The 274780-nt window shown below is 43.3% G+C and overlaps 1 protein-coding gene and 1 long non-coding RNA gene across 2 annotated transcripts; one reads left to right on the forward strand and one right to left on the reverse strand.

The window, feature by feature from the left end:
* Positions 1-15592: 15592 nt before the first annotated feature.
* On the reverse strand, positions 15593-16614 carry LOC311226328. Its single transcript, XR_014619543.1, has 4 exons — positions 16496-16614; positions 16262-16380; positions 15930-16142; positions 15593-15824 (listed from the first exon to the last, which is right to left on the reverse strand). It is a non-coding gene; the product is annotated as an uncharacterized lncRNA (long non-coding RNA).
* A 101915-nt stretch (positions 16615-118529) lies between these two features.
* Positions 118530-243365, forward strand: LOC311226739 (uncharacterized protein; the record flags this gene model as incomplete). Its single annotated transcript, XM_084312149.1, has 3 exons — positions 118530-118604; positions 197928-198953; positions 243274-243365. The coding sequence occupies exons 1-3, from the start codon at positions 118586-118588 to the stop codon at positions 243363-243365; spliced, it is 1137 nt and encodes a 378-aa protein (XP_084168275.1). The 5' UTR covers positions 118530-118585.
* Positions 243366-274780: the final 31415 nt, after the last annotated feature.

Below are 274780 nucleotides of genomic sequence, written 5' to 3' on the forward strand. Positions count from 1 at the left end.
ATACAATGAACAGGTGATTAAACTCTGTGTAAAATATATAAATTAGTACTACTGAGTAATAGTGCTAATTACTACTCAGATGTATGTATAGAGTTGTAGTATAATACAGTGATAAATGCTTATGTCATAAAGGACAGTTATTAATGTGATACTGCATTTGCACACATTTGTTACACCTGATTTTGTAAGTAAGAGGTCTGGACATGGACATGGTTGCAGCCATTTGTTTTATTATTCATTTCAATTTGGAACGTCACACAACTCAAGCAAAGTAATAACATGGGAGCATGTTCTAGTGTGAGGAAGTGTGCTCTTCTGTCCAGCACCTAGTATTTATCGTTTGGATGCGCATGCTTCTGTAAACCTTGTGCGAGACATGGTTTTGGATCCATCAACTTTAGTACTACTGAGTGTAGTGCTAATCAGATGGCACAGTCTCTTACATTTCAAATGCATGGGGAGGAAGAGTTTATACCCGACATTTCATTAATAAAACCTTCTACATTAAAGCTCTTATATAACCGTGAGACAATAATTGTTGCTTTGGCTTTTGGGACCTTTGTCATTCTGGAGACTGCTATGATGTTGTGGTCACTGAAACCTACAGGAACAGAGACTGCCTTTGAGCATTGGCCTGGCACGTTTGTATAAATATGATCAATACATGTAGATGAAATGCCAAATGCAAAACCTGTTTCTATCTTTTCTAAAAAATATTAAAACCTTCTATAGTTACAGCAGAATCAGAGAAGGAATCATCAAGGTGCGTTTCAGAGATGGCAAGGATATTAATCCAGTTAGCTTTGACCATACATTTAATTTCATAGCACTTATTTCTCAGACTACACACATTGATATGAGCTATAACCAAATGTTATGGTTTGTAACCGACCCCAATCGCACAACACAAGACAGGTATGAGAGTAAGCCAAAACAGGGCATTTATTCAATACAAACAAAAAGCGGCACTGTCCCTTTAAGGGAGAACACAAAAATACTGGAAACAAAGAAATAGGGAAAAATGTGGCACTGTGCCTTTAAGAGGCGAGCAGGCTAAGGGGCTAAGGCTAAAGGACAGGGCCAGGGCAAAAAGGTCAGGGCAGGAACAGGGGCACTGGAGAGGGGGAAACAGGGACAGAGGCCCGGGGAGGCGGGCTGGAGACAGGGACAGATAAACAGGGTTAAGGCCTTGGACAGGGCGAGGGCCAGAGCTGCTTACAGGGATGGCAGGGTTCAGACGGCGGAGGCCTGGCAAGGAGATCCTCCTCGGAAGGGAAGAGACGCATCCTCCCGTGGGATAGGAAGCGATGCGCGCCGGCTTGAGCGTCTGGAGTAGGAGCGCGCCGGCTTGAAGAGACGCATCCTCCCGTGGGATAGGAAGCGATGCGCGCCGGCTTGAGCGTCTGGAGTAGGAGCGCGCCGGCTTGAAGAGACGCATCCTCCCGTGGGATAGGAAGCGATGCGCGCCGGCTTGAGCGTCTGGAGTAGGAGCGCGCCGGCTTGAAGAGACGCATCCTCCCATGGGATAGGAAGCGATGCGCGCCGGCTTGAGCGTCTGGAGTAGGAGCGCGCCGGCTTGAAGAGACGCATCCTCCCGTGGGATAGGAAGCGATGCGCGCCGGCTTGAGCGTCTGGAGTAGGAGCGCGCCGGCTTGAAGAGACGCATCCTCCCGTGGGATAGGAAGCGATGCGCGCCGGCTTGAGCGTCTGGAGTAGGAGCGCGCCGGCTTGAAGAGACGCATCCTCCCGTGGGATAGGAAGCGATGCGCGCCGGCTTGAGCGTCTGGAGTAGGATCGCGCCGGCTTGAAGAGACGCATCCTCCCGTGGGATAGGAAGCGATGCGCGCAGGCTTGAGCGTCTGGAGTAGGAGCGCGCCGGCTTGAAGAGACGCATCCTCCCGTGGGATAGGAAGCGATGCGCGCCGGCTTGAGCGTCTGGAGTAGGAGCGCGCCGGCTTGAAGAGACACATCCTCCCGTGGGATAGGAAGCGATGCGCGCCGGCTTGAGCGTCTGGAGTAGGAGCGCGCCGGCTTGAAGAGACGCATCCTCCCATGGGATAGGAAGCGATGCGCGCTGGCTTGAGCGTCTGGAGTTGGAGCGCGCCGGCTTGGCGTCTGGAGTGGGACACTGGAAAACCTCCCGTAGAGGATTAGAGAGCGTAGACGGTGTCCCACTCCAGGCAAACGGCGACAGGTGGTGATGGCTGGCACCTAGTCTCACGCCGGAGACGCGGCAGGTGATGGTAACGTCCAGGACTCCATGAACACTGAACACAGAAAAGGATAAAGAGTCCAGAACAAAGAACCAGCATACAGAACGACCCGACGAGGACTGGAGGGGAAGTCCAGGTATTTAAAGCCCTCTGGGGCGCTAATCATAACTTATCACAGCTGTGAAAGGTAGTCCAAGGGTGGGGGCTGTTGAAGAGCAGAGGAGAGTAAAACAACGCGAGGGTGGGGGCTGGTGAGGTGAGGAGACAGGGAATTAAAGGTCCAGGGAACAGGCGAACCTCACAGTACCCCCCCCTCCACGGGAGCCACCGGGCGACCCAAAAATACAGACAGTGGGGCAGGGGACATGACAAAGCAACAAACAAAAAAAAACTGGGCCATGCTAGCAGGGGAAGCTACACCTAAAGTGGGGCTAGCAGAGGGACAGGGAAGCTGCCAGGGCACTGCTAGCTACAGGGCCTATGCTAGCTGTACTGCTACATTAACATAGAGGCTGCGCTAGCTGCCGGAGCTAGGCTAGCAGACAGGGCTGGACCAGCATGAGAGAACAAGCTAGCTGGAAGGACAGTCCTAGCTGTGGGGAAACCGACCTTGCTAGCTGTAGGGGCAGTCCTAGCAGTCGGGAGACTGACCTTGCTAGCTGAAGGGGCAGTCCTAGCAGTGGGGAAACTGACCTTGCTAGCTGAAGGGGCAGTCCTAGCAGTGGGGAAACTGACCTTGCTAGCTGAAGGGGCAGTCCTAGCAGCGGGGAAACTGACCTTGCTAGCTGAAGGGGCAGTCCTAGCAGTGGGGACACTGACCTTGCTAGCTGAAGGGGCAGTCCTAGCAGTGGGGAAACTGACCTTGCTAGCTGAAGGGGCAGTCCTAGCAGTGGGGAAACTGACCTTGCTAGCTGAAGGGGCAGTCCTAGCAGTGGGGAAAACTGACCTTGCTAGCTGAAGGGGCAGTCCTAGCAGTGGGGAAACTGACCTTGCTAGCTGAAGGGGCAGTCCTAGCAGTGGGGAAACTGACCTTGCTAGCTGAAGGGGCAGTCCTAGCAGCGGGGAAACTGACCTTGCTAGCTGAAGGGGCAGTCCTAGCAGTGGGGAAACTGACCTTGCTAGCTGAAGGGGCAGTCCTAGCAGTGGGGAAACTGACCTTGCTAGCTGAAGGGGCAGTCCTAGCAGTGGGGAAAACTGACCTTGCTAGCTGAAGGGGCAGTCCTAGCAGTGGGGAGAAGGGTAGCTAACAGGGGAGCTAACGAAGGCTAACAGGGGAGCTAACAGGGGAGACTAACGAGGCTAACAGGGGAGCTAACAGGGGAGACAAACAGGGAAAACCAAAGGGAGCTAGAGGGAGCTAGAGTGGGTTAGAGGGAACTAAAAAGGGCAAACTCAACATACACTGTCTGTGCTGGCTGGGGTCGTCGACGGGTCGGGTCGTACTGTTATGGTTTGTAACCGACCCCAATCGCACAACACAAGACAGGTATGAGAGTAAGCCAAAACCGGGCATTTATTCAATACAAACAAAAAGCGGCACTGTCCCTTTAAGGGAGAACACAAAAATACTGGAAACAAAGAAATAGGGAAAAATGTGGCACTGTGCCTTTAAGAGGCGAGCAGGCTAAGGGGCTAAGGCTAAAGGACAGGGCCAGGGCAAAAAGGTCAGGGCAGGAACAGGGGCACTGGAGAGGGGGAAACAGGGACAGAGGCCCGGGGAGGCGGGCTGGAGACAGGGACAGAGAAACAGGGTTAAGGCCTTGGACAGGGCGAGGGCCAGAGCTGCTTACAGGGATGGCAGGGTTCAGACGGCGGAGGCCTGGCAAGGAGATCCTCCTTGGAAGTGAAGAGACGCATCCTCCCGTGGGATAGGAAGCAATGCCCGCCGGCTTGAGTGTCTGGAGTAGGAGCGCGCCGGCTTGAAGAGACGCATCCTCCCGTGGGATAGGAAGCGATGCGCGCCGGCTTGAGCGTCTGGAGTAGGAGCGCGCCGGCTTGAAGAGACGCATCCTCCCGTGGGATAGGAAGCGATGCGCGCCGGCTTGAGCGTCTGGAGTAGGAGCGCGCCGGCTTGAAGAGACGCATCCTCCCGTGGGATAGGAAGCGATGCGCGCCGGCTTGAGCGTCTGGAGTAGGAGCGTGCCGGCTTGAAGAGACGCATCCTCCCGTGGGATAGGAAGCGATGCGTGCCGGCTTGAGCGTCTGGAGTAGGAGCGCGCCGGCTTGAAGAGACGCATCCTCCCGTGGGATAGGAAGCGATGCGCGCCGGCTTGAGCGTCTGGAGTAGGAGCGCGCCGGCTTGAAGAGACGCATCCTCCTGTGGGATAGGAAGCGATGCGCGCCGGCTTGAGCGTCTGGAGTAGGAGCGCGCCGGCTTGAAGAGACGCATCCTCCCGTGGGATAGGAAGCGATGCGCGCCGGCTTGAGCATCTGGAGTAGGAGCGCGCCGGCTTGAAGAGACGAATCCTCCCGTGGGATAGGAAGTGATGCGCGCCGGCTTGGGCGTCTGGAGTTGGAGCGCGCCGGCTTGACGTCTGGAGTGGGACACTGGAAAACCTCCCGTAGAGGATTAGAGAGCGTAGACGGTGTCCCACTCCAGGCAAACGGCGACAGGTGGTGATGGCTGGCACCTAGTCTCACGCCGGAGACGCGGCAGGTGATGGTTACGTCCAGGACTCCATGAACACTGAACACAGAAAAGGATAAAGAGTCCAGAACAAAGAACCAGCATACAGAACGACCCGACGAGGACTGGAGGGGAAGTCCAGGTATTTAAAGCCCTCTGGGGCGCTAATCATAACTTATCACAGCTGTGAAAGGTAGTCCAAGGGTGGGGGCTGTTGAAGAGCAGAGGAGAGTAAAACAACGCGAGGGTGGGGGCTGGTGAGGTGAGGAGACAGGGAATTAAAGGTCCAGGGAACAGGCGAACCTCACACCAAAACCCTTATGCAAGCCTAGCTTAATACAGGAAGTGTCAGTAGGCCTACCGACCATAAAGCAATAGTCTCAATGGGTTTCAGAATAACCAGGGAGTGATACTGGAGTCCCTAAACAGTTGGTTGTTGATATATAGTCTATCCACTACAAGGGCGTTTGTTTAGGCTTCGATGATCTTTTACTCAGTTTGGGCTTAATACAGTCTGTCTTCTGTGACTTTGTCTGAATGTTAAGCTATTTCAGTACAATAAATGCCCCTCTATACAGTTAAACTGGCCTGATGGTGTAGCTTATTTCCCCCATTGTACACTATAAGAAGTGCTTCTACTTTATTCACCTGCACTGCAGAGTATCACGTTAACAATCAAATGGCTAGCAAGCTCACCTGTGACATACTGTACAGTGCAAAATACAAGAGTACAATCTTAGTCGACTTTTATGAAAACAATACACAAGTTGGAAGTTTGAACGTTTTATTTTTACTTTCGTCTTGTTTACATCAGGGTCCCCCATTTTCAATTCATAATGACATACATGACATACAGGTAGACAGTACTGCTACATCTATACATTTATGACATATCAGTTTTGCAAATACAGTACTGTTTGTGATACAAAGTAGTAGTAGATAGTAGTATAGACATAGCAGCATAGTAGGTAGTAGTAAATAAAACGATATGCAAATATACAGTAAGGAACCTGACGCGTCGCTAACTCCGCCATCACAACCATTGAACTATTATAACTCTGTTACACCTATACACGGCTGGCCCATAGTAGGTAGTAATAGATAGTAATACATACTGTACTGTAGTCAGAAATAAAACGTTACCAAAAGAATAATATTCTAATGATATTATCTGTCTAACTCGGCCGTCCCCGTCCACTACGGCTGCTGCAGACTCAGCCGAATGTTTAGGCAAATCACAGACGCCGATACTACAACGTCTCTCTGTGGTGCCACGCAATAGGTTGAATCGTAGTGAGCTAAGTTGAAGACAATGGTCGAGGTGTTTCCTGTTTCATAATACGAATTTCATAATAAAAGCGGCCCGTTTAAAAAATAAATAAGAGCTTGTGCCGTTTCAACGTTGACAGTTATCAATCGCTTGCGCTCAAAGGATATTTTATAAAACGAGGCATACAATATAATACTATGTATTTGAGCCAAAACATGTGGTCAGAACACAGTGCATTTTGGCCATTCGCTCTCATTCTCTCTCAGCCTCTCTCTCCCTTTGTCGAGGGCGGAGCAGGCACAGAGAGCAGGCACCTCGGCACGTTGTCACCAGCTGTATGAGAGCGCCCCCGCTGGTCATTGTTAACATTAACCATGCAAAACGGCATCAAAACGGCCCCAAAACAGTTGTTCCATGACTATTTATGGCTGTATCTGTAGGTGTCAAACCCATGGCCCGTGGGCCAAATGTGGCCCGCCACGTCATTTGATGTGGCCCCCAAGGGCTCTGAAAAAAAAATAATAATTTAAACATTAATCTTGGGTTAAAAAATAGCGGCGTTAAAAGAATTGTGGGTTAATGCGTTAATAAAGCTTTAACTTTGACAGCCTTAGTTATTACACATACATGTATGTTGAACTTCTGAGGTATTGATGAAGTAACAAAGGAAAAAAGCCAAAAGCACTTACTCCTCAGACATTCTTTGACAATTTTATAGCCCAAAATACAAAAAAGATCCAGGCGGAATAGGTAACAAAGGGTTGAAGAAATATTGTCTGAACTGTCAGATGCAAACTGGCTGTGTGACATAATCGAGCATCTCGCTCAATTGAATAAGAAGCTGTAGGGACGCAAACAAGTCCCACCCAAAACTTTACCAATATAGTTGTGAACTGAGACAACCCTTATTTTGTTATTTTTGAGTACAGTTACAGTTGTGTGTTCATGCAGACACATAATAGCAATTTCATTACGAATTGAAAATGGGGGACCCTGATGTAAACAAGTCGAAAGTCTTTCTCTGGTCTGCATCCCCTTAACAATTGTGTGTATTGAGCTGTACTGTACTGTACCCATTATGCAATCTGTTAATTAAAGTTAATTAAACTATCTTCCATTAGTTGGATGTATGGCCTCTGCAAGGTTGTGTGCAGCCATTTGTTTTTGTAACATCTGCTACATCTGTCCCACGTGTTCTTTGCAGCTCACAGTTGTTAGTTCTGCCCCTCTTGACTGTGACAAAAAGGTTTTGAACAAACTTAATGTCATAGCTTGTATTTGATGATATTCTTCTTTGTTATTTACTTGAATGGTTTGATCATTGATTGATGGAGTAATATGGGGTTCTGATAAACTAAAATTATTTGTTAAAATAACATAAGCTAACATATATTTTTACATCTATGCAAATGCATATGCAATATGTATAACTTGTGTAACTGAGGGGTACAATTCCCTGACTGTATTAATAAGTATTGGTATCATTAAACCACTACCGTCTTATGTACTTTACTACTGGCCATACAGTACATGTGTATATGATGAGAACACTTCCCCACAATGAATCGGTTCTACACAAAGTTGTATTTAAGTATTTATTGCAGCTAAAGGTACATAATATACTTCTCTAGTTTACTTTGGATGCTCTTGTAAGGCAAAGGAATGTGCGTAGGCAAATCAATAATGAATGTCCATTCTCTGGTTACGCAGGAGGTAATCATACAACATGAATATTAAGAATTATATCTATGGTACTCTGGGGAGGCAGCGGGAGATTCTGGTAGGGGGGTTCCCACCGGTTGTAAGCCAGCAGGGGGAGGAAATGTTCGAATGCAAAGTCTGGATCAGCGGGGACTCAATAAGCTCCTGCGATGGGAGGCGGTATATTACTCCCTGATCGGCAGACGAAAAGCAGCAGCTGTAATCCCAGTATGCGTGCAGCACAGGTGAAAGCCGGCCAGCCTCTCCAATAGAGACGGGCTCAAATGATGTTCCTCACGGGTAGATCCCACAGCAGTGGGTGTAGACGATTCTTCTCCGCTCCAACAGCCTGGTCCAAAGCAATAAGAATAATAATCCAGCCGGAAAGGGGCTCTGCATTCACCGGTGTAGATCCTCCGGTGCGCGGTACTTCACATTAACTAAGTTGAACTTGACGTTATTCAACTAGGCTCTGACACTTTACTATCCTATTCGCACGCGGCTATAAGTGCTCTATTTAGACGCACAGTTGCTCGCTTCACTTGGTCGTTGACTCGTGATGAAGGCTTACTAGTAAGGAGCGAACGATACGTTGAACAAACGTATTAGGATAAGACAAGACTCTATTTTGGGGCAAAACGGGCCCACTTCACAGCACGTTGTATCGTAGTGTGAGGCTTCAACTTGTTACTAAGACTGAACTGAACTACTTCTGTATTCACCTGCGCCATATTTATATGTACGGGGAATAAACTAGTGCCAACCTTATTTCTGTCTCGTATTCCTGGGCAAAGCCGGGCATGTACAGACATGTCTTGACGGTGGCTTTGAACTCGACTCTGGGGGCATGGTCGCTGGCGCCTAGGAGACGCTGTCCAATAGGAGAACGAAATATTATGGTCTGTACTAGGTTAAAGGGATATTCTGTGTATATGTACAAATAATACACAAGGGATATCAGACGATATACAAATATTATGCAATATATATCAATCAGTAAATATATATATTCGGTTTAATCTGACCCTTTGTAACAACTTGAATAAGTAATAAATACAGAAACAACATGTTTAACAATATGTAAATGAGTAGCTACATTTATTTTACATTACATTAACATTTATACGGTCTTTGGCCCTTTGAGGGCAACCATAATGCTGATGTGGCCCTCTGCCCTAGGGGGTCATAAATCATCTAAAAAAGGGGGCGTGATTACAATCCATCACTCTTTGATATATGCCCTTATAAGGTATGACATACCCCTAAGTCCCGCCCCCTTAAACCTCTCGACCAATCAGAGGGCTCAAAAGTGCCGTATGCAGCTTCAATCAAACTAAAAGGGGCGTGGCTATATGCCCTTATAAGGTTTGACACATTGTGCATCCTACTTCTCTCTCTCATCTCCTCGTTCTCTCCAACCTCTGCAACAGCGTCAGTCTCTCCTCTTCTCCTCCCGGTACCTTACATCCTCTTCGGCCCATGTCCCTCGCCGCGTCCCTCACGTCGCCGTACACCTTTGCGCCTCCATTCCTAAAGCATGGTCATTGGTGATTGAAATCTGATTCCTTTTTCTTTCAGAATCTTTTTTATCTGAACGTAGCTCCGACGCTTTACCGCTCTGTCGCATAGTCATGGCCGAAGGTTACTTTCTGTCCCTCCACCTCCATCTTCGTCTGCCAGGCTGCTCTGAGGATGTTTTCCTTGACTTCTAATTCCAAGAAATTAACTATAACTGCTCTCTGTGGTTTGTCCATCCGCGGCTTCGGTGCCAGTGTCCTGTGTGCTCTTTTAATCCCTGTCTTGTCGAGTTCTGTCATCTTCAATTCTCTTCGAATTAGGCTGTCTACATATTTGATCATAGAGTCACCTTCCATCCCTTCTTTCAGTCCCCATATTCGTATGTTGTTTCTCCTCGCCCTCCCCTCCGAGTCCATTAACTTTTCTCTCAATATGTTCTGTTGTTCGAGCGTCTCCTTTAGAATATCTTGTATATCTGTAGTCCATTTCTCGGTTTCAGCCGTCCTTCCTTCCAACATCTTTATGTCTTTCTCTTGTTCCTGCAGTTTTCCATCCATTGCCTCGAGTCCCTTATTAATTTCCTCTCTGAGCTTGTCCTGTCCTTTCTTCAACTCTTCCCTGAGTCCATCAATGTTCGCCTGGATAGCTTGTATGCTAGTTTGTAGCTCTTGCTTAGCTGTTGCATTAGCCTGTTGGCTAGTCAACACGCTATCTTGCATGTCCTGCGTGTTAGCTTGCACGCTAGTTTGTATGCTAGTTTGTATAGCTTGGATATGCTTTGCGTTAGCTTGCATGTTAGCGTGTAGCTCTTGGATAGCCTTTTGGTTACTCACCGCGTTAGCTTGCATGCTATCTCGTAGCTCTTCTACGCTAGCTCGTAGCTCTAGTTTACCAGCTTGTGCGCTAGCTCGCTTGTATGTTAGCTTGTGGCTCTTGGTTAGCCTCTTGGTTACTCACGGCGCTAGCTTGTATGGCCGCTTGCATCTTCGCTATCCAGGCGGATTCCACAGGCTCCACTTCTCTGTCTCCCTGCGTCATGCTCGCCTGATCTTCCTCCTCCGCCATTTCCTCGTGCCGAGATCTTTCCTCCGTTGTTTGTACTTCTTCTGGGGTCCTTTTTTTCTCGCTCTTTCTCGTGTTCATCCTTCCTTTTCTCTTATATCTTATATCTTTTTCTTTTGTTTTAGTTAGTTTTACTTCCTTTTTTCGATGTTTTTTGACCGGGAGCTCTGACACTTGTCAACTACCCAATACCCACACATCTCAAAACCGGAAGTCGGGGAGGAGTTTTTACAAAAAAAATAAATAAATCTCTCCACGCTAAACTATCCCAGTTTGAAAGGTAGGCTAGAACGGGGATCAAAGGAAAAATATCAAAGGATCCAAAGGCGCTCAAGTGTTGGCGACGAAACACAAGTATAGTAGTTTTTGGCGCAGAAAGAGTTAACACATTGGGCGCCAGCCATAAGCCTGGTCGTTGTGGCTAACGTGCCACGCTTCCATAACATATTTTCACTGTGCGTCACTATGTTTGGAGAGCTATATCTATATTCTATATTACAGCTATGGCGACAATAATAAAGTCATTTGACAGTGACTTTCTTCCGTTGAACATGCAAAAAAGAGATAATTTTTTCATGCATAGGTTCACACGTTATCCCGTGGTGAATATAAGCATAGTTTAGGAGTGATCCGGGATCATTCCTGAAAGGCTGAGTTATAGGGCGCTACATGTATTCTACTATAAGTGTTGGCGTTTCTTGCCTGGACACGCTACTATTTCCAAATCAAATGTATATAATAGGTATTATGTTTCATCCTGAATGCATGAAAGAGGGGGGGGGGGTCATTTTTTTTATGCTTTGATGGCCAGTAACGGCATTCGTGTTGAACACTACAGATGCTGATCAGCTGGATCGCAATGAAGACATTCTTGGATCAATGCAAGATTGATATCATATAGCCCTTACCTTGACTAGGATGTACCCCAAAAAGAATATTCCAATTATCTGATCGCCATTCCAAGTATTGGTGTCCATCGTGTCACCAACATAATCCACCACACAACATGGATCGGGAGTATTTGATTCTTCTCAATCCGAGCGTTATAACCGTTCGTCTTAGAAAAATAGCCAACCCGGACCCATATAATCGATGCACAGCCCAAGACACAAGGTTTTAAAGGGTGCTCGATACAGCCACCTGGTAGGATGCGGCCGGTATTGCTTTTGCTATCTCAGACTTTTTCCCTATTATAACACCAGGCTCCCTGGATGGATAATGAATGGAAATATTGAATAAAAGAAATAACGATGAAAACCCGACTTTTCTCGGGTTTGGCGCTCAAGCGTTGGCGAGTTAACCCCGACATTACTCGTGGTTGGCTATGTGCTGCCACGCATTAAACCAATAGGGTCGGTCACCTTGTTTACAGGGCTATAACTATATTATTCTATATTATAGCTATGGATGCAATACTATGGCCCATTTGGCATCGAGTATCTATGGTTCAATATGTGAAAAAGAAATAATCTTTCCATCCATACATTCCCGTTTTATACCGTGGTGAATATAAGTATGGTTTTAGAGCGGTTTAGGGTAATTCCTGGGAGGCTAGTAATAGCCTGATACATGTATTATATTAAATCCATTGGCATTTCGTCCCTACACACGCTACACTTAAAAATGTTAATGCATATGATCGGTATTATGTTCCGTCATGAATGCATGAAAGGAGGGGGGGGTCGTTTCTGATTAATTGATTGTCAATAACGGCATTCGTTAGTACAACCCCATATGCTGATCAGGGCGATGGCTATGAAAACAAGGCACAATCAAGCTGAAATTGACGTTAAATTGCTCTTACCTGTGGCCGGTGGGATTCCAGAAAGAATATGCCAATTATTTGATTGCCATCTGGTAGATCGTATGTCCATTAGGCTCACGACATAACCCACCACAGCATAAGGAATCGGGGGACCCGAAAACTATTCAATGCGATCAGGTGAAGCCCTTGATCCAGGTTGCTAGAAAAGTCCACCCGGAGAATTTCATCGACGCACAGCCCCATACACAGAGTCTCAAAGGAAATGCAACATCGGCCACATACCACCAGGCGGCGGTATTGGAATTTTGCGATCTCAGACTCATATCCTATGGTAACACAGGCTGCCTGGATGGATAACGAATGGAAATAGCGAATAAAAGAAATAACGATCAAATAACGTACGTTAGCCTCATAGCATAATTGCCTAAGTCATTTTTCAAGACTTTTGGAAAAGAAGAAAAAACTAATTTTGGAGACAAGCCACACGAGTGAGTTAGGCAGAAAGGGATTCTTAACATAACAAGGTTCTGATTGGCTGAGGACAACAGCCACTAAGCCAGGGTGGTGCAGCAGTGTGAGGAGAGTAGAGTTAGGCAGAAATATAAATTTGGCCAAAAAATTACTTAGAGCGTTCAACGATAGGCGGACAAACAAGTGGCGGCCGGTCTGATCCAGTTAGTTTAGTTTGTCAAATGCTTTTTTCAATGGTCACTTTTGGCGAGTTGTTCTACATTTAGGTTAAACATTATTGAACAAAGGCACAGTTACAGTATGTAAATTGTAAAGCTTTTTTTTTTTTATTACAGTCAACACGTACTGCGTGTGAGAGAGAGAGAGAGAGAGAGAGAGAGAGAGAGAGAGAGAGAGAGAGAGAGAGAGAGAGAGAGAGAGAGAGAGAGAGAGAGAGAGAGAGAGGGGGAGAGAGAGGCAGTGAGAGAGAGAGAGAGAGAGAGAGAGAGAGAGAGAGAGAGAGAGAGAGAGAGAGAGAGAGCATGAGTGTGTGTCCACTATCCAGACTCCATATAAATCCAAATCCAACACTGTCAGTAATGTACAGTATCTCGTGCTGATCTCTCCAACTCCTGAGAATACACTTCTTATATCTTATTACCGAACCACAAGCCTAGCTAAGCTAACGCACTGAATTGAAACTGAATAAATAAAATAGGACTGACTGGCTCCTCCTTGCATTCTTTTCTGTCTGACGACGTGGGGAGTACAGTGGCGCAGAGCTTGCTTCGAGCGCTAGAAAAACGCGGCCCGATTACATCATATGTGCCCAGGTATGGACTTCAGGGTCATGTTGAGGGATATTCATTTTTTTTTTTTTTACATATTATGAAAGTACAGATTCATACCTTCAAAATAAGCCATCACTTGAACATTTTGGTGGGATACTTTGCAAGCTACTTCCTATGATTCATGGTGATTATCACAAAACGTATTCAGAGATAATAGCCTTCAAGAGACGAGCAGGCTATTCAGTGACAATAGTGAAACAACTACAACACTACCCAGAAGTCATTGTAATCCATGGCCCCCCTCTCTCTAGGGCAATTAACACCTGGCAGCTTTCCAGTCTGAGGCTCTTTGTTATTAAAATGAGTCTGGTGACTGGTAGTGGTAGTGAAAGGGACCCTGATAATAAACAAGAAACTTAATCAAGTTTCAAGATTTTATTAGCATTTAAAATAACACGAGATAAAAATAGACATGCTAAAGTCAATGTTCAATGTTCTGATGGCCTCTCCAGAAGCATTTAGATGTAAATACATGTAGTGTGGTAGTGAAAGACACAACAACTAGGTTAACCTTCTGTAGTCTGGTAGTGAAAGGTTAACCTTCTGTAGTGTGGTAGTGAAAGGGTTAACCTTCTGTAGTGTGGTAGTGAAAGGTTAACCTTCTGTAGTGTGGTAGTGAAAGGTTAACCTTCTGTAGTGTGGTAGTGAAAGGGTTAACCTTCTGTAGTGTGGTAGTGAAAGGGACCCTGATAATAAACAAGAGACAAAATCAAGTTTCAAGATTTTATTAGCATTTAAAATAACACGAGATAAAAATAGACATGCTAAAGTCAATGTTCAATGTTCTGATGGCCTCTCCAGAAGCATTTAGATGTAAATACATGTAGTGTGGTAGTGAAAGACACAACAACTAGGTTAACCTTCTGTAGTCTGGTAGTGAAAGGTTAACCTTCTGTAGTGTGGTAGTGAAAGGGTTAACCTTCTGTAGTGTGGTAGTGAAAGGTTAACCTTCTGTAGTGTGGTAGTGAAAGGGTTAACCTTCTGTAGTGTGGTAGTGAAAGGGACCCTGATAATAAACAAGAGACAAAATCAAGTTTCAAGATTTTATTAGCATTTAAAATAACACGAGATAAAAATAGACATGCTAAAGTCAATGTTAACCTTCTGTAGTCTGGTAGTGAAAGGTTAACCTTCTGTAGTGTGGTAGTGAAAGGGTTAACCTTCTGTAGTGTGGTAGTGAAAGGTTAACCTTCTGTAGTGTGGTAGTGAAAGGTTAACCTTCTGTAGTGTGGTAGTGAAAGGGTTAACCTTCTGTAGTGTGGTAGTGAAAGGGACCCTGATAATAAACAAGAGACAAAATCAAGTTTCAAGATTTTATTAGCATTTAAAATAACACGAGATAAAAATAGACATGCTAAAGTCAATGTTCAATGTTCTGATGGCCTCTCCAGATGATCACCGTGGTCTTTTTGAACCGCCGCTGGATATTTTGGCTGGTGGTGCCGGGCATGTTACGTCCTGGGCTTCCTCATCACAGAACTCTCTGATCTTGTGGAACAGATAGTGTTGTCTTGCAGAGTCCAGTCCCGGTGGTGGCAGCACAGGAAGTCCATCTATAGGCGGCAGGACACGGACGTCACGGAGCAGCTGGAATCTGGTTTCAGCGCCATCAATAGACATCTTTGCCACAACCACACCAGGTTCCTTGGAATCAAAGCTGCAATAATAAAGTGAAACGTTAGTACAGGGCACATAACAATATCAATGCATTTGTATCATTTACCAATGACATTCTTTGCACTAAAGTGTGAATAATTAATTACAGTAAATACACAACACACAGTGACCACACCCACCTAAAGTGCTGGTACTGCTTGATCTGTGGCAGTGGCTTGAAGTAAGGCCCCAGATGTTCCTGCCAGTTGTAGGACTGCACGATTACAGTGCCATCTTCCTTTCCCACTAGCTGTGGTATGTTGATTCCAGCCACTGAGCTGTCCCTTACGACTGCTGCAATCTCATCAAGAGTGTTCACCTTGGTCTTTCTGAAACGCTGCTTGAGAAGCCCAAAGAAACTGTCCGGGGAAAACTTTGTGTGGCCTACAATCAGCAGGTGGAGATTGACACGATGGTGAAGACCATGTAGCGCTCGCCACGCTAAGTACCACAACATGTACTTGTTCTTGTTTTGGCCACTGCAGTTGTCACAGTGAAGGTCAACATCTGTCTCCCCAAGACCATGGTCTTTGAAGAAGTGGTGCAGGTAGCTTATGACGGCGTTGCTACCTTTGCTGGACTCCATCCCCTCATCCACCAAATAGTTGACTTGCCGTGGAATCGCCTCACAGCAAACACCGAATATGCTGCACTTGCGTGGAGCCAAGAAGTACATGGGCCCTGGTTGAAGGGGGTCTGATGGGTAGTGCACCTGCAATAAATGAATAAGGATTTTAGAAAGAAAAAAAAGGGAGCAATGCAGTAGTTATAACAATTATAACATGATGTTGTGAAAGAGGGCTTGGTATGTAGTCACCTTTTGAGCGTAGTCGAAACTGTAATGCATTGTCAAGGGCTTGCTTGCCGGTGGCACATGACCACCCAGAGAAAGACCATCACCGATCTCCTTGGCGGCTTTAAGCATGCCCTTGTAGGCAGCCCGCTCTGAGGTTACATGCGCCAGATGTTGTTCCTGCTGCTTCAGCTTTGCAGACTTCTCAGCCTCTGGCAGATTGGCACTTTTGAAAATCTGAAAAAAAAAAGTTAAGTAAATGATGATTAATATTAATAATAATAAACTGTATTTGTATAACACTTTTCATACAGAAGTTGCAGTTCAAAGTTCATAACACTGTGATGTTCACTAACCAGATAATTGTTCTTCTGACACACCCAGCAAAGATCAGACATTGGTTTGATTGCTCTGATATGACTCAGTAATTGCCTCCAGAGGGACTTAAATGTGGACAGGCCCACTGCTCGCTGGTCTGAAAGATTAATAAGAACACATGTTAGCACAATGTCATTCATTTTCAAGCTTTGTTTTTATTTGACAAAGACCTATTTGACCTATTTCTTTGACAAAGATTTGCTTACACCTACCAACTGGCATTGCCTTGGTATATAAACGCCACACAGATGCCTTCGTGACGCAAGATGGTAACAGCTGACCGGTAAAGTTCTTTTGGTGTGCCTGGCGTCCAGGGAGGTGAACAGCATGATCTTCTGCATAATTCAACACAAATTGAACTACTTTTTCGATATCTTCATATTTTATGCAATGCTTGTTGTTGTGTGGTGATCGCTTTTTTGTGCGAAGACACATGCCATTTTCTGACATGTGTTTGCTTATTGCAATCAAGCGATCCTTACCTATTCTTGGGAGAGAAGAGGGGGGGGGGGAGACAGAGAGAGAGATAGTTAGATCATCATCATCACAAGTACCGGTACCTGTCTGTACCACACCCAGTCTACATGATTGTGGAGACAGAGACAGAGAAGTTAGATCATCATCATCATCAATCATCATCATCACAAGTACCGGTACCTGTCTGTACCACACCCAGTCTACATGATTGTGGAGACAGAGAGAGATAGTTAGATCATCATCATCAATCATCATCATCATCACAAGTACCGGTACCTGTCAAGTACCGGTACTTTATACTATACTATGCTACTATACTCTACTATAATGTACTATAATTAGTTTTAATAAAATGGGGGACCCTGATAATAAACAAGACTAATCAAGTTTCAAGATTTTATTATCATTTAAAAAAAAATAGGCATGATGTACTATTAGTTTTAAATAGACAATAATAATAACTTACCCGTGGATGAAGAGGAAAGCTTCACGGCAGATTTGTATCGCCCCGAAGAAATAGTTTGTGTAAGCACGTTGTCTTTTTTTGGAAAACGATTTATTTCCGATAGTCCATTCTGACTTTCGACCAAAAGCCTGGAGCTGCGCCATAATAATCAAGTCTTTATGATCCTCTTCGAGAGCCGCTATCTCAAAACGCCTTGTGTAAACTTCATCACGGTCCAATTTTGTGATACATGACCGCCGATTAAGAATGTCATTTTCTTTATCAACCTGGACGCATTTACAAGTAAATCGCAAAAGTCTTTCCATTTGGCGTTCGTGGTTCTCGTCAGATTCAACTTCCACAACGCACATTACGTGTTCTACCTTGTCTCCAAATCCGTTAGGTGTGTTGTCACCATCATCAGATTCTGGCTCTGCCTCGTCTTCAAATCCGTTAGTTTTGTCACCATCACCACCATCACCATCATTTTCTGGCTCTGCCTCGTCTTCAATAGTGTTGTCACCATCATCATCATCTGCCTCTAACTCGTCACAACTGTCTTCTTCTTCTGAACCAGAATCTGAGTTTCTTTTTGGATTTTTCTTCTGCGGAAAGAAATCCGTGATGAATGTTCCTAAAGCGCGTTCGTCTTCAACACAGTGTGCTCCGAAGTGAGCAAACCGGTTTAATGCCTCGGCAAGTGCCCTCGCTGTGGGTTGCTGACTGGGTTCCATGGTGACTGGCAAACATGCACTGCCCTGCTCTCTGTTTAATACTCACCGATCAATGGCATCAACTTAATGACGTCACCGCCTGACCAATAAGCATTTAGATGTAAATACATGTAGTGTGGTAGTGAAAGACACAACAACTAGGTTAACCTTCTGTAGTGTGGTAGTGAAAGGTTAACCTTCTGTAGTGTGGTAGTGACGGATAAAAAAACGGATAAATAGTTTTTTTCACCATATTTCTAATATTTATTTTGGCTAAATACCAATTATAAATATCTCGACGAATTACCTCTGAATATGAATCAAAAAAAAATATTAAAGATTCGCTCACTAGTTCTACCAGAAACGGAGTTGAGGCGAAGCATTACTAAGCTTCTGTAGTGTGGCAGTGAAAGGGTTAACGCGCCCTCATCGCGCCGCAGCGTAGTTTACATCAGGGCCCCCACAATAATGAAAAAGCCGATGAAAAAGCCATTTTTTATCACTCCGTTTCCGTATTAAATTAATTTACTTTTAGCCATTAGGTTGGAAAAAATGCACCCTACCGAAATTCGTTCGCTCATAAAATTCGAACTGTGTTTTAATGGTTTTTAATTAAGTTAAAACACACGTTTTATAAAGGCCGTAAAGGCCTCTTTTTTTTAATCTTTTTTTTAGACACTGCGTTACGTTGCTTATAAATCATCTGAACTTATAACATTAAGATAGTGTATTAATAGTGTGTTATTCTAAAGCTAATGACGTCTGTGTGTTAACACCTATTAAGTACAGTACTTAACCCCTGTGGACAGGCCCCACAGCCCGCGCGTGTAGTTTTTTCTCCTCACTTGGAAGAAAATTTGTGGAACTATTATAACAATAATTACCTCATTTACAAGTTGTATTTAAGTTTGCAACTAAGGGCAAATAAGGGAACACATCAATGACAATTCAAATATGTAAAAAAAATCAAGATATCGATTTTTAGGATTTTCTAAACAGCAAGACATTTTCTTCATTTCAGAGCACCTCCCCCTTTGCGGATCAAATCGGGTTTGGTCACGGCGAGTCACATATTTGAACACACTGATAGGCGGAATGTATTTGCTTGACCTATTTACAATTGGCTGCGATGATACAGTGACACGCACAGTGTGCACCCTACGTCTATGCGCCCAGCTTTAGAGGTACTCTCTATATCAGGAGAGACAGTGACGTCATGTGAATCACAAAACAATGATTTATATTTGATATATTAACGTTATTGTGCATTTGAAACACAACCATACTTAAAATGAGTAAATATTATTCATTTTAAATATGTTTAGTTTATTTTTAGGGGTCTAAAATAAAAATAAAACATTTTCTTCTTCTCCTGCTCTCTTCACCAGGGGGAGCGGCGCCCCAGCGCCCCCTATGGGCTGGCCGCCACTGGGACAAACACGTATAAAATCGTTGTTGGCAGGGAATGAGTTAATGATGGTTTGTGTTGTTGTTGTTGTTGTTGTTGTTGTTGTTGTTGTTGTTGTTGTTGTTGCTGCTGAAGTTCAGCCCGCTGCCGATGGTGCTCTCTGTGTCAGCTGTGGGACAGGCTCAGCCTCCTCTCCGTGTCAGCTGTGGGACAGGCTCAGCCTCCTCTCCGTGTCAGCTGTGGGACAGGCTCAGCCTCCTCTCCGTGTCAGCTGTGGGACAGGCTTAGCCTCCTCTCCGTGTCAGCTGTGGGACAGGCCCAGCCTCCTCTCCGTGTCAGCTGTGGGACAGGCTCAGCCTCCTCTCCGTGTCAGCTGTGGGACAGGCTCAGCCTCCTCTCCGTGTCAGCTGTGGGACAGGCTCAGCCTCCTCTCCGTGTCAGCTGTGGGACAGGCCCAGCCTCCTCTCCGTGTCAGCTGTGGGACAGGCTCAGCCTCCTCTCTGTGTCAGCTGGGGGACAGGCTCAGCCTCCTCTCCGTGTCAGCTGTGGGACAGGCTCAGCCTCCTCACCACTGGCCGCTCCGTGCGTTCGGCAGGTCCTCACTCGGGAAATTGCACTCGAACGGCCGACCAAGTGGTAAATACCAGTGGTCAATTCTGGCAAGTTCCATGATACCTGAAATGACAAATGTGTGATGTATCTGACTTGTTGTGGTGCAAACCTTCTTATTATATGTATTATTTGGAGGGACATCATTAGAAATATGTCATTGATCAAAAAAAATTATCACATCACCTGCAACATGAAAGAAAAGTTTAACAATCTGGCTGAATGTGTAAATACATAAATACAACTTGGTCACATAATACATTTACAACTTTAAGAGTTGACAAAGACCTACGGACATCAGGGTTTATTCCTGCATTCTATTCAAAGTGGGAGGTTGGAAGCTCACAGTTGGAGAATCTGAATTACAACCTCAGGGCGGTCCAGTGCCTAGCTCGGAAAGAAACCATACATATTTAAAATAAGCATGTTTTTTTTATTAATATGTCAAGAAGATTACAGTGGAAAAATAATGAGCATCATAAATCTTGCTCTAGCATATAAATAAATAGAAAAGGAAAGACATTTTAATACAATTATTTAATAATTGAACGGAAAATACATAGGACATCAATCATACAATATATATCCACAATACATTTATATAATATGGATATCAAATTACATTCATATAAGTATATTGTGCATTTTACTGTTTTTTTTTACTCGTGTTGAGATATAGAACGCATCCATGTCAGAAACAAAGACACTGGTTTCTTTTTTTTGTTTCATGTGTAAAAAAAAAAAAATAAATAAAAAGGTTTGCAATATATTCATATGTATAGTGAAACAGCTGCTGGGATTGACTTCCTGTAAATTGTATTGATTTTATTGCAATAATTTGTAATGCCACTAATTTCAATATTGTTTTGAATTGTTATTTGAGTAATTGTATTGGGAATGGTATTTAATAATAGTAATAATCCATTTGGTATAGATCCATTGTGTATTGTGTATATAATTGTGATATATTATTTTACTGATACGTTGATGTTATATTTCTCCATAATATCTTTGTGTGTAGAAAATTCCAATTATGAAAAAAGAAAAAGGGTTTTTGTGGTTAGGCTGGTATGTGTTATAGCTGGATGGCTTGTAGTTATAGGCTATGTGTTATATAGCTGCTGGTTTGTGGTTATAGGCTATGTGTTATATAGCTGGATGGTTTGTGGTTATAGGCTATGTGATAGCTGGATGGTTTGTGGTTATATTTCATATCTGACATCGCGTCTGCCATATTGAGATGATATCTTCTCTCCATGCACATATTGTGCGCGTGAAAAACTTGACACATGCTCGTCACTTGCACATGACCACGCCTACCCCCGTGTGTTCCTACTAAACACAGGAAGTGGTCACGCTTACACCCTTCCTTTATCTTTTTCCACGCGTGGATCTGTTTATATGCACTTTCAACCAGTGGAACGTTACTATGAAGAGAAGGGAGAAATTGAAGCATGTTGGACTTCGCCAGAGTTTCCCCAACCCCCGGATCCTCGTCGGCGCATCCGTACGGAACGGCGACCCTATACTGAACTTTCCTCAATTCCTGACAGTGAACCGAGGGACTTCGCGCGGCGTTCGGCGGTCGAGCCACGCCGCGCACACGTAGGGCCGGCATCGGCAACTCTTAGTACTAGCGTTTTCACTACTGCTCGTTGTCCCATGAGACGACCGGGCGGTGTGATAGCGCTGTGTATTTGGATGAATGTGGTCAACATGACACGTTGTTAAATGTTTTTCCAATTATCATGGCGCGCGCAGCTACTGCAAATTCTGTTGTTTTTCGGGATGCCGCTTCCACGCAGTGGCGGCCGGTGGGTTTCGCCACTAGGGGGCGCTATACCAAACATATACCAAACATGTACAGTACAGTACCACGCAACACTCATTACCAGACGTGAGCGATTCGACTCACGCTCACAGCAATGAATCGGCTCTTATGAACGAGTCGCTCAGCTGTTACTACAACAACACACAACCAGTCAAATAAAGTATAGTCTAGACTCTAATTCACAACTTGAAACACAATATATAAATAGAAAAGTTAGAAACAAAACTCGCCCGTCTACAAACACAGGCAGATCTCTCCCTCTCTCCTTCTCTCTCTCACACACAGCGCGACGTGGAATCGATTAGTTACACAATCAGACCTATTATATACCAAGAATAACTTCAGTATGAGTACAGGGCTGTACACATATTTTGCATATTGTTAAACGAGCCAAGGCTAGCTATTAAACTATCGATATGAATCGAAAATCTGGGACCCTGATGTAAACAAGACAAACGTCTTTCTCTGGTCTGCATCCCCTTAACAATTGTGTGTATTGAGCCGTACTGTATTGTACCCATTCTGCAATCTGTTAATAAAGTTCTCATTCATTCATTCATTCATTCAAACATAGACGATATTGAACAAGCCATAATCCACGTATTTTCAATCCGAGAGAGCTGCAGTAGTTAAATCAATGAGCCATCGAGATAGTCAGTGTGGTAAGTAACGTTATTATTGCATCCAAGATTGATACAGATACAGAGAGAGAGAGAGAGAGAGAGAGAGAGAGAGAGAGAGAGAGTGAGACTTAGTTGAACGTCCAGGGCCAAGTTAGCAGTTAGCCAAGTGTTAGCTCAGCTGAGCTCGTTGCCACAACACTCAACAAGTACACCTTTGTCCATTTCCGCTCGAACAGACTGCAAAACTACCTGGCGTTCTATCGCCATGCTCTAAGACAAACTCTAACCTTAACCAACTTTGAAAGAGTGCCTAAGCTTAAGAACTTGCAGTCACGGCACGGCAAACAGCTGCATGCATCTCACAACAACACAACTATCTCAACCAAGCTAGAAATTGGATTCGGCCAATCAGATATCGTCTCTGTGAAATTCTGCCATGGAAAGAAATACTGGCGTCGGCCAATCAGAGAGCGTCTCCGCGAAATGCGGCTATGGAAAATCCTTCACGGAAGTTCACGCTGCTGGCTAGACCGCTTCAAATCGCGCTCGGATTCCAACATAATAGTCATATTTCAACGCACAACGCCGTATGCACTGATTGGCTGTGACGGAGACAGCGATCAAACTGTGACGCGCACGCAGAGCGCTATCGCGTATTGCCCCCGAGAAATACGAAAAAATAAAAAAAATAAAAAAAACGTGATGTCACTTCCTGCTCTGGAAAACGGTGTTTTTTTTATTTAGATAATAACGTTATATTGTGCATTGGAAATACAAACATACTTAAAATGAGTAAATATTATTCATTTTAAACATGTTTATATTATTTATAGGGCTATAAAACACAAAAACGAAAAAGTTTTATTGTCTTCTTCTCTGATTTAACAGCAGCTGGCCAGCAGGTGGGTCGGCGCCCTTGCGCCCCTAGTGGCGAGCCGCTACTGCTTCCACGTCTCCCGCCGGGGCTGTGAATTGAATGAATTTAAAATGGGGGACCCTGATGTAAACAAGACAAACATCTTTCTCTGGTCCGCATCCCCTTAAAGCCCAACCTCCAGGTTAAACCCTTCTGATCAATTATGGGTAGTTTACATCATTGGTATATAATTTCATTATTTATTTTTTTCCATTTGACACCGGAAATGCCACTCTGAAAGAGTTAAAAAGGTCCACGCACGAATAACATGCACGCGCGAATCAAAAAAGCTTATCAAACGCCGACGTCACAACAGGACAACAGGTGCATATTAATGAGCCGAATCTAAAAGCTTATCAGACGCTAGCACCTAGCACGGCCGTGACGTCACTTCAGGAAACGTATGCCTTATGTCCGTCCGGGTCATAGTACTAGATCAATGGTGGCTCACTCGGTGCATCACAGTTAGCCTATATCTCCGCCGTCCCTGCTACACTCACTGACGTTAGCCTATAGCCCGCCGTCCCTGCGGGTGGTTCTCTCCTCTTTGTGTGCCCACGTCCCCGCGGAGGAGCTTGTGGACTCGACAACAGCGGCGGCCGCAGGGCACCGGAGCCCGCAGCGCTAGTTAGCTCATAGCTATCGTGTAACACTAGCCTTTACGGGCTCGAGCACCCTACGGCTGCCGCCGCCGTCGCGTCCATGGGCCCCCCGGCAGGGCACCCGTGGGCCGTGGGGACGGGGTGTACAGAGAGGAGAGAACCATTTTGGGTCGGCCGTTCATGCCGGCCAGCGAGCCGGATGTCGGGATATGTTGTTAGCACAATAGCTACCAAGCTAAGCTATGTTATCTACTAACGTTATAAACACAATATGTGTACAACGACACAATGATTTACATTATTACAAATATGGTAATGTGGTTGTGGCTTTTACAAATAGTGGTTAGCTTTAGAGATGGATGGATGGCTATAATCACGGAGCAATAGTGAGGTGAAACAGATACATTTTCATTCGGCTAGTAGCAAGCATATATCTATGGTAGCAAGGCTCTCTGCCTGCCACTAGCTGTGTGACTCTCAGCGCCCCCTGGTGAGCCCCCTGGTGCCCTGCACCTGTTGTGACGATCATTTCGATTACACACGCACGTTATGAACCATTGATTAAAATATGCACGTGCGTGGTGATTGTGTTGGGCAGACAAAATGTTTGATAAAAACGCTAAAACTGGGTCAATTTCAATACTTTTTTTCCCCTTCTTCATGAAAGCCACTGTTGGCCTAGTCCACATTGTTTATTGAACAAAAATACAACGTGGAGGTTGACCTTTAACAGTTCTGTGTATTGACCCGTACTGTATTGTACCCATTCTGCAATCTGTTAAATAAAGTTTTTTTTTTTTTTTTTTTTTTTTTTTTATTATTGCAAAACAGAAATTATTAAAAGTCAGTACTCAACACATAATGCATAATGAAACTAACAGTCAAGGTGGTTAAAATTACATGCAAGTACAGAAACAAGACAAAAAAAAAGTCTATAATAATATTTTACCGTATACAGTGTATATCCAGCGAAATTAACAATTATACAAATGCTTATATAGGACATACCCCTAATACCTATTTTCTAAAACCCTACACACATATGCTCCAGCTCGAACCCCCCCCTCCCGGACCCCTCCTTGGATAGTACCTCCATTATCCCTCACTCCTAACCAGACACTACCATTATAAGCTAGCTTTTATTCTCTCCACCACTTCTACCCACATTGACATTTTGGATTCGTTGAGACCCATAATTCTTGCTGTAGATATTTCTTGATATATCACATCGAGATATGTAAGAGACCAAACTTTCCGGCACATTTTTTCCGGTTGAAACCAGCGTGATGCGATCAGTTTTTTAGCTACTGTGATACCCGATAAGACCAATCTCTTTAGCTGTGGATTTACTGCAAACTCAAAAACATCATTCAAAAGCAATACAGAGGGGTGTACTGGTATATTCCAAGATACGAGTTTTGATAATTGATGGGTCACATCTTTCCAGAATGCTTTAACTGGTGGGCAGTCCCAATACATGTGCATAAATGTCCCTTCGTCTCCATTTGTACATTGGGAGCATTTTGAGTCTTGTTTCAGGCCCATTCTGTTCAGTCTTATAGGAGTCAAGTATGTCCTGTGAATATAGTTAAGATTGATTTGTTGATGGTCCGGGTTCCTTGATGTAAGACGGACATTTGCCCATGCTTCTTGCCAATCAAAGTCACTTTCCAGGTCTGGAATATCCCTCCTCCAGACAGTGTCTAGTTGAAGGGTTTCATACGAGGACGTTAGTAATTGATAATAAAAACCTGATACAAAACCTCCCAATGTTTCTCTTTCATAGAAAATTTTGTGGTATCTGTGGTGTTCAACTGGTATGTGTAATGGAACACCGTGAGACCTCAAACATAGGCGTAACTGTATGTAAAAAAGCCATGTGGACTCGGTGAGGTTAAACTTTGTGCATATTTCTCCATAACTACAGAAGCCCTGGTTATTAAAAATATCCCCTAATGAGTGTATGCCTTGCTCTTCCCATATAGGGAATCTTATAGGACGTTTTTCCATTAAGAGTGCATTGTTATTGAATATGGGAGTGTGATTATGCCATTTTTGAGGGTTAGGATATTTTTTTTGTGTTTCCCGCCATGTTCGGATTGCATGGGTAATTATGGGGCCAAATTTCCGCTCACAGTGCTTGATTGGAAGTTTAGTGTGTGCTATGTCCTTCAGTCTCTGTGGGGCTACTATGTTTTCTTCCAATTCTCTCCAAGATACCAAAGCCTGGGGATCAAACCATATTGTCAATGGTCTTAATGTGAAAGCCTTAAAATATTGCAAAAAATCTGGAACTGCCATGCCACCGTCTGCTTTATTTCTCTGTGCGGTGGATCTTTTTATGCGAGGTGGTTTGTTATTCCAAATAAATTTGTATGTGGAGGAGTGTAATCTTTTCCAGTAGCCCTCTGGAGGGGGTAACGGTAGCATTGAGCTGATGAAGTTGATTCTTGGTAATACATCCATCTTAACTATTGATACCCTTGCCTGTACTGAGTTTTTAAGTTTTGCCCACCTGTCCAGGTCGTCTTTGATTTTGTTCTGTATTTTTGTGTAATTGTGCTTCACCGTTTGTCTTATGGTGGGAAATATTTCCACACCCAAGCATCTAAAATGTTTTACCATGGGTATCGCACCTGGGAGGGTTGTGTCTTTTTTTGCATGGATGTTAAGTGGAAGGAAAGCCGACTTCGGCCAATTTATTTTAAATCCCGATAAATCACCAAAGTTCTCTATCAACTTGAGTAGATGAGCCAATGTGGTGTTGGGGCTTTGCATGAACAATATTACGTCGTCCGCATATAAACTAATTTTATGTTGTGTGCCCTTGATTACGATTGGTTCTATGTATTGGGATTGTCTTATATATTGTGCTAAAGGCTCTAATGATAGATCGAATAGTCCGGGACTAAGAGGGCAACCCTGTCTGGCTGAGCGTGATACCGGAAAGATTTCGGAGATGAATGTGCCTGTTGTAATCATGGCCGATGGGTCCTTGTATAATACTTTAATCATATCAATGAATCCTTTTCCTAACCCCATCCTTTCTAATACTGCCCATAGAAACGACCATTCCAGCCTGTCAAATGCTTTCATAGCATCCAGGGATAGCATCGCCTTAGGTGTGGTGTCCTCTTTGTCTGCATCTAGTACGTGCAGTATTCGTCTTATGTTATCATTGATCAGGCGACCTCTTATGAAGCCAGTTTGGTCCGGATGAACTAAAGACATCATATGCTTTTGCAATCTGATGGCTAATACCTTAGAGTACAGTTTGACATCGGTTCCGAGGAGGCTTAAAGGTCTGTAACTACCGCACTCGGTGGGGTCTTTGTCTTTTTTGAGAAGGACTGAAATGAGTGCAATATTGTCGTGTTTATGGAAGCTCCCCTCCTTGACTGAGTATAAGATCATATTTAGTAATAAGGGTCCAAATATGTCCCAACAAGAAAGGTACATTTCTGATGGGATGCCGTCTCTTCCAGGAGCCTTACCATTTTTCATTTCGGATATGGCCTTCTTGAGTTCCTCTAATGTGATCGGTGCTTCTAACTGTTTAGCGTCGTCCTCCGAAAGTTTAGGGGGAATAATTTGATTAAGATATGTGTCCAATTTGTTTTGATCAAAGGTCGTTTCTGAATTATATAAGTCGGAGTAGAATTCTTTGAATGTATCGTTTATTATTTTGGGGTCTGTTACAAGTACTTGTTGTTTTCTAATGGCAGTTATATCTGCAAATTTTGCATTAATTCTTAATCGCATGGCTAATAGGTGACTAGGTTTAGAACCTTGGAAATACTGCTGTTGTCTTGTGCTGCGTATTTGCATTTCCGATTTTTGTCTGTATATTGCATTGATCTCTGTTTTTAGAACGTTAACTTGATTTTCTAGTCTAGTTGAGTTGTTGTATTTTAAAGAATTAAATAACGTTGAGTAAAGCGTTTCCAGTTCAGACAGTTTTGTGCATTGATTTTTGCGCAATATGGAGGAAAATCTATCCGTGAAATCCTTGATCATACCCTTTACCGACATCCATATTATTCTGGGGTCTTGCACCGCATTTGCATTCTCCCGTAGGAATACTGTGAGAGCTTCTTTGAGTTGTGTAATGAATTCCTTGTTGTTAAGCAGCATAGTATTAAAACGCCATCTTGGGGCCCGGGAAGATAGTATACCAAATGTTGCTTTTAGGATTAAATAACAGTGATCTGAAAGCGCATTGGGTATCATTTCCACTTCATATTTATCAAATAGTCTCGGGGATGCAAAGACATAATCAATTCTGGATAATGTGTTATGTCTCGCCAATCGACAGGAGTACTTTCGGGTCGTGGGATTAAGTGAACGCCATAAATCATTTACCCCTGTAGTCTTTGACCAATCTTTTAATGCTTTAGATGAATTTTTTTGTTCGCTGGAAAAGGCGAGGTAAGATTTGTCCATCCTTGGATTCCAAATGGCATTAAAATCCGCACCTATTATAAATGAGTACTCGGGATTGTTTAACATTTCATCGGTTAGTGAAGTGAAGAAACCCACTTCGTACAAATTTGGGGCATATACCGCTGCCAACGCTATTTTCCTGTTATTATGTACAATCCTAGCTATAGTTATACGCCCCTCAGCATCCGACCATACCCCTTTTAATTCGATATTTAATTTACGTCTGACGACTATGGCTACACCTCGAGTTCTCGTACCAAAAGAAGAGTGACTAATATTATGGTATGTGTTATCCGCTAACGTATCTATGTCTTCCTCTAAAATGTGCGTTTTGCTTAGTAGAGCCACGTCCACATGTTCTTTTTTCATCAGTGTGAGCACGCTTTTGCGTTTGTGTTGTTTGTTTATCCCACCAGTGTTCCATATCATTATATTCAAACTAGCCATAATCTATGCATGTTTTTGTGTAGTTTTTGGTAATGCTTCTGGAGTGCGAAGCTACAATAGATGTACATCCAATTATTGAGGTCCCGTTGAGAGCCGAGCTTAAAAACATATATATATACAAATAAAAATCCCCTATTTTCCCCTCACCCAGAGAGTCGTACAGGCCTGTGTTCCAAAAACACATCCTCCGCGTATGACTTTCTCCCTTAGTCCACCGGATTGCCCAAACTGAGCATTGTAATCCTAATCTTCCTATGCTAATTGCCATAGGATCTAACATTTTCATTCTAATACAATAGAATGTCGCTTTTGGTCTTGCACCTTCCCTTACTGTAATGAAATATTGTGAAAAATGAAAAAAAAGAGAATAACCTTTCATCGACATATTCATTTGAACCCTCTACTAACATAATAGGAAACATCAGGAAAAAGGAAAAGATTGTATAGAAATATTAACACCTTAATGTGAAGAACAATGGAAAAGAACAATGTAAGATAAAAGAAAGAGAGAAAAAATAGAAATAATAAAAAAAAGATAAAGATAAGGAGTGAGAGATAGAATAATACTCAACGTGGAGAAGCCACTAGAACCGAATTGAGTGATTAGATAAAATAGAAAAACAGAGCCTTTTAGAGCTTCAATGTGCCAGTCTCTTCATCAGTGGAGTGATTACTTAAATTGTTAGAATTGTTAGAATAACCTTGTTGTGTTCATACGTTTAGGTGTGGTTGATTTTTTAAAGTATTATTAAGGTCTGATTGAACTTCAGTCAATTGATTATATGCTATGTTTATACACACCGGATGTTTAATGTTAGAGTTGCAAGCCTTCGTTGTCATGGTGCATTATATTCTAGAAGGTTGTAGAATACACTAGTACTAATAGACTGTTGTTGTGTTCCAGAATGATCTAAGTGACCCAGGGCAGTCGAGCGATAAACCCAGAATATTCCAGATTGTTCTTATTGCCAATGATATGTTCTTGTCTCCCCGGAGACCAGAGGTCTGAAATTATAATGTATTACGAATCGTATTATACACAATACGCATTGGTGTAGACGGCCTGCATATCATCTGCTACTTTTGATGAACACAATAAAAGTCATTCTAATACTGATATACACAGAGAAAGAGAGAGATGAAGCGGCTTATCTGTTTTCAGACAGTGTCGTTCTGCCATGGGGGATCTGCTCCATATCGATTCCAATATTCCTCAGCTTCTTTAGGTGTGTGTAATCCAATCCTACGGCCGTCCCTGCCCACGATCGATAACAGCGCCGGGTATGTTAGCCTTGGTCTGAGGCCAGACTTGAACAATTTTTGCATCACCTCCTTGTATGGTAGACGTCGAGCGATGGCGTCTTTGCTTAGATCCTCATAGATAAATATTGAATGATCACCATGTTTCAGCTTCCCACGTTGGATGCGAGCAATTTTGATGATGTCATCTCTTATTGATGTCTTCCGCAGAGTAACAATGATGACTCTTGGCCCGTTGTTTCTTTGCTCCCGAGAACCGATTCTGTAAGCTTGGTCCACTTTCGGCACTGTGTTTAGAAAGTTGTTACCCAAAATCACTGATAGCACTGTTGGAAAGTTGTCGTCTGCGCAATTGACTGCTTCATCAAGTCCTACAATGCGGATGTTATTTCGCCTGTGGTAGCGTTGGGTTTCGAGTAGCCTCTCCATCGCTTCATCTTTAACCTCTTGTATTTTCCTCCGGCATGCTTCTTCCACCCTTTCTATCTCTTTTGTCACCTCTGTCATGCCAATGCAGATGGTGTTCTCGTTCACTTTGACTGCCCGTGTAATATCTGTCACCGTATTCTCCACTGTCGTGATTCGCTCGGACTGTACAGCAACCGCTTTCTTAACTTCTTCTAATTTAGCATCGATGTGTTCGAGTTTAGCATCGACGTGTTCTTTGAATTCATCTTTGAGTTCCTCTATGTGTAATTTGAAAGTGACCATCTGTTCTTTCATCAGGTTAGTCAATGAGTTGAAATCGGGTGGTGTGATTGTACTGCTTGTGTCAGTTGGTGGTATAGGTGCAGTGACGATGCCGATGGATTTGTCTGCTATTATCTTCTCAAAATCAACTGCTTTATCTCTCACAGAGCTTGTTCCTGTCGCTCCTGTTATGTTGACAACTATTGTCTCCCTGTCGGGGACAATAGTCGATGGTCTCGGTGTATTCTCCTCTTTATTCTCCTCGTCGGGGCTTGTCGCCAACGGATCTGTATCCGCGTCGCCTTGAACGTTTCTTCTTGATCGTGTTTCAATCTGCGCCGCTGAAGTTGCCGTTTCTTGTTTCTTTCCCGTCCTTTCCCTATCCTTAACCATGTTGTCTTTTGATATAGTTAGTAGAAGGTCTTATTAATACATACGATGTGGTCTAATCTCTTTTGGTATTGTCCAAATAAGGTTTTTAAACGAAATTAACGTTGACGGGAGCGGAGCTATTGCCAAATGCGTGCGCTACATATTGCAGCTAAACCGGAAGTCCTAAATAAAGTTTTCATTAATTCATTCATCCCTTTACACGGGTGGACGGTCTGATGATGGGGCTCAGGACAGGTGTGCGGTCCTTTGCCCTGACATGGTAGAGCGGTATCCCGCCCGGAAGCCGACGCCAAGGGGCGAGTCGGCCCGGCAGGTGGCTGAGTGGGCTGATGAGGCTTGCATCGTCGCAGTGCAGAATTTAGCAGCAACTAATAACATGCTCAATTGGCTGTTTTTCCGTCCATTACCGCGGTTTACGCAGGGAAGTGGCGTATGGTTCGAGAGTGGAGGGCAGAGCGCTGTTCAGCGACCCTCTCGTGAGACGTTTCCTGCTTGGCGCACAGAGTCTCAAGCCTGTGGAACGTGCTCTGTCTCCGAGCTGGGACCTCCAACTGGTCCTGGAAAAAGGCTGTTGGGGGCCCCGTTTGAGCCTCTTGAGCAGGCGCCATTAAATCGACTGTCTTTCAAGACCACGTTCCTTCTGGCCATCACCTCCGCTAAACGCGTGGGTGAGCTGTGTGCTCTCTCGGTGCGGTCAGAGTGCCAGTCTATTCAGGCCGATAACAGTGCGACTCTGAGGCCTAATCCGGCCTTTGTGCCAAGGGATATCCGGAGCTCTTATCGCTCCAGGGATATTGTGCTCCCGGTGTTTCACCCTCCTCCTCACGCTAGTGAGTTGGAGGCGAGCCTTCACCTGTTGGGTCCTGTCCGTGCGCTAATGGTTTACCTTAGTCGCACGCAGGATCTCAGCGCTACCGATCAACTGTTTGTTTGTAAGGCGCTGTCCAAGCAACGCCTGTCACATTGGTAATGCGAGGGCTTTGCCCTCTGCTAGACTTTGGTCGGACGGGTTCCCCCCGCAGGTGCCTGCCCTGCTTGGGGGGGCCTCGGTGGAGGACATTTGTGCTGCAGCCTCCTGGTCCTCCCCAGGTCCTTTTGTTAGGTTTTACCTCATGGACATGACTGGGGACTCTGTCTCCCAGGCAGTCCTGAGGGCCGGGACCATCAGGTGGGCTAGCAGGTATGTGTGGGTGTGGACGGTGGAGTGCTCTGTCGCACGCTGCCCCACTTGCTCTGTGCATTCTAGGGTGACTGGTCCCTTTTTCGCATGTTGGTTGTAGTTGACTGCCTCCCCCCCTTCGTTAGGACGGGTGGGTGGATGGGACTCCCCTCCGTCCTGACAGAGGTTTATGGGCCCTCAGGGGGTGCATTTGACGTGGCCACGCGTCCGCTCTGCCCCTTTTGATCTCAATATGGCAGAGCGAGACGCGATGTCAGATATGAAATATAACAAAGCTTATTCTATAACCTTAGTTATATGAATACTGACAGAGCGTCTCGCTCTTCATCGCCCTGAGGACCCTTGGATGTTTTTTCACGCATGAAATTCAGACTTGGAAGGGTGTAAGCGTGACCACTTCCTGTGTTTAGTAGGAACACACAGGGTAGGCGTGGTCACGTGCAAGTTACGTGCATGTGTCAACTTTTCCACATGCACAATATGTGCATGGAGATAAGATATCATCTCAATATGGCAGAGCGAGACGCTCTGTCAGTATTCATATAACTAGGGTTATAGAATAACCTTCGTTGTAGACTATGTGTTATATAGCTGGATGGTTTGTGGTTATAGGCTATGTGTTATATAGCTGGATGGTTTGTGGTCAGGGCCGCCACTAGGGGCGTGCGAGAAATGCAGTCGCACTGGGCCTTGCAAGAAGGGGGACCTTGCAAAAAAATATATAATAATGATTATTATTTTTATTTGATTTTATTTTTTTTATTTTTATTTTAATAAACAGAATGTTAACAATCACTTTCCATCACAGACCTAAAATCTAGTTTTGCTTACTTGCTTATATATTTCACATTAGACACGTTTGTAGAATAGTGTAGACACGTGAATGTGTCTGACTTGTTCCGGGCTCTGCGGCTCTGCAGATATATGCTATTGGTTTCAATGGACCGTTTACTTTTGTGCCTGGCAAAGCATCGTGGGAGGACTAACACTAGGGGGAGCTGGTTGGCGTCGGTCTGGTAGTCGGTAGAGAGATGTGAAGATGACCGGTATTATCCACGAGGGGGTACATGTACGGGGTCTCTTTGGCGCTATCCAAGGGAGTGAGTGGACGTCTTGGCCAAGAGCATCCTACTTTTGAAAACGTGAAATACCAAATGTGCAGCATCGGAGCAGAATAAATAACGCAGCGTACCATAAGCTTATCAATACCAAGTATAGTGATTAGGTTACGCCAAGACTAAGAGGACGTTCGGCAGATGGACTGTGAACTTAAGATAAACGTTAAAGTGTTGCGTGTTAGAACGTTCAGTATGGAAGTCAGGCTACCCATGTCGGCTAGTAGCTTAGCTAAAGGCAGGGACAGCTAACAAGAAATTAACTTTACTAGCGTTAGCTAACCTAGCTAGCTAGCATTAGCTACGTTATCGAGTGCTAACGTGGGCAGATAAACTAGGAACAGACTCCCAAGTTCATCCCAACGGGGGGACAATATCATGGGACTGGTGAACTTTGTCATCTCCACGGTAGAAAAATGCGTCGACGTCGTCTCCTTCCTCTTGGACCTCAACTTTGCCATTGATTCTGCGTTATGGTGAGTTTTTCATGCAATCTATTCTGTTGCCGCCGTGGTCTCTCTCTCTCTCTCTCTCTTTCTCTCTCTCTCTCTCTGTTCTGTTGTGCTACACCTGCCGTGGTCTCTCTCTCTCTCTATCTCTCTGTTCTGTTGTGCTACACCAGCCGTGGTGTGTGTCTCTCTCTCTCTCTCTCTCTCTCTCTCTCTCTCTCTCTCTTGTGAGGGGGCAGCTGCACAGCTTGCGTAAGGTCGGCTCCAGGCTAGAATCCCTTCATTGCCTCTCCATAGCGGCATGTATGGACCATGTATATACAGAGGTTGGTCATGCTGACATGGTAGAGGAGGATCATCAGTATATAGAGAGGTTGGTCATGCTGGTAGAGGAAGATCATCAATATATAGAGAGGTAGGTCATGCTGACATGGTAGAGGAGGATCATCAGTATATAGAGAGGTTGGTCATGCTGGTAGAGGAGGATCATCATTGTTTGTCTTGGCAAAAAAAGCCATCGGGAGAGCCAAGTGCATGAGGCGAGAGGGGGTAATGCATGAGTTCTTGGAGGTTGATGGGCATATCCAGATCCAAAGTAGACCTTGAACACCTGCCTCCTCCCAAGGTCTGTCTCATCCCACATGTACAGCGAGTCAACTACCATGTCAGCATGACCAACCTCTCTATATACTGATGATCCTCCTCTACCATGTCAGCATGACCAACCTCTGTCCAATTACTGTACATTGGAGGGGGTTGGGTTAGGACATTTACAGGGGCCAGTTTCGAATTGCAGTCTCCCGTAGGTGCTCTTTGAGAGTGGTTTTGAAAGTGGGTAGTGATTCACATTCCTTTACAGCTTTGGGTAGGGCGTTCCACATTGATGTGGCATAATTGCGAAACGTGTTTAGTCCCTTGTTTGAGCCGAATCTGGGTTTAACATGATTTGTGGAGCTCCCTCTGGTGTTGTGGTTGTGGTATTCACTGACCTTTGGGAAGTATTTTGACATGTACATGGGTACCTTAGTCGTGTAGTGTATCTTGTAGACCAGGCCCATTGCAAGTTGCTGTACTCTGTTGTCTACTCTAAGTCATCCTAGGTAGTCAAAGTGGGCAGGGGTGAGGTGGGTTCTAGGAGTAAGGTAGTAGTCTGACCAGTTTGTTTTGTGATGTTTGTAATCTTGTTTTTAGCGCCTTTGAGGTGCTTTGGTACCATGAGGTGCAAGCATAGTCATAGTACCCTTGAATGAGTGCTCCTGCCAGAGTCTTCAGGGTATTCTTGTTTACCAGAGAGGAGATCCGGTACAATAATCTAGTTCGTTGGTTGACTTTTTTGATTACATTGGATGCCATTTTGTCACAGGAAAGATTTGCCTCTAGGATGGAATGAATGAATGAATGAATGAATGAATGAATGAATGAATGAATGAATGAATGAATGAATGAATGAATGAATGAATGAATGAATGAATGAATGAAAACTTTATTTAACAGATTGCAGAATGGGTACAATACAGTACGGCTCAATACATACAATTGTTAAGGGGATGCAGACCTGAGAAAGACGTTTGTCTTGTTTCCATCAGGGTCCCCCATTTTCAATTCATATAGACATTTATGACATACACAACATACATGACATTTATGGCATAGGGACATATAGGTATTTAGTACTGATACATTTGTGACATAAGCGGTATTCAAATATACAGTACTGTTACCCCTAGATCCTAGACAGAGTATATACATATGATGGGGAGGGGACTGTACATTAGGAGGGGGTGGGTGGGTGGGAGGGAAATATACATACGGCGGGGAGGGAATATATACATGCGGTGGGGAGGAGACTGTCTATTAGGAGGTGGTGGGGGTTTTGGGCATTTACGGTGGCCAGTTTAGAATTGCAGCCTCCCGTAGGTGCTCTTTAAGAGCGGTTTTGAATGTGGGCAGGGATTCACATTCCTTTACAGCTTTGGGTAGGGTGTTCCACATTGTTGTGGCATAATTGCGAAACGTGTTTAGTCCCTTGTTTGAGCCGAATCTGGGTTTAACATGATTTGTTGAGCTTCCTCTGGTGTAGTGGTTGTGGTATTCACTGACCTTTGGGAAGTATTTTGACATGTACATGGGCACCCCGGTCGTATAGTGTATCTTGTAGACCAGGCCCATTGCAAGTTGCTGTCGTCTACTCTAAGCCATCCTAGGTTGTCAAAGTGGGCAGGGGTGAGGTGGGTTCTGGGGTTCAGGTCAAGTAGTAGTCTGACCAGTTTGTTTTGTGATGTTTGTAATTTTGTTTTAAGTGCCTTTGAGGTGCTTTGGTACCATGAGGTGCACGCATAGTCATAGTACCCTTGAATGAGTGCTCCTGCCAGAGTCTTCAGGGTATTCTTGTTTACCAGAGAGGAGATCCGGTACAAGAATCTAGTTTGTTGGTTGACTTTTTTTTATTACATTGGATGCCATTTTGTCACAGGAGAGATTTGCCTCTAGGATGGAACCCAGGTAGGTAATTTCGTCTTTCCTTGTGACAATATTGTCACCCACTGTGACTGAGAAGCCGTCGGTCTTGCTGAGTTTGTTATTTGAACCGAAGAGAATGGACTCTGTTTTGCCCATGTGTAATGATAGTTTGTTATCAGCGAGCCATATGCAGATTTTGCCTAGTTCCGTGCTGAGGGTTTTTTCAACCTGCAACTTGTTCTTGTCAGAGACCAGCAGGGCTGAGTCGTCCGCAAACAGGAACAAGTTGCAGTCACAGGCTGACGACATGTCATTTGCATAAATTAGGAAGAGTAGCGGTCCTAGTATGCCTCCTTGTGGAACACCACAGCTCACTGTGAGGGGGGGGGATAGAGTACCGTTTACCTCTACCATCTGTTCTCTCCCCTCCAGGTAGGATTGCATCCAGCTCACTGATAAGCTATCAAAACCAATTGCTTTTAGCTTGTCCATTAGAATGGAGTGATTGACAGTGTCGAAGGCCTTTTGTAGGTCCAGCATGACCATGCCGCAGTATTTGCCCGCGTCCACCTCTTGTTTCATGTGGTCGTTCAAATAGAGGAGGCATGTGTCAGTGGAGTGGGACGTTCTGAAGCCAGATTGGAATTCGTAGATTAGATATTTTTCCGCCAGGTACTTTTCGACCTGTTCGTAGACTATTTTCTCCATGACTTTCGAGATGGAGGTAAGAATAGAAACAGGGCGGTAGTTGCCTGGGTCTAATTTGCTGCCCTTTTTGTGCAGAGGGGTCACTCTCGCAATTTTGAAGTCCTTGGGGACGTGCCCCTGTTTTATAGAGAGGTTTATTATGTGTGTGATGACTGGGGTGATGGCGGCTGCTGCGTCTCTGAGGAATTTGGAGGGGATGTTGTCATGGCCAGTGGCCTTGTTAGGTTGGAGGGCGCTCAATTTTTTTAGTACCTCATCGGTTGTTACCATTTCAAGTTTGAAGTCGTCTTTGTGGACCCCTAGGTTTTTGTAGTATGCTACTATGTGTTCTACCCCATAATGCCCTGAGTGGGAGGGTAGTTTGTTTACCAGTGTTGTGGCTATGTTTGTGAAAAAGATGTTTAAGTAATTGGCTACATCCAGCTTGTCTGTGATGAGCGTGTTGTCCGTCTTTATGTTTATGTTTGAGAATCTGGTTTTAAGTTTTTTACTGCAGCCTAGTTGATTATTGAGTAATTTCCAAAGTTCGCAGGGTTTGTTTTTGTTTTCCTCGGTTTTGTCGTTGATGAAATTTCTTTTTGCGGTTCTGATCATGGTGTTTACATCATTTCTTAGTCTGTTTCTTTGAATTTTTTGTTCAACCACGTGGGCTTGGAGTTCACTGTTTGAGCTTTTGGAAAGCTTTGTCTGACTTTTATGAAGTTCAGAGCATTTTTTGTCTCTGGTTTTCATAGCGGCCAGTATTTCAGTGTGCATCCATGCCTCAGCGCGATTTTTAACCCTGGTGGTTCTTATGGGTGCCATGTTGTTGAGTATTTCTGTGAATTTGGTTTTGAATCCAAGCCATGTTTCTTCAACCTGTGTACCACTGAGTTCATCTGACCAGTCCAAGCTCCCCAGTTCTAGGTTAAAGGCCTCTCTAGAGTAAGTTTTGAGGTCTCTAGATGTGACTGTTTTGTGACAGCCGGCCTTCTGTTTTAGCTTTTTGCGGGTACAGAAAATCATATAATGATCACTTAACCCGCATGCTATCACCCCTTTATTGGAGATCATTGACTTGTCAGAGGTCAAAATGAGGTCAATGGTGGTTTGTGTCGAATCGCATACCCTTGTGGGTTGGGTGATTAGCTGGCTGAAACCGTGCAGATCAGAAAATCTACTGAAGGCCTTGAAGACGGGTGCTGCTTTACGCAGCATATCCGTGTTCCAGTCCCCAATAATAATTTTTTCTACCCCCTCCACCCCAGCTAAACACCCATCAAGTGTGTCATAAAAGCCACTCTGTTCTGGTGGTCTATAGATTGTGCCTACTAGTACTGGTTTCGCCCTGTCTAATAAGATTTCAATCCAAACAGTTTCAATTTCATCATGGTTAAGGTCAGTACGTTGATGTATTTGGTATCCTTGTGTATATACACACAGACACCACCTCCATACTGGTTCCTATCCCTCCTGACTATTGAGTAGTTTTCAATTTCAATCTCTGGATCCTGTACAGATGAGTTTAATTTTGTTTCTGTGAAACACAATATGTTAGCCTTTTTCTTTTTTTTTTTTTTTTTTAACAATATATTTATTGGGTTTTAGTTTGCAAATTACAACATGCATATCAGCAGAGCAGTATTCAGCAAACATTTTCACCCCGTTCTCCCTCCCCTAACCCCACCCCACACAAAATAATAATTAACTTCAAAAACAGGTTCACATAGGAAGGATACAGATTTAAATAAAAAATAAACATAAATAAATAATAATACAACCAAAATGTTTTACACATTAAGTAAAGGGTGTTTCTTGTCGTTCTTACACAATAATAAGAGTTGTCCCACAGTACTCCCCCTAATCCCGTTCTTGTTGAAGCAAGTTCCCAACATTCGTATTATGCTTTAAGAAGTACACAAATGGTCCCCAGGCATTATCAAAAATGTTTTGTTTACGTCTAACAATATACACCATCTTTTCCATTGACATATTTGAAGCCATTTCTTTAATCCACATACCAATTCTTGGTCCATCAACATTTTTCCAATTAAGAGCTATTACACGTTTTGCTTGTAATATGCACATATCTATAAATCTAAACTCTTTGCGTTGTAGATGTGGGGTGGTAGGATATAAACCAAGAATAAAAAGCTTGGGATTCAATGGCAACTTCTTTGATAAGATTTGATCGATCAGATCAATAACATCTTGCCAGAAGGTTTTCACTTTCACACATTCCCATATGCAGTGGAACAGTGTCCCCCTTTCCTCACTACACTTAATACAAGTATCTGGAATATTATCATTAAACTTATGCAATTTAACAGGAGTTATATATGTACGCATCAGCCATTTATATTGTATACGTTTTAGGTTGCTACTGACTGTCTGACTCTGTGCCTCTTTACATGCCACGCTCCATTCTTCTAAAGATATTTCCTCCTCTATGTCTTCGTTCCATTGATTCAGTTTTGATTCAGATGATTCATCTGAACCAGATACAAATAAGTCGTATAGCATTGAAATTATACCTTTACCATAACAGTGTCTAGTGACTGCTACCTCTAAGATGGAAATGTTCGGTATATCCAATGAATGGTTCTGAGATGATATAAAACTCCTTAGCTGAAGATATTTAAAAAAGTGATGTTTCGGAATATCATATTTTGTAGATATTTCCGCAAAGGACATGAATACTTCATCCTCCTCCCTGTATACGTCTTGCACTTTCCTTAACCCCTTTTCAGCCCATACTTTAAATCCACTATCGTTTTGCCCTGATTTAAAATTGGCATTGCCCCAAATAGGACTGAACCTGGATCGGGACGTATTTATATTCAAATATTTGAGTGTGTCAAACCACACATCTATCATGTTTAAAATAATGGGGTTGTCTGTATTTTTCTTCAGATATTTACGGTCTCCAGAATACAAATACAGGTGCAAGGGTAAGCTCGGTTTAACAGAGCAGGATTCTGAATGGATCCAAGCAGGGGGATTCTCCGATGAGAAGTAAAACATGATCGTCCGCAATTGTGCTGCCCAGTAATACCATTGGATATTTGGGCATTTCAGGCCTCCTCGGTCATATGGTAGGTAAAGTAGAGATAGACGTAATCTGGGGCGTTTATTTTGCCATATAAAGTTGGTAAACAGTTTCTTGATTCTTGTGAACAAAGACGAGGGGGAGGTAAAGGGATATTCTGGAATAGGTAGAGAAATTTAGGGAGTATATTCATTTTTAGAATATTAATCCTGCCGATAATTGAGATGGGTAGGGATGTCCAACGCTCTATTGAAGAAGTACTAGCTTCCAGAATTGGGTCATAGTTTATCTGAGAAATCTTATTCACCTCAGGGACAATTTTTATTCCCAAATACGTGAATGTATCTGTTGAGTTGAGAGTAGAAGCACAAACAAGCCCATCCTCCCTCTCTCTTTCATTGAGTAACATTATAGATGATTTGGAGTGATTCACTTTATAGCCAGATATTTTCCCAAATGTTTCAATAAGACTTAGGAGTGCTGGGATAGACCTGTGTAGATTTTTTAGCATTAATATTACATCATCGGCGAAGAGGGCTATCCTATGTTCTATATGACCTTCTCGAATCCCATGAATATCACTGTGCATCCTCACCGCTATAGCAAATGGTTCGATCGCAAGAATGAAAAGTAAGGGCGATAAAGGGCTCCCTTGTGGGCAACTTCTACTAATTTTAAAGGGTTTAGAGACCTTGCTATTCGTCAGAACTTCTGCCGTAAGCCCTGTACAAAGCAATCTAACCCATTTGACGAATGTGTCTCCAAAGCCAAATCGTGTTAACACCTCAAACAGATAAGGCCACTCGACACGGTCGAAGGCCTTCTCTGCATCCAGTGAGAGTAAGGCAGTGTCTGTCGCCCCCTTGTGGTTATATAAAATATTGAGCACACGTCGGACGTTATGAAAACCCTGTCTCCCTTGAATAAATCCATTCTGGTCTTCCCCCACCACCCTAGGTAGAAGGACCTCCAGTCTTCTTGCAATAATTTTACTAATAATCTTGGTATCCGAATTTTGGAGGCTGATTGGACGCATATTTTCACATTTTGTATTAGGTTTCCCTGGTTTTGGAAGTAAAGTGATTAGGGCTCCTCTCATAGATGTGGGGAGAAGACCATTCTCGAAGGATTCCTGAAACATCTCCAAGAGGGGTGATATTAATTTAGTTTGGAATTTCTTATAAATATCTATGGGGATGCCATCTGGGCCTGCTGCTTTTCCAGCCTGCATACAGCCGATTGCATCAGCAATTTCAACGCCAGTTATATTTTGATCTAAAGCCCTACTCTCCTCCTTTGAAATTTTGGGAATATCTAGGTCGTCTAAGAATTGTGTTTGCATGTCCAGGTTAGGAGAACATTCAGAGCTGTATAATTTCCCATAGAAGACTCTAAAAGCCTCATTAATCTCTGTTGGGTCCACTATAGTTCTACCATTTGGGGCTTCAATGCAATTGATGGATCTTTCTGCTTGTTGTTGTTTAATGCGCCAGGCGAGAAGTTTTCCAGGCTTTTCCCCCTGATCATAGTAGGACTGTTTGAGTCTTATTAGGTCGGCAGCGGCTTTGTTAGCTGCTAATTCATTGTACTGTGATCTAAGCAGTAGTAGTTTTGAATGAGCATCTGTAGTCGTATGTTTGTTATGATAAATTTCCGTTTCCATTTTTTTTATATCCTGATCTAATTTCTCCATTTCAAGTCTTGTAGCCTTTTTCTTTGAGCTAGTGAAAGAGATTATTTGTCCCCTAATAAAAGCCTTGAAAGCCTCCCACCTCATGCCAGCAGAGGTCTGGGACTTGTTGCATTCAAAATACAGGTCAATCTGTTTCTCCAAAAAGTCTATAAATGTGTGATCCGTGAGCCATCCTGGTTGAAAACGCCATCTTGGTGGGTCATTCACTAGGTTAGTATCTTCATAGTTCAAGGATACCGCTGCGTGGTCCGAAAGAACTATACTGCTGAATGAATGAATGAATGAATGAATGAATGAATGAATGAATGAAAACTTTATTAACAGATTGCAGAATGGGTACAGTGCAGTACAGCTCAATACATACAATTGTTAAGGGGATGCAGACCAGAGAAAGACTTTCGTCTTGTTTACACCAGGGTCCCCCATTTCCAATTCATCGTAACATATATGACATACATGACATACAGATAGACAGTACTGCTACATCTATACATTTATGACATACCAGATTTGCAATTACAGTACTGTATTTGTGATACAAAAAGAGTCCAGAAAGAAAAGAGTATATACATTAGGCGTAGAAACTGTACATTGGATTGGGTAGGTGGGGGTGGGACTGTACATTGGAGGTGGTTGGGGGGGGGGGGGGGGGGGGGGGGGGGTAGGAGTGGGGGGGGGGGGGGTTGGGTAGGAGGGGTGGGTGGGGACTGTACATTGGAGGTGGTTGGGTGGGTGGGGGGGGGGGGGTGGGTAGGAGGGGTGGGTGGGGGACACTGTACAACTGTACAAACAACACTGTACATTGGATTATTGACAAGACCATACTTGGTAATTTACTGTACATTGGCGGGGGTTGTGTTCGGACATTTACAGGGGCCAGTTTCGAGTTGCAGTCTCCCTTAGGTGTTTTTTGAGAGTGTTTTTGAAAGTGGGTAGTGATTCACATTCCTTTACAGCTTTGGGTAGGGCGTTCCACATTGATGTGGCATAATTGCGAAACGTGTTTAGTCCCTTGTTTGAGCCGAATCTGGGTTTAACATGATTTGTGGAGCTCCCTCTGGTGTTGTGATCGTGGTATTCACTGACCTTTGGGAAGTATTTAGTCATGTACATGGGTACCTTGGTCGTGTAGTGTATCTTGTAGACCAGGCCCATTGCAAGTTGCTGTACTCTGTCGTCTACTCTAAGCCATCCTAGGTTGTCAAAGTGGGCAGGGGTGAGGTGGGTTCTAGGAGTAAGGTCAAGCAGTAGTCTGACCAGTTTGTTTTGAGATGTTTGTAATTTTGTTTTTAGCGCCTTTGAGGTGCTTTGGTACCATGAGGTGCAAGCATAGTCGTAGTACCCTTGAATGAGTGCTCCTGCTAGAGTCTTCAGGGTATTCTTGTTTACCAGTGAGGAGATCCGGTACAAGAAACGAGTTCGTTGGTTGACTTTTTTTATTACATTGGATGCCATTTTGTCACAGGAAAGATTTGCCTCTAGGATGGAACCCAGGTAGGTAATATCTTCTTTCCTTGTGACAATATTGTCACCCACTGTAACTGAGAAGCCGTCGGTCTTGCTGAGTTTGTTATTTGAACCGAAGAGAATGGACTCTGTTTTGCCCATGTGTAATGATAGTTTGTTATCAGCGAGCCATATGCAGATTTTGCTTAGTTCTGAGCTGAGGGTTTTTTCAACCTGTAATTTGTTCTTGTCAGAGACCAGCAGGGCTGAGTCGTCCGCAAACAGGAACAAGTTGCAGTCACAAGCTGACGACATGTCATTTGCATAAATTAGGAACAGTAGCGGACCTAGTATGCTTCCTTGTGGAACACCACAGTTTACTGTGAGGGGGGGGGATAGGGTACCGTTTACCTCCACCATCTGCTCTCTCCCCTCCAGGTAGGATTGCATCCAGCTCACTGATAGACTATCAAAACCAATTGCTTTTAGCTTGTCAATCAGAATGGTGTGATTGACAGTGTCGAAGGCCTTTTGTAGGTCCAGCATGACCATGCCGCAGTATTTGCCCGCGTCCACCTCTTGTTTGATGTGGTCGTTTAAATAGAGAAGGCATGTGTCAGTGGAGTGGGATGTTCTGAAGCCAGATTGGAATTCGTAGATTAGATTTTTTTCCGCAAGGTATTTTTCGACCTGTTCGTATACAATTTTTTCCATGACTTTCGAGATGGAGGTAAGGATAGAAACAGGGCGGTAGTTGCCTGGGTCTAATTTACTGCCTTTTTTGTGCCGAGGGGTCACTCTCGCAATTTTGAAGTCCTTGGGGACGTGTCCCTGTTTTATAGAGAGGTTTATTATGTGTGTGATGACTGGGGTGATGGCGGCTGCTGAGTCTCTGAGGAATTTGGAGGGGATGTTGTCATGGCCAGTGGCCTTGTTAGGTTGGAGGGCGCTCAGTTTTTTGAGTACCTCATCTGTTGTTACCATTTCCAGTTTGAAGTCGTCTTTGTGGACCCCTAGGTTTTTGTAGTAAGCTACTATGTGTTCTACCCCATAATGCCCTGAGTGGGAGGGTAGTTTGTTTACCAGTGTTGTGGCTATGTTTGTGAAGAAACTATTTAAGTAATTGGCTACATCCAGCTTTTCTGTGATGAGCGTGTTGTCCGTCTTTATGTTTATGTTTGAGAATCTGGTTTTAAGTTTTTTACTGCAGCCTAGTTGGTTATTGAGTAATTTCCAAAGTTCACGCGGTTTGTTTTTGTTTTCCTCGGTTTTGTCATTGATGAATTTTTTCTTTGCTGTTTTGATCATGGAGTTTACATCATTTCTTAGTCTGTTTCTTTCCAGTTTGAGTTCCGTCACGTGGGCTTGGAGTTCACTGCTCGTGCTTATGTTAAGCTTTGACTGACTTTTACGAAACTCAGAGCATTTTTTGTCTCTGGTTTTCATAGCGGTCAGTATTTCAGCGTGCATCCACGGCTCAGCGCGATTTTTTACCCTGGTGGTTCTTAGGGGGGCCATGTTGTTTAGTATCGTTGGTTGCTATACTGACATTCACCTACTTTGGAGGCAAGCAGTGCTGAGACTAAAAAGTAGTCTACACTGTAAAAAGTAACCAGCATTTCACAACATTTAACAGTATTATCTTACAGTAACATATTGTAATTAAGGCCTCCTGTAATATCCCAACAAATACATGTAAAAAAGACAGTATCTTTTGATTTCACATTATATTATTCTTATTTCACAATAAAATACCGCAATCAAAATCCTCTGTAATATCACATCAGATGTTGTAATCTCACAATAGCATACCAACATATCACATTATATTATTCTTATTTCACAATAAGATACCGCAATCAAAATCCTCTGTAATATCACATCAGATGTTGTAATATCACAGTAGCATATGAATATTTCACATAATTTATTTATTATTTCACAATAAAATATTGCAATCAAAATCCTCTGTAATATCACATCAGATGTTGTAATCTCACAGTAGCATATCAACATATCACATTATATTATTCTTATTTCACAATAAGATATTGCAATTTTATACAAAACAAGACGAAAGTGTTTCTCTGTAATATCACATCAGATGTTGTAATCTCACAATAGCATATCAATTTATCACATTATATTATTCTTATTTCACAATCAAATATTGTAATTTTATACAAAACAAGACGAAAGTCTTTCTCTGTAATATCACATCAGATGTTGTAATCTCACAATAGCATATCAACATATCACATTATATTATTCTTATTTCACAATAAGATACCGCAATCAAAATCCTCTGTAATATCACATCAGATGTTGTAATCTCACAGTAGCATATGAATATTTCACATAATTTATTTATTATTTCACAATAAAATATTGCAATCAAAATCCTCTGTAATATCACATCAGATGTTGTAATCTCACAGTAGCATATCAACATATCACATTATATTATTCTTATTTCACAATAAGATATTGTAATTTCATACAAAACAAGACGAAAGTGTTTCTCTGTAATATCACATCAGATGTTGTAATCTCACAATAGCATATCAATTTATCACATTATATTATTCTTATTTCACAATAAAATATTGTAATTTTATACAAAACAAGATGAAAGTCTTTCTCTGTAATATCACATCAGATGTTGTAATCTCACAATAGCATATCAATTTATCACATTATATTATTCTTATTTCACAATAAAATATTGTAATTTTATACAAAACAAGATGAAAGTGTTTCTCTGTAATATCACATCAGATGTTGTAATCTCACAATAGCATATCAATTTATCACATTATATTATTCTTATTTCACAATCAAATATTGTAATTTTATACAAAACAAGACGAAAGTCTTTCTCTGTAATATCACATCAGATGTTGTAATCTCACAATAGCATATCAACATATCACATTATATTATTCTTATTTCACAATAAGATACCGCAATCAAAATCCTCTGTAATATCACATCAGATGTTGTAATCTCACAGTAGCATATGAATATTTCACATAATTTATTTATTATTTCACAATAAAATATTGCAATCAAAATCCTCTGTAATATCACATCAGATGTTGTAATCTCACAGTAGCATATCAACATATCACATTATATTATTCTTATTTCACAATAAGATATTGTAATTTTATACAAAACAAGACGAAAGTGTTTCTCTGTAATATCACATCAGATGTTGTAATCTCACAATAGCATATCAACATATCACATTATATTATTCTTATTTCACAATAAGATACCGCAATCAAAATCCTCTGTAATATCACATCAGATGTTGTAATCTCACAGTAGCATATGAATATTTCACATAATTTATTTATTATTTCACAATAAAATATTGCAATCAAAATCCTCTGTAATATCACATCACATTTTTTTATCTCACAGTAGCATATGAATATTTCACATAATTTATTTATTATTTCACAATAATATATTGTAATTTTATTAAAAAAAACAAGACAAAAGTCTTTCTCTGTCATATCACATCAGATGTTGTAATCTCACAATAGCATATCAACATATCACATTATATTATTCTTATTTCACAATAAGGTGTTATAAGTGGTTGCTAGGGTGTTTCTAGGTGGTTGCTGTTATGGGTGGTTGCTAGGGTGTTTCTAGGTGGTTGCTAGGGTGTTATAAGTGGTTGCTAGGGTGTTTCTATGGTTGCTAGGGTGTTATAAGTGGTTGCTAGGGTGTTTCTAGGTGGTTGCTAGGGTGTTATAGCTGGTTGCTAGGGTGTTTCTAGGTGGTTGCTAGGGTGTTTCTATGGTTGCTAAGGTGTTATAAGTGGTTGCTAGGGTGTTTCTAGGTGGTTGCTAGGGTGTTTCTAGGTGGTTGCTAGGGTGTTATGGGTGGTTGCTAGGGTGTTTCTAGGTGGTTGCTAGGGTGTTATAAGTGGTTGCTAGGGTGTTTCTAGGTGGTTGCTAGGGTGTTTCTAGGTGGTTGCTAGGGTGTTATGGGTGGTTGCTAGGGTGTTTCTAGGTGGTTGCTAGGGTGTTATAAGTGGTTGCTAGGGTGTTTCTATGGTTGCTAGGGTGTTATAAGTGGTTGCTAGGGTGTTTCTAGGTGGTTGCTAGGGTGTTATAGCTGGTTGCTAGGGTGTTTCTAGGTGGTTGCTAGGGTGTTTCTATGGTTGCTAGGGTGTTATAAGTGGTTGCTAGGGTGTTTCTAGGTGGTTGCTAGGGTGTTTCTAGGTGGTTGCTAGGGTGTTATGGGTGGTTGCTAGGGTGTTTCTAGGTGGTTGCTAGGGTGTTATAAGTGGTTGCTAGGGTGTTTCTAGGTGGTTGCTAGGGTGTTTCTAGGTGGTTGCTAGGGTGTTATGGGTGGTTGCTAGGGTGTTTCTAGGTGGTTGCTAGGGTGTTATAAGTGGTTGCTAGGGTGTTTCTAGGTGGTTGCTAGGGTGTTATAAGTGGTTGCTAGGGTGTTTCTAGGTGGTTGCTAGGGTGTTATATATGGTTGCTAGGGTGTTTCTAGGTGGTTGCTAGGGTGTTATAAGTGGTTGCTAGGGTGTTTCTAGGTGGTTGCTAGGGTGTTATAAGTGGTTGCTAGGGTGTTTCTAGGTGGTTGCTAGGGTGTTATATATGGTTGCTAGGTTGTTTCTAGGTGGTTGCTAGGGTGTTATAAGTGGTTGCTAGGGTGTTTCTATGGTTGCTAGGGTGTTATAAGTGGTTGCTAGGGTGTTTCTAGGTGGTTGCTAGGGTGTTATGGGTGGTTGCTAGGGTGTTTCTAGGTGGTTGCTAGGGTGTTATAAGTGGTTGCTAGGGTGTTTCTAGGTGGTTGCTATGGTGTTATAAGTGGTTGCTAGGGTGTTTCTAGGTGGTTGCTAGGGTGTTATAAGTGGTTGCTAGGGTGTTTCTAGGTGGTTGCTAGGGTGTTATATATGGTTGCTAGGTTGTTTCTAGGTGGTTGCTAGGGTGTTATATTTGGTTGCTAGGGTGTTTCTAGGTGGTTGCTAGGGTGTTATAAGTGGTTGCTAGGGTGTTTCTAGGTGGTTGCTAGGGTGTTATATGTGGTTGCTAGGGTGTTTCTAGGTGGTTGCTAGGGTGTTATAAGTGGTTGCTAGGGTGTTTCTAGGTGGTTGCTAGGGTGTTATATGTGGTTGCTAGGGTGTTTCTAGGTGGTTGCTAGGGTGAAAAGCATGGTGAAGAGGTCGTGACCCGGGTGGGCGGGGTCTGCCATGATCTTCCTCGCCCTCCTCAAGGCCCTGGAGGAATGTAGGGACTTGAGGGAGGGAAGGGGGCAGCCGATCACACTCTCCGCTGATCGTATCACCCGCTGCAGCCTTGTCCCTGACCGTGGCTGCAGGGAACCAGGTGATGATGGAGAGGGTGAGGATGGACTGGATGATGGCAGTGTAGAACTGGACCATCATAGTCCTCTGCAGCCTAAACTTCCCTAACAGGGGAGCCTATATCATTGGGACAGGTCTCTGCTCATCAGCAAGGAAAGGTACTGCTTTGGGGAGAAAGTATATCATCTATCACTACTGCCACCAGGTGTGGGAGGGTGCGGGTAGTATTAGGAGAAGTGTGGGTGTGTGGGGAATTACTGCGAGTCGCCCTGGAGGGCAAGAAGGACCAGCTCACTACCCCTAGGTTAGTAAATCCTATAGGCCCCATCCACCACTCTGCTAAAGCTCCACTCTACTCCTGCACTAAAGTCAGGGATTCAGTTGGACTCAGATCTGCATGCTGCGTTCCCCCTACCTGGTGAACGTTCATAGGGATAATCCACCCTGCTACACAAACATCTCAAAACAAACTGGTCAGACTACATGCTTGACCTTACTCCTAGAACCCACCTCACCCCTGCCCACTTTGACAACCTAGGATGGCTTAGAGACGACAGAGTACATCAACATGCAATGGGCCTGGTACCCAGATTCGGCTCAATCAGGGACTAAACATGTTTCGCAATTATGCCAGATCAATGTGGAACGCCCTACCCAAAGCTGTAAAGGAATGTGAATCACAACCCACTTTCAAAACCACTCTCAAAGAACACCTATACGGGAGACTGCAATTCGAAACTGGCCCCTGTAAATGTCCTAACCCAACCCCCTCCAATGTACAGTAAATTACCAAACATGGTTTTGTCAATATTCCAATGTGCTTGTATACAGTTGTACAGTGTCCACCCACCCCTCCTATACCCAACCTACCCAACCCCCCCACCCCACCCACCCAACCATCTCCAATGTACAGCCCCCCCCCACCCCACCCCACCTAATGTACGGTTTCATAAATGTATAGATGTAGCAGTACTGTCTGTATGTCATGTATGTGTGTGTGTGTGTGTGTGTGTGTAAATGAATGAACCGAAATATGTAGTTTGCTGATAGATACACAAAATGGGTTTATTTATGTTGATTTAATTTGGTTGTGTTGATGTTTCCATTTTTGCAAAATGCATATTCTGTTTGTTTTACACAATAAGTCTATTGGTGTGTTGTGTGTGTGTAAGGGCAGGTGTAGAAGATTTTTTCTTCTTCCTGTTCCTTTCGGCCATGGTATTTGGTGAATTATATGTACTGTTGGACTGTGGTAATTCCATGTACGAATAAATAAATGATGATGACGATGTATGTCCTGATGAATTGAAAGGTTATGGGGGACCCTGATGTAAACAAGACGAAAGTCTTTCTCTGGTCTGCATCCCCTTAACAATTGTGTGTATTGAGCTGTACTGTATTGTACCCATTCTGCAATCTGTTAATAAAGTTTTCAATCAATCAATCAATCAATCAATCAATCAATCAATCAGTACCCGTTCTGCACCTGCGTATTGGGGGCCACTATATAATGCATGATTAGGAGACATGTTGAGACTTGTCTAGGCTGCCTGCACACACACCAGCTTCCTGGGCGGGCGCCTCCCAGAATGCACTACACCTGTACCTTGCCTCCCAGAATACCTGCACCTTCCTCCATTGTTGTATCAGCGTGTGCTGTATCTCTGCATCGTTAATCGACAATAAAACGTGAGTATATAGTGCATGATAAAGTCGATGGTGGATATTATTCTGTATCTATGATTTCGATTGCAAACGCCAGCGGAGTAGTGCTGTGTTCGTTTTTTACATGGTTATGCGTTTTTACACGTTATGTGTGCCTGCTGCTAATGTTAGCTGTTAGCTATGTCTGACCTCTGTTGGGTAATGCAACGTTGCCTACCAAACAACGGGACCACTGTGTTTTTTTTTTATATTGCTCCTGGCTGTTCAAACTAATTTTACCGTGTGAAAGAGGGGAAAGTTGGTTCATTTCCACAAACTACCAGTGAAAAAGTGTTGTTCTGAACTGGAGCTATAGTATAGCCAGCCATTTAGCTACCTGGCTACCTATATAGCTTCAGTTCAGCTAACTAGCTACATGCAGCATTTAGCCAGTGATGGGCAAGCTACTTGGAAAATGTAGTAAGCTACACTAGTTACTCTCGATTAAATATAGCTCAACTACAATGGAAGCTATCCCCAGATAAATGTAGCAAGCTACACTACAAAAATAGCACACTACTTTTTTTTTTTTTTTTTTACTTTACTTTATGATCAGGTTTCCACCAAACAAATACAGTAGGCAGGCAAAAGAAAGTTCAGTTTGTTTATGAAACAAGCCCTCGGTCTGGCTTTTTGTGTCATCATTTTAACATGAACTTGTATTATGTACAAAATGTTAATAAAGTATGAGGAAATAACTGTGGAAACGTAATAAATAAAAGGCCAAATCAATCAAATAAACACTAAAATATATACTCTCTCTATTGGAATGGAGACTTTTCAGCACAGGATAAACTGCCCACTTTATCAACCAAAACTTCTTCAATATCAGAATTTTAACTAATAATAACTGTCTTACTGAATTTTACTATTATGCTACCATGTCTATACTACCACCAACTATGCTGTCTATACTACAGTATGTACTCGGAGTATAACACTCAAGCTCGACACTGCTAGACAAACAATACTAATTTATAGACTATTTGTTTCCTGTGCAGTACACCTGAGATTAATCACCTCATGCAGTACTGTTTGACATGAATTTATGCGTCGTTCCCTGTGTTTTTTTTCTGTCCTAGGGCCTGCCTACTGATTGCCTATGCCTGAATCTTTCCGGCCGACAAGGCGTACAGGACAGTAATCTGCACTGACGTCTCCCCAGATCCATGCACGGATTGCTTCTTGGTTGTATAGGTAGGCCTATATGCAACACAGATCGTAGTTTATAGACTATATTTGTTTCCTGTGCAGTACACCTGAGATTAATCACCTCATGCAGTACTGTTTGACATGAATTTATGCGTCGTTCCCTGTGTTTTTTTTCTGTCCTAGGGCCTGCCTACTGATTGCCTATGCCTGAATCTTTCCGGCCGACAAGGCGTACAGGACAGTAATCTGCACTGACGTCTCCCCAGATCCATGCACGGATTGCTTCTTGGTTGTATAGGTAGGCCTATATGCAACACAGATCGTAGTTTATAGACTATATTTGTTTCCTGTGCAGTACACCTGAGATTAATCACCTCATGCAGTACTGTTTGACATGAATTTATGCGTCGTTCCCTGTGTTTTTTTTCTGTCCTAGGGCCTGCCTACTGATTGCCTATGCCTGAATCTTTCCGGCCGACAAGGCGTACAGGACAGTAATCTGCACTGACGTCTCCCCAGATCCATGCACGGATTGCTTCTTGGTTGTATAGGTAGGCCTATATGCAACACAGATCGTAGTTTATAGACTATATTTGTTTCCTGTGCAGTACACCTGAGATTAATCACCTCATGCAGTACTGTTTGACATGAATTTATGCGTCGTTCCCTGTGTTTTTTTTCTTTCCTCTTGCCTCCCTCCCTTGTCCTAGGGCCTGCCAACTGATTGCCTGCCTGAATCGTTCCGGCCGACAAGGCGTACAGGACAGTAATCTGCACTGACGTCTCCCCAGATCCATGCACGGATTGCTTCTTGGTTGTATAGGTAGGCCTATATGCAACACAGATCGTAGTTTATAGACTATTTGTTTCCTGTGCAGTACACCTGAGATTAGCCTATAGTATACGTTCATAATCTGCATGCAAACTGTAATCTCTCCTTTCTCTGGTTTCCTTTTTTCTAGGTCATCAGAGAGGTCTTTAACATACAGTATCCTGTTCAGTGGCATCTTGTTCAGTGAGGCAGCCAGACTAACCAGTGTTCAGTGTGAGGCAGATGTAATGATTGGGTAGGTAACTATAGCACGCACAACAATGTTCCACTGTAAATATATTCGATGTCAGCATGTGTCTGAGAGTGTGCATACCTTTGTCCAGCACGCGCAGCTCCACAGTAACGCCCCCAATTATCTTTATCAGTGCGGGATACCTGACTGCTCACAGAGGTTCAGAAAACACGCAGCACTGAGATCTCATATATATAGGCTGCATAGGTGCTACCTGCAAGCTGGTCAGCCGCCTAGACCTCCTAGATCAGCTCTACCACCTGACACATCCTTGAAATGTGTGCTTGAGGCTTGTGCATTTAAGTGTGACACTTTAGCCTCTCTTATCAAGCATGTGAAGACACACATAAAGGGAGGAATGGAATCGCCATGTCCATTTAGAGGTTGTGATTGCAGGTTCACAAACGTAATGACTTTTGCTTCACATATTTCCAGGAAACACAAGGATTCAGTTTTAGATGACTTGGTACTAGACAAGTCTACAGAGTCATTGCCAGAACCCAGTCAGACGTATTCAGAAGCTGCTGGTGAACATGATGAACCAGAAGTGCCATTAGCTGTGGACGAAACCCTTTTTTTACATAACCTTACACTTTTCTATTTGAAATTGCAATCTAAGCTACTCTTACTGGCAAGCACCATACAAACCATTATTGAGGACTTTCAAATTGCTCATGAACTTGGCCTGTCTCATACACTTAACGTTCTGAGTGAGAAATTGAAGAAACTTGGAATCCCTCAGGCCACTATAAGCAGCATGGTTGATGAAGTGAACAGAGATGATCTACTCACACTTTTTAACAAGGGAAGACTCAGTACAGATACAAAGAGGAAGTCTGCTTTTAAAGAGTGTTTCAACCATGTTCATCCCGTGCCTTTGCTCTTGGGCAATGATGAAAATGACAAAGAATGCTTTGCTCAGTATGTACCTATACATGAGACATTGGTGACACTGTTCAAAAACGAGTCTCTACGAGAACAGTATAACATGACACGTTTGCAGCAATCTACTGATGCTGTCTATCAGGATGTCAAGGATGGAGAAGGATTTCAAAGTAATCCAATGTTGAAAGCTGACCCTTCCTCACTTGGTTTGATACTGTACCAAGATGCCTTCGAGGTTGTTAATCCACTGGGCTCAGGGAAGAAAAAGCACAAGGTCTTAGCTGTTTACCTAACCCTGACTGACATCTTGCCTCACAATAGATCTTCTATAGATCAAATGCAACTTGTTCTCTTATGTAGGGAGCAGGACTTTAAGTATTTTGGGCTAAAAAAGGTTTTTGCACATCTGATTGAGGACCTCAAAATCCTGGAGGAGAGAGGTGTAGTCATATCTGATGGCACTGTACTAAAGGGCTCTTTGGTTGCCATTGCAGGAGACAACTTAGGATCCCATTCTATTGGGGGATTTTTAGAAAACTTCAGTCGATCTAAATATTTTTGTCGCTACTGTCAGGTACAGAGAGAGGATTTTGTGAAGAATCCAGTGTTGTGTGGTGCCACAAGAACGGTCCAATCATACACAAGTAATTTGCAAGACCTGGAAACTAGTACCACAGACTCTGTATGCGGTATCAAGTTTGACTCTCCTTTCAACCAGCTTTCTCATTTCCATGTTTGCCAGCCTGGCCTCCCACCATGTCTAGGCCATGATTTATTTGAGGGAGTCATGGCTTATGACCTTCCTTTATATATTCGCCATTTAGTCCAGGAGAATCATTTTACTTACCTGCAGTTAAATCGGTGCAAAAACAAGTTCCGATATGAAGGGAACGATGGTAGGGACAAACCAGCAGACCTCTCTCCCAGCAGTGACAAACTAAGTGGGCATGCAGTTCAAAACTGGTGTTTCCTTAGATTACTCCCTCTCTTGGTGGGTGGCAGGATTAAAGATCCCTGTGACAATGAGGTGTGGCAGCTCATTTTGCAGCTGAGAGAGATGGTTGAGCTTATCTGTGCACCAGTCATTACAGAAGGCCAGGTAGCATATCTAAAAGTCATCACAGAGGAGTACATATGCAACAGGAAAAGGCTCTTCCCCAATGCCCCCCTGAGGCCAAAGCATCACTATATTGGCCATTATCCAGATCTAATCATCCACTTTGGCCCACTTATTCGCCTGTGGACTCTGCGGTTTGAAAGCAAACACACTTTTTTCAAACAGTGTGCCAGAAAATTGCACAATTTCAAAAATCTGTGCAAAACACTAGCAGAGAGACACCAACTCCTCCAGGCCTACCTGAGTGCGGGAAACTTGTTTCCTCCTGTTATACAGGTAGAGAAGGGGACTGCCTTTTATTTGGATGATTACAACAACAAGATCAGGGCATCTGTAGCCAGTTGTCAATTTGAGTCTCAGTCTGCAGTGGCTTGTAACAATGTTACAGTCAAAGGCACAGACTACAGAAAGGGGATGTTCATCTTGTTTGGGAACAGTGATGAAGGACTTCACATGGGGAAGATTATGCTGGTCATTGTTGCCCAAAACTCTGTCCACTTTGTCTCAGAGAAACACATTTGTGTGAAGTTGATTGACATGGGTGTGTACTGTGACTTAGGAGTGGCCCAAGAGGATTACGTGTGCATTAAGCACAAAGATTTACTGGACTACTATCCTCTTCCAGCATACAACGTGCACGATCAGATGCTTATTGCGCTCCACCATTCTTTTCCAGGAGCAGTTTAAACAGGAAAGGGAGGATATGACAGACGTGAGGACAGACGTAACTGGAGCAGGATATCAAGTAACCTTAAGATAGTTGATTTTGTATTGTTGATTGTATAGCGAGCACATGTTGGCAGCAGTGCATGTGAGCGGATCGGAGCGTGAGCGGCGCGGGGCGCGGAGCGGCCGGTTTTGACGTGAGCGAGGAGTGGGTTTTAAAATGAGTCGGCGCGACGTCCGGAGCGAGAGTTCTCCTCCGCTCCAATCCACTCCAGGCCGCTCACAGTGGTTTAACACTGATGTAATATATACATGCAGTACAATGCCAAAGCAACAGATGGCGATGTACAAACATGAAGGCCATTTTCAACCAATGAGAAGGGTGAACCTGTGATAGGCTGTTCGTTCAGGCTTTGTCACTGTAGAGACGCCCACACTCACTCCAGTTAGAAAAAGTATATCGACGCCATTGTTGTTGACGTTAGCTTACATGCTAACGTTAATGGCAGCGACCATAGCATTGTGGCTCGGCTAGCCTATCATCGCTTAATAGAGATAGTGAATGGATAAACAACGTTATTTAACATTGCAGAATGGCTACAATTACAATGCGGCTCAATACAAACAATTGTTAAGGGGCCCAGGGGGTGTAGACTGTTGTAGTTTGAGCTCATTTACACCATGCTCCAAAAAAAGAAGAAAAAAAACTGCCGAGCGATCTGGCGCGGGGAGCGGGGAGCGCTCGATTCAAGGTGAGCGGGGAGCGAGCGGAGAGCGACTTGGGGGCGGGGTCAACATGAGTGATTAGCGGAGCGGACCAAGCTTTAAAGAGCGAAGAGCGGATTTCTCGGCCGCGCCGATCCGCTCACGTGGCCTGGTTGGCAGTTAACCGCATATAGTGCACTGCAAACAGACAAGTAGGGAATATGCACAAACTGATTCATGATTGACCCTAATCAATGAGACTAGGTAATGGAAGATATAAAGGAAGCAGTTTGGTCATATTTACCGGGCCTCCCTGATGACTTACTGACCACCCTACTTGAGGATCTTGGAGTGGAGAGTGTCGAAGATCTGGCCTTAATGGAGAGGGTGGATCTGGTCCGACACCTCAAACCAATCCAGTGTCGGAAGCTGATGGATGGTCTTAAGAAAGGTAAATTCATATTTAGACTTGCGTGACACTTGGAACTATGCCCTTGGAACATTGGCATAACTGTTTTTGTCCCTTCTAGGGTTAGTAACCCTTAATATGGAAGTGCTCCCTCCCCATCCAATTGCTTCAAGTTCCCCAACACATCCAATTGCTTCAAGTTCCCCAACAACGAGCTCTGTGAACACTCTGTCCTCTCCGAACACCTCTATGCAATCTCTGTTGTGCAGCCCCCCAAGCACTCCAAACTCTTCACAGCCTGGCAGCGCATGGCATGTAGACTTTTGTGTCAACTGGAACCGGATGTCAACAGCCATTCAACGTGCAGTGGAAAAAGAACAGAGACCAAAGCCAGATGAGAGAAGGGCCTTTGTGAACGCTTTGGTGGATCAGATGATGGAGCACGAGCACAACCCAACCAGAACCACGTGCCTCAGTATCGTCCGAACAATTGTCAGGAGCCATCCTGACACCTTTGCTGACATTAGCAGGCGAGGTGAAATGGTTGGAGACGGATGCCACTCTCTTCTCCAACAAGTAAAAACAAGAGTGGAGTATAAAAGCAGGAACAACACTCTGGCTAGACGCCGCAGAGGCAGAGAGGAAAGACGGCCCACTGGCGTGGCAGGAGAGTCCAGGCTGACGAGAGGTCCTGTTGACCAATACGGGTAGGGGTGGCAAAACAAACGGCGCCAGTGTCCTCTCCATTCACGCTCGCAGCAATTAGGGGTTAAAGTGGCACTGCCAATGCTCGACTAACTTAGGTTATTTGGATTGAATGTTTAAATTATGTGTAGATTTTTTTTTAATATAATTTCTAGGGCTGTCCCTGACTAAGGATTTGGATAGTCGACTATGATTGGCCAAAATGTGCAGTTAGTCGACAAAAATAAAATTAAAAGTAGAATATATATATATATTTATATATATATTTTTTTTATCATTCCATTTGGGCTGTGGGGGGTGCTTAATGTCTGAAGGCTTCTTGTCCTCTGCAAAAGCATGCAATTGGTCCACTGATGGATACATCTTGATATTTGTCTAGTCTAGTGTGTTCATTAGATGGGTGAAATCCTCTTTCAGTGCTTCTGTGCCTGTTTTCGTAGGCAGTTAGCCTCTGGTATGCGTGCCATTAGCGTTAGAGGCCTTTTTTCTTTTGGAAAGAATGATAAAAAAATATATATATTATAATTTTTCTTTTTTTATGTATTCCACTAAGAGGTTGCCTATGATTCCTTCCTATCCCTAGGTGTGTGAGGTGGGGCCCAGCAAGCTTACCGGACGGGGAGACAGAGGAAACCATGGCGGCTTTGAAAAGGGATCTGCGGAACATCTACTCAGGCATGCAATCTACTTTACTTTTGGTGAATTGACACCATGAATAAATATCCCACATTAAGCAAAAAGGCCACTTTAATATTCAGAATGAGTAATACAATTAAAGGTTTGCCACTCAATTTCCCAGATGTGGCAACATCAAATCTAATTGTTGTTACTTGGTTTGTATGTCTGTACACAGAGGAAGGGATGGGTGGGACAGCGAGAGCAGAACTTCTGATGGAGAGGACCTACGTCATCCTGCGGCGTTACTTGAATAAAATGCCTCCACCAACGATGGTGGCGGTCAAAGAAGAATGGCCTTTTCTCTTCTCTCAGACGGGGCTTTTCTCCCACTTTGGCCTCCTGACAGACACCGATGTCCTTCAAAAGATCAAAGATGCCCTGTGTCATCGAGGACGGACCATCCTGCAGTTCTGCCAGAAACTGGACAACCCGAAGATCAGGGATGTTCTGGCCAGATATCATCCAGAGGTTTCGGAGATCAGTGCCTGCATCGTCCTGCTCCTTATGGTGTACTTCAAGGAGCCTACGGAGAAACTACTGCTCGAAGTTGATGTACGTTTATTTAAATATTAAAATATTTGAAATGCGAGTGATTACATTAGGGGCGACTGAAGCTCAGTTGGTAGAGATGGTCATTCATCGACCGTAGGGTTGGTGGTTCGAATCCTGGCTCTGACTGTCCGCATGTCGGAAGTGTCCTTGAGCAAGACACTTAACCCCCAAGTTGCTCCAAATGGGCCGAGCTGATGTGTGGTGAGCTGTAGTGCGTGGATTAGCTTATCTTCATCCTTTCATAATGTTAAATCTGCTATTGTGTGTTACTTTGTTGCAGACCTGTGCCACTGTTGCTGATGTGAATACTGCAGCACTCCCAAGCACCCCCTGTTTGATAATTCAAGGTAATAATGTTCAGGGATGAGCTTGTGTTCCTTTGCATCGAGGGGGAAAATCTGACCGAAGGCAGTTTGTGATACGGCACACATATGACGCTTATAAATAATATCCTGAGCTGGCATGTCTCATGTTCAACTTTGTCAGTGCTGTAAAGTTGAAACCTTTTTAAATCTTAGACAAACAAAACACTTTGCTTTCATGAAATATTGTAAGCCGTCATTTGAGGCTTTATAAAAGCAGCACAATGAACACAAATCTGTCAGTGCGACCTCATCTTAAATAAGAGACAGCATTGCTTGTTGTAAGAGAGGCAGAGTTGATTTGGCAAAAATATATATATATATATGCATTTTTCTTTTTCTTTTTAATAATCGAATTTTATTTTCATATTTAAATCCCATGCCCATCGAACGAAGCTTTGAAGTATTTAAGACAGCCTTAGTTCTGTGTCATGTCCTTGCAGGAATGTATACCTATCCACAACAACGCATGACGGGGTATCTGTTCATTTCAGGTGACGCAATGCAGCCTTCTGGATGGATGCTATCCATCGAGGGAGAAGTTGTGATGGGCCCACACCCATTATTTTTGCATGGGGTAGCTGCTTTATTCACCAGCTACTATGTCTTCAACCTGGAGTATCCTTCCGTTGGATCATCCACACTTGAGTTCATCCAAAGGTATTTTAACACTCTGAACACATGATCAATGTCATCAGTAAGACTTATCATGCAAAGACTATCTGGCTATTAAGTCCATGCCTTTCTACAGAGGCCATAAAGTAGATTAAATGCTTTGAGTATGAAGCCTGGAACCAACTATGTGAATTGGGACCACACCATCACTTGATGTTGCTGCTATCTTGTTAAGAAATTGACATAATGGTTTAATTCACATTATAGTATGGCTTCAAAATTCGGATGAGTAAACATTATGTTAGAGGTACCATGAAAAAACACAGGTGAGCACCTTGATAAATGCTGAGTCTATTTAAAACTGAAACGTATCTTTGCTTATTAACAGGTTCTTCTTGGGCATCAACCCGGAGAAAGGCTCCAGGGCAAAGAAGCGAAGCGCCATCAACCCTCAAGTGACCACCCTTTTTCGTAAGCTCATAGACTTTGAATGGTCTGCATCTGCATAGACAATCGTCCTTCTCCTGTCGTCCCCTGACGTGAACACCCTTCTTCGTAAGTAAGCTCATAAACTTTGGTCTGCAAAGACAATTGTCCTTCTCCTGTCGTCCCCTGACGTGAACACCCTTCTTCGGAAGCTCATAGACTTTGAATGGTTTGCAAAGACAATTGTCCTTCTCCTGTCGTCCCCTGACGTGAACACCCTTCTTCGGAAGCTCATAGACTTTGAATGGTCTGCATCTGTATAGACAATCGTCCTTCTCCTGTCGTCCCCTGACGTGAACACCCTTCTTCGGAAGCTCATAGACTTTGAATGGTTTGCAAAGACAATTGTCATGCTCCTGTCGTCCCTGCGCCTCTTTTGTTATTTTGAGTGCCTCTTTTGTTCTTTTGAGTGAGTGCATAAAGTGTATTCATTAGTTCCATTTTCGGGTAAGACCTGGAAGTACTAGTTTCATGGCGACAGTGGCTCGGGAGGTAGAGCAGTCGTCTGGCAATCCGGAGATTCCCGCTCCTCCCCGGGCAGCGTGTCGATGTGTCCTTGAGCAAGACACTTAACCCCTACATGCTCCCGTCGGTGTGTGAATGGGTAAAATGTGCACAAATTGTAAAAAAAAGAAAAAAAACAGCCATTTACCATTTTACTTACGAATATTATTACTTTGTCTTAGTTTTGCCGTTTTGAGCAGTGTTGACCAGCAGTTTATAAAATAATATTTAAAATGTTTATTAGCAACGCCGAGCTTTCAAACCATTGCGTTTCTCTGTACGAAACTCTCGTGCAACTGTGTACCTTTGAATTTTCTCTGTGATACTTGTACAACGAGCGTTTCGCAGAGGACCAGTTCTTCAGAGTTAATATGGGATTTTCCTATGGGTCAAATGTGCACAAATTGTAAAAAAGAAAACAGCATTTACCATTTCAAGAATAAGAATATAATTCTTTGTAATATAATTCTTTGTAATAATTCTGTCTTTTGACAATAAAATCCCATAATTAACTCTGAAGAACTGGCGAAACGCTCGTCATACAAGGTGCATCAGTCAGCTAAAGCCGTTTTGAGCAGTGTTGACCAGAAGTTTATAAAATAATATTTAAAATGTTTATTAGCAATGCCGAGCTTTCAAACCATTGCGTTTCTCTGTCTGAAACCCTCATGCAACTGTGAGTACCTTTGAATTTTCTCTGCGATACTTGTACAACGAGCGGGATTTTCCTATGGGTAAAATGTGCACAAATTGTAAAAAAGAAAACAGCCATTTACCATTTCAAGAATAAGAATATAATTCTTTGTAATAATTCTGTCTTTTGACAATAAAATCCCATAATTAACTCTGAAGAACTGGCGAAACGCTCGTCGTACAAGGTGCATCAGTCAGCTAAAGCCGTTTTGAGCAGTGTTGACCAGAAGTTTATAAAATAATATTTAAAATGTTTATTAGCAATGCCGAGCTTTCAAACCATTGCGTTTCTCTGTCTGAAACCCTCATGCAACTGTGAGTACCTTTGAATTTTCTCTGCGATACTTGTACAACGAGCGGGATTTTCCTATGGGTAAAATGTGCACAAATTGTAAAAAAGAAAACAGCCATTTACCATTTCAAGAATAAGAATATAATTCTTTGTAATAATTCTGTCTTTTGACAATAAAATCCCATAATTAACTCTGAAGAACTGGCGAAACGCTCGTCGTACAAGGTGCATCAGTCAGCTAAAGCCGTTTTGAGCAGTGTTGACCAGAAGTTTATAAAATAATATTTAAAATGTTTATTAGCAATGCCGAGCTTTCAAACCATTGCGTTTCTCTGTCTGAAACCCTCATGCAACTGTGAGTACCTTTGAATTTTCTCTGCGATACTTGTACAACGAGCGGGATTTTCCTATGGGTAAAATGTGCACAAATTGTAAAAAAGAAAACAGCCATTTACCATTTCAAGAATAAGAATATAATTCTTTGTAATAATTCTGTCTTTTGACAATAAAATCCCATAATTAACTCTGAAGAACTGGCGAAATGCTCGTCGTACAAGGTGCATCAGTCAGCTAAAGCCGTTTTGAGCAGTGTTGACCAGAAGTTTATAAAATAATATTTAAAATGTTTATTAGCAATGCCGAGCTTTCAAACCATTGCGTTTCTCTGTCCGAAACCCTCATGCAACTGTGAGTACCTTTGAATTTTCTCTGCAATACTTGTACAACAAGCGTTTCGCAGAGGACCAGTTCTTCACAGTTAATATGGGATTTTCCTATGGGTAAAATGTGCACAAATATGTAAAAAAAGAAGAAAAAAAAGCAGCCATTTACCATTTTACTTACGAATATGATTACTTTGTCTTAGTTTTGCCGTTTTGAGCAGTGTTGACCAGCAGTTTATAAAATAATATTTAAAATGTTTATTAGCAACGCCGAGCTTTCAAACCATTGCATTTCTCTGTTCGAAACTCTCGTGCAACTGTGAGTACCTTTGAATTTTCTCTGCGATACTTGTACAACGAGCGTTTCGCAGAGGACCAGTTCTTCAGAGTTAATATGGGATTTTCCTATGGGTAAAATGTGCACAAATTGTATATAAAAGAAGAAAGAAAACAGCCATTTAACATTTCAAGAATAAGAATATAATTCTTTGTAATATAATTCTGTCTTTTGACAATAAAATCCCATAATTAACTCTGAAGAACTGGCGAAACGCTCGATGTGCAAGGCGCATCAGTCAGCTAAAGCCGTTTTGAGCAGTGTTGACCAACAGTTTATAAAATAATATTTAAAATGTTTATTAGCAACGCCGAGCCTTCAAACCATTGCGTTTCTCTGTCCGAAACTCTTGTGCAACTGAGTACCTTTGAATTTTCTCTGCGATACTTGTACAACGAGCAGGATTTTCCTATGGGTAAAATGTGCACAAATTGTAAAAAAGAAAACAGCCATTTACCATTTCAAGAATAAGAATATAATTCTTTGTATATAATTACTTGTAATAATTCTGTCTTTTGACAATAAATGCCGGCTTACCTCGTGTAATTATTTGTAATAATTCTGTCTTTTGACAATAAATGCTGGTTTACCTCATGTAATTATTTGTAATAATTCTGTCTTTTGACAATAAATGCCGGCTTACCTCGTGTAATTATTTGTAATAATTCTATGTCTTTTGACAATAAATGCTGGCTTACCTCATTTGTGCGTTTGGACTGTTGTTTTTAATGTACAATAGCCTACGTGCATTTTTGAAGTCCAGCGCAGTATACTTCCTGGCAGAAGCTCACACTTTGGTTTTCTGTCATGATTAATCACGTCATCCAATAGTATTTGACAGGAAACTATTGTATGAGCTTCCTCCAGAAGTATACTGGAGCTGGGGACTATACAGTTATGCATACCATTGTAAATTGACTGTTATTTTGCCAAATTATATAATATAATAATTATTATTATTCAATTATTTTGTTGGCAAGTCTGAAAAGTAATGCAAAAGACTTGCCAACAAAATAATTGAAAAATAATAATTATTATATTATATAATTTGGCAAAATAACAGTCAATTTACAATGATAGACATGCATAACTCTATAGTCCCCAGCTCCAGTATACTTCTGGAGGAAGCTCATACAATAGTTTCATGTCAAGATACAATAGGATGACGTGATTAAACACAACAGGAAACCAAAGTGTGACCTTCAGGAAGTGTACTGGAGCTGGACTACAAAAATACATGTAGGCTATTGTAAATACACAATACATTGTTGTAATATATATACAACAAAATAATGTGATATTACAGTAATTTCTTACAATTTGATGTTGTGAAGTCACAATACATTGTTGTAATATATATACAACAAAATAATGTGATATTACAGTAATTTCTTACAATTTGATGTTGTGAAGTCACAATACATTGTTGTAATATATATACAACAAAATAATGTGATATTACAGTAATTTCTTACAATTTGATGTTGTGAAGTCACAATACATTGTTGTAATATATATACAACAAAATAATGTGATATTACAGTAATTTCTTACAATTTGATGTTGTGAAGTCACAATACATTGTTGTAATATATATACAACAGAATAATGTGATATCACAGTAATTTCTTACTGTTAGAAGTTGTGAAATTACAACAATGTATTGTACTACCATTACTGTGAAATTACAACACATTGCTGTGAAGCCATTCACAGTAAATTATTGTGAATCTTACTGTAAAAGTCATGCAAAATATTGCCAGTAATTTATTGTAATATCACAGTAATTTCTTACAGTATGAAGTTGTGAAATTACAACAATGTATTGTACTACCATTACTGTGAAATTACAACACATTGCTGTGAAGCCATTCACAGTAAATTATTGTGAATCTTACTGTAAAAGTCATGCAAAATATTGCCAGTAATTTATTGTAATATTACAGTAATTTCTTACAGTATGAAGTTGTGAAATTACAACAATGTATTGTACTACCATTACTGTGAAAGTACAACACATTGCTGTGAAGCCATTCACAGTAAATTATTGTGAATCTTACTGTAAAAGTCATGCAAAATATTGCCAGTAATTTATTGTAACTTTAGGGTGAAAATTTTTACAGTGTATGCGTGAGTGTGTTTTATGAGTGCTGGAATAGCAGGAATACTCCACTGCATTTGGATTGCCATGCCTCCAAATATCCAACAAGTTTAATTCCTTCATAAAATGATGTATTGTCTTTCTCGACTTATTGTGAGTGCCTTCTAGACCAGTTGACCTGTCCTTTGAAGGGTCCAACGTACAATTAAAGTCACCAGCTATTATGTATTGTCCAGGAAGAGTTGAGGCTGTCAAAAATAAATTATCATAGAATTTAGGGTCCTCTTCATTGGGACCATAAACATTTATCAGCGTTAACGTTTCAGACAGTAACCTACCCTGGACCATAATATATCTACCTGCAGTGTCCCTTACTACATTATGTACCTGTAATGGGACAGACTTATGAATTAGTATCATAACCCCCCTGGCATGAGTGGTGTAGGGGGCAGATAACACTTGGCCCTGCCACCTTTTTGCTACTTTAGGAACATCTTCATTCAAAAGATGCGTTTCTTGTAAAAAAAAAAATTTTGATTTCAAATATTTTAACCTGCTCATTACCCGTTTCACCTTTGTAATTTTGTTCAAGCCCCTACAATTCCACGAAGTAAATTTCACCTTGCAGTTCTCTGACATTAGTTAATTAATATATATATATATCCCTTATGAAAAGGTACACAGACAGCCACACCCATATGAGAGAAGAAAAAATAATAAAACACATCAGGAAAAAACTCCCACCCCCCACCCCCTACTAACCTAATGATGCCCATGCATCTCCCCTCACCCCTCATTTCACTACTGGCCAAACGAGTTTCTCTAACTTGTCTTCCCCCTAAGCTCAAACTAGCTTTAATTTTTTCTAAATACTAATCACAAATAACATATCTAGTGTTGTCTTGAACTGCGCAATGCTTGCAACTTGTAGGTATAGTATCCATTAGGTCAGGGGCTTACTTTAAACGCCAAACACTATTATTACAAATCTGAAACAAAAACAAAATTACAAACATCTCAAAACAAACTGGTCAGACTACTGCTTGACCTTACTCCTAGAACCCACCTCACCCCTGCCCACTTTGACAACCTAGGATGGCTTAGAGTAGACGACAGAGTACAGCAACTTGCAATGGGCCTGGTCTACAAGATACACTACACGACCAAGGTACCCATGTACATGACTAAATACTTCCCAAAGGTCAGTGAATACCACGATCACAACACCAGAGGGAGCTCCACAAATCATGTTAAACCCAGATTCGGCTCAAACAAGGGACTAAACACGTTTCGCAATTATGCCACATCAATGTGGAACGCCCTACCCAAAGCTGTAAAGGAATGTGAATCACTACCCACTTTCAAAAACACTCTCAAAAAACACCTAAGGGAGACTGCAACTCGAAACTGGCCCCTGTAAATGTCCGAACACAACCCCCGCCAATGTACAGTAAATTACCAAGTATGGTCTTGTCAATAATCCAATGTACAGTGTTGTTTGTACAGTTGTACAGTGTCCCCCACCCACCCCTCCTACCCACCCCCCCCCCCACCCACCCAACCACCTCCAATGTACAGTCCAATGTACAGTCCCATAATCCAATGTACAGTGTTGTTTGTACAGTTATACAGTGTCCCCCACCCACCCCTCCTACCCAACCCCCCCCCCCCCCCCCACTCCCACCCAACACCCCCCCCCCCCCCCACTCCTACCCCCCCCCCCCCCCCCCCAACCACCTCCAATGTACAGTCCCACCCCCACCTACCCAATCCAATGTACAGTTTCTACGCCTAATGTATATACTCTTTTCTTTCTGGACTCTTTTTGTATCACAAATACAGTACTGTAATTGCAAATCTGGTATGTCATAAATGTATAGATGTAGCAGTACTGTCTATCCGTATGTCATGTATGTCATATATGTTACGATGAATTGGAAATGGGGGACCCTGGTGTAAACAAGACGAAAGTCTTTCTCTGGTCTGCATCCCCTTAACAATTGTATGTATTGAGCTGTACTGCACTGTACCCATTCTACAATCTGTTAATAAAGTTTTCATTCATTCATTCATTCAAACACTTTTAGTACAAACCTGGAACGCGCGCACGCAGGCTGGGAGACGAGGAAAATGTAAAAAGTTAAATGTTTGTAGCCTGCCCCAGAATCTGCAATGCGTTGTAGGAAAAGTCTAAACCAGTGCTGATTTTGTCCATTGAACTAGACTCAGTCCTGTCCGAATAAGAATACAAATAAAAATCAGAGGAAAACTAAACAGTCATAGTCCAATCACGCCTCATTTCGTGGAAATGGCTATTCTTATAACGTCATTTATATATTCACTTATAAGAATACAGTAGGCTCAGTATGACTGTTACTTTCCTTTCGGAGCCTTCCAACGCCGGGACCGTCTCAATAAATCAAATGCTTCGGATAAACTTGTCCACCTCCGCCGGTGTTTGAAAGGTGCGGGCTCTCTCGTTGTGAGTTACCAGCAGCCGGTCTGGAAAGATGATTCGGTGCGTGTGGATCCCCCGGTCTCTCAGCTTCTTCCGCACCTCGTCGTATCCGCGCTGCCTCTTGTGCACACCTGCAGAGAGGTCTATGTGAAGACGAACCGGCTCGTTATTATAAAGGACCTGTCCCTTGGTCCTAGCTGCCCTCAGTACTCTCTCTCTGTCCTTGAAGTTCATGAACTTCATGATTAGGGTCCTTGGGCGTTGAGAGTCAAGTGGCGCACCGATTCTATGAGCACGCTCCAATACTAAGCCCCCTGGTTCAATATTCAGAGCCTCCGGTAACCATTTCTCCAAAAATGCAGTTGCATCCTGGCCCTCTGCCTTTTCCGGTAGCCCCACCAACCTGACGTTATTTCTTCGACTCCTGCATTCCAAGTCCTCCACTTTGTCGAGAAGGTTTTTAACGGTGTTCTCCAGAGTGCCAACCTTCGGTATCAGCTTATTAACGTTGTCCTCCGCGTCAGAAATCCGTTGTTCAGTCTGCTCTATGCGGCTTATGCAATCTTGTATCTGTTTCTTTATTTCCGTAATTGTTATTTGCATTTTGTCGAATTTCTTATACAGTCCAGTTTTCATAGTCAGTATGGCTTTCATGATATCTTGGTTGTCTGGACTCAACTTTTCATCATCAGATTCGTCGACGTCATCTTATTTTCATCCGACTTGGTGGCCTCCTCCTCCACCTCAGACTGTTCAGCTTTCTTTCTATCCTTCTTTGCTTTTTCTTTAGCGTTTTTTCCTGACATTTTGATTCCGGATATTCTTATACTTATACTGCGCGACTTTGAGTGATATTTTGATTCGTTTTGTAGGATTAAATTACATGCTAGCAGCTGAGCCTAAAATGTGCGACCTCCTAGTTACTCGTCATGCCCGGAAGTCATGTTAGCCTTACCGTTTAAAAACAACTGTTTGATTTCAGCCAGTTTAGGTCTCAGGCTATTTGTATTAAGATGAAATATGTGTAGTCCATTTTTGCTGGTAATCAGATTGATGTCTTCACATTTGAGGTAACTCTGTTAGTTTGTGTCCTGTCCTGTGGTGGGGGGAGGGGGGGCGTTGTTGCTGTTTGTGCCGTGAGTGGGGAGGGGGAGGGGGGGAGGGGGTGATTCTTTGTCCTTTGCTGGAGTCTGTATTCCTCTGTGTGAAAGCCCGCGATGTGGGGGGGGGGGCTGGTTGTTTACAGATGTGTCTGTTCGTACTCCATTGTGGGGGAGGGGGGGTGCCTTTTGTCCTGGCCCCGGCCCGGGTAGACTAGCTGGCATGGCGGGGCCAGCCAAGCTAACCGTCAGGTCCTTGGTGGTCTCGATGTCCCGCGCCGCTCTCCCTCTAGCCTCTCGCCAAGTCTGCTGGGGCTTCGGTGAGGGTGTGTCGCCGCTTGCTGGTCGGCTGGTGCAGCTGCTGGCTGAAGCGTCAGTTGCGGCCGGTGCCGGTGTGAGGAGCGATGCCTCGCTGTTTTGTCCCTGCGACGTGCTGGGCGCCTCGGTTGTGAACCCTGGTTCCTTCCCTCTCGCTGTGGCCTCTCGTGGGTTCTTTTTCAGAGGCGGTAGATGAGGAATGTTGCCGTTGATCATGTCGTTAGCCGCCGTCTGTGTGGGTAGCAGTTGATCTGTTGTGCTGGCGAAGCTGGCTGCTGCTTCTTGGGTCAGCAGATTTAACTGTAGTCTCTGGTTCCATGTCATTACGGGACCAGGGTTCTGATGTATGTCACCCGACATGAGCAGATATAATAAAAACATTGATCTCTTATTACACTTGCCTGTCGGGGGTAATTTCTTTTGTTCCGGATTTGCAGTACGTACTGTGTGGATGGTCGTGGCTCCGAAGGCTGGCTGTTTCCTCTCCATGCCTGGAACCTAGGTATGTAATTTCATCTTTCCTTGTGACAATATTGTCAGTGTCACCCACTGTAACTGAGAAGCCATCGGTCTTGCTGAGTTTGTTATTTGATCCGAAGAGAATGGACTCTGTTTTACCCAGGTGTAATGATAGTTTGTTATCAGCGAGCCAGGTGCAGATTCTGCCGAGTTCTGAGCTGAGGGTTTTTTCAACCTGTAACTTGTTCTTGTCAGAGACCAGCAGGGCTAAGTCGTCCACGAACAAGAACAAGTTGCAGTCACAAGCTGACGACATATCATTTGCATAAATTAGGAACAGTAGCGGTCCTAGTATGCCTAGTAAGTAGGGATGTCCCGATCGCCTTTTTTTGCTTCCGATCCGATCCCGATCATGTGATTTTAAATATCTATCGATCCGATCGTTTCCGATCCGATCTTTCACATTAGTAATCAATTTGGACGCATTTTTGTCAGAAACTGGCAGAGCGAGACAAGCCCATCTGTTACCTATAGTCCGGGGCGCGAGCGCGGAGGCTTTTGTTATTACATTCACCCTGAGAAATGTGCTTCTGCTTCATTTGAGAAATATTAAAAGTTTCAATATATGTTTGCACATTAGTATACATTCAGTGTTCGACTTACGTAATGGTCCATTCTGGTCTGAAACGCTGACGATAATCCTCAGTCACGTTATCCTCCAGGTGAAAAGTTAGTCTGAAAACTTCGCCTCCAGCCTGTCCTCCTTGCAAACATTGCAACTGGCTTGACTTTCTATTTTAAAATGCTTAGTTCCAAACCTCTGACATTAAGTCTAGCTGCTCAAGTCAGTGGATATTAACCGTGTTTCGGGAGCGACGTGTTGTACTGTTGTTGTGATGTGGAGCGTGTAGCGTGTAGCCGGTCTAAATTAAAGGTAATGTGTTTGTTGCAACGGTGTAAATTAAAGGGGAATGTGTTTGTTGTGGACAATTATTCTGCTCTGTGTGACAATAAATACATTAATGATGATATATTATATGTAATTTAAAACCAAAACTAAGGCCTCCGTATGAGTTTAATTTTTATTATTATTTTTTCCCGATCCCCGATCCTCTGAAAAGCACGTGATCGACGCCGATCCCGATCACGTGATCGGATCGGGACATCCCTACTAGTAAGGTTGGACCCATCCTCCGTCCTTCTCTTGTTGAGGTACTGGCCCAGAAAGTGGAGTCAGAAGAGCAAGAAGCTCTTGATAAGGAGGCAGATTATGCAAAAAATAACATGGACAAGGAGGATGGAAAGTACGAGTGTGATGAGGCAGAGGAAGATATGGAGATCGAAGAGATAGACTTTGGCAATTGTTTTAGTGATGATGATGATTAGTAGTATGGTACTGCCTTCCTATACCCAGTTAAATCTGTTTTTTTTTTTTTTTTTAGTACAATATTTGTATTGGGTTTTACAGTACACATTTCAGGTTTTCATTGTCGTCAGTTATTCTTAATTCCTTTTCTCCACAAGATTATACGTATACCCACATACCCCCTCCCCCCTCCCCTTTTCTCTCTCTTAGCATCTTTGCAGAAATAGTACGTACATTCATTGGTACCTCCATTAGAATAGCTCGTACACAAATATAAATAATTGAAAAGAAGAAAAGAAAATGTACATAAAAAATAAAAATAAATAAAAAATAAAAATAAATGACATCTTTACAACACCTTCACTGACGTGCCTCCGGTCTCTCCCGGGGTCCGGGTCACGGCTGACCGCGGGAAAGAGCGGGGGGACTCATCCTATAGCAGCCCTCCTATATCTTCCCTTCTCAGATATTCATTAAATGGTTTCCATATATCCTCGTAAATCTCTATATTGTTCCTGAGGATATATGTTATTCTCTCCATAGCCATGCATTGTGCCATGTTTTTAATCCAAGCACCGATTGTGGGTGCGTCTATTTTCTTCCAATTGAAAGCTATTGTTCTTTTTGCCTGTAGTATAGCAAAATCAATCAATTTAAATTGTTTGGTTCTCAGGTTCAGATTTATTGGATATAAATGTAACAATATCATTTTGGAGTCTAGTGGGATATTCACTGACAGGATATCTTTGATTTTATTCACCACCTTCCCCCAGAACTTCTTGATTTTGTCACATTCCCAAATACAATGTATAAAAGTTCCCCGATCCTTGGTACATTTAAAGCACCTATCTGGTGTGTTGCTGTTGTATTTATTCAGTTTGACAGGGGTTATATAAGTCCGCATCAGCCATTTGTATTGAAGTAGTTTTAAGCTAGTGTTGGCTGTTTGTGTCTGAGCCTCCTCGCATGCTCTGTTCCAGTCCTCGTTTGAGATCTCCTCTCCCAAGTCCAGCCTCCATGACTCCAATCTAGATAATGACGTCTCGTCTGAACCAGATACAATCCAGTTATAGAACATTGATAACAGGCCTTTGCTATTGCAGTTCTTGATGATAATTTTTTCTAAAGATGAAAGTGTAGGAATTGCCAGTGATTGGTTTTGCAGAGAGGAAATGAAACTTCTCAGTTGCAAGTATTTAAAAAAATGCTTCCTTGGGATGCTGTATTTTATTGATAGTTCCTCAAAAGGCATCAAGACCCCATCTTTATAAAGGTCAGATATTTTACTTATTCCTTCTTTTGTCCATAGTTTGAATCCGGCATCCAGTTTGCCTGGTTTAAATGAGACGTTTCCCCAGATTGGGCTGAATTGCGACATGGAGTTGTTTATTTTCATAAATTTCTTTACCTCATACCATACATTAATCATGTTGAGCACTATGGGGTGTGTAGTATGTTTTCTTAAATATTTTGGCTCAGCTGAATACATGTATAAATGTAGTGGTAGTTGCATTGGGTATGCTTCCACTCCCATCCATGATGGTGGATCTTCCTTAGAAAAATAAAACATTACAGTTCTCAATTGTGCAGCCAGGTAATACCAATGAAGGTTAGGACAGGTCAACCCCCCTGCATCAAATGGAAGATACAACAGAGATAGGCGGACTCTAGGACATTTCTTGCGCCATATACATTTTGAGATGAGAGACGCAATCTTTCCGAACATTCTTACCGGTGGTGCCAGAGGGATATTTTGAAATAAGTATAGGAACTTTGGTAGTATGGACATTGTAACTGAGGGGTTACAAAACCCTGACTGTATTAAAGATTGTGATAGATTAAACCACTGCTAGTTATGTACTTTAATTACTGGCCAGACAGTACATCAAATATAGATGGTGAACACCCACAAGAACACGGCATTGACAAAGAAATAGTATTTGAGGGTAATTTATTATTATTAGGCAACGTTAGGTTACAGAATGAGAATTAGGGTCGCGCTTGTATGGCGAAGAATATACGTAAAGTCAGTCAATAGCATGAGTCACTAAGAATAGCAGGAATCCTACGATGGGTCTAAGTTGACACCACCTGTCGTATAGTAGCAACTATATAAGGCAACGCTGATACCGCCTGGAGACAATGGGTTCCCTCCGGGGGTGTAAGGCCTGGAGGGTAGAGGAAGATTCAATGAGGAATAAAGAGACTCCAGGTACAGGAGTCGGTCCTTGTAAATCCCTTGATCAGCAGCAAAGTAATAATTGTAATCCAAATGCTCGACAGCATTGATGACAGCTAGCCAGCCTCCGTCCACGAGGCCAGCCCGAGTTGTAATCCTCACGAGGTTGAATCCCAAACGATAGTGGAAATCAACGATGCTCTTCTCCGGGTAACACGTTCCAAATCAATATAATCCAACCGGTAATGGTTCTGCAATCGCCGACGCTGGCTCTCCTGTGCACATGTCCAATGCTACACACGAACGAACTGGGTTGCACAATATACAATAAATGAACGACTATTTACTTCACATTAGATTATGTCGAACTTGACGTTACTGCATTAAACTCTGACACTTTACTATTCCCTTCGCACGTGGTTCTTCACGCTCTGTTAGACGCACTGCTGCTCACTTCACTGTTACCAAACTTGTCCCACTGCTTGCTTAGACAAACTTGATGAACTACTGCTGGGCACACCTGCGCCAGCATATATACTTAAGTGGCAATCTAGTTCCAAACCTCAGTCCTTGTCTGGTATCAATACGCTGACTCCGGGCATGTTCTGACATGCCCCAAACTCGCCCATTGCACCTGTCTGAGTGCGAGACTGCCTGGAGCCTAGGGCGCTATCCAATAAGGAGAGCGAATATTACTCTGGTTTGAACGTAGGTAAAGGGATATTCCGTATAAATAATATACAATGTACATAAAACAATAAAGGTAGATTCTCAGTTTTAATCTGGCCCTTCACAACAGCCGCCTCCTAATTAGTCCGCACCTAATTAGTTAAGGGAGACAGATTAATAGTCCAGTCAACTGCTCAATGTCTGTTGTGGGGAGTAGGGCAATCTACAAAGTCAGTGGGTCATGATCGTCATCAGGGGAGTCAGGGAGCCTCGGCAACTCTATCAGCCTCGCCACGGGTCGGGTGTAGGTCCGCCCTTGGACAATAACTTCTGCCGCTCTGACCTTTCCGTCGGCACCAGTGATCACTTTGCTTACGCGGCCGGCCGGCCACATAGCTCGGGGTAGTGACTGGTCTATGATCATAACGACTGTGTCCACTTTTAAGTTGTCCCTGTCCTTGACCCGCTTCCGACGGGCTGGAAGGGATGGTAGGGAGCTTAGGAGGAAGCGGGCCTGAGACTGGTTGATCTGTGCTTGGCTGTGTCTCCACATCCTCCGTCTGTTCCTCTTGTTCTTCCGGTGCCCCGTCTGAGGAGGGGCCGGGTCCGGCCGCACCCTCAAGAGGTAGCTTGGGGTGCTGGGTTCGAGGTCAGCTACGTCGCTTGGCGTGCAGCTGAGGGGGGTGGAGTTCGGAACTCCCTCTTCTTGAGCCCACGGTTCTCTCACAGGCTTCTCATCCAATGTCAATAGCCTCTCAACGGGCTGTACGAGAGAGTTGCCTGTGTCGCTCACCTTTGCGTACAGGCAGCGTGTAGACGTGGGTTGACTGTCAAGTCCGTAGAGGGGGCCCTGGAGCGTCCACCCCAGTCGGGTCTGAACCGCGACTGGGCATCCTTTAGGTCCGATGTGGGCCGCCTCGATTGGGACAAGAAGGTCCGCGTGGTCGGAGCCTATGAGCAGGGTCGGTGTGGCGCCGCCGATGAGCGGTATAGGTAGTCTGCGTAGGTGCGCGTACTTCGCCATCAGCTGTGGGATGGGGTAGTTGTAGCTTGACAGGCCTATGTCATGGCCTGTAAATGCCTTAGTGATGCTGTACCGCTTCGCGGGCTGCCCGACCGCTGCTATCATGAATGAGACGTTCTTGCCCTTTATGGTTTTCAGGTCTCGCTGAATAGTACGGATTGTCATTGTTTCTTTGGTACCCTGCAGGCCCAACTGGGCTGCGGCGGAAGCGAGGAGGAGAGTCTTTTCAGACCCATCATCTAGGACGGCGTAAGTGTCCAGGACCTTGTCCTCGTAGCTCAGGAGCACTCTGACCACTTTGATGAGCACTCGGGAGCTCCCGCTCTTCGCAGGGTCTATGTACATGACGTTCACTCTCGAGCTGCTTGGGGGTACGGGTTTCTTCTTGTTGCTGTCGTGTAGGACCTCCAAGTGGGCGCCATCGCACTTGCTGCATCTTTTCTTTAGGCGGCACTCAGCTGCCATATGGCTGCGCGCGCAGCGGAAGCAGCGGCGGTTGGCTTTGATCCACTGACTCACCTCATCAGCGTTCAGCTTCTTGAAGGTGTCACATTGAGACAGCCAATGTTCATTTTCACAGTACTGACAGACAGCCTTCCACTTCTCCTTGACGTGGGTGTTGTGGCTCGTCTGCCGTGGCTCAACCTCGGCTTGGTGCATAACTGTCACGGACCGGCGGTTGTCATTGAACCTCCGTGGTCCATCTCTAGGGCTAGAGTCACTCCACACGAATGTGTCCAGTCGTAGACTGCTGACCTCCCTGGCGAGGAAATCAGCTAGGTCTAGGAGGGATGGTTCTGGGCCGTTGGGGTCACGGTGGTCTCTCTGCCGCCGAAAACGCTCTTGACGGGCTGGAGGGAGCTTCTCCAGTATCCGCTCCACGTTAGAATTTGCATACAGTTCATGTCTCCCCTTCTCCTTTTGTGACCCCAGCATCCCCACGAGGGATTGTACCTTGATAGAGAGGTCATCTAGTGCAGGGGTTCCCAAACTTTTCAGGCCAGGGCCCAGAAAATAAGGCGTCAGAGAGCCTTGCCCAATGCACATCGTCGGGCCTTTTTTTTTTTTCAGGCGACCGATTTTTTAAGCCAAATATCACTTCAATCCTATTAAGTTAGTTCAAGTTAGTTATTCATTTATATGTGCTATTTATGAGAGGGCTAACTTGTTGCAAAATAATAATGATAATAATAATAGCCTCATTAAAATACTATTGTTGCTTCGGTTGTTTTCAGCATTTTATGTGCATAATCTGTTATTTAGTTGGAAATGTTCGTTGAAATAAGTAGATTTTTCGTTTTTGTTTATTTATTAAGTTAATATAAAACCATATAGTCACATTTTAAAATACAATAGAATAGAATTTTAGAATACAACTAGAAACACTGTCCTGGCCTGCTTCTAAGTTCAGTGGCCTGACAAAAAAAAATAATAAAAAAATAACAAATAAAATTTTTTTTTTTTTTTTTTTTTTTTTTTTTAAATCATCTCGCGGCCCACCCGTGGCTGCTCGCGGCCCACATTTGGGTCGCGACCCCGACTTTGGGAACCACTGATCTAGTGCTCTATTGTCTTTGGCTGGGGGGAGGCGGTCGATATCTCATATTTCTTGGATCACGTAATCCCATATGCGTCCATAGCGCTGGTCGAGGGCCACCAGAGCCGCGGAGTATGGGGTGCTTGAGTTGGAATATGCCAGCGCTATGTTATGCGCTCTGGGCACCTTGAGATGCTTGAGGAGGATGGCATATTTGTACAACTCGTCGTGGACATCGGACATCATAGTCTCCAAACACATGCGTAATTCCGTGTACTGTGCTCTGTCCTCGCGCGTAAAGTCTGGGAACGTCGGTGTGCCAAGGTAAGACGCCATGGATGGCTGGGACACCGATGAGCGTAGGGGGAGAGGCCTCCTGGGCGAGTCTCCCCGTACGTGGGGTAGTGGGTTAGTGCTGGGTGGGTACCAGAGGCCGGGCCCCCAGGTGCTGCTCCTCGGTGCCGACTGTGTATTAAACTCAACCCTGTGTTGGGTCGGGGGTTTGTAGCGCAGTGACTCTGGGCTGAGGTCGGGGCTGTACTGGGCCTCCTGGTCCAAGATGGGTTCGTGCTGGTGGGCTTGATATCCCTCCTCTTCCTCCGCTAGGTCCTGGAGTCTTCTAGTTAGTTTCTCGGCGACGTAGGTGGGATCTTCCCGTTGGCTGGGTCCCGTATAGACCGGTCGGGGAGGGGGCTCGGCGACGTAGGCAGGTTCTTCCTGCTGGCTGGGTCCCGTGTAGATGTGTCGGGGAGGGGAAGGTGCCCTCGACCCGTGTCGTGATGATCTCCGGGAGCTCCGTGTGGAGGAGTGGGGGGTAGCCCTCTGGATCAATTGTTCTATCATCTGCGCCTGCAGGCGGTCCCGCTCCGCTTCGCGCTGTGCATTGGCGGCGTCGCGCTGTGCATTGGCGCGGTCTCCTTCCGCCTCGCGCTGTGCATTGGCGGTGTCGCGCTGTGCATCGCGTTGCGCGTTGGTACGGTCTCGCTGAATGGTTTCTTCAGCCTGGAGGCGCCTCTCTTCCAGTCTGATGGTCATCGCTGTGTCGGCCTGGAGGCGACTCTCTTCCATTCGGAGGCGTTCTCTTTCTAGTGCAGAATGTTCGCGCTCACTCTGTTGTTGCGCTTGGCGGCGCTCTCGTTCCGCTGCAGAGTGTTCGCGCTCACTAAGTGCTTGCGCCTGGAGGCGCTCTCGTTCCGCTGCAGAGTGTTCGCGCTCACTAAGGGCTTGTGCTTGGAGTTGGTCGCGCTCACCCTGGAGTCGGTCTCTTTCGGTTGAAGCTGTCAGCGTGGCGATCAAGGCTTGCGCCAGTCTCTGGTCAGCCTCGCTGGGGGATGACACTGGTGGAGGTGATCGGGCGCTGACAGGGCTTGGGGGAGACCTGTCCTCCTGGCGCGCTCCGAGGTCTATCTCTTGAGCGCGGTACTCTTCTCGTGGTTGTTCGCCGAGGGCTGTCTCGGGTACGCGCTCTTGGGTTGGTTGTGCACCGGGGTCTATCCCTGGAGCGCTTTCTTTATCCTGGAGCGCTCCGGGGTCTATCCCGGTGACGCTGTCTGGAGGTATAGTCACGTCATGTCCCGCTTGGTCCCCCCCGTGAGCTAAGTCAGTTTCGTTTGAACTTTCTGGGGTCTCTACTGGCAGGGCCGCCAAGTCGATAGGAGTGGGCATGCTTAAACTATCCGTTTTATCCGTATTTAACGTCCGTTTAGATAAGCTAGGGGGTAAAACGAAAGCGAAGTCCTCTAGATATGGAGGTGGCTGACGTTTGCGCTGCAGGCGTTCTAGCTTGGGGGAGCCGTTTTGAGAGTGTTCACCGCTGGCCATGTTAATATTAATATTATATTAAATATTACACTGATACCCTCCGGCTCGAAGGACCAATTGTAACCGAGGGGTTACAAAACCCTGACTGTATTAAAGATTGTGATAGATTAAACCACTGCTAGTTATGTACTTTAATTACTGGCCAGACAGTACATCAAATATAGATGGTGAACACCCACAAGAACACGGCATTGACAAAGAAATAGTATTTGAGGGTAATTTATTATAATTAGGCAACGTTAGGTTACAGAATGAGAATTAGGGTCGCGCTTGTATGGCGAAGAATATACGTAAAGTCAGTCAATAGCATGAGTCACTAAGAATAGCAGGAATCCTACGATGGGTCTAAGTTGACACCACCTGTCGTATAGTAGCAACTATATAAGGCAACGCTGATACCGCCTGGAGACAATGGGTTCCCTCCGGGGGTGTAAGGCCTGGAGGGTAGAGGAATGTTCGGATACTCAGTCTGATTCAATGAGGAATAAAGAGACTCCAGGTACAGGAGTCGGTCCTTGTAAATCCCTTGATCAGCAGCAAAGTAATAATTGTAATCCAAATGCTCGACAGCATTGATGACAGCTAGCCAGCCTCCGTCCACGAGGCCAGCCCGAGTTGTAATCCTCACGAGGTTGAATCCCAAACGATAGTGGAAATCAACGATGCTCTTCTCCGGGTAACACGTTCCAAATCAATATAATCCAACCGGTAATGGTTCTGCAATCGCCGACGCTGGCTCTCCTGTGCACATGTCCAATGCTACACACGAACAAACTGGGTTGCACAATATACAATAAATGAACGACTATTTACTTCACATTAGATTAGGTCGAACTTGACGTTACTGCATTAAACTCTGACACTTTACTATTCCCTTCGCACGTGGTTCTCCACGCTCTGTTAGACGCACTGCTGCTCACTTCACTGTTACCGAACTTGTCACACTGCTTGCTTAGACGAACTTGATGAACTACTGCTGGGCACACCTGCGCCAGCATATATACTTAAGTGGCAATCTAGTTCCAAACCTCAGTCCTTGTCTGGTATCAATACGCTGACTCCGGGCATGTTCTGACATGCCCCAAACTCGCCCATTGCACCTGTCTGAGTGCGAGACTGCCTGGAGCCTAGGGCGCTATCCAATAAGGAGAGCGAATATTACTCTGGTTTGAACGTAGGTAAAGGGATATTCCGTATATAAATAATATACAATGTACATAAAACAATAAAGGTAGATTCTCAGTTTTAATCTGGCCCTTCACAACAGACATCTTTAGTATGTTTATCCTCCCTATCACAGAGATGGGCAAGAACATCCATCTATCTATGGATTTGAATACAGAGTCTATCATAGGTTCATAGTTTATTGATGCTATATTTTCTATTTGGGGTATGATTTTGATGCCCAGATAAGTGAAGCTGTTTGAGAGCTTGAAAGGGAATTCTTGTTGGTCAGCGGTTTTTCTCTCGTTGTCATTAAGCAGCATAAGTGATGATTTTGAGGCATTTAGTTTATATCCGGAGATACTACCGAACTGATCAATTATATCAAGCAGTGCGGGTATCGATGTATCTAGGTTTTTTAGGAACTAAATGACATCGTCCGCAAAAAGGGCTATTCCGTGATCGTTATTACCGATTTTTTTTTTGTTTTCCTTTATTTATCCAGGAATGTCCCATTGAGATACAAGATCTCTTCAATCCCATGTAGCTGTCTGTTAGCCCTGATTGCTATTGCTAACGGTTCGATAGCTAAAATGAACAGAAGCGGTGATAAAGGCGAGCCTTGAGGGCAACCCCTGGTGATATAAAAGGGTTTAGATGTCACTTCGTTTGTAAGTACCTCAGCTACTGAGTTTAGGTGTAGTAATTTGATCCAGTTACAAAAGTAATTTCCAAATCCAAATCGATCAATAACATCAAAAAGATAAGCCCATTCCACCCTATCGAAGGCCTTCTCCGCATCGAGCGAGAGAAGACCTGTGTCCCTCTCTCCTTTTTGGTTGTATAGGATGTTGAAGACCCGTCTGACATTGTGAAATCCCTGTCTCCCTTTTATGAATCCGTTTTGATCATCTCCCACTATCTCTGGGATCACATTCTCTATTCTTTTGGCCAAGCTTTTACTAAGGATTTTGGTGTCGTTGTTTATCAAACTTATAGGATGGAGGTTCTCGCATTTAGTATTGGTTTTGCCTGGTTTTGGGAGCAGGATAATCAGGGCCTCTTTCATTGATGCGGGTAGGTAACCATTTTCAAAGGATTCTAGGTACATTTCAAAAAGGGGGGTCACTAATTTATCTTTAAAGTGTTTATATAGATCAATTGAGAGGCCGTCTGGTCCCGCTGTTTTTCCAGGTTTTAATGCTCCTATGGCCTCTGATATCTCTGTTATGTTTAATTGTTCGTCCAGATTTTCTTTTCTTTCTTCAGAGATTTTGGGGATGTTAAGGTTATCAAGAAATTTTGTTTGTGTATCTTTACTAATGTTATATTCTGAGCTATATAGTTTTTCATAAAAGGTTCTAAATGTTGTGTTAATCTCTAATGGATCGATTATATTATTTCCATTGCCGTCCTCTATGTTGGTGATTGTTCTCTCAGTCTGTTGTTTTTTAATGCGCCATGCAAGGAGTCTACCAGGTTTTTCTCCTTGGTCGTAATAATTCTGTTTTAGCCTCATCACATTTGCAGCAGCTTTATCGTATGTTATCTCGTTGTATTGAGTTCTAAGTATTAATAATTGTTTTGAAATTAGATGTTCGTTCTGTCCTTTCTGAAACCTTTCATTCTCAAACATTTTGATTTTGGATTCCAGATCTCTAATTTCTTTCGTTCTTTCTCTTGTCGTTCTACTTGTGTAGCTCATAATTTGACCTCTAATATATGCCTTGAAGGCTTCCCATCTAATTGTGGCTGACGTTTGAGTCGTGTTAATTTCAAAGTATATATCAATTTGTTCTCCCAAAAAAAGTAAAAATGTTGGATCTTTCATCCATTTTGTTTGAATTCTCCATTTATGAGGTTTGTGTATCAGTTTTGGTTCCACATATACCATAGATACAGCTGCATGGTCTGATATGACTATGCTGTTGTGTTTACATCCTCTAATGTTAGGTAGTAGTTCTGTTGATATCATGAAGTAGTCTATTCTGGAGTAACTTTTGTATGTACTCGAATAACAGGAAAATTCTTTCTTTGATGGATTTAGGTGCCTCCATATATGTATCCAGTAGGTTCAGCTCTTTTATAAAATAGTGTAATGTTTTCCTGCATCTTGTGTGGGTGTTATCCACTCCGAATGATCTATCTTCCTTTGGGTCGAGGGTGCAGTTAAAGTCCCCAGCGATAATATATTTGCCTGGTAGTGTTGAGATTTTTAGAAATAGGTTATTATAGAAGTTAACGTCATCATTATTTGGTCCATATACGTTGATTAAATTGAGGTGTTCAGAGAGAAGGCAACCTTGTATAATCAAGAATCTACCATTAGGATCCTTTATCACCTCTTCAATTTGGAATGGAATAGACCTGTGTATTAGTGTCATTACACCTCTAGCATTGGTAGAGTATGATGTTGAGAAGACCTGTCCGGCGGATTACCCAGAATGCTGTGCTAGAGGGTAGACGCACGCTCCCTGTGCTCCCGATGCCAATCTTATTATACTAACCTAAATGCTTTTCTAAATAGTTGACTAATGTCACTGTTAGACTGAAACCGCCCTGCCTGCTTGGACATTTCGTTTATTGTCGGATTTAATATAAATGTAATTTATTAAATGAGTAAAGGTCTACGAAGCCAAGGCCCTCCCGACACGCTTGCAGATATCCAGCCAAGACGACGGATACGTCACACGCCGCCAATAGTCATGACAGACTCAGCGGCATTAAATCTAGGTGATTTAATGAAGGCAATCAAAGACGGGACTGATGTCTCAAACAGAATTGCCTACCAAGTGGATAAAATTCAATCTGCCTTGACAGCCATGGATGGTAAGCTGACAGGTTTGACAACAAGAATCGAGACAATTGAACAGCGGGTCAGTGACGTCGAGGACCACACCCAACAAGCTGACAGCCGAAACTCTGTAGGGACACACACACAGCCGAAACTCGAAAAAGAAGTCCTATATCTGACGGAGAAAAACACTGACCTGGAAAACCGCAGTAGAATGTTTAACCTCAAAATCCACGGTCTTCCCGAGGGGAGAGAAGGTCCTGATCCAATCGCCTTTTTTGAGACTTTCTTCTCGAATCTGTTCGGCTCCGACGCTCCGCTCCCGAGGCGCATCGAACTACAAGCAGCGCACCGGGCCCCAAACACGCGTCCAGCCGCAGGCCGTCCACCTCGCAATGTTTGGGTTCGCTTTCTTCGTCTCCAGGAGAAAAACAAGATCCAACAGCTGGCCAGAGAGAAGCGTTCCCTCACATTTGAAAACGCGAAAATCCAAATATTCCAAGACATTCCAGCGTCTATTCAAAAAAAGAGGAAAGAGATGTTTCTTGAGGCCAAAATCGCCCTACAAGACAATAACATTGTCTACAGAATGCGTTGGCCCTCGTCGTTACAGATCGACTTCAAAGGGAAACAAACAATGTGTCACTCAAAGGAGGACGCTGATGTATTTCTCAAAGAGAACAATCTCCTTCCAAAAGCGAATAAAACAGTTGCGTCCCAGCAACTGTTGAAGACTAAGGCCAGTCTTGCAGCGGACAAACGACGGATCAGCTAAGTGACTGTTCTATGAACACTTGAACTGTTTCTTCTCTGTTTAATTTTTTTTTCTCACCTATACTATAGGCTATGCCTACTACTAATATTGGAGGAGAAACTATCACTAAATAACTGTCAACAGCCAACTTGGTTGCGTTTGCCGTTTGATCAATATGCACATGCAGTGCAGCTTAATGGTTTCGTTCTATTTGTCAACACTGTCCTAATATAGGTTAATTAGCGGGCTTTGTTTATTATTGTTATTATTATTATTATTATTATTATTATTATTATTATTATTATTATTATTATTATTATTATTATTATTATTATTATTATTATTATTATTATTATTATTATTATTATTATTATCATTATCATTATCACTTGTTCTCTTTTTTTTTTTTTTTACTATTTGCATTACTATTGCAGCTTGTTATTATGCGTTCTCGCGCGACAATTAAATAAAGTATGCAAATTCTGAGATTCAAGTATAATAATAGTCTATCAAAACGAGTATTGAAAAAACTGCAGTTTGTCACACTAATCTTTTTAGTTTCAAGGCTCATTTCATGCACATAGCCTGACGCCGTAATCTGAGGCCCGATGACCAGGCCTGACTGGGCCGCGCACACTGTCTAATATTGGTTTAGCAAAGATATTTGGCTTAGGTATTTAAAAACACTGTCACGAGCCCAGACTGTTGTTTTTGACTTTGTCTCACAGACCAAAACTCATTAAATTAACTAGTAGGGTTTAAATTCTGCACGTCAATCTGCCGAACATATGACTAAAACACACAGAAAGATACTCATCTTTCTCTTTCTTGGATCTTGCGTTTGCATTCTTTTGTGGGTGTGTGCATTCATGCATACTTATTATTTCACCTAAAGCCTATGTGTGTGTGTGAGCACACATGCATATCTACTTCCTATTATTTAATCTAAAGCCTATTCGAGCATATACTGTGGACATGTACTTTATAGGCTACATGTGGCCATCATGTTATTGGCTCCAAGTATGCACGTTTTTTAATTAGGGTGGTGTTAGGCTTGCAAATGCATGCACATGGCTGCATGAATGTGTGTGAGTGCACATGCATTCGTGCAGTGTGTGTGTGTGTGTGTGTGAATGCACAGTTTAAGCATGCACTTATTATTATTTCACCCATAAGCCCATTTACAACTTTGCAGCATGTATAGGAATGCATTTAATTTATTTAGCTTAAAGCCCCACTGCATTTGTAAGTGCAACATGAATACAGCATTTATTCTTTCATCTAAAGTATTTTTTCTTTTTTCTTTCTGTATATATTTTTTTGCGTATATGCTTGGGCTGCAGGTGTAAGCATGCACTTATTATTACTTCACCCAAAAGCCCATTTACAGCGTATGTATGTGCAGCATGTAGGAATGCATTTAATTTATTTAGCTTCATTTTCATTTTCAAATCTTAATTCATAAACGTTTGTTACATGCAGATATATAGTGCTGCGGCAGCCATACATTTATGACATACAGGAGAATACATACATTTGAGGGGGAGGAAACTGTACATTGGCAGGTACCCTCTGCTCTGAGTTTTAAGAGCGAACTTTAAGAAACAATAGACTAATAGTCAATGTTGCGCCCTCCCCAGTTTGCAGGATGTGCTGCCCATTTGTTATCATGCAGTTGTGGGTGTGTGTGTCGACTTGTTTAAACTTAATTAAACCACTACGGTTTAACAATAATGATAATAATTATTATTATTGATATTATTATTATTATTATTATTATTATTATTATTATTATTATGATTATTATTATTATTATTATTATTATTATTATTATTATTATTATTATTATTATTATTATTATTATTATTATTATTATTATTATTATTATTATTATTATTATTATTATTATTATTATTATTATTTTTATTTATTTTTTTTCCCTCCTCTCTACCTTTTAGAGGCATTTAATTATACTTTTTTTTTTTTTTTACTGTTGTGGGAGCGTGGCGTGTAGCCACTGAGAAGGAAGTCTGCTTTTTACCTGGCTGTTTGCGTTTTAGTTTGCAGACGACCAGGTGGGATGCAGCTTAATCTCCGGATAGGAGAAGTTATAGTAGTGGGGGGGAGGGGGGAGGGAATGGGGGATTGTGTTTTTTGTTTTTCTTTTCAGTCGACTCGCTCTGTTTTATTTTTGTTTTCACGCTCACGCTCGGTACTCAATGGAACCTTAACAAGTGAATATGTATCTATTATAGTTTTCTACTCCAAACGAATTACATTCAACCAGACTGCATCCCTTTTAGACTATGGCTAATTTGAATATCCTGATCTGGAATACAGGGGGTCTCAATATACCACATAAACGCACAAGTGTACTAACGTGGCTAAAGAGGAAGCAAGTGGATCTGGCTTTACTGAGTGAAACTCATCTTTTATTGGCGGATAATGCAAAATTGGCAAATACATTTTATCATAACATAAGTTCTTCTTCTTTTGGCACCAAGACCCGAGGGGTAGCCATAGTGGCGAAGAAAAATTTGAATATTAAACTGTTAGATGTGTGGTCTGATGCAAATGGTCGAATCACTATTGCTAAAATAGAATGCTCTAACCGGAAAATTGCGCTGATTTCTGCATACGCCCCTAATTTGTATGACGCTAACTTTTATGCTGCACTAACTTCAGCTATGTTGAAACTACCTGATTACTCTTTAATAGTAGGAGCTGATTTTAATGCAGTTTGGGATCCATTGATCGATAGATCCAATCACACGGAAAACTCTGATCAGAAGCAAGCTACCACAGCCCTACAGGCCTGGTCTAAGGACACAGGGGTAATTGATATGTGGCGTTCGCTCAACCCATCTGCGAGGGATTACTCCTTCTTCTCGTCGAGACATAAGACCTCTTCCAGAATTGATTATGTTTTTTCTTCCCCACATCTCTTTGATAGCTTTGATGTTGACTTAGTGCCCATAGCACTCTCAGACCACAAAGGTATCCTCCTCAAAGGTTCACTCAGTAAAATAACATCCCGTGCCCCTAGATGGCGTTTTAACTCAACACTTCTGAAAAACGGAGAGTTTAACTTGCAATTTAAAGAGAAGCTCACTGAATTCCTACAGTTTAATGTTGGCTCTGTACAGGACCCCAGAATCCTATGGAATTCGGTTAAGGGATTTATCAGAAGTAACACTACTCTCTTTGCATCTAATCTCCGCAAGGGACGTCTCTCCAAGCTAGAGGAACTGGAAAAGCTTCAAGCCATGTTGATCTCTTCCTTGCAGCACAACTACTCTAATCGACTGGAGCTTCAAATTAAGGTAGTGAAAAAAGAGATTAACTCTATTTTAAGACAACAATCTGAATTTCAGATGCACAGAACAAGACAGCACTACTACTTTCACGCCTCCAGGCCTAGTCACCTATTAGCTATGAAGATACGTGCCAGTGAGCAATTTGCGGATATCCCTTCCATTAAGAACCAACAGGGGGAGGTAACCACCAACCCAAAAAAGATTAATGATACATTTCGCTGTTTTTATTCCAATCTGTACAAGTCAGAGGTGGTCTTTGATCATACCAAGCTGGAGGATTTTCTTGATCAAATCAATCTACCACAGATCTCAGAAGATAGTGCTAGGTTGTTAGCTGCACCTATCACGCTGGTTGAACTTAGAGAGGCGATTGCGGATATGCAACGGGGCAAGGCTCCCGGATGGGACGGCATTCCACCGGAACTCTATCTTGCATTCTGGGATGTACTCGGCCCCTTATTACTCTCAATGATCTTACACTCAATCAAAGAGGGCAATTTTTCTAGAGATGTCAATATGGCGCTTATATCTGTTTTACTCAAGAAGGATAAGGACCCCACCGAATGTGGCAGCTACAGGCCCCTAAGTCTCCTCGGAGCCGATCTTAAGCTATATGCCAAGGTTCTAGCCACCAGACTTCAAAAGCACATGACATCTCTAGTTCACCCTGATCAGACCGGCTTCATAAGAGGCCGCCTGGTTACTGACAACATCAGACGGTTACTGCACGTGATTAATGCCAGCAAGGATATTGCAGCCCCTACAGCGGTCATATCCTTGGACGCAATGAAGGCATTTGACAGATTGGAGTGGTCTTACTTATGGGCAGTTCCGAAGGATGGGGTTGGGTGAGGGTTTCATTCATATGATCAAAGTATTATACACTGAGCCTTCGGCCATGATCTTAACGGGAAAGTTCTGTTCGCCACTCTTCTCTGTCTCGCGTTCTTCTAGACAGGGTTGTCCTCTTAGTCCCGGACGCGTGTAGCTTTATGCCAAGCAAGCAGTGCAAAAATTTACCGTAGTGGCATGCAGTAATGCGCCTTTCATTTTCGCGGAAATAGGCTGTCTATTGCCATTCTCTTTGACAAACTCTAACCTTAACCAGCTCCTTAACAGCGCCTAAACTTAACCGTTCTAACCTTAACCAACTCCGAAACAATGCCTAACCTTAACCTTAACCATAGAAATTATATTGCCATTCTCTTTGACAAACTCTAACCTTAACCAGCTCCTTAACAGCGCCTAAACTTAACCGTTCTAACCTTAACCAACTCCGAAACAATGCCTAACCTTAATCGGCGAAAGAATACACGTTAAAAAAAAATCACGTTAAAAAATATTTTCGATGGGATTCGAACTCGCCAGCAAACAAGCCATAGGATCCACAGCCATGTGTCCTTGCCAATTGAGCTATTTGTTGGATACTGAATAAGGGGCGGTGACTTATATATATTGAGCTCCGCTCGTGTCGCATGCGCGGGCACCTCGCGCGAGCACGCCGGCGCACGCACGCACCTGAGCGAGCACGCCGCCGCCGGTGCACGCACGGTAGCATTTGTCTGAAAAGAAGGGCGCTTTACCGCACTAGCGTGCGGTGACGAATGCGGAAGCATTTTTGCACTGCTTGCTTGGCATTAACGTACAGGCGTCCCGGACTCTTCGCTTTATCCCTCGAACCCCTAGCTCAATACATAAGACAATCCCAAATTATGTCTCCTATTTCAATTCAGGGCACACATCATCATATTAGCTTATACGCAGATGATGTACTCCTGTTTATGCAAAATCCCTCCATCTCTCTACCTCATCTGCTCGGCGTGATAGATGAATTTGGCAGCCTGTCCGGCTTTAAGATCAACTGGCCAAAATCTGCTTTTCTTCCACTTAATGAGCCTGCGAAGGCTACCATCTTACCGGCAAACATGCTTATGGTGGAGCACTTTAAATGTCTCGGGATTGAAATATTCCCCACTATAGGCCAGACGGTAAGGTATAATTACTCCAGCTTGGGTGACAGGATTACGAATGACTTTAACAGATGGTCCAAATTAAAAAATTCATTACAGGCCCGTGCGTCAATAATTAAAATGAATATTTTACCCAGAATTAACTTTATCAGCTCCATGCTCCCGTTACCTCCTCCTGTTGGTTACTGGCAGAAATTGCACTCTGCCTCGTATAAATTCGTTTGGAACAATAAACGCCCGCGCTTGAAGAGATCAACTGCCCAAAGGAGTAAACTCGATGGGGGCTTAGCATTTCCAGACTTTAAATATTATTTTCAGGCTTTCTCTCTGAGACCTTTGATCACTTGGTTTGATGCTCAAGCAGCTGTATCTTGGCGACCATTGGAGGAGAAGTTGGTGTCCCCATATAGACTTCAGGATATTGTGTATACCAACATATCAATTAAACAATGTAAATTAAGATTTGGCCCTTTAATCACACATGTGATCCAAACTTGGCGTGACACTCAGAAAGTGGGTACAAACCGCCATCAATGGCACACGCATTCCCCTCTATTTAATAACAATCTTCTCCTTATTGAACAACAACCTATTAGGTACCCTAGATGGGAAAAGAAAGGTATCCACACATTGGGGGATATCTTTGATAACTCTGGACTCTGATCTTTCCAGGATATATCCAACGGATATGATCTCCCCGGAACCTCCTTTTTCTTTTATTTACAAATAAGAGCAGCTCTGAAGGCTCATGGCGTGCCATGGGATGCTCCACTAGTGCATCACCGCTTTCACAAGTTCTTTTATGACAAGGAGACATCGAGAGGCTTTGTCTCTGACTTTTATCGCCATTTACTCATGACCTCGTATAAAGAGCTCCCCCTGGATACGATTTGGAGAAAGGATGTTCCGGAGTTGGATGTAGATTTTGATTGGGATGCAGTCTGGGAAAATGTTCGGTTATCCTCACACAACCCAGATCACCAACAGATTCATCTGAATTTTATTCACAGGACTTATTTAACCCCTAGACGATTGAATTCAATGGGTCTCAGACCTGACTCTCTGTGTACCTTGTGTCCAAGTGGCGCCACAGGTACATTTATGCATATGTACTGGGAATGCCCTCCTGTTGTGATTTTTTGGGAAAATGTTACATATCAGCTCGCAGACATTTTCTCTCTAACCATACCTGTATCTCCTTCTGTACTATTACTGAATGATCTCTCTAAATTACCGACCTCTATACAGGTGAAAAAACTAATTTTGGCCGGCCTCACAGCCGCAAAAAAATTGATTGCCTCACGTTGGTTTCATCCAGATAGACTCTGTCCAAAGGTATGGTTTCTCACCTACCTTGACGTGATCTATTTGGAGATATCCACGGCACGTGTTATAGGGGTTAGGGAATCTGATATCGTAATTTGGTTGGCTACAGTGGCAAAGTTGAGGGAACGCATATAAGTTTGGAAATGTTTGTTTTGATTCTTGTTTTTTTTTTTTTTTTTTTGAGTGATGTATTGTGATGTATTATGAGTGTGACTCATGTTGAGGTCCTGGGGTGAGCGGGGGGAGGGGGGGGGGGGAAGAGAACGAGCGAGTGTCCATGTTAGGATGATCACTGTACAGTTGTATCAGTAGTTGTCTTGTCATGTGGTGTTGAGTAAGTCTTTTTATGTATTGTTGTTGTTGTATTGTGATATGTTTTGTTTCATGTTGGAAAAAAGAAAAGAAAATAAAAATATTTGATCAAAAAAAAAAAGAGAAGACCTGTCCTGGCCACCTCCGTTGTATTTTAGGTGTGTCGTTCGCTAGTAAGTGTGACTCCTGTAAAAACACAATCTTGGCTTTTAGTTGTTTTATCCTGTTCATAACTTGTTTTACTTTAGTAAGCTTTTGAAGGCCTCTGCAGTTCCATGAAATATATTCAATTAAGGTATCTGCCATTTTGCATTAGTTGTTTTGTCTCCCTGAGACTGTTGTAAAGATTCGGATGGCAACAATATAGAAATAAGAAGAAAATAAAAATAAAAACTAATAAAGTTGGTTGGTACCATAATACAGAGAGAGAAATTACCTTACCCCTAACATGCCCGAGTTGGCCACTCGGGCAACCCTTAACCCTTACTAAGTAGCTTCCTTTTCGAGCTCGAAATATGTCCACATCACTGTGAGGAATCATAATTCCTTTACCTCTACTCTATACTACCTGAGGTGTGTGACCGTTGGTACAAGAGAAATCAAAAATCAAACATGAACATCAAATATAAATCAAGTGTGTGAACTGTTAAGCATTGGTATTACAGTACATATGTCTTATGTCCACCTAGAATATAACTTTTGGTACACTTTTAGAGAGCTGTTTAGCCCTCAAAATAAACGTGTGAAAGTGTATATACATATATACACACATATATATATATATATATATACACACATATACACACACACATAGAAAGTATATACAAAAAAAACATTTCATTTCATTTCAGTATATTTCATAAACAATCATTCGTTGACATTCAAAAGTCAACTGATTAGCTGCCAGAGTCTTGTTTGGTGCCATAACATATTGGAAAATATAACTTCGAAAGGCCTAAGTAATGTTATATTTACTATAGGTGAAAATAGAGGATACGTGTTACATCACCTATCTACGTTTGAGGGACACGTTACAGCAGCAGTCAGTTGTGTAGTTTACTCATCGACAAAGGTACGAGAAAAAGTAAGAATAAAAAAATAAAAGTGAGAATGCCGAAGCAACAGTTCATGTTATCTGTTGCTTCTGCTAGGCTAACTACATCATTCAAACAGCTAACGCTGCCATGTTGTTTAGCCTGTCGGCTAAGTAGGCTACTGGTGGTAAACAGTTATAATGTTGTATGCTTATTGTGGATAACACAAAAGATAGGTTATATAGTGTTCGTGTTTATGTAGCCTACTCACCCGCCAGGACAAGAAGTGAAAGTTTAACCTTTTTCCGAGTGTCCTCGATAGTCCATTCTAGGTTAGCTGGCTCAGTCAAACAGCTAGCACAGCCAGCTAGCCTACTAGATAGCTTGTCGGCTAACCTGCCAATATGACCAGCTATGCGATCTTTTGGTTATTTAGGCACAGTCATCGTTTTCAGATATATATCAAAGGCGATAGCGAGGGGGGCGTACGCGTGTAGGTCAGTGGCCAATCAGAGCACAAAACGGGAACCCGGAAACACAACTGCGTTGGTAAAAGCATACACGCGGCCCGCGCGCAACTGTTTGCCGAGTCGTTGTGCAAGAGTTGGAAGTTTTATTTATTTTATCACTTGTAGGCTACCATAGCGCAGGCTCATGACAGCAACGTTACGTTAGTGACTTGGTTGAAACGTGATTCCTGAGTGATACCAAGTAAAGTGGAAGGCAAATGCATCCTCGCTATCTCCTCTGACTGCGAGCAGTGCTCTGCATGTCCGGCTGCACTGCCACACTGTCTGTGTACTCTGCTCTGGTCCAATCACATTCAGCGTCCCGTCAGCGTTTCCCCCCCTCACCCACAGTCTGCGAATCAGATGCAGAGTAGGGCGGGTCTTAAACAGTCCGAGTCAGAGCAGAGTTGACAGCACATCTACAGTAGCCTCACTCCCAGTTTTATCTCTGTGAGATAAATGTAGCTATTAGCCTAGTTTCGTCAGCAGGCAGAGGCAGCCAGCAGAAAAATATGACATGTTCAAAGATGGTCAGTAAAAGAAATGTCGACTGCAATTCAAAGGTGAATGGACTGAAAAATATGCGTTCATCCTGAGTCCCAGCTCCAAACCAATGTGACTAATATGCCAAGAAACGGTAGCTCTTGTGAAGGGTGGCAATTTGAAACGCCACTACGAAACAAAACAGTTATTTTAATGCAACCTTTCCTCAAAATTCAGTGCTAAGAACAACAAAAATAAATGGAATGAAATCATCATATCAAGCTGCAAGCAGAATTATTGTTAAATCTATGTCACAACGAGAAAAAGCAACCAAGTCCACACTCAGTGGCAAGAAGCCATTCTCTCTCTCTGATGCATATGTGATGCCCACTAGAAGTGGTATCACGTTAATATCTTTAGATTATGTGTCAAAACAGTGTGAACATATTGGTACAGGATTACCTCCATCAGAAACAAGGTAGAACAGTCAGTTATATGTAATGGGAGACATTAACATAATTTGGTCAATAGGTGGCAGTATAGGACTGGTGTTTAGTGGCTTCGCCTTCCAGGGAACCGTACCTTGTGTTTAGGGACGCACGAGGCGACCTCAGTCTCACAACCGGGAGGAACCAGAATCAGTAACATCGTGTCTGCACCTTCCTTTGTCAAATGACTAACTACAATCTGTTTCATAGGTGGGTAATATACTACAAAACACGCATAAAGGTTAACAAGGATACATGCAATGTCGAGGGTCCAAATGAAGTAACTATTGTCGATGTTTGAGTCAAGTTTAAGAAGTTTAAGACGACAAGTAACATGGTTGAGAAGCAGACCGTCTATTGATGGTGCCATGTCTCGTGGTACAATTGTCCATTTAATCACTAACGTGTCGGAGTTAAGTATCTCCAAGGGGATTATAAAGGTTTATGTTTTGAAGTACATACTGTTTGGGTTGAATTGCTGTGTAGTAAATCAAATGTGTATATTGTGTACAAGACGGTTAGAGGGAAATTACTTTAGCTTACACTACCTGGGAGGTGGCTAAGCACCGGAGTGGTACCACATGCTCTCTCTCTCTCTCTCTCTCTCTCTCTCTCTCTCTCTCTCTCTCTCTCTCTCTCTCTCTCTCTCTCTCTCTCTCTCTCTCTCTCTCTCTCTCTCTATCTCTATTGCGCTCTCCGTTAAATGTAAATATAAATCTATTCCCTTGAGTTATACCATGGTCACGGTTTAGCAAATTCCTAGTAGGGTTGAGAATGGCCAGATACATATATATATATTTTTTTTTTATCCACTTTTTCTCCCATTTTCTATATTTTCTCCCATCCCAATTTCGTATCATCCAATTCAACCCTCCCCTGTCACGAACGCTGTTTCTTGCCTCCCACAAGCCGGCTGCAATGTGGACTAAGTCATACATAGCACAAGTCCCCTCCGGTACTTGAGGTAACAGCAGTCGCATCTTTTCACCTGCGCAGCTCGATATCTCAGTGGCGAGGAGTAACGCGTGGGAGGCTCGCGCTGCCCCCGTCACTTCCTGATTCTACTGCGCAGGCGCACCAACCGACATGTAGGAGTCGCTGTCCACAACGCCCGATCCCCACCCATCAGTTTTCCCACCCCCTAATACGGCCAATGTGTATTAGTATGAACGACCAGCTAAACTGAAAGCAATGTGGAGCGCTGGGCTCGAACAGGCGAGCCCAGCGTCTCCGCATTCGTGGCGAACGCCTTGCCCACTACGCCACGTAGCCGCCCCAGATACATATATATATATAAATGCACTTTCATTGCACATTTGAGTTTCAATAGAACTTGAGCTGGAACACAAATATGAGTAACACTGAGGTGTTGAGGTATTTCTGTACACTAGAGAATAGTGGATATGACTGATGATAAATGACTGATGATAAAGGTAACAGTTATTGGTGATTTAAGGAATTGTTTGACAGACAATGAGAATGACAGTGTTGTTTAAAAGAAGACATACGATGGTCTCTTCCAACATGCCTAGACATGCCTAGACAGAGGTTAACAGGAGAATGTTTCCCTTCTCACATGCTTATACTTAAGACGCCAAATATGTATAATGACATAAGTAATTACAATGTACAGTATATAATACTGGATAGCTACATTTAAAAGGAAAATGCTATTGAAGTGAACCAGGGTATTCTAAAAGGGTAGAATGTGTGTTGCAATGATGAATATGCTTTTGAATTAATAACAAGAATGGGATTATAATTGAATGTATTAAAGTAATGTAACTAATTGAACTGAATGATGATACAATGATGATACAATGATGATACAATGATGATACAATGATGATAAGTGATTGATTGATTATTCTGTGGAATAAATAAACGTTGTTGAAAGACAACCGGGAGGACCCAGAATCAGTAACATCGTGTCTGCACATTCCTTTGTCAAATGACTAACTTCAACCTGTTTCATAGGTTGAACATATCTCTGCTATCAGGTGCCATATCCTGGTACCTGTAACACATACATAATAAAATAATGTATGACTGAAGTGATGGAGACCATGTTTGAAGGCAAACAAAAGCAAATCCCCCTCAGATCGCACAGCAACCAGAATAACTGAAATACTGGCTGGTGATTTGATTAAACAGCTTTGTGATAGAATAAAACAATGCACAGTGCATTTCCATAGCTGTGGATGAGTCCACTGACACCACTGAGAAGCCTATGTTCTGAAGAACCGTTCATGTTCTGAAGAACTGTTCATGTTCTGAAATGTTATTGCTAAAGATTGAGAAGGTTGGATCAGTTGTACTTTTTTTTTGAATACTTGAAACCCTTTTTTGAGGAATATTTTATGCAGCCCAGCCTCACCCAGACTCTACCTCCAGCGGCCCCCAGGTAAATTGAGTTTGAGACCCCTGATCTAGAGACATAGATCTTTGAAAAAATGATATGTAAGTTTATTCACCCTGAGTGGCACCGACAAGTGACATTTTGGCCTCTGGCCCATGGACTAATGGAGGGGGTTCTAGTTTGATGCCCCACGATAAAACAGTGCTCCTCCTCAGAGAGGTCGTAGCTTTGTTTTCCTGGGGCCGTGATTCCGAGTCTGCGGTTCAAGTCCCCGGGTCTCTGAAAACGGATACCCTCTGGCCCCGCTTTTCAAGACGAAAACACCCGGCACGGAGGATGCAAGCTTGGTATTTCATTATGAGAATATCTCCGAGCTCAGGACGGCTGCAGCCCGCATACAACGGGGCTTACTGCCGATGCCGCTGTGTCTGGTAAACACCGTTCTGTGAGAGGGACGTGTGTTGCCTTTCCCTTTTTCTTTTGGATAAAAAAAAGGAGAGACAGCGGCTGTCTAAAGTGTTGGCCTGTATCGCTATTCCTCACATTATACAGCTTAAGTAGTAGCCGCTTTAGCTTGCTACTGCGTTAGCTGGTGGTTATCGATAGCCGGTAAAAGCTAACTGTTAGCCAGTTAGCTGTTAGGCTAAGCCGTTAGCTGGCTACTACGTTAGGCTAGAAACGTTAGCTTGATGCTATCAGTCAGCCTGGAGTTAGCTGTTAGCTTGTGCTAAAACCATTGGCGCTAGCCGTGAGGAAGTAGCAAGCCCTGAGCACTCTGACTACGGCGTCATCTCTGGCAGAAGATGTCGTCGGGCCTGCACCATGACCGGCCGCAGGATGGGGGCGTCGCGCCGGAGCGAGGCTCCAGCCGTCGCCGCTTCTGGCCCCGCCGGTGAGAGGCCTCGTCAACGTGGTGGACCAACCTGTTGTTGCGGCCATTTCATCCTGCGTTTGGGGGTTCAGGTAGGAGTCCGTAGGACATTACACTATGCCCCACTCTTCCTTCCTCCACCTCCCGAATGTTTTTGGTTAATAAAGATGTCTTTGTTTAACAAAACGTGTGTTACTTCACTGCATTTTGGAGATACGACGTGTGCTATGTGAACTCGCAGCTACAAATGCTGGGGTTGCTTTTTTCTTGCTTGGAGTGTTGTACATTGTAAGTTCTAGCATTTGGCCAAGGCTTATGTATTTCTCTCTACTTAGAAACAGCATTCTTCTTACATGAGTAACAATGAACTGAGTTTTTTATTGCATGATGAGAAGTTGTGTGTTTCATGTAACGTTTGGGAAACGTAGCTTGAGTCCACAACTGGCTGGGTGTTAGTCTACAGAGTTGTACATAGTGGCATATGACCAAGGGCCTTGAGTCCCTCTCTTTAGCTTGATATTCTTTCTTTGCTTAAGGGTAATGATAAAAATAACGGGTGGCAAGTTTTCACACATAAGCCAGAGCCAGAGTGGATAAAACCAGTTTTTTACACAAACGAGGTTATCGGCTGTGGCTGGCGTGCATGATGTAAAGCTTTTACTCTACAGGTAAGTATGTGCTTCATCTGGCGCGCCATGCACCTGGTGTCACGGCTCTGCTTCTTTTGGCATCGTATCAGGGGTGAGGTGGTGAGGGGGGGGGTAAAATAAACCTCTCCCCTCCCGGATATAGTTATATCCTTATGAAACTGATTGGCCAAAAGGTTGTGCCTTTCTACCTATCAGTCTCCCTGTCGAGGGCGTTCTCTCTCGTCACAGGGGGGGGGGGGGGATTTTCCTGTCTCCCACACCAAATCAGGGTAGGTGGGACACGGGTTTCCCCCGGCCATTTGAAAACGTCACAGGCGCTTTTTTCTTGCTGGACAAGAGACATGTCCGTGAGTTACAGGGCCTGTGCTACAGACTGCTGTCATTGTAAAGGATAGGTGATGCAATGCAGTAGAGACAATTTATCTTCTACTCTGCTCCCTACCAGTAGTGTATATTGGGTCAGAGCCTCCTCCTCAGGGTGTTTTCAGAGTCTCCTCCTCAGGGAGTTCAGAGCCTCCCTCTCAGTGTGAGAGCCTCCTCAGAGTTTCAGAGTCTCCTCCTCAGAGTCTTGGTCCAATTGTTACATGAACCCTTTTCAATTGTTTTTACTCACGTTGTGGTCTCTCTGGGAGAATTGCTGTCTTCTCCTCTTACATGAAGAGCAGAATTGACGCAGTTTTTATTCCCAGGCTCGAGAGGCCATTGAAGCACAAGCGCGTTTTCTTATTGGCCAAGAGACATGTCCGTGAGTTACAGGGCCTGTGCTACAGGCCGCTGTCATTGTAAAGGATAGGTGGTGCAATGTGGTGGAGACAATTGTCTTCTACTCTGCTCCCTACCAGTTGTGTATTGGGTCAGAGCCTCCTCCTCAGGGAGTTTCAGAGTCTCCTCTGAGTTTCAGAACCTCCCTCTCAGTGAGGGAGCCTCCTCAGAGTTTTCAGAGCCTCCTCCTCAAAGAGTCTTCGTCCAATGTGTTACATGAACCTTTTTCAATTGTTTACTCACGTTGAGGTCTCTCTGGGAAAAACGCTGTCTTCTCCTCTTACATAAGGAGCAGAATTGACACGGTTGTTATTCCCAGGCTCGTCATGTGCGGACCCGTGTCTGTGTCTTGTAGACCGGCTCCCTGCTGCTCGTCCCAGACAGCAAGGGGAAACGTTGTGAGGCTCTTTCTGGTTGGAAATTTGGCGTCACTGTTCTTGGGTTCTTTGCGAACATAGACGCTGTTTATGAAATCAGCGTATGGTCTTACGAGACCAATCAGTGCCAGCCCAGGGTGTTTTTTCAATGATTGAATATGTTTTGTGGGCCGCGGGGTTGGGGTTTTGTCTCCGACCCCGCGATGTTGGGGGCTGTGACAGGGGTTTGCTCACGTCCGTTCCCTGGTGGCGTGTGGGATGCGCGTCTGAGTAGTCGTGGGCCCTTCTAAACAAAGGTAAGTCCCACGGTCTGCTCACCCTGTGCGTTTGGCACGGTGGTGTAGTGGTTAACACAGTCGCCTCACAGCAAGAAGGTCCAGGGTTCGATTCCCGCTTGGGGACCATAGGTTTCCATGATGCCAGGTACCCAGGTGGGATATCTCCCAGGCCTTTCTGTGTGGAGTTTGCATGTTCTCCCCGTGCTTGCAAGGGTTTCCCCCCGATAAGATAAACCCAATGGAAAAACATGCACAACAACAGATCGCTAACGCTGTGGCGTCCTTGACGAAGACGGACAGGAGCACTTGGATTGGTCCCCTGGCGCGGCTCACGTTGACGCCTGTCTGCTCCCGGCTTCCCTTGGGGGGGAAGGACGACGGGATGGGTTAATCGCAGAGACAAATCGCATCTGCGATCCTAAAGAGACAATGCATGCGTGTGTGTTCCGGTGTGTGTGCTAAACTAACCGCTGTGTGTACCACTAAAACATTGAGTGTCGTTGCATGCCGAATAAAGACCTCTGCAACAGGTCCTGCATTATTATTATTTGAGGCGCTAAACCCTCTTCGCACAGTTGGGTCCGATCTCCCTCCCGTCCCTCGCTAGGGGGGGTGGGGGGGCCCGGCTCCTCCCCGGTATTCTTTTTTTTTAACAAATTTTTTTTATTTTTATTTTTGACATTACACACAAACATTAACAGTAGAAATCCACTATAAATCACAGGACTATTACCGATATAATACTAACAATAATGGCAGCCCAGTTTTTAAATCAAAATTGATTAATTAATAAATAAATATATAATAAATAATTAATTACAATACAATACAATACATATACTATGCTCTTGCTCGCTCTCCCCCCCCCCCCCCCCCACAGGACCCCCTCTTGGATAACATCCATTATACCGTTTGACACCTCCCCGGTATTCTGATGGTTGTAGGGGACCTCAGCGGGTACATCTGTCGGGCTTACGCTCTGCTCAGCTCTTGTGTTCCAATAGAGCAAAGCGTAAGCTATATACGAAATATAACGAAGGTTATCCTCTAACCCTAGTTATATAAGTAATAGCGAGCGCTATTCCCTTTCTTCCGTTTCGGCGGTGAAAGACTGAGGAAGGAGCTGATAGTATGGCCATGACCCCGCTTATATAGGAGCGGATGTGGGAGTGGTCAGGCAGATGGGGGCATACACGTGGGTGAACGTTTTCATGATAGTATATGATTAAAGGGACAGTTCCAATAGAGCAAAGCGCTCGCTATTACTCATATAACCAGGGTTATAGGATAACCTTTGTTATAGGCTATGTGTTATATAGCTGGATGGTTTGTGGTTATAGGCTATGTCTATGTGTTATATAGCTGGATGGTTTGTGGTTATAGGCTATGTGTTATATAGCTGGATAGTTTGTGGTTAGGCTATGTGTTATATAGCTGGATGGTTTGTGGTTATAGGCTATGTGTTATATAGCTGGATGGTTTGTGGTTATATATCAACTGGCTATCGCGTCCTGCTCTGCCTACTGAGATAACCCCTTATCTCCACTGGAGATTGTTATGAAGTGTAAGGAGAAATTACGGCCCCCGGAACCTTGTCGGCACGTCCTAACAGCGCGGCGGTCCTGTCCTGTGTTTTCCTCGTTTTGTGACAGCGGACAGAGGGACGTCGCGCGACGGTTAGCAGTCGAGCTAATGTAACAAGTGCCTTGTTGCCTTGTATAGATAATTACACCCCATCACAAAATACACTTTAATACATTCCACTAATACTCTTAAACGTTTTATTTTATTGATTTAAGTTGATTTCATTCCTTTCGTTTTGTTTTATTGCACTTTTGGGAGTTAAGGCTTTTATTTTGACATCGACACACTTACTTTTCTGGTCCTCCGGGACACACATCCTGCCTGCTGTCTCGCGGTTAGTCAGTCCCACCTGGAACTCCGTGGGGTAAGCACTACTTATTATGTTCAGTGAAAGACTTCGGTCTAAAAGTTGTTAAATATTCCTAAAACTGTGAAACGAGTTTGTAATGTAACTAATATGTACCTGTGCAGTTGTTTTGTGGGAGGTTTGACTGGGTAAAATGCACTTTAATAGCATGTAGGAAGTTTGCACACACGTGCACTGTTAACATGGAGTTAATGCAGTCACGTCTTTTCTCAACCATAGCTCACGTGCTGCAGTGCAGATGACTATTCCTAATGCTGGTGCATTGTGTTGCCTTTGTAACCTAACAGGTATGTGTGTACAGTAGCTCCCATGTGTCCGTTTTGTATTCAATTGTGTATATCTTTCCAATGTAATTGTATGTTAAAATGTGTCATTCTTATGAGCGAGTCCCACCTGGAACTCCGTGAGCTCACGTGCTGCAGTGCAGATGACTATTCCTAATGCTGGTGCATTGTGTTGCCTTTGTAACCTAACAGGAGGGAAATAAAGTCCGTCAACAGTCATCCATGTCTGTCGTCCTTAACACAACGCCGTCAGAGAGTACACCTAACTACACCGGTCACACGTGGTGCCGTTTGACCTCGGACAACGGACAACGCTCGCCTGTCCACCGGGGACGCTGTCTGCACGCCGCTTCTTCATTCAACTGGCTGTGCTGAGTACAACGTCGAACGTTAACGTGTGCGCATAGGATAAGCGCATATGTGATATTGGTTGTTTTTGTTTAATAATAATATGCTATTGATTGTAATTGTAAATATTATTGTAATGATACAGTAATTGGAAACGACACTAGTTGTACAAGACCATTGTAATTTTTTTTCTTTTTCTTTCATCTGTTATGTATTGTGAATAGATAGCCTATGGTCTAATGTTCAAAGTTTGAGCAGTAACAAGTGTTGCTATCTAACACATGCCCACTGTAAATATAATTGGGAACCAATTTGTTTATATGGTTGGCTGGTAATGAGATATATATATATATATATATTATTTTTTTCCCCCCATCTGTTCTGGTAAATTGTGAATGGATAGCCATACAGTAGCCTACATGTATTCGTGTGTAGTCTAGTGTTTAAAGTCTGAGCAGTAACAAGCGGCCATTTAACACATTCACACATACTTTTCTTTTGTTTATAGCCCTCTAAAGCATTTTTATTTTTATTTCTTGAACATGTCTGCAGCAGGACCACCAGATCTGGAGATGGTGGGTATGATGCCTGTATATGGCAGGGGTCAGTCAGCTCTTATGTGTGGGAGGGGAAGACCTGTGGAACTGAGTCAGTCTACAGTTCGCCAGTCAGTGTTTGAAGCAGTGGGGCCAGTGGCCACATCTACTCCAATCACACATGGCAATGATGCAGCCCCGCAACTCGCTAGGTCAGAGGATTTAGGCAGCCTCGTCACAGACCTTGCCATACAGATAGGAGAACAAATTGCATCTACTCTGCATGCCATGCACCAGACCAGTTATCAGCCCCAGGTCCCCGTCCCTGAGCCCCAGGTCCCCGCACCCCAACCACAATGTTTTTCTGGGTGTGCAGACATGTCAAGGATGAAAGTGATAGTGCAGGCGGAGACTAAACCACCTCCGTTCTTCAGAGGTGATCGCACTGAGCCAGTCTCCATACATGAGTGGGAAGACATGATGCTAGTGTATCTGTCTAGAGCGAGTTGTAAAACCGACAGAGAATTGTGTGATCTAGTGATGGGCAGGTTGACTGGTAAAGCTAGAGACATAGTGAAGGTGTCACTGCGTAGCCGGCCTGAGTTGTCTGCCAATATGACCCCTGCAGCTGTGTTTGACATTTTAAAGCGTAACTTCAGCGAGCTGACATACTCCAGTATGCCCATGGCCGACTTCTATGCCATGGTTCCCAGGCCTAGTGAGGGAGTGATGGATTACTGGGTCCGGTTGAATAAAGCAATCGATGTTGCAGATGAGTGTCTACGTCGCCGGGGTCGGTGTGTTGATGATGCGAGCGCCGAGGTCGTGATGATGTTGATCACGCACTGCCCAGATCCCAGTCTAGCTATGTCCTTCCAGCTGAAGCCTGTGGAGCAGTGGACTGCAGCTGAGGTCCAGGAGCGTCTAGATGGTTACCAGAGAGACCAAAGGAGATCCAGTTCACGGGCACAGCAGGTTAACATCTCGGCATGCAGTCAGAGCCCCATGGCTGGTGGCCCATCCCCTCCTGTCCTGTATGGTGGGGCCCAGCAGTCTTCTGTTGTTGTGCAGTCACAGCAGCCTCCCTCCTTTGGCTCTTCTCATGAACAGCTTGGTGAGCCCCACAGGGTCTTAGCCGCAGCGCAGGCCCTCAGCCCTCCTACACCCATCTTAATGACTCCTGCCCCGGCGTGTCCCCCCTCTGTAGACCCTGGCCTTCATCAGGTGGTTGACTTGTTAGACCGTGTGCTCTCACTGTGTTCGGCCTCGCTGGCCCCAGCAGTACAGGCTCAGCCTGGTCAGCCGTCTCGCTCCCACATCCAGCCAAGTAATGGGCAGACGTACCACTCGCGCAACCAGGCCAGACCGAGTCAGCAGAGTTACTCGCGCAACCAGGCCAGACCGAGTCAGCAGGGTTATTCGCGCAACCAGGCCAGACCGAATCAGCAGAGTTACCCGCACAACCAGCACGACCCATGCGAAGTGTGTCAAGACAGCAGGCATAACACTTATCAACACTGTATGCTCTATCGGCTGTGCCACCGCTGTTTCCGCCCTGGTCACTATGAGGACTCATGCCCTGGCATCTCCCAGCCATCAGCTGGATCAGCATCTCCCTCCAACAGACCCGCTCAGACCCATCCTGTCAATGCTGCCCCTTTAAACTAGCCAGCCCATGCAATGAGAGGGATAGTATGGGCAAAGTGAATGAAACCCTCGAGAGAGAACCAGACTTAGAAGCCATCTATGTAAACAGCTGCAGATTACTTCCAGAAAACGAAACAGCCATCTTTGTTGGGTCACAGAGAGTGAACGGAGCTAGTGAACTGTTTTATGCTCCAGTGTTAGTCAGTGACAAGTACACATTGAGGGGGATGTTGGATTCTGGTAGTATGTCATGCACGCTCAGTGAGGAAGGTGAACAAAAGTTACAAACCGCTGGTGTTCTCCCTCGTGTCCAGCCGGCACCTGTGAATGTGGTGCTGGTTGGTTGTGGTGGCTTGACTACTCGACCAAAGTGTGTCTATGATTTGGAGATTGAAGTTTGTGGGTCAAAGTTTGTGGTTCCTACGTTGGTTGTGCCAGGTCAGAGAGACGAGTTTATAATTGGCACTAATGTAATCAAGTCCGTTCTCCAAAGGCTGAAGTCGACTGAAAAGTACTGGGAGCTTGTGTCCTGCAGAAACAGAGACCCTGAGTGTGAGAAGTTCCTTGAGCTCTTAAGCTGCACCTCCCGCTGGTCGGGCCCAGACCCGCCCGGGGTGATAGGCACAGTGAAGCTATGCCAGGCGGTTACCCTCCTCCCTCAGCAGGAGTATCTAGTGTGGGGGAAGCTACCAGCCAGTGCACATGTGTCTCCTGGGAGTACAGTTATTGTGGAGCCCACCTCAGCGAGGTCGGCCCCTCGCAACATCATAGTGGGGAGAGTGGTGACTCCCATGTGGGGCGACCGCTGGGTCCCCATGAAGGTCTTGAACCCGACACAGAGCCCCATCACGCTCCGTCGTAATGCCAAACTGGCTGATGTCTCACCTTGTCTTGCTGTTGAAGATCTGTCCATCACTCAGGGCCTGTGTCAGCAGCAGTCTGGTGTCTCCAGCTCCTCCGCCTCTCCTGGCTCCTCGTTAGATGCTGAGCAGATGTTGGCCGACTGTGGACTGGAGGACGTGAACATCAAGTCATGTGATGTGTCTCCTGATGGGAAGAAGAGGCTAGCTGACCTACTGGTGACGTATCAAGATGTCTTCTCCAAGGACAAGCTGGACTGTGGAAAGGTCAAAGACTTTGTGCACCGTATCCACCTCTCGGACGACCGTCCGTTCCGCCTGCCCTTTAGGCGTGTCCCCCCAGCTGACTATCACAAACTGAGAGAGGTGTTGACTGAGATGGAGGTGAAGGGGATAATCTCCAAGTCGATGAGCGAGTATGCCTCACCTCTGGTCATGGTGTGGAAGAAGAATGGAGACCTCAGGATCTGTACGGATTTCCGCTGGCTCAACGCAAAGACCGTCAAAGATGCTCATCCGTTGCCCCATCAGTCCGACTGCCTTGCTGCCCTTGGTGGGAACGCTTTCTTTAGCACCATGGATCTGACCTCAGGGTTCTACAACGTCCCTCTCCATGTGTCTGACCGGCGGTACACTGCCTTCACAACACCACTGGGCTTGTACGAGTACAACAGACTCCCGCAAGGCCTGTGCAACAGTCCGGCATCTTTCATGCGTATGATGCTCGGCATCTTTGGCGACATCAACTACTCCAGCCTCTTGTGCTACTTGGACGACCTGCTGGTGTTTGCGCCGTCTGAGGAGGAGGCGTTGAAGCGATTGGAGGTGGTCTTCTGCAGACTCAGAGTGAACAACCTCAAGCTCTCACAGAAGAAATGTAACTTCTTACAGAGGTCGGTCAGGTTCCTGGGTCATGTGGTCGATGCCAGTGGAGTCTCTGTCGACCAAGAGAAGGTCTCCGTCATCTCTGGCTTCCAGAGAGAGGATCTGATGGAGTCGGATGGCCGTACTCCCGCTCCGAAGAGAGTGAGATCCTTCCTCGGCATGGTGTTGTATTACCAAAATTTCATACATGGCTGCTCCAGTATAGCCAAGCCCCTCTTTGCCTTGACAGCTGGCCAGAAGAGAAAAGGGAAGACCAGTGCTGGTCGTACGAGAGCCGGTACGTTCCGGAAGCTGACTCCTGAGGACTGGACTCCCGCCTGTGAGACTGCGTTTGAGGAGCTCAAGAGGGCGCTCGTCGAATGTGTAGTGCTGGCTCACCCGGACTTTGAGAGGCCGTTCATCCTCTCCACTGACGCGTCGTTGGACGGTATTGGAGCAGTGCTCTCTCAAGTCCCTGTCGGGGAGGAGAAGGCCAGACCAATCGCCTTTGCGAGCAAGTCGCTCAGCCGCAGTCAAGCGAACTATCCTGCCCACAGACTGGAGTTCCTGGCCCTCAAATGGTCAGTGTGTGACAAATTCAGTCACTGGCTCAAGGGTCACAAGTTCACTGTGTGGACTGATAATAATCCACTCACGTACATCATGACCAAGCCTAAACTTGACGCATGCGAGCAGCGCTGGGTGTCCAAGCTGGCCCCTTACTGCTTCGACATCAAGCATGTGCCTGGGAGGCTGAATACAGTGGCCGATGCGCTGAGCAGAGATCCCTTCGTGAGGCCGCTCAGCCGGCGTCTCTTGACCGAGCCTTACTCCGCTCTTCTGGAGCAGGTGTGTGATGTGGAGAACAGGGGGGTGCAGGATATCTTCCGTCTGACATGCCAGCCCCAAGCTCTAGTGACCCCTTCTGGATGTGCGGTTGCTGGTGTGTCCATGTCGGCGGATGAGACCTCCACGGTGCTTTCCTCCCAGGAAGACTGGGACTCTGCGCCAAGACACAGAGCAGTATCTATGGCGGGTCACCTGTCCACTGTTGTCACTGCCGACCACGACGCAGTCTCCTCCTTGTCGTTGGCCGATCTGCAGGCCCGCCAGCGAAAAGACGCCACCGTCTCCAGAGTCATCTTTTACGTTGAAAGGGGCCGCAGACCCTCCAGACGCGAGCGCTGCTATGAAGATCAGCCCGCCTTGAGGATGCTGAAGCAGTGGGAGAGGCTTGCTATGCAGAACGGCATATTGTACAGGGTTACGAAGGACCACATGACCAGGCACAAGAGGTTCCAGTATGTTCTGCCTGAGTCCTTGAAGTCGGAGGCGCTGTCTGGAGTGCATGACTTGGCTGGTCACCAAGGTCAACCTAGAACGCTGTCTCTCGTACGTCAGCGTTTCTACTGGTATGACATGGAGAAGGATGTGCGGGGCCATGTGAGGAACTGTCCCAGATGCGTACTCAGCAAGACTCCAGAGCCGGCGGCCAGAGCCCCTCTGGAGAGCATAATAACCTCTGCACCACTGGAGCTGGTGTGCATCGACTTCTGGTCAGCTGAAGATAATAACAACAAGTCTGTGGATGTTCTGGTCATAACTGACCACTTTACAAAGCTGGCCCACGCCTTCCCCTGCAAAGACCAAACCGCGAAGAAGGTTGCTAAAAAGCTGTGGGACAACTATTTCTGTGTGTATGGCTTCCCACAGCGCCTGCATTCGGACCAAGGAGCGAACTTCCAGAGTGAGTTGATGGCGGAGCTGCTGGAGTTAGCAGGGGTCACGCAGTCCCGGACCACTCCGTATCACCCTATGGGGAATGGTGGCACTGAGAGATTCAATCGGACCCTGGGTGGAATGCTGCGCTCCCTGCCATCGGAGTCTAAGCACAGATGGCCCCAGATGGTCCAGAGCCTGACCTTCGCCTACAATTGTACACAGCATGAGACGACTGGCTTTGCCCCCTTTTACCTGATGTTCGGGAGGGTCCCGCGTCTGCCAGTTGATCTGCTGTTTAAGAATGTGCTCCAGGACGAGGTGGTCTGTGACTATGATGCCTATGTGAAGTCCCTGGCGGCCGATCTCCAGTCTGCTATGCTGTTGGCCCAGAGGCACACCTCAGTGGAACAGGGGCATCAGGCTGACCAGTACAACAAAAAGATGAAGGGCTTGCCCCTCTCGGTGGGTGATCGGGTCCTGGTGGCGAACAAGGGCGCCAGAGGGAAGCGGAAGCTGGCGGACAAATGGGAGCCGGACGTCTACACCGTCATCGCTTCCAGACCACAGTGCCACATATATCGGATCAGAGACCGGACTGGGCGGGAGAAGACAGTCCACAGAAACCTCCTGCTTCAGGTCAACTTCCTCCCCTTGGACGGGTCATTTGATGATGAGGGTCTAGCCGCGGACAGCGACACCTGTGCGCCTGGTGAAGCCTCCCTCTCAGTCATGCCTGAAGCTAGTGCCTCAGACGCGGGCGGTGTGGCGGCAGAGCCTTCCATGGGAGATGGACCTGATGGGGGTCGCACCGCATCATGGGTGCAAGAGGAAGCCTCCCTCTCAGTCATGCCTGAAGCTAGCGCCTCAGACGTGGACAGTGTGGCAGCAGAGCCTTCCATGGGAGATGGGGATCGCACCGCATCATGGGTGCAAGAGCAGTCTTCAGTGGAGAGTGAGGATGACGGGCTACGTCCGTATTCCCCCCAGGGGATGTCCCCTGCTCTGAGTGAGCTTCCAGTGGCAAGTGCCGCCAGTCCCCCACTGTTGCTTGCTCCACCGAGTTCCCCCCCTGCTGTAGTCCAGCATGATGACAGTGTTGTGTCCACACAACCAGGGCGTACTCCTGAGCTAATGAGTGTCAGTGTGCCTGGTCAGAGCCAGGGTCCACAGACCACTGAACACTACACGTCCAGGTTCGGTAGGGTCATCAAGCCAGTCTTTCGGCTGATAGAGACAATGGTCCAACTTGAGAGTTTGATGGGCTTCGAGCCACAAGCCTCTATCAAACGTGTGTGAGGTTAGCTGCAGTGTTGTGTGTAGCGCTTACAGCCTGATACAGTGTCCTTTGTGGTGATAAGGACAGTTTTATTTATGTGTATGTGCCCTCGTCATGGTATGGTCAAGTGTAGCTGGATGGTGTATAAGGCACCGTCGTTATCCCTGGAGGTATGGTGGGAGTTGGCCACTCCTAGTGCCCTCCTGGCCTTTTATTAGGTGACAGGTATCGTTGGATTGTTCCGCAGTGTGTGGTTCTCATAGTAAGCTTGTGACTAGTGTGACACGAGGTAGGCACAGTTTTATTTTATTCGATGTAGGTGTAATTCTGTGGGGTGAATGTAACAAGTGCCTTGTTGCCTTGTATAGATAATTACACCCCATCACAAAATACACTTTAATACATTCCACTAATACTCCTAAACGTTTTATTTTATTGATTTAAGTTGATTTCATTCCTTTCGTTTTGTTTTATTGCACTTTTGGGAGTTAAGGCTTTTATTTTGACATCGACACACTTACTTTTCTGGTCCTCCGGGACACACATCCTGCCTGCTGTCTCGCGGTTAGTCAGTCCCACCTGGAACTCCGTGGGGTAAGCACTACTTATTATGTTCAGTGAAAGACTTCGGTCTAAAAGTTGTTAAATATTCCTAAAACTGTGAAACGAGTTTGTAATGTAACTAATATGTACCTGTGCAGTTGTTTTGTGGGAGGTTTGACTGGGTAAAATGCACTTTAATAGCATGTAGGAAGTTTGCACACACGTGCACTGTTAACATGGAGTTAATGCAGTCACGTCTTTTCTCAACCATAGCTCACGTGCTGCAGTGCAGATGACTATTCCTAATGCTGGTGCATTGTGTTGCCTTTGTAACCTAACAGGTATGTGTGTACAGTAGCTCCCATGTGTCCGTTTTGTATTCAATTGTGTATATCTTTCCAATGTAATTGTATGTTAAAATGTGTCATTTTTATGAGCGAGTCCCACCTGGAACTCCGTGAGCTCACGTGCTGCAGTGCAGATGACTATTCCTAATGCTGGTGCATTGTGTTGCCTTTGTAACCTAACAGGAGGGAAATAAAGTCCGTCAACAGTCATCCATGTCTGTCGTCCTTAACACAACGCCGTCAGAGAGTACACCTAACTACACCGGTCACACTAAGTCATGTACAGGTAGGGCCTGCGCCAGAGTCGGCGCTAGGACCAACTTAATGGGAGGGCATATTGTACCAGCGGGGGGGCATACATAAATAAAATATAGGCGTCAGAAAACGAATTTCCCGCGAACCAACACACGTTTCAAAACATGAGTGCGCATAAGAGATAAGACATGTCTCTCTCTCTCTCTCACGTGACGTCACAAACACACTCACGTCTCACACACACAAATTAAACAGTATGAAATAGCCCGAGGCTGGGCTTAAATTCATTAACAAGTGAAAGTATTATTAATAATAACAAGGGGCAAGGCGGCTTAAATTAAACAGTATGAGTCGTACTGTATGACTTACCCATTAGAAGAGTTGGAGGCGGCGAGTCGTGGCACTGAATCTCCTCAGGACGGTGTCCCACTTTCGCGTGAGGTCTTTTGCAACTTCAAACTCTGCCTCAATTATAGGCGATCCATTATATTATCCATTATTATTATTATGATGACATATTATGATTATAGACCACGCTAGCTTCTGCTGTGACAGATGCAGCTGCAGCGGCAGCACCGGGCGCTTCTTGGCAGACTTCGTCTTCATGACGCCTCACTTACCGAAAGATCTTCAACGTTAGATGTTGGAGGACCGTCACCAGGGAGGAGGCCGTGAAGAAGCCTTAGGTGCTCCCCCTGCCCCACCATGCATGGCATGCAACCATTTTCGTATATATCCATTTTATGTCCGTCTCCAAGTGTTATATTTTACCCACTGACTCTATTGTACTTTTCACGCTCACTCAAGTCACGCAGTCACGCTCTGACTACCCTACCCATCAACTCAACGTGACCAATTACGCAATAACAAATTCAAACACACACACCAATCAGCGTGCGCTCAAACATACACTTCTTTTAAGACTTTTTTTGTTTAATTTCGTTTAATAATAGGCTAAATAGCCTATTTATAAAGGAAAACATCTGACTTTTACTATAATAAAAAAAAATGTATGTTTAATTATTTAATTTTTTTATAACAATTGCCCATGACGTTTGGAGGGGCACAGTGCGCCATCTGGGGGGGCATGGCCCGCGAATGACCCCCCATGGCGCCGACACTGGCCTGCGCTAAGCAGGCATTGGTAATGGCATGTGTGATACTGCTCGTTGTCTCATGAGACGACCAAGTGATGTATTGGCGCAGGGGGCGGGATATTTGGGAAAACATGGTCGTCATGACTCTCTTTTGGATGTTTTTCCAGGTATCCTAGCGCACGCAGCTAATGCTAATGCTACAATGTTGGGGCGCCGTTCCCCATGTACCCCGCCGAGGGCTGTCTTTACTGTCTTCCCTCCTCTTAACCATTCATGCTGACGGTCAATCGGTGTCTAATGTTGGGGGTTTAGCGGGGGCTTATTTACCCTTTACATGGGTGGATGGGCTGACGACAGGGCTCAGGGCAGGTGTGCTTTTTGTGAATCTATTAATTGAAAATGGGGGACGCTGATGTAGACGGGACTAGCGTTTTCTCTGGTCTGCATCCCCTTAACAATTGTGTGTATTGGGCTAGCCCATTCTGCAATGTGTTAATAGAGTTTTTGTTCATTCATTAATTTATCCCTTCATGGGTGCACACCGCAGTGGGGGTTGTTACATGACTGCTAGTGGAGTGCTTCACTAGTAGTAGACTTTGGTCAGCAGCCACCACTGGTGTTCCGTGCTTAGTGAAGCAGGTGGCATCAGTCCTTTGCCCTGACATGGTGAAACGGTGTCCCGCCCGGCCGACGCCATGAGGCGAGTCGGCCCGGCAGGTGGCTGGTGGGCTGATGAAGCTTATGCCGCCGCGGTACAGAATTTAGCAGCAACTGACAACATTGCTCAATTGGCTGCTTTTCTGTCAAAAATGATGTCGGGTGGTGGGGCCTTAGGGCCAGCCGACGTCAAAACCATCGCCCAAGGTTTTGAGGTTATTCAGTTTTTGACCTAGCCACAAGCTATAACCGCAGGGAGGGCTAGGATGCTGTCAACGGTTGTTCACAGGCATCTTTGGTTGGAGCAATCTCCCCTTGAGGAGGGGAGGGGTGTCCTCCTCAGGGCTCCCCTCTCCGCGGGTGGACCTTGGTCTGTCCATGGAGGCGTGGGGGCGGTATTTGACCTGGGCTCCACACCGCCCCACACCGCGCAGCCAGAGATGAGAGCACGGCCTCGCCAGCGGCTGCGGCGAGGCCCCCGGCCAGCGGTCATGTTCCCCCGCCTGAGATACCCTGGACACAAAGAAAACAGGTGATCACAAGGCCAACAGCCTCGGCGGCCCGAGGGATCGGCTATATTAGATGGGCACGCTCTCCGGTTACTCCCCCCCGCTACACTATGAGACACAGTGCACTGATTTGTTCCCTTTGGCTGCGGGCCGCGTTCTTCCAGTGAAGCGCAAGCGGCCCCACATTTCGCTTCTCATGGAGACTGACACCCAGTTGCTAGCTAGGCCTGGGTCTGTCTATGAGAATGCTGTGCTGTCAAGCGGCTCCCGCACCACACGTCGTGCGTTTGTGTTTGGTGAGCCTGGTGTTGTATCTGTCGACAGAGCAGGGTTCCCTGTATCTAAAAAAATTTGTCAGAAGGGGGAACTCTAGGCCCAGGAGGTCGCAGTATTACGTTAGTGCCTCCCCCGTCTGGACTTCCGATCCCGCGGTGGTCAGCAGGCATGCGTAATTTGGGTGGTAGTAATATCACTACAGGGCTACGGTGTGTAGAGACCCACCCTATCGGGCAGTGTGAGGACCACACACCATGCATGTCCAGCTGCAGAGCAGGCTGTCCTCAGCAAGCTAAGCCGGGAAGATGCTCAGTGGGGGAGCCTATGTCACCAGGGGTGATGGCCGCTCCCCCCGTATCAGACCACCCCTTCTGTCGGGGTCCCCCCCTTGGGTGCGATTGCCTCATTGGTAGAGTCAGGGTGCGATATCCCGGCTCCACGAGACACCCTGCTCGCGCGGTTGGCGAGACCAGGGTTGACAACGCACAGCGGGAGGGACCGGGCCACCTATCTACGATTCCTAGCGGACCAGCAGCAGTTGGCGGCGGGGGCGCTTTGGAATTTTTACCTTGTATGGCTGCAGTGGTAGCATATGTCGGTGTGGATGGAGAGAACGCTGAGGGCGGCGCTTGTGTTACAGTTTACACACCCCCGCCCTCCGTTTTTGGGTTTGGTACAGACTCTATTATCAGAGTCCGCGGCAGTGACAGCCCTGGCCGAGGAGATTTGTTCTCTGGCGGCGAAACAGGCCGTCGTCATGGTCCCATGAGAGGACGCAATGAGCGGCGGTTCCTCCCGATATTCTCTGGTGCCCGAGAAATCGGGGGGGGGGGGGGGGGGGGGGGTGTCAGACCCATACTGGACCTGTCCCATGGAAGGTTCAGAATGTTGACAGCTGACAGCGCTTAACAGGTGGGGGACTGGTTCACCTCCATAGACCTGAAGGATGCGTATTCGCATCCCGATCTTCCCTCCTAGGACATACCTACGCTTCCTTTTTCAGGGCTTAGCATACGAGTGCCAGAGGCTGCCGTTCGGCTACTCTCTGGCTCCTCGCATCTTCACCAAGTGCGTGGAGACCGCGCTGGGGCCTCTGCGTCATCAGGGGATACGAATTTTATTCTACCCTGGACGACAATCGGGTCCTTGGCCGGTCAGAGAAGATCGCCAGGTCTCATACCAGGCAGGTGGTTGTATTCCTTTCCAGCCTGGGTTTGGCTATAGACTGGAACAAGAGTACTCCTCTTCCCACTCAACGGGTGGAGTACTTGGGCTTATTTCTAAGCTCAATGTCTATATGGGAATCCCTCTCAGAGTGGCAGCGAGTGGGTGTTCTCGGCGCGCTCGGGAGGTTCCGTCCTGGCAGGACGGTTACGGCGCTGAACGTGATACGCCTGCGCGGTATTATGGCATCTGCTCAAGCTGTGGTCCCTCTTGGCCTCCTCTTCATGAGGAGGATACAGAGGTGGGTTTTTCAGTGTGAAAATAGATCCTGTGAGAGTCAAGTGGAAACTGCTGAAGGTTCCCATGTCAGTACTGGGGGACCTCGCCCTCTGGGGGGGCCTGGGGCCCTCACCAGCGGGGTCCCCATTGGCGGCAGGCTGTCACGTCACGGTCTTCACCGACACCTCCCTCATGGGATGGGGGGGCGTGTTGGACCGGCGCAGTAGGGGGCAGCTGGCAAGGACCATGCTGCCCGGTCTGCGCTACATATCAATGTCTTCTAGTCCTCGGACGGCTCGGCCATCATGTGATGGGCGAGCATGTTCTGATTAGGACGGACAGCACAACGTCGGCGTCGTATGTCATCAGACAGGGAGGAGTACACTCCCCCTGTCTGCATTGGGTGGCGGTCGGCCTTTGGCTATGGGCGTCTCTCAATCTGAGCAGCCTGAGGGCTCTCCACATCCCCGGCAGGGAGAATGTGGGTGCAGATGCGATGTCGCGGGGCGGTCACCCCGACGAGTGGGGACTACATCCAAACATAGTCAGACGGATCTGGGACCGATTCGGGGAGGCCACGGTGGACCTGTTTGCGAGCAGACAGTCCCACCAGTGCCCCTTGTGGTTCTCGGTCAGTCGGGAGGACAACCCCCCTCTGGGGGTGGATGCCTTCTCGATGTATCCATGGCCGCCCGGGATTCTGTACGCGTTCCATGGTCACCGCGGGCCCTCTCTCAGGCACACGGAACGCTGTTTCTGCGTCCTGTTCTGGGGCAGCCATTGATGGTTTGGCTGCTGAAAGGGTGAATCTGGAGGTGATGTGTCTGAACCCTACTGTGGTTGACACCATCCAGAACGTGCGCGCTCCGTCCACTACCGCGGTTTACGTTGGGAAGTGGTGTATGTTTCAAGAGTGGTATGAGGTTGGGGGCCTGGACCCAGTGTCTTGCCCCCTGGAGTCGGTTCTTTCCTTCCTCCAGTCTATCCTGGATAGGCTGTCAGCCTCGACGGTGAGGGTATATGCTGCGGCTATATCCTCCTGTCACGTGGGCTTTGAGGACGGTATGCTGTTTAGCCACCCTCTAGTGAAACGTTTCCTGCTTGGCGCTCGCCATCTTAAGCCTGTGGAGCGTTCTTTGTCTCTGAGTTGGGACCTCCGACTGGTCCTGGGTCGGTTGTCGGAGGCCCCGTTTGAGCCTCTTGAGCAGGCGCCGTTGGGTCAGCTGTCTTTTAAGACTGCGTTCCTTTTGGTCATCACCTCCGCTAAACGCGTGGGTGAGCTTTGTGCTCTCTCGGTGCGGCCTGAGTGCCTGTCTATTCGGGCCGATAGCGGGGCGACTCTGAGGCCTAATCCAGTCTTCGTGCCAAAGAATATCCGGAGCTCTTTTCGCTCCAGGGATATTGTGATTCAGGCGTTTCATCCTCCTCCTCACGCTAGTGAGTTGGAGTTGAGCCTGCACCTGTCATGTCCTGTCCGTGCGCTGGGGGTTTACCTTAGTCGCACGCAGGGTTTCAGGGCCTCCGATCAACTGTTTGTTTGTTATGGTGGCCCTCGCGCAGGTGATTGCATTGCCCTTTGCTACACGTTGGCTGGACAGGTTCCTCCCGGGGCGTCAGGGCGCACTCCACTCGTGGTGTGGCAGCCTCTGCTGCCCTGTTAGGGGGGGCCTCTGTGGAGGACATTTGTGCTGCGGCCTCCTGGTCCTCCCAGAGTCCTTTCGTTAGGTTTTACCTCATCGACATGTCTGGGGGTTCTGTCTCCCAGGCGGTCCTGAGGTCCGGGACCTCTCCTGCATCCCGCCATCAGGTGGGCTAGCAGGGGTGTGTGGGTGTGGACCGCGGGGTGCTGTGTCACACGTGGTCCCGCTTGCACTGTGCGTTCAGGGGTTCTTGGTTCCCCCCCTTTTTTGCACATTGGTGGAGTTGACTGCCTTCCCCCCCTTCGTTAGGACGGGCGGGTGGACGGGACTCCCCTCCTCCCTGGCTGGGGCTTACGGGCCCTCAGGGGGTGCATTTGTCCGGGCCACGCGTCTGCTCTGCCCCTTATCTCAGTAGGCAGAGCGGGACGCGATAGCCAGTTGATATATAACGTAAGGTTATCCTATAACCCTAGTTATATGATCCTGGCTGAGCGTCCCGCTCTTAGCGCCCTGAGGTGCCTTGGATGTATTCCGCTTATGGAAATCAAACGGGGAAGGGTGAGGCGTGACCACTTCCGGCGTAATATAGGACGCATGGGAGTGGCGTGGGTGCAAGTGGGTGCATTTGTTTTGTTCCCCGGAGCACACTAGGTGCATGGAGATAAGGGGTTATCTCAGTAGGCAGAGCGGGACGCTCAGCCAGTATCATATAACTAGGGTTATAGGATAACCTTACGTTATAGGCTATGTGTTATATATCTGGATGGTTTGTGGAGGCTATGTATTATATAGCTGGATGGTTTGTGGTTATAGGCTATGTGTTATATAGCTGGATGGTTTGTGGTTATAGGCTATGTGTTATATAGCTGGATGGTTTGTGGTTATAGACTATATGTTATATAGCTGGATGGTTTGTGGTTATAGGCTATGTGTTATATAGCTGCATGGTTTGTGGTTATAGGCTATGTGTTATATAGCTTGATGGTTTGTGGTTAGGCTATGTATTATATAGCTGGATGGTTTGTGGTTATAGGCTATGTGTTATATAGCTTGATGGTTTGTGGTTAGGCTATGTGTTATATAGCTGAATGGTGTCTGAGCACTATACATACTTAAGAACTGTTATATTAGGCCACACTGATATTGAGATTAAAACAATGCAGTTTATAGTGTATGCCGAAGTTTAGAGACCAAACCTGATTTTTCTACTTCAAATTCCGACTTTGAGAGCTGTTCCTAATCGGAGGATCAAATTCAAGTTTATTTTGTCATATATATGTAAACACAAGGTCAGTGGTACAATGAAATGTGTTGGATGAGAGAACAGGTCAGCTCAGCATAGAGTAAGTACCGTAAGAGCACTAGATACATTAGAGCACTCAGCATATAAAGGTCAAGTAAGATTAAAAAATTATAATAACAATAAAGATAAATGTAGAAAGCCACACATCACCATGAGTAAATTCTCAACCTGTGTTGAGACAACACTGGGAATGATGATGAAAGATATCCTTGAAGGTCGGGAGTCTGTTACCAGTGATGTGCTGTACCGCCTTCCACTACTCTCTGTGGTGATGTGTGGGCAGAAAGGTCTCCGTACAGGCTGTGATGCAGGCAGAAAGGTCTCCCGTACAGGCTGTGATGCATGCAGAAAGGTCTCCGTACAGGCTGTGATGCAGGCAGAAAGGTCTCCGTACAGGCTGTGATGCAGGCAGAAAGGTCTCCGTACAGGCTGTGATGCTGGCAGAAAGGTCTCCGTACAGGCTGTGATGCAGGCAGAAAGGTCTCCGTACGAGCTGTGTGGGCAGAAAGGTCTCCGTACAGGCTGTGATGCAGGCAGAAAGGTCTCCGTACAGGCTGTGATGCAGGCAGAAAGGTCTCTGTACAGGCTGTGATGCAGCCCTCAGCCAGCTCTCAATGGTGCACTGAGGATGCTGGCATGTGATGAGGCCCAGAATGTCATGTTGTCGGCAAACTTGATGATGATATTGAAGCTGTGCTGGGCAGCACAGTTGTAGGTGAGCAGGGACTACAGGAGGAGGCCTAGCAAACCGCCCTGTGCTGCACCGTGTTAAGGGTCAGCGAGACGGAGGCGAGACAGGGCCTGTCTGTCAGGAAGTCCAATATCCAGCTGCAGATGGAGGTCTACAGTGACAGTCCAAGATCAACAAGCTTTGAGACAAGTTTAGAGGGAATGATGGTGTTGAATGCTGAGCCATAATCAATGAGAGAGCATTCTCAGTATGTGTTCTGAGAGGGCAAACATACCCTCATCTTGCACCTTGTTGGCGATATGCGCATGTCCAGAGTTAAATATATTGTTATTATTGTTTACACTGCCTTTTTATTCTATTTTTATTTTTAAGTTTTAAGTAAGTAAGTAAGTAAGTAAGTAAGTAAGTAAGTAAGTAAGTAAGTAAGTAAGTAAGTAAGTAAGTAAGTAAGTAAGTAAGTAAGTAAGTAAGTAAGTAAGTAAGTAAGTAAGTAAGTATGTAAGTAAGTAAGTAAGTAAGTAAGTAAGTAAGTAAGTAAGTAAGTAAGTAAGTAAGTAAGTAAGTAAGTAAGTAAGTAAGTAAGTAAGCAAGCAAGCAAGCAAGCAAGCAAGCAAGCAAGCAAGCAAGCAAGCAAGCAAGCAAGCAAGCAAGCAAGCAAGCAAGTAAGTAAGTAAGTAAGTAAGTAAGTAAGTAAGTAAGTAAGTAAGTAAGTAAGTAAGTAAGTAAGTAAGTGTGGTGGCATTCTCTGTGCAGAACTGTCCAATTATTATGGAAATCTGCTAGGTTAAAGTGTTGGGCAGATTCACCATTAGGATACGCTCTGGTCAGGGCCGATACTGGGGGGGTCTGGCTTTCTGGGGAACCACAGGTGGGCAAACAGGAAACCTGTTAGATTTAAATATAGGCTTAACATGACAACTTCCCCCTTGCCGGTAAACAGTCGAACAAAAGGCTTTATGGAGCCCCAGCCACATGGTTGGGAGTAGCTGGGGGAGGATGAGGCAAGCGTCCGGGATTCTATTTCAACCATTGATAAAATCTCACTTGAATAGATTTACATACAAGTGTTGTCAGCCGTTTTGGGACAGTTCACATTCTTCTGTTATTTACTGAATAAACAGGTTTCCTTCAAGACAACACAGACACTGGTTACACATGGGTGGGGGCCAACAGCTGAATGGTGTGGGCAAGCAGGTAAAATAATAGGATGACCACATCACATGAATTTGTTATCTCCTGCCTCGCGGCCTGGGATGTGATTATACTAGCTCAGAGGCAATCACTCAACACAATGTGGTTTCTAGGTTAAAGAGTCTTGGTAAATCATGGGGGAACATATTATTAATGAACACTAAGTATAAACTGTTTGTAGCTATTCAATGTAAGCCAGAAAGACTGTGTTGAAGACTTAATCCCCAGCATAGTAAGACTAGTTTTATTTAGGTTTGAAACTAGGCTTAATGGTAACAGACGGTGATTCTCAGCTCATATAAAGATTCTATTAGTCAAAAATGATATCTCTGTGTTTATGCAATCAATCTCAATTCGAATATATATATCTTGGGTTCAACAACCAAAGTATTATGTTAGTTAGACAGTGTTTATTCTTTGATTGGAAAACAAAGGAAATAGATGGTGGGCCTCAGAGGACAACCTTCTATTTCAAATTCAAACTTAGAGAGGCCGTGATTGGAGGAACACATCTGCTTGACGTCACTCTGGTGACATCACTCAGACACTCCAGGCTTTTGATATAAGGGGGGGTGTTGTGACTGTGAAAAAACACTCTGAAACGGAACCACCACAGGACGACACCCACCTTTACACAGCGGACAGGACGCGGGCAGAGGAGAATCAACGGACAAGAGCTTTTGGAGGGAGAATAGACTATTCTTTGTTTGCCAGCCAGACAACAAAAAACATCAACAACGGAACAACTAACATTCTTTAATCTACTTTAACATTAGTCTGATATAAGGGATCGGTGGCATAGTACTTGAGTACCCTTATATCATTGCAGAATCCATTTTTTATTGTAATTACACTCTTAACTTTGAATTAAAACAGATGCTGTTACAAACCTCTCCTCTTCATTTCTCCTGCTGCCTAGCTCTGTCGAATAAGACCAGTTGGTCTTTTTAAAGTACAAGGGTTTTTAGGAAACACAATTCACAACGCAGAGAACGATCCAGCCGGTTCTGATCTTATCAGAACCAGAACATAGACCTTTGTGACTTCATAAGTAAGTAAGTAAGTAAGTAAGTAAGTAAGTAAGTAAGTAAGTAAGTAAGTAAGTAAGTAAGTAAGTAAGTAAGTAAGTAAGTAAGTAAGTAAGTAAGTAAGTAAGTAAGTAAGTAAGTAAGTAAGTAAGTAAGTAAGTAAGTAAGTAAGTAAGTAAGTAAGTAAGTAAGTAAGTAAGTAAGTAAGGTTTATTTATATAGTACCTTTCACAGACCAGGGTCACAAAGTGCTTCACATATAAAAACATCAATAAAGTGCAAGGATAGCAGAATGTTAAAAAGAAAGTAATAAAAAATGTGAAGGAAAAAAAAACTGATAAAAAGACATAAAAGATTTACACAGACATAGTTAGCCCTGAAGACTCTAACAGGAGCACTCATTCAAGGGTACTACGACTATGCTTGCCTATGGTACCAAAGCACCTCAAAGGCACTAAAAACAAGATTACAAACATCACAAAACAAACTGGTCAGACTACTGCTTGACCTTACTCCTAGAATCCACCTCACCCCTGTCCATTTTGACAACCTAGGATGGCTTAGAGTAGATGACAGAGTACAGCAATTTGCAATGGGCCTGGTCTACAAGATACACTACACCACTAAGGCACCCATGTACATGTTGAAATACTTCCCAAAGGTCAGTGAATACCACAACCACAACACCAGAGGGAGTTCCACAAATCATGTTCAACCCAGATTCGGCTCAAACAAGGGACTAAACATGTTTTGCAATTATGCCACATCAATGTGGAACGCCCTACCCACTATGCTTGCACCTTGCACCCCCCTCCCCCCACCCACCCCCTCCCTATGTACAGTCTCCTCCCCCTCGTGTGTATATATTTTCTGTTAGGATCTCTGTTTAACAGTTCTGTATATTTGCATATCGTCATAAATGTCCTGATGAATTGAAAATGGGGGGCCCTGATGTAAACAAGTCGAAAGTCTTTCTCTGGTCTGCATCCCCTTAACAATTGTGTGTATTGAGCTGTACTGTATTGGACCCATTCTGCAATCTGTTAATAAAGTTTTCAATCAATCAATCAATGAAAACCTCCGAGCTGCTTCTATAGAAAGTAGGTTCGTGGCTGCCTCAGGCTTGTCCCCGACTCCCCTTGAGAGGATTCTCCGGCGCTGCAGCTGGATACTACTCCTTTATAGACCTTATTTGACGCGGTCCCCGCCCCAGCGGAAATGACGTCAGGCACACGCTCTTTGTGTACCGTAGCTTCACCTCGTTTTTTTATGGCTAATGAGCTAATGCTAATCTAATTCTCTGATCATATCTAGAACTAGAATGCAGAGACCGTGTAGTGAACGTGAACGTGAACGGACTAACTGCAGCTGCAGAAAGATACATCTGAAGTATTTGAATGGACTAAGGTGGAGGAGTATGAACTAAAGTAGAGAGTAATCGCCAGATTCGCCACCGTGAAACTACTGAATGTGTTGATGCCTTGAGAGTGAGATGAAGAAACACAAAGCAGGTTTGTTAAATCAGAGTTTGAACTTTAATCTCACCCTCTTGATCAATAGGGACTTGCTCCCATCGGAGATTACGACATTGCACAATTGCCTAACCTTAATAATGTATCTAACAGCTAGACCAGCGTTGCTGCTATAACCTGTCTTCCGTTAGCAACTCAACATTAAGACTTTCGGTCGGGCTTCTTCAAAATAAAAGAACAATTCTATATAAGTCTAAAACGCAAACAAGTTCTCGAGAAGCTATATTTTCCACATCAAAACAACAAAGTAAACATTAAAAAACGAACCTATGCGATATAGGCCGTGAGCCAGGGCCCCACATTTGGGCCACCGGTACCATCTTGGGGACTAACTTTCATAGTGATTTTTGGGAAGGTATACATCCCTACTGGCTACTGCTAGAAAATAATGTGATAGCAATGCAGCAGTTGCCTCCAAATGTGTGCTATCACATCTTTTATAACACTACCAAGCGCATTTTTCAGGCATCCTGTCCGAAATTACATGCCCCAAATGAATCATGATAGCTCCTGAACCATAAGGCCTTTCTGGTCTCCTTTGATAGGTAACAAGCTAGGACATAATATGGATCCAGTCAGTGTAAGTAAACGCACATCTATTTCCATTCCAGAGTAAATGGAGATCATGCAATGAAGGAAAACATCATATTGTTACCCTCGCCTGGTACCTAATCTTAATTTTAAAGGCAATATGACCATTGTAACCAATATCCCATGGATAATAATGCAACTGAATGTGTTCTCCTACTCCTTGACTACAAATGTAACTGTAAATGTGATGACAATACACAACATTTATGATACCGTTTAAAAAGGTATACTCGGATTATGTTTTGGCCATGGTTACCGTTTACATGTTGACTGTTTACTGGTAATTTACTCAAACACTTTCTTTCAATACAGCCATGTTAGAAAAAACATAAATATCCCCAAAACATTGAAATAGTAATAAAAACAATGAATATTGATCAATATGCAATGCATATCAACATTCATATATGGGCAACAGAGCTTCATGCCATGTGACCTATCAATGTTTTCAGCTCAGTTAGACCTATACAATTTTATATTGGTTTTCAGAAAAATATTCGTTTATTTTAGAAAACTCAATACAAAACCCAGGGCACATATAATCACATCACAGAATTTGGGCTATTTTTTAAGTGACCTTTTCATTGTGTAAAGTGACCGTTGAGTGTGAGCGTGTGCAGCATGTGTGTGTGTGTGTGTGTTCATGCTAAATTGACCTACTTCTCCATGCTGCCCATGCCACAAGAGAGGGATACCCATCTGTAGTTATCTGCTCAGAAGACACATGTGTCTTTATCATGTCTTTAGCATTCTGTGACAAGATTGAGGCCCCATTGTTCCAGATGTGTGGCAGTAAATCCTGTGCAAGGCTTGTGGACATCAGGAAGGTTGCTTCCACTGTTGGCGTAGAGGTGTGTAGGGCTCTCATCGGGTTGCATGCATATACAGGATGTGACACTGTAAGTGCTTTTGCAGGCAAAGGGAAGACAAGTGCCCTAAAACTTCTGACCAGCAACAGGCAAAATCAGGACACATTCTCAGAGTTGGGTCAGGAATGGGATCTCTCCCCAGAGCTGATGGACAAACTATAGGCATTTACATGTCTCCTGTATGCCCCAAAAGCATCAACCACCAAGGTTAATGGGCTCAGATATCACATTTTCTGTGCCAAAAAAGGTGAACTTAAAAGTCATCAACTCTCACCATGCAAGGACTGCTTAACAAAAACATGGAGAAGCACCCACAAGTGCCAAGCCCTGTTGCCAGAGGCTGGAAGATGGAGAGAGAAGAGGAAGCTGAACAGTTGGTGGTGGACTGGATGGAAGGCCAGCCAGCACCCGATGCCGTCCTGGATCTACAGGCCTGTAACTGTCCAAAAAGAATGGCACTACCAAGATGTATGTGTGTTGCAAATGGCCTCTGGTGCACTGACATGTGTATACTGGGCACTGGCAGACTGTGACAACCAGGCATCCACCTCAGAGTGTGGAAAGTTCTGATGAAGACGTGGACGACATGGAAGACTTGGAAAATGATTGTGATTATTAGGTTATTAACATCTGTAAAACAAAGTATGGTAGGTTTTGTATTATTATTATATATGTTGTTTTTTACATCCGTACTGGTCTTGGCTCTCAGACAATTGGAGAGCTTCGCCAACAGCGCCACGGACAGAGACTGAGAACTGTCTGTACTGACGGTACTTAAGTAATTAGTTATTTGAATTCCTAAAAAAATTCTGTGATGTGCCCTGGGTTTTGTATTGAGTTTTCTAAAATAAACTAATATTTTTCGGAAAACCAATAAGCAATATATCATTGTATAGGTCTAACTGAGATGAAAACATTGATATGTCACATGGCATGAAGCTCTGTGGCCCATATATGAATGTTGAATATGCTGCATATTGATCAATATTCTTGTTTTTTATTACAATTTTAATGTTTTGGGGAGAGTTATGTTTTTGTAATATGGCTGTATTGAAAGAAAGTGTTTTAGAGTAAAATTACCAGTAAACAGGCAACATGTAAACGGTAACCATGGCCAAAACATTTACATCATCTGAGTATACCTTTTTAAACGGTATCATAAATGTTGTATTTTTAATGTATTGTCATCACATTTACAGTTACATTTGTAGTCAAGGAGTAGGAGAACACATTCAGTTGCATTATTATCCATGGGATATTGGTTATAATGGTCATATTGCCTTTTAAATTAAGATTATGTACCAGGTGAGGGTAAAAATATGATGTTTTCCTTCATTGTATCTCCATTTACTCTGGAATGGAAATAGATGTGGGTTTACTTACACTGGATTCATATGTCCTAGCTTGTTACCTATCAAAGGAGACCAGAAACATGCATATAGATTAGGCCTTATGGTTCAGGAGCTATCATGATTCATTTGGGGCATGTAATTTCGGACAGGAGGCCTAAAAAATATGCTTGGTAGTGTTATAAAAGATGTGATAGCACACATTTGGAGGCAACTGCTGCATTTCTATCACATCCTTTCTAGCAGCAAGGCTGTATGTATACCTTCCCAAAAATCACTATGAAAGTTAGTCCCCCAAGATGGTAACGAGCAACCCTACTGGCTCACAGCCTAATACAAGTTATGTTTTTGTATGATAACTGTTTAATAAAGTAACTTACGTATTAATACCTAATATTGTATATGGATGAATTATGTTTATTGGAGTGCGCACTGCGCAGGCTATACATATTGGACATTGCACAGGTTTACTTGGATTGTGGCAGCATGAAAAGTGTATCACATTGTTCGGGGAGACTACAGCTTTCATTAGATACCCCTATCTAAACTAAATTGTGCCTGAGCAATACTTGGGTTTCGGAGCCCATTTCTTATAAGACTGCATTTCCCAAAAGGTTGTGCAACATTATTGTCTGTGTGTAATGTGCCAATGTAGACTGCCTAACTGATTAACACTAGCCGCCATACAGGGCTGTACGCTAAGCTTTTTCACTAGGGGCACACTTGCCCCTAAATGAGAAATTTAGGGGCAAAGAATATTTTTTAGGGGCACATTTTTAAATAACTATTTTACCATTATAGTTAGGGCTGGGCGATATGGCCTCTAAATGATATCGCGATATTTTGACATGCATCAAAAATGCTTGATTTAACCCTTTGATGCATACAGTCACGCCAATATGATGATTATAATAAGTCCCTGTAACATATGTTTGCATTATTAAACCATGAAGATGCTTTAAAAAATAATTTAATGAAAATGTACTAATAGTAGTCTACTGACACACTAATAAAAAAAAAATTTACATCTAAGACAATTTATATAAAAACTCTTGGGTGCCTTTTACACAGTACTGTGTTTTCTATCCACTTTAGCCAAACACACACACACACACATATATATATATACACACACACTACTGTGAGAAAATAATAATCACACAGACTTAATGATTTTAGAATATTTCAGATAATGAAATTAAATGTTTATATCATCAACTATCCAGTTAGTATTTATACTGTGTGTAACATTTGGCTACTTTAAATCATTGAATGTAGAGAGAGAGAGCGAGAGAGAGAGAGAGAGAGAGAGAGAGGGAGAGAGGGAGAGGGGGCGAGGGCGAGAACGAACAAGAGAGCCAGCCCCCCCCTTTGCGTTTTGATAGTCTAAGCTGCCGTAGGTGATGACGTCACACTCGAATGTAAACAGGAAGAGATGGAGACACACGGAGATGGAAATTCAATGATATACAGAAATGAATAACCAATAAATATGAAGTTATGTTTAAACTTCTGTTGTCAAGCGTTGTCAATATAACCCACCCCCTTTCCTCACGAATGGAACTAGTCTTGTGGAGTCCGCTTTGACCGTTTTCCAGGGTTAGCAGAGATCGCTAGTTAGCTTAGCATAATCCTAATGGTAACCTTGGTTAGCAGCTAGCGTTAGCTCATTGCTCGTGTCAATTAAAATGCATGTTATTAAAGGTCCGCGCTGGTCTGTCTAATGAAATTACAACCGCAACATTATATTGCACTGTACAGCCCTGGTTGTAGGCTAATGTTTTACTACAATTTGTATGGATTAATTTAGGAGTGAAATGCGAATGAAGGGTTGAAATCACCACTCGCAAGCTTGCCCCCAGATATTATTTTAAACTCGCACGGACCAAATTAGGGGGCAATTTGCGATCATATCATCGCAGTGTACAGGCCTGCCATAGCAGTTACACTATCCGGTAGACCCCCCTGTGTATTATGACCAGTCCCTGGCCAAATACCGTCTGGAATAAATCCATTGGGAAATCTATATATCCAGAGATTGAAGATGCTGTACAACTTAGATGTGATCTGTTTAGGTCTCCTGGTGCGTGAGGTTATGAATTGACCCACCCTCTATCTCGTTTTATCAGCCCCCCCATTGAGTGCCCACGACGACAAATATCGTTTAATTTTAACAGGGATATCGTCTATCCCTGTGTAACTGCAGGTCAGTCGCTTAGAATGTTAGCCCGTTGCTGTGCTAAAGCAAGTCTCCTCTCAGCCTCCTTAGCCAAATTGAAATGCCAAAACTATATGGCAAGGTCTGTGAGCAAGTGGAGAAAAACTCAGCACAATTAAACACTATGCAACCACCACTGCAAACGTTGAGTGAATCGTCAAGTAACGTTAACGTCATTGCTACTGCTGTGACTAGCTGCTCTAGTCTACCGGTCACAAGGTATAGTCAAAATTCATACCGTAGCGCAACTTCATACAGTTTATACCGTTTACAGGGAACAAAATTTACTTTTTGACTCCAGCAGATTTTAAAAACTACCAGCCAGGCAGATTTTTTACCAGCCAAAAATTATAAATAGCTTTTTAGTAGGGATGTCCGATATTACCGGCCTACCGATATTATTGGCCAATATTGGCATTAAAATGTGATATCGGAAAATATCAGTATCTGTTTTCAAAAAAATATATATATATTTTTATTTTTATTTTTTACATTTCTATAACCTTTATTTACCCAGGCAAGCAAGTAAGAACAAATTCTGATTTTATTTATTGTCAAAGGTATGCATAATGTTGTGTTAATTCCACAACAAGAGATATGTAATGTTAATTAACTGAAATTATTCAGTTTTTTTGGGGGGGGGAAACCCTGCATATATCGATATCGGTATCGGAAATTAAGAGTTGGACAATATCGGTATATCGGTATCGGTAAAAAAGCCAATATCGAGCATCCCTACTTTTTAGTATATCGCCATGTGTTATTATTACTATATAATACTCTCATATGCTATTTTCAATTAATATCATAAACAACATTTTATTAGCATAATTCTGAGTGGACTGAAGGAATGAGTCAGCGTTAATAGTTTTAAATGCAAATAATTTATTGAAACATAGAAGTGGGGTCGGGACACACACACACCGTTTCAACTCTCCACCTCCGCATCATATTGTAGTCTAGTCTAGTCTGTCTTCAAACTTCCACTCCTCTCGAAAATTTCTTTTTCGTCTGAGAAAGGCGCGGTGGGTTTTCTTTTTAGCGGCAGGCTTACTCCTTCCATATGGTTCCACTTCCACATATTTGTAATTGTAACCCATTTAATAATAATATTTACATTTATATATTTAATTACCATATATATATATATATATATATATATATATATATATATATATATATATATATATATATATATATATATATATATATATTATAGGGCAACCAACCTTTTTACACTGCCATACACTGAGGCATCAGGGCATGTATACTTGCCCAGATGCTTGATCTACTCGCTGTACGTTAACTTTTTTTGCACATAGCACTGGTGCTACAGAGGTTGATAGTTTTGTAGCACAGGCCAAAATCTTGTAGCACAAGTATAAAACGTGTTATATTTGTAACAGTCACAAATGTGCCTATTGTATTTGTGTTATTTAGTTGCAGTGCCATGTTTGGCTATCATTTTCATGCTGACAAGTTGACGTCACACAGCCAGACACGTTACGTGTAAGGAATTATGGGATTTGGTGTTGGATGTATGGCAGGGGTCGCCAATTAGCTTTGCCCACGGGCCAAATTTTCCCCAAGCCATTGTGTGGCGGGCCAATGATAAGTGAACATTTTTTAACTGTAAAAAAAAAATGACATATACATGTTTGCACTGTCTTTTTTCTATTATAAAGTGCCTCTCACACAGTGCATTACACATGAACAGATCAGTCATTTGATTTTAATGCAGGTGCTCGCATTATAAATCGAGATCAGTAGGGTGCATTTGATTTTAAGCACCACGGCGGGTGTATTATACATCGAATGTATTATTATTATTAAAACACAACACTCACCGGCATAATGCAGGCAGCCCTGCCCTGGACTTATTGTTTCTGCTTCGGTCCTCAAAAATCCATGCTAATAACATGTTAAATGTCCGCTCGCGTTGAATGCCCACCCAACTTGAACACAGTTGCTTGCTCGTGTTGCCATGTCAACAAGCGAGAGTCACCGGTTGCTTATTGCGAGAGTTACCTGTTGCGATAAACCCGTATTTTAAGAATGACTCCTGTTTATTAAAAATAAGCTTTATAGGTCGTAGGCTCCTCTTTTGGCTCATCATATTTCCCCGTTGCAAAAAAGTTATTCAAAGACGTTTGTTTTGTTTTTGCAAACGTTCGCTCGCCGGCATCCCAAACGCGGAAGTGAAAGTGAAATTCCATTGGTTCTCCCAGTCCATGTGACCATGTCTAGCATTTCAATTGGCTATAGTGACAGCCATAGATATGATGAATAGATAGATACAGCTTCAAAAGACACTCTGGCGTCAAGACGAGTGAATATTTCCTGCGCGTAAAATAAACATCATATTCTCAAAATAACCTGACGGGCCAGAAATTATTGCTGGCGGGCCCATTTCGGCCCGCGGGCCGCCTATTGCCGATCCCTGATGTATGGACTCTACTTGGGGTGGGAATCACCAGTTTCATCACGATACGATATCTGCCACAATACGATACGATGCAGGTGCCTGCAATCGATATGAGACGATATCATAAGCCCATTTAACACAATCAGTAACATTTAGATCAACTCAAAAAAGGTAACGAAAATATAATTTGAAAAAAATGTATTTAGCTCTTCCAGACTTTTAAATAATAATCTATTGTTTTGAATACAAATAGACCTCCTGTTCACTGTAAAGTGCCACGTTTTGATATATTGAGCTTTAAACTTCAAGTAAATTTTTTTGGAACTCACAACTCGCAACACGCAACCTAGAACCCCTTCCTCTCCCAAACCGTTTCTACAATTGTTTTATGTTGCATGATGATCATGAATTCATTTATTATTAGGGATGCTCGATATTGGCTTTTTTACCGATACCGATATTCCGATATTGTCCAACTCTTAATTTCGATACCGATACCGATACCGATATCAACCGATACCGATATATGCAGGGTTTCCCCCCAAAAAAACGGAATAATTTCAGGTAACTAATAATTTCACTGGATGCATTCAAAAGGCTTTCTAAATGTAAGCATTAATTAATTTCAAGATGGCGTCCAAAATGGCGTCAGACCAAGCTTAAAATGGCTATATATCTCAATAGAAAAAAATATATAACTATGATTTTTCACTTGATTCTGGTACCTCTAGACATGCTTGTGAACATACTAAAAATCTAGGAAAATACACCTTCCGGAAAGGCATCATTTTCAAGATGGCGTCCAAACTGGCGCCCAGGAGCTTAAAATTACTATACAAATACAAATAGCTTACTAAAAAAGGTGTTTGCACTCTCCAGCTCTCAAGCTAGCATAGTTGAAGCCTTCTTTTTGACCATTATAGTTGTTATAGTTAGAGGTGTTTGCACTAGGGGTGGACGGTATGGTCTAAAATGTATATCACGGTATAATTTGAAGCATAGACGGTAACGGTATATATCACGGTATCATCGTTTTTGATAAAAAATTTTTTTTTATTTTATATATATATATACTATATATATATATATTTTTTTAATAAAATATATATATTATATAATTAGACTTGTACTTGTATTATCTGCGAGACATCGCCACCACGCAACAAGCTCCACTGTCTGTGTGTACTCTAGTAGCCTCCAGCTACTCGAGTAGCCTCGAGCAGAGCTACGGCCAGGATTCTCCGGCGCTGCACCTGGACCCTATTGGCATAACGTTACTTAACTGTGCTCATCAAGCCCTCAGCTCGAATACGCATCGAATCAGTGTTATAAGACATTGATATCAGGAGCTATCTGTAGCTACTGCTAGCCGGATATATAACGTTAATACAACGCCTCAGTGAATTATTTAGTTCAATGGGACATTTCGTTTTGAACGGTGAACTTACTTGCGTTAACGTGAGCTAACGGCTAACGGAGCTATCATACACGTCTACTCTACTAGACTTGATGGAGCGTTTGTTGATGTCAGGAGCTATCGGTAGCTGGCCGACTAGATACCGTTCGGTTAGACAATGCCTCATCATGTATTAAACTAAAAGTGAATAGTTGACTGGGTCATTTTGTAACGGTAGCTAAGCTAACGTTAGCTCAGGGAGACGTCCCGTCCCACTATACTACTAGTAGACCCGTGTTTACATGCGTGCGGGAGGGGCTGGCACGCCCACTGCGCGAAGCCTCCTAAATAACTTTTTCCAGTTCGCACATATCTATTATCTATGACTAATTCTATCTATTTTTAGGGGCAAATGCGAGTGAAATAGTCGCGCAGTGGTTACATGACGTCATTGCTATTTTAGAGCTGCACTACCGGTTACACGGTATAGGCAAAATCCATACCGTAGAGCAAATTCATACCGTTTATACCGTATACCGTTTATACCGTCCACCCCTAGTTTGCACTCTCCAGCTCCCAAACTACCATAGTTGAAGGCTTCTTTTTCTGAATCAGTTTCTTTCTTTCTTTTCTGACCTAGTCCTGTGTTTGGGCATGCCTGGGCGTGTCTGACCTGGCAGTGTTATTTAAGCCCCAGTTTCATTCTAGTCTTTGACAGAGGTGTTTGCACTCTCCAGCTCCCAAACTACCATAGTTGAAGCCTTCTTTTTCTGAATCAGTTTCTTTCTTTCTTTTCTGACCTAGTCCTGTGTTTGGGCATGCCTGGGCGTGTCTGACCTGGCAGTGTTATTTAAGCCCCAGTTTCATTCTAGTCTTTGACAGAGGTGTTTGCACTCTCAGCTCTCAAGCTAGCATAGTTGAAGCCTTCTTTTTGACCATTATAGTTGTTATAGTTAGAGGTGTTTGCACTCTCCAGCTCCCAAACTACCATAGTTGTGAAGCCTTCTTTTTGACCATTATCTGATTTCTAAAGTGATGAGTGAATTCAGTGCCCAGATCTGTCCCATTTGTAAATTGGAAGATGGAAGTGATTTTGTTGAGATTCGTCAGAAAGGTGCTGATGGGATCAATAAAGCTAGTGTTAAAAGAGGTGACACTGTTCATGTGACTGCTGGCATGAAAGTACATTCAGAATGCCGCAAAATGTACATACATAGCCGAGATATTGATTTACATTTACAGAGGAAACAGAGCGGTGAATCAAGTACCACTAATAAAAGGACTAGTACTAGGCAGTCTGAAGCTCTATTCAATAGCCAAACTGATTGCCTTTTCTGCGGCACAAATGTTCATGAAGGACGTGCCGACTACAGTTACGTGAAAACAGACAACTTTGCAAAGTCTATATTGCAAAGCTGTGATAAACGAAATGATGAGTGGTCATTCAAAGTCAAAGGTAGAATTGAATACTATAATAGTGATCTACATGCTGCAGACTGTGTGTATCATAATGCTTGTAGCACACATTTCCGGTGTGACCGTGATGTTCCCATGGAATTTCAGCCTGATTGTAATCCAAAGCGGATAAAGTCTGGAAGGCCAAAGAATGAGGACCAAGAACAAGCCTTCTCAAAAATGTGTGCTTACTTTGAAACGAATGATGATGGACAGCTGACCGTTTCTGCACTTAGGTGTAAAATGCAAGAGTATTTGTCTAAGGCCGATTCCATCCCATATAGTAATCAATACCTAAAAACATTGCTGATGCAACGATATGCAAATAGCATATTTATTGCAGAAGGAGATGGCTTGGATTGTATTGTTACAATAAGAGAGAAAACATCAGACATACTCAGATCCTACTATAACAACACAAAACAAAACAGTGATGAAGAGTCTGAGAAGAGACACTTACTTGAAACAGCTGCAAAACTCATAAAAAGTGACATAATGACTAATGTTCCACCTGTTAATGAGTACCCGACTACAGAGACACTAAAACTACAGAATGCCCTTGATTATATTCCACAATCACTCCACATTGTGTTAAAAGCTTTGTTTGTCGGTAAAGAGACAGAGCAGAAAATTGCTAGTATTGGCCACGCAATCATACAGGCAGTCCGACCACGAGCTGTCCTTGCCCCTTTGCAAATTGGCCTAGCAGTGCAAATGCACCACTTAAACCGGTCTCGGTTCATTGTAGATATGCTGAATAAGATGGGATTCTGCTCTTCCTATTCTGAACTGCAGAGGTTTGAAATTAATGCTGCAAATTGTACTGCACCAAACATGCTTGGTAAGGATATTGATGTGTTGAACACGACCGTCTTATTTGCTGCAGACAATGTAGATCAGGGCTATTCAACTAAATTGTTCAGGGGGCCACATTGTCAGAAACCCAAGGGGCCAGGGGCCGGACTGCCACGGCGCCTCCCCGTGCTATGAATATATGTACACTTGACACAACACGCAACCACATTTTCACAACTTTTATTTAACTACATTGCAAAAGTAGTATACTTTTCAAAATAAGTGCTTCATTTATGTGCAACAACTGCAACATCTCCTCTTCAACATTTCAATATAAAAATAAAATAAAAAACAAACGAGTGCATGATGTGCATCTGAACATTCTAACATCAACACTTGAACAAAAAAACACATTTATAGTGCAGCTGAGCTTGTGAAAAAAAGCGATTGCACTTCTTTGACTGGGCCATGGCAGAGAAAGAGGGTTCATAGGAAGTGAGGGCTACCCGCAAACAGTGATGCAAATGCTCATTTGTCAAGGAGGCACGGTTGCTTGTTTTAATGGCATTCATGTGAGAGAAACTGGATTCACAGGTGTATGTTGAGCCAAACATTGTTAGCACAGATATTGCCAGCGTTTTTATTTTGGGGAATGTCTTGACATGAATACACTTTATCCAAAATGTTGTGGTGGATTCATTCTCAAGTGCCTGCTTCAGAGCAGATGATGCTTGCATGTCAATTATTTCAAGTTGCAGGAGACCTTCATCAATGTGAAGTGATGCAAGGAACTCTTGTCCTTTTGTGGAAATAGCAGCTACATTGGCAAATGGGTTGCTCACAAAATGCATCAATTCTCTGGACATGTCAAATTCATCAAATCGACTTGCAAAGTTTTCCCTCAAATTATCAATGAAATCTGTCATTAATTTAGTGACTTTTGGCTCAATTGTGCGTGTTAACGTTGACATGAAAAGAAAAAAGTAAAAAAAAAAAAAAAACGTCAGTTGAATAGCCCTGATGTAGATCATAATATTCTAACAATTGATGGGAAAGGGACATTTCATGGGATGGGCATGATAGCTGCCTTGACACCAGGACAGAAGACAGACCAAAGGATTCCGAGGTTCAGAATTAATGAACTGAATCTTGTGCAGAGGTCAAAAGTTGTGATAATAGATTATCACTTTGCCAAACACTTTTGCAGAGACACCACATTTAAAGAACTTCCAAGACTCGCAGAATGTAACAAGATGGTTGATCTGCTTTGGGAGTTATCGTTCAATTTCAAACAGCCTGCACCTGGTTGGCAGGGGATGATGCACATTATTCATAAGGGAGATGAACATCCAGGGCAGTCTTCAGTGAGATACTTACCAATGATAGACATGTACTCCGGAGACAAAACATGCATTCTGTCAACACTGGAGTTCATTTGTGGTCTGGCATCCAAACACCACCTTGCCCCAGTAGTTACATTTGACCAACCCCTATATTGGAAAGCAGCAGAGATAATCCTAGATTCACCACAGTGCAGTCACCTCAAGTCCTTTGTCCTGCTCCTAGGAGGATTTCACACATTTATGAATTTGCTAGGAGCAATTGGTACACTGATGGACGGTACAGGACTTAAGGACATTCTAGGGGTAGTCTATGGGGAGAACTCAGTAGCCCATATGATGACAGGCAAATCAGTTCAGAGAGCATTCCGTGGCCATCTTCTTGTTGACAAATGTCTTAACCGCATGATAATATCAGAAATGGTAGATAGTCATGAATTTGCAGCAATGGTTGAACAGTCTGAAGCAATGTATACCTCAATAGTTAAGGGTGAAATGCCATTGGAAACAGTGTTCACATCAGAGACCCTCATTACAATAAATGAAGAGCTGGGAAAAAGGAAGATGGAACTGTGTGCTAGATCCAAAACTAGTCAGTTGTGGCTAAATTACCAACACATGTTAGAAGTTGCTAGGTCACTGATAACAGCAGATCGCACAGGTTCCTGGCTTTTGCACCTACGCGCTGTTTCTGAATGCATGCCGATATTCGCTGCGGCTGGGCATTACAATTACTTGAAATCGGCACACTTATGTCCAAGAGATGAGTCAGCTTCACATCAACCACCCAGATGTCTTCAGACAATTTGAAAAGGGTTTTCATGTTATCCGTCGCAGCAGCCAATCATGGGCAGGCCTCAGCTCAGATCTTGTAATCGAAACAACATTGATGAGGTCATTGAAGACTACAGGAGGGATGACACATGGAAGTGGAATGACCGACAATCAGATATCCCTTTGGACAATGTCAAAGGGCATAACATCAGAGTATAACACCGCAATGCAGGAGTTCTCAAACCAGACATACACAACATCAGAACAGCACAAGGATTCAACAGAGGCAAGGATGAAAAGGGATGCTGCTGACCTGGAGAAGATCACTTCAAAACTTGCTATATGTTCACCTTTCTCTCCAGACTCTTCTTTAAGGAATGTTGTTACAGGTGTTGTCGCTGAGGATGGAGTGAACGTGCATGATTATGACTCTGTTGGACGCAACATCATGCACAAAATGATGGGACAGCCGGCATTCACATTTTCATTTAGTAGAAAATCGTCTATCTGTCATTGGAGGAGGTTATGCGTTACGAACTCAGTCCTTTCCCTCCTGCCCTCTTTGAAGCCGGAAACGTCTTCCGCAAAGCTGATAAACCACAACTAGCGCACGCGATCTGTGATCATGCAAGTGATGCAATCCTAGATTCTATACCAGAAACGGAGCATTATGTTCTTGATGGTGGTTCACTCCTTCACAGAATACAATGGAAGCACGGACAAAGCTATGGTAAAATTGCACAGTCATATGCAGACTTCACCATCCAACATTATGGCTCAGCTACAACCATTGTGTTTGATGGCTATGAGGATGGGCCATCCATTAAAGACAACACACATCAAAGAAGAGGAAACAATATTCATCCCATTGTCAACTTCATTGCTGAGATAGAGTTCTCAGGTAAGAAGGAGGAGTTCCTGTCAAGAGATCTGAATAAACAGAAACTGATCCACATGATAAGTGATGAACTGAAAGAACGGGATTGCACTGTGGTCAATTCACTTGGAGATGCTGATGTAGACATAGTAAGGGCCGCAGTGGGATCATCTCTTCTTCACACCACAACGCTGATTGGAGAAGATACTGATCTCCTCGTCTTACTTCTTTACTATGCACAGAGAGATAGCAAGGGCCTTTATTTCAGATCAGACAAGTCGAAAGCTGATGGCAGTTTTAAAGTGTACGCCATAAACCATTTGAAAGAAGTACTCGGACAGGATGTGTGTTCTCAGTTGCTGTTCATCCATGCTGTGACTGGCTGTGACACAACTTCCCGGATCTTCGGAGTTGGCAAAAAGACGGCATTCCAAAAACTTGTAAAAGGGGATCCTGTCCTTCAGGCTTGTGCCAATGCATTCACTGTACCAAACCAGACAACAGATGTGATCGATGACCTTGGGTGCCAAGCAATGGCTGTCTTTTTTGGTGGAAAGTGCACATATTCGCTTGCAAAAATGAGATAACATTTTCAGCAAGAAGGTTGTCTCAGCTTCATCAACGGTAACGCCTGAACGTCTACCACCAACTGAATCTGCTACCAAATTCCACTGTCGTAGAGCATACTACCAGGTCATGGTCTGGATGGGAACAGATGATGGTATAGATGCTCTAGACTGGGGCTGGAACCTGCAGGACAATAGATTTGTCCCACTCATGTCAACAATGAATGCTGCTCCAGACAGTCTCTTGAAGGTCATTCATTGTAACTGTACCACTGCCTGCAAGACACTTCGCTGCTCATGCAGAAAATATGGACTACCTTGTACTACTGTCTGTGGACCATGTCAACTTCATGAATGTGACAATCCACATAACAAGTTTCTCCCAGAGGATCCTGAAGATGATGATGAGTAGGCCTAAAGACCACAATAAGTGGGTCATTTATTTTGTGTTCAACACCAAAGCCAGCTTTCTAGGTTGAATATAATAACCAATTTAAATTTTAGCCAAAATAAGCTACAGGCAGCCATTTTGATGATGCAAATGATGCATTCCTAGCAGATATATTTAGCTAGATATTTTGCTCGTTATTAATGTATAGAGGTGCCAGAATCAGTTTATAAATCCTTTAGAAATGTTTTCCCATTTGAGATACAGGCATTCTAAGCTCCCAGTCGTCATTTTGGACACCATTTTGAAAATTAAGCCTCTTCGGAAGGTGTATTTCCCTAAAACGTTAGTATGTTCCTAAGTATGTCTAGGGGTACTTGGGGTACCAGCAGGGACCGAAACTAAAGCCCGCCGCCCGCCAGGGGCGGTCAGTTTTTACCGTTGGCGCTTGACACTTAGAGGGCTGCCCGCTGTGTGACGTGTAATCAATCAAGTTCATAACGATACTCTTATTTTGAAAATCTGTGCGGGTCTCATTTCCGCCCCAAGCGCATCTCCAGTCATAATATCGATGGCTCTGGCAGTTAGCAACAATTAGGTTCGTATGATACTCTTATTTTGAAAAAAAACGTGGCAACGAGTCATATCCGCCCAGCCCTGCAGCGGGATACTATTGGTTAAGGGCTTCTGCTCGCAGTGCTCATGTCAACACAGGCAGTCTGCTCTAGAATAGCGGACCTCCGTTACTGTTTAAACAATGACCCAGTCAACTATTCACTTTTAGTTTAATACATGACGAGGCATTGTCTAACGGTATCTAGCTGGCTAGCTACTGATAGCTGCTGATATCAACAAATGCTCCAGCAATAGTCGAGTGCGTAATACCTCCGTTCCCTCGTTAGCTCGCGTTAGCTAGCTCACGTTAGTCGATCTGTCCCAGTAAACTAAATTGTCTTAACGTTATCTACCGGGCTAGCAGTAGCTACAGATAGCTCCTGATATCAATGTCTTATAACATTGATTGAATGCGTATTCTAGCTGAGGGCATGTTGAATGTAATTTGACACAAGAACAGTAACGTTATAAATGGGTCCAGCTGCATCGCCGGAGAATCCTTGCATGCTGAATGTAGGGTCTAGCTGAATATAGGGTCTAGCTGCAGGGCCGGAGAATCCTTGCTGGAGCTGGAGGCTCAGGCTACTCAAGTATACACACACAGACAGTGGAGCTGTTTGCAGATAGCAAGCATTTTGACTTATTGCGTGGTGGCGATGTCTCGCAGATAATACAACTACAAGTATGATTATATAATATATATTTTATTTAATTTTTTTTCTTTATATAAAATATATATATATTTTTTTTAATCAAATTTTTTTTGGCATGTAAGAAATATGCTTGGCGGGTAGACTCTTCCCATCTACCCGCCACTGGCCGGTGAGTCAAAGTTAATTTCGCTCCCTGGGTACCAGAATCAAATGACAAAATCATTTATATAATTTTTATATTGACATATATATAGCCATTTTAAGCTTGGCCAGCCGCAATTTTGGACGCCATCTTGAAAATGAAGCCTTTCTGGAGTATTTTCCTAGATTTTTAGTATGTTAGTGAGCATGCCCAGAGGTACCAGAATCAGTTGAGAAATCCTTTGCACCATTTTCTTAATTTGAGATATAGCCATTTTAATCGCCCCAGCGCCATCTGGGACGCCATCTTGGAAATGACGGCTTTCGGAGGGGTCGATTTTGGTCGACTTTTAGTATGTTATTTAGCACGCCCAATACTACCAGAATCCATTGAAAAACCTTTATCAATTTTTTTGGGGTTAAACCATATATTGACTCGCCTATATACTGGTGCTGCAGGCAGCTCTCTGCACTGCACAGGTGCTTCAAATTGGGGTAACGACCTACCCACTCTACCATGCTCTTTGAGGCCATGTCCCCACGTATCTGGATCTTTTGCCAAACGGATATTCTCAGGCTCTGTTTAAAATAAAATCCCCGTCCACACGACAGTTAAAAAAAAAAAAACTCCATCCAGATACAAACACATAAACGCATATAAATTGCTCCAACAAGCATGCGAGCGGTCAGGACGACTGAGAAATGATAGGAATTGTCCATTGGTTCACCCAGCCCACTTGACCATTCCTAGCATTTCCATTGGCTATATTGACATACATAGAAGATAGGGGTGTAACGGTACTCCGGTACAGTACGGGCTGTGCACCGTACGATTGCAACGGTGCGGAACCTTTTTTTGCGGAACTTAAATCCCCCCGGCCCCACGTAATTTATCAACAACACTGCGGTCTGCTGTGAGCATTATAAAACAAACGTGTGTTTAACCGACCGTGAATTAAAGTGTCAATGCCGTTTGTCATTTTAACAGCAGATACTTTCTTAAATGCCATCCTCCCAACAGAGCAGTGTGACGGGGAGCTCTGATGGGTTCGCTTGCTGGTGTTAGCATTAGCTGAAGAGCTAGTTTTAGCTTAACGTTACCTTGGCTAAAGTTGGGACTATTCATAATCCAGCAATAATGGCTGCAGACCTGCAAGCAAAGTACAGCAAGTTGGCAAAGGAGTATTCCAACGTAAATCACATTTTCACCAGTAAAGTTACAGTCTTTCCATCTGCCGGTAGCTCCATGCTAGCTAACCTAGCTCACGTTAGCGTTGTCACTGTGACTGAACCACCTCGCGTACACAATTAATGACATGTTGCGGACAGCCATATCGGTGACTGTTTAGCTTTTAGTGCCAAATGATAAGAGTCTGAGGCGGAGTCTCAAAAGAGAATGTTGAATATTTATTGTGCAAAAATCACAACAGAACCTCTCCAACGGAGCCTTGAGACTGAGTAGGGTATATCTGCAGAGCCACTTGGTAACGAGTGCAACACCGTGTAATGTCCGTGTGGATCGTTGGAGTAGGGTATATCTGCAGTGCTGCAGCCCCATACTCGGTGTATAGATTTGTATTAGTATCATAATCAATCACCTGTTGTTGAATAAATACCATTACTTTCTAGTTATTACTAAACAGTATATATAAAACAGTAGCTGTATAAAAAAAAAAGTATAATTTATATAATTTCATTAAAAAGATTTTTTTTTTAATGTATGCACTGGTTTCAAAGGTACTCACAGTTGCACAAGGGTTTCGGACAGACATACGGGATGGTTTGAAATCTCGGCGTTGCTAATAAACATTTTAAATATTCTTTATAAACTGCTCAAAACGGCATTATTTCCGGCGTTGGGTGCATGATGCGCATGCGCTGTGATCACACCAGGCAGCCAACGCCGGAAATAATGCCGTTTTGAGCAGTTTATAAAAAATATTTAAAATGTTTATTAGCAACGCCAACCTTTGACATTTCTCTGTGATACTTGTATAACGAACGGTTCGGTTAGAACCAGTCCTTCAGGGTAAATCTAGGTTGGTTTCCTATTGAGGAGCAAGTGACTGTGGATTCACTCGGTGCATCACAGTCACGAAAGGGGCTAACAATCTCCGGATTCTGAAACTAAATGGCGAGTCCTTATCACAAACTATATATATACTAATTATATATTAACAAGACATTCATTAATTGCATTGGTTCACGTGTGGTGCCGTCGTCGCATATATAAGTAAGGATAGTTTGAATGACATTTCAGCACCAAGTCCACCAAAGTTATTATTACTTCAAGCGCTACTGCCTATATGGATAAAACAAGGTGTAATAAGGTTGTTTTAGGTGGTGGTAGTTTCTCTGTTAGGACATTATAGCTGAAATATATAGCCTAGCTAGCCTATAGTCGGTCTGATATATATTAGAGAAATAGTAATATTCGCCAAACAATCTGACGGGCCAGAAATTATTACAGCCCGCCACAGTCTGAGCATGCGTAGTGAGCTGTGGCATCATCGTTTATCTAGACTATGTGTTTACAGTGGCTGCACGGATCCACTGAACGGATATTTTGGAAAATCTTCACTTTAAAATGTGTTTAAGAAAATCTCTGTTTATGTCTCTGAAAACACCCTTTACGTGTGGATGAAAGGCCCAATCGTGGAATAAAATCTGCGTTTGGCAAAAGATCCAGATACGTGGGGACATGGCCTGAGTCAGAAGACTCCCCATTTGCAGGTGAAGTGGGGGTCGTCACACATTAAATGCACCAACAGCTGGTACAAACAAAACTCTTAAAACTATAAATATTAACAAAAGTAAGCACAGTCTCGTCGGAGCACACAGAGAGGCAGCCGGACGTAGCAGCGCCATCTAAATCAAGGTACCACACGCTAAATTGTCCGTGCGGACCCCCCAACCCATAGATAGTTCCAACTCACCGAATTACGTTAATCCACCACAGTTGCACGCAATATTTAAATAATGTTAGTCTAAATAAATGTAGACAGACAATGTACGCATTTTAAAAATAGAATGAACAGAGCAGTGTTGTTTTGAAACAGTACAGTGTGTGTGTTAGCTTGATGTATGCTGCATTTTATATTGATGGCCTTCTAATTTGTTTGTTTATTTATTTATTTTAAATAACAGTGACACTTTTCCTTTTGAAAATTCCTTTCATTGTATTTCAAATACTGCACTTTAATTTCAAGCGGAAAACGAATCTTTCCATTAACTCAATCAGTGCCAGCTATTGGCCTCATCCTGTTCTAGCTAGGCCACGCTTTAAAAGATAGGAGTGTGTCACCTTGTTTGAAGAGCTAAATCTATATTTTATATTATAGCTATGGGTCCAATGTCATTGTCAATTGACAGTATGACCCTTCCCTTCAATATGCCATAAATAAATGTGTTTTTCATCAATACGCTTTCGTTTTATACCGTGATGAATATGAGCGTTATATCGGAATGGTCTGGGATAATTCCTGCAAGGCTAGTTATATTTCATTCATGGCTTTGCGCACTGCCTACTGGAACTATCCCTTTAATCATATACTATCATGAAAACTTTCACCCACGTGTACGCACCCACCTGCCTGACCACGCCCACATCCGCTCATATATAAGCGGGGTCATGGCCATACTACCAGCTCCTTCCCTACTTTCACCACTGTGAAGTCCGTGTATAGCACCGCTTCAAGTTTAGTGCTTAGTTAGTTAGTTATATGAGCTGTGCTGGCGTTGTCTTTTGTTTCTCCCTCTCTCACTAATTTACGGGCGAAAGAAAAGATAATGTCGTCACCACCGGAGAGTCTAGAGGATTATTCTGACCTCCACCGGTGTTTCACATTTGGGGAGTGCGCGTCGCTGGGCAGTTCCCCCGCCAGTGCTGCGCTCCGGCTGTGCAGCTGGATACTGTTGCCACGAGAGGCAGTCGGCTGGCCGACGACCTCTCTAGGTGGGTGGTGTCTTGTATGAGGCGCCGTTTGGGACAAAAGCCCGACTAATACAAGACACCGCCTATCCAAAGCCTGACTTATACAGGACACCGCCTATCCAGTTATCCTGCGCGACCCAGTTGGTCCGCGAGAGAGGGCCAGTTGGTGCGCCGATTGGGACAAAAGCCTGTCGAATACGAGACACCGAGGTCCAGTTGGTCCTCGCGCGCCGACATGTTTTTTCGAATACAGATACCGAGGTCCAGTTGGTCTGCGCGCGCCGACATGTTTTTTCGAATACAGACACCGAGGTCCAGTTGGTCTGCGCGCGCCGACATGTTTTGTCGAATACAGACACCGAGGTCCAGTTGGTCCGCACGCGCTGACATGTTTTGATCCGCGCGCGCGGACAACTTTTGGTACGCGAGAGAGGCCCAGATGTCCGGCGAGAGAGGCCCAGATGGGTCCGCGGGCCACCCAGATGGGTATCGCTCGCGGACCAACACTTAAAAGAATAAAGTGGTGTACTCCTTAATTTATGCACTTACAATCACCAGAAAGGCTTTCGAAATGCCATGTTGGCCTCAATATTTTCAAAACTAATTATATGAAAAGGTTATGAAATGAACAACATAAACAAGAATGTGATAAAATATGTAATAAAAACGGAGCTCAGACTGTATCTGTATTACATGTCATATATGTTATGATGAATTGAAAATGGGGGACCCGGACGTAAACAAGACGAAAGTCTTTCTCTGGTCTGCATCCCCTTAACAATTGTATTGAGCTGTACTGTACTGTACCCATTCTGCAATCTGTTTTCAATCAATCTATCTCAACGCATACGTTTGATCGTAGAAATCGTGACGTCAGAGTGTCTTCGATAATGTTGGGGGTCCTTAATTCCTGTATGCGAATTCTTATTGGCATCATGCAGCACTATCATCATCATCCGTATCAACTAACATTACAAGTACATTAGAGGAGGAAGTTGGACACATGTTTCATCATTAAATACTAGTATACTAATATACTAACATTACCATTTGTAGACCATAATATGAACTTGTACACATGAGTACATGAGAAGCACTTTGTTCACTTCAAGTAAAGGGATACTTGCCTTACTAAGGTTTATTTTGTCACATACATACCAGGGCATACCGTTTTTTTTAAGCTATAGCAATCATCATACTAGCTAGTTTTGATTATCTGCTGACATTTAATGATGAAACATGTGTCCAACTTCCTCCTCTAATGTACTTGTAATGTTAGTTGATACGGATGATGATGATAGTGCTGCATGATGCCAATAAGAATTCGCATACAGGAATTAAGGACCCCCAACATTATCGAAGACACTCTGACGTCACGATTTCTACGATCAAATGTATGCGTTGAGATAGATTGATTGAAAACAGATTGCAGAATGGGTACAGTAGGCTACAGTACAGCTCAATACATACAATTGTTAAGGGGATGCAGACCAGAGAAAGACTTTCGTCTTGTTTACGTCCCGGTCCCCCATTTTCAATTCATCATAACATATATGACATGTAATACAGATACAGTCTGAGCTCCGTTTTTATTACATATTTTATCACATTCTTGTTTATGTTGTTCATTTCATAACCTTTTGATATAATTTGTTTTGAAACTATTGAGGCCAACATGGCATTTCGAAAGCCTTTCTGGTGATTGTAAGTGCATAAATTAAGGAGTACACCACTTTATTCTTTTAAGTGTTGGTCCGCGAGCGATACCCATCTGGGTGGCCCGCGGACCCATCTGGGCCTCTCTCGCCGGACACCTGGGCCTCTCTCGCGTACCAAAAGTTGTCCGCGCGCGCGGATCAAAACATGTCAGCGCGCGCGGACGAACTGGACCTCGGTGTCTGTATTCGACAAAACATGTCGGCGCGTGCAGACCAACTGGACCTCGGTGTCTGTATTCGAAAAAACATGTCGGCGCGCGCAGACCAACTGGACCTCGGTGTCTGTATTCGAAAAAACATGTCGGCGCGCGCGGACCAACTGGACCTCGGTGTCTCGTATTCGACAGGCTTTTGTCCCAATCGGCGCACCAACTGGCCCTCTCTCGCGGACCAACTGGGTCGCGCAGGATAACTGGATAGGCGGTGTCCTGTATAAGTCAGGCTTTGGATAGGCGGTGTCTTGTATTAGTCGGGCTTTTGTCCCAAACGGCGCCTCATAGTCTTGCGAGCCTCAGATGTGTCAGTTGTGCGGGGTCGGCTGCGCAGGCTTGCGGCCCCGCAGAACAGCCGGATCCGAGCGAGGATTCCTCCGTTGCCTCTCCATCGCGGGATGGAGGGGACGCAGGGTTCTTGTTTGACGCCCCACGAAAACAGAGGCTTTGTTTTCCTGGGAGCCCTGAGTCTGGGTTCGAGTCCCAAGTCTCTGAGGAGGGATGCCCTCTGCTAGCCGCACCAGATGCTGGCTCCCGCCTATCCTATGGAGACAGTGTTAGTGCAGCCTCCCGGCGCGAGGGGTGTGGGTTTGCATGTTTTTTAGCCCGAACTCAGGGCAGCAGCAGCCCGCATAAGATGGGGCTTGCTGCCGACGCCACTGTATCTCTGGTAACGCCGTCCTGTGAGAGAGACGGGTGTTGTCTGCCCCTTTTTTTTTGGGCTAAAGAAGAGGCAGTCGGCTGTCTGAAGTGATCAGGCCTGCATCGCTATTCCTCACGTTACACAGCTTCAGTAGTAGCCGTTAGCTAACGTCACTCTACACACACGACTGTGTGGCCAAGTTCAGCTCCAACTCCATAGTGAAGTTTGCAGACGACACGGTGGTGGTGGGGCTGATCTCGGACAACGACGAGAAGGCCTACCGGGAGGAGGTTGAGGTACTGGAACGCTGGTGCCAGGACAACAGCTTGCTCCTGAACATTGGTAAAACCAAGGAGCTGATCGTGTATTATAGGAGAGGACAGCAGGAGACACACACACCACTGAGGATAAACGGGGCTACCGTGGACAGGGTGAGCAGCTTTAAGTACCTGGGGGTCCACATCTCAGAGGATCTGACATGGTCAACACACATAGACACAGTCGTAAAAAAAGGCGAAGCAGCGCCTCTACCACCTGAGACAGTTAAGGAAGTTCAGAGTATCTGGGAAGATACTCCAGTCCTTCTACTCCGGAGCTGTAGAGAGCATCTTGACTGGAAATATCACTGCCTGGTATGGTAACAGCACGGTACAGGACAAGAAGGCCCTACAGAGAGTGGTGCGCTCAGCCGAGCGTACCACGGGTATTGCACTACCTATACTATACAACAAGAGGTGCAAATCCAGAGCCTGCAGAATAATGAAAGACCCTCACCACCCCAATAACAGCCTGTTCCAGCTGCTGAGGTCAGGCAGACTCCTGCGAACCCCAGCTACTAGGACAGAGAGGCTTCGGCTCAGCTTCTTCCCCCAGGCCATCAGAGCCTTGAACACTGAGTGCCACAGAACACTGAACTCTCCACACACAAGCGCACATGAGCACACACACGACACGCACGCTGTACACGCTCGCACACTAGCAGCCACTTTAACATGAGCAAGCACACACTCATGATGCACACGCCCACACTTATGGCCACAAAGGAAGGGTCACTTTAAAAATAGTATAGCAACAGTAACAGTGTATTGCACTACCAAGGGACCTAGCATGTCCTCCATGCTCTGTAAATAACTATGTACAAATACCGAGATGCCCCACTATGTTACCTGTTTATTGCACAATGTTGTTTTATTGGATTCTATTATATGTTGTACTAGGGCTGGGCGATAAAACGATAACGATAACTATCGCGATAAATTATTTCCTCGAAATAAACATGAAACGTGGTCGCAAAGTTTCGATATATCGATTTTCCAAGCTTGGCTCCGTTCAGCCTCGGCTCAGCACACTCACTAACAACAACCAACTTTACGTGATGACGTGCTTACGCACAACAGCTAACAACCAATCAGTGAAGGAGATGGCCGAGAGCGAAGTAGACCCGGAAGGAGACCCAGAGGTAGGAATCACTCAACAACAAGGCTTGCTAGGCTAATTAGCTTGCACGGCGATGTTTTATATATTTACGTGCCGAGTATGTGTGTGGCGTGAATTCTGAGGCCACGTTTATAGTAGTGGGGGTATACAGTTCGTTTCAATATATTGTGGCGGAAGAGAGTATTTTAGTGTCATATTTAGCACATTGTCATGGAATACACCGCTTAGATACAACAGGCTGGCTAGGATAACAAGCTTGCACGGCACTGTTTTATATATTTACGTGCCGAGTATGTGTGTGTTTTGAATTCTGAGGCCACGTTTATAGTAGTGTGGGGTATACAGTTCGTTTCAATATATTGTGGCGGAAGAGAGTATTTTAGTGTCATATTTATTGTCATGAGATACTCCGCTTGTCGGCTAACTGCTAACGTGCGCGGACTGATGACGACATCAACTCGACTTGAGACATTCGCAGCAGCATAAGAAGTTAATTAAACTTGACAGACATTATATCGATGATAATTATCGATATCGAATTATATGAAAATAATTTAATAATTTCATCGCGATAGCGTTTTTGGTCATATCGCCCAGCCCTATGTTGTACCACTGTATTGCACATCGTTGCGGGCAAGACCACCCGCATTTCATTGTATACTTGTATGCCGTGACTAATAAAACTCTTGACTTGACTTGACAGTGGGCCCGTGAGAGCTAACCGTTAGCTTGCTGCTGCGTTAGCCAGTGGCTATCGGTAGGCCGGTAAGAGCTAGCTGTTATCCTGTAGCTGGCCGTTGGTCAGAGCCGACGGTGGGCCTGTAAAGGCTAGCTGTTAGCTTGGTGCTAACCGTCAGCCTGGAGTTAGCCGTTAGCTTGTGCTAACTGTTGGCGTTAGCCGTGGGGAGGTAGCGGGCCCTGAACACTCTGACTCGGCGTCATCTCTGGCAGAAGATGTCGTCAGCCTGTACCATGGCCGGCCGCAGGATGTGGGCGAAGCGCCGGAGCGAGGCTCCAGCCGTCGCCACTTCTGTCCCCGCCAGCAAGAGGCCTCGTCAACGTGGTAAGGCTGTCCCCGAAGCCTGTTTTTGTGATTCGAACTTCGTCAGGGTTTTACGAACGAACGTTCGAACCTTAGTTTTTAATAAAAAAAAAAATCTGTTTAAATATCAGTTTAAAAAAAAGAAAAAATTATTATAATTTTTTTAGATATCCTCAAACTAAATCCTCAATTTGAATAAAGTGATTAATCTGATTAAATGACTCTTTTTTATTAAATCAACTTTCTTTAATGAATATAACGTTTTTTTTAATACTATAATATTAGTGTAGCCTAATCTTTATCTGCAACTGTGAAGAAAAACCACATTGGTTCAAACAAAATGAATAGACACATAAAAGAAACATAAAAAAAATTAAAAAATTAAAAAATTAATTTTTATATTAAAAATTAAAAACGAATTTGATTTCGAATTTGAATGTTAACATAACGAACGAACGTTCGAACATTCGGGCTCAGCCTTACACCGTGGTGGACCAGCCATTTGTTGCGGTCATTCATCCTGCGTCCGGGGCTCAGGTAGGACATGTTACACTATGCCCCACTCTCCCTCCCCCCCCCCAAATGTTTTTGGTTAACCCTTTAATCGCCACGGACGACTTTAGACGTCATTGCTCGCCATGCGTAATCTGCCAATGACGTCGTACAGCGTCTTTGCGATCAATATTTAAAAAATCTGTCATGGCAATCATATTTCACCCACGGAGACTTGCTGTTGATCTCCTCTCAACTCTCCAACGGTTCAAGACCGCCATCTGGTGGCCGATCGGCGAATCGCCAAAACCGGAAGTGACGCGCCGGAAGTGGTGCTCACCCATATTTAGTCCGGCCACTCGCTATCGCTAGCGGGACTCCAGCTTGATACACTGGATAGCGATCCGTTGCCAATAACTCAATAAACAACATGATTTGGACGTATACAGTATTATACAACCTGGAAATGGATCGCATATAACAACATCCCATAATAGCGATCTTTCTGCTCCACGCTGATCGCCCAACGCTACGAGGAAGCTGCGGTGAGTTTCAGCGTGTTTGATTATTATTAAACATACACACTGCTCCGATCAACATATCACCCATACTAAATAAATTATTTAACGTCGGCCACGGACTTACAAACCCCCCCCCCCCCCCCCTCCGGTCACCAGCAGATGATGAGGCATGACGTGTAGGACCTTGTACAATTGAAATTCTTTATCTGACGTCAATCGGTATCCAACTACATTTGATGATCTAATATGTATTTGTGGCTATAACTCACGTTCTATGGAATCAGGGAGCGAAATTAACTTTTTGACTCACCGGCCAGTGGCGGGTAGATGGGAAGATACATTTTTTATTATTATTTTATATATATTTTTTTTTAATAAAATATATATATTATATAATCATACTTGTGATTGTGTTATCTGCGAGACATCGCCACCTCGCTGTCTGCAAACAGCTCCACTGTCTGTGTGTATACTCGAGTGGCCTCCAGCTCCAGCAAGGATTCTCCGGGGGTGCAGCTGGACCCTAAACGCTACATTCAGCATGCAAAAGGATTCTCCTGAGCTACAGCTGGACCCTATTCAGCAGCCCTCACTCATGCGATGTAAACCAGGGACTCGAATACGCATGTTGTTGTTGTAGGACATTGATGCCAGGAGCTATCTGTAGCTACTGCTGGATGGCGTTGGGACAACGCCTCAGTGAACTATTTAGTTTACTGCGACATTTCGTAGTGACTAGTTACCTAGCCAACGGAGGTATTATGCACTGGACTATTGCTGGAGGATTTGTTGATGTCTGGAGCTATCAGTAGCTAGCCGGCTGGATAACGTTACACAATGCCTCATGTATTAAACTAAGTGAATAGTTGACTGGGTCATTTTGTAACGGTAGCTAACGTTATCTCAGGAAGGTCCCACACTGACTAGACTAATGTCACGGTGACTCTGAGGCAATAGCCTCTGTTTACATGCAGGCATACAGGGGTAGGAGCAGCAGCAGCAGTGCTAACTAACGTCACGGTGACTCGGAGGCAATAGCCTCTGTTTACATGCAGGCATACAGGGGTAGGAGCAGCAGCAGCAGTGCTAACTAACGTCACAGTGACTCGGAGGCAATAGCCTCTGTTTACATGCAGGCATACAGGGGTAGGAGCAGCAGCAGCAGTGCTAACTAACGTCACGGTGACTCGTAGGCAATAGCCTCTGTTTACATACAGGCATACAGGGGTAGGAGCAGCAGCAGCAGTGCTAACTAACGTCACAGTGACTCGGAGGCAATAGCCTCTGTTTACATGCAGGCATACAGGGGTAGGAGCAGCAGCAGCAGTGCTAACTAACGTCACGGTGACTCGGAGGCAATAGCCTCTGTTTACATGCAGGCATACAGGGGTAGGAGCAGCAGCAGCAGTGCTAACTAACGTCACGGTGACTCGGAGGCAATAGCCTCTGTTTACATGCAGGCATACATAAACAGGTGGGGAGGGGGTAGCAGCAGCAGCAGCAGCAGTGCGCGGTGCGCGCTTCATGTCTGTGCTGAGACAGCGAGTGAGAACTCCGCTAAAGAATTGGATCATGATTTTCGGTTTTCACATGACTATTTGATTGCCCGCCACACGGCGCTCAGACGTCTCAGTGGGAGGCGCCAAACGTAAAAACTGAGCGCAAATGGCGGGTGGCGCTCTCTAGTTTCGGTCCCTGTATGGAATGCTGCAGAAAACGATAAAAACATATTTATACTTTAGACCATATTTTTGTATGAATGTGTGAATGAAAAAGTAGAACGTTGCTACATCCTAAACGATAGATACTTGATGTTGAATGGGCCATAGTAATGTCAATTTAGCAATACAATTTAAAAAGTTATAGCCCTGCAAAGAAGAGGAACATCCCCATAGACAAATAGAGCTGGCAGAGGACGGTATAAGGATGGATATAAGCGTGGCAGAGAAAGGGTTAATAACCATGTTTTTGTTTAACAAAACGTGTGTTTACTTCACTGTATTTTGGGGGTTACGACGTGTGCTATGTGAACCCACAGCTACAAATGCTGGGGGCGCCTTCTTGCTTGGAGTTTGTGCAGTTTTCTCTGAAAATTAGCGTTGGTTGCTATTGTGTATGACTGGGCAAGGCCTGTAGTTCTAACACTTAGCCAAGGCTTATGTCCTTCTCTCTACTTAAGACAGCGTTCTTTCTTATGTGAGTAAAAGTGAACTTGGGTTTTATTGTATGATGAGAGTTGTGTGTGTTTTCATGTAATACGTTTAGGTAAACGTAGCATTGAGTCCACAACTGGTATGGGTGTTAGCTCACAGAGTTGTACATATGTGGCATATGAACCGAGGACCTTTTGGTCCCTCTCTCTTTAGTCTGATATTTTTTCTTTGCTTAAGGGTAATGATAAAAATAGCGGGTGGCAAGTTTTTCACACATAAGCCAGAGCCGTGAAATAAAACCAATTTTTTACACAAACGAGGTTATCGGCTGTAGCTGCCGTGCATGATGTAAAGCTTTTACTCTAGGTAAGTATGTGCTTTCATGTAGCGCGCTATGCAAACTCTGCTTTTTTATGGCATCGTATCAGGGTGAGGTGTTGAGGGGGTGGACAGAATAAACCTCCCCTCCCCGGATATAGTTATATCCTTTACGTAACTGGGGGAGTATGCCAATTGTGTCGAACTCTTTCTCTGAACCTCGACCCCGCAGGATTAATAAATTGCTGAGCCGGGGATGGGAGGGGCTGTCGGGGAGGCTGTTTCTGTCAACTCCTCTATGCATCCCTGTGTAGGTCCCGGTCCTCCAGGCCAAGGTCGGGCCTCTCCCTCAATGACCTGTGGCCTGGGTTAACCCTTTTTAAACCTGAAATGCTTGAACTGCATTTTATAGCCTGTGTATACAAGCAGTTATGTTTCCGTGATTTCTTAGTGGGTTAAGGGAGCAACCACTCTTTCTCAATCTTTCATGACGTCTGCCAATTGTGTCTAACTCTTTCTCTGAACCTCGACCCCACAGGATTAATAATAAATTGGCAGGGTCAGGGTTCGTGGTGGAATCTGTTCGCTGGCGGAACTCTGCAAGGTTTGTGGCCCCATGAGATTGTGACATGGTGCACGGCATACCGAACACCCTTTCCGCCGGGATACTGTTCTTACAGTAGGCCCCTAGTCTAGTCCACAGTGCTCCGGGCGCAGGTCGAGTTCTGCTCTTAAGACCTGTCGACCTGGATTGAGGGATCAACCTCCTTGGAGGGTTGTCTCCCCGGCACGCCAGCTGGCCCCACGACATTGTGGGGGGGAAGCCTCCTTGAAGAGAATGGGAGCGCTTCGGAGCGGCGTGCCAGGGGGAGAAGGGCCTTCACTTATTTTAGGCCCTGTCCGATACGCTGGCGATGTGGGGGGTGGTGTCACCAGTGACCGTCTGGTGGGGTCCCGATGCTGCGACCTCGTTGACCTCACCAGGCCCCTTTTTCAGGGGGTCCTAGCCCCCGGGATGTGGCCTGGGGCTGGGGCCTATTCCGCATCCCGCTGCTATGGCCTTGCCACGGGGTTGGGGCTTTTTGACCCCGACCCCGCGATGTTGGGGGCTGTGACTGTTTTTTTTTGCTTCACGTCCGTTCCCTGGTGGCGTGCGCGTCCGAGTAGTCGCGGGCCCTTCTATACAAAGGTAAGTCCCACGGTCTGCTCACCCTGTGCGTTTGAGGTGCTAAACCCTCTTCGCACAGTCGGGTCTGGTCTCCCTCCCGTTCCTCACTAGGGGGGGCCGGGGGGCCTGGATCCTCCCCGGTATTCTGATGTTTGTAGGGGGCCTCAGTGGGCACATCTGTCGAGCTTTCCGCTCTGCTCCACTCTTGTGTTCCAGTAGGCAGAGCGCAAAGCCATAATAATATAACAAAGGTTATCCTATAACCCTAGTTATATGAATTATGGCGAGCGCTCTGCTTCGACTCACTGAGGACCCCACGGTCTCAGAAGGAGCTGGTAGTATGGCCATGACCCCGCTTATATATGAGCGGATGTGGGCGTGGTCAGGCAGGTGGGTGCGTACACGTGGGTGAAAGTTTTCATGATAGTATATGATTAAAGGGATAGTTCCAGTAGGCAGAGCGCTCGCCATAATTCATATAACTAGGGTTATAGGATAACCTTCGCTATAAGGCGCTAAGCTAATAGCGTTAAATCGATTGGCGTTTGTACAAGCTAGAATAAAAAATCCAAATGCATTTGATCGGTATCATGTTCCATCATGAATGCATGAAATGGGGGGGGGGGGGGGGGGGAAGTCGTTTCTGATTATTGATTACCAGTAACGGCATTAGTATTGAATGTTAGAAACGCTAATCAGCTGGATCGGTATGAAAACATTGCACAATCAAGCCAGAATTTACATCAGATAGTCCTTACCTGTGGCCGGGAGTATTCCAAAAATAATATTCCAATTGTTTGATCGCCATCTGGTACATCCAATGTCGATTAGGGCCACGGCATAATCAATCGTCGTTTGGATGCGACCGATTGAACCTATAGCCTTGCCGTGTAGTAAAAATCTGCGCCCGGAGACCTTACAGTGTAACACAAGGGTCTGGAACAAGGTTTAGTGCAGCTCGATACCGCCACCTGGGAGAATCTGGCCGGTACTGCACGCTCTGCGTCGCAGTAGGGCTTCTAACGGCAACATACGGGTCCCTGGCATTACCACATTGAGTGCCAGCCACGAGAAATCTCGTTATTTCATGCCATGCGTTGAGTGCCAGGGACGAGAAATCTCTTTATTTAATCGCTATTGCTTTTATTAGCGATATCCATTCATTTTTCATCAATCTAGCCTCACGTTATCATTGGAACTGTCTATGAGCTCGAACAGGGAAAATACCGCCCCCTATCGTCTCCCGGATGGTAATGCACCCATTGGATTGGAGTCAATGGAAATGCATGAGAAAAAAAAACTCTGGATTCCACATTTGACTTCTCAGGCATGTAACCGGAGACGATTGGATTCATTGTGAACACTCAGAGCAGCGTGGATTATGTATTTCTAGTACCTAACGTTAGATCAATAAACGCGATCGATATTTGCAATGTCTATCAGGAATTGGAATAATCTTTTTGCAGAACATCTGATGTGAGGTAAGGAATCTATGTTACCAGTCTTGGGGTAATCAGATGTATTTTTCACATCGTGTCTGTGTGTGTGTGTGCATGTATGACGTTAGCGCTGACCAGGAAATAGATAATCGATTTTTCAGCCCGCTTCTCTAGCGTGCATAAGTACACATATACTATCGATAATCTAGAGTTTATTTGAAAACTATTCATAAATCAGCCGGAAAATGGCAACGTGTTGTGTGTATTCCAGTAAAGAGCTATTATCACGGAATCTTTTTTCCCCCCTAGAAATGTCCAAAAATGTCAGTTTTTCAAAACGGTATAAAACGGAAATGTACAGATGAAAAAACTATCCGTTTCGTACATGTTGACTGCAAGCAAGTCATTGATAAGTGGCGGGCGTATTAGACACATAGCCATAATATAGAATATAGAAATAGCTCCGCGAAAATCATGAAATATCGGAAAATCAGTCTGAAAAGGCTGGCATTCAAGCGATAAATCGTGCGCCCCCTGCTGGCACTCAAAGTGTTAAATAGGATATTAACCCTTTAATCGCTGTTGACGCTGAAACACGTCATTCCCCGCCATGCTTATTCTGCCGATGACGCGGGACAGCGTCTTTGATGTCAATATTTCAAAAATCTGATCGAAATCATATTTCTCCCCTGGAGACATTATGTACTGGTGAGCCCCTGTCAACTCTCTAACGGTTCAAGAGCGCCATCTGGTGGCCGATCGGCAGATCGCCCAGGGAAGAAACAGGGAAGTGGAAGCTGGTGCTCATTTCAATTTGGTCCGATCACTCACTATAGGTCCCGGGACTCGAGCTCGACACAATGGATATCGATCCGTTGCCAATAACTCGATAAACAACATGATTTGGACGTATATACTATTATACAACCTGGAAATGGATCGGGTATTTCTACATCCCATAATAGAAAAAATTCTGTTCCACGCTCATCTCCCAACGGCGAGAGGAAGCTCCGGTGAGTTTCAGCGTTATTTTGTAATGTCTTCTATACTAACTGCTCCAATGATCATATCACCCACACTAGATGAATGATATAACGTTGCCCACGGAATTATAAACGACCCCCCGCCCATCCGGTCAACATCAGATCATACGTAGTAACTTCTAGAAGTACGTGCAGTTGACATTTTTTATCATGCGCCGATTGCTATCAAACTGTATACAATCATCAATATAATGCATTTAGGGCTATAAATCGCGTTCTGGAGAAAGCTGCAGAAAACAATAAAAACATACTTATACTTTAGACCGTATTTTAGTATGAATATGTGAATGAAAAAGTATAACGTTGCTACACCCTGAACAATAGATATAGGACTTTGAATGGGCCATGGTAATGTCAATTTAGCAATACAATTTAAAAAGCTATAACCCTGCAAAGAAGGGGAACTTCTCCATGTTAAATAGGGCCGGCGAGGGATGGTAAATTATGAATTTAACCCCGGCGATCAAAGGGTTAAAATCAGATTTTTTTTTTTTTTTTTTAAATTAACCAAACGCGTAATATTACATCGTCTGGCACCCAACGGTTGTCAGGCAATCACGTAATATTACGTGAATGGCCCAGATTGAGTTAAGAACTGACAATCAGGGAATTTAAACATTGTTGACATTGTTTTTTTGTGTTTATTTTAAAGAAAGGAAAGTCTATTGCTGGTTGAGCATATGCATACTTTATGTTGATGGCCTTTGTCTATAATGTGGCCACACATTTTTTTTTTTTTATTTAATTAATAATACTTAATACTTTGACAAATGTAGCCTATATTTTTCAGTCAGTTCAGTCTTTGTGTGCCAAACATTATTTAAGGCAAACCGCTGTAAACTTATAATTTTTTTTTAAATAAATGAGAAGCATGTTTACATTTTTGGAGTGTTACTTTTTTTTTTTTTTTTTAAACAACTTATACCGAACCGAAAACCGTTACCCCAAAACCGTGATACGAACCAAACCATATATTTTGTGAACCGTTCCACCCCTATTACGTGCTAATGTGATTGGGATTCACCATTATAATAGTTAGCATTGCGGCTAGCGTACATAGCGTACAAAGATCGCTGATTTTGTTGGCTTACGTGTGGTTAGCTAGTGAGGCGCTGGTATCGTGGAATGGAGTGGAAATACTTTAATCATCACGTCATTAATTAATAGATAATTGTCATTTCCAATAAGTTAATGCTTAATAACGTTACACATGGGGTAGGGGTGGAACGGTTCACAAAATACACTGTTCGGTTCGTATCACGGTTTTGTGGTCCCGGTTTTCGGTTCGGTTCGATATACGTTATTTTTAATTAAAAAATAAAATGTAACACTCCAAAAATGTAAACATGCTTCTCATTTATTTGAAAAAAAAATTAAGTTTACAGCGGTTTGCCTTAAATAATGTTTGACACACAAAGACCGAACTGACTGAAAAATATAAGCTATATTTGTCAAATTATTAATTTAGTGCAAACAAAGAAAATAATTCAACCTTTCTATTTTTGTGGCCACATTATAGACAAAGGCCATCAACATAAAGTATGCATATGCTCAACCAGCACTAGACTTTCCTTTATTTAAAATAAACTAGGGCTGTCCCGACTAAGGATTTGGATAGTCGACTATGATTGGCCGAAATTTGCCGATAGTCGACTATTAGTCGACTATGGAAAAAAAAGAGAATTTTAAGAAAAAAAAGTATATATATATATTTTTTGTATTGCTGTCAGGCGATTAAAAAAAGTAATCAAATTAATTACAGGATTTGTAATTAATTAATCGAATTAATCTCATTTTAATCTCATAACCATTTTATGCTTGATATTCTATATTCTATAATCATATTTCAAATTGCATGTGTCCGGATGGCAGAATTCAGTACTGTATCTATAAAACCTTCTGTTTAATCATCTTCCATCTATTAACACTTTGATCGCCGGGGTTAAATTCATAATTTACCATCCCTCGCCAGCCCTATTTAACATGGAGAAGTTCCCCTTCTTTGCAGGGCTATAACTTTTTAAATTGTATTGCTAAATTGACATTACCATGGCCCATTCAAAGTCCTATATCTATTGTTCAGGGCGTAGCAACGTTATACTTTTTCATTCACATATTCATACTAAAATACGGTCTAAAGCAGGGGTAGGCAACCCTAGGCACGCGTGCCTGCATAGGCACGCGGGGGCATTTGCATAGGCACAGGGGGCAGCATAAAAAAAAAATGAAAATTATATATTTTTTTTTTTTTTTTTTTTTTGCTTTGAAATATTATAGTGAAATATTTTGCACTGTTGTCGCATTTATCTTATTGAAATCCTCCCACAGGTTCTTTTTACTACCACATATTTAATTGAGACCCTTTATTTGTTTATTATTTCAATTTAGCTGGAAATACATTGCTACATCATTCAGTAACATTTGCAGAGCCTTATGACAAAAACATTATTATGGTCACCGTGAGATTAATCAACAAATTTTATTATTTATTTTTCTATTTCATTGAACATTGCACATGTTAAAAGCCATTTTTTTACTCAAAATGTGAGTATTACCAAGTCAACTTGTGTTCTTAAAACAATGACAATAAACATAGTTTTATTAGGTTGAAATAATGTGGTTGTGTACTTATTTTTCTGTTAACTTATTATGGATTGAAAACTGAAAACATTAATGCACAGTAACTGAACAAAATATTTTTAAGTTCTGGTAACTTATTATTATATTCTTTTTTACAGTGTAGTCTTGCAATCAATCAAAACTTATTTACACGATATACCTCACATTCACCCTCCATTCACATCCTGGTGTTCTCCATTAGGCCTGTAGGTGGAGCTATGACAGCACACGTACAGTACACACACCGATGGTGTGTGATGTGTCCAAAAATGAATGGGCAAATGTGAGTGAAATGGTCGCACTGTATGCAGCTGTTTGTCTGCATTGCATCCCCCCCCCCCCCCCAACTCAGATTTAGGGTTGATACAACCATCATAATAATATTGTTAATAATAACAATAACAATAATGATGTAATGTAAAAATTATCATTAAAAAGACCTGATTATGAGAAGAAAAAAAATTACGATGCATGGAATATTGTTGAGGCACACTAGTTACAACTATATTTCAAACAGGCACTCCATGTCAAAAAGGTTGCTGACCCCTGGTCTAAAGTATAAGTATGTTTTTATCGTTTTCTGCAGCTTTCTCCAGAACGTGATTTATAGCCCTAAATGCATTATATTGATGATTGTATACAGTTTGATAGCAATCGGCGCGAGATAAAAAATGTCAACTGCACGTACGTCTAGAAGTTACTACGTATGATCTGATGTTGACCGGATGGGCGGGGGGTCGTTTATAATTCCGTGGGCAACGTTATATCATTCATCTAGTGTGGGTGATATGATCATTAGAGCAGTTAGTATAGAAGACATTAAAAAATAACTCTGAAACTCACCGTAGCTTCCTCTCGCTACATTTCTATTATGGGATGTAGAAATACCCGATCCATTTCCAGGTTGTATAATAGTATATACGTCCAAATCATGTTGTTTATCGAGTTATTGGCAACGGATCGCTATCCATTGTGTCGAGATCGAGTCCCGGGACCTATAGCGAGTGATCGGACCAAATTGAAATGAGCACCAGCTTCCACTCCCTGTTTCTTCCCTGGGCGATCAGGCCGATCGGCCACCAGATGGCGCTCTTGAACCGTTAGAGAGTTGATAGGGGCTCACCAGTACATCTCATGTCTCCGGGGGAGAAATATGATTTCGATCACAGATTTTTGAAATATTGATATCAAAGACGCTGTCCAGCGTCAACGGCAGAATGAGCATGGCGGGGAATGACGTGTTCCAGCGTCAACGGCGATTAAAGGGTTAATCTGCTTAGATTTTTCAGGTCTGGTCAATTAGATAATTTTTTTTTTATTGATATTCTCATTTGGCTCATTACAATTTACTCAAGCCTAGTAACAGACACAGTATTTCTGACACTGGGAATACATTCCCTGAGATCCATAGATGTCCCTAGAATCAGATACCAAGAACATGCAAATACCCCATATTAAAAAAAGTCTGTAAATGTGTATTCTACGTTATTATGGAATGAATGAGATAAAAAAAATTACACATTTAATTTTAAATTTTTTTGTAATTTGAGTTAATTTTCATAACGCGATAATTTGCTGTGTAATTAATTAATCTAATTAACGTGATAAACTGACAGCCCTAATATTTTTTTATCATTCCATTTGGGCTGTGGGGGTGCTTAATGTCTGAAGGAGTTGACGGAAGGCTTCTTATCCTCTGCAAAAGCATGCAAGGCCTAACAAAATTAATAGTTGGTTTCAGGTTTCAGGTTGCCGACCGACCCTGCCGATTTAGGTGCGACCCAATATATTTTATGAGTTTTAAAAAAAAATTATATAAAACCCCCCCCCCCTTTTTCTTTTTTTTTTAGAATAACGTTTCATAGAAATCTTAGTCAAACATTTAGTATTATGGATATTAAACATGCTGGCAGAGTACATGCATCCATGTTGTTGTGAACATTTTAATTAAATAAAGAAATTCCCTATCCATAGTCGCCGTGGGAAAGAATAAAATAAAAAAATAAAATAAAATAAATTCCCTACCTACCCATGGCCAAACTGACAACCAACCTGAAACCAACTATTAATTTTGTTAGGCCCAATTGGTCCACTGATGGATACATCTTGATATTTGTCTAGTCTAGTGTGTTCATTAGACAGGTGAAATCCTCTGTCAGTGCCTCTGTGCTGGTTTTCTTAGGCAGTTAGTCTCACTGGTATGCGTGCCATTAGAGTTAGCCACGCTTCTAGGCCTCTTTTCTTTTGGAAAGAACGATAAAAAAACATAAAAAAAAAATACAAAGACATTTATAAAAAAAAAAATTGTATTCGCCTAAGAGGTTGGCAGTCGACTACGGCTCCTTTCGATCGATTAGTTGACTATTCGACTAATAGGGGTCAGCCCTAAAATAAACACAAAAAACAATGTCAACAATGTTTAAATTCCCTGATTGTCAGTTCTTAATGGAAAGATTCGTTTTCCGCTTGAAATTAAAGTGCAGTATTTGAAATATAATGAAAGGAATATGGCTGGATTTCTTATCAAAAGGAAAAGTGTCACTGTGTTATTTTAAATAAATAAATAAACAAACAAACTAATTAGAAGGCCATCAATATAAAATGCAGCATAAATCAAACTAATACACACACACTGTAGGCCTACTGTTTCAAAACAACACTACTGTTCATTCTATTTTTAAAATACGTACATTGTCTGTCTACATTTATTTAGACTAACATTATTTAAATAATAAATATAATAAAAAAAAACGGTGGTGGATTAACGTAATTCACACACGGAACTGTCTATGGGTTGGGCGTCCGCAAGGGCAATTTAGCATGTGGTACCTTCGTTCTCAACTCTACCTACAGTGGAAGTTGAGTGGAGTCGAATCGAGTTGATACCATGCAGTGGGAAAGCGGCAATAGTCCCGGTTGGAGTTAGTAAACACAATATTAGCCTTCTTGGATGTTAAATAAACATCATTGTCTTTCGACACCCCGCCTCAGACTCCCATTTTATCCTCTGCTAGCTACGGTAACATTCCATTGATGTCTGATATTTCACTGGCTGTATTGGAGCTGGCGGGCTACCAACGTGCGTTGTACTTGTAGCGTCACAAACCGTGCTAACGTTATGGCAAGATGTAGGCCTATTGTTGTGAAGGGCCAGATTAAACTGAATATATATATGTATCGTTTGATATACTTTGTATATTATCTATATATATACACGGAATATCCCTTTACCTGCGTTCAGACCAGAGTAATATTCGCTCTCCTATTGGACAGCGCCCCCAGGCGCCAACGCGCAAGCCCCCAACGGCAAGTTCAAAGACAACTGCAGGCATGTCGGAACATGCCCAGAGTCAGCGTAGTAATACGAGACGAGGACTGAGGTTGGGACTAGATATTCACTTAAGTATATATATTGGCGCAAGTGTAAACAGCAGTAGTTCATTCAGTACCTTACCCACCTTCACCACGAGTCAACGTGCAGTGAAGTGAGCAACCTTGCGTCTAAATAGAGCATTGAGAACCGCGTGCGAATAGAGTGTTAAAGTGTCAGAGTTTAATGAAGTAACGTTGAGTTCGACTTAATCTAATGTGAAGTAAATAGTCGATCATTTATTGTATATCGTGCGGCCACAGTTCTTCCGTGTGTAGCATTACCCATCGGTTCGTCGTGTCTTTAGCTAGTGCACTTATCTAGGCTGTGTGGCCTAAATACGTCGCCCACACCCGAGGAGTCCTAGGCGGGGAACCGTTGGACATGTACACAGGAGAATCGGCGCCGGCGATTGCAGAACCATTCCTGGTTGGATTATATTGATTTGGGACGTGACTACCGGAGAAGAGCATCGTTGATTTCCACTATCGTTTGGGATTTAACCTCGTGAGGATTACCACTCGGGCCTGCCTCGTGGACGGGGCTGGTTAGCTGTCATCAATGCTGTCGAGCATTTTGGATTACAACTATTGCTTTTGGCTGCTGATCAAGGGAGTTTACAATCACCGACTCCTGTACCTGGAGTCTCTTTATTCCCCATTGCATCAGACGGAGTACCCGAACATTCCTCTACCCTCCAGGCCTTACACCCAGGAGGGAACCCATTATCTCCAGTTGGTACCGGTGTTGCCCTATATAATTGCTACTATACAACAGGTGGCGTCAGCTTAGACCCATCATAGTATTCCTGCTATTCTTAGTGACTTATGCTCTTGACTGACTTTACGTATATTCTTCGCCATACAAGCGCGACCCTAATTCTCATTCTGTAACCTAACGTTGCCTAATAATAATAAATTACCCTCCAATAGTATTTCTGTGTCAATGCCGTGTTCTTGTGGGTGTTCACCATCTATATTTGATGTACTGTCTGGCCAGTAATTAAAGTACATAACTAGCAGTGGTTTAATCTATCACAATCTTTAATACAGTCAGGGTTTTGTAACCCCTCAGTTACAATTGGTCCTTCGAGCCGGAGGGTATCAGTGTAATATTTAATATAATATTAATATTAACCATGGCCAGCGGTGAACACTCCCCAAGCGGCTCCCCAAAGCTAGAACGCCCGCAGCGCAAACGTCAGCCACCTCCATATCTGGAGGAATTCGCTTTCGTTCTACCCCCTAGCTTATCTAAACAGACGTTAAATACGGATAAAGCGGATAGTCAAAGCATGTCCAATCCTATCGACTTGGCGACCCTGCCAGTAGAGACCCCAGTGGGTTCAAACGAAACTGACTCAGCTCACGGGGGGGACCAGGTGGGACATGACATGACTATACCTCCAGACAGCGTCACCGGGATAGACCCCGGAGCGCTCCAGGATAAAGAAAGCGCTCCAGGGATAGAACCCGACACACAACGATCAGAAGAGAACCGCGCCCAGCAGATAGACCTCGGGGCGCGCCAGGAGAACAGATCTCCAACAAGCCCTGTCAGCACCCGATCACCTCCGTCAGTGTCATCCCCCAGCGAGGCGGACCAGATACTGGCGCAAGCCTTGATCGCCACACTGACAGCCTCCACCGAACGCGACCGGCTTCAAGCAAAGACGCTTAGTGAGCGCGAACACTCCGCCACGGAAAGAGAGCGCCTCCACACGCAACTCCAAGAGCAAGCCCTTAGTGAGCGCGAACACTCTGCCGTGGAACGAGAGCGCCTCCAGGCTCAACAGACGAGCGAGCGCGAACAACGAGAGCGCCCCCAGGCGCAACAAGTAAGCGAGCGCGAACACTCTGCAGCGGAACGAGAGCGCCTCCAGGCGCAACAATTAAGCGAGCGCGAACACTCTGCAGCGGAACGAGAGCGCCTTCACGCGCAACTCCAAGCGCTAGCCCTTAGTGAGCGCGAACACTCTGCAACTGAACGAGAGCGCTTCCAGGCGCAACAAAGGAGTGAGGACGACCGCATAAGACTGGAGGAGAGGCGCCTTCAGACGGAAGAGAACATCGAACGAGACCGCGCCAATGCCCAACGCGAAGCAGAGCGCGACCGGCTGCAGGCGCAGATGATAGAACAATTGATAGCCAGGGCGACACCCCCTCTCTCCGCACGGAGCTCCCGAAGATCATCACGACAAGGGTCTAGGGCACCTTCCCCTACCCGACAAAGCGACCCGGGACCCGGCCAACAGGAGGAACCTGTCTACGTCTCCGAGCCCCCTCCCTGACTGGTCCATACGAGACCCAGCCAACGGGAAGAACCGGCCTACGTCGCCGAGAGACTGACTAGAAGACTCCAGGACCTAGAAGAGGAAGAGGAAGAGGAGGAATGTCAAGCCCACCAGCAGCAACGTACTCTGGACCAGGAGGCCCAGTACAGCCCCGACTTCAGCCCAGAGTCACTGCACTACAAACCCCCGACTCAACTCACGGGTGAGTTTGACGTACAGTCAGCACCGAGGAACAGCACCTGGGTACCCAGCCTCTGGTACCCACCAAGTACTAACCCACGACCACACGTACGGGGAGACTCGCCCAGGAGGCCTCTTCCCCTACGCTCACCGATGTGCCAGCCATCCATGGCATCGTACCTTGGCACACCGACGTTCCCAGACTTACGCGCGAGGACAGAGCACAGTACACGGAATTATGTGTTTGGAGACTATGATGTCCGACGTCCCCGACGAGTCGTACAAATATGCCATCCTCCTCAAGCATCTCAAGGTGCCCAGAGCGCATAACATATCGCTGGCATATTCCAACTCAAGCACCCCATACTCCGCGGCTCTAGTGGCCCTCGACCAGCGTTATGGACGCATATGGGATTACGTGATCCAAGAAATACGGGATATCGACCGCCTCCCCCCAGCAAAGGACAATAGAGCACTGGATGACCTCTATCAAGGTACAATCCCTAGTAGGGATGCTGGGGTCCCAAAAGGAGAAAGGGAGATATGAACTGTATGCAAATTCTAATGTGGAGCGAATACTGGAGAAGCTCCCTCCAGCCCGCCAAGAGCGTTTTCGGCGGCAGAGAGACCACCGTGATCCCGACGGCCCCGAGCCATCCCTCCTAGACCTGGCCGCTTTCCTCGCAAGGGAAGTTAGTAGCCTACGACTGGACACATTCGTGTGGAGTGGATCTAGCCCAAGAGATGGTCCTCGGAGGTCCAACGATAACCGCCGGTCAGTGACCGTTATGCACCAGGCCGAGTCAGTGCCGCAGCACAAGAACCACAGCACCCCCCAGACCAAGGGGAAGTGGAAGATTGTATGCCAGTACTGTGAAAAGGAACATTGGCTGTCTCAATGTGACACTTTCAAGAAGCTGACCGCTGACGAGGTGAGTCAGTGGATCAAAGCCAACCGCCGCTGCTTCCGCTGCGCGCGCAGCCATATGGCAGCTGAGTGCCGTTTAAAGAAGAAATGCAGCAAGTGCGACGGCGCCCACTTGGAGGTCCTACACGACAGCAACAAGAAGAAACCCGTACCCCCAAGCAGCTCGAGAGTGAACGTCATGTACATAGACCCTGCGAAGAGCGGGAGCTCCCGAGTGCTCTTGAAGGTGGTCCGAGTGATATTAAGCTACGAGGACAAGGTCATGGACACTTACGCCGTCCTAGACGATGGGTCAGAAAAGACTCTCCTCCTCGCATCCGCCGCAGCCCGGCTGGGTCTGCGGGGGAGCGAAGAAACAATGACAATCCGTACCATTAGAAGAGACCTGAAGACCATAAAGGGTGAAAATGTCTCCTTCACGATAGCAGCGGTCGGGCAGCCCGAGAAGCAGTATAGCATCACTAACGCCTTCACCAGCCACGACATAGGCCTGTCACAGTACACCTACCCCATCCCAAAGCTGATGGAAAAATACGTGCACCTACGTCAACTACCTATACCGCTCATCGACGACGCCACCCCGACCCTGCTCATAGGATCCGACCACGCACAACTCATCGTCCCAACGGACCGGGTCCACATCGGGCCCAGAGGCTGTCCAGCAGCGGTCGAGACCCGCCTGGGTTGGACACTACAAGGCCCCCTCTCCGGGTCTTCCAACCGACCGACAGCCACTCGCTGCCTCCACTCAAGGATAAACGAAGAAGACACCACCCTCTTACAGCACGTCGAGAGGCTATGGACATTAGACGCGATGCCCTTTAAGAATGAAAAGAAACTTGTTCGCTCAAAGGAAGACACTTATGCCATAACCCTCCTCGAGCAGAGGACAAATAGTCGAGGTCAATGGAGTGATGAGATACGCAACTCCACTCTTGAGGCGAGAGGGTATGCCCACCCTCCACGCCTCAAAAGAAGCGACAGAGCGATATCTACTGAACACCGAGCGGCGTCTAGCCAATGACCCCACTCAAGCCACTGTGTACCGCACTGAGATCGACAAGCTGATCACAGCAGGACACATAAAGAAAATTGACATTCAAGAGGCCGACCAGACGATCGAATCTTGGTACGTGCCCCACCACAATGTCCACCACAACGGCAAGGATCGCATTGTATTCAACTGCAGCTACCAGATCGGACTACAGAATCTGAATAAAGAACTCTTGCCCGGCCCAACACTCGGCCCCTCTCTCCTCGGCGTACTACTACGTTTCTGCCAAGACAAGGTGGCCATCAGCGGCGACATCAAAGGGATGTTCCTGCAGGTGCGACTAGTGGAGGAGGACAAGCCCTTGCTGCGGTTCCTATGGAGAGAGAGGATCAAAGATGAGCAACCATCCATCTACCAATGGGAGGTCCTCCCCTTCGGAACCACATGCAGCCCATGCTGTGCTACGTTCGCACTGCAAAAACATGTGACAGAAGACCCTGAAGCTGACGAGGAGGTCAGACAAAGTGTAGAGAGGAGTTTCTACGTGGACAACTGTCTGCAAAGCGTCTCGACGCCAGAAGAAGCCGAAGCCCTCCTACTCAAGCTCCGCGCCTCACTGATCAAAGGCGGCTTTGATCTCCGGCAGTGGGCCAGCAGTGACCCTCAAGTACTTCGCAGCCTCTCCCCAGAGACAAAGGCAGCAAGCAGCGAGACCTGGATGGCGACCATCCCAGGTGAAGCACAGGAAATGACATTGGGCCTAGTCTGGCGCTTCAAAACAGACTCGCTCCATTACAAATACACACCCCTGACCACGGAGCAGGGAAGGTCGACCCCTCTACCGACCACCAGACGGAGCGTATACAGAACACTCGCAAGGCAATACGACCCGCTGGGGTGTATCCTACCTTACACGCGAAAATGATTGTACGAGAGCTGTGGGACAAGGAACAGGGCTGGGACGACCCCATACCCGAGCACCTAGCTTCCACCTGGAGAGAGTGGGAGAGAGAACTCAACTCGCTCCAAAATGTGAACATACGCCAAAGCTACTTCCCACCCACAGTGCGGCTGGAGACGTGCCAGATGGACCTGCACGTCTTCAGCGACGCCTCAGAAGTGGCCTACGGTTCGGTGGCTTACTTGCGGGCCCGAGAGGAGGGAGGAGAAATACACACAGCCTTCATCCTGGCTCGCTCAAGGATAGCCCCCCGCAAGCAACAATCGATCCCGCGTCTAGAGCTCTGCGCAGCTCTGGTAGGCGCGCAACTCGCCACGTTAATCCAACGTGAACTCACCATCCCGGTGCAAAGAACAATCTTGTGGTCAGACTCCATGACCGTACTCACATGGATCCAGTCCGATTCTTGTAGATACAAGGTCTTCGTGGGAGTCAGAATCACAGAGATCCAAGACCTAGTAGGATCAGCGTGCTGGAGGTACGTGGACACGAAACAGAACCCAGCCGATGTCATCACACAGGGGATGTCCCTAGATGACCTCACACGTCACAATATCTACAGTGACGGTCCTGAGTTCCTCAAGCTCCCGGAGGAAGAGTGGCCTACCCCCAACCCTCGGGAGGCTAGTCAAGAGGAGGCAGAGATCAAGAAATCTATGTTCTGTGGGTTGACGCACACCCCAGTCCCCACTGACCCTAACATAGACGACTGCCTCACCTTTGAGAGTGCGCAGCTAAAGACATTCCTGTGGCACCACCCTGAGGTTCCCCCCACTACCGACATTAACGCAGCTAACTACGAAGAGGCAGAACTCCTTCTGCTACAGCGAGCCCAAAGAGACTCGTTCCCCGACGAGCTAGACTGCCTGCAGGGAACAAAGCCAATCCCGTCAGACAGCAGACTGCTCCACTTGGCCCCCGAGCGCGACACCCATGGCCTCATCAGGGTGGGTGGTCGTCTGAGACGGGCCCCGGACTTAACGGATGACGTCAAGTTTCCTATAGTCCTCAACAGCCGACACAAGGTCACTGAGCTCATCATAAAGAAATACGATGAGGATGTGCACCACGCTGGGGCAGAGAGAGTCTTCGCTGAGATCCGACGGCGCTATTGGATACTGAACGGAAGAGAAGCGGTACGTCGCTTCCAGCGGACTCGACCAGACTGTCGCCAGTGGCGAGCACAGCCCAGTATACCCAGGATGGCCGACCTGCCTCACCGTCACACCCGACCCGTGGCGAGGCTGATAGAGTTGCCGAGGCTCCCTGACTCCCCTGATGACGATCATGACCCACTGACTTTGTAGATTGCCCTACTCCCCACAACAGACATTGAGCAGTTGACTGGACTATTAATCTGTCTTCCTTTTAACTAATTAGGTGCGGACTAATTAGGAGGCGGCTGTTGTGAAGGGCCAGATTAAACTGAATATATATATGTATCGTTTGATATACTTTGTATATTATTTATATATATACACGGAATATCCCTTTACCTGCGTTCAGACCAGAGTAATATTCGCTCTCCTATTGGACAGCGCCCCCAGGCGCCAACGCGCAAGCCCCCAACGGCAAGTTCAAAGACAACTGCAGGCATGTCAGAACATGCCCAGAGTCAGCGTAGTAATACGAGACAAGGACTGTGGTTGGGACTAGATATTCACTTAAGTATATATATTGGCGCAAGTGTAAACAGCAGTAGTTCATTCAGTACCTTACCCACCTTCACCACGAGTCAACGTGCAGTGAAGTGAGCAACCTTGCGTCTAAATAGAGCATTGAGAACCGCGTGCGAATAGTGTTAAAGTGTCAGAGTTTAATGAAGTAACGTTGAGTTCGACTTAATCTAATGTGAAGTAAATAGTCTATCATTTATTGTATATCGTGTGGCCACAGTTCTTCCGTGTGTAGCATTACCCATCGGTTCGTCGTGTCTTTAGCTAGTGCACTTATCTAGGCTGTGTGGCCTAAATACGTCGCCCACACCCGAGGAGTCCTAGGCGGGGAACCGTTGGACATGTACACAGGAGAATCGTCGCCGGCGATTGCAGAACCATTCCTGGTTGGATTATATTGATTTGGGACGTGACTACCGGAGAAGAGCATCGTTGATTTCCACTATCGTTTGGGATTTAACCTCGTGAGGATTACCACTCGGGCCTGCCTCGTGGACGGTGCTGGTTAGCTGTCATCAATGCTGTCGAGCATTTTGGATTACAACTATTGCTTTTGGCTGCTGATCAAGGGAGTTTACAAGCACCGACTCCTGTACCTGCAGTCTCTTTATTCCCCATTGCATCAGACGGAGTACCCGAACATTCCTCTACCCTCCAGGCCTTACACCCAGGAGGGAACCCATTATCTCCAGTTGGTACCGGTGTTGCCCTATATAATTGCTACTATACAACAGGTGGCGTCAGCTTAGACCCATCATAGTATTCCTGCTATTCTTAGTGACTTATGCTCTTGACTGACTTTACGTATATTCTTCGCCATACAAGCCCGACCTTAATTCTCATTCTGTAACCTAACGTTGCCTAATAATAATAAATTACCCTCCAATAGTATTTCTGTGTCAATGCCGTGTTCGTGTGGGTGTTCACCATCTATATTTGATGTACTGTCTGGCCAGTAATTAAAGTACATAACTAGCAGTGGTTTAATCTATCACAATCTTTAATACAGTCAGGGTTTTGTAACCCCTCAGTTACACCTATGTAATGTTAATGCCAAATGTTTTTAAAGTCGTAATGAAGATTGATTTATATCGCGTTTGCCATTTCCACGCACTTTCTACAAACTGACTAGCACCTGCTGCTGCAGCCAGCAGCCGGCTTTTCACCTCTCTGTGCCAAATGAAGAATTTTTTTTTTGCATCCCCTGAACCAAACAATACCCACACACCCCGAACCGTGGAGGTCGTGCCGAACGGTGTACGGTTCGAATGCATACCGTTCCACCCCTAACATGGGCAGACTAGCTTGCTGGACACAAACATTGTTGATATAGCAGTCTGGTTAATGTTATATCGCTCGCTATTGATTTTTTGTACTAGTAACGTTAACGCTAGTAGAATAGACACGAGAGGTAACGTTAACTGTAACTGAGGGGTTACAAAACCCTGACTGTATTAAAGATTGTGATAGATTAAACCACTGCTAGTTATGTACTTTAATTACTGGCCAGACAGTACATCGAATATAGATGGTGAACACTCACAAGAACACGGCATTGACAAAGAAATAGTATTTGAGGGTATTTTATTATTATGCAACATTAGGTTACAGAATGAGAATTAGGGTCGCGCTTGTATGGCGAAGAATATGCATAAAGTCAGTCAGTAGCATGAGTCACTGGGAATAGCAGGAATCATACGATGGGTCTAAGCTGACGCCACCTGTCGTCGTATAATAGCAACTATAGAAGGCAACGCTGGTACCGCCTGGAGACACTGGGTTCCCTCCGGGGTTGTAAGGCCTAGAGGGTAGAGGAATGTTCGGATACTCAGTCTGATTCAATGAAGAATAAAGAGACTCCACGTACAGGAGTCGGTCCTTGTAAATCCAACGATCAGCAGCAAAAGCAATAACTGTAATCCAAATGCTAGATAGCAATGATGACAGCTAGCCAGCCTCTGTCCATGAGGCCAGCCCGAGTTGTAATCCTCACGAGGTTGAATCCCAAACGATAGTGGAAATCAACGAGGCTCTTCTCCGGGTAACACGGTCCAAATCAATATAATCCAACCAGTAATGGTTCTGCAATCGCCGACGCTGGTTCTCCTGTGCACATGTCCAACGGTTCTCCGACTAGGCCTCCTCGGGTGCTGGCGACGTATTTAGGCCACACACCCTGGCTAAGGTACACTAGCTAAAACACGACGAACCGCTGGGTAATGCTACACACGAACGAACTGGGTTGCATGATATACAATAAATGAACGACTATTTACTTCACATTAGATTAGGTCGAACTTGACGTTACTGCATTAAACTCTGACACTTTACTATTCTATTCGCACATGTTCTCAACGCACGAGTGCTCAATTCACACAGACAGACTTTAGACGCACTGCCTGTTTAGACGAACGATGAACGTTGGCTTGCTTAGACGAAGTGCTGCTCTGCGCACCTTGCGCTGTATATATACTTAAGTGATTATCTAGTCCCAAACCTCAGTCCTTGTCTGGGATCAATACGCTGTCTCCGGGCATGTTCTGGCATGCCTGAGCTTGTCTTTGAACCTGACGTTGGGGGCTTGCGAGCTGGCGCCTAGGGCGCTATCCAATAAGGAGAGTGAATATTACTCTGGTTCGAACGCAGGTAAAGGGATATTCCGTGTATATATAAATAATATACAAAGTATATCAAACAATAAAGGTAGATTCTCAGTTTTAATCTGGCCCTTCACAACATTAACGCTAGTAGAATAGACACGAGAGGTAATGTTAACGTTAGCAGAATAGACACGAGAGTCTGTTTTTTTTTATACTTTATTGTGTCAAAGAAAATCATTTAACATTTAGGTATAGTATGTGTACCCACATACACATACACAACTGCACCTGTCCATACTTACATACGTACATACACACACAAATGTTGATACGCATATTCCAAATCTTGACACTTTTTTTTTTTTTTTACCCATCACCCATACAAAAAACAAGAGACAAAAACACAAACAAAGGGGCGAGCACCAGCATAGATCCCGGACCGGCGCACATCCAACATCCATCCCTACCCGTCCCCACACACACACACAAGAAAAACAACAAACAACAACAACAATAACAGCAAACAAATAAGAAATTAATAGAAAAGGGAAACCAACCAAAAAACTAAAAAATTTAATAAAATAATAATAATAATAAGTAAAAAGGCTTGAATTTTCATTGTAGGTATAGCTGTAGGCCTAAGGGGTGTTCCCCAACAATTGATCAGTAGATCATCACTGTTTCATGTTACTTAAAATCTTCCTTAACACTTTGATCGCCATGGTTAAATTCATAATTTACCATCCCTAGCCAGCTCTATTTGTCTATGGAGAAGTTCCCCTTCTTTGCAGGGCTATAACCTTTTAAATTGTATTGCTAAATTGACATTATTATGGCCCATTCAATGTCCTATATCTATTGTTCAGGGTGTAGCAACGTTATACTTTTTCATTCACATATTCATACTAAAATACGGTCTAAAGTATAAGTATGTTTTTATCGTTTTCTGCAGCTTTCTTCAGAACGTGATTTATAGCCCTAAATGCATTATATTGATGATCAAATACAGTTTGGTAGGAATCTGTGCGAGATGAAAAATTTCAACTGGACGTACTTCTAGAATGATCTACGTATGATCTGATGAAGACCGGATGGGCGGGGGATCGTTTATAATTCCGTGGGCAGCGTTAGATGATTCATCCAGAGTGGGTCATATGTTCATCATAGCAGTTTATATGGAATACGTTAGAAAATAACGCTGAATCTTACTGTATGTTCCTCGCGCCGTTGGACGATCAGCGTGGAGTAGACCGTTTTCGATTATGGGATGTTGATCCTGATGAACCATTTCCAGGTTGTATAATACTATATACGTCCAAATAACGTTGTTTATTGAGTTAGGGCGAGCGATTGATCATCCAGTGTGTTGATATGGAGTCTGGCTACCGATCGCGAGTGCCCGGAGCACATATGGATGAGCACTTCCTGTTTGGCGCGCCCCTCCCTCTTGGCCGATCGGCCACCAGATGGCGCTCTTGAACCGTTAGACAGTTGAGTGGAGCTCACCAGTACATCTCAGGGCTCCGGAAAGGAAATATGATTTCGATGACAGATTTTTGAAATATTGACATCAAAGACGAGTTACGGCGTCTTCAGCAGAATGAGCATGGCTAGGAATGACATCTTAACTCGTCCCCGGCGATCATAGTGTTAAAGAGACCCCATCTTTTTCCCAGCATATTTTCATTCTTATTGATTTTGTAGGTTACCTTTTCCATACTATATATGTCCTCTACAGTTTCTAACCATTTGTTTACTTTCGGGGGTTCAAGTTTTTTCCAAGCTCTTGTCATTTGTTTTAAGTGCTGCAGAGAGTCTGGTTAATGTTGTTATATTGATTGATTGATTGATTGATTGATTGAAAACTTTATTAACAGATTGCAGAATGGGTACAATACAAACAATTGTTAAGGGGATGCAGACCAGAAAAATACTTTCATCTTGTTTACATCAGGGTCCCCCGATATCGCTCGCTATTGATTGTTTACTGGTGATGGTGGCCAGGTCTAATACCAGGTCTAGTTTCGAACACAAGTTTATTACAATCATTTTCATATAACGCTACTTGGCTACCAAACGTTACAAGTAGATGTTATTTGTAACAAACTGATTGTTCATGCGTTGCTGATTAAATATATAAGCTAGCTACCGTATTTTAGTTTAACAGCTTAATGTTAGCAAAATCTGTGGACGTTTTATCAGGCACCTTTCATGTTATATGTTCCATTCCGACAGCAGCAAACCATTAATCTTTTCGTCAATAAAAGGAGTCCTTTTAAAAACAATTAAATTTTTTTATTCCTCCAAATCTCCACTTGTGTTTACTCTGGCTTGCTCCAAGCCCTCACGGACATAGCTATGCTCTCGGAGCTCTCATGCTGTACGCCAGCGGCCCCGCCTCCCCACAGCGAGACAAACGGACCATGCAGTGGAAAACGAACGAAGTACCAGGTACCAAAAGCGAGTAGAGTAGAGTAGAGTATAGTAGGTACCATGCAGTGGAAAAGAGGCATTAGTCTATTATCAATTAGACCTGTTTGTTCATTCTAAGTGGCTCCCATACGAGGTGTGTCTGTAACCTTCTCACTCCGGTGTTATGAAAGAGTTGTGTTCAGTCTGATAACTTCACTCTGGAGGTCCATCCCTCTGTGTACCTAGTAGTGTAGACCTAGTAGTGTAGACCTAGTAGTGTAGACCTGGTAGTGTAGCCTATAGTGTAGACCAGTGGAGGCTGCTGACCAAATTTTTAGGTGAAGCACAAATTATTATATTATGGGTCATTGACGGATAAGACTTTTCAATAGGCCAATTTTAAAATACAAAAAATAAGGATATATTTGGCCATTTTTCAAACATTTGGAATGTAGTGTATACATGCATTTATGAAAAAAAACCAAATTAAGAGATTTTTGTGTTTTTAAAGTTGAATTAATAGGACATGGCCTTAATAAAAGTCATTTGGGGCGACCGTAATTTATCTCAAAATTAATATATTTCCTTAACATTACTAATATTTTAACAGGTATCAGTAATTAAATATACATCTTAAGAAAGACAGGCTTGTGTGCCCTTTAATTTTTTGTAAACCATGATTTCACAAGTTTATTCTATAATGGCAGTGTCTCCCTCGTAATGCAGTTACAATACCCATATTTGCTCTAAAACCCATAAAACTGATTTCAAATGTGTACAGATAGTATCCACTTAAGCATGTATACCAGTGATTAATATTTGAGCCAAAACTGATGGATATTCTATTTTGAATTTAGTACAGTTATTGACAATCATTGGTTACCCTGCATGACAAATGGTCGCCCCAAATGATGAGCGTAGTTAAAAGTCTATTTAAAATGTTACACAATGCAGTTCAGACAAAAGAAAACTGAACAATGTTTTTATTACAATCTTTTCAAGTGGTCAACAAAAATATTCTTCAATTCATTCAAATATCACAAAAGTAAAACATGTTAACAGGAAGATTTTCCCACCTGCACTTTGGCGACCTCTACCGGCTCGGGTGTGCAGATATTTTAATACAATATATATATCGAATTAAAGCCCTATTTGTCGATAGCCATTTCAGGTGACACAATCCGTTCAGCGGTTCTCGAGTTACATGCCGATATGTGAGGTGTGCGCCGAAGTACACAGTGTTGTACAAATACAACACCGACTCCCGGGGCTCTAGCTCCGTCAATCATTTGGCACGGTAGGTTACAAGCTTCGTAAGGAACATTCAAATATTACAAATGTTAAAAACATTAAACATTCAAAAAGTTAAAGTGCAATACACATTACATGCTTCAGGAACTTGAACATTTCACAAATGTCCATTTTCATGTCCTCATATCATCATTGGTTTTGTCAATGTATGAGAGCGAGAAGGTGGGTTAAGTAGCATCACTTTTGTGATGGTAGTCACATTGGACAGGGATTAACAATTTAAGTCAATAATAAAAGGTAAACAGAGTTGTATGTATGGAATAAAAATTAAACACCAACACAGTTCTATAGTCTATAAACAATAACCACCAACATAGTTGCATGGATGAAATCAACGCTAAACTACAACACAGTTGTATCAGTTCCTTTTAGGGATGGCACGATACCACTTATTCATGTCCGATACTGATATCACAGCCTTGAGTATCTGCCAATACCGATACCCATCCGATACTCCCTTAAAAAACAAAAACCTGTGTTTAACCTAGCCATCTATAAAACATCAAAAACTCCCCTAAAGGAAGAAATACATACCACACATGACTCAGTTATGCAATAGTGATGCTGCTTTTTATTTTATTCAAATTATTTAGTTAATACGTTAATAAGACTACAGCGATTTCATGGCGGCTTCCTGTCCTCACGTCTAAAACGTCTGTTTACCGGTATAATGCGTGGAGAGTTTCCAATCATTGGTAAACAAACATAGTGCTGAAAATATACACTTTGACTGCTGTTTTGATAGGGTTAGGGTCTTTACTCTTGGCTACATTTGAAAAAGAAACACAACATTGTACTTATTTGAGATAGCCGTGTCAGAGATAATGACGGTTTGGCAACATGAAGTGAGGCTAAGCGTCGGAAACCTACATTTTCAACAACAGAAAGGGGCTGGTCGTCCAGCACAATAAATGTGGTTATTTTCTCGGTTTTCTTCAGCTTTGCTTTGTTACTGTCTGCAGAGAGTTTCTCTCGCTTCTGAATGGTTTCCATGCATTCGTTGCACTGAACTCTGCATACTCCCTTTCCATGATTAATCTGCAAGTGTTGTGTGGTGTTGAAGTTTCCAGTGTTGCTGCCACCCCTAGAAATACTTGCGTCGCAGATATTACACTTGGCTGTGTCGTGTTATTCCACAAGTATACCCTCTGTATTTGTTTGTGCGTGTCTTCATTCTGTTAGCTCCACCATACAGGTCCGTTATTATCCGCTCTTAGTCTACTCTGCCCTGTGTACCTGTCTGTGACCCCAGTACGGTGGCCTGTTACTCTGTGTCGTATTAATGCACTCACATTAGCATAACACCACCACAGTCTGTTTTGCCTTTTCTTCTTTGAGCTTAAAATAACTCCACACAGCTGACATGATCGAGGCGCGCTGCTAACAAGTTGACTTACGTTTAGCTAATGCTAACGTTGTTGTCACGCTACTACTGTTCACGTGATGGCATGCTTTACGGCCTGTATCGGATCGGCCGATATCCAATCCTGTGAATTTGGCCAGTTTCGGACCAATACCGAGACTGAGTATCGGATTGGTGCAATCCCTAGTTCCTTTTATATTATCTCATGGTAAACTGCAGACATTTCAAATTGAGGTACATGTGCATGTTTTAACAAATCAGGCAACCTGAACACCTAGAATAAGAAGCACACCAAAAAACAAAACACTGATATTTTTTACATTTAGTTAAATTATTAACGTTCGGTTATGACATCATACGGTGACATCATGAATATTCCAGAACGTTCGATCATGACATCATACTGTGACATCAGAAATGTTCTAGAACGTTCGGTCATGACATCATACTGTGACATCACAAATGTTCTAGAACGTTCGGTCATGACATCATACTGTGACATCACAAATGTTCTAGAATGTTCTATTATGACAAATAAGCCGGTTCAATGACTTTATCTAAATCCAATCAATATTCCTAATGCCGTTTCAATGTAAGGTTATAAAAATAAACATAAACATTCATACAATACAATATAGCTTTGGCTCCTATAGTCAACATTCCCCAAAGATATATCAAACACGAAACAAACTTTGATCAGATTATAATGGAGATGTTGCACAGTGCAATCCACTGAACATTTATTGTTGAAATATGTCACTGTTGATCATGAGCTGGATATATAACCTATGGTTTCAAGGGATGTTAAACCTACTGTAGAATCAAAGTAAATGTTAGTGATTCAAATCCTCATTTAGAGGTAGGGGATCCACCACAGCTTGCCCTGCTGCTCTTCTCTACTTCTACACCAGCCAGAACTGGTGGAGTGTTCTCCATGGATGGTGGTGTCAGGTCCAGCATCGCCTTTTCCATCTTTTTCCTTCTCCCTGTAACCTCTGGATGCAGCCTTCTCCCTCTCCGATAGCTCATCTGACTTCACATGGAATCTTGCCCTGTTGTTTTCGTCTCGCTGAAACAATAGTGTATAATGTGATACTAATTCTGGTGGGCTAAATTACATACAAACTTAAGTTCAAGATATTACAGAAAAGGTCATTCCTAATCCTACTAACATGACAGTTTGAAATACACCAGAGAAAGATATACTGCATGTTACCTATAGTTTTTTTTACCTCTCTCTTTTCCTGGCAAGATAAGTCTACATTGACCCGCTGTCTGTAGTGAGCAGTCTTCTGTTTGCTTGTTTGTGCCATCTAGAAAATAGGTTAAACTAGTTAAACATGACTAATACATGTACAATTACCTAAATGGAATGTCATGCTATACCGTTTTAAAAATGTTCTCATAAGATGGTACAATACTCAAAAAGAAACGTTAATTCCTAAATAGGAATGAAAAATGACAGAAATGTTGAAAAATATATGTTAAAGTATACAAAGTTATGCTAAAACAAAGAACTTTATGTATATAAAACATGAATAAAATATAAATATACAGAAACTACAAATACAGGACATATATCTATCATCTAAAACACTCCGCAGTGGTCGCCCCACATGATACTCGTTCGCCCAGATGATGTTTTTAAGGTCAGTCAAATATTACAGGCTAACCATTAGCTACAGAAACCAAACTAGCTAGCTCTTACCACATGTCACTATCAAATTCATCATCAAAATATAGATTTTCAGATAAAACGTATTATTCACAGTTTTGGGGCGGTCGTCCCACAAGACATCCAAAAGTGGCAATTACATTACAGCAGTTAAAAAAGAGATTTATTTGCCAATATGAAAGAGACTTACTAACCTGCTAGTTGTTTCTCTGGGTCCCTCACATGTGACTGGCTGATGCAACATCCTGTCCTTGAGGTGGTTTCAAAATAAAAGTCCCACAATTGTGTTTTCTTGATGGTCGCCCCAGATGATATTTCATAAAATTAACATATGCGGACAACATTTGTTTGTATATTATGATGGAAGTATATGTGCAAATGCTTCATAATTTTGTCAATGAATGCAAAACATGTTTGAAAGTATGCCAAATAGGGCAAGGGAAATATTTAAATAGATTTAAAGTGATTTTAATCCGGTTGTCCAAATAGAAGTCAATGCTGGACGGTCGCCCCACATGGACATTTGACACTTCAGATAGCAGAAAAATTACCAATAACTCAAATGTTTGGAGGAGTTAGAGTGGGTCTGTATATGGGGAAGGTATTAGAGATACATGTAATCTTTTTATGAATTTTAATGTTTTTTTTAAGGTAAGAAATTCAGTGGGACAGAAAAAATAGGCGTCACGTCATTGACCCATTATTAAATTATATTTTTTAAACATCCCCAACGCTGCAACACCCCCATTCCTCCCAGGTGTCAGGCTCCTCATTTGCTTCCATTCATTTTGGGGACCATGTTTAAATATCATACTTGTCATACTGAAGTATAAACAAACTATACTGCTGTGACGATTTCAATAACACAGACCATTCTGAGTCAATGGTATGCAAAACTGTACATTGGAATATCTAACATGTATTTACCACCTTCCTCTGCACGAGGCCACAGATGGGTTTTATGTAACAAGGACAATGAATGAATTAATGAATGAATGAATGAGAGAGAGAGACAGAGAGAGACCACGGCGGGTTTATATTAACACAACAGAACTGAATGAGAGAGAGAGAGACAGAGAGAGACCACGGCGGGTTTATATTAACAGAACTGAATGCGAGAAAGAGAGAGAGAGAGAGAGAGAGAGAGTGTGTGTGTGTGTGTGTGCGTGTGTGTGTGTAATAACAAGCATACTATAATCACAGGTAGGCCTGCCGCGATAAGCAATAAATCGATTAATTGCCGCGATAATTAAAATGAATGCAATGATTTTGACGGGCGCGATTAATTGCTATTTGCGCGTTTGTTTTAATGAGGCGGAACCAGTGCCCCTTGTCAGTCACTGTCCATGTTGGGAGGCGGGCCGCTGGCCTTACTACAGAGCACAGCACGGGAGCTCGCCTATAGCAACGCCACATATAGCTTAACTACATTTCTCAATAGTGTTGCTCCTTTTAACCAAGTAGAGTTATTTGTAGTGTAACGTTAGAATAACACAGAATAACGTTAATACAATTACATGCATCATTGTTTACAATGAACGGGTGGGGCTAGTCAAAGGACTGGAGACGGGGACAAGTTAAACATGAATTAATTTATTATAACAGGTCGTTTTCGAGTCGTGCTGCAGTGCCTACGCACCACAGCTATTCTATTATATACTGCTTTGACGCTTCCTCCTCGTCGTTGATTGCATGTAGTAGCTGCATCTAACGTTAGTAGCTAACGTTAAAACTAAAAAACACAACCGGACGAGACAAGTTGTCGGCTAGGATAATCACAACAATACTTCCGGTCCGGTCGGTGGGCTTCAAAATAAAAGTCTTAAACACCGGAAAAGACGGAGCGGTGGGCTTCAAAATAAAAGTTTTGGGAAATAAATTTCTCAAAAAAATTCTCTAACCGGTCGCAATAATATCGCTTATCGCGATATTTTCGGGGGCAATTAATCGCCCAGCAAAATGTGTTATCGTGGCAGGCCTAATCACAGGTGTATTATGGTGCAGTGCAGGGTCCATTTGTGTGGCTTGTGTCCAATAACAATAGTCCATGTATCTTTTGTGTGTGCGTGTGTTTAAGACTGTGGTCTTTGATAATGAGAATGTTATAGTTCTTCTTTCTACACATGAATGAATGAATGAATGATGAATGAAAACTTTATTGAACAGATTGCAGAATGGGTACAATACAGTACGGCTCAATACACACAATTGTTAAGGGGATGCAGACCAGAGAAAGACTTTCGTCTTGTTTACATCAATTCAGTGCCACATACACACAGTCCTCGTATCCCTCCTAGTTACACACAGTCATCATTATCCCTCCCATACAATACGCACAACACAACAGACTAACTCGTCTTGCTCAATACTTGTTTATGAGTTTTAAGAGACAGCACTGTAATCTCTCTCAACCAAAGCTCTACTAGTTAACAAAGATCTCCACCTTGCTATCTGAAACACTGACACCATTATCAACCTAATAATATCAACCTGATAATATTGAAACATTATCAATATAACGTTAGCTACCAACTTTAGCAGGGCTCCTAATAACACAAGATACATTTTACTATGAATTGAAAATGGGGGACCCTGATGTAAACAAGACGAAAGTCTTTATCTGGTCTGCATCTCCTTAATAATTATGTGTATTGAGCCGTACTGTATATTGTACCCATTCTGCAATCTGTTAAATAAAGTTTTCATTCATTCATGCCTTTTGAAAAGTGACATGGTCGATGTAGGAGTTATGATGCGGTTTCAATTTGGTTACAGTAACGTTACACAAACTGACATTCTAAAGCCAAGAAGACACTTACCCATAAAGACGGTATCGATCGATCTCATCTATCGTTGAATAGTGCAGCTTGTCCATGTGACGAGTCCGACTCGAGCCGCGTGCATTAATCCCATGGGAAATGTAAACAATATAGCATTGCGAGCCAGCTTGTTGCATCAAATTGATGTTTGGCTTTTGTCTCCCGAGTGAAGTTAGAACTACTACACTTCGGCTGGTCCAGGCTAAGCACTGCAGGCTTTTGTTTTACAACAACTGAGATAAAAAAAAAATATATATATATATCATCAAACGGCAGTCTTTTGTGATCTAATCAATCCTTCATTTGCGTGAGGATGCTGTCGAAATCCACTATTCTGTTGATGCCTGACACGCGTTCCATTTTCGCGACTCCCGACAGGTGGTCACTCAGACAAGTCACCCAAGCGATTCACCCAAATAAAGTTTTCATTCATTCATTCATTTGCTGTCTCGTTATAACACAAACAGCTCACCATGAACCATGACAAGCTTAATTACGTTAGTTAGCATCCAATCTAGCGTGATAACATTAGTAGTTATTATCATCCAAGCTAGAAACTGCTAGGCTGCCTGCTTATACCTGCAATAATGTTGTCATCCTCCTGGACATATAGACTTGTTAAATCATAATATCCACAGGTGTGTTGTGCTGGTCCTCAGTAAATGTCCCGCCGCGAAAAATAAGTTGCTATTAAAGTGCTAAATGTTAGACACTAATATAGAGGTTTCGAACGTGGCTGCTCTCAGTGCTCTGTTAATAAAATGTTCAATCAATCCCGCGAGGGGAGAAACAGCTGTGTAGCTACAGAGCTGCAGACGTAGGAGCCATACTCTGATTGGATTTGCAAGGCTGCCAATCATTCAACCTCCGTGTATTGGATGTCAAGGGCTGTCGATCATTAAATCCTCCATTCAATGGCAAGGATTTAACTGCACAGACCGTGCTTAGATGACATTAATAGCCTATTTTGATTGGCTATTATTTATTATTTATTTAACAATGGGTCAACCTGTGCAGATATTCTGCACGAATAATTACTGCAGGCAATACTGCAGTGCAGGCCTGCTCAGAGCTGTCAATTTTGGCCATTTTGGAAAAAAAAAAATCCACTGGCATTTTTTTTACAGAGGAAAACATTTATAATAAAAAAAAAAAAGATAAAAAAAAAAATATATATAGGTATATGTAAATTAATAATAATTATGAATTATGAGTGAATTTGTATTTCACGTGTTGTCATAGAGAAACCTCCACTGGTGTAGACCTAGTAGTGTAGCCTATAGTGTAGACCTAGTAGTGTAGCATATAGTGTAGACCTAATAGTGTAGCATATAGTGTAGACCTAGTAGTGTAGCCTATAGTGTATACCTAGTAGTGTAGCCTATAGTGTATACCTAGTAGTGTAGCCTATAGTGTAGACCTACTAGTGTAGCATATAGTGTAGACCTAGGAGTGTAGCCTATAATGTAGACCTAGTAGTATAGCCTATACAGGGCTCTACAGTGCGACCATATTTCTCGCATATGCCCCTAGAAATATGTGTGTGCGAACCGGAAAAATCAATTACTCGCACGGTGTGCGAGTGAAGATTACAGCCTCAGTCGTGGTTTTTTCTCTCCGCTGATAATCGTTCAAAAACTACACGTCCCACATTGCACTCAAGCCAACGGTCCAATCACAGTAGAGTGACGTGACTGTTTAAAAAAAAAAAAAAAAAAAAAAGGAAATTACCAACCGGAAGCTCTCATTTGCTTGTTTACTTCCGGAAAGTCCGCCATTGCGCTATGCGAGACTTTCCAGAGACCGTAACATTAAGTTTTATGTAACTTATTCTAGTCTTACCAATAGCAATAGATTTGAGAACACCTAGATGTATCGATAGCAATAGTAATATAACGGTAATGCAACAAAACGAATGCCGTGCTTTGTTAATCATAACGTTGATGCAGTAGCGTATGTCGTTGTGTTGGCTGTAATGGACATGAGAATAGCAACACTGTGTGTACACATTAAAATTGCGATAATCGATTCTAACATTTTCAAATCGATGCAGTTGAATTTTCCCCTTAGGATCGATGCATTTGACCAAAGTCACTGGCCCACTGTGCGTGTGTGTATGTGTGTGCGCTAACTTGGCTAGCGTTATCAACAGCAGAGGTGGGTGCAAGCGGTGTGACGTAATTGGCAGAATCGACTGTCAATCAATGGTCTACCTGACACGCAAACTCATAAACAATGTTTCTGTACTGGAGGTGTACAGTATTTCAATAGGCAACCCTGAAAGGATTATTTTTCTAGAAGAGCAACACTAGCCAAAACATAGGCATTGTATGCATAAAAGGGGCAAAAGCTAAAGTTAAGTGACTTACTTTTGTAGCAGTAGTTTGATTTGATAGTTTATTTGATAGGGACAGCACATGTTAATGAACATCAAGTACAAAGTACAAAATGTAAACATGCAGGGTTGTAGCAAGAGCTAATTTACACCAGGAGACAGCAAAACTCTTTCAATAAATGAATAGCCTGCTTAGGGTATACGTATTGTGACAATCAATTAAAAACAACAATAAAAACAAGAAACAAGTTACATAAACTAAATCAGATTAAAAATGATCACAGTTCTGGTTTGCCTTAAGATGCAGTTTAAGATGGGTCTTGAACATGGAGTATGTGGGGCACTCTCTAATCACAACTGGTAGGCTATTCCAGTAGTTACCACCTTTAACAGAGAACACAGTTTTAGCAAAGGTAGTATACCGAAAAGGCACCTTACAGTCCCCTCTACTGATGGCCCTGGTGGTAATGCCAGTGTCTCCTTTTTGTTCAATGTCACTGCCTTTTTTTTATTAGTCCTAGTTGTTGGCTACAACTTTGCCACAGTAGGCATTCATCACTTAATAGTTAAAATGTCTGTGTCCCATTCCCGTTTGCACATGCAGATACACACACACGCACACAGTGGGCCAGTGACTTTGGTGGTATGTGCTATTGCACAGATGTGTGTCCCGTTCCCGTTTGCACATGCACGCACAGTACAAATATACATTTATTTTTGAAAAAAAAATAAACTCTGTTACTTGAAATATTTTCACTGTGCTCCTAAATATTTTTGTGTGCTCCTAAATTTCTTTGTGTGCTCCTTGGGAAAAAGGTTAGCGTAGAGCCCTGCTATAGTGTAGACTTAGTAGTGTAGACCTAGGAGTTTAGCCTATAATGTAGACCTAGTAGTATAGCCTATAGTGTAGACCTAGTAGTGTAGCCTATAGTGTACCTAGTAGTGTAGCCTATAGTGTATAGTAGTGTAGCCTATAGTGTATACCTAGTAGTGTAGCCTATAGTGTATACCTAGTAGTGTAGCCTATACACTACTTGTCTTGTTGGATAATTCTTTGACAATTCTGCTTTGCGTCTGTTCACGTTTGGAAATTACCTTGTTACTGAAGTGACTATGAAAGGAAATATTAACGTTGTGGCTGGACGTTGTGCACTCGTATTACAAATTACCCGCGACTGCATAGGGCTGCATAGTTGCTTTCGCTATAACAACATTAAGGCTTTGATTATGGATTTGCCCTGTCATTATCTGAATGCAGAGTTTGTTTTAATGCTAAATACTTTTTGTTCCCGGATCTGCTAGTAACGGACCATTATTCAGATTTTATTTATTTATTTTATTTGCCTCGCAATTCTCACACAGTTGAATCCATCAGCTTACTCCATCTCTATGATAGACAAAACTAAATCACATTTTGCAACATGCGTGCCGAACCATGCTGAACCGTTACCTTGCTGAACCGTGGCCGAACTAAAATCCGATAATTTAAACGTATCGTTCCTTTGTCCAGCGGAAATTAATTTCAGATCCCAAAATGACGTCAATCAGGACAATGTCATCTTAAAAACTTTATTCTCAAACATTAAGCGAAGATGCAGATAATATAGTTTAGAGGTTTTATCTTTTTTAGATGATACCTTTTATACAGATTTAAGGTTAACTAATCCAGTATCGATATTGGCAGATATCCAAATTCTGGAATCTGTATCGGAACTGAAAAAAGTCGACTGGTGCACCTCTAGTTGTGTTGCATGTCGATGTAAGTGGTGCTCCATGTAAAGGGTCTGGAGCCCTGGCACTACTAGGATATTCAGAGTATTAAGTCAGAATATTATCAGAATATTATTAACCCTTTCTCTGCCACGCTTATATCCATCCTTGTAGCCAGTCTGCCAGCTCTATGTGTCTATGGAGATGTTCACCTACTTTGCAGGGCTATAACTTTTTAAATTGTATTGCTAAATTGACATTACTATGGCCCATTCAACATCGATTAGCTATCGTTCAGGATGTAGGAACATTTTACTTTTTCATTCACACATTCATACAAAAATACGGTCTAGAGCAGGGGTGTCAAACTCATTTTCACAGAGGGCCACATCAGCATTATGGTTGACCTCAAAGGGCCAAAGACCGTATAAATGTTAATGTAATGTAAAATAAATGTAGCTACACATTTACATATTGTTAAACATGGTGTATTTATTACTTATTCAAGTTATACATATTGCATATTCATTTGCATAAATGTAAAAATATATGTTAGCTTATGTTATTTTAACAAATAATTTTAGTTGATCAGAACCCCATATTACTCCACCAATCAATGATCAAACCATTCAAGTAAATAACAAAGAAGAATATCATCAAATACAAGCTATGACATTAAGTTTGTTCAAAACCTTTTTGTCACAGTCAAGAGGGGCAGAACTAACAACTGTGAGCTGCAAAGAACATGTGGGACAGATGTAGCAGATGTTACAAAAACAAATGGCTGCACACAACCTTGCAGAGGCCATACATCCAACTAATGGAAGATAGTTTAATTAACTTTAATTAACAGATTGCAGAATGGGTACAGTACAGTACAGCTCAATACACACAATTGTTAAGGGGATGCAGACCAGAGAAAGACTTTCGACTTGTTTACATCAGGGTCCCCCATTTTCAATTCGTAATGAAATTGCTATTATGCGTCTGCATGAACACACAACTGTAACTGTACTAAAAAATAACAAAATAAGGGTTGTCTCAGTTCACAAGTATATTGGTCAAGTTTTGGGTGGGACTTGTTTGCGTCCCTACAGCTTCTTATTCAATTGAGCGAGATGCTCGGTTATGTCACACAGCCAGTTTGCATCTGACAGTTCAGACTAGGGGTGCACCGATATATCGGTCGGGTATCGGTATCGGCCGATAAGTGCCTTGTTGACTGCTATCGGCCTATCGGCCGATAAGCTCAAATGTGCCGATAGCAGTCGCCGATAAATACCCATCAATTTGTGTAGCGTCAAAAGGCAAAAAAAAAAAGTTCACTCGCGCGATCTACCCACACACACACACAATCTACTGCATCAAAGTAACTACTTATGATTAACAAGGCATTCGTTTTGTGGCATTAGCGTTATATAGTTAGTGTTACACGGACAATAACATCAGCATATTATTATTACCCATAGCAGCAAGGCATTACTCCGAGTCCGTTCATTAGCTCGGTTCCATTCCGTTGCTCATTCCGTACCCAACTACACATTCTGCAATCTGTTAATAAAGTTTTCAACCAGACAAATGTATAGAAAGGCTTTGTTTTATTATAACATTTGTTGCAGTAAAATCATTATGTCTCATTTGGTCATGCGTGGAGCGCCGGTCGGCGGCTAACGTAGCTACGTTATTAGCTATTAGATGCAAGACTAACGTTACTGGTGAAAATGTGATTTGCGTTGGAATACTCCTTTGTCAACTTGCTGTACTTTGCTTGCAGGTCTGCAGTCATTATTGCTGCATTATGAATAGCCGCAACTTTAGCCAAGGTAACGTTATGGCTAAACCTTTAACAATAGTTAACGCTAGCTTTCGGTTAGCTGTTCAATGCTATTAATAACACAACTCCCCGTCAACACCCTCTCTCGGGAAGATGGCATTTAAGAAAGTATCTGCTGTTAAAATGAAGTGTTACACGTTCAATAACAAGCATATTATTTACCCGAAGATAGCAGTAAACAAGGCATTACTCCGTTAGTACGTTCATAGCTCGGTTCCATTCCGTTGCTCATTCCGTACCCAACTACACATTCTGCAATCTGTTAATAAAGTTTTCAACCAGACAAATGTATAGAAAGGCTTTGTTTTATTATAACATTTGTTGCAGTAAAATCATTATGTCTCATTTGGTCATGCGTGGAGCGCCGGTCGGCGGGCCGGGCAGCTAACTAAGTGTGTTCTGCTCTCGCAAACAGAATGCCCGGAAGTAGAAAAATTTATAAACGCTTGCCGATTGGTGGTAAGGACAGCAGGAGGTGGGTGCTAGCGGTCACCGGTGTGGCGTAATTGGCCGAATCGACTGTCAATCAAAATGGTTCCATTGCATTGGTTGAAAGCTCTGGTTGAGAGAATAGTATCCTGCTGCAGGCCGCAAGAATGGTTCCATTGCATTGGTTGAAAGCTCTGGTTGAGAAAATAGTATCCCTCTGCAGGCCGCAAGACGATACTGGGAGAGAGATAGTGATACCATAAACATATTTCTTGATGTTTCCTTTTTTTAAGTAAGTAAAGAGGCCTACAAATACAAACATACACATACAAATATACAGTAGTTTCATTAAAAAAAAAATAATAATAATAAAAAATAATAAAGATTTTACAAATACTTATATACAAATATCGGTATCGGTATCGGCCGATAGTGTTAGTTGAACAATCGGTATCGGTATCGGCGGCCAATTTTCATATTGGTGCATCCCTAGTTCAGACAATATTTCTTCAACCCTTTGTTACCTATTCCGCCTGGATCTTTTTTGTATTTTGGGCTGTAAAATTGTCAAAGAATGTCTGAGGAGTAAGTGCTTTTGGCTTTTTTCCTTTGTTACCTCAGATGTTCAACATACATGTATGTGTAAGAATGTGTAATAACTAAGGCTGTCAAAGTTAAAGCTTTATTAACGCATTAACCCACAATTATTTTAACCCAATATATATATATATATTTTTTTTGCCTGCGCTCTTGGGGGGCCACATCAAATGACGTGGCGGGCCGGATTTGGCCCGCGGGCCGTGAGTTTGACACCTATGGTCTAGAGTATAATATGTTTTTATTGTTTTCTGGAGTATTTCATAGAACGTGAGTTATAGCCATAAATGCATATATTGGATCATCAAATGCAATTTGATACCGATTGACGCCAGATAAAAAATGTCAACTGTACAAGGTCCCAGACGTTATGACTCATCATGCGCGGTTGACCGGAGGGGGGGGGGGGGGGGGGTTCGTTCCGTGGCCGACGTTAAATCATTCATGTAGTATGGGTGATATATAGATCAGAGCAGTTTGTATCGAAAATGGTAAACAAACAGACTGAAACTCACCCCAGTCACCTCGTAGCGTTGTATAATACTATATACGTCCAAATAATGTTGTTTATTGAGTTATGGCAACGGATCGCTATCCAGTGTGTCAAGATGGAGTCCCGCGAGCGATAGCGTGTGGCCGGACAGAATAGGGAGACACACCGGCGTCACAATTATCGACATCCGGTTGCAACTCGCCGATCGGCCACCAGGTGGCGGTATTGAAGCGTTGGAGAGTTGAGCGGAGATCTACAGCACCAGTCAAGGATCCGTGGGTGAAATATGAATACCATGACAGAAATTTGAAATATTGATCTCAAAGACGCTGTAAAACGTCATTGGCAGATTACGCATGGTGAGGAATGACGTGGTAACACGTCATTGGCGAGAAAAGGGTTAAAAAGAAAATCTATTTTGGAAAATCTCAACAATGTTTGGAAACAGGTCAAATCATGGTCCACTCCAGGCCTCCCTGCACACATCTTATTGACTGAAATTAAGAGCATGAATAATATTGTTGGGCACTTTAACACTTTGGCTGCCATGGGTTAAATTCATTATCAACCGTAGGTTGCCGGCTCTATTTGTCTATAGAGAAAGTCCCCTTCTTTGCAGGGCTATAACTTTTTAAATTCTATTGCTACATTGCCATTATTAGGGCCCATTCAAAGTCCTATATGTATTGTTCATTGTGTACCAACGTTAAACTTTTTCATTCACATATTCATAGTAAAGTATGGTCTAATGTATAAGTATGTTTTCATCTCTTTCTGCAGCTTTCTCCAGAACGTGATCTATAGCCCCAAATACATTATATTGATGATGCAATACAGTTTTATGGCAATCAGCGCGATATAAAAAATTCCAACTAGACGTACTTCTAGAAGTTACTACACGTCATCTGATGTTGACCGGATGGGCTAGGGGGCGTTTATAATTCCGTGGGCAGCGTTATACCAATCATCTAATGTGGGTCAAATGTTGATAATAGCAGTTAGTATCGAAGACGGTAACTTTACACGCTAAAACTCACCCCAGTCTCCGCGCGCCGTTGGGCGATCATCGTAGAGTAGAAATTTTATCATTATGGGATGTAGATTTACCCGGTCCATCTCCAGCTTGTATAATGGTATATACGTCCAAATCATGTTTATCGAGTTATTGGCAATCGATCGCTATGTAGTGTGTCGAGATCGAGTCCCGGGACCTATTAGCGAGTGCCCGGAAGTAATACGGCCGTCCAGCACAACCTCTACGGCACTTCCTGTTAAGCGATTGCGCCGATCGGCCACCAGATGGCGCTCCTGAACCGCCAGAGAGCTCAGTGGGTCCTCCTGGTGGATCTCAGGCCAGCGGAGGGGACATATGAATCCGATCCCAGATTTTTGAAATATTGATATTAAAGACGCTGTAAAGCGTCTTCGGCAACTTGAGCATGGCCGGGAATGACGTGTTTAAGCGTTTCCCGGCACCCAAAGTGTTAATGAGCATTTTATATCATCTGGGTTTGTTTTTTAAACATATATAGCAGGGTCTCAGAGCTCTAATCCTGTACTGACTTTCCTATAGGGACCCCTTTTTGTAGACCAGTTTCTAGTGTGGAGGTCTGTAAACCTTTGAAAGCTATAGCTTCAGCAACCTGGATCCTTGTCTTTTAAAGTTGCAGCTGATTTTGATTGATGAACGTATTGCTTATATTTTTTTTATCAGAGCCTCCAGACTAATTCCAATAACATAACAGCAGCTATGTTATGTTAAGGCCAAGACACTTGACTCTGTGGATCATGAACGCTGTTGGGCAGACTCAGTGATGTCAGTATGTGTGACCAGCCTATAGATTGGTTCAGGAAATACTGCAGATAGAGCCCAGTGTATATGTACAGATAGTCACAAATGAAGCTTCATGGAGATCACTAAGGGAGTTCCCCAAGGTAAAATGTTAGCCACTTCTTATTTTCTAGTTTTATAAATAACATTGGGAAGGACATGCTTATGGCTTAACTAAGTGCATCTTTATGCAGATGATACAATAGTCTACTCAGTTGCCTCTTCTCTGAGTCAGACAGTTAGTGAGCTCCAGACTGCCTTTCTACAACTGCAGGCCTCATTGTATGGTCTAAAGCTGGTTCTTAAAGGAACACACCGATATTATGGGAAATGCGCTTACCGTCTTCTCCAGAGTCAGACGAGGAGATAGATACCAGTTTCCTCTCTGTGTTCAGTGATGTGATGCTACAGAACAGTGTAAGGTAACAGGTTCTCACAACACATTTAGCAAAGCATCTAATGTTAAACGACCGACACACCAACCACTACAAGTTGTTGGAGATGTTGGTGATTGTTCCCATTTCAACATCACTGAAGAATTAAGATGGCCCAATAAACTGTTGAATGTATTGTTCAACATCACTGTGCTGCTTTGCGCCCGCAGCTAGTGGGGTGAAGGGATTGACAGGATGCCACTCAGTTGTCAAAAGCTTTTAATTCTTTCTCCAACAGGTTACAAACCTTGAAACAAAACACATTCAGTCAATAACCACCACAATACTACTATCATTCTGAAAACAAATCGCTTATTCTCACATCCACTTCCCCCTCGTATCCCTTCTCTGGCTGTCGAATTCCCCGCAACTTCCTGTTTACAACTTTCACTGACACCACGTGACGTATCTCGACCAATTACAGCCCACTCCTCGCTAAGACCCCGGATCACACGTGAATTATAAATACATCTCCATTCACAAAAACACACAGCATAAAGCGCCTCCATACATCCAAAATGAAAACATAATTATAATCATAGCTCAACTACCACTAATCAACATTCACATAAACGCACAGCATAAAAAACAACACTTAACACTATGGTCGCCAAAAACGCTGTAGCACGTCTTTCCCCGCCATGCTCATTCTGCCAAAGACGCCGTACCACGTCTTTGATATCAATATTTAAAAAATCTGTGATCGAAATCATATTTCTCCCCCGGAGACTTGAGATCTACTGTTGATCCCCTCTCAACTCTCCAACGGTTCAAGAGCGCCATCTGGTGGCCGATCGGCGGATCGCCCAGAGCGGAAACAGGAAATGGAAGCTGGTGCTCATTTCAATTCGGTCCGATCACTCGGTAATAGTCCCAGGACTCTAGCTAGACACAACGGATAGCAATCCGTTACCAATAACTCGATATACAACATGATTTGGACGTATATACTATTATACAACCTGGAAATGGATCGCATATTTTTACATCCCATAATAGGAATATTTCTGTTCCACGCTCATCGCCCAACGCTATGAGGACGCTATGGTAAGATTCAGCGTTATTTTTTTAACGTGTTCGATACTAACTGCTCTAATGATCATATCACCCACACTAGATGAATCATCTAACGTTGGCCACGGAATTATAAACGACCCCCCCCCCCCATCCGATCAACATCAGATGATCAGTAGTAACTTCTAGAAGCACGTCCATTTGACATTTTTTATCCCGCGCAGATTCCGATCAAACTGTATTTGATCATCAATATAATGCATTTGGGGCTATAAATCACGTTCTGGAGAAAACTGCAAAAAACGATAAAAACATACTTATACTTTAGACCAGGGCTATTCAACTGGCGGCCCGCGGGCCAGATCCGGCCCGCGGGATGATTCTGACCGGCCCGCCAAAGATTACATGATAATAAAAAAAAAAAAAAAATTTTTTTTTTTTTTTTTTTTTTACTTTTTTCTTTTCATGTCAACGTTAAAACGCACAATTGAGCCAAAAGTCACTTAATTAATGACAGATTTCATTGATAAATTGAGGGAAAACTTTGCAAGTCGATTTGATGAATTTGACATGTCCAGAGAATTGATGCATTTTGTGAGCAACCCATTTGCCAATGTAGCTGCTATTTCCACAAAAGGACAAGAGTTCCTTGCATCACTTCACATTGATGAAGGTCTCCTGCAACTTGAAATAATTGACATGCAAGCATCATCTGCTCTGAAGCAGGCACTTGAGAATGAATCCACCACAACATTTTGGATCAAGACATTCCCCAAAATAAAAACGCTGGCAATATCTGTGTTAACAATGTTTGGCTCAACATACACCTGTGAATCCAGTTTCTCTCACATGAATGCCATTAAAACAAGCAACCATGCCTCCTTGACAAATGAGCATTTGCATCACTGTTTGCGGGTAGCCCTCACTTCCTATGAACCCTCTTTCTCTGCCATTGCCCAGTCAAAGAAGTGCAATCGCTCTCATTAGATGTGTGTATGTAGGCTAGGCATGTCTGCCCCCCACCCCCCTGATGTTTGAGAGTTAAGAGTCGACAATAAGTGCTAATAAGATGCTGTGATTTGCACTTTTTCATAAGCTCAGCTGCACTATAAATGTGTTTTTTTGTTCAAGTGTTGATGTTAGAATGTTCAGATGCACATCATGCACTTGTTTGTTTTTTATTTTATTTTTATATTGAAATGTTGAAGAGGAGATGTTGCAGTTGTTGCACAGTCATAAATGAAGCACTTTTTGCAGGAGATGTTGCAGATGTGGCACATAAATGAAGCACTTTTTTTGAAAAGTATACTACTTTTGCAATGTAGTTAAAGGGGAACTATCTTATAAATTGCCTTTTTCAGTGTTTAGCATTGTTTCCTAGCTATGTGGACTTATATTAATATGATCTATGTCTCTAATTCTCATATTGGCGCATTCTTCCAATTCTCTCACAATATTCACCCTCACTGAACTGAGTCATCTGAAAATGTGCTGATTTGTGATGTCAGAGAGACACCGCTGCATGATAATCAGCTGAGTTTCCACACAGTTCCCACTGTGGTTGGAGCCCAGGCTCAAAACGGCTTAAGATCTTGAGGTAGAAAAATGTTTTTTTTTGTTTTTGAGTACTTGATTAGAAATACAAAACAATGAATTAAAAAAAAAAAAAATTACAGAGGTGTTCCATAAACCCACAGGAATTGTGTAAAAGTGCCCAAATAGTGAAAGAAATAGTAAAATAGTTCCCCTTTAAATAAAAGTTGTGAAAATGTGGTTGCGTGTTGTGTCAAGTGTACATATATATTCATAGCACAGGGAGGCGCCGTGGCAGTCCGGCCCCTGGCCCCTTGGGTTTCTGACAATGTGGCCCCCTGAACAATTTAGTTGAATAGCCCTGCCTTAGACCGTATTTTAGTATGAAAAAGTATAACGTTGCTACACCCTGAACAATAGATACTTGACGTTGAATGGGCCATAGTAATGTCAATTTAGCAATACAATTTAAAAAGTTATAGCCCTGCAAAGAAGGTAAACATCCCCATAGACAAATAGAGCTGGCGGAGGATGGTATATTAAGAATATAAGCCTGGCGACCAAAGTGTTAACATTAATTTATTTACAACACACAGAACTAAAGTGCACCTAAACGCCACCACCCCATAGAAAGCTACACACCTCCCACTTGGTATCCTGGTCCTTAGACCCAAGGAGACCACAAACAGATAAACACTCTCCCTTGGTGGTGGACATAAGCCTGTTCAGAGTTGACTCAGGGAATGCTACTCCCTTTTTAGCTGCCAAACAAAGTTATCGGAAGGCGGCCCCAAGCTCCCATGCATCGAGGACAGACCCTCTTTTTGAAGATGAAGAAATGCCCCTTCAAGGTCAAAAATGTCACATTCTGTTACAGCTTGAGTTTGAGATGTAATGTCTTCCATTTATACTGTAAAACTGAAATCTCAGTGCCATTGCTAACAGGCTGTTGGTTTTCATGATCTTCAATCTTTTTCAACAGATCCTTTCTTACGAGAGCAGCTTGAAGTTTATTCTCCATTGTATTTTTTGCTTTTAGATGGCCATTGTCCATCAGCTCACCAATTTCTGAAGTCAAGTGAATAGTTTCCAGCTGTTTCAGAGAGCTTCTGTGCTCATATTCCATGCTTCCAAACTGTGCTATTAGACCATTGTTCTCTTCAGCATGTTTCAGCCTTTCAATTGAGGCAGATTCCATGACATGGGCAATGGCTGCATAATTCTCCTTCAGCTGTTGACTGAGTCCAGCAAGTAATTCCTTTCGTTGACTTATTTGAACGTTGATGCAGTTGATTTGCTCATCTTTGGCTTGCAATTCATTGTGTAGACAATGATGTTTGTTAACTGCCTCTCTCACTTTATCTGACTCCTTATGGAACTGTACGTGGAGATGCTCCACTTTCTCCTTCAGGACAGGGACCCCTTCACACACTCATCATGGTGGATCTTCTCTCTCTCCTTAAGACTGTACTCCGTCATTTGCAACTGTGCTGATACTTTATCTAATTCACTTTTTAAAGAATTAAACTCAGACTGATGACTTTCTTGTGACCGTTTCATCATAGTATTTAATCATCGTATGCCTTTTCTTCCTCTAATGCAACTAATTTCTCAGCCATGGTTAGCGACAAAATTGACAAATCTTTATCAGCACACTCTTTGCTTGCTTCAAGTGCTTGGCCTCCCACTCTGCTCTCTCTATGGCTCCACCTCGGATTAGCCACTTGCTCACCGCTCGGCGGACCCAGCTGATCCCCCCCACAGAGTTTGGCCAAGCTGCTGAACTTCTCAGGTTTAGTAAGATCGATGATGGCTGCGCTCCAGAGCCTTTCTTCCCTTCCGGACTCGTTAGAGGGTTCTTTCCCTCCTTTCTCAGAGAGCCCGGGCGCCTTGTTAGCCTTGCTCAGAGACTTCTCAGACGAACTTGACGTCTTTTTCAGCTGGGCTCGAATAAGAACTGCTGTGGGTTTCGAGCGCCAGACTCTGAGCCTCACCAGATTGCTTGGGCTGACTTCTTTCACGCCTCCCACTTTGACTGGACTGATCCCATGGCTTGAGAGAGAAGCCTCCAGTGGTGAGGATCTCTTCCACTCCTCTTGTGACCTTGTCCAGTTTCCCTGGGACATTGTGTGACGTGAGGACATCGTCCACATAGCTGCCCTCATCAAGGACCCTCCTCTCCTCATCCATGTGAGAGAACTTGGGCAGCCTCGCCGTTTCCTTTATGGCCAGCTGGGCTCTGCACCCAGCTGGCCTGTTTTGCTCAAATTTGACTTGAGTGATAGCGAAATCTTTGATATCTTCCTCATTTTCTTGCTCCAGGCCCTGAGCCCCTTTTCTGGTGTTTACCAGCTCGCAGGAGATCTCCTCCACCTTGATCGCTTTTGCTCTCATAGAGTGTGCGAAATTAGTCTTAGAGTTGTGGGTTGACATCTCCATCTCCTCAAAACAGATCAGGGTGCGTTCCCCCCACAGTCTTCCCTAGCGGGCCGTCCCACAGCACCAGGTCTCCCACTCTCTTCATCCGCTGTGCAGCAAGCCGACCCTCCCGGTGGCTGATCAAGAGCTCGATCTTCGCTGGCCGGACCAGCTCCTCTGTCTTGACCTCTGGGAAGAATTTTTGAAGCTGCTTCGGGCTGACAACTCTGCCTGCTCGGGCGATTTCATCCAGTCCATAACAGACTATCTGGTGGGGACTCCATGTGTCCTCTGAAATATGCATCCTGACCTTGAGCAGGTACCTTTCTGTCTTGACTCTCACTTTCATTCCACCAACTCCATGCACAACCAACGTTATCTTCTCCCCTCTCAGTCTGAGTCTTTTGGCAGCTTGGTGGGTTATGTAGTTGGTGTCGGACGCGAGGTCTACTAGGGTCCCAATAGTTTGCCCTCCGTTTGTTATGACCTCCATGATCATCATAAGCACAGGATGCTCCCTCAGGCCATTTTTTTCACGGAGACTACCACCCTTACCGCTTGCACTCATGGACACCGCTGCTTGGTTGGTGAATGCCCTTAAAATCTGGTCTGCTGCTTCGGGGGAGACGTTAGCAAGCGCCTTCTGTTGCTCGTCTGAGAGTGTTCCCGTGTTTACGCCACTTGTTTCCACCCTCTGCTTTCCCATTCTCCTCTCCTCTTTGCCCTCCTTCCGCAGAGCACATGAGGTAGTGGTGGTCGGAGGTCTCTCCCTTTTGGCAGCACTTCTTCCTGCAAAAGAACCTGTCGCTGCATTCTCCATCCCTCTGATGGGATGTCAAACATCTCTGGCAGGCTTCATTCCTTTCGACGATGTCTCTCTTCTCAGCCAGACTGAGCACTTTGAACCTTCTGCAGAAGAAAATCTTGCCTCTGTGTTCCTCATCTCCACACATGCTGCATTCTTCTCCAGTCGCATCCATTCCTGTGGCTCGTGTGAACGTCTTCCACTCTGGCTTGCTTGGCTTCTCAAATACTTCTGAGGGTCTTAGCTGCACCAATGCCTCAAGGACTACTTCTTCATTTTTTAGGAGAGTGTCAAAGTGGCCTTCAGGGGTGACATTGTTCACAGGTGCATCTTTAAAGGTGAGCCAGCTCCTCAGCTCACATTCAGGCAGCTTGCTTTCAATAGATTTAATAACAAGTGTATTCTTTATAGCATCAATGCTAGGGATGGGTACCGAATTCGGTACTTTTGAGGCACCGAACCGAAACACGTCGGTACTACCGAGTATCGAATCATGGAAGCTTGGATGAGCTCTATTGTTTTCCTCGGCTGGTTACCTTTTGCCACCGGCAACTTCTCCAACTCTTCAATTATTTGAATATCGATGGTGGTCTTATTCCCGAACCGGTTTTCAAGGACCCTAAACATATCATGAGCAGTGTCGTAGCTTGAGAGCCTAACGCCACTGATGACTCTCCCCTCCACACTGTCTAGGAGCTGGAATTTTTTCACTTCGGCTGACCCAGATGGATCACCCTGTCGCTGGAGGTTTTCCCAGTCTCTTCGCCAACTGTGAAGGTCTCTCATGCAACCGTTGAACTTTGGTAGCTTTATTGGATGAAGGCGAACTCTCGGTACGGCTGCTGCTTGTGAGCCTCCTGCTTCCAGGCTTGCCATGCTAGCACTCTGTGCTTCCTCCCATGCTTTCCGCTGCGCCTTGGCTAGCTCGGCACGCTCTTCTGCTGCGGCCTCTGCCATTCCCAACTGGATCCCAGCTGCCTTTTCTCTGGCCTCTGCGGCCCTCTCCTCAGACCCAGCGCTAACTTCGGCTGCCTTTAGCCTGGTCTCTGCGGCTCTTCTTTCAGCCTCAGCGGCTCCTTTTTCAGCTTCTGCGATGTCAGAGGCGGCCTTTAGCCTGATTTCAATGGCTCTTATCAGCCTGCTCTTTCTGGACCCTGCCGAATTCAACTACCCACCTTCGCCAGAGCTTAATTCTCTTGTCTTCCAGCACCTGCAGCTTCTTACTAAGCTTGCACGCAGCGCCTTCAGGGATCCACCCTTCCCAGAGAGCTAGCAGACTTTCTGCCTTGGTGATGAGAGATTCCAAGAGTGTGACTTGTTCCTTACCATTGCCGTAGGTGATTATTTCCAGGTTAACTTCCTCCGCACCTTCATAGCTTCTTTCTGCCCGTCCAATGGCTGCTTTTAGCTCAGTCTCTGCATATCTTGACCAAAGGTTGGAATGGATTGCCTGCTTCACTTCTTTTAATGTTGTATCACACTCTATGGTTACCCGCTCCAAGTCTGCTTTGGCTTTCCCATCCACAGCCTCCATGTCACCTGCTTCATCTATCAGACAGGCCTCACAAACATAATTAGCTGCATGAAGCCTTTCTGCGTCCTCAGAAAGGGATTTCCACTCACCTCTCAATTCTTCTCGCAGCATAGTTGGCGCCATTCGTAAAATGCTGTTGGCCCTTCTTGTGAAAGCTGCCTTCACTTTGGCCCTCTCTTTTTTTTTTTTTTTTTTTAAACTTTATTTTCTAGCGTTTATCGCTTTTCTGGTCAAGCATGACCGACAGAAACAGGTTGAAATGGGATGTAGAGCAGGGGAAGACATTCTGAGAAATGACGGCGGGTCCGGGAATCGAACTCGTGTCCCCCAGATCCATGACTAGCACGGTTTTCCCTGACGCAGAAATAGCGCCGAGATATGTGGTGAGCTACGGGTGCTCCCCCTCTTTCTTTAATTGATCCATTTTATTTGACCTTGGATGCCAATTGAGCGTACCCGTAACTCATTTTCTATCTTGTGTCTTCCGCCCTCTCTAGCTGCCTAAACTAGCTCAGAAGCTTCTTCCCTGACTATCTTAGCCTGACTAGTCTTCGGCGGCGTTACCAGGCTCACCAGGGGTCCCCCCGGGGATACCGCCCAAAAATGGAAAACAATACAAATAAACAAAGTGGAGTAGGTCTCACCTTCTCCTGCCGGCTTGCCACCCGGGTACACTCAAGCTAAGCTAAAGGTCTTGAAATTAGGGGTCTACTAAATCATCATATACCTAAATAATATAATTGGCACCATCACAGGGCTAGTAAACGAGCTATAGCTTTTATCCTTAGCTGCCTTCATGCTTGTCCACGTTAGCTTTGGTATGCTATTTGATAGCTAGCAGTAGCTTGGCATTACTCATGATAGCATTTGAAGTTAGCTGCGTTAGCTTCCTTAGCTGTGTTAGCTGCTCACGTTAGCATTTGAAACAAGTGAAAGTAGCTTGGCATTACTCATGATTGCATTTGAAGTTAGCACTCTGCAATCTGTCAAACAAAGTCTTCATTCATTCACTCATTCAGCTGCGTTAGCATCCTTAGCTGTGTTAGCTGCTCGTGTTAGCAAGTGATATTTCCTGCTCGCTGACCCGTATGGCCTGATGCGCGAGTTATTTCATTTACAACAACACAGGAGTACCTCACATCCCTCGGTTATTTTGTCCTTATCTGACGGCGCGTTCAGCCACTCTTCTGCCGCCGGCGGTGGTTTGTAACTGCTGCTTTGCGCCCGCAGCTGGGGTGAAGGGATGGACAGGATGCCACTCAGTTGTCAAAAGCTTTTAATTCTTTCTCCAACAGGTTACAAACCTTGAAACAAAACACACTTTCAGTCAATAACCACCACAATACTACTATCATTCTGAAAACAAATCGCTTATTCTCACATCCACTCACCAGTTCCCCCTCGTATCCCTTCTCTGGCTGTCAAATTCCCTGCAACTTCCTGTTTACAACTTTCACTGACACCACGTGACGTATCTCGACCAATTACAGCCCACTCCTCGCCAAGACCCCGGATCACACGTGAATTATAAATACATCTCCATTCACAAAAACGCACAGCATAAAGCGCCTCCATTAGGGATGGGTAACAAATTCGGTACTTTTGAGGTACCGAACCGAAACACGTCGGTACTACCGAGTATCGATTCAAGTGAGATAACAAAAAAAAATCTTAACTTTTTCTTTAATTTTTTTTCTTTTTTTTTTCTTTTTTTTTTGTGTCAACGTTCACACGCACAATATATGCTTACCTAGGATTTGACTTGATTCAACAACAAAGCAGTCGGAGCAATGGCAAGCCGAAAACGGTCGAAATTGTAGTTATTTGAAGTTTGGATTATTTTTTTCACGACTGCTAAACTGATAATTTTTTTTGAGACTAAAGTACCGAAAAAAGGTACCGTTGGGTACGGGTATCGATTCACAGGTACCGGTACCGTATCGGTTCAAATGTGAAAGGTACCTATCCCTAGCCTCCATACATCCGAAATGAAAACATAATTATAATCATAGCTCAACTACCACTAATCAACATTCACATAAATGCACAGCATAAAAAACAACACTTAACATTAATTTATTTACAACACACAGAACTAAAGTGCACTCCACCACCCCATAGAAAGCTACACAATCACTGAAGCATTAAGATGGCCCAATAAGCTGTTGAGTGTATTGTTCAACATCACTGAAGCATTAAGATGGCCCAATAAATGGTTGAGTGTATTACCCAATAGCCATTTTTTACGCTTTCATGCTAAACTAACCCCCTTAGAGATATCAGGGGTGAGACATTATACAGATCTCAAAGATCTCCATTTCACGGTCTCATCAGAAAACATGAATAAAGTCCTAATCGATCACAGGAAAAGGGTACATAATGTATGTTATGTTATAGCCAGAAGTAATACTGTATATTTACATTTTGTACAGGTAATATAGTGATGTTTTGATCGCCAAAAGTCCAAAACAAATGCCGCAAACTAGAGTCCAACCAACAATCACTGCGGTCACGGACGAGTGCTCTCACTACTACACTACTACACTAACCCCCCCCAGCCACCCTGATACACACACAGCAATACTATTATTATGTAATATGTACTTGTTTGTAATACGTACACATTGTACATTTTCGATACAATACGTAATTATATTACGTTATATGTAACTTATATAACACGTTATATAACAGAATGTACATTATGTACCTTTTTCCCTGTGGTCAATTATTACTTTATTGTCATATTTTAAGCAAGATCTTTCCCAGGAATGTTGCCACAGACACCCAGTTCATAATACTTGGTAATGCTGCATAGGCAAAGGCTTTCATCAGTGGCCCATGGGCTCATTCACCATTGTGTTACCTCATTCAGCGATAGATGGTGACTTAACAGACATTTATTTAAATGGAGATTGTCAAGATTAGCACTTTAACACTTTGAGTGCCACGCCCCTTTGACCATATATGGGCTAGAGTGCCAGCACTGAAGTCAATGGGAGGTCAGGGAAATTTGCGAAGGCTTAAACTATATCTTAAATTATGGCTATGGGTCTAAAACACCCCTCGCTTATCAATGACTTGCTTGCAGTCAACATGTACGAAACTGATTGTTTTTTCATTGGTACATTTCCATTTTATACCGTTCTTTAGCGGAATACACAACACGCTGATTTATGAATCGTTTTCAAATAAACGCTAGATTATCGATAGTATATGTGTACTTATGCACGCTAGAGAAGCGGGCTGAAAAATCTATTATCCATGACCTGGTCAGCGCTAATGTCATAAACACACACACAGACACTCTGCGATGGCTGAGAAAAAAACATCTGATTAACCCAATACTGGTAAGATAGAGTCCTTACCTCACATAAGATGTTCTGCAAAAAGATTAATCCAATTCCTGATCGCGATTACAAATATTGATCACGTTTATTCATCCAACGTTATTGTCCGAAACACATAATCGAAAGCTGCTCCCAGCCTCCCCACTGAATGTGGTAACAGATACTGCTTGCCAGAGAAGGGAAAACCCCGGACCAGACTTTTTTTCTGATGCACATGCCCACCCAATCCAATCCAATGATGTGCATTACCATCCGGGAGATGATAGGCGGCGGTATTTGCCCTTTTCAAGCTCAGACCCATTCCCAATGATAACGTCAGGCTGGATGGATGAAAAATGAATGGATATTCTAATAAAAGCAAAAACGAGAAAAAGATGCGAACTCGTCATTGGCACTCAACGCATGGCGAGTTCCACTACCGGCGTGTCACTTCCGGTTTTGCCGATTCGCCGATCGGCCACCAGATGGCGGTCTTGAACCGTTGGAGAGTTGAGAGGAGATCAACAGCAAGTCTCAAGTCGCCGTGGGTGAAATATGATTGCCATGACAGATTTTAGAAATATTGATCTCAAAGACGCTGTAAGACGTCATTGGCAGATTACGCATGGCGGAGAATGACGTGTTAAGTCGTCCTTTGGCGATTAAAGGGTTAATACAAAGCACAGATCCAGACAGCAATTCATCCCATTCAACTCCAAAAGCCAGTAAAAGCCAATGTTGTACCTATCACAATTCTGATCAGTATTGTATCATATTTTACATTTGCAGTAGTTCTGACCGTAGATGCCCAAATGTTCTCAAAAGCCTCTCTTGATCACCAAGACTTGCTCGCTAGTTAGTTTCTGGTACGGTATATCTTATGAACACTGCCTGAGGCTCTACTACGCATCACATGACATGAGTGTATCTTGACCAGAATGAGGGAGCGAGGTGCAGAAAACACTTTCTTCTGGTGCCTTCTTGAGGTGAGAGATGCAACATGTATGCCTGTGATAAGGAAACATCTGTGCATCTCTACATATTGGGTCAATGTGTTACCTGTGAGGCCCTCAGTTGCAAAATTACAACATCACTTTTAGCTTTTGCTAATGTCTTTTTTATTTGGGCTTCACAGGGAGTGTAGTGTGAAACGGTGACCTGTCCCTTTATTACTTTCAAAAAGCAACGGTAACAACAAATTACATTTTAATTATTGTATGCCCTTCTTTCTAGACTCCCTTGCCTTACAGGTGTTTATCTGTGAAGAGGAGGTTCCCCCTGAGCAGCGGGAGAGTAGCCCCAGTCTGGGCCAAGAGGAGTCGGAGCCCCTACAGATAAAAGAGGAACTCTGGACCAGTCAGGAGGGAGAGCAGCTTCAAGGTCTGGAGGAGGCTGATATCATAAAGTTCACATTCAATCCTGTCGCTGTGAAATGTGAGCATGATGATGAGAAACCTCAGTCCTTCTGGTTTAACCAAACCCAGGTCACAGAGCCCCTACAGATCAAAGAGGGAGAGGACAAACTCTGGACCAGTCAGGAGGAAGAGCAGCTTCAAGGTCTGGAGGAGGCTGATATCATAAAGTCCACATTCCATCCTGTCTCTGTGAAATGTGGGCACTATGAAGAGAAACCTCAGTCCTCATGGTTCAACCAAACACAGGACCCAGAGTCCCTACAGATGAAAGAGGAACAGGAGGAACTATTTCAAGATCTAGAGGAGGATGATGGCTCCAAGATGACCGTACACCCTGTTAAATATGAAAACAGTGGAGAGAATACTTTGTCCTCACAACTCAGCCAAACCCTGGACCCAGAGCTCCTACAGATTAAAGATGAACTACATCAAGGGCTGGAAGAAGCTGTTGGCTCCAAGATCACAGGACACCCAGTGAAATGTGAAGATGGTCAAGAAAATGCTCAGCCCTTCCAGCCTCTTCAAACCCGTAGGGAGAGAAACAGAGACGCTTACTCTTTACCCAGCACCTCAACTAAAAATATGAAAACAGAACCTGATGGAGAGGACTGTGGAGTATCAGAACCAGCCAGTAACTTAGATCCAGCTGGTGACTTAGAACCAACTAGAGATAGCCAGCCCCTTTCTTCAGAAAGTTCTCTAACTGAGACTGAAGACATTGATACAAGTTCTGAAAATGAGACTGATGTCAGTGATGATGAGCGTTCTGGAACTAAGACTGATGACAGTGATGATGAGAGTTCTGGCTTCAGCAAGAAGGGAGATCTGAAGAGACGCATAAATCGTACTGGAGAGAAACCATTTGGTTGTTCAGTTTGTGGGAAAGGGTTCAGTCATCAAGGATATCTAAAGATACACATGATAACTCATACTGGAGAGTACCCATTTAGTTGTTCAGTTTGTGGGAAAGGGTTCAGTCAGAAAGGAATTCTGAAGACACACATGATAAGTCATACAGGAGAAAACCCCTATAGTTGTTCAGTTTGTGGGAAAAGCTTCAGTATTAAAGGAACTCTGAAGATACACATGAGAAGTCATACTGGAGAGAACCCATTTAGTTGCTCAGTTTGTGGAAAAGGGTTCAGTCAGAAAGGATCTCTGAAGACACACATGATAACTCATACTGGAGAGAAACCATTTAGTTGTTTAGTTTGTGGGAAAGGGTTCAATCAGAAAGGACAGCTGAAGATACACATGATAACGCATACTGGAGAGAAACCATTTAGTTGTTTAGTTTGTGGGAAAGGGTTCAATCAGAAAGGACAGCTGAAGATACACATGATAACTCATACTGGAGAGAAACCATTTATTTGTTCAGTTTGTGGAAAAGGGTTCAGTAGGAATGGAATTCTGAAGACACACATGATAACTCATACTGGAGAGAAACCATTTAGTTGTTTAGTTTGCGGGAAAGGGTTCAGTCATCAAGGAAATCTGAAGATACACATGATAACTCATACTGGAGAGAACCCATTTAGTTGTTTAGTTTGTGGGAAAGGGTTCAGTCAGAAAGGAATTCTGAAGACACACATGAGAAGTCATACTGGAGAGAACCCCTATAGTTGTTCAGTTTGTGGGAAAAGGTTCAGTATTAAAGGACGTCTGAAGACACACATGAGAAGTCATACTGGAGAGAAACCATTTAATTGCTCAGTTTGTGGAAAACGGTTTGGTGATCAAAGGGATCTGAAGACACACATGAGAACTCATACTGGAGAGAAACCATTTAGTTGTTCAGTTTGCGGGAAAGGATTCAGTCATCAAGGATCTCTGAAGATACACATGAGAACTCATACTGGAGAGTACCCATTTAGTTGTTCAGTTTGTGGGAAAGGATTCAGTCAGAAAGAAATTCTCAAGACACACATGAGAACTCATACTGGAGAGAAACCATTTATTTGTTCAGTTTGTGGAAAAGGCTTCAGTCAGAAAGGATCTCTGAAGACACACATGATAACTCATACTGGAGAGAAACCATTTATTTGTTCAGCTTGTGGAAAAGGGTTCAGTCATCAAGGAAGTCTGAAGATACACATGATAACTCATACTGGAGAGAAACCATTTAGTTGCTCAGTTTGTGGAAAAGGGTTTGGTGATCAAGGAAGTCTGAAGAGACACATGAGAACTCATACTGGAGAGAAACCATTTAGTTGTTTAGTTTGTGGAAAAGGGTTCAGTCATCAAGGAAGTCTGAAGATACACATGAGAACTCATACTGGAGAGAACCCATTTAGTTGTTCAGTTTGTGGGAAAGGGTTCAGTCAGATTGGAATTCTGAAGGCACACATGAGAACTCATACTGGAGAAAACCCCTATAGTTGTTCAGTTTGTGGGAAAAGGTTCAGTATTAAAGGAAGTCTGAAGAGACACATGAGAAGTCATACTGGAGAGAAACCATTTATTTGTTCAGTTTGTGGAAAGGGGTTCAGTTGGACGGGAATTCTGAAGACACACATGAGAAGTCATACTGGAGAGAAACCATTTAATTGCTCTGTTTGTGGAAAAGGGTTTGGTGATCAAGGAGTTCTGAAGACACACATGAGAACTCATACTGGAGAGAAACCATTTAGTTGTTCAGTTTGCGGGAAAGGGTTCAGTCATCAAGGAAATCTGAAGACACACATGAGAACTCATACTGGAGAGAAACCATTTAGTTGCTCAGTTTGTGGAAAAGGGTTTGGTGATCAAGGATATCTGAAGACACACATGAGAACTCATACCGGAGAGAACCTATTTAGTTGTTCAGTTTGTGTGAAAGGCTTCAGTCAGAAAGGACGTCTGAAGATACACATGAGAACTCATACCGGAGAGAATCCATTTAGTTGTTCAGTTTGTGGGAAAGGGTTCAGTCAGAAAGAAATTCTCAAGACACACATGAGAACTCATACTGGAGAGAAACCATTTATTTGTTCAGTTTGTGGGAAAGGGTTCAGTCATCAAGGAACTCTGAAGATGCACACGAGAAGTCATACTGGAGAGAAACCATTTAGTTGCTCAGTTTGTGGAAAAGGGTTCAGTCAGAAAGGATCTCTGAAGATACACATGAGAAGTCATACTGGAGAGAAACCATTTATTTGTTCAGTTTGTGGGAAACGGTTCAGTATTAAAGGATCTCTGAAGATACACATGAGAAGTCATACTGGAGAGAATCCATTTAGTTGTTCAGTTTGTAGAAAAGGGTTCAGTCATCAAGGCAATCTGAAGACACACATGAAAACTCATACACGATAGAAACCCTTTAGTTCAGTTTGTGGAAACGGGTTGAAGAGCCACATGAGGCCATACTGTAGAGAAACCATTTAGTTGTTCAGTTTGTGGCAAAGGGTTCAGTAGGAACCCTTGCAGTTTAATTAATGATACACACCACTATTGAGCCTGAATACAAATATTAATTATGGAAAGCACAGATAATGAGATGGACACATATTCTATAACATTTGTTTCCCCATTTTCTCCAGACACACATCATTTCAGCTACTTGCACTACTCCAAATCAAGAAGAAATGTATACCGTAATTCCTCTAATAGTAACCGGGTCTCAAATACAAGCCGGGTCTCTATTAATGGCCGGGTGCGCTCTTGAGCTAAGCAATTATAAGCCGGCCTCCTAATACAAGCCGGGTTACTAATATACTGAGCTGCATACTGAGCTAGTTACTTGATTTCACTTTGAAAACGTTGAAATGACCAGTGACCACCTGTAATTGCACTGTTTACTATTTCATACAGTACTTGGTTTCAATAAATTAACCCAGTACATTTTACTGGGTTCAAACTGACACAAAATGTTGATTTATTCATTATGATCCGTTTGAAAATTTGAAATATAGGCCTCCCTCTTATACAGGCCTCCTCCTAATACAAGCCTGGTACCCGCTACAGTTGAAACAAATACAAGCCGGGGTTACTATTAGAGGAATTACGGTATGTAACTAAAGATATCTTTTGACGGCGGACATGATGCAAAACAGCCCATGAATTTCATATTTAGGCTATGTATCATTCTTATGTATGAGGCGTCTGTTAGATCAGTGGTTCTCAAACTACGAGTCACGGGTAGGTGACAGTGAAAAAAAATAAAGATTATTATTTGTTTTAATAATCTGGCAACATATTTTGGGTAAATATGCCTTGTTTTATAAATGTGTATTGATAACATAGTGTTGTAATTACATTTTCTAATAAATATGCATGATCAAGTTCAATAATGTGTGCTTTTATTTTGATATTCCTTAATTCCACGTTGAAATTCCACGATACATTTACTCATTATGTGTGGTTAAAAGGCCAGCGTTCTAAAGTATAGGAATATGTGGCGGTGTTTGCAGGGCTATAACTATATTATTAGGGGTGCACCGATGTATCGGTCGGGTATCGGTATCGGCCGATAAGTGCCTTACTGCAATCGGCCTATCGGCCGATAAGCTCGAATGTGCCGATGGCAGTAGCCGATAAATATCCATCAATTTGTGTAGCGTCAAGACAAAAAAAAGTTCACTCGCGACCTACCTGCACAACGCCGCCCCCGGCCCACACACACACACACACAAGCTACTGCATCAAAGTTACTACTTATGATTAACAAGGCATTCGTTTTGTGGCATTGACATTATATAGTTAGTGTTACACGTTCATAACATCAGCATATTATTTACCCGAACGTAGCAAGCGTTCATACTAGCTCAGTTCCTTCCGTTGCTCACAGAGCCCTGAGTTTTACCCATTCTGCAATCTGTTAATAACGTTTTCAATCAGACACATGTATAGAAAGACTTTGTTTTATTATAACATGGCAGTAGCCGATAAATATCCATCAATTTGTGTAGCGTCAAGACAAAAAAAAGTTCACTCGCGACCTACCTACACAACGCCGCCCCCGGCCCACACACACACAAGCTACTGCATCAAAGTTACTACTTATGATTAACAAGGCATTCGTTTTGTGGCATTAACATTATATAGTTAGTGTTACACGTTCATAACATCAGCATATTATTTACCCGAACGTAGCAAGCGTTCATACTAGCTCAGTTCCTTCCGTTGCTCACAGAGCCCTGAGTTTTACCCATTCTGCAATCTGTTAATAACATTTTCAATCAGACACATGTATAGAAAGGCTTTGTTTTATTATAACATTAGTTGCAGTAAAATCATTATGCCTCATTTAAGTCATCCTGCGGAGCTAAAAGCTAAACGTTGGCCGCGCCGTGTTGTTGTTCTAGAAAACCTCTGTCGTCAAAATCAATGGCGGACAAAAGCAGGAGTAAAAAATGCAACACGCTTGCCGATTGGTGGTAACAGCAGAGGCGGGTGCAAGCGGTGTGTGACGTAATTGGCAGAATCGACTGTCAATCAAAATGTCATTGGTTGAGACAATAGTATCTCGCTGCAGCCCAGCAGGTAGACCATGCTGGGAGAACTAGTATCTAGCTGCAGCCCTGCAGAACATACTGGGAGAGAGATAGTGCTATTTCTTGATGTTTCCTTTTTTTAAGTAAGTAAAGAGGCCTATGTTCATATCGGTGAGCACAATTTGTAAGACAAATATACAGTAGTTTCATAAAAAAAATATATATATTACAAAAAAATATATATTACAAAAAAAATTAATATTTAAAAAAAATATTTTGCCACAAATATCGGTATCGGCCGATTGTGTTAGTTGAACAATCGGTATCGGTGGCAAATTTTCATATCGGTGCATCCCTATATATTATATATTATTAGGGATGCTCGATATTCGCTTTTTTACCTATACCGTTATTGTCCAACTCTTAATTTCCGATACCGATATCAACCGATACCAATATATGCAGGGTTCCCCCTCTCCCAAAAAACGGAATAATTTCAGGTAATTAACATTACATATCTCTTGTTGTGGAATTAACACAACATTATGCATACTTTTGACAATAAATAAAATCAGAATTTGTTCTTACTTGCTTGCCTGGTTAAATAAAGGTTATAGAAATGTAAAAAAAAAACGCTACAATTGCATGGACATCAAAAACGGCAACATACAAACTTTTGACAACAATGAGAAATAAGTAATTTGATATAAAACGCTAAACACCATATATATATAGATTCACGGTAATATGCAGATCTGATTTGATACCGACCATTTTGGAACATTCTAGAATTTTCGACTCTATTTTTCTTACATGAAGGCTATGAGTCATAACAGAATATTCTGGAATATACTGGATTGTTATTGGTCTATGGCACGAGGGATGTACTGGAACATTAAAACATCAATCTGCAAGTCACGAGCGGCGGGCAGCACTCTGGAATACAATACCTTTTTCAATGATGGCCCCGTGAAATAACAACGATATGAGACTTGATCAGGAAATAGATGTGAAGAACAACGACCACCATAACAGATTAATGATCAAGCATGACGGGGGACGATCTGCATACAAGTATTTAAAATTCTCCTTGTCGTTTAGATGTGTAAACATGCAAAGGTATTTAAAAAAAAAATTAGGTAGATATTCCTGGATTATATGGGTTTTCGATATCTAATTCTAAACATCACTATTTCTTATTCTTTATTTCTTTATTCTGAAATGTTCTAACCAATAAATGTTAATAGAAGGTTAAAAAAAAAAAAAAGTTTAAATGAGTATACCAATTGAGGTATAATTTTCATCCTGTTATAATTACATTAACGGGAGAGAGGCTTGGTCACAGGTGACATTCTATTAAATTAGAATTAAAAGATTCTATGGTATACATAGGAAAGCTTAGGATAAATTGCTCATTCTGGGCAGACCGGAGGTGCAGGAAAGGAAGAAGTTGTACGCGAAGGAGGTATCAAATAGGTACCTTGTACGACTCTGTAAGGGAGGGGGGATCAGGTTTTTTTTGTATATATGTATGTTTTTATGCTCGGCTCTCAACGGGACCTCAACGGTGGGATGTAAATCCATTGTGAATTCGCACTCCAGAAATATTACCAACAAATACAAATCAATATGTATAGATTATGGCTAGTTTGAATATAATGATCTGGAACACTGGGGGAATAAATAATCAACATAAACGCAAAAGCGTGCTCACATTGATGAAAAACAAACAGGTGGATGTGGCTCTCTTAAGCGAAACGCACATTTTAGTGGGAGACAAAGCTACGTTAGCGGACAACACATACCATAACATTAGTCACTCTTCCTTTGGAACGAGAACCCGTGGAGTAGCTATAGTCGTGAAACGGAAATTGAATATTGAATTGAAGGGAGTATGGTCTGATGCAGATAGTCGGATAACCATAGCTAAGATTATACACAAGAATAGGAAAATAGCGTTGGTAGCGGTATATGCCCCAAATCTATACGAAACTAATTTCTACACTGCACTCACTAGGGAAATGTTAAACCTTCCAGAATACTCATTTATAATTGGTGTGGATTTTAATGCCATTTGGGACCGTGGGTTGGATAAATCTTATCCCAACTTTTCCAACGAACAAAAAAAGTCATCATAAAGGATTGGGCAAAGAATACAGGTGTAAATGATCTATGGCGATCACTCAACCCCACGACCCGGAAGTACTCTTGTCGATCAGCAAGACATAAAACACTCCAGAATAGATTATGTTTTCGCAACACCGAGACTATTTGATAACTATGAAGTGGAGATGGTACCCAATGCATTATCAGATCATTGTTATTTACTCCTAAAAGGATCATTTGGTGTACTATCATCCCGAGCCCCAAGATGGCGCTTTAACACAACACTGCTGAATAACAAGGAATTCATTACACAACTCAAAGAAGCTCTTTCAGTATTCCTACCAGAGAATGTGAACTCTGTGCCGGACCCTAGAATATTATGGATGTCGGTAAAGGGAATGATCAAGGATTTCACAGATAGCTTTTCATCCAAAATACGCAAGAATCGATGCTCAAAACTGGCGGAATTAGAAACGCTCTACTCTACATTATTTACTTCTTTACAATATAACGACTCGGCTCGACTGGAATCTCAAGTTAATTTACTAAAAATAGAGATTAACACCATTTACAGACAACAATCTGAAGTACAAATACGTAGCACAAGACAACAGCATTACTCTCAAGGTTCCAAACCAAGTCACCTACTAGCTACGCGATTAAGAGTTAACGCAAAATTTGCAGATATAACCTCCATTAAAGCACAACAAGGACTTGTAACAGACACCAAAGAAATAAACGCGACATTCAAAGAATTCTACTCCAACTTGTATAAATCAGAAACGACCTTCGATCAAAACAAAATGGACACATATCTTAATCAAATTAACCTCCCCAAACTTTCAGAGGATGATGCTAAACAGTTAGAAACACCAATAACACTAGAGGAACTCAGGAAGGCCATATCCGAAATGCAAAGTGGTAGGGCTCCTGGAAGAGACGGTATCCCACCAGAAATGTACCTCTCATGTTGGGACATAATTGGACCCCTATTACTTAATATGATTTTATACTCGGTCAAGGAGGGGAACTTTCATAAGAACGACAATATTGCACTGATTGATTGATTGATTGAAAACTTTATTAACAGATTGCAGAATGGGTACAATACAGTACAGCTCAATACACACAATTGTTAAGGGGATGCAGACCAGAGAAAGACTTTCGTCTTGTTTACATCAGGGTCCCCCATTTTCAATTCATCAGGACATATATAGTCAGTACTGCTACATCTATACATTTATGACATACCAGATTTGCAAATACAGTACTGTTTGTGATACAGAAGGAGTCAAGAAAAGGGAGTATATACATTTGACGTAGAAACTGTACATTGGAGGAGGGGGGGTGGGGTACATTGGGATATTGACGACCATACTGGGTAATTTACATTGGAGGTGGTTGGGGGGGGGGGGAGAAACACTGTATAAACAAGCAAAACTGTACAATTGAGGGGGGAGGGGGACACTGTACAAACAAGCAAAATTGTACATTGGACTATTGACAACCATACTAGGTAAATGACTGTACATTGGAGGGGGTTGGGTTAGGATATTTACAGGGGCCAGTTTTGAATTGCAGTCTCCCGTAGGTGTCCCTTGAGAGAGGTTTTGAAAGTGGGTAGTGATCCACATTCCTTTACAGCTTTGGGTAGGGTGTTCCACATTGATGTGGCATAATTGCGAAACGTGTTTAGTCCCTTATTTGAGCCGAATCTGGGTTTAACATGATTTGTGGAGCTCCCTCTGGTGTTGTGATCGTGGTATTCACTGACCTTTGGGAAGTATTTTGACATGTACATGGGTACCTTGGTCGTGTAGTGTATCTTGTAGACCAGGCCCATTGCAAGTTGCTGTACTCTGTCGTCTACTCTAAGCCATCCTAGGTTGTCAAAGTGGGCAGGGGTGAGGTGGGTTCTAGGAGTAAGGTCAAGCAGTAGTCTGACCAGTTTGTTTTGAGATGTTTGTAATTTTGTTTTTAGCGCCTTTGAGGTGCTTTGGTACCATGAGGTGCAAGCATAGTCATAACAGTCCTCCTTAAAAAAGACAAAGACCACACCGAGTGCGGTAGTTATAGACCTGTAAGCCTCCTCGGAACCGATATCAAATTGTTCTCTAAGGTATTAGCCATCAGACTTCAAAAGCATATGACGTCTTTAGTTCATCCGGATCAAACTGGCTTCATAAGAAACCGTTTGATCACTGACAACATAAGACGATTACTATACGTACTAGATGCCAGCAAGGACGACACCACACCCAAGGCGATGCTGTCCCTGGATGCAATGAAAGCTTTTGATAGGCTGGAATGGTCGCATCTATGGGCAGTATTAGAAAGGATGGGGTTAGGAAAAGGATTCATTGATATGATTAAAGTATTATACAAAGACCCATCGGCCATGATTACAACAGGTATAATCACCTCCGGAATATTTCCGGTATCACGCTCTTCTAGACAGGGTTGCCCTCTTAGTCCCGGACTATTCGATTTATCACTAGAACCTTTAGCACAATATATAAGACAATCCCAACTCATAGAACCAATCGTAATCAAGGGCACACAACACAAAATTAGTCTATATGCGGACGACGTAATACTGTTCATGCAAAACCCTAACACCGCAATGCCTCATCTTCTCAAGTTGATTAATGACTTTGGCGATCTATCGGGATTTAAAATAAACTGGCCAAAGTCGGCTTTCCTTCCACTGAACGCCCCTGCAAAGAATACAAGTCTTCCAGAAGAAATACCAATGGTTAAACACTTTAGATGCTTGGGAGTTGAAGTATTCCCTACCATAAGCCAAACGGTGAAACACAATTACATAGAAATCCAAAATAAAATAAAATACGACCTTGACAGGTGGTCAAAACTTAAAAACTCAGTACAGGCACGGGTTTCAATAGTTAAGATGGATGTCTTACCTAGAATCAACTTCATCAGCTCAATGCTTCCGTTACCCCCTCCAGATGGTTATTGGAAAGAATTACACTCTTCCGCATATACATTTATTTGGAATAACAAACCACCACGTATAAAAAGATCCACCGCACAGAGAAACAAAGCCGACGGAGGGATGGCAATTCCAAATTTTTTCCACTATTTTAAGGCGTACACTTTAAGACCACTGACAACCTGGTTTGAACCCCAAGCATCAGTATCCTGGAGAAATTTTGAAGTAAATATAGTAGCACCACAGAGACTGCAGGACATAATATACACCAAAATATCAATTAAGCAATGCGAACTGAAATTTGGCCCCATAATTACACATGCGATCCGGATATGACGTGAAACACAAAAAAAATATTCGAACCCACATAAATGGCATAATCATACTCCCTTATTCAATAACAATGCACTCCTGATTAGAAAACGACCTATAAGATTCCCTAGATGGGAAAAGCAAGGCATACATACATTAGGAGATGTTTTCAACAAACAGGGTATTTGTAGCTATGATGAAATAGAAAAACAATTTAATCTCACCGGTTCCACATATCTTTTTTACGCACAATTATTGTTGTGTTTGAAGTCTCACAGTGTTCCATTAATGATACCAATTGCACACCACAGATACCACACATTTTTCTATGAAAGAGAGACATCGAGAGGTTTTGTATCAGATTTGTATCATCAATTACTAACGGCCTCGTATGAAACCCTCCACCTAGACTCTATTTGGAGGAGGGATATACCAGACCTGGAAATAGATTTTGAGTGGCAAGAAGCCTGGGCAAATGTTCGACTTGCATCAAGGAACCCGGACCATCAACAAATCAATCTTAACTATATCCATAGGACATACTTGACTCCTATAAGACTGAACAGAATGGGTCTTAAACAAGACTCCAAATGCTCCTTATGTACAAATGGGGACGAGGGGACATTTATGCACATGTACTGGGACTGCCCACCAGTTAAGATATTCTGGAAAGAAGTGACCCAGCAATTATCAAATCTCTTGACTCTGAATATACCTGTACACCCCTCTGTATTACTGCTGAATGATGTTTTTGGGTATGCTGTACATCCACAGCTAAAGATATTGGTTTTATCTGGTATTACAGTGGCTAAAAAACTGATGGCATCACAATGGATTCAACCGGAAAAAAATTGCCGAAAGGTCTGGATCCTTACATATATCGATGTGATTTATGTAGAAATATCTACAGCAAGAATTTTGGGTCTCAATGAATCCAAATTGACAATGTGGTTAGAAGTGGTGGAGAAAATAAAAGCTAGCATATAATGGTAGTGTCTGGTTAAGAGCGAATGAGAATGGATGGATTATCCATTGGGGGGTGGGGGGTGCGAGCAAGAGCATATGTGTGTAGGGGAATAGATAGCAGGTATTAGGGGCATATCTTGTATAAGACATTTATTTAAACTGATTTAATTTGATGTGCACTGTTAACAATGCTTGTATATCTAATCGTGTGTTGTCATGTTTGTTATGTGTTTTTAAACAAACACATAAGACAAAAAAATAAAGTTTATTTTTTTTAAACCGATGCCGATATTTTCCGATATCACATTTGAATGCCGATATCGGACATCCCTATATATTATAGCTATGGATACAATACTATTGCCCATTTGACATTGATTATCTATCGTTCAATATGTGAACATTTCATTCATAAAATCCCGTTTTATACCGTGGTGAATATAAGTATGATTTTAGGGTAATTCATGGGAGGCTGGTGATAGCCTGCAACGTTTATTATACTAAATGCATTGGCGTTCCGTCCCTACACACGCTACAATAAAAAAATTGTAAAAAATAGGTATTATATTTCATCATGAATGCATGAAAGGGGGGGGGGGGGGTAGTTTTTTGATGCTTTGATCGTCACCAATGGAATACGTTATGGACTAGCGTTACACACATACGCTCGGATTGCAATGAAGGCATGCTCTGATCAACGCAAGATTGATATCATATAGCCCTTACCTTGATTAGGATGTGCCCCAAAAAGAATATTCCAATTATCTGATCGAGAGTCCCAGTATTGGTGTCGATCGTGTCGCCAACATAATCCGCCACACATCCATCTGGAGCATTTGATGCTCCTCAAGCCGATCGGGACAACCGCTCCCCTTGCCCGACATGGAAAAATCTGACCGGACACTTTAGATCGACGCACAGCCCAAGACACAATGTTTCAAAGGGTGCCCGATACCGCCGCCTGGTAGGATGCGGCCGGTATTGCACTTTTGCTATCTCAGACTCATTCCCTATGATAACACCAGGCTCCCTGGATGGATAATGAATGGAAATATCGAATAAAAGAAATAACAATGAAAACCCAACTTTTCTCGGGTTTGGCGCTCAAGCGTTGGCGAGTTAACCCGACTTTATTCGGGTATGGCGTCCATTGAGTTAATCAGTGTGGGGTCCCCAAAACAAATCCTAAATAAAATGGGGTCACTGTATGAAAGAGGCTGCATCCGATGGTCCTCTGTGCAGACCTTACAACCCTCTGTAGTGCCTGCTTCTCTGCCGCAGCTGCCGTATCATGCTGTGATGCAAGAGGTCAGTACGCTCTCCACCACACATCTATAGAAGGATTTGAGGATGTTGGTGTCAAGCCCCGCCCGTTTCAGTTTCCTCAGGAAGTACAGGCGTTGATGAGCTTGCTGCCGTATCATGCTGTGATGCAAGAGGTCAGTAAGCTCTCCACCACACATCTATAGAAGGATCTGAGGATGTTGGTGTCAAGCCCTGCCCCTTTCAGTTTCCTCAGGAAGTACAGGCGTTGATGAGCTTTTTTGACAAGGCTCAGGATGTTGTCTTTAGTTTTTTTACGTTTAGGATGAGGTTGTTCTCCTTGCACCACGGTAGCACCAGGGCGTAGAAGATATTGAGAGCATCAGAGTGATGGGTCCGGTGGGCAATGTGCATCTTTCCTGCTGTAATGTAGCCGTAATGCACTTAATGCCCTTCCATTAAGTGGGAATGAATGATGATCTTCAGTATAAAATAGTTTCTAAATGAAACTGATCACAAAAAAGTCTGAAGACATTACTGTGTGCACGTTAAGTGCCATTCAGCTCCATTGTGTATGTATCTGGATGGATACATAGCACACCGGTTGTTTTTATTATTTCGGTTGAACTACCCCTTTAACCCTTTCACAACCACACTACAGAAGGTTAACCCTTTCTGGTTAGCACATGAGCTAGGTGAAGCTGTTGGACACTTCATGTAGCTGACTATGACTGTGTCATGCCCTTTTTTGTCATTACATCGTATCATGGGTGTGGGGTCGTAAAGGGGTGAACTGGTAATCCTTACCTCCCCTTTTCTGATTGGTCAGGGGTTAAAACCTCCTGTCCTTCAAGGTTCCTGTCACGTTGCTGTTCGGCACGTTACAGGGTAAGAGGGGGGGGGGGGGAGTTTCCTGGTCCCACGCCCTGGAAGATTGGGCGTGTGCACCGCAGAAATTCCCCCGCCATAGAGTACGTCACTGTGCGCGTCTCTGTTGGTAAGACTTCCGTGAGTTGTTCAGGTCCATGTTATGGATCTGTTTCAGGGAGTTGTCCGAGCTCGTCCTCACGAAGCTCCTCCTCGGGCCTTCTGTGAGTTCGGACTCTCCTTCCCTGTGAGGGAGCCTCCTCAGAGTTCAGAGCCTCCTTCTCAGATGGTCAAGGTGAGTAGAACTTCAAAAAGGAGTTCTGCTCTATTGTGTGTGTATTCGATTCAATTCGATTATTGAGTGTGTATTGGTTCAGTGCCTCCTCCTCGGAGAGCCCTAACCCAAATATTACATAGCTCAATGTTGCAATATATTCTTTTCAATCTATACAGCTCGCGTGGGAAGTCTCTCTGGGGATTTCCGTCTCCTCCCTATGGCGAGGGTGGTGGGATGTAAAAATGTAAAGGATTTTTACCCTCAGCTGCGTCACGTGGGATTCATGTCAGTCTGTGTTTCTTTCTTTTTTGGATAAAAAGAGGAAGGTACATGAAGCACGACGGCTCTGTGTCGTTCTCCCAGGCGACTTGGAGGAACAATGTTTGGTGTCTTGCTAGACTATCCATTGATGTGTTTGGGTCTTGACGCATACATAGTGCTGGCTCGTGTGTTTCTGTTAAAGAATCACGCAGGGGCTAAGTGCGCCTTGGTTGCTTGTTAAAACAGCGTTTTTATAGGGCAACTGGGATGGTGTTTTGTCTCTTCCGAGCGCCAGTTTACTAGGTTGTCTCGATGAATTCTCATTCATATCTGGGGGATGTTAACGGAATAGATCAAAACATAGGTAGAGGGGTCTCACGCCCTTGGGGTGGGCCACTGAGCACGGTCCAAATGGGGACCGTCTGGGTGGCGCCCTCTTTTTATGTTTTAGATCGACACGCATACCTACCCCCTCTTCTGGAGTGAGCATGTCGGTGTGGTTAGGACACGGGACTGGTCTGGTCGCGCTGGTCCAGGTCAGTTAACCCGTTGTCCGCCGGGGATGCAGTTCTGCTGTTCTGGTACCCAGAGGGACTTTTGCTTTTTTCGGGGGGAAAAATGCCGGGTCCGGGTGTCACAGGGTTAGGCGTTATGGAGACCCTTTGTTGGGTACATGTTGTACTCTGCACTATCGTAATGGCTTACGGCCATACCAACCTGTACACGCCCGATCTCGTCCGATCTCGGTAGCTAAGCAGGTTCGGTCCTGGTTAGTACTTGGTTGGGAGACCGCCTGGGAATACCAAGTGCGGTGTGCTTAGGGCTGGTTCTCCATTATTTTCGCTCCTCTCTCACGCGTGGCGAAGAGGGGGCTGTTGGGGTGGTCTTGGACCTCCTCTGGTAACCCTGTGCTTCCCGTGCCGCCGGGCCCGGTCCGAAGTAAAGTTTTGTTGATACCGTAGGCCTGGGATAACCCTTTTTTGAAAACTGAAACGTGTATACCCGCAGGTGTGTTTTGGAGTTTTTTCTTGAGGGGTTATAGGAACAACCACCGTCTGTACCGAGAGGGTAGTTGATTCCCTGGTGTGTTGGAGCAGAGTCAACTCCCGGGTTACCCGGTTGAGTGTGCCCCTGCACGTTCATGACGTCTGCCAATCATGTCAGCCTTCTCTGCCTCGACCCCTCTGGGTGGTTTTTTTTTAATGGTGGCTTTGTCATGGTGATCAACAACGCCAGCATACGCCCCTTCCGCCGGGGGCGCTGTTTTCAGCTGACTCCTTTGGCGCCTGTCTCGTCCGCAGTGCTCCAGGCTCAGGTTACAGCCTGCTGCCTGGTTTTCCCCGGTGCGCTGCCTGCTTCCGTTGGTTAACCTTTTGAGTGCTTACGGCCATGCTGACTGCCTGTTCTGCAGGGTCAGTGTGCCAGGCGGTGTGCTATTGGGGGGAAAGGGCCCGCTCTTGGAGGGGCCTTATCCGAATACGCTGGCGATGTGGGGGGTGGTGTCACTAAGTGACCACCTGGTGGGGTCTTGATGCCTGGCGTCATTGACCTCTCCGGGCCCCCTTTTTCCAGGGGATCCAGTCCCTTCAGTGGGTCTGGGTCTTCCTTCGCGCTCCGCTGCTACGGCCTTGCCACAGGGTTGGGTTTGCTCTTGACCCCGTGATTTTGGGGGCAGTAACGAGGTTGTTCCTTCCGTTCGTTCCCGGGTGGCATGCGGGTTGTGCGTGTGTGTAGTCGTGGGGTCAAGCCACGGTCTGCTCACCCTGTGCGTTGAGTTGCTTGAGTGCCTCTTCGCTCGGTTGGATCCGTCGCCCTCCCGTGAACCTCCAATAGGGGGGGTATCCTCCATTAGGGAGGGTCGGGGGGGCTTGGTCCTCCCCGGTCTGATGGTTGTGGGGGGCCTCAGCGGGGTACATTTGTCGGGCTATGGCTCCCGCTCAGCCCCTGTTGTGCAATCAGGTGCTGAGCGAAGCCATAACGATACAGAACGTAAGGTTATGTATATAACCCAGTTCTGTGAGTTATGGTGCGCTCAGCATCTGGACGCCGCTGCGGCCCTTGATCTCGCCTTGTGGTGAAAGTTTGGGAAGGAGGCGAGTAGGTGACCACACACCTGCTTATGAATGTAAGCGGAAGGGGGTGTGGTCAGACGAATGTTGGGATGTAAAGGTACATGGTGGAATTTTTTATTCAGTGCTCGTGCACGAAGTGAAGTACAGTGCAATCAGGTGCTGAGCGCACCATAACTCACAGAACTGGGTTATATACATAACCTTACTTTATAGTCAGATTGCATACATATTTACCCATTTTCTTCAATATGGGGAACAGCGTGAGTGAATTTAATCCTATTTTCGATTGAAAAAAGATGTATATTGTGTCTTGGGGCCATATAAAATAATGTTTGATATGGGTACTGGTTATGATGAGCTAATAAGTTAATAATGAAGTAAAAAACAAAACAGGATAATAATCCTTATTTTTTGGGGTGGTTGGTACTGAGTTACATACCGGGTCCATTCGGACCCAGAGTTTTTGTTAACACCAAAATAAGATAAATAAATAAGCAGCGCACAAGGGTTAAAATAATTTGCTTCAAATTTGACTCTGGCCTCTTATTTAAGTGTATTCTTCAACGTAATACCTTATCTACTTGAAATGTACTGACATTTTTTTATATGTGACACAAAAAAGCGTTTTTTAGGCCGGTAAGCAATATGCTTGGCAGGTAGATTTTTCCCATCTACCCGCCACTGGCAGGTGAGTCAAAAAGTTAATCCCGACACATCTAAACCGGAAGAGCCATTGGCCGGCAACATTTCCCATTGTTTCTGTGCTTGCATTTCTGTTCAATTTGTCAAAATAAAGATTTTTACTATTTTGCACCCGTTGTGTCTGTCCACTCTGTCTGGGAACATACCACCCACTTTTTACGTCCAGGTCGAGTTAGCTCAAAACACACCAGCCAATCCATATGGAAAAGATCTAGCCTGAAGCCTCCCCCCAATTAGTCCAAGTTCCCCACTCAGCAGTCCCATGTTAACCTAACCACAGTCAATGGGTCTTATTCCCGAACGGATTTACGACAAGACATTTTCTCTCAGGCAAATTTCATATTAGGGCTGGTAGCGAGATTCACCAAATTTCCCTGAGATCAGATTCGGCCGTGGCTGAGAGCACACTTATGATTGATTGACTGATTGAAAATTGTATTAACTTGACAGACTGTGTTCTCCATGTTCTTAATGGCTTTATTTGGGAGGTATCATAGTGATTCCTTCATGTCAACCCTACAGGCCTCCTTGGAATTAATTACTTAATCATAATTAAAAGAAATATGACAATATTTGTATGATAAGAAATTACGCGGATGTCGGAAAAATAAATAATATGGATTCATCTGATCACAGGGCAGCTGGATTAACCATATCTGAACCAGCTATTTTGGACAAATGTATAATTACTTTAATTACTCAGATATTCAAACACAATTATGCAATTATTGTGAAATGATTGAAAATAATAATTATTTAATGCCTTCTGTGGAATTTGTATTTATTGTTACATATCTGTTTTATTGATTTATTATACATTTGAAATAATGCAGGTTTGAGCCACCATGCAATATATCCCATGATTAATGGGACAGACATTTGTTTGATATAGCTATAACTTGCATTCGTTCAAATATATCATTAATCAATAAAACAGATATTGAAATACACTATGTAGCCTACTACACCAACACTGCAAATTACCGTGGATAAATAAATAAGAACTAAAGCTAATCGCGTGTAAATGGGTCATTGACGGATAAGACTTTTCAATAGGCCAATTTTAAAATACAAAAAATAAGGATATATTTGGCCATTTTTCAAACATTTGGAATGTAGTGTATACATGCATTTATGCAAAAAAAAACAAATTAAGAGATTTTAATGTTTTTAAAGTTGAATTAATAGGACATGGCCTTAATAAAAGTAATTTGGGGCGACCGTAATTTATCTCAAAATTTATATATTTCCTTAACATTACTAATATTTTAACAGGTATCAGTAATTAAATATACATCTTAAGAAAGACAGGCTTGTGTGCCCTTAAATTTTTTGTAAACCATGATTTCACAAGTTTATTCTATAATGGCAGTGTCTCCCTCGTAATGCAGTTACAATACCCATATATGCTCTAAAACCCATAAAACTGATTTAAAATGTGTACAGATAGTATCCACTTAAGCATAGTATACCAGTGATTAATATTTGAGCCAAAACTGATGGATATTCTATTTTGAATTTAGTACAGTTATTGACAATCATTGGTTACCCCGCATGACAAATGGTCGCCCCAAATGATGAGAGTAGTTAAAAGTCTATTTAAAATGTTACACAATGCAGTTCAGACAAAAGAAAACGGAACAATGTTTTTATTACAATCTTTTCAAGTGGTCAACAAAAATATTCTTCAATTCATTCAAATATCACAAAAGTAAAACATGTTAACATGCGAGGGCCCACATGTGGGCCCTCTTGAGGAAGATTTTCCCACCTGCACTTTGGCGACCTCTACCGGCTCGGGTGTGCATATATTTTAATACAATATATATATTGAATTAAAGCGTGACACAATCCGTTCAGCGAGTTACATGCCGATATGTGAGGTGTGCGCCGAAGTACACAGTGTTGTACAAATACAACACCGACTCGCGGGGCTCTAGCTCCGTCAATCATTTGGCACGGTAGGTTACAAGCTTCGTCAGGAACATTCAAATATCACAAATGTTAAAAACATTAAACATTCAAAAAGTTAAAGTGCAATACACATTACATGCTTCAGGAACTTGAACATTTCACAAATGTCCATTTTCATGTCCTCATATCATCATTGGTTTTGTCAATGTATGAGAGCGAGAAGGTGGATTAAGTAGCATCACTTTTGTGATGGTAGTCACATTGGACAGGGATTAACAATTTAAGTCAATAATAAAAGGTAAACAGAGTTGTATGTATGGAATAAAAATTAAACACCAACACAGTTCTATAGTCAATAAACAATAACCACCAACATAGTTGCATGGATGAAATCAACGCTAAACAACTACAACACAGTTGTATCAGTTCCTTTTAGGGATGGCACGATACAACTTATTCATGTCCGATACTGATATCACAGCCTTGAGTATCTGCCAATACCGATACCCATCCAATACTCCCTTAAAAAACAAAAACCTGTTTAACCTAGCCATCTATAAAAAAAAGCCAAATAAAAAACTCCCCTAAAGGAAGAAATACATACCACACATGACTCAGTTATGCAATAGTGCTGCTGCTTTTTATTTTGTTCAAATTATTTAGTTAATACGTTAATAAGACTACAGCGATTCCATGACGGCTTCCTGTCCTCACGTCTAAGACGTCTGTTTACCGGTACAATGCGTGGAGAGTTTCCAATCATTGGTATACAAACATAGTGCTGAAAATATACACTTTGACTGCTGTTTTGATTGATTGATTGATTGATTGAAAACTTTATTAACAGATTGCAGAATGGGTACAATACAGTACAGCTCAATACACACAATTGTTAAGGGGATGCAGACCAGAGAAAGACTTTCGTCTTGTTTACATCAGGGTCCCCCATTTTCACTTCATCAGGACATATATGACATACATGACATACAGATAGTCAGTACTGCTACATCTATACATTTATGACATACCAGATTTGCAAATACAGTACTGTTTGTGATACAGAAGGAGTCAAGAAAAGGGAGTATATACATTTGACGTAGAAACTGTACATTGGAGGAGGTTGGGTGGGGGGGGTTGGGTACGTTGGGATATTGACAACCATACTGGGTAATTTACATTGGAGGTGGTTGGGGGGGGGGGGCACACTGTATAAACAAGCAAAACTGTACATTGAGGGGGGGGGGGGGGAGACACTGTACAAACAAACAAAATTGTACATTGGACTATTGACAAGACCATACTAGGTAAATGACTGTACATTGGAGGGGGTTGGGTTAGGATATTTACAGGGGCCAGTTTTGAATTGCAGTCTCCCGTAGGTGTCCCTTGAGAGAGGTTTTGAAAGTGGGTAGTGATCCACATTCCTTTACAGCTTTGGGTAGGGCGTTCCACATTGATGTGGCATAATTGCGAAACGTGTTTAGTCCCTTATTTGAGCCGAATCTGGGTTTAACATGATTTGTGGAGCTCCCTCTGGTGTTGTGATCGTGGTATTCACTGACCTTTGGGAAGTATTTTGACATGTACATGGGTACCTTGGTCGTGTAGTGTATCTTGTAGACCAGGCCCATTGCAAGTTCAGGATGATAGGGTTAAGGTCTTTACTCTTGGCTACATTTGAAAAAGAAACACAACATTGTACTTATATAAGAAAGGTTGAGATCCAAGGCAGCTCTACAGTTTTTAAAAAGCCTTTAATAAGTGGCTTACATTATTTAGAAAAATCTTTTAAAAGTCCAACATGTTTCGGCCTACATGGCCTTCTTCAGGGTGTTGCTGTGACAAAAACAATACTGTGACTAAATAGTATCAACACTCAAAACGTATTTAAAGATAAGATCATCTGGTGGGCCAGATATATAGATGACATCATTATGTGGTGGAAAGGCACTATTGATGAATTGAAAGCTTTTCATAGTTATTTGAACAACACTAACCCAAATATAAAACTGTCTCTACATTTTAGTCCTGATAAGATCCATTTTCTGGACTTAGAAATCACTAAAGACTTGAATGGTGACTTACATACGTCATTGTACAGGAAGTTAACGCATAAAAATACTATTTTACATGCAGAGAGCTTCCACCCCTCTACTTTGATCAACAATGTTCCGTACGGCCAATTTAAAAGAGTACGTAGAATTTGTGACAGTGAGGCTGATTTTAGAGAAAAGAGCGGAGAAATGTATGATCGCTTTAGAGAACGTGGCTATACACATAATACTCTTAAAATAGCTATATCTGAAGCCGCTACTGTAGAACGCGACTCCCTCTTAAAAAGAAAGACACTGAAAGAGAAAACCGATAGGGTGTTTTTCTCTACCACTTATAGTACTAAAGCCCTTGCTGTTCGCAATAAAAAAGAATTGGAGCTTGATCCAATGTGATGAGTCCCTGTCTAACATTTTCCCTGACCCGCCCCTCTGTACATTTAGGAGAGCTCCCAATCTCGGAGATAAATTAGTACGAAGCCATCTACCACCACCACCACCATCACCACCATCATCATCATCACCACCATCACCAGCTAAGTACCTAGCTTAGCTTCAGTTTAGCCTAACCTGAAAAGACAGGAAATAAGGGAATATGCCGGGACTCGGCTCTCCCACAGAATGTACTAATTGCTTGAAAATGCGTATGAAGATTGTAAAGCTGGAGGCTCGGGTTTCTACCCTGTACCAAATACAGCAGAATGAGCAATTCCTTGACTCTATGCTTGAAGCTACTACAAATATAGCCAACAATACCATGATTGAAACCTGGCCTATGCTAGTAGCTACAGAACAGCACCACCCAAAAGACGGTCCTTGGCACAACCAAGGAGCTAGACCAAAGCAGTGGATCACCGTCAAGGAAAAAAAGAGAAAAAAACGAACCAGGACCTCACCCCCGGTACCGCCAAGAAATAGTTTCAACCTACTCTCAGAAACATGCATATCAACACCCAAAGCAAAGAGACATAGAAGTGTGGCTAACGACGCTAACGAAGCAAACAGCGGGCGAAACGGAGCTCACGCTAACGACGCTAATAGCAAGAATACCGAAGCTCACGCTAACACTAGCGAAGCAAACAGCTGGCATGCCGAAGCTCACGCTAATGCTAGCGAAGCTAACAGCCGGCACATCGGAGCACACGCTAACGACGAGACGACGAGGAAAACAGAGCCACTAGCGACACGGCTAGCAAACACGACCCAGACCGAGCGAACGGCTAACAGCGAAGAGACTATCATGCGCCGAGAACGTTGCGGTAGCCAACGCCGAAGGTACGGGACCAGCGTTAACATGCCGGCTATTGAGAAGGCTAACGAGGCTTCACCAAGGCCACAGGACTGTGGAAAGAACCGGCAGTCTAGGCCTAGCCCAAAAACAAACGGCCCCAAAACTGTTGGAAAGAAAAATGCTAACCTCACACAGAAAATAGACTGTATACTGATTGGAGATTCCACAACAAGGTATGTGGAGATGGCAAACACAGAAAATATCTGTCTAGACAATACATCTGTCAAAGAGCTGGCCGAAAAACTTCCAACACTAATCAGACCGGGAATAACAAAAATTGTCATTCACTCTGGATCGTTTGACATCCTGCGAAAGAAGACTGGCACAGAGACTTTGAAAGACGATTTCACACGTTTAATGAACACACTAGACAAACATCAGTCTGTGTCCATCAGTGGACCAATTGCATGCTTTCGCAGAGGACAGGAAGCATTCAGTCGACTCCTAAATTTTAATTCATGGTTAGGGGCTGCATGTCTCGTACACAACCTGAAATTCATTGACAACTTCAATGTTTTCTGGAATAACCCAGAACGTTTTCAAAGAAATGGCTTCTTCCCAAATCGCTTAGGTTCAAAGCTCCTATCAGCAAACATGCGTCATGCCTTGATGGCCTCCAAGCTCATACCAGCACGAGAGATAGTCATGAAGGACACAATCTCACCACGGATTACAGCAGCACAAGACGTCCTGTCCCCCCCCCCCCCCCCCATATCACACAAGGCCATCTCGTCTGATCAAATGTCCCCGAAAGCACAGTACAGTCAGTACGGTACAGAATAGCACAATTGCCATGCCATCTCTCAAAACATACAAGTAATCCTAACCAGCCAATGGCATGGTGAAAAATATACACCATCAATGCGTTTACCTGCTATTAACCTCAGGGCCATCACGGTCAAGCCAAAGCAGACCTCCTCTAAAGAAGTCCAACAAATAAAATTTGCTTTCCTAAATGTCAGATCACTGAATAATAAAACTTTCTTAGTAAATGATCTGATTAAAGAAAATAACTTAGATTGCATCTGCCTAGTAGAGACATGGCTAAATAATGACACAGCTACATCAATAATGATAGAAGCTTGTCCACCAGACTATAACTTTTTTCAAATACCCAGAAAAAATAAAAGGGGCGGAGGAGTTGCAGCAATCTTCTCCTCAAAACTCTTGTTTAGAATCACAGAACTAGGCGAGTTCATGTCAATGGAATATCTTGCCATTGAACTAAAAACAGAATCAACTATTATTGTCACAATATACCGCCCGCCTAGACACTCACCAGTATTTATACAGGAGCTCTCTGAACTGATCTCACTATGTGTTACCGGATATGATAAGGTGATCCTAAATGGAGACCTGAACATCCATTTTAATAAGAAAACAGACTCCAAAACTATGGAACTAAAAAATCTACTGGATAGCTTTGACCTAATACAGCATATAACAAATGCAACTCACCGGCTTGGGAATACACTAGACTTAGTTATAACAACAACTGGGCTAAGCATAACAAATATCTCAATAACTGAATTACCTCTCTCCGACCATCACTGTATATTTTTTGATACTCAAATAACCCTTACTAAAACAAAAAAAGAAATCATAGTTAAAAAGAGGCTCCTAAACGACAAAGCTGAATCAAAGTTCATTGATCTTATCAGACTACATGAACCTGCACACAATCATGACAGCTCTCTAAATGAAATGGTAGAAAATCTCAATGATGCAATGTCATCTATATTAAATTCTGTCGCCCCATTAAAAACGAAAAAGAAGAAAACTAGAGCCTCGCCCTGGTTAAACTATAATACGGTCAACGAAGAAAAAAGGAAATGTCGTGCAGCGGAGCGAAAATGGAGAAAAACAAAAACCACCATATGCTGTGATATATACAAAGATGCTTTAACTGCTTATAATAAAACCATCCGCTTAGCAAGGAAAGATTACTTCTCTAAAATCATTACAGAAAATGCTGGAAACTCCAGAATCCTCTTTTCCACTATTAATGTACTACTCAACACTGCCCCTACACCTCCTCAGTCATCAACGGTTAAGTGTGAAGAACTTGCACTATTCTTTAACAACAAAATAACCTTGATCAGGGCCAGCATTACTCATGATGGAAATAAAGTTGATTGCGGCAAACCGTGCAATGTAACGATGAGAAGTTTCACATGCATCACATTAGATGTACTCTGCAAAACTGTCTCAGAATGTAACTCCTCCACCTCAGACATTGACCCTATACCTACAGCTTTCTTCAAACGGGTATTTAATAGTGTTTCAAGCCCTGTGCTAGATATCATAAACACTTCCCTTAGGACTGGTATTTTCCCGGATGCCTTTAAAACAGCAGTTGTAAAGCCATTACTAAAAAAACCTAACTTGGATAGTAATGAAATGGCAAATTATCGTCCAATATCCAACCTACCATTCATTAGTAAAGTACTTGAAAAGATAGTTTCAGTTCAAATAAATTCCTTTCTTGAAGAAAACAACATCTTAGAAGAATTTCAGTCAGGATTCAGAAAATATCATAGCACTGAAACTGCCCTCACCAAAATAATCAGTGACCTCAGACTAAACTCTGACGAGAATAAGATCTCCATCCTTATCCTGTTAGATCTCAGTACAGCATTTGATACAATCGATCACGATATTCTAATCGATCGTCTTGAAAACCATGTCGGTTTCTCAGACCATGTGCTAGGCTGGTTTAAAACATACATCAGAGGGAGGAAATTCTATGTGACTAGGAGATCACATGTCTGATATATACGACAACAACTATGGAGTTGCACAAGGGAGTTGCTTAGGTCCTTTACTCTTCTCCCTTTACATGTCACCGCTGGGTGATATCATCAGAGAACATAATGTAGATTTCCATAGCTATGCGGATGATACACAACTGTACATATCTGCTGAACCAAATGATACAGCGATTAGCTCCATTACAGACTGCTTACTGGCAATAAATAAATGGATGAGTAAGAACTTCCTGAAACTAAACGAGAACAAAACTGAAATTCTAATTATCGGCTCCAAAACTAAAAAAGAAACATTAATAAAGAACCTGGGGGGACTAACCCCTTGGATCAAATCTGAGGTCACTAGTCTTGGGGTTGTCATAGATTCAGAACTGAACTTCAATTCTCATATTAGCAAAGTGACGAAAACATCGTTCTTCCATCTCAGAAATATAGCAAAAGTACGACCATTTATTAATCAGAACGATGCTGAGAAGCTAATTCATGCATTCATATCTAGCCGGTTAGACTACTGTAATGCACTTTTCACAGGTCTCCCTAAGAAAACCACAGAGAGGCTTCAGCTAATCCAAAACTCTGCAGCCCGACTGCTAACTAGAACCAAAAGGAGAGAGCAGTCTTAGCCGCTTTACACTGGCTTCCTGTAACATTTAGAATTGACTTTAAGGTCCTTCTCCTTACATACAAAGCTCTAAATGGACAGGGACCTAGCTACATCGCCAACACTCTAATAAATTACACACCAGCAAGAACACTGCGATCATCAGCTGCTGGACTACTAGAGGCTCCCAGAAGCAGTCAAAAGAGGATCGGTAATGCAGCCTTTATCAACTATGCCCCAAAACTATGGAACAAACTACCCCAAAACATCAGGGAAGCCAACTCGCTAGACATCTTTAAAAGACAGCTTAAAACCTATCTCTTTGCTCAGGCATTTCACTGATAGATATCTGCTACCACCTAGTGGCAAGAGGAAACATCAGGGATATCCTGACACAACTTGTATTTATTCTTACCCTGACTACTCTTTTACACTGCCTATCAAATTCATGTGTCGGTTATTGCACTTTTTACTTCTTACTGATGACTATTTTTAAACTGAATCATTTTAAACTATTCTTATTATTTGCTATGCTCGCTCATGCCTGTATTTTTTATGTCCGTCGGTTATTGCACTTTTTAATTACTGAATAGAGAGCCTATTAGGATGCTAGATCCTAATGTGAAACACTATGCTTATGGCAGATCAATCAGCATGGATTGTCTGTAAACTTTAATACATGGCAGTTTGGTTTGTTAGAACAGACTGTAATCTTATGCTTATGGCAGATCAATCAGCATGGATTGTCTGTAAAGTTTAATACATGGCAGTTTGGTTTGTTAGAACAGACTGTAATCTTCACTTGCTTATGGCAGATCAATCAGCATGGATTGTCTGTAAACTTTCACTTGCTTATGGCAGATCAATCAGCATGGATTGTCTGTAAACTTTATGCATTGTTGTCACTTGCCATATCTTACTATGCTCGCTCATGCCTGTATTTTTTATGTCCGTTCTATTTTATAATTTTTATTTTATTTTATTTTATTTTTATTTTACTATTTTTAAACTGAATCATTTTAAACTATTTTTACTATTTGTGTTACTGAAAACTGTAAGCGGAGAGCCTATTGGGATGCTAGATCCTAATGTGAAACACTGTGATTCTACCTGTCTATCTTTTTATGCTCGCTTATGCCTGTATTTTTTACTGTTGTGAAGCACTTTGAACTGCAACCTCTGTATGAAAAGTGCTATACAAATAAAGTTATTATTATTATTATCTACCGGCAGATGTCAAATCTACATGGCTACCTAAGCCTCCTATAGGAACGTATAGATGTGGTCACTGCAAACAATGTGATGTGGTGATAAGATCAAAAGCTTTTACCCACCCAGTTACAAAACGGACATATACTTCTAACAGCTTTATTAATTGTCAAACGACACATGTTATTTATATACTGTCTTGTTCCAAATGTGACTCTTTTTATGTTGGTCGCACGAAACACCGTCTACTTGATCGACTGGCAGATCATAAATATGCTATTAAAACTAACAACATGGATTATGCAATGGCTAAACATATTCATGAAGTTCACCATAGTACCTCTGCTTTATTTACAGCTATCGGAATTGACAGTGTTCCACTCACGTCTAGAGGAGGTAATAGACAAAGAATTCTAAACCAGAAAGAAAGTCGTTGGATCGATAGACTACAGGCCACCTCACTCCCAGGTTTAAATGATTCCATAGACATGGTATCATTTTTATAGGCCAGTAGATCACTTTATTTATTTATTGTATTTATACATTGTTATTTATTGTATTTTGATAGACTACAGGCCACCTTTTTACAGGTTTAAATGACTCTACGGACATACTGTCACTTTTATAGGCTAAGTAGATTACATTATAGTATTATTATTCTTTGTCATGCATTACTCAATGCTCTTACATTGTTGTTTTTTGATAATTGTTTTTTGATAACTGTTTTTTGATAATTGTTGGTAATTGTTTATATTATTATTGATCTATTCTATTTTTGACTCATTTCTTTATGTTGTTATAATATTTTGAGCTTGTGTGTATATATACTTATATAATATACAAATTTGTTTTTCTATTTAGTATTATTTTATTTTTACTTCAACTCAAGTTGAGAATGTTGCTTTGCCTTCATTTAATTGGGACCAGCTGTCCCCCATTGCAATTAGTGTCTCCCTGAGTTGTGTGTTTTTTCCTTTTTTCCTCTATTTAGTCACAGTATTGTTTTTGTCACAGCAACACCCTGAAGAAGGCCATGTAGGCCGAAACATGTTGGACTTTTAAAAGATGTTTCTAAATAATGTAAGCCACTTATTAAAGGCTTTTTAAAAACTGTAGAGCTGCCTTGGATCTCAACCTTTCTTATATAAGCGAATCCTACCCCGGATTTAATCCAAAGAGCACCTACCTGAAACAAAATAAGAACGCTGAAGCCCTCTCCATATCCTTTGTTCTGTACAACATTGTACTTATTTGAGATAGCCGTGTCAGAGATAATGACTGTTTGGCAACATGAAGTGAGGCTAAGCGTCGGAAACCTACATTTTCAACAACAGAAAGGAGCTGGTCGTCCAGCACAATAAATGTGGTTATTTTCTCGGTTTTCTTCAGCTTTGCTTTGTTACTGTCTGCAGGGAGTTTCTCTCGCTTCTGAATGGTTTCCAGCTATGTTAGCTGCTGCGACAAAACTTTTCCTCTTGGCATTCGTTGCACATATGAACTCGGCATACTCCCTTTCCATGATTAATCTGCAAGTGTTGTGTGGTGTTGAAGTTTCCAGTGTTGCTGCCACCCCTAGAAATACTTGCGTCGCAGATATTACACTTGGCTGTGTCGTGCTATTCCACAAGTATACATGCAAGTCCTCTGTATTTGTTTGTGCGTGTCTTCATTCTGTTAGCTCCACCATACAGGTCCGTTATTATCCGCTCTTAGTCTACTCTGCCCTGTGTACCTGTCTGTGACCCCAGTGGTGGCCTGTACTCTGTGTCGTATTAATGCACACACATTAGCATAACACCACAGGCTGTTTTGCCTTTCTCTTCTTTGAGCTTAAAATAACTCCACACAGCTGACATGATCGCGGCGCGCTGCTAACAAGTTGACTTACGTTTAGTTAATGCTAACGTTGTTGTCACGCTACTACTGTTCACGTGATGGCATGCTTTACGGCCTGTATCGGATCTCCAATCCTGTGAATTTGGCCAGTATCGGACCAATACCGATACTGAGTATCGGATTGGTGCCATCCCTAGTTCCTTTTATATTATCTCATGGTAAACTGCAGGCATTTCAAATTGAGGTACATGTGCATGTTTTAACAAATCAGGCAACCTGAACACCTAGAATAAGAAGCACACCAAAAAACAAAACACTGATATTTTTTACATTTAAGTTAAATGATTAATGTTCGGTTATGACATCATACGGTGACATCACGAATGTTCTAGAACGTTCGGTCATGACATCATACTGTGACATCACAAATGTTCCAGAACGTTCGATCATGACATCATACTGTGACATCACAAATGTTCTAGAACGTTCAGTCATGACATCATACTGTGACATCACAAATGTTCTAGTTCAAGTTCAAGTTTCTTTAATAGTTGTCATACAGAAGTACAGAATACTTTCATACAAAATGCTTCTTACTGTTACGCTCCAGAGACTGTGCTAGACAAGATAGTATCAAATAACATAGTATAGCATGTAATTTAGAAGAAGAAAATGAGGTCACAGTGTTCGGTATAGACATATGTACAATGTTCTGAGTTACCATATAATATACAATACTATGCAGTGTACTAATGTACAGTACTATATAGTGCAAAGCAGAAATGGGATGAGGTACAATTTAGGTACAATTTACAGTAAGGTGTACGAGTTGTAGTGCAATCCTTCATCAATAAATATAAAGTGTGGGGAGTGGGTGCTACAGTGTGTTTGTTTAAAGTGGGTGTGTGCTATAAAGTGTGTGGAGTGGGTGCTACAGTGTGTTTGTTTAAAGTGAGTGTGTGCGTGTGGATGTGTGTGCTATGTGCGTTTGGTGGTTGTTGTTGTGTAGTGTTCATTGTTCGTTTAGCAGCCTGATGGCCTGGGGATAGAAGCTTCTTCTGAGTCTTTCTGTGCTCGTCTTGAGACTCCGGTATCGCTTGCCTGACCGCAGCAGTTCAAAGAGGCAGTTGTTCGGGTGACTGGAGTCTTTAATGATTCTCTTAGCCTTGCCCTTACAACGCTTGTTGTAAATGTTCTGGAGGGTGGGGAGCCCCCCTCCAATTGTGCGTTCGGCTGAGCGTGTCACTCTTTGTAGTCTGCTTCGGTCTTGTGCAGTGCTATTCCCAAACCAGGAGGTGATGTTGCCGGTCAAGATGCTCTCTATTGTACATGAGTAGAAGTTCTTAAGGATCTTCTGACTGATTTGGAACTTCCTTAGGTGCCTGAGGAAGTAGAGGCGTTGTCGTGCCTTCTTCACAACACTGTCAATGTGTGTGGTCCATGTCAAGTCCTCGGATATGTAGGCTCCGAGGTACTTAAAGCTGTTGACTCTCTCAACCGGTGCCCCGTCGATGCTGAGGGGGCTGTAGTCCTTGACCCCCGACCTCCTGAAGTCCACAATCATCTCCTTTGTTTTGCTGACGTTCAGGGAGAGGCTGTTTTCCTGGCACCATCCCGCCAGGACCTTGACCTCTTCCAGGTAGGCCCTCTCGTCGTTGGCAGAGATCAGGCCCACCACCACTGTGTTGTCAGCAAATTTGATGATTGTATTGCTACTCCGCTGAGCCACACAGTCGTGTGTGTACAGGGAGTAGAGGAGGGGACTCAGAACACAGCCCTGGGGGGCCCCTATGTTGAGGGTGATGGATGAGGAGGTGCAGTTGTCTGCTCTCACCACCTGGGGTCTGCCAGTCAGGAAGTCCAAGACCCACTGGCAGAGGTCATAGTTCAAGCCCAGGTCCCTGAGCTTGGCTATGAGTATGGAGGGGACTATGGTATTGAATGCCGAGCTGTAGTCGATGAATAGCATTCTCACATAGTTCCCCTGCCTCTTGTCCAGGTGTGATGCTGCTGTGTGCAGCACATGGGCTATGGCGTCCTCCGTGGACCTGTTGGGGCGGTATGCAAATTGCAGGGGGTCCATGTTGATGGGGAGGGAGGAGCAGATGTAGCCCTTTACTAGCTTCTCAAAGCACTTCATGGCTATGGAGGTGAGAGCTACAGGGCGGTAGTCGTTGAGGCAAGCAGGCTTGGATTTTTTGGGTACAGGGATAATAGTGGACTTCTTCAGGCAGGTGGGGATAACAGCCTGTTCTAAGGACAGGTTAAATATGTCAGTGAATACTGGGGCCAGTTGGTCGGCACAGACTTTTAGGACGCGGCCGGGGATGCCGTCCGGACCTGCTGCCTTCCTGATATTCACTTTTTTAAAGGTCCGCCTCACCTCATGCTCTGTTACCCTGAACACTGCGCCTCCATCAGCAGCCGACCCCCCCCCCCCCCCCCATTGCCGTGGCTTGTGAGCTGGTGTTGTTATTACCAGCATCAAACCTCGCATAGAAGGTATTGAGGTCATTTGCTAAGGAGATGTCACTGTTCAGTTTGAGGGAGGCGCCTTTGTAGTCTGTCATCGTTTTGAGCCCCTGCCACATAGCTCTAGAGTCAGCTTGTTCAAACTGGAGTTCAATTTTATCCCTGTAGCGCCGTTTGGCCTCTGACACTGTCCTCCTTACGTTGTATCGCGCCACCTTGTGGTCATTCATGTTGCCTGCCACTAGGCCGTCGTTGTATGCTTTGGTGCGCTCTCTCAGAGCTTCACGGACGGATTTGTCTACCCAGGGTTTTTGATTTGGGTAAACTCTCATTTTGGTAGTGGGGATTGTTTCTTCCACCAAAGTACAAACATAGTCCAGCACTGTCTCCGTGTAGACATTAATGTTATCTGTGTCGCGGAACACATTCCAGTCTGTGCAGTGAAACGCAGACTGGAGCGTCTCCTCTGATGTCAAATCCCATTTCTGCACCTCTCGCGAGACTACAGGAGTACTTTTGATTCTCTGTTTGTACATTGGTGAAAGAAAGATGGACGCGTGATCTGATTTACCAAAGCCACTATCAGAATGAGCCTTGTAGCCACCTTTAAATTGCGTGTAACAGTGATCTAGGATGTTACCGCCTCTGGTGTTGCAAGTCACATGCTGATAGAAGTCAGGTAATACCTTTCTCAGATTGGCGCTATTGAAATCACCCAGCACCAAAATGGCGGCGTTAACGTTCGCCGCTTGTATTCTATTTACCTCGTCGTGGAGTCTGGAGAGCGCGACGTTGTTGTGCTATTATGACAAAAAGACGGTTCAATTACTTTATCTAAATCCAATCAATATTCCTAATGCCGTGTCAATGTAAGGTTATAAAAATAAACATATAAACATTCATACAATACAATATAGCTTTGGCTCCTACAGTCAACATTCCCCAAAGATATATCAAACACGAAACAAACTTTGATCAGATTATAATGGAGATGTTGCACAGTGCAATCCACTGAACATTTATTGTTGAAATATGTCACTGTTGATCATGAGCTGGGTATATAACCTATGGTTTCAAGGGATGTTAAACCTACTGTAGAATCAAAGTAAATGTTAGTGATTCAAATCCTCATTTAGAGGTAAGGGATCCACCACAGCTTGCCCTGCTGCTCTTCTCTACTTCTACACCAGCCAGAACTGGTGGAGTGTTCTCCATGGATAGTGGTGTCAGGTCCAGCATCGCCTTTTCCATCTTTTTCCTTCCTATGTAACCTCTGGATGCAGCCTTCTCCCTCTCCGATAGCTCATCTGACTTCACATATGGAATCTTGCCCTGTTGTTTTCTTCTCTGGTAGCTGAAACAATGGTGTATAATGTGATACTGATTATGGTGGGCTAAATTACATACAAACTTAAGTTCAAGATATTACAGAAAAGGTCATTCCTAATCCTACTAACATGACAGTTTGAAATACACCAGAGAAAAATATACTGCATGTTACCTACCTATAGTTTTTTTTACCTTCTCTTTTCCTGGCAAGATAAGTCTACATTGACCCGCTGTCTGTAGTGAGCAGTCTTCTGTTTGCTTGTTTGTGCCATCTAGAAAATAGGTTAAACTAGTTAAACATGACTAATACATGTACAATTACCTAAATGGAATGTCATGCTATACCGTTTAAAAAAAATTCTCGTAAGATTGTACAATACTAAAAAAGAAACGTTAATTCCTAAATAGGAATGAAAAATTACAGAAATGTTGAAAAATATATGTTAAAGTATACAAAGAGTTATGCTAAAACAAAGAACTTTATGTATATAAATCATGAATAAAATATAAATATACAGAAACTACAAATACAGGACATATATCTATCATCTAAAACACTCAGCAGTGGTCGCCCCACATGATACTCGGTCGCCCAGATGATGTTTTTAAGGTCAGTCAAATATTACAGGCTAACCATTAGCTACAGAAACCAAACTAGCTAGCTCTTACCACATGTCACTATCAAATTCATAATCAAAATATAGATTTTCAGATAAAACGTATTATTCACAGTTTTGGGGCGGTCGTCCCACAAGACATCCAAAAGTGGCAACTACATTACAGCAGTTAAAAAATAGATTTATTTGCCAATATGAAAGAGACTTACTAACCTGCTAGTTGTTTCTCTGGGTCCCTCACATGTGACTGGCTGATGCAACATCCTGTCCTTGAGGTGGTTTCAAAATAAAAGTCCCACAATTGTGTTTTCTTGATGGTCGCCCCAGATGATATTTCATAAAATTAACATATGCGGACAACATTCGTTTGTATATTATGATGGAAGTATATGTGTCACCTCACAGCGCTTTATGCCAGATCTCTACATTTTCATTTTTCAGATTATTCCAGATTGCTAAAGTACAGAATCTAAGCTTTCAAATGATGTGTCATATGTTGACATCTGAGAATGTTTTGAACACGATGTGCCCAATTATAACTTCTAAAACTGGCTGTGTTCTAGATTACCAAAGAGGTGAAAAGGTGTCTCAAAGGAAGGCAACTTTTCACACTTCAGACAGTTTCAACTGGGCGTCAACAAACCCCCCTCCAGCAACGCCCCTCACCTGAATAACATTAACATAATTAAGTGCTGTTGAATCAGAGTTCTCTCTCCTCAGGACCCCTGTCTCTCCAGGACCCCCTATCTGGACTGTATAGGACTGTGAAGCTATGTACCCCCCCCCCCCATGCTGCTTTGACACCAGAATTATTGTTAAATCTATGTCACAACGAGAAAAAGCAACAAAGTCCTCACTCAGTGGCATGGGCCTAATGTTATGTAGCTCTGCAAGCTGCTTACACACTGCTTATCATATCACTCCTAGCTACACATACGCACGGTCCTCATGTCATGAGGTGATGAGCATCTTAAACTATCTGGACTCAGTGGTTAAGAGGTGATGCAGCATCTTAAACTATCTGGACTCAGTGGTTAAGAGGTGATGCAGCATCTTAAACTAGCTGGACTCAGTGGTTAAGAGGTGATGCAGCATCTTAAACTAGCTGGACTCAGTGGTTAAGAGGTGATGCAGCATCTTAAACTAGCTGGACTCAGTGGCTAAGCGGTGATGCAGCATCTTAAACTAGCTGGACTCAGTGGCTAAGCGGTGATGCAGCATCTTAAACTACACACACACACACACACACACACACACACAGTTCTCATATCCCTCCTAGCCACCACAACCTAATGTTATGTAGCTCTCCACCTTGCTATCTGATGCTCATCACCTCTCTTAGACACTGATGTAGCAGTACTGTCTACCTGTATGTCATGTATGATCTTTAGATAATGAAGTACTCAACCTCTACTGTATTTAACTATGAGTGAACACAACACTCTAACTTACCATGTTTAGATAATGAAGTACTCAACCTCTACTGTATTTAACTATGAGTGAACACAACACTCTAACTTTTGTGTTCACTCATAGTTAAATACAGTAGAGGTTGAGTACTTTATTATCTAAAGATGGTAAGTTATAGTGTTGTGTTCACTCATAGTTAAATACAGTAGAGGTTGAGTACTTCATTATCTAAAGATGGTAAGTTAGAGTGTTGTGTTCACTCATAGTTAAATACAGTAGAGGTTGAGTACTTCATTATCTAAACATGGTAAGTTAGAGTGTTGTGTTCAGTCAGACAGTAGACAAGTAGAGGTTGAGTACTTTATTATCTAAACATGGTGAGTTAGAGTGTTGTGTTCAATCATAGTTAAAGACAGCCGAGGTTGAGTAGTTTCTTCTGATATCACTTTCAAACTCCAAGTGATTTAGATCCAAAACATTTTCTAACAATACATGTATATTCCATAGTAAAGTACAGTTGACAGCTGCGTTAACGTTACAATGTGTTGTGTTCACAACACTGTTTAGTCTGTGACGACGCGTCGCGATAATATACATGTATATTCCATAGTAAAGTACAGTTGACAGCTGCGTTAACGTTACAATGTGTTGTGTTCACAACACTGTTTAGTCTGTGACGACGCGTCGCGATAATATACATGTATATTCCATAGTAAAGTACAGTTGACAGCTGCGTTAACGTTACAATGTGTTGTGTTCACAACACTGTTTAGTCTGTGACGACGCGTCGCGATAATATACATGTATATTCCATAGTAAAGTACAGTTGACAGCTGCGTTAACGTTACAATGCGTTGTGTTCATGTATGTCAATGTTATGATGCATTGAAAATGGGGGACCCTGATGTAAACAAGACGAACGCTAACGTTAATGTAATAAACGTGACATGGTTGGACTTGTGGTCGGCAGAAAAACTTGGTGTAGTTTTATCAAAGATGCGGAATTGTAAACATGCTACTGTAAACATAAACAAACATTCTTAAACTTACCCATGCAGACGCATCTCGACCGATCTCAGTTAATTTCGTTGAATAGCGCGGTGTTTTCACCGGTGAGCAGAGAGCCAGAGACTTAATCAACTGGTTTAACAAAGTTCATGTACTCGTTCATTAGATCCAATGCATTCATCTCTTTCTGATCCAGAGTGCTAATCCCATTGAAAGTGTAAACAGCCAGTGCGTCGCTTCAAACACTCCCCCAATGTAAATCTCTGCGGGCTGCAGGCTAGGTTTGATTCACATGCAAATACAGTAATTACGCCCCCGTTTCATTGAAATAAAGTCCGTGAACAACCTAAATTTAAACACAGGTTTGACACTATTTTAGATATTCTAACTGTTCGTTTTTATAGTAAACAAGTACTTATACATTCAATTTATAATAATGTGAAGAAAAGAAAAAAACACATACAAAAAAAAGAGAAAACTCTAGAAGGTCTAGCCAAAAAAGGGGCGGGCCGAGTTGTGGTCGCAAGCGCTGCCAGGTGACACATATGTGCAAATGCTTCATAATGTTGTCAATGAATGCAAAACATGTTTGAAATTATGCCAAATAGGGCAAGGGAAATATTTAAATAGATTTAAAGTGATTTTAAGCCGGTTGTCCAAATAGAAGTCAATGCTGGACGGTCGCCCCACATGGACATTTGACACTTCAGATAGCAGAAAAATGACCAATAACTCAAATGTTTGGAGGAGTTAGAGTGGGTCTGTATATGGGGAAGGTATTAGAGATACATGTAATCTTTTTATGAATTTTAATGTTTTTTTTAAGGTAAATTCAGTGGGACAGAAAAAATAGGCGTCAGAAATTCAGTGGGACAGAAAAAATAGGCGTCACGTCAAGACTGCATTAATATTCCATAAGTCTTGTGTGTGCCAGTATAGCCTACGTGTCTAATGAATGAACAGTAGGCTTATATTATTCTAATTACTTGTTTCATTAGGATTTAGTAGATACTATATATATGCTCTGCCCTATACAGTAAGTACAGTACACATATCAAGGCCGCCAGAGTCGGGCAGCGGACTGGTGGACTGTATCTGCGATCTCCTAATAAAACAAGTCATTTGAATAATATAAGCCTACTGCGTTCATTCATTACGCATGTAGACTATACAGTACTGCGAGCGTGTTTGTGGGGGGGGGGTGCGCGCGCTGCAGCAGGTGGTCACGAGTAGTAGCCTGTATTCTGTATAATGATGACAATACATTAATCTAATCTCATTTTGATCTGTCGCAAAGCGCTTCCGCCACAAGTTTCACACGGCTGCATCATTAGTTGCATTTAATGAGCTGAACAGGTGTGTCTAAACCCTCGACTTTTCACTATTTCATTTGCACATGGCACAGAGCCTGCCTTATAAGGAGCTCTGGAGGCGTTGTTTTGTATGCAAATGACCTGGACGGGGGACGCGCGTTCATGTTTCAGAGCGGTGACATTCCTCATTGCGGTATCTCAGCTGTGATAGTTTGAGCCACTTAAGACATCTTCCCCACACATTGGGGACTTGTCGTAGATTCTGTCTCAGTCGGTTCCAATATAAGTCTTCCAAGAGACCTCTTTGGAAAATATTCGGGAATGAGACCCAATGTCACTGGTTTGCACACAACCTGGGGCAAAGAAAATAGGGTTCATACAGTTCATTCACAAAAATAACAGTCAATAGCAGGGTAGTCCTGTCGACCTATGACCTGTGTGTGATACTGCATGTTAACTGTAGTGTGATTGTACATGTATACTGATGTATTGTGTGTATATGGATCTGTGTGTGATACTGCATGTTAACTGTAGTGTGATTGTACATGTATACTGATGTATTGTGTGTATATGGATCTGTGTGTGATACTGCATGTTAACTGTAGTGTGATTGTACATGTATACTGATGTATTGTGTGTATATGGAGAGGCTGTGTGCTGTTACGTCATCTTTGTCTCTTGATTCTTAAAACAAATAAGGGAGACAATAAAGGCTGCTGCCAGGCCTCAGTGCTGCCTCTCTCCTCTCCACTTTTCCCTTAATTTATGTATTGTTTAATTACACCTTGCAACACTTCACACACACACACCACTGATTCTACTGGCGCTCATGTATTGTACATAATTTATTGTATGTCGTTAATTTCCTCATTTCTTTATTATTTTTATTTCAAAGATAGATAGATGAATGGATGTTCTTTATTGCCTACAAGGGAAATAATTTTTGCTTTGGTCAGTACACTACATAAATAAATAAAATAAGTAAATAACACCACAGTGAAAACAGGAGGTATCATTCTAAAAAATATGTTTTTAAAAGAAGAACAATGGGTCTCATTCTCCAAAATTGTTCTAAGAGTTCTCTTGGAAGACTTATCTTGGAACCGACTGAGACAGAATCAATGACAAGTTCACTCTGAGTCCCGAACATGCTGGTAATATGTCTTAACACATTGACTGCCACGCTTCTATCCATCAATGTATGATCACTGCCACCAGTCTAAGCCTATGGAGATGTTCACCTTCTTTGCAGGGCTATAACTTTTTAAATTGTATTGCTAAATTGACATTACTATGGCCCATTCAACATCGATTATCTATCGTTCAGGATGTAGGAACGTTTTACTTTTTCATTCATAGATTCTTCCAAAAATACCGTATATAAGTATGTTTTTATCGTTTTCTGCAGTAATTCCTAGAACGTGAGTTATAGGCATAAACGCATATAGATTATCAACTGCCGTTTATTGCCGATACACGCTATATTAAAAATTTCAACTGTACATGATCCTAAATGTTTTGACTCATCATGCGCGGATGAACGGGGGGGGGGGGGTCGTTTATAATTCCGTGATCGTCAGTAAATGCTTTATGTAGTATGGGTTGATTTATTGATCAGATGGTTTGAAAATAAAGAAATGTACAATCGCCTTGAAAATAACGTTACTGTCCTCTTACCGTTCGCCGATGAGACTGGAGGAAAAAGATCCCACTTATTTGACGTCGATCGACTAGATCCATTTCCGGTTTGTATGGCGCAATAAACGCCCAAATCATAACGATTATTGAGTTATGGCAGCAATCCATATACACGGATGTGTGTCTAGAGTTCCGCAACAATATGTGACTGCCGGACGGATTTCCCAGATGCACCGAGATCACCAGATCAATTTCCGGTTGTAACTCGCTCGATCATCCACCAGGCGGCGGTATTGAAGCGTTGCACTGTTGTGCAGAGTCCCACTGTCTCAGCAGAGGCTGGGTGGCGGAATTATGAATACCATGGTGAAAAAATGAAATATGATCTCAATAACGTTGTACGCCGTGGTTTGGCAGAATTCGCATGACCAGCAAACCCGTCGTACGCCATTTATGGCGGTCAATGTGTTAAGGGGCTGAAATGGTTGCACAAATGATATGATCTGATATCTGCTTGGAGAATGGCATTCTGTCTTAAACTCAAAAGCGCGTTCCCGTTCAGGTCATTTGCATACAAAACAACGCCTCCAGAGCTCCTTATAAGGCAAAGTAATGACGCAGCTGTGTGGAAATGGATGCGGAAGTGCCTTGCAAGTCTTGCGCGACCCATCGAAATGAGATTAGATTAATGTATTGTCATCATATATAGTACAGCTCGTGGTACACCTGCCGCAGCGCGCGCGCACACACACACATGCGTGCGCGCGCAGTATACTGTAGCCTACGGCGTAATGAATGAACGCAGTATAGGCTTATTATTCCATTAATGCCTACGGCGTAATGAATGAACGCAGTATAGGCTTATTATTCCATTAATGACTTGTTGAATTAGGATTTAGTAGATACTATATGCTCTGCCCTACTTACAGTATAGGTACAGTCTGTACTTATACTGTACGTAGGGCAGAGGCAGAGCATACTGTATATAATATCTACTAAATCCTAATGAAACAAGTAACTAGAATATATTAAGCCTATACTGTTCATTAGACATACTGGCGCACACAAGACTTGTTATGGAATATTAATGCGGTCTATTGCCATGCGATTAGCTTTAGTTCTTATTTATTTATTTATCCACTGTCATTTCAGTGTTGGTGTATAGGCTATATAGCGTATTTCAATATAAGTTTAATTGATTAATGATATATTCAAAGGAATGCAGGTTTATAGCTATATCAACCCCCTCCAATGTACAGTAAATGACCAAGTATGGTTTTGTCAATATTCCAATGTACAATTTTGCTTGTACAGTGTCCCCCACCCACCCCTCCTACCCAACCCCCCCCCCCCCCCCCATAGCAGTGCGGCCGGGTAGGGCAGCGGACTAAGCGCCTGCCTACCACCGCAGAGACAGTGGATCGAATCCAGCTGCCAGCGGTACCTCCGGCTTGGTCGGTCGTCCATACTGACACGATTGGCAGTGTCAGCGGGTGGGAAGCCGGTAAACAGCGACTCCTACAGGTTGGTCGGGGCACCGCACAGCGAGGGAAGGAGCTGGGGGAGGTAGTGTGATCCTCCCACGTGTTACACTCAACCAATGAGAGTCCTTGCTGTCAGGTGAGAAGAAGCGGCTGGCTGACTCCCCATGTATCGGAGGAGACATGTGTGATAGTCTTCAACCCTCCCTAGACCAGCAAGTGGGGGCTAAATGCGCGCAACAACCAGGAAGGGAGGGAAGGGAATTGGCATAACGACTAAATTGGGATGGGTGAAAAATACAGAAAGAAGGGGGAGAAAAAGTAGATAAAAAAAAATAAGCCTAATAGTTTGTTTTGAATACAGGGGCAGCATATCTTCTACCAGAGGGCAGGATGAAGGCAGGTGATGAGGTTATGAGTTGAGTCTGTTTGTTTTGAATACAGGGGCAGCATATCTTGTACCAGAGGGCAGGATGAAGGCAGGTGCTGAGGTTATGAGTTTGAGTCCCTCACCGTCCTCTGGTCATAGAGCTGCTGGAGGGCTGAGCACAGCTCCCTGCACAGTTTGGCCCCCGAGGTGATCACCCTCTGCAGCTTGGCCTTGTTGGTCTCAGTCTGAGAGCCACACTAAGGCTGGAGTTACACCTAGGCTGTTTTTCATTTCGTTTTTCAGGTGAGTTTCGCAGCCGAGTTTCGCAGCCGAGTTAGACATTCGTTTTGCACCTTGAGCGCTTTCGTTTTGTCAGAACGAGGCTTGGTCAGACCACAACGGATCCAGAAAGCCAGAAAACGTGGTAAAGAGGCTCTATATATGGCTTTTATATGAAACAGCTGTGGAGGATGGGAGGGGGACGTCCAGATGCTTCAGCCTCCGTAAGAGGTAGGTCTGCTGCTTGCACTTTTTAACACTTTCCACGCCAGACCCGATAATAGTTGGGTTAACTCGCCGTACATTCAGCGCCAGGAGCGGTTGTCCTGGTCGGCTTGAGGGGCGTCACATGCTCCAGATGGACGATGTATGGCGGATTATGTTGGCGAAACGATCGACACCAATACTGGGACTCGCAATCAGATAATTGGAATATTCTTTTTGGGGCAGATCCTAGTCAAGGTAAGGGCTATATGGTATCAATCTTGCGTTGATCAAAGCATGCCTTCATTGCAATCGAAGCGTATGTGTGTAACGCTAGTCCATAACGTATTCCGTTGGTGGTGATCAAAGCATAAAAAAATTACTCCCCCCCCCCCCCCCATAATACCTATCATATGCATTTGATTTTTTTAACTGTAGCGTGTGTAGGGACGGAACGCCAATGCATTTAGTATAATACCTCCCATGAATTACCCTAAAACCATACTTATATTCACCACGGTATAAAACGGGAATGTATGGATGAAATTTTTTGGGGGGTGCTAAAAGTGAGCGATAAAGTGGCAGTCAGGAGAATGAGGCTGGCAGGTCACTGCCAGAGACACCATGAGCTGCCAACCAGCAAACTTGTGCTGTGGGAACCAACACACGGGCATCGATCACGAGGACGTCCCACATTAACCTACGTGGACGTACTCAGGAGAGATGCGGGAACAGAATGCACCGGCGAGCTAGCCAGATGCATGGAAGCACCGATGGAGGGCCCGTCCGAGGACGACCTAGATAGATATCAAATTACATCCATATAAGTATATTGTGCATTTTAATGCTTTTTTTTTTTTTTTACTTATTGTCAGAGACAAAGACACTGGTTTATTTTTTTTGTTTCATGTGTAAAAAAAAAAGAAAAATGGAACCGGGAGGAGGCCACTCATAGTGGTATACCAACGGGACAAAGAAACCATACTAGACATCGCAAAGAAGAAACAAGTTTTGACACACGAAGGATTACAAGTGAGGATATACCAAGACCTCGCCCCGTCCCTGGTCAAGAAACGGGAGGAATACAGGGAAGTGAGAGACTACTGCTTTCGGGGGAAAGGACAGACGAGCTTTGTACGAGGAGCCATCCTGAAGGTGACATGGGAAGGAAGGACTACTCTGTGTGAGACTCCCGAACAAGCACGACGAGCCTGTGGTATGACGGTGGGGACAGACCCAGCGCGACGGGGACAGTCACCTGCGGGGCAAGGATCAGAGGAAAAGCAACAGGAGGGACCGACACAGTAGGATGACACAGGTAGATAAGAATGGTATATTAGGGAAGGGAGGGGGGTAAGGGAAATAATCTATAAAATCGGGCAATTTCAATGGTTCAATATATAGGCAGTACGGGTACGGAGACATTATGGATTGTAATTTCTGAGGGAAATCTCTAAGAGACATTCCCCCATGCTTGATATACAAGGGAAACGGCATGGGTATATATGGCGGGCCCCCCTTCTTACCAGATAATTGATATGAATATAATATGTGTATGGGGGCTTTACGTAGGAATAAGAGGTTCAAGGACCCGACTTAAAAGAAGGAAGGGGGGGGGGAAAGGGGATTCTGAGAACAGCTGAAGCAGGGGAATGGTATTGTTACGTTCCAGCATGTGGCTGTTGTATGTTGTTTGTACTTTTGTGCCCCCCCCCCCCCCCCTTTGGTCCCTGATGGTCCAAAACTATGATCTGGACATTCGCCATAAGAAGGGTACCGATAACGTGTTAGCGGATGCCTTATCTCGAGTGTAAAATGTGTGTGATAAAAATATAGTATGTACAAAAGAAAATGGGAGATGGGTTTGTTTTTGTGTATGGGGGTGTTACGTTCCAGCATGTGGCTGTTGTTTGTACTTTTGTGCCCCCCCCCCCCTTTCTCTCTCTTTCTCTCTCTCTCCTTCTCTCTCTCTCTCCTTCTCTCTCTCTCTCTCCCACTCCCTCCACCTGCTATACTCTGATCCAGGTTCCTGTCCTTCATCAGGACACTAATTGGAAACCAGCCAGTCATCCCAGCCATCAAGCAAATCACCAGTTGACCAATCGGAAGCCCTCCTCTTGTTTTAAAACCCATGTAGCACTTCCTGTTTCCCCCCCTTCTTTTTGTCTCTATGCTGTTGGTTAAATGTTTGACTCTGATATATTTAGCCAACTTGGTACAAGTGTATGTGTGTGTGGGTTGGGAATTGGAGCAGGTAAGGGCCCAACACATTTGGTGCTACACATAGTGGTATTATTGTCTAGACACACTAGGTAAGGAGTGATGTCACTCATTGTAGGTTTTGGACATAACGTTTGGTTAGTCAGTGTAGGTAGTGAGCAGTAGGTTTTATTTGACCTTTGTGTTTGTATATAGGTAGACAAGATATTCCTTACTGAGTTAGTTGTGTTTTGTTTTACTTAGTTTATTCCTTTGGCATCATTTAAGCTCCTTTTCCCTTCCCCCCCCCCCTTTCCCCTTGGTTGTGTGTATCAAATCCACCATTGTCATTGTCTATTAGTCTGTTTTGTTTGTATATATAAAAGGCACAATATATTACTTTCTTTAACCTAAACTTGTTGTGGGCATTGAATTATTTATCATTTGGTTCATTCATCACTAATTACAACACAATCATCTTTTATGTTATTCACCCCTTCCCCTAGACATACTGGGGTTGTAACAGGTATATTCTGGGGGAAAGGGTAATTTCAATTTTTCAATATGTGGACTGGGCGGTTAGAGTTAAGTAGTTATAGTTAGTTAAAGGTAATATGGAGAGGCCGAGGGCCAAACATAGACGGAAGGAGGAGTGATTAGTTAGGAAATGGGGATGAAGGGAAAATGTATATTTCATAAAAACACTGCAATTTTTGGTATAGATAAGGGAAACTAATAGAGAGGGAAAAGTGTATAAGTTAGAAGGCCTGGCGACCTCTACCGTTCAGTATAAGTACTGGACACACACAGACAGAAAAAAGGGATAGCTATATAGGAATACAACAGAGAGGTCAAGGACCCAACATAGAAGTGAGGAGGAGTGGATAGTTAGGATCTGTGGAGGAAGGGGAAGAGTATATTACATAGAAGCGCAACAAGTTCTGGTTTAACTCTACAAAAGATACCCCCCTTCTTAACGGGTAATGGGTATAGCTTAGGGATTTTCGTAGGCCATATCCCCTTTCTTTTTTTTCTTTTATTGGTCTTTTTCCCCCTCCATTTTCCTCCGATTTTTCTCCCATCCCAATGTTAGTCGTATGCCAATTCCCAGTCCCTTCCTGGTCGCTGCGCTTTACCCCCCACAGTCAGATCATTTGGGAGAGTGGAGGCTACCACGTGCTTCCTCCGACACACGTCCAGCCAATCACCGCTTCTTTTCACCTGGCAGCGCGGATTCTCATTGAGAGGGCGTAGCGTGTGGGAGGACCACACTATCCCCCTCACGTCCAATCCGCGCTTAGCAGGCGCCCCGACCGAACTGTAGGAGTCGCTGTTTACAACGACCCGGACCCACCCCGCCAGCTTCTCCCACCCTCTGATACAGCCAATTGTATCAGTGCAGACGGCCAGCCAAGCTGGTGACAACCCCGGAGCTGTGAGCTGGATTCGAACAGGCGAATCAAGCTCACAGCTCCGGGGCTGGTGACGAACGCAATCTCCGCTCGACCACCTAACCGCCCATATCCCCTTTCTTAACAGGTATTGGATATGGTTGATGCCCGGTAGGTGGCGGACTTGGTTTTGTTTTGTTTCAAGAGTTTTGTTTCAATGTTCCAATGTTTTAAAGTGATGGAGACCTAGAAGTTTGGAGGCTGAAATAGAGGACTCCTCGAGATGGCTACGGGAGGAGGAAGGGGGAGAGTAATGATACAGACTCAAGTTGAAGATAGTTTAGTCAAGTTAGACGTTAAATAACAGAAATCAGAAAAAGGGAGCATGGGGATAGAGCATACTAGGAGGGAAGAGCGGCAGGAGAGAGAGAAAGGCAGGTAAGATGCATCCTGTTAATAGGAAGCAGGGAGGGACCTGTAGGAAGTCGGAAAAGAGGAGGGTCAGAAGTCCACGCCCAATAGGGGGGGACGTTAGCTTTATATGTGGGGTCTGGGGATATTTGTGTTTGTTCTTTTTTTATTTATTATTACAGGATACTTCGGCTGGAACATCACAAAACATGGAGGAGAGAGGGAGGAGGCGGCCAAGAAGAGAGTGGGCTACATAGGACATAAGGATGAGTAGGAACGAAATAAAATATATGAGCTGGAACGTGAGGGGAATGAGCCACATTATTAAGCTAAAACAGATTCTAGGGAAGATAAAAAGATCAGGAGCGAAAACAGTTTATTTACAGGAAACACACAGCACCTTTTCCTGACATATAAAGCTCTTAATGAGCAAGGCCCAAAATACATAACAAATTCCCTAGTTAGTTATCTGCCCTCAAGAACGCTACGGTCATCCACTACAGGTTTATTAGACACACCCAGAAACCAAGAGGATCGGAACTATGGCATTTGCCAACTATGCCCCACAACTATGGAACACACTACCAACACACATCAGGAACGCCAGCTCCATACACATTTTTAAAGGAAAATTAAAAACGTACCTATACAGTCTAGCTTACAAATAGTGTACCATGCCTTAGGAAAAGCAAGTATCTTATTGAAATGTTTTTATTATTATGTTTTTATTTTTTATGTATTGATCTTTTACTGAAATGTTTTTTACTGTACTTTGCCTATTTCCGTACTTTTATTACTGTTGTCTTATTAATGTGATGCTTTATTTTTAGTACCCGGAGCTGCAAACTGGCTAACGTTATGAGAGCTAACGTTGCTACGTACTGTACCCGGAGCTGCTAACTGGCTAACGTTATGAGAGCTAACGTTGCTACCTACTGTACGAGTGCATTGGTTTAGTGCACTTGTATACTTCCGGTTGCTGCTGAACAAGTACAAGTGCATTGGTTTAGTGCACGTCCTACTTCCGGTTGCTACTGAAGGGACGTGTTTGTGCGGACCTGTTCTCCCAAACTTTCTTGACTGTTTTCCTTTTTACGTAATTTTTTCTTTAAATTTTTTAAATTTCTTTTAACCATTGATCTTAACTGATCACTGTGACTTTATTGCTTTTATCGTTATATACGCCTATGTTTGTGTACAGCACTTTGAGCTACATGACATGTATGAAAGGTGCTTTATAAATACTTACTTACTTACTGCTAGAAAATAATGTGATAGCAATGCAGCAGTTGCCTCCGAATGTGGGCTATCACATCTTTTATAACACTACCAAGCATATTTTTCAGGCCTCCTGTCCGAAATTACATGCCCCAAATGAATCATGATAGCTCCTGAACCATAAGGCCTATATGCATGTTTCTGGTCTCCTTTGATATGTAACAAGCTAGGACATATGAATCAGTGTAAGTAAACCCACATCTATTACCATTCCAGAGTAAATGGAGATACAATGAAGGAAAACATCATATTTTTACCCTCACCTGGTACATAATCTTAATTTAAAAGGCAATATGACCATTATAACCAATATCCCATGGATAATAATGCAACTGAATGTGTTCTCCTACTCCTTGACTACAAATGTAACTGTAAATGTGATGACAATACATTAGAAATACAACATTTATGATACTGTTAAAAAAGGTATACTCGGATGATGTAAATGTTTTGGCCATGGTTACCATTTACATGTTGACTGTTAACTGGTAATTGTACTCCAAAACACAATTTCTTTCAATACAGCCATGTTACAAAAACATAAATATCCCCAAAACATTGAAATAGTAATAAAAAAAAGAATATTGATCAATATGCAGCATAATTATTCAACATTCATATATGGGCCACAGAGCTTCATACCATGTGACATATCAATGTTTTCAGCTCAGTTAGACCTATACAAGGATATATTGCTTATTGGTTTTCAGGAAAATATTAGTTTATTTTTAGAAAACTCAAACCCAGGGCACATATAATCACATCACAGAATTATTTCAGGAATTTAAATAACTAATTACTTAAGTTCCGTCAGTACAGACAGTTCTCAGTCTCTATTGTCTGAGAGCTGAGACTAGTACAGACGTAAAAAACAACAAGTTTCAAGTTTGTTTATTATTTGTCATAATAAAATACAGAATACTTTATGATGAAATGCTTGTTTCTGTATGAGCCCCTGAGAGTGTATACAGTAAATACAAATAAAAAAAAAACATAATAATAATAATAATAATAATAATAATAATAATAATAATAATAATAATAATAATAATACAAAACCTACGATACTTTGTTTTACATTATGTTAATAACCTAATCACAATCATTTTCCAAATCTTCCATGTCTTCCACATCTTCATTGGACAGTTACAGGCCAGTAGATCCAGGACGGCATCGGGCGCTGGCTGGCCTTCCATCCAGTCCACCACCAACTATTCAGCTTCCTCTTGTCTCTCCATCTTCCAGCCTCTGCCAACAGGGCTTGGCACGTGTGGCTCCTTCTCCAAACATCTTCTCCATATACCAGCCTGGTAGTTGGCTCTCTGTGCATGTTTTGTTAAGGAGTCCTTGTATGGTGGGAGTTGATGACTTTCAAGTTCACCTTGATGGTGCAAGGTAACAAATCAGAGGTTTATCATGCGGAGCTACAGTGGCCAAGAATCCAGAAAGATGAGGAAGCAGTTTCAGCAGTGGTTAGCCTCATACATGAATGGGTCAACCCATTTTCAGAGAAGCCGGACCTAAATAGCATCTTTACAACAAAGACAGCCCCCAAGGAGATTGCCTCCGACCTGATGAAGGCATATGAGATTGGTGAGCAATCTTCAAGGATGAGAGACTGGAGAAAGACCCACCAGAAAAGAAATCCTGTGCAAGGCTTGTGGACATCAGGAAGGTTGCTGCCACTGTTGACGTAGAGGTGTGTAGGGCTCTCATCGGGTTGCATGCATATACAGGATGTGACACTGTAAGTGCTTTTGCAGGCAAAGGGAAGACAAGTGCCCTAAAACTTCTGACCAGCAACAGGCAAAATCAGGACCCATTCTCAGAGTTGGGTCAGGAATGGGATCTCTCCCCAGACTTACTTACTTAAGGCCTCTGCATGCTACAGAAACTTCAGAGCAACTGCAACACAACATCGGCGCGATTTCAGCGCGGTTGTTTTAGAGGGTCTTGTAGACTGTGTTGCTTGGACGTTGCGTACATGTCCCTCAAATCTAACCTAAACAACCGTTGCGTTGATATTGCGTAGCAGTGATTGGTTGGTTAGCGAATGGGGGCGGGGCTGTCATAGAATAATATTAGTCCCGCAGAGAATATCATTCTCCATTGTTGTTTCCAGCGTTGACGCTAAATAATTAGCGTCACATAGCTCGCCTTTTTCTGAAAACCCAAGCACATATTGTTCCATAGCATACGCCTTCAGTTGATCATGACAAATCCTCTCTTACCTTGACGATTAAAAAGCCTCCATAATTTAGTAAATAAAGCTGTAGCCAGCCAGCTAGCATTGGGTCTATTCAAAATGCTATCCACATTAGCTACATAGCTAACCAAGTAAATACAATGGTATCCGTCCTGAGGTAACGTTAAATACAACGTTTGCTAGTCGAAATGACTGGACACACACAGGGACAAGTTAAACATCAATCAATTAATTTATTCCAATAGGTAGTTTGAGCTGCATGTGAGCCGAGGTCCTCTCCATTGGAAACTAATGATGTTACGGTAACGTTAGCTCGAAAAGCACAGAAAGTTAAGCTGCTAGCAACAGACACTATAACACTTCCGGTCGGGGGTTTTCAAAATAAAAGAGCGACGTCTAAAATCACCGGAAATACGTTTATTTTGTACATAATCTAACGTTAACACGAACCTAAAATAACTTTAGTTAAACTAACTTTGCGCGTCGATGTTGCAGAAGCATAAAGGCAGAGTGTCTAAAACACCGTTGCTTTGTCGATGTTGTGTTGCAGTTGCTTTGAAGTTTCTGTAGCATGCAGAGGCCTTTAGGCCTTTAAATTCCCAAAGGAACATAGGCCGTCGACGAAGCTCCTCCATCCTCTTCGGTCTTGTGCCCTCCGCTCCAGATCTTGCCAGGACAGCCCTTCTTTCTTAATCTCCTGTTCTGTGGTTATTCTCCAGGTGGTTTTTGGTCTGCCTCTCTTCCTCCTGCCCTGTGGGTTCCATGTCAGCGCCCGCTTTGTGATTGATTTCTTTCTTCTGAGTGTGTGACCTATCCACTTCCACTTCCTCCTCCGGATTTGAATTTCTATTGTGTCCTGTTTGGTGAGTTCCCACAGGTTGGTGTTAGAGATGGTGTTGGGCCAGTATATTCCCAGGAGGCGTCTGAGGCACCGGTTGGTGAAGGTCTGCAGCTTATTGAGTATAGTGGTTGTGGTTTTCCAGGATTCTGAGCCATATAGTAGAGTGGTCTTTACGTTTGAGTTGAAGATCTGTAGCTTGGTCTTGAGTGACAGGTTTTTTGCCTTCCAGATAATGTTTAGCATGTTGAATGATGTCCTTGCCTTTCCAATCCTGGCTTGGACATCGTCTTCCGTACCCCCTTCCACAGAAATGATGGTTCCAAGGTAAGTGAAGCTGTTTACATCCTCTAATGGGTTTTGTTCCATGGTTATGGGTGTGTTGTTCTTGCTGTTTATACGCATTACTTTGGTTTTGGATGAGTTTATTTTGAGCCCGAGCAGAGCAGCAGTTTCTTCCAGTGTTCCCGATTTTTCCTGCATCTGTTGATGTGTGTGAGCCAGTAGTGCCAGGTCATCAGCGAAATCCAGATCTTCCTGCTGCTCTGTCAAGCTCCATTGTATGCCGGTTTTTCTGTTGCTGGTTGTTTCTTTCATCACCCAGTCTATGCAGAGGAGGAAAATAAAGGGTGAGAGCAGGCACCCTTGCCGCACACCAGTCAGGACCTCGAAAGCTTCTGATATACATCCTTCATGGAGTACTTGACATCTCATCCCTTGGTAGGTGTTCCTTACGATGTTGATGATATTTGCTGGGAACCCATAGTGGGCAATCAGTTTCCACAGCATTTCCCTATCCACGCTGTCAATGGCTTTCTCAATCTATGAAATTCACATAGACAGAAGAGTTCCATTCAATAGACTGTTCAATGATAATCCTAAGGGTGGCGATTTGGTCTGCACAGGTTTGGTTGTTCCTGAAGCCAGCCTGGTTTTCCCTCAGTTTCTCATCGACCCACTTCTGGAGCCTTTCCAGCAGGATGTGGTTGAGCACCTTCCCCGGTGTTGAAAGGAGCATTGTTCCTCTGTAATTTTTACATTCCCTGAGGTCTCCTTTCTTGGGGATTTTCACAATGTGGCCATCTTTCCAGTCAGATGGGACATTTTCTTTCTCCCAGATGGTTTGCATGAGGTGGTGGAGCATGTTGGTGGAGGTTTCAATGTCAGCCTTAAGAGCTTCTGCTGGGATCCCGTTTGGTCCCTCTGCTTTCCCTCCTCTTAAGGCCTTAATGGCTTTTCTGATTTCTGTCTTGGTGGGGGGGGTTGCAGTTTATCTCCAACAGATTTGGGGCTGGTGGGATATCTGCTTCCAGTTGAGGATGCTGCCTGTTGAGCAGATCTCTGAAGTGTTCAGTTCATCTGTTCAACTGTTCTTCCTTGGTTGTGAGGAGTACGCCCTGTGGGTTTTTGATGTGTGCCTGTGTGTGTCTGAATTTGCCTGTGAGCTTTTTGGTAGTTAGGTATAGGTCCTTCAGGTTGTTCTTTCCCGCTGCTTCCTCTGCCTGTTGTGCTAAATCTTCAATGTATTTCTTCTTGTCTCTCCTTACACTTCTTTTCACTTCCTTGTTTGCTGCTGCATATTCTTTCTGTGCTACCGCCTTGGTGGCTCTGGTTTTACTTCTATTTACTGCCTCTTTTTTCTTCCTCCTCTCGATCATTTTTCTCTCTGAATCCCCGGATAGCCAGGGTTTGTTGGCTGTCTTCCTTCTCCCTACCACTTTCTCACATGTGTCTTTCCACATGGTTTTCAGACCCTTCCATATCTCCTCCACTTCATTTAAGGTTTATATTTCTAATGCTTGATACCGGTTGTGTAGTGCCACTTTGTAGAGTTCTGATGTACCTATATCCTGAAAAAGCTGTATGTTGAATTTGACCCTTCCTTCCCTGTGCTTCATGCATTTTAACTTCAGCTGGATCTTTGCTGTAAGGAGGTGGTGGTCAGATCCTGTGTCTGCTCCTCTTCTGACTCTGACATCCAGCAAAGAGTGCCTAAACTCTAAACGTATGGTTATATCTATAACCATAGTTATATGAGTATAGCGGACGCTCTGCGTCCTACTGAAACACATCCCTACGCCAGTATAATACTGAATAAAATCTCCACATGCACCTTTATACACCTATTCGCCTGGCCACACCCCCATCCGCTCCTCTACATAAGCAGGGGTGTGGCCATACTATCAGCTCCTTCCCAAGCCTTTCACCACCAGGGCGACGACCACGGGGTCCTCAGTGAGTCCGACGCAGAGCGTCCGCTATACTCATATAACTATGGTTATAGATATAACCGCACGTTATAGATCGTATAGCTACCGCTCTGCATCCTACTGGAACACAGGAGCTGAGCAGAGCGGAAGCTCGACAAATGTACCCGCTGAGGCCCCCCACAACTGGATACAGGAGCAAAGGCTAACATGATAAATGAACTTCACATCAGAAACATGAAGGTGAAGCCCCACATTCGTCCTAATCCCATTCCACTCAAGGCCTACAATGGACAGCCCATCCCCACAAGAGGAATATGCAGACTGAAGGTGAGAGTTAAAGGCAAAGTGCATCACCTCATGTTTGTAATAGTTCCAGATGGACATGACTCACTGTTGGGAGATGAAGCATGTGAACAATTGGGTCTAGTCAAGAGGATGTATAGCATCAAAACAAATGCACAGAACGATGTAGAGACAATAGTGGATCAGTATACAGATGTATTCCGAGGGTTTGGTGTCTTACCATACACGTACAAGATCCAACTAAAAGAGGATGCACAGCCAGTCATACATGCTCCCAGGCGGGTTCCAGCACCGCTCAGAGAAAAGGTGAAGCAAGAGCTCGACCGAATGATGTCACTGGAGGTTATAAAGAGAGTGGAGGAGCCCACTGAGTGGGTGAATTCGATGGTGTGTGCCAAGAAGCCAAATGGTGATATACGTCTGTGCATGGATCCAAAAGACCTAAATGCAAACATTAAAAGAGAGCATTATCAGATTCCAACAAGAGAGGAAATAACGAGTGAAATGGCCGGTGCAAAGTACTTCAGTAAATTGGATGCTTCACAGGGCTTTTGGCAGATCAAACTGCATGAAGACAGCACAAAGTACTGTACATTCAATACACCGTTTGGCCGCTACTTGTTCCAGAGGATGCCTTTTGGAATTTGCTCTGCTCCTGAAGTGTTCCACAGATCTATGGAGCACATACTGGAAGGTTTAGAAGGAGCACAGGTGTATGTGGATGATGTAGTGGTGTGGGGATCCACACTGGAGCAGCACAATGAGAGACTCATCAAAGTGTTGCAAAACGTCAAAAAGCATGGACTAAAGCTCAACCGAGCAAAATGCCAGTTTGGTGTGAGAGAAATCACCTTTCTGGGAGACAAACTTTCGAGTGCAGGTATCGAGCCTGACATCCGCAAGGTGAAAGCCATAGTGGAGATGCCGAGACCTGAAGATAAGCAAGGTGTGTTGAGAATGATGGGAATGATAAATTTCGTTGGAAAGTTCATACCAACTTTATCAACCAAGACAGTGCACCTCAGACAGCTGTTACACCACAAGTGTGACTTCAAGAAGAGGAGTGAACAACACTGAAAACCATGCTCACAACAGAACCAGTATTGACATTTTTTGACCCATCCAAAAGGATAAAGATTTCCACTGACTCATCCAAAAATGGAATTGGAGCAGTGCTGCTACAAGCTGATGGAGATGATTGGAGGCCAGTTGCCTATGCGTCAAGAACGATGACAGTAACTGAATGTCGCTATGCACAAATAGAAAAGGAGTGTTTAGGACGCGTGAATATTAAAGGCAACCAACTTGTGTTCAGCTTTTCGTTCAGCGTTTCTCTGATTGGCCACACGGCCAATCAATCAATCCACTAGCACACGCCCTCGCGCAAAGAGAGACGCGGCAAAAGCGCTGGTCGAACCAGCGGTGTTCTGTTGTGTGACTGTACTCTACAGCGGTGTTCTGTTGTGTGACTGTACTAAACACTTCCACCACATGACCGACATTTGACATACAGTACACCTCCTATCTATGTTGGGATTATGTTTGGTCATGACAAAACAATAAAAATCGCTACTGTTAGTAATGCTGCCACCACCCACTTCAATGACAGCTGCTCTTTAAGATATAGTTTATGCATTCGCAAAATATGAGAGCGCGCCGCTGTCATTGAAGGGCTTCCTACAACAGAGCACCGCCGCTGCTGCTGCTGAAGCTGTATCAAGCCGGCGGCGGTGCACGGACGCCGGGGAAAAACCACCGCGTCGCCCCGCTGGCGCTTCAGGCTCAGCAGCCTCCACGGGCGAAATAACATATAACGTTACAGTTCCACACTGATGTACAGTGAGTGTCTAATATGGCTGTCGCGAAGTCATGCCTCTCCCTCTGAAAGCCGATCCACGCTGTCATGTGTATCATAGACTACCAGATTCACTCGTGTATAAAAGCCCACACAGTTATGAAATGCGCTGAACTAGAAAGCGTAACGTTATTATGTTTCGCGTTCCATTGATTAACGCCATTACCTGCTGTGCTGTAGGAAGCAGAGGTACAGTAAGTTACAGTAGGTGTAGGTTACATGTTTAATCAAAGCCCATACAATTTTTTAGATGAATGATTGTGGATATAATATAGAAAACACATCATTATGATATTGTCAGAGGGAGAGGCATGACTTCGCGACAGCCATATTAGACACTCACTGTACATCAGTGTGGAACTGTAACGTTATATGTTATTTCGCCCGTGGAGGCTGCTGAGCCTGAAGCGCCAGCGGGGCGACGCGGTGGTTTTTCCCCGGCGTCCGTGCACCGCCGCCGGCTTGATACAGCTTCAGCAGCAGCAGCGGCGGTGCTCTGTTGTAGGAAGCCCTTCAATGACAGCGGCGCGCTCTCATATTTTGCGAATGCATAAACTATATCTTAAAGAGCAGCTGTCATTGAAGTGGGTGGTGGCAGCATTACTAACAGTAGCGATTTTTATTGTTTTGTCATGACCAAACATAATCCCAACATAGATAGGAGGTGTACTGTATGTCCACTGCTACCGCAGCTGAACACAAGTTGGTTGGACTTGGAACAGCAGCCCAACGCGTACACAAGTTGGTTGCCGCGCTGCCGCTCGCTTGCTCCTTGGATTTCATTTGGGACGTGGGCTTGCCTGCGCGTGGGGGCGGGGGGGCGCGGCCAATCAGAGAAAAGCCGAACACAAGTTGGTTGCCTTTAATATTCACGCGTTTAGGACTAGTGTATGGATTTGAAAAATTCCACAGTTACAGATGTGGGATTGGAAAACGAGGCGTCTCCCGCCGGTAGCAAGCTAGATGCCGGTGGTTGACGCAAGATGACGTCTTTTGACGCTGCTCTGCCTGGTTCAACCAGTAGGGGGAGTCGAGTTACACGGTGGAGAGAGGGAGCTATTCTACAATTGTGTGTGCATGCGACACTAGTCTTGGACATATTATTTTGCAATGTAATGCTTTTCTGTAGATTATTTGACTGTCATTGGTACAGTAATGGTGTGGTATTTTCGATTAACGTGCGTTTTTTATGTATAATCATCTAGATACAGTGCAGTATTATTCTTTACGAGACAACCCAACGTGCTGGCACCGAAGACCCGCCCCTACTCTGCCTCTGATTCGCAGAATGTGGCTCTAGTTAGGCTCTGGGGGGAATGTAACTGGATGGAACCCAGTTGTGAGTAGGCTGGTGGATCGTGTAGTGAATTAACTGGTAAGATAACTTAGGTTTACCATTTGTTTGTTTACTGCAGTTATGTCAGAACGACAATCAACTAATCAACTAACACTAGCAACTGCGCAAATAAAGCATATGAAGCATAGCATGTCAAGTTAACGTTATGGTCCCTCGAAAATAGAATGCGACCGCAAGGCTGGCCGTAACATTAGCTAACGTTCATTTAGCTGGATAGATGTACAGTACAGTAGCAGTACTGTCTATCTGTATGTCGTGTATGTCATATATGTTATGATGAATTGAAAATACAAGGCATGTTATGTTAAAATGTAAACTGGACCGTCGACTCTTGTGATCAGGCTGTCCTGTGGATCGAATAATCATATTTTAAAATAAATGCAACTACTGCAGAGTAGGAATATCATTTGAATATTATTCTTTTGGTAACGTTTTATTTCTGACTACAGTACAGTATGTATTGGGTTGGGTGGACTGTACATTGGATCCCAACCAACGATCCCAACCAACAAACTAGATTCTTGTACCGGATCTCCTCCCTGGTAAACAAGAATACCCTGAAGACTCTGGCAGGAGCACTCATTCAAGGGTACTATGACTATGCATGCACCTCATGGTACCAAAGCACCTCAAAGGCGCTTAAAACAAAATTACAAACATCACAAAACAAACTGGTCAGACTACTACTTGACCTTACCCCCAGAACCCACCTCACCCCTGCCCACTTTGACAACCTAGGATGGCTTAGAGTAGACGACAGAGTACAGCAACTTGCAATGGGCCTGGTCTACAAGATACACTATAATGTCATGTATGTTGTGTATGTCATAAATGTCTATATGAATTGAAAATGGGGGACCCTGATGGAAACAAGACAAACATCTTTCTCAGGTCTGCATCCCCTTAACAATTGTATGTATTGAGCCGTACTGTATTGTACCCATTCTGCAATCTGTTAAATAAAGTTTTCATTCATTCATTCATTCCAACCCAACCCCCCACCCACCTACTGTACACAACCTCCTCCAATGTACAGTTTCTACGTCAAGTGTATATACTCTCTTTTTTAGACTATTTTTGTATCACAAAGTACTGTATTTGTAAATAGCTACAGGCTATTCAATGGCACATTTTCATATTATTCCTTGCACACGGCTTAATATTTCTCTTTTCTAACAGGGGCGAGTGGGAAAAGTGGTGTGGACTGGTTGGGGACCAATATCAGGCTGGCATCAAAGAGGGTGGTGTCAGATCCAGTCAAGACATTCTCATGGCTCTGTAAAGAACTCATGCTTAAGGGACCCAACACAGAGAAGGTCTTAATATACTGCAAGAGCATTTTTCTGACTGCTCTCTGCTCTACACAGATGTGTTCAAGCCGACCCTTGGGAGTATGTTTTTTCACCCAGAGGGAGCAAAAGACATTTCAGGCAATAGACTAGTGGACATGTTCCACTCAGAGACACCTTCAGACATCTTCAACTCCTTGAAAGACCAGGTGGAAAAGTTTTGCAGGAGAGGAGTAATACTGTAGGAATAACGTTGCTCACCCTTGAGTTACCATTGTGCTTCCTTTATGTTAATAAATAAATATCATTTGTGTTTACAAACCTGGTCATTTCTGAACCTACAGTACGTAGAAAGGTTAACCATCTGTACATTAGTGTGGTAGTGAAAGTTTAACCTTCTGTAGTTTCACCCTTTTTAAGTTTTAAATAGACAATAATAAAAATAGTAAGATAAAATAGACAGAGTAAAATAGTGCAGTGCAATAAAATAGTAGAATAGAATAGATACAATTTTTTTTTAATAATTTTATTAACATTAACATAGTCAATACACACAATTGTTAAGGGGATGCAGACCAGAGAAAGACGTTTGTCTTGTTTACATCAGGGTCCTGTATGCCTCCAAATTCACACTAAAATGTGAGAATAATTAAATCACAACAGAGTTCTTCCTGGGATCCTCTGTCTGTGGCGTTCGTAAACGCTCATTGATCCGATCACGAACTGCTCCATACTCAAAAACACTATAGCGGCGTTTAACCATATCGAGCAACGACTGTCGTAGGTTGAGAGGTAAGGCAGACTTTCCCTGTAGGCCGCTCCAATTAACCTTCTGAGCCCACAGTTGGTATGTTGGAAAGTCAATTAGCAACATGAACATTCGAGCTGCATAGTCATCGGCTCGATTGCCGGCTTTGCTAGACATTTCGTACGACTTTTGCTCGTCTTCTGCTGAAATGGTTTGCAGTTGTATGTCAGGCAAAAGTTTTTTATCCGGTTGAATCCAGCGTGATGCTATTAGCTTTTTGGCAGCCGTAAGACCGGACAAGATTAGCCTCTTTACATGTACAAAGTGTGATAACTGAGAGACATTATTCAGCAACAATACAGAAGGCAGTACAGGTATTGTCAGAAATAAAAATTCTGATAATAGCGTGGTTACTTCTACCCAAAATATCTTAACAGGAGGGCATTCCCAATACATATGCATAAATGTACCACCATCACCGTTTAAACATAAGGAACATCGAGAGTCTTGTTTAAGCCCCATTCGGTTCAGTCGTATAGGAGTCAGGTAAGTACTATGAATAAAATTAAGATTAATCTGTTGATGATCCGGGTTGCGTGACGATAGCCGAACGTTTGCCCAGACTTCAGCCCAATCAAAATCTACTTCCAAGTCTGGTATATCCTTCCTCCAAACTGAGTCTAGGGGAAGGACTTCATACGAAGACGTAAGTAAGTGACGATAAAAGTCAGAGACGAAGCCTCTCGATGTCTCCTTTTCATAAAATAATTTGTGATATCTGTGGTGCTCAAGTGGTATCTTTAATGGGACTCCATGAGCCTTCAAAGTTGCTAATAACTGTAGATAGAAATAATATGTGGAGCTGGTGAGGTTAAATTTGTTATGTATATCTTGATAGCTACAGAAACCCCGGTCATTGAAGATATCTCCCAAAGTATGTATGCCCTTCTTTTCCCATTTGGGAAATCTGATAGGTTGTTGTGCAATAAGGAGTGCATTGTTATTAAATATGGGAGAATGGCTATGCCATTTCTGTAGGTTAGTAAATTTTTTCTGTGTGTCACGCCATATCCGGATCACATGTGTAATAAGAGGGCCAAATTTCAAGTTGCATTGCTTAATTGATAAGTTGGTGTATACTACATCCTGCAGTCTCTGTGTTGCCACTATGTTTTCTTCTAATGTTCTCCAGGATACAGATGCTTGAGAATCAAACCAGGTGATCAGTGGTCCTAAAGAGTACGCTTTAAAATAGTGGTAGAAGTCTGGAAATGCTAAACCTCCATTGGCTTTGTTTCTCTGTGCGGTGGATCTTTTAATTCGTGGAGGTTTGTTGTTCCAAATAAATTTATATGCGGCAGAGTGTCATTTTTTCCAGTAACCAGCAGGGGGGGGGGGGGGGGGGTAACAGTAGCATTGAGCTGAAGAAGTTGATTCTGGGTAAGACATCCATCTTAACTATTGATACTCGGGCCTGTACTGAGTTTTTAAGTGTTGACCACCTGTCAAAGTCATTTGTGATCCTATCTTGGATTCCTGTATAATTATACTTCACTGTTTGGCATATAGTGGGGAATATTTCAACTCCAAGACATCTAAAGTGTTCTACCATTTGTATATTTTCTGGAAGGAAGGTAGCCTTCGCAGTGACATTAAGTGGAAGGAAGGCCGATTTTGGCCTGTTTATCCTAAATCCTGATTGCCAAAATCATCTATCAGCTTGAGAAGATGAGGCAGTGAGGTGGTAGGGTTTTGCATGAACAATATTACATCGTCCGCATATAAACTAATATGATGCTGTGTGCCCCTAATTGAGATCGGCTCTATGGATTGGGATTGTCTTATAGACTCTGCTAAAGGTTCTAAGGATAGAGCAAATAATCCGGGACTAAGAGGACAACCCTGTCTGGACAAGCGCAAAACAGGAAAGAGAGGGGAGGTGAATTTACCTGTTATAACCATGGCCGATGGCTCTGTGTATAGTACTTTTATCATATTAATGATTTTTTTTTTAATATATATATATATACATTTTCACACATTTATTTTGAAGGCTAAACGTCCTAATCTGTTTTTCCGGACCGGAAATCTTATTGTTGTTGCTTGGCTACTCTAAACTGGTAGTAATGAGCCACGAGAGAAGCTGGAGTTTAAATTGAGGTTGTATTGTCTTTTTGGCTGAATGCTCCAGAAAATCTAATTTGACTTGATTTCAACTATCCACTCCATTCAATCAGTACCATTGCAAGCCGTATAGCTCTCCAATGTCCTGCATTATTACAGTGACAGTGCATATTCGACCCTGTTGGAAGAGTGACAACTTGAAATTAAATTTGTTATTTGGAGATAAGACACACCGGGGCACTAAGAGCTTTCTAGTGTCCATATCAAGTTACTCTAGTGTTGGTCCATATAACCATATGGACGTGTATAGCTGGACATGGACTGCGGGTGCGTGGTTGAGCTTCTGTCCTTGAAGCTTATACACTTGCCTTATAAGTGTTTATCATCAGTAACCTACTATCTTGTGCGGATATAAACCACCTACAAGGACAATGTTTGGTTGGTTGCACATTTTTAGCACAGCCTTCTAATATTGGACTGTATCCTACAACTGATTCCCTACTGTAATGAGACACTCAATACAGACCGGTACATGATGCAACCTACCCTCTGTTTTATCCACAGTAAGAATTAGGACTGGGCGATTCTTGTTAAAATGTGAATCACGATTCTTCTCTCTAAGAATTGAGATCACGATTTTCTCATACGACTCTTATTTTCTCAATAAAATAATTTATTGCACTTCTTCAGACAACACAACATATAGGAAAGTGCTTGACTTAAACTTAAATATATATGAAAGTGCTTGACTTAAACTGAGACTGCATAGGTCTATGAATCGAGATCGCGATTATTCTTTTTTTATTTTTTATTTTATTTAATTTTTTTAGATTAATTGCCCAGCCCTAGTAAGAATACAGCTCTCTCTATCTCAGGTAGCATAGAGTAAAGGTTAGTTACCACGTTTTTCTCTAGGCTATTTTGGTATTTAGGGTTTTGCTTGCATCTCACAGATGCTTCGGCAAGGGAAGGGGTGTTTTCTGTGTTCTTTGTGTGTTTTCTACAGTATTACTTGTTCTCGTTTTGTGTTTTCTGTACTGTATTATGTGTTCTTGGTTCTAGTTTTTGTGTTTTCTGTACTGTATTACTTGTTTTTGTCTTTTGATTTTACACATTCAAGGTCAACCAAAATCTCGGGTCTACATGGTACCCTGTTCTTTACACATCTTCTCTTTCCCAAGACATGACTCAGCCAGGTGTAGCCAGCTCGATAGGAGGAAATGGTCTTAATCTTATTACTTTGAATTGCAGAGGCATTAATAACCCAGTTAAACATAGTAAGGTTCTCCACCACCTTCACCAATTAAAGGCTCATATTATTTTTCTGCAGGAGACTCATCTTAAAACCTCACAACATTCCAGTCTTAGAAGCAGATGGGTGGGTCAAGTGTTTCACTCCTCATTTCAGAGTAAGGCCAGGGGGGTGGCTATTCTAATTCACAGATCAGTACCTTTTACATGTTCCAATGTGATTGCAGACCGCAATGGCAGATATGTAATTGTCAGCGGTAGGTTATTTAACACAAATGTACTCCTTGTCAATATCTATGCTCCTAACTGGGACAATGGGGATTTTTTTTAATCTGTTTTTTCCACTCTCCCTGACATGTCTTCCCACATGTTGATAGTAGGAAGTGACTTTAACTGCTGGCTGGATCCACATTTGGACCGTTCCTCCACTAAACCTACTACTTTGACAACCTCAGCTAGGGTAGTCCGGACCTTTATGTCTGATTATGCGGTTTCTGACCCTTGGAGATTATCTAACCCATCTGGTAAAGTATACTCCTTCTTCTCACCAGTCCACCACACCTTTACATGTATAGACTACTTCCTTGTAGACATTCCGTATCTTCATGCTTATATAATCCAATAATTATCTCTGATCATGCCCCTGTTACCCTATTAGTAGTCTTTCAGGCTGCCACCAATCTACGACCACCCTGGCGTCTGAACACCCACCTGCTCAGTAAAGACGACTTTGTGAATTTTGTGTCAAACCAAATAGACTTTTTCTTAAGTACAAATAGAACCCCAAGCATCTCTGCATCGACTCACTGGGAAACTTTGAAAGCCTAGCTATCTCAGAGGCAAAATAATTTCATATGCTGCATATGAGAGGAAACAGAAAAATACCAGACTATCTGTGCTGAAGCGCAGTATCGCTCAATTAGACAATATATATGCTGTATCACCATCTCCAGATGCTTATAAGGAGCGTCTAGCTTTGCAAGCAGAACATGATACACTACTGACAGATCAGGTTACTGAACTGCTTATCAAATCTAGAAGTACTTATTACGAACAAGGAGATAAAGCCAATAAATTGCTAGCTCACAAGCTGCGCCAGGTCTCGTCTTCACACCAGATTCCTAAAGTCCGCACATCGTCTGGGATATCCTTAGACCCCAAAGAGATCAATAACGAATTTAAGCGTTTCTACCAATCTTTATATACATCTGAAATCGAACCCGATATCTCAGAATTAGATGACTTCTTCCACTCCCTCGATATTCCTTTAATTAGCCAAGACCTGGTAGGAAAATTAGAACAGCCACTTACTACTGAAGAACTATCTATGGCCGTAAAATCTCTTCAATCCGGGAAAAGTCCAGGACCGGACGGCTACTCAGCAGAGTTCTACAAGAAGTTTCTTTTTAAGATAGCCCCTATCCTAAACAAAATGTACAATGAAGCATTTGTAAATGGCACTCGCCCACAGACTCTTACCGTAGCCACGATCTCTCTAATACTTAAAAAAAAACAAAGACCCTCTGGAATGTGCTTCATATCGTCCAATCAGCCTACTAAATGTAGACTATAAAATCTTAGCCAAGCTCCTAGCAATACGTTTAGAATCAGTCCTTCCGTCAATTATCTCACCTGATCAAACAGGATTTATAAAAAATAGACACTCATTCTTTAATCTCAGACGTTTAGTTAACATCATACATAACCTCTCTATGACCAATACTTCTGAGGCTGTCATATCCCTAGACGCAGAGAAGGCATTCGACAGGGTGGAATGGAAATACCTTTTCCACACCCTAAATAAATTCGGCTTTGGCTCTAAATTCACTACTTGGATACGACTTTTGTATTCATCCCATCAAGCCTCAGTCAGGACTAATGACACACAATCCAGTTGGTTTCCCCTACAGCACTCAACATGTCAAGGTTGCCCTTTAAGTCCTTTATTATTTGCCCTTGCCATAGAACCTCTTGCAATAGCACTCCGCCTTAACCCTCTCATCAAAGGTATATTTAGATACGGCCATGAACATAAGGTATCGTTGTATGCGGACGATTTATTATTGTATACATCTGGGCCCTCATTCATCAACGTTGCGTACACACAGATATGTGCTTAACTCGTGCGTACGACCATTTCTAAGAAAAGTGTGGGATTTATCAATTTGAACGTGAACTAGACTTTGTGCGTATGTCTACGCACAGCCCAGAGCATGCGTAGCTGGCGCCCGTTGGTAGAATATATTATTACAACAAGGAAATAAGCTTCTGTGCATTAGTTTCAACACTGGCGTGTTATGTATGAACCGTAATTAATTATAGTTCATTGTAAAATAGCAACAGTAGTGTAATTATGGTCAAAACCCTATAAATAGCATTTGGAATAATAGGTATTTATCTCCGAATGAATGCAGCATGGTTTATATAGCGTTATCGGAATATACAGGGTGTACTGACTGACTGCGCTCCGCGTAGCTCAACTCGTTATTATTTTGCGCACAGACCGCAGAAACACGGGAACGTTTTGATTATATTTAAAAAGCTTTACGTTAAACGAAACAAGAGGAATTTCGAAGCTGTAAGCAGAATACAAGTCATATGAACACCCACGATATAGTGTTCTTCCCCCTTCCTACTGTATAAGAAAGAATAAAAAACGCATTGCAATGAGAACAGGGTGTATGTGTATTACAAAATAACTAGTCTAAACACTATTATCCCTGTACCCAAAAAATCCAAGCCTGCTTGCCTCAACGAGTACCGCCCTGTAGCTCTCACCTCCATAGCCATGAAGTGCTTTGAGAAGCTAGTAAAGGGCTACATCTGCTCCTCCCTCCCCATCAACATGGACCCCCTGCAATTTGCATACCGCCCCAACAGGTCCACGGAGGACGCCATAGCCCATGTGCTGCACACAGCAGCATCACACCTGGACAAGAGGCAGGGGAACTATGTGAGAATGCTATTCATCGACTACAGCTCGGCATTCAATACCATAGTCCCCTCCATACTCATAGCCAAGCTCAGGGACCTGGGCTTGAACTATGACCTCTGCCAGTGGGTCTTGGACTTCCTGACTGGCAGACCCCAGGTGGTGAGAGCAGGCAACTGCACCTCCTCATCCATCACCCTCAACATAGGGGCCCCCCAGGGCTGTGTTCTGAGTCCCCTCCTCTACTCCCTGTACACACACGACTGTGTGGCTCAGCGGAGTAGCAATACAATCATCTAATTGCCCAGGAAGGAATCACCAATCAGAGATTGTCACAGGCTGGTAGTGAACTGGACTTGTGTCATGGTCACTGATGACAGTAAGGAGGGCCACTGCAACACCCTGAAGCTCTGGCTCATCAGGTGTGTCCTGAAGGAATGAAAGAGACATAATAATCACAAATAAATCCATGGTTTCTACAAAGTGCAGCACAAAGCTAAGTATATGGAGTTGTGTTTGTAAGTTGTTTATATTTTAGTTAGAACAATTTTTTTGGTGAGAAGGTTATTTTTATTTAACCAGGTTTGTCCCGTCGAGATCAAATATCTCTTTCACAAGGGAGACCTGGAAGGAAGGAAGACTGATACTTAGCATTTTGATTAACTGTTCACTTAATATACAGTTGTACTGTAAATTATTTTTACTCGGACTCACTGTGCAGGTTTTGAAAAATCCAGCGACTTCCTCATGCAGATACACAGGCAGGGCATGGAGAACAGTGGTACGCCTGGTGTGAACATCATGGATTTCCTATTAAGATGTAAGATTAAGAAGAAGAAAAAGAATTGTATTATATGGAAATGTTTACTGAACAAAGCGGATTTTAAACAGTCCAATCAGATATGTCCACAAATAACATGTTCACATCTTTAATGCAATCAGAAAAATGGCAAACACAATGGTGGACTAATTGTAAAATTCAAGAGCTCATTTGAATCATTGAACCTGTTCAATGTTACAGAGGTTCGACCTATGACATGTATAATAATCTATTCACCTGTTTATCGTGGATTTTTAAAATGTGAGCCAAAGCATCTGCTGTGTTCCCAGTTTTGGACGCCTTCTGTCTGAATAACGTCATCAGTCGAGGAAGATGGCGGTCAAGCTCAGCGTAGAATGTGTTGGGCAGGTTCTGGTTGGTAATCAGCTGGAACTCTGCATACACCTATATTTAAAAACAGCAGGACAATATAGTATATCAACATCAATTAGTCACTTCAACTTGGTGGATCTCTTACTTTGTTTGGTTTGGGCTTCAGAGCATGACGGCGGGATTTCTGGTCAACCATGTCATTACATGCTTTGCGGAATCGGTCGCTGATGACTAGCTCACGGGGGCGCACAGAACACACACGCAGATGCGCCGCTAGAGTATATAAACCAGGCTTAATGTTGGAGCCAGATTCAGTCCTTAATATTTATTTATTTATTTAGTTAAAAATATGAAGCAATATTGTTTGGAAAATGATTTGAAATTAACTTGATTGATAACATCTTTTATTTGTTATGACTTGGATGTGTGTTGCTTCAACAACGTGGAGGCGTGTCTGGTCCAGCCCATTTTGAACCGGTGATTACAGCACCCTGGTGTGTGAACTCACTTTATCAATGGACTGGTGCGCTAGTAAAAAACATGACACTGGAATGTAAGGCATGCAGCCCAGACGGTTTTTGACCGCCGCAAGCGCTATGGATTTGGAACTTTAAAAATTGGAAACAGGACACCATGCAACGGGAATAAGCCAGCACACCTCCACGTCATCCGGTAGGAACCCATTCACGCTAAACAAAGCTTCAAGTAAATGACAATAAATACTCTTTTATATAAACCAAACAATTCATCTCAGCTGTTTTCTTACGGAAAAGCGCATGCGCGCGTCAACCAAGGCTGTGGATCTCACATTGTCAAAAACCAGGCATGCAATACTTGCGCCTTTGTTTAAGGAACATCACTGGAAATTGATTGCTGGAAATAACGTTACGTTTGTTTGCTTCAAAGATTGTGTATCGAACATTCCACGTTACTACTGGGAACGAGGTTAACTATGGACGGAGTTCAATGAATGGATACGTGCCACTCATTGGATGCGCGTCTGTGAAGCACTGACGTCATTTCATAGTGTTATCCCCGTCGTCGGATAATAATCAAGAAACGAATCAAGTCGAAGTATCAGTCGACGACGATGTTTGAATTAAATTGAAAAACATGTGCAATAAATGCACCATTTCAGTTATTTGTTGGAACCAAATCAAACATTAAAGGAAAATGGAACGTTTGGTGGAAGAAATTGACGCTGTACATTCCAATAGATTACAAGAATTGAAAGCATCTAGAAGCGCCAAATTGGGTGTTTTAACCAGAAGGAAAAATGAAATCTTTGATTTAATGAAGCATACATGCCAGGTGGAAATCGTTAAATCAAAAGTGGAAAATGAGTTCAACAAAGCATATCAAGAACTGAATGATGTAAATGATTGTGTCAAAACTTTATTGTCAGTAATGTCAGAGGATGATGTTAAACTTGATCAAAGTGAGTGGTACATCCCTAAAATAATACCAGTGGATGAATTCAAAGACTGTGTATTACAATGGATTGATCAAAATGAAAAGGTGACTGATGATGATGCTACAATGAATATTGCAATTACAGTGGATGATATTGCCCCAAAGGACAGTGTTTCCAATGTGCGATCAAGACGCTCATCAAAATCTTCAAGATCATCCATAGCATCTCTTAAAATGCAATTGGAAAGTGAACAAGCTGAACTAGCAGTCAAGGCTGAAGGGCTTAAAAGGAAGCAACAGCTTGAGATAAAAGAAGCAGAGCTCCAAGCTGAGAAAGAAAAGCTTGAGATGGAGAAGGAAAATATTGAGATGGAAACTCAGATGGCTGCTAACAAAGCAAAGTTGGGCATTATCAAAGGATATGAATTATCACATGAATTAACACAAACTGTACCTAAAGAAATGCAACAATCGGATGGAATGAATGAATACCTGGAAGAATACATTCAAGAGGAAACGGAACAACAACCAGAAAAGCTGTCATGGACAGCCGGTTTGGACAGCACCAACATGGATGATGTTCCAACCAGATCAAGGCCCACTCACAAGAACCAGTGGAAAGAGCAACCCATGGAACTATGACAGAATACGAATCTGTGCGTAAAAAAATACCATCACAACTAACATATCAAAGGCATCAATAATACGACCCTTTGACATCAGTCTATGCCACGCATACAATTAATCCTCCTCTAGGTGGCACCAAAGTACAAGCTATGTCATATGAAAATACTTCATCTTTCAGACCGTATGACCTCCCTGCTTTTACAGGTGCATGCCACTTCATGCCACATGGTACAGATGCACAAGGACATGTAGGACCATCAACACAACCACACAGTAAAGGACCTACAACAAATACCCAGGACACAAGTAAAAAGCATGAATTTTACAGTCTGGTGAACCTAATGGAAGGTCAAAATAGGATAACAGAAACTCTGATTAAGCAGCAAGGACAATTCACTTTGCCATCAATCACTATCCCTGTCTTTAAAGGAGACCCTCTGGAATACCAATTCTTTATAAGAGCCTTTGAACATGGCATTGAGAGGAAAACTGAGAACCGCCAGGATATGCTGTATTTTCTGGAGCAATTCACATCAGGTCAACCAAGGGAACTGGTGCGCAGTTGCCAATACATGCTTCCAGACACAGGTTACACTACAGCAAAGGAGCTTTTAAAGAAGCATTTCGGTAACGAACACAAGATTGCCACTTCATACTTGGACAAAGTGCTCAGCTGGCCAATAATCAAAGCTGAAGATGCAGAGGCCTTGCAGGCTTATGCTGTGTTTCTCAATGGTTGTCTCAATGCCATGAGCTCTGTTGAGTACTTGGAGGAATTGAACCATCCAACTAACATGAGAGCCATTCTCAGTAAATTAGCCTACAAGACGCAAGAAAGATGGAGATTCAGAGCTTGTGAATTACAGGATCGTTATGGAACAAGGCCAAAATTTCCAGAGCTGGTGGAATTTATAAACTATCAATCCAGAATCCTATCACATCCGTTGTTTGGAAGCTTAAATCCCACACAGACAAGAAGGCCCGTCATACCACCACCAGGCAAGCCCTTCCTCTCTAAAGACAGAAGGCCTAAGAGTGCATACAGTGGATTCGCTACCAATGTGGCAAAGGTGACAGGCAGCTTCTACAAGCAGGCTGTAACCGAATGTGTGGATAAAGCACCAATAAAAACAACCAACGAATGTTTACATTGCAAGGGAAGCCATGAGCTCAGTTCATGTTCACAACTGAAAAAGAAAACGCATGAAGAAAAACTGGAATTCTTGAAGAAAAAAGGGGTGTGTTTTGGATGTTTCGAAGTCGGTCACATGAGCAAAGGTTGTCAAAAGAGACTTACCTGTCAAGTGTGTTCTCTCAAACATCCCACAATCCTGCACATCAACAGAAAATATCCTAATATAGAGAAGGATGAAAACTCTAAAGATACAGCCGTGACAGTATACACAAATCAAGCTGAGGTGTGGAGTGACACTGGGGCCGGTAAATCAGAATGCAAACTCGCCATAGTTCCTGTAAAAATCAAAATGAAGAAAAGTGATAAGGTGATTCTCACATACGCCTTTATGGATCCAGGAAGTTCTGCAACATTCTGCACAGAGTCCTTGCTCAGACAGCTGCAGGCCACAGGAAGCAGAACTACCGTTTTGTTAAGGACTATGAACGAGGAACAGGTCATAAAGACATCCATGGTAAACGGCATGGAAATCAGTGCTCTTGACAGCAATGAGTATTTGGAACTCCCAGAGGTTTACTCACACTCCGCGATCCCTGTGAAAGCTGAAAATATCCCAGACCAGGAGGATATAAAGCAATGGCCATATCTACACCAAGTGAAACTTCCTAGAATAAAAGCAGAAATCGGACTGCTGATCGGCAACAACGTTCCAAAGGCTTTGGAGCCATGGATGATAATTAACAGCCAGGGAAAAGGACCTTTTGCTGTTAAAACCACTCTCGGATGGACAGTCAATGGGTCACTCACACAGGGCACTGGGTATAGAATAGAAGAATACATTCAAGAGGAAACGGAACAACAACCAGAAAAGCTGTCATGGACAGCCGGTTTGGACAGCACCAACATGGATGATGTTCCAACCAGATCAAGGCCCACTCACAAGGAACCAGTGGAAAGAGCAACACATGGAACTATGACAGAATACGAATCTGTGCGTAAAAAAATACCATCACAACTAACATATCAAAGGCATCCAGAATACGACCCTTTGACATCAGTCTATGCCACGCATACAATTAATCCTCCTCTAGGTGGCACCAAAGTACAAGCTATGTCATATGAAAATACTTCATCTTTCAGACCGTATGACCTCCCTGCTTTTACAGGTGCACGCCACTTCATGCCACATGGTACAGATGCACAAGGACATGTAGGACCATCAACACAACCACACAGTAAAGGACCTACAACAAATACCCAGGACACAAGTAAAAAGCATGAATTTTACAGTCTGGTGAACCTAATGGAAGGTCAAAATAGGATAACAGAAACTCTGATTAAGCAGCAAGGACAATTCACTTTGCCATCAATCACTATCCCTGTCTTTAAAGGAGACCCTCTGGAATACCAATTCTTTATAAGAGCCTTTGAACATGGCATTGAGAGGAAAACTGAGAACCGCCAGGATATGCTGTATTTTCTGGAGCAATTCACATCAGGTCAGCCAAGGGAACTGGTGCGCAGTTGCCAATACATGCTTCCAGACACAGGTTACACTACAGTAAAGGAGCTTTTAAAGAAGCATTTCGGTAACGAACACAAGATTGCCACTTCGTACTTGGACAAAGTGCTCAGCTGGCCAATAATCAAAGCTGAAGATGCAGAGGCATTGCAGGCTTATGCTGTGTTTCTCAATGGTTGTCTCAATGCCATGAGCTCTGTCGAGTACTTGGAGGAATTGAACCATCCAACTAACATGAGAGCCATTCTCAGTAAATTAGCCTACAAGACGCAAGAAAGATGGAGATTCAGAGCTTGTGAATTACAGGATCGTTATGGAACAAGGCCAAAATGTCCAGAGCTGGTGGAATTTATAAACTATCAATCCAGAATCCTATCACATCCGTTGTTTGGAAGCTTAAATCCCACACAGACAATAAGGCCCGTCATACCACCACCAGGCAAGCCCTTCCTCTCTAAAGACAGAAGGCCTAAGAGTGCATACAGTGGATTCGCTACCAATGTGGCAAAGGTGACAGGCAGCTTCTACAAGCAGGCTGTAACCGAATGTGTGGATAAAGCACCAATAAAAACAACCAACGAATGTTTACATTGCAAGGGAAACCATGAGCTCAGTTCATGTTCACAACTGAAAAAGAAAACGCATGAAGAACTGGAATTCTTGAAGAAAAAAGGAGTGTGTTTTGGATGTTTTGAAGTGGGTCACATGAGCAAAGGTTGTCAAAAGAGACTTACCTGTCAAGTGTGTGCTCTCAAACATCCCACAATCCTGCACATCAACAGAAAATATCCTAATATAGAGAAGGATGAAAACTCTAAAGATACAGCCGTGACAGTATACACAAATCAAGCTGAGGTGTGGAGTGACACTGGGGCCGGTAAATCAGAATGCAAACTCGCCATAGTTCCTGTAAAAATCAAAATGAAGAAAAGTGATAAGGTGATTCTCACATACGCCTTTATGGATCCAGGAAGTTCTGCAACATTCTGCACAGAGTCCTTGCTCAGACAGCTGCAGGCCACAGGAAGCAGAACTACCATTTTGTTAAGAACTATGAACGAGGAACAGGTCATAAAGACATCCATGGTAAACGGCATGGAAATCAGTGCTCTTGACAGCAATGAGTATTTGGAACTCCCAGAGGTTTACTCACACTCTGCGATCCCTGTGAAAGCTGAAAATATCCCAGACCAGGAGGATATAAAGCAATGGCCATATCTACACCAAGTGAAACTTCCTAGAATAAAAGCAGAAATCGGACTGCTGATCGGCAACAACGTTCCAAAGGCTTTGGAGCCATGGATGATAATTAACAGCCAGGGAAAGGGACCTTTTGCTGTTAAAACCACTCTCGGATGGACAGTCAATGGGCCACTCACACAGGGCACTGGGAACGTCGTTACCACAAACAGGATATCTCTGGTAAGGATTGAGGAATTGCTGGAACAGCAGATGAAATATGATTTCCCAGAGCGCCAGCACGAAGAGCGCCTAGAGATGTCTCAAGAAGACCATATATTCATGGGAAAGGTCTCAAACTCAGTAAAGCTGCAAGACAGGCATTACAATATCGGATTGCCTTTACGGACTGACGAAGCTGAGTTCCCAAACAACCGCTGTCTCGCTGAGCAAAGGGTCATGAGCTTGAAACGAAAGCTGTTAAAGAACCCACAATTTCATGAGGAATATAGAACAATTATGGCTGACAATCTGAAGAGAGGTTTTGCTATCCAAACAACATCCGACAACAAGCAAAAGGAAGCCAAGGTTGGAAAGACGTGGTATATTCCCCACCATGGGGTTTACCACCCTAGAAAGGACAGGCTACGAGTGGTGTTCGACTGTGGAGCTACCTACCAAGGTGTGTCACTAAACTCTCAGCTTCTACAAGGCCCAGACCTCACCAGCAACCTCACTGGTGTCCTCACAAGGTTTCGGCAAAGGGCCGTTGCCTTCATTACAGATGTGGAGGCCATGTTCCATCAAGTGAGAGTACCGGATGAAGACTCAGATCTTTTAAGATTCTTGTGGTGGCCCGATGGAAAGCTGGACACAGACCTCGAGGAGTATAAGATGGTTGTACACATTTTTGGAGCCACATCATCTCCAAGCTGTGCAACTTTCGCTTTACAGCAGTGTGCAAGAGACAACATTGGCAACTTTGACCCAGGGGTCATACAGACTGTGCTCAGAAACTTTTACGTGGATGATTGTCTAAAGTCAGTAAAGTCTGAGCAAGAGGCCATACAACTCTCCAAAGACCTCATCAGTCTGTGTGCCACGGGTGGGTTTAAGCTAAACAAGTGGATCAGCAACAGCAGGTCGTTGCTTCTCTCCATCCCAGAACAGATCCGAGCGCAAGGGGTGAAAGATCTAGATCTGGATCAGGATGCACTGCCCATCGAAAGAGCCCTTGGGGTACAATGGTGTACCCAGTCGGATTCATTTGCCTTCAAAATACAGCTTCAAGACAGGCCGCTTACCAGACAAGGGATCTTGTCTATGGTGAGCTCTATCTATGATCCTTTGGGTATGTTGGCACCCGTTGTCCTCTCCGCAAAGCAGATACTGCAAGAGCTGTGCGGATTAAAGCTAGCTTGGGATGATCACATACCTCAACACCTGCAAAGAAGATGGTTGACCTGGCTAGCCGACCTGTCCCAGCTGGAAAACTTCAAAGTTAAGAGATGCTTCATGCCAGAGGATTTTGGAAACCTAATCTCTGCGCAGCTCCATCACTTCTCAGACGCAAGTGAAAGTGGTTACGGCACAGTCTCCTACCTAAGGCTGCTGGACGACAGGCACAAAGTCCACTGCGCGTTTGTCATGGGCAAAGCAAGGGTGGTACCATTAAAACCCATCACCATCCCAAGGCTCGAGCTTACAGCATCAGCAATGGCTGTACGAATGGATACCTTTCTGCAGGCAGAACTTGAACTCCCTTTGATCCCATCGGTCTATTGGACAGACAGCACATCTGTGCTTAAGTATCTGAACAATGAAACCTCAAGATATCACACCTTTGTTGCCAACAGAGTGAGCAACATCCGTACGGAATCTGATGTTACACAGTGGAGGTATGTCAACGGCACTCTGAATCCCGCTGACTGCGCATCGAGAGGCTTATCAACAGCTCGCTTCTTGAATTCAACATGGATACAAGGTCCTGAATGCATGCAACATCCAGAATCGGAGTGGCCACAATGCCCAGAATGCACATTGACAAAGGACGATCCGGAAGTAAAGGTCTTCACTATAATTGTTGCTCCTGTGGATCAGTCTGTGAATACAGTCATGAAATGAATCACCTACTATTCTGAGTGGCATCGTCTCAGAAAAGCTGTAGCATGGATATTGAGGATTAAAGCAACACTAAAAAAGGCCTGCAAAGAAAAGAAGGAAACTAAAGGTGCACCGGAAAAGAAAAAAGGAAATTGCAAAGCTCTGTTGTCTGTTGATGACTTACAGGAAGCCGAACATGCCATTATCCAATTTTGTCAATCAACAGAATACAAAGAGGAACTAGAGTCACTAAGGAAAAGAACGGCTGTGAAGAAGACCAGTCACATCCATAAACTTACCCCAGTTCTTCATGATGAGCTAATAAGGGTCGGTGGAAGATTGGTCAGGTCTGCAATGCCCCCTGAGGCCATGCACCCCGCCATTCTGCCAAGAAAACATCATGTAACGACATTAATCATCAGACATGTCCACAAAACCGTTGGACACAGCGGGCGGAACCATACACTATCACGCCTGAGGCAAAAGTATTGGATACCTAAGGTCAACTCTGCAGTCAGGGCAGTGATCGCAAAGTGTGTCCACTGTAGGAGGTCGAGTAGCGTCAGAGGTACACAATACATGGCAGACTTACCCCAGGACAGGCTGCTACCTGACCAACCACCTTTCACAAACGTGGGTGTAGACTACTTCGGCCCATTTGAAATGAAAAGAGGGAAAACAATGTTGAAACGGTATGGCGTGATCTTCACGTGCCTGAATATCCGAGCAGTGCACTTGGAGGTTGCTCATACGCTTAATACAGACTCGTGCATTAATGCAATAAGAAGATTTGTAGCCAGACGAGGCACAGTCAAGACCATGAGATCTGATAATGGAACAAATCTTGTCGGGGCAGAACGAGAGCTACGAGAGTCTATTCAAGATCTGGACAATCTCAAGATTCACGCCACCTTACTTGAGAAAGGCATATCATGGACATTCAACCCACCTGTCGGATCACACCACGGTGGAATATGGGAGAGACAAATAAGAACAGTCAGACGCATTCTTGGAGCTTTAACACGGGAACAGACTCTGGATGAGGAAGGATTGACTACACTTTTATGTGAAGTGGAAGCCATAATTAACGATCTGCCCATCTCTAAAGCTTCCAATGACCCTCTGGATCTGGAACCTCTCACACCAAATCACCTCCTTCTCCTCAAAGAAAAGCCTTCACTGCCACCCGGAGTATTCAGCCTAGATGACTGTTATGCCAAGAGAAGATGGCGTCAAGTGCAATACATGGCAGACCTGTTTTGGAAACGGTGGACAAGAGAGTACCTGCCAGAACTGCAAGAAAGACAAAAGTGGACAAAGAAAAGGAGAAACATGGCGGCCGGTGATATTGTCTTAATAATAGACGACTCTGCTCCTAGAAACTCGTGGATCATGGGACGAATCACACAAACCCGGCCAGACAAAAAGGGTTTTGTGAGACAAGTCGAGGTGCAAACCAAGACCAACACCTTGATCAGGCCCATCACAAAGCTTGTCTTACTCCTTGAGGCAAAAACATAAGAAGACCCCCCCCCCATATCTCTCTCTCTCTCCCCCCCCACCATATCCCCTTCTTTTTCTTTCTCCTGGCCCCCCCCCCTCTCTCACACGGACATCGCACACATTACACACTTCGTGGGCTGTGAGGCGCTTTTTTGCGTTTTTGAAAGCTGAATGTTTGAATCCCTCGTTGGGGGGACCTTATGGACCGTGAGTTTTTGCGTTTTTTGAAAGCAGAACTTTTGAATCCCTCGTCGGGGGGACATGGACTGTTAAAAAAATAAAAAAAATGTAATTTAGAATATGAAATCTGTTTCGTTTTGGCTGGCTCCTCCTGATTTTGTTGGTAATTGTACCGTTCTCTTACAGAACAATTAGGGGCCGGTATGTTGGAGCCAGATTCAGTCCTTAATATTTATTTATTTAGTTAAAAATATGAAGCAATATTGTTTGGAAAATGATTTGAAATTAACTTGATTGATAACATCTTTTATTTGTTATGACTTGGATGTGTGTTGCTTCAACAACGTGGAGGCGTGTCTGGTCCAGCCCATTTTGAACCGGTGATTACAGCACCCTGGTGTGTGAACTCACTTTATCAATGGACTGGTGCGCTAGTAAAAAACATGACACTGGAATGTAAGGCATGCAGCCCAGACGGTTTTTGACCGCCGCAAGCGCTATGGATTTGGAACTTAAAAAATTGGAAACAGGACACCATGCAACGGGAATAAGCCAGCACACCTCCACGTCATCCGGTAGGAACCCATTCACGCTAAACAAAGCTTCAAGTAAATGACAATAAATACTCTTTTCTATAAACCAAACAATTCATCTCAGCTGTTTTCTTACGGAAAAGCGCATGCGCGCGTCAACCAAGGCTGTGGATCTCACACTTAAGAATCACAAGTTTCACTTTAAAACACACAGAATGTGCCAAATGTTAACACAGGAAAGAGAGAGCTGATCTATATTACCTCAGACTCCATTTTGAGAGCAGGCCAGAGGTCCATGAGCTCTTTCACTGGTGGGCTGGACTTCACTATGGTCTGTCGGCGCAGGGCAAATGTGGTCTGCATCAGCTTTCTAATGAGGGGCAGGTTCTTCTCAGTCTTCTTGACTTCTTCAGAAATTGTCTGCCTCAACTGCTCAAGCCTCAAGGAATCCTCTCCTTGGGGATAGTTGGGTAGGAAGTTTACTTCTGCTCGCTTGGGTCTTTTAATGTTGGAATGTGAAGGTTCGCCATCAGGATTGCTTCTACCTCTTTTTCCAGCATTTACAGTGACCTCCTCACATCCTGCCCGTCTCAGCTTGTTCCTGAAATTGCCCATCTTGAATTTGATGCTGTTCTTCCATCCATTGCAGCCGGTCTCAGATCCTGCTTCCTTCAAGCAGGGATGTTTGGCGACAAGAGCCGCAGAAGCCACTGCTATCTCTTTATCACTTGGATAAGCCTTGAAAGCATACATTGTAGATGCAAGCTTTTCTAAGATGTCGTGCTTTAGGTCTCTTGTCAACTTAAGGTGTCTCTTGTTCTTCTCAAATTCGTTGTTTCCGTCTCTAAGTTTCAGCTCAACATCGAATGCAAATGAAGGAACTGGAAAAGGACCTGGAGGCCATCTGCTTAGACGTTATGGAGATGACATATCTGAAAGTATATCAGTAGATGCGAGAGAGCTGGAGTCGAGCGAAAGTGAAATGTGCACAACAGCTTTTTGTGGCAATTCCGTAATGTCATCAAGGGAAGTAAGTTTCCCATCAAAGTCTGGATCTTCATACAGCAAACTGAAGTCAAGGTCTATTTCCAACTGTTCTTTTATAATCGTGATCAGTGCATCAACAGAGGCGGGTCGTGAACTGAGTTTTAATTTTCTAGCCCGGTCTGTCTCAACAACACGAAGGATCATGGGTTGTGGGGAAGCAGCTGCCATTGTGCTATGGAAACTTGAATGAATCGCTTGGGAGTCAGCAGCAGCAGCAGACCATCGATCTTGTATGCTGAGTGGGACTGTATCGTTGTGACCAGACTGCAGGTAGATGGACAGTGGACAGATGTGGTCCGGTCAACAGACAGCAGCTCAAGGACCTAAGGAGTAGTCATAAACACAACACAGAAAGCATCATTATTAACATATACAGAATATGAACTTATACAGAATATAAACTGGTCAATTACACAACGAGTGAATAAAGACACAATAATCGATTAATAAAATAACTATTCACCTTCCGTTTCACTTGAATGAATCGCTTGGGAGTCAGCAGCAGCAGCAGACCATCGATCATATATGCTGAGAGTGGGACTGTATCATTGAGACCAGACTGTAGGTAGATGGACATATGTGGTTGTGTGGTTGACAGCTCATAGGACCTAAGATGTTCTATATACCAGGAGTCATAGTCTCGACACAGAAAAGAAACCTCGTTATTCACAAGGTAGATCTGTTCTATTTGGCTAAATGTAGACAGTCCACCACTGACTCTGACGGAGAGAAACATTCCACAGACATAGTCTGTGCCATCAATGGTTACCTTTGATGTCTGGTAGATTGTGTCACTAACTGTGTGTCCTCTAATGTGTACCTGAGCTACTGCTGGTAGAGATGAAACCAGAACAGAGTCAACCCTGGATGCCTGGGTTTTTGGCTTGAAATATGATGGTGAAG

The sequence above is a fragment of the Notolepis coatsorum genome, assembly GCF_963971535.1.
Source record: "Notolepis coatsorum genome assembly, chromosome: 4".
Classification (NCBI taxonomy): Eukaryota; Metazoa; Chordata; class Actinopteri; order Aulopiformes; family Paralepididae; genus Notolepis; species Notolepis coatsorum.